Below are 288,358 nucleotides of genomic sequence, written 5' to 3' on the forward strand. Positions count from 1 at the left end.
TCACAGGCTGAATTGTGAAATATATATATACATCCTTATTTTTATATATACACTTCAGCTGTAGCATTATTTGAAGTTAATCTCAATGATGATAATAAAAAAGAAAAGCATAAATTATTGAGTTATGTGAGTATACAAGAAAATCACTTTAAATTATGCTCTCCAAATTTCTATTAGAACCAATTAATGGAATGAATAATCAGAAATTTACTTCCTCTATTTTCTAATCCTTATCTTCTAGTGGTTGGGGGGTGATTAGTATTTTACCACTAAGGAAGGGATGAAAGAAAAAGTGGAGTCACATGAAAATAAACTGGGACTAGTTTTTGTACTTCTTCTGTAGTGCAAAATATAACAGCTGCAGAAAAGAGAGAACTAAATTGATCAAAGACTTTTCTGTGGTTGTTTTCCCAGTAGAGATGCTTCATGGGATTTATGATTTCACTACTCCAACAAATGTCTGATTCTCAGACTTCCATTAAGTTCTCTCATCTGTAAAATATTCCATAGCAAACTTTTCAGACATACAAGTAACAAGCTAGAACAGTTCATCCATCCATATACATTCCTTTCTTCCTTCCTTCATTCATGTGGTAATTACCCAAACCCTCAGTCAGCTTTAGTAAGGTACTCGCTTAGGTGCTGAGATTATAAAGCAAGAATATTCTTGGCTCTCAATTTGCTCGTGGCCTATATACACTATCTGAAGGCTAGATCTCTGTGTAATTAATCTTTCTGTCAACTTCTATGTGTGGCATTAGGTTCTTGTTAAATATTCAGTCATGGAATGTTTTCTTTCAGAACTGGAAAATTGGAAACCTTGTGACTATTTGGTTATATATTATTGTAGATATATACTCTTGTCTCTAATCCTGGATACAGGACACCGGGGTTTGAAACAAGACCTAGTTTTCCTCTGAACTACTAACTTTTTGGTGTTAATACTCCTTTCTCCCCTTACTCTTTGCCATTCTCTTATACAAGCATATTGTCGACATATTAGAGAGTATATAGTATGAGGTTATTTAAACTACGATACACAGTAGTCAGCAGCAACCCCAGTTGACTTTGGCATGGAGTACAAACATCTGTTTCTCGGCTATATCACAGAACAATCCCACAAACTTTGCGTTAGTAAAAGAGCAGAAAAGTCCAGCATGGACAATCCAGGCAGCAACTAGTAACTAAAAAGAGTGATGAAACGGCATAATTTTCACACAAACATGGTTTTCAGTACTAAGAAAAAGACATTACAGCTTCTTAATCTGGGAAAGACACAAGCAACTATCTTTGGCTTAGAGCAGAATAACTGTTAGAAAAATCCAAGTAAAGTGTTTCTGTTTAGTGTACAATTTTAAATCCATTTTCCTAGATTTAGTAAAAGTCGATGAAGAAACCATCTTGAAAGTTTAAGAAACAACCAGAAAAATGACACGTGTAGATGTTTTTGCTTCTGTGATTTGAAAAAAAACATCTTGATCCTGTTTAGGACAAGTGAACTTGAGTGGTAAAGGGTCACTCATTGGATCTATAAGTGATAACAAATGGCTCTCAAATGGTAATAAAAACTGAACTGAGCTAAGCAATTCATTCCTCCTCCCGTAAGGTATTGACCAATAATGATCTTGGTTACTCTTATCCTAGCCTACAAGTGACCTTGCAATCAAAAGCCTAAAGGTTCTGTATCTCATTATCAATTCACTAAGCCATCCTGTGCTATAACTCCTCAGAGAGTCCCCAGCTCATCTGATGGTTTTAGATGTATGGATCGTCCCTTAACTGGAGACGTAATTTATGTCTGTACTTCAGAAACTGTCAGAGAAACTGCTTTCTGAGGCTCATTAATACCTATCAAATAACAGTTAAAAAATAATATTCCTGGGATTATTGCCTAAAGAATACTCAATCATTTTTCTAACTACTCTAAATACTATCCTTGGATTAAACTATATCATCAGATTTTTGTATACCTGGACCCCATCATTCTGCTACATCCCTGTGCCTGCTAAATTTTTTATATTAAATTATGTTTTACCCTATTGCCTTTTTTTCCACTGAGTAATTTATAAGAAAGAAACTATGAAACTCATTATATTATGTGCTATCAGGAGGTTTTTATGTCATTTTTCATTGTACCATAAACAAAAGATTGAATACGTATTGCAAAAGTGGTTCTCTCTAGGTGATGGTATAATGGGTTTATTTCAGTTTTCTTTTTCTTATGTATTATTATTATTTTTAAAAATAAATTTATTTATTTTTGGCTGCTTTGGGTCTTTGTTGCTGAGCACGGGCTTTCTCTAGTTGTGGCGAGCAGGGGCTACTCTTCGTTGTGGCGCGCGGGCTTCTGATTGCAGTGGCTTCTCGTTGCAGAGCACGGGCTCTAGTTGCTCAGGCTTCAACAGTTGTGTACGGGCTCGGTAGTTGTGGCTCGTGGGCTCTAGAGCGCAGGCTCAGCAGTTGCGGCGCATGGGCTTAGTTGCTCCACGGCATGTGGGATCTTCCCAGACCAGGGCTTGAACCTGTGTCCCCTGCATTGGCAGGTGGATTCTTAACCACTGCGCCACCAGGGAAGCCCTCTAATGTATTATTATTTAATTTATTATACATTATTATTTTAGTCTTCTAATCATAAGAAAAAACAAAAATGTTATGAAGTTGAAACAAAAGTACAAATGAGTTAAAAGAGAATCTTAGATTAAGTATTTCCTGGTTTGTAGATGGTGCCACGTATTATTTAAAGCCATTTTTATGGCTGCAAGAGTTATTATCCTTTGTAAAATATTGGGAGTAAGGAATAACTTCCACTAGATTATTAGGACTTCTTAGCAGCTTCTTTCTTTCTTACATGAGAAATTATTATTTTCTTAAAATAGTATGAAACTTTTAAAATAATACTTCACTACACCCCTTCTCCATAAACTGTCACTGTCAGAAGATAATTGCAGAAAACAGTGCTCTAAGCTTTTTTCGATTTTATGTTGGTTGAAAGTATTAAAAACATGTTACATTTATATGTGGACCCAAGGGGGTTATAACCATACGGTAATAGGGCTGGGGGAAGGACTGAAACAGATTTACATGTGATTTTGATGAGCTCAGCAATGTGCTAAATAAGTTAAATTTGGCATATTAGTTAATTCTCCTAATCATGCCAAGTAAGTATCCAACTCTCGTTTTACTGAGGGAAAATCAGGCTCAAAGAAGTTAAGTAACTTCCTAGGGTAACACACTGGTAATCGATAGATATGTATGTCCAATTCTGGTTCTTTCCACCATCTGAAAATATGCCCCCAAAAGAAATAATAAACATCTAAGTTTACAAAAATCTAGAGAAAATAATTTTCAAATTATCTTAAATTCATTTTCTCTATTGTTTTTAACTCAATATTTAGCTTTTATTTCACAGCTAAAACATATAGTGAGATAATGCTAGTAACATTATGATTTCTATTTGTTCAAATTTATGGAATTAGAGGGGAAGTGTTGTGTTTATAAGTTTGCTTTTAGTCTAATCTTTACTTTTTATTCTCTTTGGTTGGGTGCCTTTTTCAATTCCTGTGCAGTATTGTAAGTGATGACATTGCCTTATCCTTGACAGCACAGATAATATGCTCCTTTCATTTGCTAGATTGGAACCTCCAGAACAGTATAAGACTGCTACATCCCCGGCATCTAGAACAGTGTTTGGTAGGCATTCAATAAATATTTATCAAACACATGAATGGATAAAACTATGAATGTAGTTCTATATATCTGTAGTAGCACCTGTCAGGGGTTAGAGAGGAGGATCTATTTCCCCAACTCATAGCCACACAAAAGAAAAAAAAAAAAGCAATGTAAATAAACACAAGTACTCCCTTTATGAATACAGCTTCAAAAGGTCTCCTAGAATACCCTTTCAATCAGATTACCTCTTGCAAGTCCTTCCTAAGTAAAACTCAGAAAGCCCATTTTTTCTACCTCATCTGTTTTCAAAGTATATTTGAAACAGTTTATTTTGAAACCATTGCAGACACAAGAGGACTGTAGAGCAAAGTCTAAGAGCTGTATAAGAAAGGGTAATAACAAAGTAGTTAGGCCAGAAAAATCTCAGGTGTGCAACAAACTGAAATTAAGAGTAAAATTTAGGTCTAAGTAGGCTGGTAGAAAAGGGAATATGGAAGTATAATGAGTCATATAATTCTTAATATTAAATGAGAGAAATGTATTAGTTTGTCAGGAAAAAACACAACATATTTTGTACTAACATAAAAATTTTAACGCTATAATTAGGAACATTAAGAACAAATTGATAAAAGATGACCAAATATCCTTCATAAGCAAATGTTTATATTGGTAGGATGCAAAACTATACTATTGCTTATTTTATATTTCCAATTTAAGTAGAGCAATGCACTTGATAAAGTTAATTTAAAAAGTCTTTAAGCCTAATTTCTTTTGCACATTTTAGAAATAACATTTTATTTACCTTCATGAAAGTTATGTCTGGTCATTGAGTGATTATCATTAGTGACTTCTGCTTCTGGACCTATGGAATAGACATACTTTTCCCTATTCCTCCTGCTAAGTACATCTAAAAATCCTGGACACTATATGTAAAACAAACATAAGACTCTGAGGTGAAGAAAAGAAGGCAGATTGGCTAGGAGACCCAAGGAACAACACAGCATTGGGTTCTCTGGATTTTCTTTTTGCCTCATACCTCCCAGACTGAGTACTGGAGAATTTGGCAAACTAGAAACACCAATGGCACGAACAATAAAAAACCCAAGAAAAGCCAAAGGACCAGAAAGCGGTCAACCTAGAAAGACAGAAATCTTATTAGACAATAACTGCTCTACTAGCACAAAATACCACAGAAAGAACTGTGGTGCTGCCCCGTCCCTGCCTGCAGAGCCTGAATGGAGAGCTTAGGCTTCCACACTCACAAGGTTTGTAGAAGCAGCCTCAGCCCCCATCCCTTCCCTGGGGTAGTGACAAGAGAAGGCTAACAGAGGAGAACTTAGTCTCCACTAAGTCACTGCCATAACCCTCTGTAGGCTGGGTAAAGGGCAAGAGAATAGAAAAAAAATAACTTTGAGGCATGCCAGGTCTTCACTGAGCACACTTCGATGGTCCCCCAAAGGTAGGTGATAAGGCAAAAAGTCGGAGAAATATCTTCCATAGTGTAGAAATCCAGGGGGTGGTTCTGGGGAAGAAAGATAACTCATCAGAGATGAAAAAAATAGATTTTTTTACTGTAAAGTAGGAGATCTCCCACAGTGTTTTAATCATCTCCTCTTCACTGGTGAGGAAGGAATTCCCACCCTAAGGTTATGGGGGTGGCTGAACACATGACACCCGATACTGGATGAATATATACTCACAGAGCTGGGAAGGAAGATACCACACACCATGCAGAGCGGCACAGGGGTTGCACTTGAGAACAGAGCAAACAGCCAGGAGCTGTGAGAGGCAGGCTGTGTAATATTAAGAGTATAGGTTGCCCCCCCCCCGGCTCTCACTGGCGGATGCAATTGGCTTGTTTGAGTAATTCTACAGGCTGGCAGAGAACTGAAATCCACTACTCAGGGACAAGCAGGAACTGTGTCTGGTCCCCTTGATAAGAATTATTTGGCCAGGGGACCTTATCCGCTGGAGCAGAGTGGGGAAGGGAACTTGTGGTTAGGCCATATGAAGCCCTCGGGGTTTCACATGTCAAGGCAGCATATGATAGTAAACCTTAATTTTAGGTCTTATAACACACAAAGTTCAGAGAGCTTTTTTCTGTATTGCAAAGAATAAAGAACTCTCTGGAGCTTTGTTTCTGCTCAGATCTTAAGCTTAGTTGAAAGGAAAATACTGATCACACCCTCAAAGTATTTAAAAACTATAGTGAGTTAAAACTAATAAAAGATGCAACAACTTGGTTTAGATGAAACCGAGCTCACTACAAATTGGTGTGAATCAGCCTCCATGCTAGAGGCCTGACAGGAGAAAAGGTATGCCCTTCTCTGAGGTAAATATTATTTACTACAGTTCTTTTACACATAATGCCTCTCAAAAATTATGAGACAAATGAAGACACGAGAAAATGTGACCCGTAGTCGAGAAAGAAAACATCAGTAGAAAAAAACCCAGAGAAGGCTCAGATATTAGATGTATTGACAGAGAATTTAACCTAACTTGGCTAGAATGAGGGAAGCATGTCTGAAAGGGAATTTGAGCAGAGACAAAAACTGTAAAGAAAATGGAAATGCTAGAAACAAAAAATATGATATCAGAAATAAAGAATTAATTTGGTAAGCTTAATAGCACTGTGGAAATATCAGAGAAAACAACTGGCTAATTTGAAGACAAGTCAAAAATAAATTGTTGAAACTGAAACACAAAAAAGATAAAGGCGTAGACGAAAGGAACAGTGCCTGAGATCTGTGGAACGTTTTCATATGGTATAACATAGATGTAATAGGAATAAAGAAAAGAAAAGAAAAGAAAGAGATTAGGAAAAAAGATAAAATTTTAAAAGATAATAGATAAGAATTTTCCAAAATAGGTGAAACACATTAACCGGAACACTAAAGAAGTTCAGAAAACCCTGAGAAGGAAATTGTGCCTGGACATACTGTAGGTAAAATCCTGAAATACCAAAGAACATTTTGAAAGCACTCAATAATTTTTCTAAAAAGTCACAATTACATAAAGGGTACAGCAATTATGGTTGACTTTTCATTAAATACAATGAATGAGAGAAGACAGTGGAATGACATCTTTAAAGTACTCAAAGGAAAAAAACCAGTTAATTTAGAATTTTATATCTATCTAGTAAAAATATCCATAAAAGTAAAGGAGAAATAAAGATATCTACAATAGGCAAAACCTAAAAGGATTTTTCTCCAGAAGACCCACATGCCAATATGTTTGACAATTTAAATGAAAAAGATATATTATTTTTTTAAAAAACTTACTAAAATTGATAGAATCATAAAAAAAATCTAAAAATCTCCATTCATAATAAACTTTCCAATAAAGAAAACTCCAGGCCCAGATGGTTTCACTAGTAGGTTCTATCAAACATTTAAAGAAGAAATATCATGTCTTCATGAGCTCTTTAAAAAAATGAAGTAATATATTCCAACTCAATTCATGAGGTCAGAAAAACACTAGTACAAAATATTACAAAACCAAATACTTCAATAAAAACAAAAGCACAGACTAATGTCCTTCACAGACATGAAAACAAAAATAACTAAATAAGAACACTATGTAAAAGGCTATTATATCATGACCCCATGGCAAAAAAAATGGTAGAAAAATGGAGAAAAATGGTAGAAATTCAGATATTTGAACAAATTAGCTATCCAGAATGTAAAATGAATTCCTGTAAGTAAATAATAAAAAGACAAATAATCCAATTAATAAGTTGGCAAAAGCCTGGAACAGACACATAACAAAAAAGATACACAAATAGCTAATATACACATGCAAAGGTACCCAGCATTTTTTGTTATCAGAGCGAAGTAAAACAAAACTATAATGAGATACCATTCTACCATTAGAAGAACTGAAATTTAAAAAGACAACACCCAATGTTGGAAGGGGGTAAAGCAATCAGAACTCTCATATATTTCCAGTAGAAGTGTGAAATGGTACTACCATTTTGGAGAACTGTGAGACAATTATAAAGTTTAAATATATATCTCACCCTTGATAGAGGAATTTTACATTGAGATATTTACCTGAGAGAAATAAAAACAAAAAGATCTTTACAAGAGTATTCAGAGCAGCCTTATTCATATTAGTAGCCCCAAACTGGAAACAACCCAAATGTCCATCAAGAGAAGAAGATATAAATGAAGACTGGAATGTTCATACAGTGGAACATTACTATGCAACAAAAAAAGAATGAAGTACTGATATGTGCAGTAACATGGATGAATCTCAAAATCAATATGTTGAATGAGATATCTGAGATAGAAAATATAGTAGAGAACACAGTTCTATCTATATGATATCCAAGAATAGGAAGCACTAATTTATGGTGGTAGAAATCAAACAGTAGTTTTTTCTGGGGGTAGGAGGATTTATTGGAAAAGGACATGAAAGATCTTTCTTAGATGATGTAAATATTTTACATTTTGCTTTGGGTTGTGAGTAATGATTATGCACAATTGTCAAATCACTTAAGAGCTGTGAATTTAAGTGTATGTAATTTACACATTAATTTTTTTAAGTGCAAGAAGAAGAATTTAATAAGCTTGAAATCAAGAACATTTGCCCCTTCTTAGCAGTGTGTTGAACTTTCTTATATTAAGTGTACAATCTTTCCTTTATCAAATACAACAAATCTAATATTTACATTCATCTGTAGAGCAGAGATGATCTTCAGGGTAAAAGTCAACTTCAACTGAATTGATATTTACCAAAAATTTAGTATGCCTAGAACATGAAAGAAAAAATACAGTAGGACACTGAGAAAATTTTGCTGTTAGAATCAGGACTAAAATCCAGGGTTTGTAAAATGGAGTCAGTAATCCTTCTATACCTAATTTTGTCTTCATACACATTCTCTTACAACCATCTTAGTAAAATTTAGAGCTTAGAAGATTTGTTCTAATTTTATTAAACTGGAAAAAATTTTAAGTGCTGTTTCCAACTAACTAACCATGATATATATATATGTCATTTATTTTATATATATATAAAATAAGTAGCTGACTAGCAATCCAGCAGTTTTTTTGTTGTTGTTGTTGTTTCTTACCGTGACAAAACTCACTTAAAATAGAAAAATAAGAAGCCAATAATATCCTCCCATCTTAGAGGAATTAAAGAATTATGGTCATTCTACAGAAATGTGATTCAAGATGGCGGAGGAGTAAGACATGGAGATCACCTTCCTCCCCACAAATACATCAAAAATAAATCTACATTCCTATGACTATAGGCAAAGGGACTCTCTGGATTTGCATTGAAGCAGTCAAGAAATGACTTTCCCTTAAGTTTATCAGTACTTCTGCTCCTAAATCCCAGTAGATAAACCTCTCTTCCAAAAACATCTATCCTAACAAAGCACATAGTTTTTCTCATATTTTCATGGACCCCTTCTCTCCAAATTCTTTAACTATTTCTTTTAGAACCATAGGCAGTGCAGTGCAGAAAGAAGGCAGCATGGCAAATTATCTCAGGTTTGAACCTGAGACCTTCTTTCTCATCCTTGCTCTGTCATGGACTACTGGTATGATCTTAGACATGTCCCTTGATCCTGCTAAGCTTCAGTTATCTCATCTGTATTCTCCTTCCGATGATTACATGGGTCAGTGCACATGAGACTTTTTATACAATGTAAAGTAATATACTGGTCAAAGTTGGGATGTTACTGTATCAAGAAACCAGAGCTATATTTTATCAACTCTATGCTTAATTTCCATTATATTCTCTCTACTCTTGACAAAGTAAGAGCTTCGACCCACCTATTCGTGAATTCCTTTGATCTTCAAGGAAGGATTATTCTTACTCAAAGCACCAGAAAGCCTTCTGTGTGGTTCATCTGTTTTATAAATTTTTGTCGGACACATAAATTTTGTTTTTCCTTCTTATGCCAATAGATTAACGCTGATTTAACTTCTGATAATTATAATAAGTGTTAGCTTAGTACGCACTGACTCTGTGCCAAGCATTATCTTAAGTGGCACATAAACTGTGTTGTTTTATTTCTCTCACAACCCCTGATATGTGACTCATAATCCCTATTTTACCAAGAAGTCAAGTAACCGCCCAAGGCATGGCAGCTGAAAAGTGACAGAACCGCCATTTGAAGCCAGGTCCTTTAACTCTGAGGCTTTGCCCTCTTTCCAGGTTACCCTGATCTCATGTATTAAGTTAGAGTCTTAGTTTTTGTCAACACACAGAGGTCAATTTCTGTTATATTAGAGAACTGGTTTAAATAGTTAACACAGAGCTTGGTTTCAAAACAAAAGAAAGCAGTCAAATTTGCAAATGCACCAAACGTCCTTCTCCAAGGTTTCTACATCCAGAGCAATCAAAATATCTGTAAAATTAAAGCCGCAACATTCTATTGTCCGAAAGAGTAACAGTTTCACAGTACAAAGTCTTTTGATTTAGGAGTTGATTTAGTCTATCAGTTAAAGAAATAGCTAAATACTTGTGCCATAAGCAATAATAACATGATAACACTTTTCAACATAAATGCTCTTTTTCAGGTTGTTTTCATATATATTGCTAAGTTCTGCCAAAAAGTTTTTCTCTACACAAGCTCCTACTGGATTATGATAAATGCCACATATTTTAAAGGAAAATTAATGCTTTAAAAATAAATTTATTATATGTTCCACAAATACTAACACTATTAATACTTAAAATAGACCTGTAATCTCATTAGAGGCAACAGTAGCAAACTTCTGTTTAAAAAAAAATTCTTTCAAGCAGAATGTTAATTGAGAAAAAATCCTTGGTAGCTCTTACCTTAAAATTCTTTGCCCAGGGATATATAAACTAGATGGAAGCATGTGAAAACCTCTGTTGGCCTCTTTGTAGGCTGCTTCCAAATAGTCACTTATTTTCAGAACCAGAGAAACAGCAGCTTAAGCAGGGCAAGGGGAAAAACGCCCTTACAATAGCCCTGCCATTATTCTTTCTGTGAGCGCCTAGCAACAGAAGCCCAGAGAGGGAGCAACTAAGGTGCCTGAGGGCACTGACCCCCAGCCTGCCTCCTGTCCTTTCAGTGTTGATGTGAGCCAAAGGCTCTTACTAAAAAGTGTTATCCAACCTGGAGGTTTAGCCACTGCGATGAAAGTGTTCTTACTAATGCAAGGCTAAGAGGGTTTTCTCAAAAATCTTGATGGCATTATATTTTGTTAATAATATTTAAGCCAATATTGAAAACAGACATAATGTATAAATCTTATTTGTTAAGATTTAGACTTAATTCTACCAGATTTGGAAACAAGAAAAAAAAAAATGGTGGAAGCTAGGGTAACCTGCTCTAGCTTTTTGTTAGCACCATTACTGCAGACCTGGGTTGCATTACTGAGAGCATTTCGCAGTCAGCCACACCTCACTGATAAAATCTGCTTTAATTCTTTGCTAAGGCATTCTATAGTTTCTCACGCAGCTCCAGAGAGTGGATGGAAAATGAGTTCTTGGGAGTCTGCATCTCTGACAGAATTTTTCTAGAGTGTGGAGAAGTTTCAGTCACCTGAAAATCTTTACACTTAGCTTCTGCCTCTGTTTCAGCATTTGTAGCATTTCTTCTGTTGAGTAAATAGATTTTCCTCTGCAAGCTTGTGGGAAGGGCCCTGTGCTTTGTTGTCTTTTGAATTTCTCAGGCCCAATCGTGCACATGATTGCTGATCAGTAAATAATGTGTAGTTCCCTTCTGTAGCTCGAAGCTTTGACATAAGTTTGAGTTCATTCCCATGTATATTTTGATCCCTTGAAGATTTTTCTCTCTCTGATCAGCTGAGAGCTTCACCAACCAAGAGCTTTACTGTTGAAAAAGTCTACAGATTATAGCACATGTAGGTCTCTGTCTAAAACACTTTTGAAAGTTTAAAGGCATATGGATGGAAATGTACCTAAATTCCAGTGAGTTTTCAGTGTTCTGCTTTTGAGACACACACACAAAAAGTCTATTTAGCAATAAACAAAACAGAAAACAAAAAAACCAACTAGAACAGCATTCTTTTTTTAATTTAAATTCCATTTATAGTTCAAGTATTTGCATGCTTCATGTCCAAAAATTGTGTATACCTTTTGAAAAGAAAACAAATCGTGTTCTTTTTTCTTTAATGATGTAAGCATTCCAATAGCTACCCGACTACTATGAAATAGGTAGAACCATAACAAAGTATCATAAATCTCTCATGTGAAATAATCCAAAATTCATTCACAGATTTTATGAAAATACAACATCTAAAAGAGCACTGCATTTAGCTCTACATTCCACTAACCTATCCTATTTAGAGTCAATCTAGAAAACTTCTGAATTGCTTTATAGGTATCTATCACAAATAGAATGAATTAAATAATAATTAGTCATAGGTAAAGGAAAATATTTTTGCCTTGACACATTTGACTTGAACTTATATTTTAAAATAAGAAATTATTCTTGATTAGACACGTATTTTCACATAAAATTGAAAAAGATGAAGATATTTAAAATAATAATTGTTGGAGCTTCCCTGGTGGTCCAGTGGTTGACTCCAAACTTCCACTGCAGGGGGGACTGGCCAGGGACCTAAGATCCCATATGCCACGTGGCATGGCCAAAGAATGCATAAATAAATAAATAATAATTTATTAAAATTAAAATATGAAATTATTTTTATAAAAACATAACATAAGTTTGTGAATCCAACAGAGAATATCCTGTGGGTTTGATATACAGTATTGGACATGACAAAATTAAGATTACACTATAAATTATTCTAGTAAAAATATTTTTACTCAAATATTTAAAAAACATGAAAACTATATTAATGCATAATTTAACATAAGCATATTATAAATAACATCTATGTAGTATATGTATACTGTATATAATATCTATACTGCATATACATAATATATACACATATATACATAATATACACATACAGCATGTAGGATATATACATAATTTAGTATATAGAGAGATAGTGAGTGTGTGTTTGTATCCCAAATAACTCTAATACAAGGTAAAAGAATGACATTTTTAAAAAAGCAAAAATAAATAAATGAAGAGCTATGGGAGTTATTCAGAGATTACTTTTCATCCATTCATTATTATAAATTCGTGTTTGTGCATAGAGTGATAGAGATAGAAAGGAGAATCTCTTTATGGAGAATTAAACTTCATGAGGCAAGAGATTTTGTCTTTTTATCTCATCACTGTATCTCTAGAGTGTGGCATATTTATGTGTTTATTAAATAATTGTTGAAAGCAGTTCTCAAAAGTAATGTCAAGTTTTCTGAAATCTTTTTAATCCCTAAATATCACTTTCTCTACTGTAGCCAGAGGTAACTTATGTACAGTGTTAATCATATCATGTATGCTTTCATGGGTGTTAAATTGTCGTCTTCCGTTGTGCCTAGAATATCACCCAGATTCTCAGGCACTGAATGATCTTGTTACCACTCCAATCTCATCTCACACCACTCTCTTCTTTGCTACTGTGTCCCAGTCAAGCAGGTGCTCTCTTAGTTCTCAAACTTGTCACTTTGTCACTGAACTTTTTTTTAGACCCCTTGCTTAGAAATCTGTCTTCCTGTTCTTCCAGAGGCTGCTTCCTTCTCAAAATTAATTCTCAGCTTATGTAGTTCCCTCTTTCCTATGAGCATCTCCTTCAATATATATTTCACAATTAGTCATTCATTTACTGTTTATTTCCTTTCTACCACATGTCACAATTAGCTGTTATTTCACTTATTTACTTGTCTTCAGTCATTCTCCCAAATGAGTCACTAAATTCCGCGATGGCAAAGGAACACACGTCACCTTCATTTGTTTTATCATATTGCCTAGCATGGTATCTAACATATAGTAGGTGCTTAATAAGAATTGTAAATGAGTGGATTAAAATTACCCTCTGAAAACCCATCCCTCTTCATTTGTATTTCTCTTTAAACACTTAATCCTTCCAACCTTATGTTAGAGTTCTTTGGAGTGTAACTGGAAGGTAAGGTCCTCATTTGTCCAGGGCAAAATGTGTTTTGTATTTCCTGTTTTATCCTCCATAGCGCAGATACTGCTAGCAGTCTGCTATGGTAGATGCTGTGATGTACCACCCAGGCCCCTTTTCAGGAATGGAGAATTTTCTCCCAGCTGCTGGAAGACAGCCCTCAACTGTCAGTCTTCTTTGGGAATGTTCTCAGCTGAAGAGAACTGTCTTGCCCAATATCATACTTCCCAGCAACAGCCTGCAGCGAATGACCAAAATTGACATATAAAGACCGACCACTCCCCCTCACTCCAACTATGGACAACTCTGAGTGGGATTGGCTTAAGTCTTGGTTGGGACTGAAGAGCAGCTCAGCTTCTCCCTCTATCCACAGCCATTCCCTTTCCCAACCTTCCGTAAAGTGTTGATCCCAGGAACACTCTCTAATAAACTCCCTTGGAAATAATCTTCATCTCAGATTATGCTTCCCAGGGAACTTGAACTGCAACATCTGCAAATATTTATTTCCCTCTTTTCCATAGTAATAGAACACCTTATTTTTAGCTGTATCACCCCGAATGAAGGCTACACATCCTCATTTTCCCTGCAGTCAGTCACGGCCATGCGGCTAAGTTCCGTGTGTTGTAAGCAGAAATTGTGTGCCTAACTGCCAGAAAATATCTTAAAGGAAAGAAATGCACTTGCATCTTTCTTTACTTCTCCCTCCTTCCTGCTGGATGGACTATCTGGAGATCTGACAATCACCTGTTATCATGAAAATAATGAGAAATCAAAATTCATGCAGGGCAAAACTTTAGGATGGACACACCTGGGTCCCGGATATCATGATTATCGTTCCAATGCTAGGTTGACCATATCCAGACTTCCTGAGTAAGACAGAGAAGTAAACTTCTATCCAGTTTAATTCACAGTTAATGAGAATTTCCAGTGATGGGCATCCAACTCAAATGCTAACTAACATAGTAACTGACACAGAGCTTCAAACATTGTAGACTGTCTTTGAAAATAATTTTGAAGGTTGACTCAATCAATAAATAAGTAATTATGGAAAAGTTACTATTTTTAAGGCAAGTTTTCACTATGATTATGACTAAAAGATAAAAGAAGGTAAAAATATCTTAATAATGAGACTTTCTTGAATGGCACCTTAACAATTTATGGTTGAAGACAGAAAAAAACATCGAATATTATGCTTTGGTTTAAATGACCTTGACTAGGACTATAAAAATATGCATCCTCTTCCCAGTGCCCCAATTTCCCTCTTTGCTTGTGTCTCTATTATAGATATAATTTCATACCTTCTTAGATATATTTGGTAAAGTCTAAGAAAAATGGAGTGTTCTATACAATCCTCTATTAGAATTACTCAGCTTCAAAAAGAATAAATCATGCTAAAAACTTGACATGTCTCTCTGCACTTGGTGAAAATCAGCTGGCTCCTAAGAAACTAGTGTACTAAGAAAATATAACTCAAATTTAATTTTTCATCTTATAATGGGAAAAAAATAAAATTTGGTACTCTAAAAGTTATTTATATCAGAAATGTCATCAAGATAAAATGTCATTATTCAAGGGAAGAAAGAATAGTCATGGGTGTTGAGTCTGGAATCAGTCAAATCTGAGGTCAACTGACTATCACTGATTTGCTGTATCTTAGGCAAACTACTCAGGTACTTCTGTCTCAGTTTCCTCACCTCTTAAACGGGGTGCACATATAATGCTTTCTTCACATATCATAGCCTGTACTGAGTTGACGTGGCTCTTTCAGTCTTTTCTAATTCTTGGTATTGATTGGCATAGCCCACCTTACCAACTTTATTTACGTCTCCTCCTTAGTCAGCCTAGTCTATTCAGTATCTCCCCATCTTCTGCATCAACTTCTGCTCCTATGTGACTCCCAAACACACAAAGACGTGCAGAATGTCTTCATCTTTTTTTATGACTTTGTAATGTCTCCCACTTAAGAAATTAAGATATAATCCACATGCTATAAAATTCACACTTTTGAAGTCTGCAGTTCAGTGGGTTTCAGTATATTCACAAGGTTGTACAACCACCACCGTTATCTATTTCCAGAACATTTTCATCATCCCATAAAGAAACCCCAGCCCATTAGCAGTACGTCCCCATTCTCCCCTGAACCCCTAGCAAAAACTAATGTACTTTTTGTCACTGTGGATTTGCCTGTTCTGTATATTTCCTATAAAGGGACTCATACAATATGTGACCTTTGGCTTCTTTCACTTAGCATAATGTTTTCGAGGTTCACTCCTGCTGTAGCATGTACGAGTACTTCATTCTTTTCTTAGGCTGAATAATATTTACTTGTGTATATATACTACATTTTGTTTATCCATTCATCAGTTAATGGAGGTTTGGGTTATCTCTCTTTTTTGGCTACAATAAATAATGCTGCTATGACATATGTGTGTAAGTTTGTGTAGACATCTGTCTCAATTCACCTAAGAGTAGAATTGCTGGGTGATAAAGCAACTCTATGTTTTTGAGTAACTGTTAGATTTTTTAAAATTAATTTTTATTGGAGTATTGTTGCTTTACAATGTTGTGTTAGCCTCTACTGCACAGCAAAATGAATCAGCCATACATATACATATATCCCCTCCCTTTTGGACTTCCTTCTCATTTAGGAGACCACAGTGCATTAAGTAGATACTAGGTGTTTTTTCAAAGTGATTACAATATTTTACATTCCCACCAGCAATGTGTGGAGGGTTCCATTTTCTCCACGTCCTCAACAACACCTGTAATTTTCTGTCTTTTTTATTATAGTCACTCTATTGGGTGTGAGCATCATTATTTTTGTTTTTTTGTTTTTTGTTTTTGTGGTACGCGGGCCTCTCCCGTTGCAGAGCACAGGCTCCGGAGGCGCAGGCTCAGCGGCCATGGCTCACGGGCCCAGCTGCTCCGCGGCATGTGGGATCTTCCCGGACCGGGGCACGAACCTGCATCCCCTGCATCAGCAGGCGGACTCTCAACCACTGCGCCACCAGGGAAGCCCTTGTTTTTGTTTGTTTGTTTTTCTTTTCTTTTTTTTTCATTATTTTGGTATTCCTGCTCTTAAACATATAACACAATAGGAGTCAAGGAGAATATTTTTAATTAACTTGTTAACAAATTACTCTAAAATTTTCTTCTCTTTTCTGGGAATGTTCTTTCCCATTTTATTTGCCTTTCCAGATGCTACACATGCTTTTCATTTACTGCCCTTACAGAAGACTTAACCAGTGATTCTAGCTCATAGTTGTTTTGTTGTTGTTTGTTGTTTTTGTCCTGAACTTTGTGGCACTTACTGTCTACACTGCCCACTTATTTACTGCTTTGCAATATTATCTTCTTATTCATACTCCTTATCTTCCCAACTCTATCTGTATGTTGTCTGATGTGTAGAACCATGCCTCATTCTTCTGAGTGTCTCCTATGGCGCTTAGCATATTCCCAAATTTATCTAGTAGGGCCAAAGTAAAAGCCTTTGAAGACTGCTTTATTATTAATTTGGGAATATCACAATTTCCTGGTTTTCTCTTGGCTTTTGTTTTTTTCTACATTATTTTCTAAATACTGTAAGTGTTATTTAACAATAAAGTTTAGATATTCTTAACTGAAATATTTATGGCCATGCTTTATTCTTTATTCTGTAGCCTTTTAGGATATAAAGCAAAACATTTTTTTGATAAAATGAAATAAAATATTTCTTTCAAGTAACATTCAGCCCTTTAAAATTGTTTGTCTACTCTAAAACCATTTTTAACAACCTGAGTAATTTTGGTAAGATTTGGTAAATTACTTTCAATATATTTACCATTTGATTTGTGTTTCAGTGAGCCATTGGGTAATGGTAGGTAAAATAAATAAAATAAAAATTTTTGAAGTTGGTAAAATCATATATTTCTTCGTTAATAGATGTCTCTGTCGATGTAAACATGGCAAAGAAGAAAATAAGAAAGAAAGAAAGGAAGGAAAATCCTTCCTAAACTTTGTGCTTTCAAAATAACCCAATTCTCTGTTCTTTTGTTCAGAAAACCAGTGGACTCTCCTCCACATGTCCACTTCTTTATCCCCTGGTCTTCCCACACCCCTACCAAGAGGAAGATTTTTATTGCTTCTCATTTCATTTCAGTTGAATCAGATATTCTCAAGCTTGCCTTGACCTGGCTTCTTGGTGACCTCTTTTGGCCAAATACTAATGGTCCGTTCTCAGGCTTCCTCTTATTCCAGTGATCAGCAGCATTTCACATGTTGGTGCCACGATCTTTCTAGAAATGCTCTCTTCACTTGGAACGTGGGAAATAAGACTGTCCTGAATTTTCATCTCATCTCATTGGCCACTCTTTCCCAGTCTGTTTCTTACTCCTCCTATGCTCCCAACATCTAAAGTTAGAGCATCCCCTAGCTTAGTACAGTATATGGTCCCCTTGCATTCCCTCTCCCCATTTAGTACTTAGACGTCATCTCATATCCAAAAAATTTTAATATCACCTATGTCCAGTTGACTCTGACATTTATGTCTCTAATTCAGTATTTTCCCTCTGAATTCCCCACAGCCATAGAAAATTGCCTACTTGAAATCCTCATTTAGATGTCTAATGGGTAATTTCAAAACTGAACTTTTCATTTCTCCATCCCCATGTTAACAAAACAAAACATCTCTAGCTGTTTCACTCGTAGTAAATAACCATAATTCACCCAATTGCTTTCTCTCACGATGCACATCCAATATACAAACAAAAGTGATACCTCTATTTTCAACATATTTGTAGAGTCTAACCTATTCCTATGACCTCCACTATTTCCAACTTAGTATCTAAGTCACAGTCTTCCCTCTCCTAGACCTCTGTGTTTCTCACTTCTACTCTGGCTTCTCTATTATAAGTACTGCACAGCAGTCAGAGTGGAGTTTTGAAACGTAAGTCATATTATAAAACTGCTTTTCAAAACTACACACTGACTTCTTATTACATTCACTATAAAATCCAAATGCTTTGTCATAATCGTCAAGGCTCCTCATGACTGTCTGCCCGATCTCATGGCCTATAATTCTCCATCTGGCTTACTTCTCTTAGCCATATTGATATTCTTCCTGCTACAAAAACACATCAAGTTAATCCTATTTCAGGACTTCTACTTACTGTTTCTCCTGGTTTCATCTCTGTGTGCTTTTCTCTCTTACATTTATGTCTTTTCTGACATATATCAACTTTTCTAAGGGTCCTTTTAAGACTAATCTATTACATTTATCCCTGTGTACCAGCCATAGTTCCTTGTTGCAAACAGTAGAATTCACTATAGGCAGTTTAAGAAGAAATAAATGTTATAAGATATTAAGTAACACACATTACACCAACACTGCAGCTCATACCAATGATGCTGGGGTCCCACTTGCATCAATATTTTTGGGAAATAAATACCAGAAATGGCCAGTACTGTTCTCCTGGACTGTGTACTACTACATCTATCAAGAAACTCAGTGTCCTGAATGAAACAAATATCTTCAAGGTGTTCAATTCCATATTGAAATCTTACGTTAGTGAATCTGTTTTACAGAATCCAAGATATTGCCTGCATTGCATCCTAGATGAAACGTGGCTGAGAAAGTAAGTTTTCTATTTTCCATTTTGGGAAAGGTCAAAACTCAGTGTAGAAAATTATCAAAATGTAATGCAAGTGCTCAAAAAACTGGTCATCCTTAAATGACACATTCATTGCATATGCAAATGACATATATAAATGTATTTACTGCTTTTATTTTTTACTGCTCTATCACTTTCTGATATTATAGGATATACCTATTTATTGCCAGGTTGTCCACCCATTGAAATACAAGCTCCCTGAGAGCAAAAACTTTGTCTGTTTATATCACTGTATATTCAGCTCCCAGTATGACACTCTTTGATATTCTATGATTCTGTTAGCACGCAGATAGATATACATTTCAACTTGGAATTGAATATAATGAAGATTTTTTTATTCATTTAAGTCATTGAATTTCTTGAAAGATAGAGGTGTCTGTGTCTTCAGGAGCAGTATAAGCAAAGTATCTGGCATCCAAGTTAATCTCACTTTGGCATCCTCAGTTGCCTCATCTGTAAAGTAGAGATCCCGGGAGTACCTGCTTCATAAGATTGTGGTGAAGAATAAATGAAATAACCTAGGACTTAGCAAAAGTCTTTCCATCTAGAAAATGTTCAATAAATATTAGATAAAGTTATTATCAATAATAATATCTATTTTATCTCTATCTTTGTATATTTCTAAGCCAAATATCCAGCCTAGGGGGGAGAAATAAACCATCCATGTGAGAGATACATCCTTGAGTGAACACAACGACTCATTTTTTAAATTAAAGTCATAAGTTAGTTGAAAGCAAGTATTTTTCTCTATTAAATAATTCATAGAAATTTTGATAGAAAAGAATCCAGGGACTACACTGGATCATAGGAAAGAAAAAACATATCAGACCACCAAAAATTAATTGATGTGGAACATACGTATCAAGTTTATCTGTAAAAGTGGAGGACTGTACAATATTTTACAAGTCAAAGCGTACCTGCGAAGGTGGAAAAACAATTCTAGTTGCAGGAAATTGATGTTATAATATTCAATGTCAGTCAGAGATCAATTTATATTATGAAAAATTTATATGGTGACTTGAATATCTTAGAATTTTCAAATCCCCTCTCCCTCAAACTTGAATGACATGGATAAATTTACCATCAGTCAGCATATGATTGTGGGAAGAGGAGGAGGAAATGATTAAGGTTGAGTTCAAGTTCAGTAATGTGCAATGGAAAATGACACAAAATCATATTTTTCTGGTATTTGAAAAATGGGGTCATCAGCATCAAATAATTTTGAACATTCTCTACACAAACTGGTTTGCTCTTGAAGAGTGTTTAATAGAGAAAGGTAAAACAACACATACATAAAGAGAAAGTACTATCGTTGACTTTGAGCCAGAAAGGGATGGAAATGTTTAATTTTTATAAAAACACATGTGTAACCTTTCAGGAAATATTTGAAGGAAAAAGGGAAGGCTCTGTACAAATCCCCACAGATTTTATTGCTAAGTCTTCATGGGACCTAAGTCAAATGCTGCTTTGTAAATGTGTCACAATAATACTGGAACTAAAACCTACCATTTCTAATTGTAATATGTGGAATAAATGCTTATTTGAAAGAACCCTGAGCCCCCATTTATCCCTGCTGGGATCATTTTCATTTTCTATGCTGTTATCACCCGGTCTGCCTTTTCCATTTTCTTTTCTCTAGCTATTTCATGTAACATTTAAATGTATCTAAGCTTTATGTGTGTAAGCTAAGCACTCTATGATTTAAAAAAAATAATAATACAGCAGATATGAGATTTAGGTGATAGTATAACAAATTAGTTGCCTTAGTAGTAACAATAATAAAAATAATACCAGTGCATTAGTTTTGAGCCTCCACACTTAAAGTTACAGATGATGCAGAATGTAAGATGCTTATGATTATAATTAACTGCCCAATTCTCTGATTTAGTGCTTAAGAAGATTAAAATACTTTAAAATAAGTAGATTCAAGGAAAAACTATATGAATAGTAAAATGGTCATTTCTATTAAAGAAGTACCACTGAGTTTGGGTATTGGTGTAAAGAAGCCAATTGCAAAACCCATTTTGAAAAATCAGAGAAATTTGGCTATGGGCTGGGTATCCGATAAACAGGAATAATCTGATATAGTTACATGTGATAATGGTTTTGTAGGTACTTATGAGTATGGCTTTATTTTTAGAGATACTGATTAAAGTAGAGGGATGCAATGACTAGATCTGGAATTGCTTTAATATATTTCAATAAAGGAAAAAAGAATAATGACCAGAATTTTGTCACAATCTTGATACTTTCATTTGGGTATAGGGCATGTGGGAGTTTATTTTATTATTTTCTTTTTTCCTAAATATATTTTTTAAAGGAGGACTGAATGCAAAAGCAATGAAAAATTGCTCAGAAATGCATAAAAAAGAAATGCTGATAGTTTTAAAATTGCCATTTGTTTTGCTTATTTACTTTACTTCTCGTGCAGAAGGTGATTTAGACCAAAGAATTCCACTGTAGGGATTTGTGTCACTGTCTGAACCACTTGATTGCCTTTATAGAATGGTGGATGAGGCCATACAGCTAAGTCCTCACCACATCTGACCACAACTCTCCTCCCTGTGGGCACCACACTGGCCTCCTTGGATGCTCTTACCTCAGCACTGTGCACAGGCTATTTCTTCTGCTAGGAACACTTTTCCCCAGGTAACCACGTAGCTTGCTTCCTTACTCCTTCAGGTCTTCCTTATTTGTCCTACCATTGAGTCATTCACTGATTATTCAATTTTACTTATCTATTTTTGTGATTTTTAATTTGAGGTATAATTGACACATAAAATTGTAAGATATTTAACGTGAACACCTTGATGATTTGATATAATTATTCTCTGCAAGAGGATTCCCCCATCAAGTTACCACATCCATCACCTCGTAGACTTACCTTTTATGTGTGTGAAAACTTTTAAATTCTACTCTCAGCAAATTTCAGTGATACAGTAGTGTTATTGATTATAGTCACCATGTAATACATTAAATCTTATTATTTAATTTAAAATAGCAACACCCACCTCCCCTGCCCTAATAGTTTTTGTTTCTCTATTTTTATCATCTCATATACTATACAATATACTTATAATTTTGTATGTTGTTGACCCCTTCCCAACAAGAATGTAAACTCTTACTCAGCCATAAAAAAGAATGAAATAATGTCATCTGCAGCAATATGGATGGACCTAGAGATTATTATACTGAGTGAAGTAAGCCAGACAGAGAAAGACAGATATCATATGATATTGCTTATATGTGGAATCTAAAAAAAAAATGATACAAGTGAATTTATTTACAAAAAAGAAATAGACCCACAGACATAGAAAGCAAAACTATGGTTACCAAAGGGGAAAGAGGTGGGTAGGGACAAATGAGGAGTATGGGATTAACATATACACGCTACTATATATAAAATAGATAACCAACAAGGACCTATTGTATAGCACAGGGAACTATACTCAGTGTTTTATGATAACCTATAAGGGAAAAGAATCTGAAAAAGAATATCTATATCTGAATCACTTTGCTGTACACCTGAAACTAACGCATTGTAAATCAGCTATACTTCAATTAAAAAAAGAATGTAAACTCTATGAAGGCACCCTCCATAGTTCCAGTATTGCTGACTAAGTTAATAGGGCAGATTCTGAAAGATAGAAGAGTAGAAACACAGCAATTGTTATATTTTTACCAATGTTTACCAGACAAGAATTTGGAGAATGGGAGAGGGTATTAAAGGAAGAAGGGCAGCGTTGCAAATGTGGTTCATCCTAGACAGGCCAAGAAGCACAGAACCATTCTCCTGGTTCAGAAATATCTCAGACAACTTTTCACAGCACAGGATTCCATCTGAGAGATATTTTGGCTGGGTGAAGAATTCTAGGTTAATAGTTTTTTCTTTCAGTACTATAAAGATGTTACTCCAAAGTCTTCTAGCTTGCATTTTGCATTGTCTCTGACAAAAAAAGGATCTATTGACATCTTTATCTTCGTTCTCCTATATGAAGCTATCTGTGTTCTCTGGCTGCTTTTACAATTTTTCTTTATTACTAGTTTTAAGCAATTTGATAATGATATGCACTGATGTATTTTTCATGTTTCCTCTGCTTGCAGTTCTTGGATCTGTGGGTTTAAAGTTTTCATCAAATTTTGGGGAAAATGACCATTATTTCTTCAAATACATCTATATATATGTATTTTTTCTTCCTCTACCTTTAAAGATTTCAGTTACACATATATGTGACCACTTGAAATCATCCCACAGTTCACTGATGCTTTGTTAAATTTTTTTTCACTTGCTTTTCACTCTTTCATTATGGATCATTTCTAGGACTATGTCTTCAAGTTGACTCATCTTTTCTTCTGCAATGTTTAATCTGCCATTAACCCCATCCAGTGTATTTTCCATCTTAGATATTGTTCACCTTGTGTCTTTTTTATATATTCTATGTCTAGTCTATACTTACCATGTTAATCTTAACTCTAGTTTATTAATCATATGGAATACAGTTAAAGGTGTTCAATATCTTTGTCTACTAGATCTTCTGTGTCATTTCAGAATCATTTTAATGGATTTATTTTTCTCATCACATGAATTGTTTTTTATCTTTGCATGCCTCATAAATCTCAATAGTATGTCAGACATTGTAAATTTTTCCTTGTTGAATTCCTTTAAATATTCTTAAGAGTTGTTCTGGGATACAATCAAGTTACTTGGAAACAGTGCGTCCGTTTCAGTTCTTGCTTCTTATATTTGTGAGGCAGAACCAGAAAAGCACTTAGTTAAGGGCTAATTTTTCTTGACTGCTGAGGCAAGACCATTCCTTATACTCTGATGCCTCGTGAAGTAGTGTGTGTATTACACTACTAGTGTGAAGTAGTGTGTATACACTCTGTGTATGAGGAACACACACTATTCCTGGCCCTATGTGTTCTTAGGAGTTTGTTTCCTCTAACTCTTCTGCATGGTTTTCTCCCTGGCCTCAGATTGCTTCCTCAGATGTATATGTTCAGTAGCACTCAACCGAGCACTCGAGGATGACCCTCCACAGGACTCTGGTGTTTTCTGTTTGTGCAGGTCTCTCTCTCCAGTACTCTGCCCTGCAAACTCTCACTGCCTTTGCTTCTCCAGTCTCCCAATTTCATTCACGTAACTCAAAGAGAAACCTCTGCTCCCTATGCCATGGCCTGGACCCTTTCTCCAGGTAGTAATCTCAGGCAACCATAGGGCTCACTTCATTTGTTTCTCAAATGTATCACTGATCACTGTTGCCTGATATTCAATGTCCAGAAAGCCATTGTTCCATATATTTTTCGAATTTTTTTAGTTGTATCGACAAGAGGATAAAGCCAATCCCTGTTACTCCATCTTGGATGAAATCAGAAATTTGCTAATTCATCTTCCTTTGGGGTCTATATCTGCTTAGGACATGTAAGACTGAGGACTTGTTTAAACATTTGGATTCGTGTACTGATTTGTCAGGTTATATTCAAAATACTCTAAAATTAATTCATTACTGTGAGATTATTACCAATGAATGTCATATACAGCTAAACATAAGAGAAGAAAATAATCTTCATGAAATCTTTCCTTATGTGAGCTATCATTAGTGTCAAGGAGATGAACATGTTTGTTCATTCTGGAAAAAATAAATGGGATTTTTCTATTTTTTACCATTTCTGCTTTTAGAATAACTATAGGTAAGAATCTAATTCTAAAAAGTAGTTTTACAATTCCACCACAATTTCCATGTAATAACATTAGAAAAGACTCTGACTTAAGCCAAGTTGAAATTACCTACTATGGAATGTTAAACCACCTCTGTAAACAACAGCATAAATAATTTGAAATGTTGCTCAAACTGTGGATAGTTTTGTAACATCACAAACCCAAATTGTTCAGAACTTTCCTGGATCTCCTTTTTTTTTTTTCCGGTGCATGGGCCTCTCACTGTTGTGGCCTCTTCCGTTGCGGAGCACAGGTTCCGGACGCGCAGGCTCAGTAGTTGTGGCTCACGGGCCCAGCCACTCCGCGGCATGTGGGATCTTTCCGGACCGGGGCACGAACCTGTGTCCCCTGCATCGGCAGGCGGACTCTCAACCACTGTGCCACCAGCGAAGCCCCTGTTTTATTTTTTAACATACTGAAATAAACTCAGGATTTTATTTAATAAATAATCACAGACAACAATCATGTATAATTTGAATTTTCTTTTTCCTCTGCAATACCAACATTCATTTAGTAAGTTGATTTCGCTATTATTAGTACTTAATATCTTCTGGCAACATAAAAACAAAAACTACAGCAATTAAACAGATAATCACATAAAAATATTTTTCCTGTATCATCCAAATAATTAAAATATATTTATATATTCTTATAAAAATTATTTTGTATAAGAATCTACAAATAAATATTTTTAGTGAATGAATAAAGTCATTCTTTAAGTTTTATCTGCTTCTATAATATTAATTACATAGAGTATTTGAAATTTTCTGATATTTTATTAAACAAGAAGGAAATTATATAACTCACATTGCTAAACAAGTTGAATATTTTAAAATACTGAATTTTATTCTTCCAAGTCTAAAATATATATTTATGTATTGCCATAGTTACATGATCATTCATAATTATCTTCATTGTTCAGAACAAAAAGTCATTCTCATCTTTAACATTTGTATACAAATTAAGGTTTATTATCTTTTGAAACAATCCTTAGTATCTCCTATATCTGCTATTTTGCTTTTCATTTTTAGTTCATTTTCATTGAACTAAGTATCTTTTTAAATAGTTGTTAACTTTTAAATAGATACTTACATAATATTTATATTTATAGCAATTTCAAAACTATGACACATGTTATACAGTATAAAAGAAATGGCACATGCACTTGAATCCAAGTTCAGAAATATAGTGTGAATAAAGCACCATATTTTTCTCTTTTTAATGGATTGACAACATGAGCTAAATTGATCCTATACTATTTTTTCTTGAAAATTAGAGAAAGAAATTGTAGGTTTAAGGCACATGAAATTTTGTTTTTAAATAACAGATGGCAGTATCAAATTCTATATTCACTACCATTTTTTTCTATTTTTTCTTGTTTTTACTCTTTTTTTTTTTAAACTCATAATGACTGTCTTAACCTCAGAAACACAATTAGCTTTAATTCAGGAAATGCAGTTTTACTGACAATAAGTCTTGAAGAAAAATGTCTGCAATATCTTGAACAAAATACTGTTCTTTCAGAATCAATGACTGACAGCAGTTGAAAAGATGATTGCTCAAATTTTAGAGGCATTGGTATCAAAACAAATGAAGTCAAAGTCATAATCTAATTGATGACACTAATAGCACTGGAATGCTCCACTGTTAAACCAGGATAATCTCCTCCGAGCATCAGTAGGGATTAGGATGGCTTGTGAGGGAAAAGGCTGCACTGAAGAACCGTAGGACTAAGTAGCCACTGGGAGGCCCAAGGCAGTCACAGAGATTTTAAAAGGTACAATAAGATATAAAATTTGCCAAATCGCCTTTTTTTGTTTTCCTCAAGAACTATAGTCTAGGGTAGAATATGTGGAAAGAGTTGAGGACAAGGAAGAAAGATGGAAAAAAAAAAAGTTTGTTCTCACAGAACAGAGACAGTCCAGTTTGGTGTAGGAAGAACAGATTCATTTACCATAGAATTTCGCCAAGAACAGTAGTTCTTTAGTAGAAGAATTTAGAGTCAGCAACTTCATCCCGTTGGCTCCCCTCTTTTAGTCCATCCTGGAGCTTCAGGTAGCGCCGGAGGTAGCGTTGCCAGTTTGAGGTGCTTATCTGTTCATGTGTTCTGTTACATCTCACTTTCAGTATTCCCAGTGATATGCCGTGCTGCTGTGCCAGGTGTTCTTCTTAGAACAACATTTGGGAAATTTAGCGTCAAATATTCTCTTGAATGATTATAGTCATCCCACGTGTTTATATCCTTTTTCCTTAAAAACACACTTTTCCTTTCTATTTTCTTTGTCACTGAACAGTGGATTATCATATGGCTCTGTTCTCATCACTTAGCAAAGTGTTAATAATTTATCCTTTTCCATGTTTCTTACCTCATTCTTTTCAAATTCTTATTATGCTTGACAGAATAGATTTCGAATATAACTAAACTGTTTTAATCCCCTTCAATGTATTTTTTCTATTTTCTCTTTTCTATATCAGAATATTGCTGCACGTACAGCTTAGAAGGGACCTCCACTGCAGTTTATATATTCTCTATTTTCCCTTCTCTACTGCATTTATATAAATGGTTTGTTCAAGTATTTTGACTGTACTATAAACAGTGTAAATTTGCTCTGCTGATTTAATCACATCAAGAGTATTAAGAGTTGGGCTTCCCTGGTGGTGCAGTGGTTGAGAGTCCGCCTGCCGATGCAGGGGACACGGGTTCGTGCCCCGGTCCGGGAAGATCCCACATGCCGCGGAGCGGCTGGGCCCGTGAGCCATGGCCGCTGAGCCTGCACGTCCCGAGCCTGTGCTCTGCAACGGGAGAGGCCACAACAGTGAGAGGCCTGCGTACCGCAAAAACAAACAAACAAAGAAAAAACAAGAGTAATAAGAGTTAACTAAATTTATCTATTTTCCCAGAAATGAAAAACAAAAAGCTTTAAGTAAATCACTCCCCATTCTTGGTTGTGCAGAACTCTAGGATGTTATTATACTGGGATGTCATGATGTTTTCAAAAACAAACAAGCAAATGAACCAACAAACCAAGAGAAAACTCAGTAGTGTCTAAGGTAGATTGGGAGCTGAGGACGACTCAGGTAAGGGCAGGGGTGACAGCGCTGACACAGCTGCTGGCATTCTATTAACCATCTAGAATCCACCCAGAGAATAAGAGCAGTAGCAGAAGTAGCAAACCCAAGTGTTTACAGGTGACAGATAAGTACATACGTGAATGAAGAAAGATCAATCTTTCTTGAAAAATACAGGTATCTAGTGCTACTTTCCTATTTATTTCCACTCTTCATACAGATGTGTCACATTAGGATTCCCTTCAACGGCAAACAATAGAAAAATGCAAAATGTCAATAACAATGGCTTAAATAAGATGGGAATAATTTCTCTCCTGTGGAGAAATTCAGAGACAGTAAAGTGCTGGGATGGCAACTCTATTCCAGAAAGTTCTCAGAGACAGAACTACATCTAATCCACAGCTCTGCCGTCTCTAGTATATAGCCCATGTCCTCAGGGTCCAAAATGGAAGTGAGCATCAAAACACAAAGCAATAAAAAAACACAGCACCATATCTGTGTTTCAGGAATTATATGCAGAAATATATAAAGAAGAAAAGGAAGCCAAAAGGTGTGCACCAGCTGTCTTTTATGGATTGTTCCAGAAGCTGTCATGTGGCACTTATGCTAACATTTAATTGGCCAGAACTTAATCTTATATCACACCTAACTGCAAGAGATTATAGAAAATGTACCTTTCTCCACTCTGCCTGGACATTATCCCAGAGCATTTCTCAACACAGAAAACTATGTAACCAATGTCAAAAAACCAGAGTGGAAGTACAAATGCTGTACTAATTGTCTTTCTCATTATTGGTTGTGGCAATCAAATCCAAATGAGTTTGAATGAAACTGGAAAATGGGAAAATGCAGTACACTTTATTGTTATGGTAACTGGAATCGTTGAAATATGTGCATTATTTTCACAGCATAAATGATGCAGTTCTAAGCATGTATTTTGAAAAATTGCTGGAGGGTTTGCTTAATAGCCAGAGTATAAAGGAATATTTGTTTCTCAGTTGGCCAAAATCACAGTTTTGACTAATTTGACAAATTTTTAGCAGCTCTGTAATTTATTTGATTAAATGAAATTTTCATCTTATTTTCACAATTAGTAATTTGAAATAAAATTTAAAGGTCTAAATGGGAGAAATTTAAATTTGAATGTATTGGTTGAACTACTTATAATTTTGATTGGTAATTCAGTAACGGAATAAGTCATTTTACTAGGTGTGAGCCAACTCAAAGAGAACATGACCAAGTGCAAGTTCACTAGGTATTTAAAGTAACCTACAGAACTTCCCTGGTGGCATAGGGGTTAGGATTCTGGGCTTTCACTGTGGTGGCCTGGGTTCAATCTCTGATCGGGGAAGATCCCACAAGCCCTGAGGTGCAGTCAAAAAAAAGTAAAAAAAAATAACCTACAGATTAAGGTTATGTTTTTATAGTCCACAAAATGTTACAGTCCATATATTCAGAAAAACATTTTGTTTATTACATATGCATTAATAAGATGTATATATGGATAAATGGGTATAAAGTTGTGAAAGATAAGGCAAGTTTTAAACGTTTGACCACAGTTGAAACTTTCAGATTTCAAAACAAAATTTTAAATATTTAGTTTTTTGATAAATGCACCATGGTTATATAAAATGTTAACTCTAGGGAAAACTGAGTGACAGATACACAGGAACTCTCAGTACTTTACAATTGTTTTGTAAATTTCATATTTCAAAACAAAAATGTTTTTAAAAATGTCTAGTCTTAAATATACTAGAAACACTTATTCAGAGTTTTATTGGTGTTATGGTTAATATATTAATGATATTAGATACAGAAAGACAGGGAAAATAGTTTGAATGTGACTTGCTTTTAGTCATTCACATTCAGCCTTATCAACTCTACCTCAAGTCAGAGTATATCACCTCCCAGCTTAGATATGGTTACACTCAGCATTTAAACTAAATAGCAGGAACACTGAGATATCAAGGACTCACTGTGTGTCAGGAAATGATAAAGTCCCACCTCCTCTTTGCACCAGCTCCAGGCTGTCTTAGAGAAAGCACACCCTACCTTCACAAGTGGTGATCTACAGCTTCAAAGGCAAGTATGGAAGGAAATATTTAATCCAAGGATTCATTAAAATGTTGAAAAAAAGAAAAACTATTTCAGCTTTCCTTATAGCCCAAGTATTTTCCTACCTTCTTTTTTACAATTGAAACTACCACCATTCCCCCAGATGCCCAAGAGAAAAACTAGTTCAGATTAACGTATGATTTTTGTAGCGCACATATGGGTTTGTTGTTTATGTTGGGCCACTCCTCTCCATGGAACCCTCCAGTTCGGCTTGCTCTTGATCTGAACTGTCCAGCATCGGCTTCCGCATAGTCCCTACCTTTTGTTGCTCGTACAACTCATTCCACGCAGACCATCAGCTTTTTCTAGTGCATGTCCATATCTCTGGACCTTCCCTGAAACATACACACCCTGCAACATACATACAAACATATTCAAGGATTTTAAGGCCCAACACTGAATCCTGCTTCTACTCAGTTCAACAAATCAAAAGCATACTTTACTCTAGGCTATAGACTAAACACTTTTTTTTTTGGCCACACCGCGGGGCATGTGGGATCTCAGTTCCCCACCATGGATCCAACCCGCTTCCCCTGCATTGGAACGTGCATTGGAAGCACGGAGTCTTAACTGCTGGACCACCAGGGAAATCCCTAAACACTTTTATTCACAGAGAATTAAGACCAAATTCCTGCACTTGCAAAAGCAGTGGGGGAATTGGCCATCTAACATTATATATTTTTTTGGTATTGTCCAAATTTGGTCTATTTTAGTCCAAATGGACTGTGAATTTTCTAAATCTTCTCTACACACCTCTTTTCCCTTCATTTAAAATGCCTACCCTTTCTCTGTCATTTTCTTTACAATTATCCATAAAGATTGATCTGAAGGATCTCTGTTGTGAATTTTTCCCTAAACCATACAGCAACAAATGATCTCCTCACTTTCTTTTAAACATTTTTACACTATTACTACATGCCCTATTAAGTTTCAAGATGCAAGAGGCTTGCCTTTACAGTTCCCTAATACCATTTATTTAGTGCTCCTTACAGAATTACTCGTGATGCTGCCTGTGAATACTAGCTTCCAAAGACATTCAAAGGTTGTTCCTGTGTTTTGTTGATGAGGACCACTCCTGCAAGTCTTTGGATATGCAGGGAAATGTCAACCACAGTTGCTTTCCCCCTTAACAGTAAACAGTTAAATTTACTGTTTGGAATTTCATGTTGTGAACTTAGAACAACACATCTTCCGGTCGTGTCTCCTCTTGGACTCTTTAGGATATAACCACTAAACTTGCAGAGTGTGATCTCCTTCAATGTTGACTTCACCCTGCCTCTTAACACACCACCACCAGAGGGAGGATTGGGGAAGGGCCAGGGACAGAGCAAGAATAGCAGCCATATTTGTGCCAAAATGTGCCTTCCACCCCCACTCAGCTTAAGACCATTCATGAGAACATGACCTCACCACGTTGAGGAGAAGCAAGAGAGGACCCATGGGTGATGTAGAGCAGATGTCTTGGAAGCCCTCAGAGGAGACAGGTGCAGCTACCCTGGAGTCTGGAGGTATGTCTGACTGGTGACACGGAGCCTGCCGAGTGAGTAGCACAGTGGCTGGAGGGCACACAGGGCAGAGGACGCCTTTCAGCACTTCGGTCTCTCCTCGTGCTGTAGACCAGAGGTGGCATCCTGAAGGAAACGTGGACAGGTGAGAGGGCTTGCAAGAGCTCAGACATATGGCTCAACACCCTGGAGCCAGCCATAGCTGGTGGCTAGCCCAGAGCCTTGAACTGGTCCTATGTCCAACATGAGTGGGTCACCAAAATAAGGCGTATTAGTGAGATAGATTCTGACTGTGCAATTGGGCACCATCTCACTAAAGAAATGCTTCTCGAAGTGATGCCATGGTGCTCTCCTGGGTCTGTCCTGACCATAGGGTCCCAGAACAAAGCTATAAACATGAGCCTTGGGATTCTTTGGGCATCTGGTCAACTCCACATGGAAGAGGACTAGAGGGTTGGAGAGTAGGGAGAAGGGACTGATCAATAGGAATCCTTTTCTAGGCTGTGAGTGTCCCTTCTGGAAAGCTCTGTTGACAGATCCCAACACTGGAGGGAGAAGGATTTAGAGAATTTTGAGGAAGGTACTCCAAAGGGCAGCAGGGTTAAGGGTACATACAGAGTTCTATCATGAAGAAATTAAAAAATAACATCTTTCCCCAAAGTGGTAATAGGAAGAGGTTGAACCAAGCCTAATAAGGTATCTTTCCCAGTTTTACCATTGTTTAAATCACCCCATCTCTCCTGGGGCAGAGTAAGTGTTAGGGAAGGAATTCAGAATTTAGGAAACATCTCTCCTTATGGAAATGCAAGAAATGTGGGAAAACTGTTTGACCCTAATAATAGAAAGAGCTGCCTTTTCCTTCAGCCGCCAAAATGAAATTTTAAAAGTTCATGTACTTCTCCTCTCACCTGCTAATACCTTGGTCCCAATAATCGGAAGTGAATCTCAAAGCAATATGTATGTAATGAAGAATGTTTCGTTCACCCTCCCCACTCTCCAATCCTTGTTCTCTTCTGATCATCTTATAAGTAATGCCTATGAAACTGACTCACTTAAATCATAATTTTTAGCTCCCTTGCTACCCGTTTGAAGGTTCAGATACCTCAGTTGTACACATTCACTTCCTATGCCAACAGAGAGTGATGCATATGAAAAGCTTCCTAATTAAAAACCACCTGGAAAAAGCTCAATCTTACTTCTTCTCTGCTTTAAATAACCTCTGTTTTAAGATTGATTTCAACCACAGATCTCCCCTGACTCTTGAGAGGAGGTTAGCATTCAAACTGGAATTTAAAGCATTGTCATGCATTCCTGAGGTATAGCTCCTGCTTCCCCATTTGGGATCTTTCCACAGACCCTATAAACATGCATTTAAATGAGCCTCTATTATTGTCTACGGAACAAATTGTGGACCATAAGAGTAAAATACCCAGTGTGGTTTAAATATATAAATATGCACAGCAGCTCCGTTTGCTTTTTTTTCCCCCCCACCGTGTGCTTTTTATTGGATTAACAACGTGCTGTTACACTGTGATACTGCCAAAAACCCCTGATATTTCAAAGCAGGGAACATTCGTGCTAGAACGAGAGGAGCAGTAGCTCCAGGTTATGTCCATGACCCCTGTGTGACTATGTTGTCGGCTTCATTGCCTAAAGCAAAACAAGAGTGTGTGGAAAAGAACAAGACCCTAGATCAGCCCGACCAGGGTCCTTCGCCCTAACCTATGGCTTTGTGATTCTGTTGCCTTATCTGCAAAGTGAATATCATTATTCGTACCCAATACAGTTCAGAGGATTGAATGAGGTTAATTAATTTAAAGCACTAAGGTCACTGCGTGAGCCATAATAGAATATCAATCAACGCTTACCATTGGTGATAGCAATCTCTACTTTTATTTGAGTGGTGCAATAGTATGTTTATAACTTAACATATCCACAGGATTAATATAAAGCAAAACGAATTTTCATAGTCTAGCTGCTAAAAGAAACTTAAATTAAAATAGTAAAATTGTCATTTACTTTAACTTGTGTTTCCTTGACATCAGCACCTTGGATGTTTCAACCAGCTTAGTTCAGTGGTTTTCTAAGTATCCTTCCTGGGCCAGCGGTGTCAGCATCACCTGGGGAAGGAGCTAGAAATGCACATTCTTGGGCCTCAGCCCAGGCTGACTGAAAACCACTGATTTAGTATATTCAGAGGAAAATCAACCAGAACACTTTACTTAGCATCATGTAGGGAGAAAAGGAAATCTGATATCGACATTTTCTTTATCTTTAAATATTTCTGCTTATAGAAATAAGATCTAACTATATGGTTAAAAATAAAGTTGTAATTTTTTTCACTAGGTATTTTCTCTATTGTATTCAATGTTTAGGGAAATGCTCATCCCTGAACCCTAATTTACACCCAGAATCAGCCTGTTTTCTACCTATATATCTCTCTTCTCACCCCCTCTCCTTCCCTATGGACCCCTAGTCTCCTTTCGGTCCTCATAGAGCTCTTTTCCCCAGAGCCCTTAGCCTGCTCTGCTTTACGTCCATCCAAATATACTCACCAACACAGTCCTCTTCTCTTTCCCATCCAAACAGCTGGAGCCCCCGCTGCTGCCGGAGAACCCAGAGAAGCTCCAAGTGCCAAAGACAAAGTCTCTGTAAGGAATGGAAGATGCTCCGTCTTAGCGGTGTTCACACTATTCCTTCCGCCTAGATCGGTATTCATATTTTTACATCTTCACTCTGTCTCTTCTATCGGTTCGCTGTTTAGTTATCACTTCTCAGGAGTCTTTCTCTGACCACTCCATCAAAAATGGCCACTCCCCTCCCTCCAGCAACTCTCCAATCCATTCTTCTGCTTTATTTCTTTTAAAATTAATTACCTCTACCTTATATTATATAATTCTAAATGAGCTGCCTCTGACCTTAGATTGTAAGCAGGTCTTTGCTCCAAACCAGTACATGGCAAATAACAGGCACACAGTGAAACCAGCATTCTAACTTAAAACTTTGAAAAGCCACTTTCTATAAAATTGTCTACACCTTGCTTACTTCAAGTTACAAATAGTTACTGCGTGCCTAATGCCTCTGGGCATTTGACAAAGCACTGGGAAGAAAGAATAATAGGGTGTGTTCCCTGCACTGGAAGTGCGTATACCCCAATAGGCATATGTATTGTAAGAGAATAGTATACACAGTGACCTGTGGATGCTAAGGCCGGTTTCACAGATCAGGAAAGGTTTTTAGGAGTATTTTATGATAAAATTTGCATCTAGTTTTAAACTGCTAAATATGTTTCGAGAGACAATACATTTATATGTTGTGTAACTATTATAAATAGCATGCCTTGTTCAAATGAGTCCAGATCACATTTTCAATAGCAAAATAGATTTGTCTCATATACTTTCTTTTAAATAAAAAGTTTATTAACTTAAAGCATTACCCAATATATCTTGGAGCCATCTTCTTATTAGAGTTCCTTAACAACCTTACATACTTCCAACACAGAGATCAGAAAGTCATTTGACTTCTCCCTCTCCTTCAGTTCTCAGATCCAAGGTATCTTTAAATCATATCCATGGTATCTCCTATGTTTCTTAAATCTATTTGCTCCCTTTATATTCCCACTGCCAGTGCCTTCTCTTTAGTTCTCATAATTTCTTTCTAGACAATTATAACAACTTCCTAACTGATTTCCCTGAATGTAGGTTTCATCCTCCCTAAACATGTACAGGATAACATCAGAGTGTGCTCTTTAAGCAAAATGAATCAGATTACATTGATTACATTTCTCCCTTGTTTGAACTCTTTATCATTCTCCCTATCATTAGGATAGACATACATCTCAAATGTTTGTCCCAATGTAGACAGTCCAGTTTTACATCTGTTGTGCTAGTGCAGTTATTTGTAGTGTTTCCTTTTGCTCTTAACAAGTATCTGGTTTGAATAGTAAATTATGTAATTACCCTTTTCATTGCTTTCATTATTTAGTTTGAATTCTATATTTTGTATATACAAAGTCTTCACTCACAATATGGGTCCTTCTATTAGGAGAGACAAGCTTGATCTCACAGCCTGATTTGTGTGTTGTAAAATCTGAGTACATCAAAATCATGGATTGTGTCTTAAACATTTTTGTACCTCTAATATTCAATACCATGTTTGGCAGTGAATAGGCATTTAATGATGATTATCAAATTTTGAATAGTTCTATTTAAAATTAAAGCTTTGCATTAGTGACAGTCTGCGTGTATCATCCTCGGATTACTGGGTATAGCCAAATGGTTTCTGACCTTCTTTTTAACATGCAGATTTACTCTTTCACCAAACTGTTATTGACCACTTAATATGTACTAGTTGAGCAATGCCCTGGTAATGCTTGGAGCCAGAGAAACTGAAAAAACAGACACGTAACCAAATAAGGGCACAAGTGTTACAAGAAGACGCTGTAATGAGATTCAAGGTACAGTAAGGGCACAAAAGAGAAAGTGATCAAACATGAGGGAATGGAGAGAAAATAATGGCTTTATGAAAGAAAGGACTCTTGAACGGAATCCTGGAAGATGAGCCATGTTTCTCTGAGGGACAATTTGGGAGAGGCTATCTAGGGTCAGGGCATGGAGGTATGAAATATGCACACTCGGAAAGGAATAACTATTCAGTAGAACCGGCGGAGGACATAAGAGGAGCCATTGAGGAGGCTAAACAGGTACCCAGAGGCCAAGCCCAGAGAGGATTATTGGCCAGTCCCTATAAACGATGGTCAGTCTATGATGTCTGTGAGTTGAGGGAAGGGCATGAGAATTATGGAAATTCAGAAAGAGCAGCCTGATGGCAGTGTGGTGGCCATATTGAAGGAGGGAGGTACTTGTCTTGGGCGGCAAAAATTATTCCAGAGATCTACAGAGGTGAAACAGGGTGTACATCTAGCCTCCACTCTGGAAAGTAGGAGGAGATCGATGATGGACAAAATATTAAGGAGGTAGATTTGAAGGACTTACTAACTGGATATGAAGGGTGAAGAAAGATGATCATCCTTCTTTCTTTTGAAGGATGGTTTTTATTTTGAAGAATTTAGTGTTTGGTGTATTTATTTTGAAGAATTTAGGTTTTTATTTTGAAGAATTTAGTGTTTGGTATATGCTGCCATTCAACAAAATGAGAACATCAGGGTGAGAAATAAATTTTAGAGGAGTAATAAACACACAGAGAAAGAGGAGTCTGTAAAGAAGACCAAGAAGAAAAGTAGGAAAATAATCATAAAAGTACCACGTTGTAGAAACTTAGGGCTGGAGATTTCGAAGTGTAGAGGATTATCAACAGTTAAAAATGCTATAAGCCGGCCTTGGATTGTAAGGACTGAAAAGCATAAGAAATATATTAAGATATACACAGCTGAGTTCAATAGTGCTTTTGACAAAACCTTGGCATAATGTGTAAACGTTCATTCAGTTGCAGCCCACGTTTATTGGAGTTAGTTCTTCTAGGTTTCGAGTTCTGGGCAAAGAACTGCGAATACCGACCTGGATAAGCCAAGCTCCCTTCAAGGACTCATGGCTCCAGAGGGCAAGACAAACTTGTCAACCAAGGTAGCCACTTGATGGAGCCTTGATTGAATATAAATGTGAAGCCCTAAAGATATTCTTTATTCCCTTTAACCATAATATGCCCATTTTCTCTTTCCGATACCTGAACAGAATCTGGGTAGAAATGATAACTTTCTGACACATTTCAGTTATTAAATTTAGTCCAGGAGATGTTAAAGCTTCAGTAGCATAACCACCTCAAACTTCCTCTTCCCCTACATTAGGCCAGACCTGTAGATCCAAAGACCTGTAGTGAGAAGAGGGAGGATGGTGTCTCTGGAGATACCCCTCCCTCCCTGTCCTTTGGAGTACGCAGAGATGAATTTAGGCACTGGTTGCCTGTACATGGTGTGTGCACGTCCCAGGCCCATTTGTTTTCTTCGGATTCTATCAGTTATTTGTAGCCTTTGCCAATACTTGGCTCTCTGCGTAGCATTTGTGGGCAGTGTCACTTATTCCTGGTCTCTTTTCCTGATGGAGGAGAGGTGTCGTCCCTCACGTGATAGCCCTGCTCCACGTGCCTCATTAGTGACTCTCCCAGGAGCCCTATAGCGCCCTCCTGCAACCTCTGTGCTCCATCACTGGATGCATAGGAAGTACGGAGTATGATCTCACTTGCTCCGGGGCTGCTGCAGGGAACTGTAATGGAGAGATGCTTATCCAAGTCTTCTCAGGCACACACCACCACTGTCCCTCCAAGGACTTCAGGTGACATGTGGTTTCCACCTTCAAAAATGTCTAAATCAGAAACGGTAACCATGGCTCCAGTCACCATGTCTACATCCCCCTCTTAACATAAATGGATCCACGTCAGAAGTCAATTTTCTTGGCCACACCAGGTAAATCTGTAGATCCTATAGCTCAGCAACCATCCAACAAGGGCAATAGACACAGCCTCTTGTTCTGGACATCTTTTCTTGGAGCAAGTTCCAACTTAGCTGTCCAGATCTCTCCTTATCTCCATGATATAGAATTAAAAGAAATAGTTCTGCTTTAAGTAAATTCTGGAGAAAAGTGTCTAACCCGAGTTGTTGGTGAATCTCTTTAGAATGTGGGTGCTGGCACTGTTTATTCTTCAGTTTGGGGTCTTTGACAAAATTCTGGGAATACGGGAAAGTCACAGTCAATAACCTGTTAAAGAAATAATTCTAAAATGCTATGTTCTATATAATTATATATGAAAAGTATAAGCATATACCATCTATAAAGAATAATACCGAGGAGGCGGTAATTAAAAATAGGGAAAACAAGAGGAAAGAAATTATGCAAATCAGAATAAGATTCCCAGCAAAAGGCAAGTCGGAGTTGGGTTTTCAAGAATGAGTAGGAATTCATTAAGGAGATTATGGTGTTTATGCTAAGAATATTCTTTTAATAATCTATTCTGGCTACCCTATGTAAAGTGGAATTTAGGTATGCGGGATAATATTGTATAACTTAGTTCTGGGAAGCATAATCAGGTCCATGAATTTGGGAAGGTCACTGGGCAGCGATGCTCTGTCACTCTCATTCCCTCTGTGTGGCCAAATGACTTGCCCTTTGATTCTTCTCTTCTCTCTCTGTAAATGGGCTTCTTGGCTCACTCAATCTGCTTGGCCATGGCTAATCATGGCTACCTCAACAGGAAAACCAGACTGACCTTCCAGTTTAGTTCCCCAAGGACAACTGACTAACCATTTGTCCTTCTGTCTCTAAAATTCCCTGAAGAAAAATGCTGACTACCTGGACAGATGCCACGAATCCACTCCTAATCCAATTACATAAGGCCAATCACTAGAAAGCGGCATAAAGTGGTTCATGGGAGGAGGTTGTGGACAAAGAAGAGTATCTGCTGGGAGGCGTGCATAGAAAGGAAATGGCCAGGCGGCGTTCAGACAAGAAGAAAAGGAACTTCAGACTAATGAAGGATTTCGGCTCAGGTGTAGGTTTAAGGAAGTTCATTGTATGTTTGTATGTTTCCCAATAACTTGGGAACTCCAGGTTAGACAGGATTTCACTGCTAAAGAAAATTTAGGGGACCCAAAAGGATAACGTTTAAAAAGTTATGTTTTATTTCAGGAAAGTGGTGCAGTATAGCAACAACGTTAGAAGAAGTACAGCATCTGAGCCAGAGACTGTCTCCTAACAAGGGGTCCAGAGAGGTCAGGTGTGAGCTCCTCTCCTTCCCCCTCTGAACCAGTGAGTATAAACAAACAGGGGGCATGAACATCACCAAGCTTCACACATTTTTTATGAACACTCTGCCCCATAATAGCTAATTCCAGTGACCCTGGAACTGGCCTTCGTGGGTGGGCTGGAGTAGGAGACCTACCTGCATGTCTCCGACGCCTAGTCAAGGCATGAAATGTGGTGATGAGTAGTATTGTTCTGTAACCATGAGGGTGAGATAAGTTTCAGGGGGTTTGTATCAGCTTGTCAGTATTGTTCGTTAAGAACTATGTGTTCAATGATTTCCACCTAGTCTCCGTGAGACCCCTGAAGTGGTTACATAACAAGAATATACCTACATGACCAGCAAAGTATGAGAAACCTGACCTAGATTCCATATTACACTCCCTGGTTCAGAGGAATTCTGTGCCCATGTAGGTTGTCCCTAATCCAAGAGAGGCAGTAGACAGCCCTTACAGAGGAGACGACGGTGGGAGCCTGCACTTGACCTTTGTGGACCCCTTATTGGAAGACAGTCTTTGGCTCTGATGAATATACTTACTTTACTGTTCTTGCTATATTGTATCACTTTTCTGCAATGAAGCATAAATTTATAAATATCATTTTAGGTCCTGTAAGGATTTTCTGGCAGCTACAGTTGGTAATGATATTTATTGAATTTTACCCGAGTAACAACAGCTTAGCTCTTCTAAACATGTGCATATTTATGTTACCTAAAGCATAAAGCTTTCCGATAGTGTGTACATTTTTAAGGTTGGTTGATAAACTGGTCTGGACTGCTCCTAACCTAAGAGCATAACCTACTGGATAGTCAATGTCAGTTAGATATGAGGCTTGGGGAAGAAGGCGTTTGTAGATAAGAGAAGAAATACTTGCTTATCCTGGTGATGACACCATCGTGAAAGGTCTTGAGCCAGTAGTCTTATATGGAGTTATTACTCTGGGGAAAAAAATCCGACTTTAACCACTTGAAATGTTATTCCTTATAAATTATTCCTTATATGTTATATGTTATTCCTTATAAATAAGGAATATTCCTTATTCCTCCAACACATTCTGTGTTGACTTGAGAAAGTTGCTGGAAGGGGCCGTTTTTCATTTTGATCACTTAAGGTCTAGCTTGAAATCTAGCATTATGAATTCAGTATGTTGACTGCTGGTTCCTCTGAATCCAGCATATTCCCTGGATGAAAACTGTCTGGCACTTTGTCCGGTGGGAGTTGTCCATATCTGAAGTCAACACTGAGTGTTAATGCATGTCAGATCTCCTCTTGCCACTTTGAGATTTTTAACACCTGCTAGCTCTGAAAGTTAAAATGTGAAATCAGATGAAAAACACTACAATGTTTTTAAAATAAAGAACTGAGGACGCAGTTCAAGAATTTTAAAAGTTCAAGTGTTTTGTCAATAAACAATAAAAAGTAATTTGTTGTCTTACAGAAGGACAACAACAAATATGTGATACAACTGAAACATTCGAGCAAGGGCTCTATTAAATTACTAAAGTCAGTTCAAAGAAACATTAGACCTATTATTAATATACTTGACTGTTTCTGAAAAGAGTATGAGTTAAAATTTTTCTCAAAGATTGATACTAAATGAAATGTCAAACACAAATGAGGATTTAATTTGGTATTCTTAATGTAATCATGTACTTTAATTTAGACTGTATGCCAGTTAAAAAAGCAAATGGATCTACTGTGAGACCAGCCATTTAGGAAACGAATATAGCTGAGGAAATTATGACAGTTGTTATGAGTTCCTACTCATCACCGTAAACACATGTACTTATATACACGCGTGTATATTTATATGTCCACATACATTTACAGATATACAGATATATTTCAAAGCTATATGTTACATGATTTAAAAAAATGACTATACATTAGTAGGAAAGCAACTCTTGAGCTTTTCACAGATCTTAAAAACAAGCATTTGAGAAATGAATAAAGAGGAGAAGCAAGAGGGGAGAAAAGGGAGGAAGTGGGAGGGAGATGGGGAATGCCCCTGGGATAACAGTGTGATAACTTGGTGCATTCTGAAAACGTTATGTAACAGAGAAGTGACTCATGTTGGCAACTACAAATTGGACTCACAGTTTCATGTCATAACTGTGCTAAGTACCAACCAGGCTAGAAATGCATTCATAGAAAAAGCACTGGGATTGGAGGCAGGAGATCTGCTTCAGATCCGGGGCTGATACTTGAAGCCCTCTAAGGACTCAGTTTCCTCATGTTCCAAGTAAAAGAAAGAAAGGGACTAATGATTCATACCTCAAAATTTAATGTGAGGGTTAAATGCTATAATGAAGCAATGAGAATATTGCCTGCGGTCAGTGAGTGTTCAAGAAATACTATCCCTTCTCTTTTTCCCTATGAGAGGTGGTGAGTTCTTAATCTGTACATTTTGTTTGTTTTACATCCAGATAGGGAAAGGCAGGAAACTATCTCAAGTTTTTTTTTTAATCTGTGATTTGGAGAAAACACGTTTTCAGTCAAATTATCCTTGTGCATTGACTGTGCTATACTAGATAGTGAGAGCTTTAGTTTTCAGACTTTTGTGCAGGAATAGTAAAACAGAATTCTATACATCAATACGTTTAAGCAGAATTTCCACTGAGCAGTTCTAAAAGAATTAAACTTTTTTGTTCATATCCTCCTAATTCAAATTTTTAAATCAGTTACTGAGGCAGAGACTAAAGATGGCTTTTTCTTGCCTCATTGAAAGAACTACAAAAATAACATTTAAAAATACTAAAATATTATTGTGCATTTGATTAATTAATATGTCTAATATTAATTATTTTAGGTATCAGATAAGACCAATAACCTAAAAACTTTGTTTATTCCATCTGTTCTTTATGTTCCTAAGATAAACTTTTTGTAAACTCTTCTATAATTTTATTTCCACTAGATCAGAATAATCTTAACTTTGTTTTACCTAAATCACTCAGTAGATCGATAAAGTTTTAGTCAGGAAAATGGGAATAATAGTCAGTTTTCAACAGAGGATATTTAATATAAGAATTGGTTAAATTGTATTGAAGGACTGAAAAAGGACATAATAGGATAGCACAAAGATTGCTGAGTGCAAGAAGCAGGTATCGCTCCCGAGACTGGGGCCACAAAGGCCCGAGTTTGGAGTTATGGGAACCTAAAATCTGAAAGCAGGCCTCCTGTCGAGGTGGCATTCATGCTTCTGAGGAGATGGTGCCGCCAGGCTTGTGCTGGCATCACAGGAGCTCAGAGCTGCAATCAGACCCATGAGGAAATCAAACCCATCCGGAGGAAGCACTGCCTAGTGGCTGGTACTGGAAAGTCAGAAGCCCAGGAGAAGAGTCCCTCATTGTAGGGCCTCAGACATCTGAGGAGAGGGTGCTGCCCTCCTGGTCCTGGAAACCCAGAGGGGAGCAATGAGATTGGTTCTGGAAATTTAAGAACAAAGCTAGAGATGAGGACCGATTGCTGCTGCTGGAATGAACGAAGATGGCTGGAGTTGGGTGACACTGACGACAGCATCAAGTAAGAAGGGTCAAATCTCTTCTCCCCTGCATCTACTCTGCCTGTAAGGTCCCCATTTGGCAGAATCCAAGCAGAAAGTCATCAGGCAAGGGACCGTGATCTGTGGATCCTAGCCCCAGTACCAGAGAAAAAAGAAAGGAAACATAAACGTGGACCTAACAGCAGTAGCTTTGTAACTGGCAGAGTGACACTTCATAAGTTTAGCAAAATCTTTCTTATCATCACTTTTTTTCCAGCAAATTTAGTTACCCAGGTATTAATGTGTGCTTTGTTTGGAATGCTCCATCAACAAAGAATTGAGTGTCTGGTATTCATGGAAAACAGTGTTGTCGTATAATTTTCAATTCAATGTTAAATATCTTGATTTAAATACAATCAGAGAACTGTTGAATTATCATCATCTGTTCAATTGATTACCCAAATATGAGGAGGTAGTGCTAAAGTCAGCATTAGTTCTGATAAATTATTACTGTTTATCAAAACTCTACAAATATTCATTAATAAGATACATCTTCTTTGAAGACTCTGTAAAATGATGAATAATTTATTATTCTAAACTATTGTTATTAATTATTATTATTATCATCCTCTGCACAAATACTTTGCTTTGGTATTTATTCATACAGCAGAGTCCTGTATCCTGAATCTGCGCAGTGTTGAAATCAAGCTCCTCTATTTACTGCATCCAGTGCTGGAAAATGTGATAGTGATTTGATTAGGCACATAAATATATGATTTTAGTATATAAAGAAACTAGCCCTTCATGTTGCCAACATTTTTCCTGCTTCTGTAATCGTCTCTGTTCCTGGTGTCTCTTTTTAGCACCTATGAGGCTGAATTTATTTTAAAGTTTCACTTGAATCACAATTTTGTCACTGAATATACATAGCGGAACACAAAGCACATTCTATCACAGTTGGAAGGACAGGAAATTTGAGAAATATAGTATAAAATTAACACAATAACCAAGAGTATTCTAATTTTCCCCAAGGAATACATGGATCTACACCCTACTGGATGGCAGCTGTCACATTTTCATTTTCTTTTCAACGTTTCCAATAATTCTGTCTTTGAAAAGTGTTTTTGTCAGGATTGACAGCTGCAGAACTGAGTCTGGGAAATAAACAATCCAACATCCAGGTAAAAAGAATGAAGAAAGATGAGTGAGTGCTTCAAAGTTGTTCTTTACTATTCTGATGTTTCTTTACCCTATAAAAATAAACAATTTTATCATCTGGATAAGTTTGTTTCATTAATAGGAGAGTAAGAATAATAAAAAGGAGTAAAGTAGAAAACTGGATAAGAAAAGGGAAAGAATTAAATGCCTGAACCAATCTTATTCTAATGAAAATTTTAAATAGCCAAACTAGAATGATACAATATTTTTATTGAAGTATAATTGATTTACAATATTATATTAATTTCAGGTGCACAGCACAGTGATTCAATGGACTCTATAGATTATAGTCCATTAAAATTATTAGAAGATAATAGGTATAATTACCTCTGCTTTACAATATATCCTTGTTGCTTATCTATTTTGTACATAGTCGTTTGTATATCTTAATCCCATACCCCTAATTTGTTCCCCCGTTGGTAACCACTAGGTTGTTTTCTATATCTGTGAGCCTGTTTCTGTTTTGCATATACATTCGTGTTATTTATTAGATTCTACATGTAAGTGATATCATACAGTATTTGTCTTTCTTTGTCTGACTTATTTCACTAAGCGTAATATTCTCTAGACCCATCCATGTTGCTGCTAATGACAGTATTTCACTATTTTTTATGACTGAGTAATATTCTGATACACACACACACACACACACACACACACACACACACACCACATCTTATTTATTTGTCTGTTGATGGACACGGGTTGCTTCCATATTTTGGCTTTTGCAAATAGTGCTGCTGTGACCATTGGGGTGCAGGCATACTTTCAAATTAGTGTTTTTATTTTTTTCCAGATATACCCAGGATTGGAATTGCTGGCTCATATGGCAGTTCTATTTTTAGTTTTTTGAGGACCCTCCATACTGTTTTCCATAGTGGCTGTACCAATTGGCATTCCCACCAACAGTGTACAAGGGTTCCCTTGTCCACATCTTCTCCAGCATTTGTAAACTTTTTTTTTTTTTTTTGCGGTACGCGGGCCTCTCACTGTTGTGGCCCCTCCGGTTGCGGAGCACAGGTTCCGGACGCGCAGGCTCATCGGCCATGGCTCACGGGCCCAGCCGCGTGTGGGATCTTCCCGGACCGGGGCACAAACCCGCGTCCCCTGCATCGGCAGGCGGACTCTCAACCACTGCGCCACCAGGGAAGCCCGCATTTGTAAACTTTTTGATGATAGCCATACTGACATGTGTGAGGTGTTATCTCATTGTTGTTTTTATTTGCATTTCCCTGATAATTTTTTGAATAATATTTTGGATCAAAATTAAAATAGCATTTAAGTCATCTCACAAATGCAGCAGTCTGCCTTCAGGAAGCTTCTGGAGCAAATTGCCAGGTTTTCAAGATAAGTACTGTCAAAATCAAAGCAGAACCCTGGTCCCTGGCAGGATTCCCTTGGGTAAGTGGACAGTTTCCTGCAAACAGTCTTTCCTTGGAATCCAAGGAGAGACTGAATCCTGTAAACTGGAAATCAAGGGGTGAAGAAGTGCTTGGGGACCTCCTGGATCCTTCCCCTGGACACATATGCCAGGCACCAAAGATAAATGAAAGAGTGGGTCTCATTTGTTCAATAAATAGCCATTGTATGAACTGAATATTTAGTAACACATAGATCCACAATCAGAACTTCAAAGCCCAGAAAAATACATGTAAAAGATGAATGCCTCAGAATATAAATGATGCTCTCATCATCCTATTTAGCAGTGAACATGCACACCTTCTATTGAATTGTCTGGACAGTTTGGAAATGAAAGTCCTACAGGCTAGAAAGTTTAAGAGCTAATGGATGCTTTTGACCTTCCAGCTGGTTATAATAAGGGTGGTGAAATCAGACAATACATTCTTTATAACCTGATTATAATTCCGTTCTTCAAATTCTCAGTCCTAAACACCAATGCTTTTTAGGTTAACCTGTCCACCACACCTTTTTTAAGAATGAGAGCTGAAACGATGTCATATGATATTGGATAGAACGGTTTTAGAGCCTTCAATTCAAGCTTTGAAACATTAGTTTTGGTTTATTTTAAAATATTTATTTTAAAATATTTATTCTTATTTTGCATATTTATTTTAAAATATTCATAGTGCCAGTTTTTGTTCTTTACCCCCAGATTTTGTTCTCCACCCTCTGAAGCCTGTAAAATACAACACAAGCACTTATGAAGGAGGAGATGCGCTGGTGCTAATTCTATGTATTTTATTCCCTGGCATATTTAATTATGAGAGAGTAGACGAAGGGATTAGTACGTGTAGGAAAATTACAGCCTCCACATCATCCACTGGGGTGATACTGGTTGGTTAATCTTGGGCCAGTCCCATAGTTCCTACAAACTTCAGATTTCCTGGGAAAAGTATGATGACAAGGCTCATTGTGTAGGTACGTAGTTTTATTTGAAAATATGACTAGCATTCTGAAGTATGCTATCTAGAGCTACCGTAACAAAGTGCCACAGAGTGGGTGGCTTAAATAACAGAAATTTATTTCTCATTTTTCTGGGGCTAGAAGTCTGAGATCGATGTGTCAGAAGGGTTGGTTCCAGCTCAGGTCTCTCCCCTTGGCTTATAGCTGGCTGTCTTCCTCCGGTGTCCTCACAGTGTATTCCCTCTGTGTGTGTTTGTATCCTAACCTCATCTTCTAATAAGGCCACCAGTTATATTGGATCAAGCCCACTTCAATGACCTCATTTAAACTTAGTTACCTCTCTCGAGATGCTGTTTCCAACTACAGTCATATTCTGAAGTGCTGGAGGTTAAGACTTCAACATACAAGTTTGGGAGGGACATGATTCAGCCCATAACACTTACAATATTAATTCTACTAGTTTTTAGTGCCTTGGTAAATGAAGACCAGTATTTTAGAAAGAGAAAGTCATGAGAAATAAAAAGACAAAACTGAAAGAGAGAAAGGTTAGGGTGAAAAGAGGGAAAGAAAAATCCTGACTAAATGACAGGCTGCCTAATTATGTAAAGCTTCTGCATTCTATCCTCTATGTATTCAGAGAGAGATTTCTGTATTGCTCTTTACTTTCATCAAAGGTCTCAATATGTCAATCAGAATACACAGTTCACATATGGGAAATTTCTTCATGATGCCTTCCTTAAATCCATAGAAAAAGTAAATTTTCATATCTGGCAAGTGTGCAGAAGTTCAACGCCATTCTAGCACTGATAGAATAATTCGAAAGGATTTTAGATGAGACCTGTCATATTATTAGCATCTCTAATTAGCACTCTAAAAGGTATAACAGTCTTTCTACGCAATTAAGCTCTACTCAGAAAGGTGTTAAATTCACTTTTTCCTGGGGAGAGGAACGATGTGGAAGAAATCTTGAGAAGTAGGATTATAGTAATCATGAGGGTATACATCATCCAGGCCAAAAAGCCAATGCTTTAATAGAAAAAAAACATGTAAAAAATAATTCCATGGATGTTATTAATTAGTTACTATAAGCAGGAATCAATAGAATACTTATTCTGCAGTGTCCTCTTGTTTGGGTAGGAGTTAAAGGGCATGCTCCTCTCTGATAGGGAAAAGTGACTTTATCTAGACGTTTCTCCTTGGAGAGCAGTCTCGCAGATTCTGACCCTTTCCACAATGGAGAGAAGCACTTGCCTTGCTTTGCTACTGCTCTCCTCTGCCACTCTGCTGGGTCATTTTTAGGCCATGATAATAAAAGATGCCTGAGAAACTCTGCGCATGTTCAGATAAGTCTCTGTGTACCATTGCAACATGCATCCCATAGCTTTGTAATAAAGATAGGGGACCCTCACCACTGGCAATATTCTCAGTCAAGATTTTAAATTTCCTGAAGAAAAACAGTGTATTTCAAATACACTTAATGTTAAACAACTCTTTAAATTACAGACATATATATATGATTATTAACTAGATATTGTATATATACAAACAACGTTGAAAGCTGTTCAGCTGTTTCAATTGATGGCTCCCAAGATGCAGCTGGCAGTACTGATGCAATTTGATAGATTTTGGGGGAAGCTATTCTAATAGAGCTGACTTTAATGATAGGGAAGGGAAGAGAATTGTCTTGGACAAAATAATTTTTAATGTCTTTAAATATTTTCATCTCTGACAACTTTTGGCTCTTCTAACTTGTTTCAAATTTTCAAACTTCCTTAGATATCTAGTTTAAAATACAACAGCATGTACTATGTATATGTTATGAATGGCTGACTCTACCTCCTTCAGCTTCACTTCTTGATGCCAATCACTTCTTAAAGTTTTAATTTTACAGACAATAAAATTGAATGGTTTTAAATAAATTATTTTGAGAAATTAGTAATATATACAAGATACTCTTGGGCTAATTCTCCTTTGCTTCTAAGTAAAAAAAAAAAATTGTTGCTTGACCTTTGTCTTGGTGTTTTTCTGCTTAACTGGAAAAGTTTTTATAACCTCATTATCTTTTTCCTAAAGTTAGTAGCTCTTCTATGTCCAGAACTAAAATCTGTCTCTCACTTCTGCAAGCATTATTTCACCATATGCAGCATTTGTCTCAGGAGAAGAGCAGTAAAATGATTGATTAGCCTGTTTTTTTTTTTCCCCTAGAATATGCTTTATAAGTTAAGTAGAATCAGTTCTTCCACATACCATCAAAATAATTATTTATATATATTATTTCAATCCATTTTCACCAAGTTGTGAGGTTGGTACAGATAACCCTTATCTTTTCAAGAGCAAAGAGCAAGCAGAGAAAAAGGTCAGCCGCAAGCATTTGGGGCTGCATTGTGTGCTGCTTAAGAAGAAGGAATATGGAGACAACACGGCTCATCGTTTACTAGTTGTGTTACATATCACATAAAGAGTAAGTGACCTTAGACAACTACCTCATCAGAAATTTAACTTGGAAGATGGCATTGGTAAATCTTTTTGTGTAAAATGCAGGAACATTCATACAGCTGTATAAAACAGCATAAAATACATTTCTTTGAGAATATGACTTCTTTTTTTTCTAAGGATGTATTTCTAGCAGTGAATTGCAGTCAAAGGTACGGACATATTGAATGGTTTTGATATATATATATATTTTAAAATTTTTTTATAAAAGGTAATTTTTTTTTTTTTTTTTTTTTTTTACAGTACGCGGGCCTCTCACTGTTGTGGCCTCTCCCGTGGCGGAGCACAGGCTCCGGACGCGCAGGCTCAGCAGCCATGGCTCACGGGCCCAGCCGCTCCGCGGCATGTGGGATCCTCCCGGACCGGGGCACGAACCCGTATCCCCTGCATCGGCAGGCGGACTCTCAACCACTGCGCCACCAGGGAAGCCCATAAAAGGTAATTTTTAATAGGAGAGTCAACAGGTTATCTCATGTTGCTGGACATACTGATATTTTATTTTTTTCCTTTTTCTTATATGCATTTGTGTACTTTAATGAGCATATACTTTTCATGTAACAACAAAAAATAAAGGAGAATTATATTTATAGACTATCATTTCAGTCTGTCCTGTCATGGCAATCCATTGATTTTTAACATATCTTGACAGTGTTTTTTTTTTTTTTTTTTTTTTGCGGTACGCGGGCCTCTCACTGTTGTGGCCTCTCCCGTTGCGGAGCACAGGCTCCGGACGCGCAGGCTCAGCGGCCATGGCTCACGGGCGCAGCCGCTCCACGGCATGTGGGATCCTCCCGGACCGGGGCACGAACCTGCGTCCCCTGCATCGGCAGGCGGACTCTCAACCACTGCGCCACCAGGGAAGCCTGAGAGTGTTTTTTAATTATTTAAATGTTTCCTGCAGGTTAAGACCATAATCCAAGATGATCAAGAAGATTGAATTCTCAATTGATTGTTGCTAAAGACTCTCATACAGAGATAAACTAAGACATTACAGTTTATGTAATGTCCTAGTTTGTAAACAGTTATGTAAACAGAGGTCCCTTTTATATTGAAAGCACCTGGCAAATAACTTGACTACTATTCTTTCTTTACTGTATATAACATCTGCATTATGTGTATATGTGTGTATGTGTTTGTGTATTATATTTTTTTTTGTCTACGTCTTGATGATCTTGTAAGTATATGCTATTTCCTTACTTGAAAATCAGCCATACACATTTGAGTAATATCAGTTAGATTTTTTAATATAAATCAGTTTTTCCTTTTTGATGATTACATTATGTGAAGATGTCTGAATATTATTTTTTTCTTTCTTAGACATGTATTTGAAGACATATCTATGAAACATCTAGGTTTCCTGTAGAAATTGGACATTTACATATTTAGGCAGTCTATTTCTGCACTTTAAATGTTGGTAATGTAAAATAAAAATACACAACTTTGTTTTTTAATCATTTTCATAAGTTTAATAGCCAGTACTATTTAAAAAATCCTTTTTTGTGGTAACCTGATTACTTGGAGGTTCTTCTTATCCTGATCTAAAAAAGAAACAGAAAGCATTTAGTCCAATATTTTAAGGAGGAAAGTTAAGGGGAATTTAAATGGAAATAGGCTCAGAAAAGAATCTGTGACTTAACGAACAATCATTGTTTACCACAGAGAAGTTGATTTAAAAGGAACTCATTCATAATACTTTATATATGAAAAAATTATTAGACTGAATATATAGATAAGTTCTTGTCCTACTTTTGTGAAGATAATAGAAAAAAACTCGTTATATTAATAAAAATAAATTAAAAATAGATGATTAAATACATGATACAGTGTAATATATTTAGGCAAAATGATATTACAACTGTGTGTTTATTTACACGGATATGTTTTGATGTTAACGTACTTATCAAGTAACCATTAAGAAATAATTTCTTATTTTCTTGTCTTTCTTAATAATATAAATTTCCAATTTTAGGTGGGATAACTAGCTTTCAAAACATTAGTGATGTGCTTTTTATATAGTGTTGAAGAAAATTTCTTAAATGTCACTTCATACTGTTAAATTACCTACGGAGGAAGGTACATCAGATGCCTTGATAATTATGGTATTATAAGAAACATAGTCCTTTTGCTAATTTGTTATGATTTCTCTGTTTATGAAGGCATTAAAACTTGTTTAGGGCTTTCCTGGTGGCGCAGTGGTTGACAGTCTGCCTGCCGATGCAGGGCATGCGGGTTCGTGCCCCGGTCCGGGAGGATCCCACATGCCGCGGAGCGGCTGGGCCCGTGAGCCATGGCCACTGAGCCTGCGCGTCCGGAGCCTGTGCTCCGCAAACGGTAGAGGCCACAACAGTGAGAGGCCCGCGTACCGCAAAAAAAAAAACACAAAAAAACCCCCCAAAAAACGTCAGTTTAACACATCATACGAAAACATTATAAATTTTCCTGAAACGTTTCTTCATCCATTTATTTTGTGCCTTTCTGCACACAGATGCTGTTGAAAAGTATAAGTCGATCTGTCACTGTCCCATCAGTCTGTCCATTCTTCACTCAGCTGGAACATGAGAGGCTGAGTTTATCTCTGAACTGGATATTCATTCTGAAGCCTTCAGGGTTGCTGTCACAATGAGTCTGGCAAACTTGGAACACTATTTGTTGTAGCATTTTATTTTTCTCCCTTAGAAAATTAACATAATTCAAACAGAACTCTGCCACCACCCCTTTAAAGAAACCAGGTTCCAAGAATGTAAAACTATCAATAAAGACAGTGATATATTTCTATTTCTCTATTTTTGCAGGCTCCTGAAGCAAATTGCCATGAGTGATGTTGTTACTGTAATCTACACATTAAGGAGAGAAAAGAGATATTGGCAGATTTTCTGCTAATGACCTCTATCAATGTCTCTAGACTCCCCACACTCTCATCTCCCCACAACTTCCATCCCTGGTTGGAAATGTTTTCTTTGCCATAGTAAGGCAAAGTTATTGATGGGGAGGCATCAGATACCTCGGGCGTGTTGTGGTGGGAAGGGAGGTTGGGGAGGGCTGGTAATAATGTTGAAAACTTCTGCAAGGAAAAAAGTGTTTCCTAGGGCACCCTAAAATATAGAGGCTAGATAACAATAATTGCTACTTGTATTGAGAAATTCCACTGTGCTTGGTTCTTTCCTAAAAAGCATATTATTTATTCCTTACAGCAATCACACGAGATGTCATCCCCATTTTACAGATACGAAAATTAGAGGTTAGAGAATTGGGATACTTGCTCTCAGTCCTGCTACCAAGTAGTAGAGCCTAGATCAGTCCCTGCATTTAACCTGTACCCAGTTCCTCTACTTTCTGAAGTCTACCATGCTTACTCACTTCTTGAGTTCATAAACATGCTTTCCCTTCAAATATTAAAGTTATTTGAATTTTTTTGTTGGTTTCATTTTTAATTTAAAAAATTTTTAAATTGAAGTATAGTTGATTTACAATGTTTCAGGTCTACAGCAAAGTGATTTAGAATATATATATTCTTTTTTTTTTTTTTTTTTTTGCGCTTTGCTGGCCTCACTGTTGCGGCCTCTTCCGTTGCGGAGCGCAGGCTCCGGACGCGCAGGCTCAGCGGCCATGGCTCACGGGCCCAGCCACTCCGCGGCATGTGGGATCTTCCCGGACTGGGGCACGAACTTGTGTCCCCTGCATCGGCAGGCGGACTCTCAACCACTGCGCCACCAGGAAGCCCAAAAAAATATATATTCTTTTTCGGATTCCTTTTCCATTATAGATTATTACATGATATTGAATATAGTTCCTTGTGCTATACAGTAGATCCTTGTTTTTTAAAATCTATTTTATATATAGTAGTGTGTATATGTTAATCTCAAATTCCCAATTTATCCCTCCCTCTGCCTTTCCCCTTTGATAACCATAAGTTCATTTTCTATGTCTGCGAGTCTATTTCTGTTTCATAAATAAGTTGATTTGCATCCTTGTTTTAGAGTCCACATATAAGTGACATTATATGATATTTATCTCTGTCTGACTTACTTAGTATGATACTCTCTAGGTCCATCCACGTTGCTGCAAATGGCATTATTTCATTCATTTTTATGACTGAGTAGTATTCCATTGTATGTATATGTTGATGGACATTCGGGCTGCTTCCACGCCTTGGCTATTGTAAATATTGCTGCTATGAACACTGGGGTGTGTGTATCTTTTCAAATTAGTGTTTTCGTCTTTTCTGGATATATGCCCAAAACTGGAATTGTTGGATCATATGGCAACTCTATTTTTAGTTTTTAAAGGAACCTCCATACTGTTTTCCATAGTGGCTGCACCAATTTACATTCCCACCAACAGGGCAGGAGGGTTCCCTTTTCTCCACACTCCCTCCAGCATTTATTATTTATACACTTTTTGATGATGGCCATTCTGACCAGTGTGAGATGGTACCTCATTGTGGTTTCGATTTGCATTTCTCTAATAATTAGTGATGTTGAGCATTTGTTCATGTGCCTGTTGGCCATCTATTTGAACTTTTGGATCCCCCAATATTTAAACATCTTTTCTACCTAGCTTTAAAGGCTTTAACCATAGAATCTTGCATGTCTTAATATTCTTAGCACCAAAAACCACAAGGATATTTAAAATGATGCCCAGTTGAATTTTACACCTTTCACATGGCACCTTCTTGTGGTTACAAATTATGGTCATTCGACATTATTGAGGATATACTACAGTATTAATAAGTATGATAAATACATCGTGCTGGAATAAATGTCCATTATTTTTTGCTGCACGGGGTATCGTAGAAACAACATGAAGTTGTCCATGGGGTCAAATTAAATAATCTTCTCTGAACCCTATATGTCCTCTTTATTGTTTTTCATATTTCTTTGGAGTAACCCTGTCTCAAGTGCAACCCCTTTCCAAAATCACACACAATGCCATCCCAACTGTATGCATTAGGCTTTCCCTTCTGTGCCCACCATGAAATGACAAGAGAAGGCTACCAAGATCTCACTACCTCCTGTTTTCCTACATCTACTGAAGATGAGAGGAAGGTGCAGACAGAGAGTGAGAAACAAGAGGCCCAAGAATCCACATTACATTGCTCCTTGTGTTTCACAACAAACATGGAATATTATTCAAAGACAGTAAAGATTGTATTTTCCTTACTTAAACACATTAAATCAATTCTTATCCTTCCTTTAGTATATGGTCACGGGAAGCTTCCGTATTTTTCATGTCGTTCCACTTTGCAGCTCAAGCTTAGCACATGGCACACCTAAAAAATCAGTTGTTTTATGGGGAAGATAAAGAGAGCCTAGGTTAATCATGCATTTCATAGACTGTTAATCTTTAGCTAAATTACTCTATTAAACTCAGATAAAACAATCCTATTAAAAAGTAGCAAAATATTTAGATTTCATTTGTCAAAGAGAAAACCAAACATGAGTGTAGTCATTAACAAAATATGCACATCAGTAATGCCTCCCAATAGGTTATCCTTCCATATTCCTTATGAGGTACAGGCCATTCAATGAGTTAATTTGGTTTTTTTGTAGTTTGAATTTTAAAGTTATATTCAAACAGTTACAAATTTTCTCAAGGCTATGTTGTCACCTAATGATGAAAAGAAAAAAACATCTATTAACTTTCGGTTCCCTTCTTTGTCCTTGAGTAGTTCTGCCTCCTTAGGAATACTAAGCGAAGAGAATACAGGTAGAATATAAGGAATGTCACTATTAATGTCACCAGTAATTAAAAGTTTATTGAATGCTTACTTGTTCAAGGCACTTTAAGGGATGAAAAGAGGAGTACGCAAGAGAAGACATATGTAAATGTATAACTGATTCACGTTGTTTTAAAGCAGAAACTAACACACCATTTGTAAAGCAATTATACTCTAAGAAAGATGTTAAAAAAATAATAATGCTAATGTGAAGAGTTTTGAAAGGTAAGAAAAAAAGGAGTAAAATACAGACTTAAAATTTTAAATGACAAAAAATTATTTTATAATTTTTTCTTTTTTGTGGGTGATGGAATCATCTTCCTCTATAATTACCAATATAGAAATGGCAACATTTCAAATATGAATGCAGTGTTTTAGAACATAAGTTCTCCTTGATTTCCATTGTCACCTCCAAATTCAAATGCTATTTCTAACAGAACTGGGTCCCACTTTTTACCTCCCACCCTATGCTGTGCCCAATCTGCAAGGTTCCAGAGATTACTGCCAGTTCAGGAGACAATTGTGCCTTTTGGAACAGTTCCTGCTGGACTATCTCAGCTTTGCCACTTAAGAGCTATGCAATTTCTGCATTTTACCAAAATTCTTTGAGCTTCAGATTCTCTGTCTACAAAAGATACATAATAAAACTTAACTTACCCACTTGTTATGATTAAATGATCATACATTAGTCCTTTGCCAAGCATAATGTACCATATAAAGGTGTGGAATCATACCTATAAGAAGCACAAAAATGTAACAACCGCTGGAAAATCTCTCATTGGTCTGCACAGGGCCTAAAATATGTCACTTTACTCACCCCTTTGACTTCTCAAGGAGGTCCCTGTTAACCTATAAATATGTCATATAATTGAGTATTAAATATTCATCAAATATTTATATTAAATAACTAGTTGTGATGGGTCACAATGGAAAACATTTATTATTGGCAGTAATAAAAAGAAACATTCGGAAGCAATAAAACGAAACTTGATTCATGCAACAACATGAATGAACTTCACAGGTATTGTATTAGGCTGAGTGAAAGGAGCCAGAGACATACAAAAAAAAATGTTCATAATGTATGGCCTTATTTTTATGAAATTCTACAATATGTACAACTAAAAGGGGCGTGAGGGAACTTTCTGGGGGGTGAAAATGTTTTATTTCTTCAAAATGGTGAGGATAACACTAATTCATATATTTTTCAAAACTGATTTAAAGGAACACTATAAAGAGATGAGCATACCACTGCATGTAAACTTTACTTATATTTTATAAAAGACCATCGAAACATTATTGTGTTTATTTAAAAAGTTCTTATATTTTATGGATGCATGCTTAATTGCTTACAGATGAAAAGATATATGCAATTTGGGGGATTTAGTAAAGAAAAATGGGGGAAGGGAGTAGTGGTAAAAATGGGGAGTGGATGAGAATATACATGAATCGTGCATTGGAAAATAGTGGAAGTTGGGTGATATTCCACTGAGAGTTCTTTATTCTCTCTACTTTTGTATATGTTTGAACATTTCCCATAATAAAAAGTTGAAAAAAGAGGGATCATTTTGGTTCATCTCCCTTCACAAGAGAAAACTGAACAGAAAAAGAAGGACATAACTTGTTCAAGCTCTCAAAGCCAGAAAGCAATCCAACTCCCAAGTTTAACCTACTTTCTCTGATCCCAAGGAAATAAAATATAAGCGTTTTGGAAAGGCTACTTTTCAAATGCGCCCACCGATAGTGCAAGGAGTTGTTTAAGCAACAAATATACTTGCTCCCAGTCTCTTTTGGTTTCAAATGGCTGTTTTGTAGATTTAAATTCCTTTTTACTCCCATTTCAGAATGTGAGGATTCTGAAAGGATCAGAGAAAGCTTTTTTTTTCCTTACAAAAAATAAACACAGCACAAACAAAAAAAACATACAGCAAAGACTTCTTTCCCCCTTCCAGTTCTAAAAGCATCCTCTCATTCCAGGCAAAGAAAGCAGAGGCAGATCTGTTACGGGGAGGCTCTTGGGTCTCCATTCCGGTGTGATCCAGAACACCTGTTTTCCCTCCAGCTCCTTCCAATTAAGCAATGCAAAAATTGTCTTGAAACCCGTGCGAGTGTCTGCCTGTGTGTCTGTGTGTGGGATGCGGTAGCGTGTCAGCACCGAGGACAACGGGAATCAGAAGTCGGAAAGGTGAGTGGTGTGTAGAATCTCCCTTTGCAGAAGGGGCGGAAGAAATTGGATCTGCTGGGTCAGGAGACTCAGTCACGCTGGATGTGTCTCTTCCAGCCAGGCCCTTGAATCTGGAAAGTAAATTCCACTCTGAGAACGAAAAGCCTTACAGCCGCTTGGTTTCGACGGCTGGGGAGACTATTCCTTCCTTGTTCCACTGATGGGAAAATCAGCGTCTGGCAGCCGCTGGTTGGTGGAAAAGAAAATGGTGAGAGTGGGGGTGGGAAGAGGATTTGACGCGCCTCCTCTTGCCTCTTCAACCTGTAACTCTTCTTTACTCGTCTTCTCTCCACCCGCGAGCCCATTTCGGGCTCATGAGAGGTTAAGAGCAAACGTACATCTGGAGGCTCTTTAAACAAAAGCATCGTTAACGTTGTGTCCTACGACCATTAATCAAATTTCAGCGATCCGAGGGAAACATGCTCTTGGCAGTGCCGATGGGAGCACCCTTCCTATGCTGCCTGTCTCCTTCAGCAGCTCCCCGAGAGACTGGCTCTATCTTTGGTGGTCGATCGCCCAGACTTCCACTTCCCCAGGCCGGTTCTGACGTGGGGGGTCCCCCTGAGGAACCAGAGGGAAAGGCGGAGACTGGGAAGGGGGGGATGGGAAAGAGGGAGAGACATCAGTCCAAGCCTAACCGCTCCGAACCTCCGCAAGAGCCCCCGTGACTTGAAGTGAGCCCCAGAACACTCCCACCTTCCCGTCTCCCAGGACCTGGCGGGCTGCCGGAGCTGGAGGGCCAGCCTTCCTCCACGCCCCATCCCCAGCCGAGAAGAGGAGTGAAGAGCACGCGGCGGGGAAAGCGGCGAGCGCCGGGGGAGGGGCGGGGAGAGGAGCTGACAAATCAGCTGCGGGGGCGGTGAGCGGAGGAGAAAAGGACGAGGAAGAGGAGGAGACGGAAGGACCGGGAGGAGGAGAAGGAGAGGGGGCGAGCGAGCGCGCGCGGCCACGCGGGGTGAGGTGTGTGCCGGCCTTCGAGCTGACCCAGGGACCGAGCCCCGCCTTGCGCGTCCTTGGAGCTCTTTACCCTGCCTTCCCTTGAGACCTTCTGTCTTCTTCTCTCGAATCCTCCCGTGCGGGGGACGGGGAGTGGCAATTCGACGCCGGGTTCGCGGGTTGGCGTCCCACGCCCCCAGCCTCTCCTCGCACGGTTATGCTGACAGCCGCCTCCTCTGGGGACCATCCCTCTTCTGGTGCCACCTCCACCCTTCCTGTGCGCTCTTCATCCTCTCTCCTCCCACTTAAATAATATTTGGGAATTGTTTTACATTTTTTAAAAGTGCGGGTGGGGGAAGAATCCGAGTTCTGAGGAGTCGAGGGAATCAGGTAAGTACCTGTGGATCTAAACGGGCAGCTTGGGAAATCATGGAGAAAACCTGGTGGGAGAAGAGTCATTGCGAACGCCCGGGAGGCGGGGTTGGTGCTGCAGTGAGGACCCGCCGTAGTCGAGTCTCTCCTGGAGGTGGGTTCTTATACCTAATGGTGAGCTTGCGGAAAGTAAATCCACCTGGCTTTCCTTCTGCTTCCGGTACTCCCCGCGTCTTGTCCTCAAAGGCTGAGCGGTCCGGCTTCTCAGGGGTAAGCTGTTTCTTTGGGAAAGGCGAGGATGCTCGGTGGAGTATGAGTATTCAACTTTTATTTTCCGCTTTCCTTAAATCCCGCAGCCCGTTCTCTCTTGTTAAGTAAACAAGCTATGCTTGGCAAATCATTAAACGGAAGAGCAAAGCGGGCAAGCCAGCAGGTGGTAAGGGGTTAACAGGTGCGGGCGCCTGGTGGCTGGCGGGATCAGCGCGCGGAGAACGCCCCCTCAGGGAGCTGGCGCGCATCCCGAGACTGCCCGCGGGTGTGAACGCGTGCCTGCTTGCGCAGGGTAGATGGCCGAGGGCAGGGTGCGTGGTGGGGTGGATTAGGGCGAGTGCGGGGGCGCTGTGGTTCAGCCACACCCAGAGTGAGTAGTTCCCTCCCTTGCCCTCGTCACGTTTGACCTGTTAGCCGCCTTCGGGGATTTATTTTAAGAGTGTCCCTGACCCCGTGCCCCCAGCTCCCTTTACCTTTCCTGTACCTGTCTTCTAAACGCACTTCTAAGTTCTACTGTTACCCTTTGGACCCTGGGAAGTTAAAAGAGGGGTCCATCTTTTCATGTAATTCCACTTCGGAAGGGCTGTAAGAACAGCTGAGATGATTCATCCTAATCCATGTTTAGGCGGCTAGACTTTTACCAGCCAAGATGGATGGGAGATGCTAAATTTTTAATGCAAAAGCTAAAAAAAAAAAAAAAAGGCTGCTTTGTCCGATGGTGGAAATGGAGGTACACTTAAAAGAATCCCACACTTTTGGGGAGTCTACTGATCTTTCAGTGGTTTTTACCTTGGGTGGTTCTAATTTCGTTTTGTTTTACCCAAAAGTTCTCAAAGTGTATTTTGTGTTCTCCAGTGCGGTGTAAAGGAATTCATTAGCCATGGATGTATTCATGAAAGGACTTTCAAAGGCCAAGGAGGGAGTCGTGGCCGCTGCTGAAAAAACCAAGCAGGGTGTAGCAGAAGCAGCAGAAAAGACAAAAGAGGGTGTTCTCTACGTAGGTAGGTAAGACCCAAGTGTCACTTCGTTATTTATTTATGACTGATGGCGTTAGGATGACTGATGTTTTATTTATTTATTTATTTAATTTATTTTTGCTGTGTTGGGTCTTCGTTTCTGTGCGAGGGCTTTCTCTAGTTGTGGCAAGCGGGGGCCACTCTTCATCGCGGTGCGTGGGCCTCTCTCTATCGCGGCCTCTCTTGTTGCGGAGCACAGGCTCCAGACACGCAGGCTCAGTAGTTGTGGCTCACGGGCCCAGTTGCTCCGCGGCATGTGGGATCCTCCCAGACCAGGGCTCGAACCCGTGTCCCCTGCATTAGCAGGCAGATTCTCAACCACTGCGCCACCGGGGAAGCCCTGACTGATGTTTTAAATGCTGGTGTTTCCCGCTTGATTCAGTTTTGCGTCTTCACTTGTCAAAATGATGGACTGAATCAGAGGTATGTGTAGGTAGGTAAATGTGTGTGTGTTTGGGCTATAGTAAAAAGTGGGGCTATTTTGTTTTTCCAGATCATTTAGTTTTGCAATAATACTTAGGACTTGGTTTCTTTTTTAAAATGAATGTTTCTATGCATAAGTAACTATAGCTCCGAGGACAGTTTTTCAAACTCAGTCTTAAAAAATAATCGAGACTATTTTAAGAATCAGACTCGTCCATGGGCCTTTGATTTCTTTTATCATCATGTATAATATATGCTAATTTCAGTGTATTCTAATTTAAAAATAAGACTTTGATATGACCTTGAGATATGTAAAGACAGACCTTCTGTGGCCCTAGAAAGGAAAGGACAAAAAAGTCTGGTGGAGTTACTTCTTGCTACCACTTGGTAAGCCGGGGACTAAGCTCAGGAAAGTGGTTGAAGGCTGCTGATATCTCCGAGACATTTATATATTTCATTTGTGTGTCAAGCGATACACACAATAAATGATGAGATTGATGCTTATTATTTCTACTTGTTTATAAATTCCCACCTTGGAGTATTCTTACAGACCCTGACTCTCTTGAACTGTGTTAGGTTGGGTGTTATTTTACAAATCACCTCAAACTCTTTGGGGAAGAAGTAGGCACACACTCATGCATAGGGATAGACACATGCGCACACACACACATACACTTACCCACTGCCCATTCTGCCTCTCCTCTTTCTCCTCTGAGCTCTTCCACATTCTCTGGTGGCAGTTGTAGCAACAGTAGCCGAAGGATGAGCAATAAAGTGGAGGATGGCGTATTTAGAATACCCTGCCTGTGTCTGTGGGGTGAAAGAAAGCTACACCGTCTCTCCAACATCGATGGGCTGGAGAAAAGTTATACTTGGAATGATTTTTATGAATCCTTCTCATATTTTTTTCTCACTGTTCGTAGACTCTTTATGTTGGCTTAATCTTACCACAAATCTCTAGTTAAATTACTCTTTACTTCAAAACATATTTCCATTGGATTAAAAGATGTTACAAGAGGGAAAAAATTGATGAGTTAACTTCAAGTTTTTTTGTGAAGTGCGATTATATCTTTTCAGATGGAATTTGGGATACTGAATCAGTGACATGCAGATAATCAATATCTTTATATTTGTCCTCAGTTTTCCAAGTTGTGCAAGTGCATGCTTGCAACTATTCTTTGATTTCAGTTACTTTATAACTTACTAACTTTAAAGATTTTTTTAGTATGATAATATCCACTTTATTAGTTTGTAAGGAGCCCAGAAAATACTGAATATTAAGTTAATACATTGCAGTTTTCCAGGTAATAAGCAGGATTATCATCTGGAAAGCGTTGTATTTGTTTTCATTGTCAACTATGAGTTTGGGCAAATAAAATTATTTTACTTTTTAGAGATTCTGTTATTTGTTCTGAGATTATTATATGAAGTTTTAATTTGTTTATGTGACACGTGTTTTTTAAAAATCATCTTCAGTGTTTATTTTGGTATTTAAAACAAGGTGCATTCTATAAACTATCAGTTATGTTTTAAAGTCAATTAAAAGTTGAATACAAATACAGGATGAAGAGTGACCATGTGAAGACATAGTAATATAGTTCAGGTGTTGGCAAGCTTTTTCTGTAAAGGGGTAGATAGTGAATATTTTAGGCTGTGATATATGTTTCATCTGCTCAACTTTGCTCTTACAGTGTGAAAGCGGCCATAGGCGATAATTAGGGTGGCTATGTTCCAATAAAACGTTACTTACTGAAACAGCTGGGGAGCTTATCTGGCTCATAGGCTGTAGTTTGCTGACTCCTGATAAAGGAGAAAGAAACATAGATTTGGCGTCAAACTTAAATTCCACTCCAGGCTACACCACTTATTACCTCTAGGATACTGGGGAAGTAACTTAACATATCTGAGCATCACTTTCCTCATATGTAAAAATATGATTTGGATAAATGCAACTACCTTGCAGAGTTTTTGTGAGAATGTCATAATAAAGCAGAACATACGAATAATAATACATACTTATAAAAAATTAAAGACTTTATTTTTTATAGCAGTTTTTAAGTTAACAGAGAAATTGAGAAGAAGGTACAGAGGTTTCCCACGTACCCCCTCCCCCCATACATTCATAGCCCCTCCCATTACCAACATCCTTCACTAGATGGTACATTTGTTACAGCTGATGGACCTACACTGACACATGATAATCATCCGAAGTCCATAGTTTCCATTCGGGTTTGCTCTTGGTATAATATATTCTGTGAGTTTGGACAAATGTATCATGATATGTATTCATCATTATAATATCTTATAGAATATTTTCAGTGTCCCCCAGCCCACCACTGATCTTTTTCTTTCCATAGTTTTACCTTTTCCAAAATGTCATATCATTGGAATCACATGTAGTTTGTTCAGATTGGCTTCTTTCACTTAATAGTATGCATTTAAAGTTCTTCCGTGTCTTTTAATGGCTACACCTGGTTGCTTCCAAGTTTTGGCTCTTATGAATAAATCTGCTGTGCAGGTTTTTGTGTGGACATAAGTTTTCAGGTCCTTCGGGTAAATACCAAGGAGCACAGTTTCTGGGTCATATGGTAAAAATATGTTTAGTTTTTAAAGGAACCATCAAACTGTCTTCTGCAGGGGCTGCACCATTTTGCATTCCCACCAGCAATTAATGACAGTTCCTGTTGCTCTAAGTAGAGCAATATTTGATGTTGTCAGTGTTCTGCATTTTGGCCATGCTAATACATGTGTAGTGGCATCTCATTGTTATTTTAATCTGCATTTCCCTGATGACATAGGATGTGGAGCATCTTTTCAAATGCTTCTCTGCCATCTGCACATCTTGTTTGATGAGATGTCTGTTAAGATCTTTGGCCCATTTTTTAGCCAGGTTATTTGCTTTCTTGTTGATTTTTAAGAGTTCTTTGTCTATTTTGGATAACAGTTCTTTTTCAGATATATCTTTCATGAATATTTTCCTGTCTGTAGATTGTTTTCTCATTCTCTTGACATTGTCTTTCACAGAAGTTTTTAATTTAAATGAGTTCCGGCTTATTAATGATTTATTTCATGAAGCGTGTCTTTGGTGTTATAGCTAAAATGTCATTGCCATACTCAAGGTTATGTAGATTTTTTCCTATGTGATCTTCTAGGAGTTTTATAGTTTCACATTTTACATTTAAGGCTATGATATACACTGGGTTTTTTGTTTGTGAAGGGTGTAAAGTTGGTGTATAAAATGATTTTTTGCATGTAGATGTCCAGTTGTTCTAGCACCGTTTGTTTAAAAGACTGTCTTTGCGGGCTTCCCTGGTGGCGCAGTGGTTGAGAGTCTGCCTGCCGATGCAGGGGACACAGGTTCATGCCCCGGTCTGGGAAGATCCCACATGCCGTGGAGCAGCTGGGCTCGTGAGCCATGGCCGCTGAGCCTGCGCGTCCGGAGCCTGTGCTCCGCAACGGGAGGGGCCACAACAGTGAGAGGCCCGCGTACCACAAAAAAAAGACTGTCTTTGCTCCATTTTATTGCCTTTTTTCCTTTGTCAAAACTCCACTGATTATATTTTTGTCGGTGTATTTCTGGGCTCTCTTTTCTGTTCCCTTGATCTATTTGTTTATTCTTTTACCAATATCACATTGCCTTGATTACTGCAGCTTTATAGTAGGTCTTGAAGTTTGCTAGTGTCAGTCCTCTAATTTTGTTCTTCATTACCATTTTGGCTATTTTTGGCCTTTTGCCTCTCCACACAAACTTTAGAATCAGTTTGTCAACATTCACAAAATAACTTGCTGGGATTTTGGTTAAGATTACATTGAACTATAAATCAAGTTGGGAAGAGCTGACATCTTGATAATATTGTATCTTTTATCTATGAACATGGAATAGCTAGCTCTCCATTTATATAGTTCTTTGATTTTGGTATCAGGGCCTTGTAGTTTTTCTCATATAGATCTTGTATATATTCTGTTAAATTTATATGCAGGCGTTGTATTTTTTTGGTGCTAATGTTCGATGGTATTGTGTTTTTAATTTCAAATTCTACTTGTTCATTACTGGTAGATAGGAAGGTGATTGACTTTTTAACTTTGTATCCTGCAACCTCTCTGTAGTAACTTATTAGCTCCAGGAGATTTTTTTTGTTGATTCTTGACAGTTTTATTTCTTCTTTCCCAGTCTGATACCTTATATTTCCTTGTTTTATTGCATTAGCTAGGGCTTCCTGTATGATGTTGAAAGAAGTGGTGAAAGGGGATATTCTTGCTTTGTTCTTGGTCTTAGTAGGAAAGCTGCTAGTGTCTCACCATGAAGTATGATGTTAGCTGTAGCTTTTTTGGTAGAGATTCTTTATCAAGTTGAGAAAGTTCCCCACTATTTCTAGTTGACTGGAGTTTTTTTTTTTTTATCACAAATAAGTGTTGGATTTTGTCAGATGCTCTTTCTGCATCTATTAATGTGATCATGTCATTTGTCTTTTTGAGCCTGCTGATGTGATGAATTACTTAATTGACTTTCAAATGCTGAACCAGCCTTTCATACCTATGATACATCCCATTTGGCTGTGGTATATAATTCTTTTTATACATTGTTGGGTTTGATTTGTTAATATTTCATTGAGAATTTTTCTAAAGCACACTTTTATATATAGGAGTCATGGTTATTACTGTCAGATAAACTCTCTAACAGAATAATTACTTTGTCAATATATTTTCTTTCTATCATTTCGTCCTTCATTACAAGAACTATTATCAGTAAGTAGCTTGAAAGATTAGAAATGCCTAAGGAAATTTTTCTAATTTCACTTATGGCTGAAGAAGTTTGGCACACGTTTTTCCTAAGCCTCATGAAAAAAGTAACCTCATTCCTTTACAATATTATGCTTTTGACAACTATCTTTTAACTAATTGAAGAATCACCATAAGAATCAGTGTTGGGGCTTCCCTGGTGGCGCAGTGGTTGAGAGTCCACCTGCTGATGCAGGGGACACGGGTTCGTGCCCCGGTCCGGGAAGATCCCACATGCCGCGGGGCGGCTGGGCCCGTGAGCCATGGCCGCTGAGCCTGCGCGTCCGGAGCCTGTGCTCCGCAATGGGAGAGGCCACAACAGTGAGAGGCCCACGTACTGCAAAAAAAAAAAAAAAAAAAGAATCAGTGTTATTTTTGTGATTTTTTTTCTCCTTTTGTGATATCTTTGTACATAAATTTTCAATCAACCTACTTCAATTTAATGGACAAAAAATTTCTCAATCAAATAGCTTAGAAATTATAAATTAAGAGTCAAATTCAAAAGCAAAAAAAAAAAGTAGTTCTTTTTATAGAATGTCAAGTATTGTAACAGTAAAGGCAAGGTAAATCTTCAAAACCCTTCCAGTGACATTCTGCTCAGGAAGTAGCAGTTGTCAAGACTGTGGATTGATATCAAACTCCCAAGTCACAATATGCTTCACCTCCACCGTATTCAGATCGTCAACATAACATGCAAAATAGCATAACTGAGTCCTTGCAAAGATGAGGCATGACTTCTGACCTTCTCCACTCTGTAGCTTTGTGAAGTCCTGACAGGAGGGGAATGGGTGTGGGCCACCTCAGCTCAGGGAAGCCATCAGATCTAGTGTCCGTTCAACTATATCTATTATGAGATCTACCTACCTATCTACCTACCTACCTATCTATCTATCTATCTGTCTATCTATCTATCTATCCATCCATCCATCCATCCATCCATCCATCCATCCATCCATGTTACTAGTCACATAGCCACTTGACACCTATTTGGTAGCTATATCTTTTCAATTACAGATTATTCATCAATTAAAGGTTAATCATCAATAACATATACTAATGAACAATTATGACAGCAGAAAAAGTTCATTGGTTTAAGCAACCTCATCAAGACTTTCACATATCTTAATTCAGGATACATTCCATGATTTAGCAAAAGACCAAATTATCAGTTATAACTGAGATAGAGAGGAAAGACCACAGGCCAACTGTTAAAAATTTTTTTACTAGTCATTTTTTGAAATAAGGGGTTCAAGGAGTGGCAGGTGGGTAGTGATAAGAACTGTTCTCCTAAATACAATTGCATAGTTCCAGTGTACATGAACTTCAGTTACCACAGTCAGTTAAATAAAACCAGTCCCTAACTGTACAGTTCAAATTTCTATCACCGCAATACATAAACTGTGAGTTATTACATAAAGTATAAACTTTGCTCCTAGCTCTTTAGCCCACAGTCACTACATAAGTAACAGAAACTCATTATTTATGATCCATGGCCAAATCACATGACTTCTTTCAAAGTTTATTTGTGATCAGTCCGCTGTAACAGTCAGTGGCTCTATGATCTGTTATTCAGTTTGTACAGACAGCAAAGCCCATGGTTAAGTTACCTCCTTGCCTCCCAATGATAAACACAGATGATATTTTACAAAGATGCATAATTGAAAGAGAAAATTGACCAAAGAAGGGAATGTCAGCAAAGAAATAAAGTGAAAAATGCTGAAAGTAAAATTTGAATCAGACATAAATGTATTTATAGAAGGAATAGCTGACTGTGAGAATGTGGATACTGCTGCCATTCAGGAGACTGGATATGCAGCCAGAGGAACTTGTCGAAGGTGAAGGTATCAACATAAATGGAAAACGTGTTTGTGATGAGTAGGCTGAAGCTGTCCCAGAGGAAGTGGTGCTATATAAACACCTCACATGAAAGAAACCATCAGAGATATATCATGACATTAAAAATACAAAAGCTAAGATTTTGGAAACTGACCCAAACTTATGAAGGAGTATTACAACTTTCTAAGACCTAGAAAAGATGCTCAGCTTAATATTGAAAGTTATACAATGGGGAGAAGACAAGCACTGTTTAAACCACTCATTAGTTTTTTACAAAGAAATAAAACACTTGTCAATGTTTTAAATTACAGTACACAAAATAAGTATTACTTTACTTAGTTTTTAATTTCCCTGTACATTTTTAAATGACTAGAAGAATTTTTAATGTTTTGACAGAAAATTTTAAAGGTCATGGAACAACAGTCATTTTTATCACTGATTCATCAGAATTTTCCTCATTGATTATTAAGATCACTTTCTATAGCTTCACCTCAGCTTGTGTGCAGTCATTTTATGATTCCACAATACTATGCAAAGTGATCATTGCCTGAAAAATACACACACACACACACACACACACACACACACACACACTTCATATTGCATATATGTAAAATACTATCCTGTAACCTTTAACATATTTAACAACTGCACAATTTCATTTATATGAGTTTATGATATGGTGATTTGTCCTGTGTTTTAAACTGAAAATCTCTTTACAAATATTATATAAGAAAAATAATAACAATTATCACTTACTAAGTACTATGTACTAAACACTGTTTTAAGACCTGTGCATGTATTATTTGCTTTGATCTTCATGTTGATTGTGTGATGTGTATTTGTTTATTATGTAGTGAAGTGAAGATTTAAATCCAGAAAATGAGAATCCAGAGCTCACTTTCTTAACTACAAGGCTGTATTTCATTTTATGCTCTATATTTATTAGAGGTCCTTAAATACATTCAAATTGGAAGTTCTTAAAGATACTTAAATTGCTTTATTAAATGTAGAAACTTAGCTGGACTGTTTTGTACAGTGTAAGTTTAAATATAATGCATGCAAGTTATACTTAATGCCTTATTTATATATTTTTATTAAAAAATTCAATGAAAAAGTTCAATATGATCATGTATATTTATTTAAATCACCTTATTGATCATCATATAATTTATATCATTGATACGTACTTCTAAATAAATTTGGAACTAGAAACTGCCTCAGACCAGTGTTTCTCAGATTTGATCCATGTATTACCTGCATTAGATCATGAGGATTATTAAAAATGCAAATATCTGTACCTGATATTTACTGAATATTGAAACTCTGACTCAGTAGTCAACATTTTTTAACCTTGCTTCCACTTAATTGATTCTGCTGCACTCTCCAGTTTAAGAACCAGCTTCTTAGAGATTATTTAATTAATCTTATATATTAATTTTGTTGGTAAGGATTTTTATTTGATAAGGAACTGAGGCTCTCTTACACTTTTTTCCTGTTGTAAAATGTGTTTACAGTTATTTCTAGTATACTCAGTAAGAACTACTTTATTTGACTTATAGGGTAGTTTTCAAATGAATCTTCATTTTGTTGTTATTCAAAAACATTTTATGAAAAAGCTGGTATCAATTACACTAAAAAAATCCAACATTAAAGGACTTATGAATAAAATTGTTCACAAACTTAGTTTTAATGACACATATTAATAAATTACTTGTGTAAAAGCTTAGTAATGGTCAAGAATTGGGGAAAATTCCTATCTTGCCACTTCTTGAAGCTGGCATTAATCATACTTGAATGATAAAGTACTGCATTCCTTCTAAAGGTTTGCCTGGCTTCGTAGAAAATATGGGCTTAGGGTCATAGAGCCCTTAATTTGAATGTGGTTGTAGCCGGTTATTACCTATGTGACTTTAGGCAAATCATTTAACTTTAATTTGTAATTGCTTCATATGGAATAAAATGGGCATGATATGAAATGGGTATTACAAAGTTTAAATGAGATGAGATATAAAATACCTTTTACATAATAGGTGTTCAACAAATGTGAATTCTTTCTCTCGCTCCCCCATCTGTTTATGTTTCATGGGTTACCTAATCTCTTTTGTATTGTACTTTGGTAGAACTTCTGCAATTCTGAATGCAAAATCACCTACCCACCCAGCCCCAGTGTTATCTCAACATTTTTTCCCCCTCTGTAAGTTGATGTGGGAAGTGGGACACAGGGGGCTGAAAAGTCATCACTCTGTGCTAAAATCATAATTGGAAAGTATCCTGTTAGCTTTGCTTTCTTCTGTTTGTTGTAGTGATTGCTGGATTTCTTTGTTTTAGATTTTTTTCCCCCCTGAGGATATCTTAACACATGGGCTTCTGAAGATTGAGATACTGTTTTTCCATTAGATGTATTTCAAAGTAGCTCATTAGCAGTAAAGGCGACTTTGACACTTATGGTTTCAATTTCTTTGTTTTTATAGGATCCAAAACTAAGGAAGGAGTGGTTCATGGTGTGACAACAGGTAAGCTTTGTGGAGCTTATATCCAGGGATGATATTGAAAATATCTAGTAAGCAGTATGGCCCTAGCACTGATCATTCAGAATAAATGTAAATAACCACTCTGCCCATAGAGGAGCATTCTAGGGAACATCAGCTTTGTTTAATCTTGATTCTTTTTTTTAATCCTTTTTAAAAATCTTGATTCTTTATTAAATATTTTTAAATAGTTTAAGTATTTGTTGTAGATAAATAAAGCACAGTGTGTGTAACTGTCAAGAATGATGACTGAATTAACCAGTTTAATTGTTTATAGTAGTGTAGATTTGAGTATTCAACCAAAACTTAGTGTTCTTGGCAAACCAATAGCATAAATATCACATAAGGATTGCCATTTTCAAGGAATGAATTAAAATTTTCTGTAGTGTATAATGAAATATTCTGACACTACAATATATGAATTATAACATTTCCTTGATGATTCAGACGACATTTTAGGAAACACCCTTGGGATGATCCGTAAATTACTTATTGTCTCTTTTTGGCTTAATTTCACCAAGATTTTTAACAAGTCTGTAAGAAGATTACAGTAAATGAATAGCGAAAATTATGGTGGTGATAATGAGGAAGAGGAGGAGGATAATGATAGAAACAGAAAAATCAAGGGAAAAATCACAATTTAACAACCTTAAAAGCCCACAGACTTGCTGTGATTGAGTTTCATTTTGTACGTACTCCAAGCTTTCTGACAGGTGTGGTAAAACAAGAGATATAATCAGAAATATAATTCATATCATCAGGAAACAGTAAACATAACAAGCCTTCAGAAAAATAACATGCTCCTATTGATAAATTATAAAATAGAAATTGGGAAAATCAAACGGGAATATTGGTTTTTTTTGGTGTGTGTGTGGTATGCGGGCCTCTCACTGCTGTGGCCTCTCCCATTGCGGAGCACAGGCTCCGGCCATGCAGGCTTAGCGGCCATGGCTCACGGGCCCAGCCGTTCCGCGACACGTGGGATCTTCCCGGACCGGAGCACGAACCCGTGTTCCCTGCATCGGCAGGCGGACTCTCAACCACTGCGCCACCTGGGAAGCCCCAAACGGGAATATTAATACTGTATTGTGGTTAAGACCATAAACACTGGAGCAAGACCACTTTAGTTCGAATTTCTGCTTACCCCTTACTAGCTGTGTGATTTTTCTGCAAGATTCATAACCTCTGTGTGATTCAGTTTCCTCATCTGTAAAAGAATTCAGTGAATGAATATATATAAATATATAGAATACTGAAGGCAAATAGTATATATTATCTAGGTGTTACTTACTATCACTTTATAGTGGATCTATCTTGAGCTACATTTTTGCAGCTAGTGGAGAAAAGTATTTACATGACTATTTTATACATATTTTTGATAAAAAATTAGGGTATAAAATTAAAACGGGGAGTTCCCTGGTGGCCTTGTGGTTAGGATTCCCAAAATCAAGGCTGTGGACTTTGGGAGCAAATGTAGACTTGGGGTATGCTAAAGACTAGTTTTTGATTTTTATGTTTATCTTAGTTTAGTTTTTAGCGCTTGTTATCATTGGTGGATTTGTTTATTGGTACGGTTGCTCTCTTTTTTTATTTTTTAAAAAATTTTAATAATACTTTTTATATTTTATTTTAATAACTTCATTTTATTTTATTTTATGTTTTTTCTTTCTTTTTTCTCCTCCCTTTTCTTCTGAGCCATGTGGCTGACAGGGTCTTGGTGCTCCGGCCTGGTGTGTCAGGCCTGAGCCTCGGAGGTGGGAGAGCCAAGTTCAGGACATTGGTCTACCAGAGACGTCCTGGCCCCACATAATATCAGTTGGTGAGAGCTCTCCCAGAGATCTCCATCTCAATGCTTAGACCCAGCTCCATTCACTGACCAGCAAGCTCCAGTGCTGGACACCCCATGCAAAACAACTAGCAAGACAGGAACACAACCCCACCCATTAGCAGAGAGGCTGCCTAAAATCATAGTAAGTTCACAGACACCCCAAAACACACCATCAGACACAGTCCTACCCACCAGAAAGACAAGATCCAGCCTAACCCACCAGAACACAGGCACCAGTCCCCTCCACCAGGAAGCCTACATAAGCCACTGAACCAATCTTACCCACTGGGGGCAGACACCAAAAACAATAGGAACTATGAACCTGCAGGCTGTGAAAAGGAGACTCCAAACACAGTAAGTTAAGCAAAATGAGAAGACAGAGAAATACGCAGCAGATGAAGGAGCAAAGTAAAAACCCACCAGAGCAAACAAATGCAGGGGTAATAGGCAGTCAACCTGAAAAAGAATTCAGAGTAATGATAGTAAAGATGATCCAAAATCTTGGAAATAGAATGGGGAAAATACAAGAAATGTTTTAACGAGGACCTAGATGAACTAAAGACCAAACGATGAAAAACACAATAAATGATATAAAATATTCTCCACAAAGAATCAATAGCAGAATAACTGTAGCAGAAGAACAGATGAGTGACCTGGAGGATAAAATAGTAGAAATAACTACTGCAGAGCAGAATAAGGAAAAAAGAATGAAAAGAATTGAAGACAGTCTCAGAGACCTCTGGGACAACATTAAACACAACAACATTCGAACTACAGGGGTCCCAGAAGAAGAAAAGAAAAAGAAAGGGACTTAGAAAATATTTGAAGATATTATAGATGAAAACTTCCCTAATATAGGAAAGCAAATAATCAAGTCAAGGAAGTGCAGAGAGTCCCATATAGGATAAATCCAAGGAGAAACATGCCAAGACACATATTAATCAAACTATCAAAAATTAAACACAAAGAAAAAATATTCAAAGCAGCAAGGTAAAAGGAACAAATAACATACAAGGGACTCCCCATAAGGTTAACAGCTGATCTTTCAGCAGAAACTCTGCAAGCCAGAAGGGAGTGGCAGAACGTATTTAAGTGATGAAAGGGAAAAACCTACAACCAAGATTACCCAGCAAGGATCTCATTCAGATTCAACGGAGAAATTAAAATTTTACAGACAAGGAAAAGCTAAGAGAATTCAGCACCACCAAACCAGCTTTACAACAAATGCTAAAGGAACTTCTCTAGGCAGGAAACACAAGACAAGGAAAAGATCTAAAATAACAAACCCAAAACGATAAGAAAATGGTAATAGGAACATACATATTGAAAACTACCTTACATGTAAATGGATTAAATGCTCCGACAAAAACTCATACACTGGCTGAATGGATACAAAAACAAGACCCGTACATATGCTGTCTACAAGAGACCCACTTTAGACCTAGGGACACACAGACTGAAAGTGAGGGGATGGAAAAAGATATTCCATGCAAAATAAAAAGAAAGCTGGAGGAGCAATTCTCATATCAGACAAAATAGTCTTTAAAATAAAGACTATTACAAGAGACCAAGAAGGACACTACATAATGATCAAGGGATCAATCCAAGAAGAAGATATAACAGTTGTAAATATTTATGCACCCAACATAGGAGCACCTCAATACATAAGGCAAATGCTAACAGCCATAAAAGGGGAAATCGACAGTAACACAATCATAGTAGGGGACTTGAACACCCCACTCTCACCAATGGACAGATCAAAATGAAAAGAAATAAGGAAACACAAGCTTTAAATGACACATTAAACAAGATGGACTTAATTGATATTTATAGGACATTCCATCCAAAAACAGAACACAGTTTCTTCTCAAGCACTCATGGAACATTCTCCAGGATATATCATATCTTGGGTCACAAATCAAGCCTTGGTAAATTTAAGAAAATTGAAATCATATCAAGTATCTTTTCTGACCACAATGCTATGAGACTAGATATACATTACAGGAAAAAAAACTGTAAAAAATACAAACACATGGAGGCTAAACAATACACTATAAATAACCAAGAGACCACTGAAGAAATTAAAGAGGAAATCAAAAAATACCTAGAAACAAATGACAATGAAAACACAATGACCCAAAACCTATGGGATGCAGCAGAAGCAGTTCTGAGAGGGAAGTTTATAGCAATACAGTCCTACCTCAAGAAACAAGAAACATCTCAATTAACCTAACCTTACACCTAAAGCAATTAGAGAAAAAAGAACCAAAAAACCCCCAAAGTTAGCAGAAGGAAAGAAATCATAAAGATCAGATCAGAAATAAATGAAAAAGATATGAAGGAAACAGTAGCAAAGATCAATAAAACTAAAAGCTGGTTCTTTAAGAAGATCAACAAAATTAATAAACCATTAGACTCATCAAGAAAAAACGGGAGAAAACTCAAATCAGTAGAATTAGAAATGAAAAAAGAGAAGTAACAACTGACACTGCAGAAACACAAAGGATCATGAGAGATTACTACAAGCAACTATCTGCTAATAAAATGGACAACTTGGAAGAAATGGACAAATTCTTAGAAAAGCACAACCTTCTGAGACTGAACCAGGAAGAAATAGAAAATATAAACAGATTAATCACAAATAATGAAACAGAGACTGTGATTAAAAATCTCCCAACAAACAAAAGCCCACAACCAGATGGTTTCACAGGCGAATTCTATCAAACATTTAGAGAAGAGCTAACATCTATCCATCTCAAACTCTTCCAAAATATAGCAGAGGGAGGAACACTGCCAAACTGATTCTACGAGGCCACCATCACCCTGATACCAAAACCAGACAAAGATATCAAAAAAAAAGAAAACTACATCCAATATCACTGATGAACACAGATGCAAAAATCCTCAACAAAATACAAGCAAACAGAATCCAACAGCACATTAGAAGGATCATATACCATGATCAAGTGGGGTTTATCCCAGGAATGCAAGGATTCTTCAATATATGCAAATCAATGTGATACACCATATTAACAAATTGAAGGATAAAAATCATATGATAACCTCAATAGGTAAAGAAAAAGCTTTTGACAAAAGTCAACACCCATTTATGATTAAAAACTTTACAGAAAGTAGGCATAGAGGGAACTTACCTCAACATAATAAAGGCCATATATGACAAACCCACAGCCACCATTGTTCTCAATGGTGAGAAACTGAAACTGTTTCCACTAAGATCGGGAACAAGACAAGGTTGCTCACTCTCACCACTATCATTCAACATAGTTTTGGAAGGTTTAGCCACAGCAATCAGAGATGAAAAAGAAATAAAAGGAATCCACATTGGAAAAGAAGAAGTAAAACTGTCACTGTTTGCAAATGACATGATACTATACATAGAGAATCCTAAAGATGCCACCAGAAAACTACTAGAGCTAATCAATGAATTTGGTAAAGTAGCAGGAAACAAAATTAATGCACAGAAATTTCTCGCATTCCTATATACTAACGATGAATAATCTGAAAGAGTTATTAAGGAAACACTCCCATTTACCATTGCAGCAAAAAGAACAAAATACCTAGGATTAAACCTACCTAAGGAGACAAAAGACCTGTATATAGAAAACTCTAAGACACTGATGAAAGAAATTAATGATTCAAACAGATGGAGACATATACCATGTTCTTGGATTGGAAGAATCAACATTGTTAAAATGACTATACTACCCAAAGCAATCTACAGATTCAATGCAATCCCTTTTAGACTACCAATGGCATTTTTCACAGAACTAGAACAAAAAATTTCACAATTTGTATGGAAACACAAAAGACCCCAAATAGCCAAAACAGTCTTGAGTAGGAAAAACGGAACTGGAAGAATCAGGCTCCTGGACTTCTGACTATACTACAAAGCTACAGTAATCAAGACAGTATGGTACTGGCACAAAAAAAGAAATATAGATCAATGGAACAAGATAGAAAACCCAGAGATAACCCACGCACATATGGTCACCTTATGCTTGATAACGGAGGCAAGAATATGCAATGGAGAAAATACAGCCTCTTCAATAAGTGGTGCTGGGAAAACTGGACAGCTACATGTAAAAAGAAGTAAATTAGAACACTCCCTAACACCATACACAAAAATAAACTCAAAGTGGATTAAAGACATAAATGTAAGGCCAGACACTATAAAATTCTTAGGGGAAAACATTGGCAGAACACTCTATGACATAAATCACAGCAAGATCCTTTTTGACCCACCTCCTAGAGAAATGAAAATAACACAAAAATAAAAATGGGACCTAATGAAACTTAAAAGCTTTTGCACTGGAAAGGAAACCATAAACAAGACAAAAAGACAACCCTCAGAATGGGAGAAAATATTTGCAAATGAAGCAACTGACAAAGGATTAATCTCCAAAATATACAAGCAGCTCATGCAGCTCAATATCAAAAAAAAAAACCCAATCCAAAAATGGGCAGAAGACCTAAATAGACATTTCTCCGAAGAAGATATACAGATTGCCAACAAACACATGAAAGGATAGTCAACGTCACTAATCATTAGAGAAATGCAAATCAAAACTGCAAAGAGGAATCACCTCACACCTTTTAGAATGGGCATCATCAGAAAATCTACAAACAATGCTGGAGCGGGTGTGGAGAAGAGGGAACCCTCTTGCTCTGTTGGTGGGAATGTAAACTGATACAGCCACTATGGAGAACAGTATGAAGGTTCCTTAAAAAACTAAAAATAGAACTACCATGCGACCCAGCAATCCCACTACTGGGCATATACCCTGAGAAAACCATAATTCAAAAAGAGTCATGTACCACATTTTTCATTACAGCACTATTTGCAATAGGCAGGACATGGAAGTAACCTAAGTGTCCACTGACAGATGAATGGATAAAGAAGATGTGGCACATATATACAATGGAATATTACTCATCCATAAAATAAACAAAATTGAGTTATTTGTAGTGAGGTGGATGGACCTAGAGTCGGTCATACAGGGTGAAGTAAGTCAGAAAGAGAAAAACAAATACTGTATGCTAACACATATATATGGAATCTAAAAAGAATAAATGGTTCTGAAGAACCTAGGGCCAGGACAGAAATAAAGATGCTGACCTCAAGAATGGACTTGAGGACACGGGGAGCGAGAAGGGTAAGCTAGGACGAAGTGAGAGAGTAGCATTGACATATATACACTAGCAAATGTAAACTATCTAGCTAGTGGGAAGCAGCTGCATAGCACAGGGAGATCAGCTGTGTGCTTTGTGACCACCTAGAGGTGTGGGATTGGGAGGGTGGGAGGGAGACGCACAAGGGAGGAGGTATGGTGATATATGTATATGTATAGCTGATTCCCTTTGTTATACAGCAGAAACTAACACAACATTGTAAAGCAATTATACTCCAATAAAGATGTTAAAAAAATTAAGTTAATCATCAAATAAAAAAAACGAGTATTCAGCTTATGTTTGCTCTGTTCCAATCCAATCCAAGGTATATATAAACTGCCCTCTAGGGACCTTCTGTAAATGGGATGTTATGAAGCATGATTTTTATAAGAAATGGATATCAGACGGTTGTAGACTATGCTGTATGAAGGGAGCTTATGTAGAGTAACAGCTTTCCATTTTAATAGTTGAAGGAGAATCCATGTGGTTGAGAAAGCAGATAACCACGTTTCAAGGTTCAGAGCCTGCGGTAAAAATTAAAGAATACAACTAATACTACCATCTAATGGAGGCTGTGGAGATGTGCTGCAAGGATAACTGTTGACAAAGTCAGAATTTTTGAGTTTTCTCCAGAATGACAAAATGTAAACATGGGTTTTGGGGTTCGTGTGTGTGTGTGTGTGTGTGTGTGTGTGTGTGTGTGTACGTACATGCACGCACATATGTGCATGCTGGAGGTGGAGAGACATACTGGGCAAGGAACAATTATGGTGCAAAACAACAGTTCAGTAGTAAAGATACACCTAAAATTTTATGGGACCACAGGAGGAGGAACAAGGACATTTGTTGGGAGGAGAGGTTTTTAACATGGAGGTTGACATTTGAGGTTTTAACAAAGGAGTTCGAGGTCAGTGAATAAAACACTAGATAAATCAAGTCCTACAGAAATCTTTTAAAATGTGTGTATCTTTGCTACATGTAAACTCTGCCATTTTGTAATGTTACTAATTTACTTAACTCTTACAGAGATAAAATCTAATAAGATTATAATGAAGTACAAAGTGCATTTTACTGTGCAGTTTATGTGCATTAAACAAGTGTATATATATGTAAATCTCGAATTATAAAAATAAACTTTTGTGGCTGGCAGAAAAATGAATCTGTAAAAAGATCAAAATTTATATTTGTCTTTGAGATTTTGTAACAAGAAATGTTCATTTTCAAGTAAAATTTTCTATTCATGTTCTTAGAAAAGAAAAAAATGAAAACTTAGCGCCCATCATTCACTATTTTTAAAGCATCAACATTCTGTAAATGTTTAAAAACATGAGATTTCCAGTACAGCTTTTCACCGGCATTTAAACTGAACTTTGCATTGAGAATAGCCATGACTAGTTAGCAGGCATCAACCATATCACCTGTTGTGAACTCTTCCTGGTTTTAGACTCTAGGGTCACATCTGCTTCCCCACATTGCCTTGGACTGAGGAGTGAGGGTCTTTGTCCTTACAGCCTCTTCAGCTTCCTTGACCTACATAGTGTTTTCAAAACCCAGTTGTTTTGTCCACACGATTACTGTTTAATCACTGGCCTCTCCCAACTGGTGACATGAAATCTGTACAATAATCATGTGACTAGCACATAACACTTAACAGCTAACATAGTGCAACTCTTCGGATTCCTCAGAAAAGAAGGCAAACGTTACATAGATATAGGTAAGAATGCAAGACCAAGGCTTTATGAGTATAAATGTTATAAAGTTTAGGTGAAGGGTTGTTTTGTTTCTCTATTGACCTTGAAATTGTTAACAGTGCAGAATCTCATCTTTTACCTCTTTAACATAAAACTCTTCATTTAATTGAAACAAACTTTTTAATTTCAACTTCCTTTATTTGATATTTGTATGGAGGTAATATAGAAAGATTAAATTAACAGTTATATCAGATATAGTCTTAGAGAAGTTTTGATGTGAGATTAAATCTCTTCTAAGTCTAATCCCGAACTGTTTATACCCTCTTAAAATTTTAACTTATTTTTAAAAATCTACTGAATCACCATATTATATTTTTTTAATGAAAAGAAATTGTAAGTGTGCTCAACAAACCATTTCATTTTCGTACTTTATGTCTAGCTCTTTTGTTCCCATTAAAATGGTTGAAAATCAGTCTCATCACTAAAACCCCTTCTGTTTCAACTATCTGATGTTTCATAAAAGGATCAAAGTTCCTTCATAATCTTCCCTTACTCTATTGTTTATTTCTGATGGTAACATGTGAGAGCACATATGTGTTCTGTGTCTCAGAAGGTGTGATGAAACAAACATCCTGAGTGAGATCAAAGAATTGGCATTGAAATTGAAATAAATTTTGTGCTAAGTTTGATACAACTGCCCCTGTAAGCATTGCTTGCTGTAAACTTTCCTTAATAAAAAGTAAACCAAACTGAAATTGCTTAGTGTTCTAAATTTGTGATCATTAAGCTTGAAACACCTCTTAATATCTGCATGATTACAACAGACTATCTTAGCAAAGATTCTATTGATATGTTTGGCTAAGCCACGCTCACTTAGAAATCTTGGGAGCTTTTATTTCTTCTTACTCTTTAGTTATCTACGTGTGCAAATATAGGCCTTTAGAAGTTGATGTCTAGTGGAAATGAAATTATTTTAAGTGGCGATCGCTCCATCATCCCTTAATCTGTCATTCTTGATTTATTTCAGTGGCTGAGAAGACCAAAGAGCAAGTGACAAATGTTGGAGAGGCAGTGGTGACAGGGGTGACTGCGGTAGCACAGAAGACAGTGGAAGGGGCAGGGAGCATTGCAGCTGCCACTGGCTTTGGCAAAAAGGATCAGCTGGGCAAGGTATGGCTGTGTACATTTTTTTGTTTTATACGTAAGCTTGTGGATCACGGTGAGTTTTCAGGGCAAGGCACTAGGCAGGAATAAGATGCTTACTTGTGGGAGGGCTGACTGACCTTCCCTCATAAAAAAGTACTACCTTTATATGTGTATTCCTTTTGGAGGTATTCACCCAGATAAATGCCATGAAAATTGTACAATAATCATGATTGTTTTATTTTCCGGAAAAAAGTTAATGAAATGGACAGTTTAACAAATGCCCAAAAGAACAGTGACATTCAGAAAGAATGGGTGCTTTTATGTTAGCTATGAATCTTGGAATTTCTCTTTGTTGGAATATAGCAAATGCTTTGTGCCCAATCTCTAAATGTTCAAAAATGAAGATCTTTTACTTGATTTCTTTATAGTGACATCATCTCTTATTAAAGGGCAGATCTGCTTATTGCATAACAGTTCATTGCCAAATATACGTCTGTGGAAACTGAGAGACTTAAACGACGTTACCAACCAGAGATCATTGTTTTGGGGTGGTTTTTCAGTTCTCAGAATTCTGACTTTGCCTTTCTTGACAAATATGAGACTCTAGGAAGATTATTCAAGAGTTATTATGACTTTCATTTTAAACGAGTAAGCAATAGAAAATGAAGTGTCAACTGGAAGATGAAATTTTACCAATTTCCTGACCACAGCAGCAGAATGATTCTTTTTTTAACTGAAGTGCAGTTGATTTACAATGCTGTGGCAATCTCTGCTGTACAGCAAAGTGACTCAGTTACATCCGTAAATACATTCCTTTTTAATCCTCTTCTCCATTATGGTTTATCCCAACAGATTGGATATAGTTCCCTGTGCTATAGAGTAGGACCTTGTTGTTTATCCATTCTTAATGAGATAGTTTTCACTTACCAACCCCACACTCCTAGTGCATCCCTCTCCCTGCCCCCCTTCCCCTTGGCAACCACAAGTCAGTTCTCTATGTCTGTGAGTCTGTTTCTGTTTTGTAGATGGGTTCATTCGTGCCATATTTTAGATTCCACATATAAGTGATATCATATGGTATTTGTCTTTCTCTTTCTGACTTACTTCACTTAGTATGATAATCTCTAGTTACATCCATGTTGCTGCAAATGGCATTATTTCATTCTTTTTTTTATGGCAGAGTAGTATTCCATTGTATATAGGTACCACGTCTTCTTTATCCATTCATCTGTCGATGGACATTTAGGTTGTTTCCATGTTTTGGCTATGGTGAAGGATGCTGTTATGAACATAGGGGTGCATGTAATATTTTTGAATTATAATTTTGTCTGGATATATGCCCAGGAGTGGGATAGCTGGATCACATGGTCATTCTATTTTTAGTTTTCTGAGGAACCTCCACACTGTTTTCCATAGTGGCTGCACCAACTTACATTCCCACCAACAGTGCAGGAGGGTTCCCTTTTCTCCACACCCTCTCCAGCATTTGTTATTTGTAGACTTTTTAATGATGGCCATTCTGGCTGGTGTGAGGTGATACCTCATTATAGTTTTGATTGGCATTTCTCTAATAATTAGTGATGTAGAGCATCTTTTCATGTGCCTACTGGCCATAGATCTTCTTTAGAGAAATGACTATTAAGGTCTTCTGCCCATTTTTTGATTGGGTTGTTTGTTTTTTGTTGTTGAGTTGTATGAGCTGTTTGTATATTTTGGAGATTAAACCGTTGTCAGTAACATGATTAGCAGCAGAATGAGTTTTGCTTTTTCCCTACCATAGTGCCTCCTTGCTATTCCTTGAACACATCAAGCATACCCTTGCCTTGACTCTTCCCACTGTCTGGAAAGCTCTTCCCCAAGATTATACATTTGCCTCACTCCCTCATCTCCTCAGGTCTTTACTAATCAACACCTTCTCAGTGAGGCCCTCTCTGACCTATTTAAAATTGGAACCATTCTCCTCATCTCTGGTATTCCTAATTTCCCTACTCTTTCTTTCTTTTATTTTTTTTTTGGCCAAAGCATTTATCACCTTTAAAAATAATAGCTAACTTATTTTTATGCATATCGTTTATTTCATTTCTCCCATTCTGAAATGTAAGCACCACGACAGCAGAAGATAATAGTTTGTTCACTGATACTTCACAAGTGTCTAGAAGAGCGCCCTGACACATAGGAGACAATTAAGGAATGTTTATTACATTAAGAAGGGAGAGAAGGAAGGAAATCAGTGATAAGAAAGTGACTTTTATTTCTGTGTCTTTAGTAAATATGTGTGTAGTATAGCAACCGTGGCTCTTCAGCCGTCCAAAAGTTATCATCAAAATGCTTTGGAATAGATATCCTGCAAACTATAAGACAGTATCTTTATTTGCTGACAGACTACTCTGGATTGTTTCCGCTCCATGTAATCCTATGTAGCAGACCTATCTTGATGGGTCATTAAAACATCAATAAACAGGAAGGACTGAAAACCTGTGACATATTGAGATTTTATCCCATGTAGTTACATTTTCTGGAACAATTGATGGTACTTCTGGAAAATCTGGACTGGGCTTCCAGTGAAGTTCTTCAGCTAATACTTGAATGTATGGTTGATGATAGTAGTATTCCTTTGTACAGACTATGCTTTTCAAGCTATCTTATTACTCATGCTAATAATTATACTAATTCCTATTTCCATCTGAAATTGTAATTCTATGTACAGCTTTATTCCATTTCCAAAGTTCAGAGGGACCCTCAGATTTTAGCACAAACGCAGTTAATGTGTTTTGTGTCCCAGATCCTTGCCAACATCATAGAAACTATGGACCCTCTTCCCAGAAAAATGTACACTCACATACACACACCAAAGGGCTTAGTGGGATCATGGAAGCCCATCAACAGACAGAGCCCATGATTTAGATCAGTTTCCTGATTGTACAAACGAGGAAATTTACAGAGGGGAAGTAAGCAGTCCAAGGTCACATAGCCAATTGTAACAGCCTGGGTACCAGCAGAGCTCTTCCATCTACTAAGGTCATTTCTCCAGCCCCTTCCTCAAAATTTACCTTGCTTTTGGCTTTTCATAAATGAAATTTGGACAACCAGGTTTAACTGGGAAAATTCTTTACTTCAGAATATTAAGAAACCAGGGAAGCATGTACCTTCTGCATCCCACCCTCACCCTGCATCTCACCTCACTTAAGGCGAGGCGTACAATGTGAATTGCAAATAAGGCATGAAAATGTTTCATTTCTTACAAAATTGGGCTTGCTTTTTACCTTTCTAAAAATATTGCTCTTTGTTTTAATGTTTTTTAGAGCAGAAACCTAAATGATGTGACAAAATTAACCATTTGGAGATATTTCTCTTATGGGTACTGGTAGGGTCTTACAAATTTCTAATATGAAAATGAAGCCATAAACCTAGAAATTACAGCATAGTTGTAGCCAAAAAAAATTGAACTGGGAGTTTAAATGGCTGATTTTCATCCCTGCTCTGTCACGAACAGGCTAAATGACCTTTTGAAGATCTCCTAAGACTCTTTCTTGTATAATGAGGGATATACTAGAAAATTGTTAAATCCCAATTTAGCAGTAAAGTTCTGAGTTTCTGTAGTAATTCAGGGAAGATGCTACTAAACTTTCATTTTGGCCACATCTACGGGATGCCCAAAATTCCCGAATTTAAACAAAATTGTTGAATTTGTTCGTTATGCAATTCGAAATAATTTAATCCTTCAAACTCTTATCAAAGTGATGCTGGTGAATGGCAGTAAGCACTTTATTGTTGCTTTAACTGCTTATTAATGACTCCCATTTTGACACTCATTATTCATTGAAGAAATAATCCTTGCTTACTGTGTGCCAGAAACTTTGCTAGATATTGAGGTTAAAATGATAAGAAAGCCATACAGTTTTTCTCTTCATTGTGCTTATAGTCTAGTGACAGATATCAGTAGTAATCATCTAATCACCACACAATAAGTGTGTAGTTATAAACTGTGATAAATGCAATGGAGTACCTAATGCCAAGAATATCTAACTAGAGACCTGACCCAGCTACTGCAGGGTAAGGGGGAGGGGGAGGCAATACAAAGGCTTCCCTGGGGAAGTGATGTTTGAACTGAGATCCAAAACATGACTAGCAATTTTCAGAAGTGAGAGTTAGAGGAAAAGCGTTCCAGGCAAAAGCATCAGCAAGAGGAGATCTAACGTGGTAGGAGGGGAGCATGGCAAATCAAAGAGGACAGCTGAGACCAGAGAAACTAAGGATGTAGCCGGGCCACGTCACAGTTGGCCATGATAAAGACATTGTTCTTTGTTCTAAAAATAAGGGAACCTATTAAAGCATTTTAAACACTTAATCTGGACGTCAGGTTATAAATTTGCCTGTGGAAATGATGTCTCTGCCTGTAGGGTGGGAAACAGATTAAAAAGAGGAAAGAGAGGAAACCAGGGACCAGTTAGTGGGCTATGATAGAAGGAGGAGATGATTGTGAATACCAAGGTGTTGGTGAGGGAAAAAGAAAGAAAGGGATTAATTCAAGGGCTACACAGGAAATAATATCAACGAGATTCAGTGATGCATTTCACACGGCTTGGTGGAAGAGGAATGTGATAAGCAGGGCTACTAGGTGTTAGCTTGTTGAAGTGGATTCGTGGCTGTGCCGTTCTCTTGGTCATTGGTTTCTCCCTTTGAATATCAGGAACACTGCACAAGGACTGGCTGCATTGGTGTTCAGCCCGTATGCCCTTTGAGGGTATTTGGCCCATCATTCCCAGATTGATGAGGGGACAAATCTTCCTTCCTTCCTCCCTCCCTCCCTCCCTTCCTTCCTTCCTTCTTTCCTTGCTTTCTTTTTCTTTCTTTCTCTTTCTTCCTTCCTTCCTTCCTTCCTTCCTTCCTTCCTTCCTTCCTTCCTTCCTTTCTTCCTTTCTCTTTCCCTTCCTTCCTTCCTCCCTCCCTTTCCTTTCTCTTTTCTTTCTTTCCTGCCTTTTGTGATTTCTTGTGTTTTTTTTAAACCAAGAGGTCTAGTACTCATTTTTATTTTTCTCTTTCTATTTGCTAAATTCATCTCTTCGGGAATGCTTGTTCTGGTGTACTCATCTCTTTCTGATGAGAGGTATGACCACAGACACCTAAGTGTTTTTGTGAGTTTGATCGTATGAATGAAGCCACCCTTAGTAATAATTCCTAGTTATACGATACTAGATTAAAGGACAAATAGGATGTCCCGAATTTTAAGAATTTTTTGTGATCAAGTATTACTAGCTTCTTTATTTAATACATCAGAATAATACATCTCTGTTTTTACCTATGTACACACAAGAGGTTACCAGCCATACAAGTCACTTCCTGAAGGTCATTCACCTGATTAGCACAATAGAAACAAGCTACAAATGCATTGGCAGAGGTATTCAAGTTTTAAGTTCAAACAAACAGTGGTGTTATATAAATAAAACTTGTTTCCCACTTCTGTTGAGAACAAATGATCTTCTTGTACCAAGAATATTATAAAAGAAAGGCCCTTGAGTAAGAGTTATTACGTAGTGCGTCTGTGTTTACAATATAGAGCGGTTCACTAGGGTGTTTGCTCCATTCCAACCCCTCAGTAGTGCTCTGCATGTGTTTGCTGCTCAAATAAATCCTTACTGAATACATGAGCATCTCTTTAATGCTATCTGGAACGCCCTAGAACAGTTGGATCCTTGGTGTCCCTGAGGTTTATATTTTTGTAATTTTCTGCACATGTAGAGAGTGAAAGCTCTGAATAAGCTATAAAGCCACTGCCTGACAGATAGTACAGCAGTCAACTTCATTATCACATCCCGTTTAGGCGCTGCCCTATCTACATGGAGATGAATAGGTTTTATGGAAGAAATAAGCTTGAAATATTTATGGCCTCAGATACTTGAAATATTCAGGTTTCATCTGTTTATTTTTTTCTTCAGAATCATAATGAAGTTCCTAATCAGTGCCATTTTGGAAAAATTAGATATTATAAACAATTTTTAATATCCCCAGCACAGTTACCCAGAAAATACTGATGTCAGTTGTATAGAAGCACGTATGATCTGTAACCCTGCCTTAATTTGTAAGAGGACAGCTCACCAAATGTGTGCTAGGTGACTAAAACAAAGCAGAAATGAAAAAGTTCAGATTTGACACTGTGATCTGTAACATTTAAGTGTCCTTATTTCCTTTGACTTAACCAGAGCTGTTGTGTTTAGCTTGATCCAAATTTATTTCTAAACACTTGAGTGTTACGGACCTTCTAACTAAATGATTAATCAGATGATGAATGTTGGCATCAGCTAGCTCCTTTGATGCTGATTTCACAAATAAGCCAAAGGTCACAGGTGACCTTTCAGATTTCTTTGAAGAAGCATACGCATATCACAGACGTGATCTTAATATTGTTTATAAGAAGGTAATACGAGATGTCAACGTTAGTGAAGTATTTTAATTTACAGTAAACTTTTTCCTTTGATATTTATTAATGATTGATACAATGTATTTTCTCAAATAATTATAAGTTTGAGTCTTACCTTGTGCTTGACCTTAGAACATAACCAACATGACTGTTAGTTGTATTTAAACCTAAACTAAAACTTCTGAGGCACAATGCTCTGCCTGATTTGTGTTTGTGGTGGAAGCAGTGTATACGGCTAATATCACTGTAATCTTAGATGAAAGCATAATGTGGTAAATAAAGAAAAAACTAATTGATCTACTTGATTTGTTTCAAAATGAATATGATCAGTAATAGTTTGCAATGTGGTATGTAAAAGTCAATATTCTATACTCGTGTGAAAGTCTACTAGTGTTACGTAAACTGTCTCCACTAAGAAACTCGTCCATTATGATGGGATTTCTGTGTATTTAATAGTATTTCACTGGGTTCAGGATGGATGAATCACGATTCTTAATGACCCTTAATCTTGTAAGGTTGTAAGTAGGAAAGCACCCTATAATTATATATAAGATTGTAAGGGACATAGGCCTACGGTTAAATTTTCATTATAATTCAATAGCATTCAGTCATTTAATGGGTACTTTGTATGTGCTGATGCCCAGCTGGGCACCATGGGGAATACAAAGGCGAATAACACGTGGATGGCTCCTGCCTTCAGGAAATGTGCAATCCAGGCAGGCGACCGATGTATTTACCCCTGGGAAGAACGAGCATCTCTGGTCTTTGAGGGCATATATTTGTAACAAGTATATATCCATTGTAGGGAAAAAAGTGCTTTCTGTTAGTCATGAGAGAGAGACTTTTCCTCTCGGTAAATATTATCTTTAAATTTTGTTTTTGTCAGTAGACTGTGAAATTACCACACACAGAGATAAGAACTACAATATTTTAGCTGTTTAGACACAGCTAAAATATAAAACACTTCCACCTGAATCCTAGGACCAGTGTAAGCATTGTGTAATGCAACAATAAACAATAAATTTTAAAATTGTCATAAAACAATAATGTGTAAGCATTACAACCCTGCAGTACATACGTGAGTACAGATCCAATTTCAGTCTTCAGAAAACCAATTGTGATGATAGTTTTGTTTGTTAGAGAAATATATTATAAGAAGGGTATGATAGAACTGCTCCAGGGCACACCAACAAATAGCTTTAAATCGTATTTGTGCGATTGGTTTATTCCTTCATAAATGCTTAACATGGATTGCAATTTTGCTGAATGCAGTGTGAGAGCAATACCCATACTTTTATGAACTCATTGTCATTGGGCTTGTGGCTAACGTGTATTGCTACCGTCCCTTCACATGCAAAGATGACATGATATTTTTGATAGTGTTTCATTAATCAGATACTATTATGTGTCAGATGATTTCAAATTTAGGTGTTTTTTTAAAAGCTCTATTACCATCTGAGCCACATTTCCACCTTGTAATTCAATGAAAAACAACATTAGTAACAATAATTTTAACTGGCAGGAATAAAAGGAATAAGGTGTGTTTATTTATTATGATATACAGTAATCTTATTCCACACTTCAATGATGATCAACTTGTGTGTTCCTAAAAAGTAAGAATAATTTGATTTTTTTGTCCCTTGAAAGAAAGGCTTTTAGTTTTCTAATTTTCAGGGAGATGTTTGATGGTGGTGTTTGCTTTATCAAGAGACAATAGAAAAAGAGGTCCTAGGTTCTCAAAATATTCAAAATATACACAAATCTAGAACAAAATATGTTTACTTGAATTTTAGAGGCACAGAAATAAGATAGATGAGATGCCGATTTGCATGCAAATACGTAATTATGGGAACTAGACTTGGGCGATTCGTCGTATCTAATTGTTCTTCTGTGAGGGGAAATGAGTAGTTTGTCAACTCAAATATGAGGTAAGTCTTTTATTAAAAAACTTCATTAAAACTTTACCAAACATTTGTATATCTTACAATTTAAATATTCCCCTTTACCAGGTAATTCTGGTGTCACTAAACAGATGTATTAAGAAAAGTATTATTTAATTCTTACTAAAGCTATAGTGTGCATTAATAAAAAGAACACTGAGACAGAAATTATGTTTGTTGAGTAAATAAACAATCGAATGAACAAAAAAAAATAGAAAGAATATATATTTTATCTTCCTGATTAGAGGTGGAAGCTATCTTATTTTTCTTGTGTGTTCTTCACAACTACATAGTATGATGAATGTATTTGGAGCTCCAATCATAAGAATGAATTCAGTTGCAGCTTTGGGGATTGTGAAGAATAATGTGAATTTATAATTTAAGAAAATCACATAGAATTTAACTGTCTATGCTTACATGGGGATGATGTAAGTCTGAGAAGCCATATTAGCAAATCATCTCCAATTAGCACATATACACATTTTATCCTATTTGATTGTTGGGGATCCTCAAAAAAGCAGAAAATTGCCCTTTCATTATACACTGTACTGTTTCTTGCCACACGGGTTTTCTGGTACATACAGCTTTGCCTTAAGGCCCCAGTTTTTACTCAGTGGATTGTGTATTATATACTATCTGTAGCAGAAATGGACGAGGCACATCCTTCCTACTTATGTCCGTGAATTTGTGGCTTAATATAATTATCACGCAAAGCATATGATGTCATTAAAAATGCTTCACCTTTAATTTCTAACATTGCAACATACGTAAAATAGGCACCTTTAAAAATAATAATCTCCACTAAATACTAATAACTGCTTATAGTAGCAGTCCTTCTTCCATGGTATTTTTCCTGCAAAGGGAAGGGAACATTTGTGTTTGACGCAGATCACGAGTGTTCTGACTAAAGCTGCTCTCCATCTGTTGTTTCATCTACCATGATAGCCAGCTGGCCTCTATCTTTGTCCTGGGTTCCTGGTTTACCCACACCATTGGATTTGGTCAGCTATAGGAGAAGCATGGCTTAGCGCAGAGGGCATGTGCTTTACGTCAGGGAACGTGGAGTTGGTCTTGTCTCTTTGGATGACGCCATTTTACCCCTCTGAGCATGGATTTTCTCCTCTGTGAAATAACAGTGTTGGATTAAATGAGTCCAAAATGTTTTGAGTCTTCGTTTAATGGCTTGAATTTTAGGCCAGTTTGTTCAATTTCGCATTGCCAGACTTCTGGCAACTCATTTAACCTTTCTAAACCGAACCTACTCATCTGTAACTGGCCAGTCACTGCACAGAGTCGGAGTGTGAATGAAATGAGGTATGGCAGACAAAAGATAAACAACCAACCGCAATGCATTGTAGTTATAACATTTTGCTAAGAGGAACCTACGTTTTCTCTAAGTTGTGTTAGATATATGATTATAGAAGGTCTCTTCTATAGTTGTTTATATTTCGATGATATTTAACAAGGAAATTGTAAACACAAAAAAGGGAAAAAACATTCACTGAACAGTCTATTAAATAACATAAAGTCATACTACTATGATTTTGTGTTCGATTTCCCCAGTATGGTTCCACTGATTAGTACATACATGTTAGAATTAGAAAGAAACAATTTTGGGAAACACTGGAGGAAACAAAGTTAAAAATCTCTTTTAAACTAAAGAAAATCTAGAGTCCTAATATGTTGTGTTAGGGATATAGTTGCTGTCTTTCCTGTTGCTTTTTGGACGCAAAACCCTTGGAGAGTAGTTCTCGGTATTCTGTGGAACACAGGTTTGAGACGCCCCAGGCTAACTGACGCTGTCCCCACTCACTCTTTTCCTCCTCTTCTTAAGACGCCTTGTTTCTTGGTTCTGGGTTAGAGGTATTTAGAGAGATGACCAGGACTCAGCACCCCATATCCAAATCCTCTTCTTTTATACCCATTTTCTATAAGATCCCTTGGGACAAGGCCAAAGAGAGGACTCTATTCATACGAAGCTTTTGTACCAAATCCTGACAAAGCTCCTAGATGGGGGCAGGTCTAAGTAGTTTGCAACTGTGAAGATTGGCTGAGGCATCTTCTTGGCCCTTTTCCCTTTTCCTCAAAGGCCAGGAAGTCCTTCAAAGGGAAGAGGCCAGAGAGGTTCTCCTCAAGCTAATTTTCTAGAATGGGAGCCGTTCCAGAGGAGCAACGCCCCCATGCTCATCTGACTTTGGCACCTTCATGATAAGCGCTAAGGCCTAGTTTAATGTTTAAGGACTTGTATTTAATCTTATTTTAGTTCTTTTTAGTATAAAACAGACTCATTGTATAAATATTCAATCAAATTCAAGATTTATTTGTTGCCAGAGCTTAATATGAGCTCAAAGCTCCCTCTCCCCAAGTTCACTTAAAATGGAATGGTAGGTCTGCAAAGGGCGAAAGGACAAGGGATGGGGGCAGGAATATCCTTGCTCTTGATGGGTTTTGGTTTTCATTCCACACAGCCACTGATGTCCTGGGTGACTGTCTGATGTGGCCTCAATGTGCCTGGCTGGTCCCCTGCTCACCTCGGGCGTCTGGGACAACCATGTCATTGTCTCCACGTTTTGGCTGGCCAGAGCCTGCCAACACTTCTTTCCAAGGCCTGATTTGGACCCATGGGAAACCTAGGAATCCTTCCCACACCAGCCTTAACTCTTAGAAGTCAGAGTATGCAGGGGTGATGGAGATTGAGTCTGAACTTGCCAATGTTGTATGTCAGCCACCAGGTCTCTGTAGTTGTTGCCTCACACTCTGCCGGCACTGGGAAAGCTCAGCAGGCCCTGTTCCTCAGGCAGCATCCCGCCAGGGAACAAGACACCAGTCTCCTTGCTCACAGACATCCCCAACCTTGCGAGGAGTGCCTCCACAGAGGAGGGTTCACGGGAAAAGACAAACTGTAATGCTCCACTTCAAATCTGTTCCCCTGAAAATCTCTTTTTTCTTTTTATACTTTACTGATGGAATAAGAAGAAAGGGTCTGGTATTTGAACTTTAATGATTTAGTTTCACTGTCTCAGCTATGAGTCCCTGCACCTTCTACTTGGATGTGGGATAGGGAGGGGACCAGCTGTTAGCTGGGGTTCAGTTGGTGTTACATTTTCAGCAACTTTATGTTGGAAATGTCCTTCCAACAATACGGTTGGTGAAAAATTGATACAAATCGTTCTTGAGGACATGTTGGAAATCTCTATTAAAAGCATTGAAATTATGCATATTCTTTAAATCAACAATTTCATTTCAAAGAATTTAAATGATGATTAACTTAAATATAAGGATGCTCACCTCATCATTGATTATAATATTAAAATTTAAAAAAATACTAGAGGGCTTCCCTGGTGGCGCAGTGGTTGGGAGTCCGCCTGCCGATGCAGGGGACACGGGTTCGTGCCCCAGTCCGGGAAGATCTCACATGCCGCGGAGCGGCTGGGCCCGTGAGCCATGGCGGCTGAGCCTGCGCGTCCGGAGCCTGTGCTCCGCAACGGGAGAGGCCACAGCAGTGAGAGTCCCGCATACCACCCCCGCCAAAAACAAAAAAAAATACTAGAAGTTTGACAATAGGGACTTAGTTAAATACATTATGGTTGATCTATACGGTGGTTACTCTGAGCCGTCATCAAGATGTTGGTGTAAAAGAATAATTGATGGAGAGGAAGGAAGCTCTTGCTGCATTAAGTGGAAAGCACATATAATAAAACAATATGAACAGTTTGTATAGTATAACCTGTTTTTATCAAAAACAACCGTGTGTGTTGTACGTGTGTACAAAGATCTGGGGTGAATGCACCCGGCGCTCAGTTTTTCTCAGTGAAGCACTCTTTGCATTTCCAACTGGGTAATTCTTTGCTTTGGGGAACTCTCTCATTCACTGTGGGATGTTTCCCAGCCCTGGGCCTTACTTGTTAAATACTAGTAATGCTCCCCAGGCATCGTACCCTCCAAAAGCCCTCCTTGAGGAAACACTGCAACTGGGTGACTATTTCTGGGTCACGGATTACAGTCATTTTATTGTTTCCCTTTGCTTACTTACACTTCCTTCAATTTCCTTTAATAAGTATGTATTGAATTCATAACAAAAGCATAATAAATGGTATTTGTAATATTCCACACTATTCAACATTTATGTCACTAAGCGTTCTTCTGCTTTAACCATAATGAGACCTTAAAGAGACTAATTTCTTTCCTAGCGCCCTAGTTCCTGCTTACATTTGTTCTACTGATTTAAAAAAATCATCTTAGCTTCATAGATATGAAAATACAGTTGTAGTATGTGCTGTCCATCCTTCACCTGTCTATTTATTCATCCATTCATCTGATTCATATTTATGAGAATTATGCTGTGTGTAAACTCCTGTGCCAGGCATCATCAGAAATATAGAGATGTATAAGACCAATTTCTTATACTCTAGGCATTGACATCCAGCTGTTAATCATGATGAGTATATGTAGGAGTCTATTAATGTATTAATATTGTGGACCCTGCTTGAAGATTTCTTCCCCAACCTCCTTCTCTTCCCTTCAAGTTTGAAGGCAGGCTGTCTCTGAGTGAGGTATCATAGCACTCACAGTCTCTTATTATTTCTCAAAATATCTGGTTTAATACACTTCTTCCATTTATTCCTCTTGATCACAATTATCAAACCAAATTAACATACTATCTCAGCAATTCTATTTTGCTATCTAATAATATTGCTTTCCACATCCAAATTTCAAGATAAATTTTAACAAAGATTTTCGAGGAGTAATGGGGTGTTCTGTCCAAGTGAATCGAATCATTTCTTTGTTCTCTCATTTTTGGCAAGTATATCTGATCATTTAGGGCCTTACTCACAATCCGACTTTGCCAAATATTATAACAAAATCTGATTATAAATATTTTGGGCTCTGAGAAAGCTGTTATCCTCTTACATTCATGTATCCTAAAAACTTGGCCTTTCTCATCTCAATAGGGTTTATCCACAGCATGCCAAATCCCCAAGTTTACAAATAACCTTTCAGTGTTTTCGTTAACCTGTCTCATAATATCTAGGAAGTTGTAAAAGTGTCGCTTTTTTGATAGACTTTTTACTATAGTAGGTTTATTTCTGTTGGAATTAGATAACTCCATCCACAGTGTTACATAGGAACAAAGGCCTTGTCCCTGGACCGGGAGGTCCTTACATTCTTTAGACTCTCTGTAACCTCAGGTATCATCTCGTTGATAGGTACTGCCTTTGGTTAATAGGAACTAGCAGATCTGATCTTTCCAAATGCCTAGGCTCACATTTTGAAATAAATTTATATTTTTAGACCTAAGGTTTATTGAAATGTAACAAGGATTGAACCATTAATGTATGTATTTGGAAGTAGAATGCAGTTGCAAATAGAAATTAGTTTTTCACACTTAAAAAATATAGGCAACTATAAGAAAAAAAATTAAGGCTTTAAGGGGGTAAAAAATTCAACAAAGTGCCTATTTTTTAGGTGATAAATATCCTGGAACTGTTAGAGAAAAAAAGTATATTTCTTATATCTAACAAATATTTGTGTTTTCATTCTTTATAGAAAGAATGAAATTTCTTTCCTCCTTTACACATTCCTTTTCCTTATTTGAAACTAATTGATTCCTTTATAAAAAGAAACTGCAAAGACTTATGGGGTGGGAGGTGCTCATGTTATGACGGGTGGTTCAGAGAGAGAGAGAGAGAGTGTGTGTGTGTGTGTGTGTGTGTGTGTGTGTGTGTGTGTGTGTGTGTGAGAGAGAGAGAGAGAGAGAGAGAATGTGGGTGTGGATTGTATGTGTGTAAAATGCGATTTATGGTAGCGTTTTCTTTAGAAATCTTCCTGATCTTCTCAGAATTCAACCATTTTATAAATGCATCTCCATAAATCTCTGTCTTTGGAATACATGAAATGGCTTTTGGCAGTACTTCCTTTAATATAGTATACTGGAAATTTGAAAGTTACTAGCCGGGTTAGCCAGTGGCTGTCTGTTACCCATAGAATGAAGCCCCAAGGTCTAATCCTGTTATTCAAGGCCCTTCTTTATCCAGCCTTCCTTTCTTTTCAACCATATGTTTCACAATTACTCAAGGAAACTCTTCAGGCAAGGCAGACAAGTGTCTTCAAAATACCTTCCAGTTACTTAACAGAATATGTGACTTTTTTTTTTTTTTTTTTTTTTTTTTTTGCGGTACGCGGGCCTCTCACTGCTGTGGCCTCTCCCGGTGCGGAGCACAGGCTCCGGACGCGCAGGCTCAGCGGCCATGGCTCACGGGCCCAGCCGCTCTGCGGCATGTGGGATCTTCCCGGACTGGGGCACGAACCTGTGTCCCCTGCATCGGCAGGCGGACTCTCAACCACTGCGCCACCAGGGAAGCCCAATATGTGACTTTTAATTCTGCCTTACCTTTGAGAGGGCTTTATGCCTCCTGTCTGATTTTATCCAGGCTAAAAAGCCCAGCTCAAGCCTTCAGAACTCCAAAAACCTTCCCTGACTACTGAAATGCACACCACTTTCACCTCACTTAGTCCTCTTAGCGTTTGCAGATAGAGCGTACATATTTGGTTGATCGGGCCCAAACCTTGATTCTTTTCCTTTCACATCCTCCATCCAGGTCTTTCGCTAATCAGTTTACCTGTATTTCAGAATATATGCCTGATCTCCCCATGTCTCCCTTTTCCACTGCCACCACCCTTGGTCAGGCCCTCATCATTTCTCACCTACATTCCTTCCCTCGCCTCTTAACTGATCTCCCTAATTCCACTCACACAACCTAGATAGTCTGTTCTTCACCACAGTAATTCTTTTGAAACAAACCAAATCATCCCTGCCCTGTTCTTAATCATCCAGTGGTCCCCCATCACACATAGAATGAATCCACATCCTTCCTGTGGGTACAGGCCCCATGTTGTCTGGTTTTCATTAAGTTTCATTTCCTGTCCCTTTACCCCTTATACACTGCCCTCCAGCGACACTGGGCTTCTTGCTGTTCTCCAGGCCTGCCAAGCACATTTCCAATACTCACGAAGTATACGTAAAATGAGTTTTATTCATTTAAGTGTGGACTGTTTCCTTCTTCTAAAAGCAAATACAAATGCTACAGTTTCCTTTAAAAAAAAAAAACTACCCAGAATTTCTGATCCTAATTTTAAAAAGACAAACTGTAAGAATGTGTGAAATGAGAGGGTGTGGAGAAAAAGGAACCCTCTTGCATTGTTGGTGGGAATGTAAACTGATACAGCCACTATGGAGAACAGTATGGAGGTTCCTTAAAAACTAAAAATAGAACTACTGTATGACCCAGCAATCCCACTACTGGGCATATACCCTGAGAAAACCATAATTCAAAAAGAGTCATGTACCACAATGTTCATTGCAGCTCTATTTACAATAGCCAGGGCATGGAAGCAAACTAAGTGTCTACTGACAGATGAATGGATAAAGAAGAAGTGGTACATATATACGATGGAATGTTACTCAGCCATAAAAAGAAACGAAATTGAGTTATTTGTAGTGAGGTGGATGGACCTAGAGTCTGTCATACAGACTGCAGGAAGTCAGAAAGCGAAAGACAAATACCGTATGCTAACACATATATAAGGAATCTAAAAAACAAAAAAAAAGGTCATGAAGAACCTAGGGGCAAGACAGGAATAAAGACGCAGACCTACTAGAGAACGCACTTGAGGACACGGGGAGGGGGAAGGGTAAGCTGGGACAAAGTGAGAGAGAGTGGCATGGACATATATACACTACCAAACGTAAAATAGATAGCTAGTGGGAAGCAACCGCATAGCACAGGGAGATCAGCTCCGTGCTTTGTGACCACCTAGAGGGGTGGGATAGGGAGGATAGGAGGGAGGGAGACACAAGAGGGAGGAGATATGGGGATATATGTATATGTATAACTGATTCACTATTTTATAAAGCAGAAACTAACACACCATTGTAAAGCAATTATACTCCAATAAAGATGTTAAAAAAAAAAAAAGAATGTTTGAAAAGGCAGATATTCTCTCCTTCAGATTTCCATGTAATTTGGGTGCATATTATTAATTTGGTATATTATAGAATATGAGCCTCTTCTAATGAAATGACTTGTATCCTTCATACTTATCACAAAAGTTTTGGCTTTTCCATACTTTTATAACCACTCTAGTTGATGGTACATGGAGACATGAAATTAGCTTTCTCAAGAACAAAGCAACTGTTTCACTTAAAAGGTAAATCCTGGAGATTTCAAAACTGCTTATCACTATACATTATTCATTTTGCAATAAACATTTTCTTGGTAAACCACATAAATTAGAACGACTGTTGAACAGATGGGCAGAACCACAGGCATCCAATATTAAGCAGTTGGTGAGCATAAGATGCCAGAAAGAAGATTTAGACCAACAGGCAGGAAGTTTCCCATTGCTCTTGAAAAGGGATGATCCTTTGCGATGATCCTTTGCTTCTGACTTTTCGCTATATGTTTTCCTTTGAAAGTAATGCCTTCCAAAACAACTTTCCATGTTTTATATCCAAACACACATTCAGGGCTTTCACATGGTAATTGATATATAAATAATAAAATGAAATGTTTAGGAAGATTGAAAAAGGAACTTCCCCCCTGCTTTTGCCTTTTATGCAAGGATGACAGCTCTGGAATGTCTTTCCTCTGTATGGAACTCTAACAGTGTTCAGTCGCAAGACGATGAGAGGGAGGGAAAGGCTGCACACTGAGGAACAGGGTGTCATTTGTCACTGCCTGGATTCATCAGCCGTGTGGAACTCTGAGCGGTAGTGGCTGAGACAACAGACTTCTTTACTTATTTCTTCTGGAATACTTCAGCAATACAGATTTCACTAAGCAGAGAAAAACATTAAGAACTAGATAGCTAAACTTAAAAGCTTTTACACAGCAAAGGAAACCATAAACAGTTGAAAAGACAACCCTCAGAATGGGAGAAAATATTTGCAAATGAAGCAACTGACAAAGGATTAATCTCCAAAATTTACAAGCAGCTCATGCAGCTCAATAACCAAAAAACAAACAACCCAATCCAAAAATGGGCAGAAGACCTAAATAGACATTTCTCCAAAGAAGATATACAGATTGCTAACAAACACATGAAAGAGTGCTCAACATCATTAATCATTAGAGAAATGCACATCAAAACTACAATGTGATATCGCCTCACACCGGTCAGAATGGCTATCATCAAAAAATCTAGAAACAATAAATGCTGGACAGGGTGTGGAGAGAAGGGAACCCTCATACACTGTTGGTGGGAATGTAAATTGATACAGCCACTATGGAGAACAGTATGAAGGTTCCTTAAAAAACTAAAAATAGAACTACCATACGACCCAGCAATCCCACTACTGGACATATACCCTGAGAAAACCGTAATTCAGAAAGAGTCATGTACCACAGTGTTCATTGCAGCTCTATTTGCAATAGGCAGGACATGGAAGCAACCTAAGTGTCCATCGACAGGTGAATGGATAAAGAAGATGTGGTACATATATATAATGGAATATTACTCAGCCATAAGAGGGAATGAAATTGAGTTATTTGTAATGAGGTGGGTAGACCTAGAGTCTGTCATACAGAGTGAAGTAAGTCAGAAAGAGAAAAACAAATACCATATGCTAACACATATATATGGAATCTAAAAAAAAATGGTCATGAGGAACCTAGGGGCAAGACGGGAATAAAGACACAGACCTACTAGAGAATGGACTTGAGGATACGGGAGGGGGAAGGGTAAGGTGTGACAAAGTGAGAGAGAATCATGGACATATATACACTACCAAATGTAAAATAGATAGCTAGTGGGAAGCAGCTGCATAGCACAGGGAGATCAGCTCGGTGCTTTGTGACCACCTAGAGGGGTGGGATAGGGAGGATGGGAGGGAGGGAGTCGCAAGAGGGAAGAGATATGGGGATATATGTATATGTATAACTGATTCACTTTGTTATAAAGCAGAAACTAACACACCATTGTAAAACAATTATACTCCAATAAAAACGTTAAAAAAGAAAAAAGAACTGGATAGCTTTTGTGATGTGGAGTAGTCATCTCTGAATTTTGATCAAGATTCAAGAGAAAGGCTTTGTAACTTATTTTCTCTCTAGGTTATACTGGTTTATCCAGAATATTCTAATTTCAGGGTGTATTTTTGGGTGTGATAGATTTTCTTTACAGTAAATAAGATTCATTGAAAATCACAGATAAACTCTGCCTCTTGTAATGTCTGATCTGGCTGAAACCATTTTGGTTTAGCAATTCCTCCTTTGTAGGAGGGAATCAATAGATATCCTACCTATAGGAAAATTATGTGTAAGGGCCACTAGCTTCACAGCCAAAGCAAAATTGGCATATATTTGCTCTTTCTTAATCCAAAATATATGTCTCAGACTTAGATGCCAGGGAAAATTGTGTGAGCAAGATGACTTGAGGACCACAGCCCCTTTCACTTCCTGTGCTCAGACCCCTTCTAATTGATGGAGTCAAATTTGAGGAGCCCGAGAGCAGACCATTGTGCCCCTGTCCGTACAGCCTCACAAAGGTAGAGGTCATGGCAACCACAGTGATGGCGATCATCTGTACACTTTTTATGCCCAGATAAATTTGGATATTTTTTTGGAAGTCATACTTTCTGCCACATCAAAAATTTTGGGGAATCGGTGATGTGAATCAGGGTGCCAAGTTTTGTTTGATTTATTCATTGTATTTTTTGTGGAATTATTTCAGTCCAAGATGTTCATTTAGTTGATCTCTACCCAAACTTTGAACCCAAATCAGCCAAACACATAGAAAGAGATGGTTTTTGCTGCCCTCATGGTTAATGCCTTTTTTTTAATAATGAATTTTTAAAATTTAGTAAAATGTGCTTTTGAAAATATTTATTCATGTACTGTTTTTCATGACTTTTTCCCTTTTACTTTAATTATATGTCTGTATTATTTGTTGTTCAAATTGATTTACAGCTTGCTTTTTTTTATTGGGGTATAGTTGCTTTACAATGGTGTGTTAGTTTCTGCTGTACAGCGAAGTGAATCAGCCATATGTGTACGTATATCCCCTCCCTCTTGAACCTCCCTCCTGCAACTTGCTTTTAATGTTAGTACCTATGAGCTTCTCTCTCAATTCTAAATATTTCTTTCTTAAATGTGTTTTCTATGTGTTCCTTTTCAGATTATCAATAGAAGTTTTATTAGTTATTTTTTTAGAGTTGTATTTGTTACTTTAGGGAATCTGTTTTAAAATATTTAAAATGCAGTCCCCAGTTAATATAACATTGGAATTTTTCCTGTTAGAGATACGTTGTTTTCTCTACATCTCACTGGGAGGAAAGTTGGCATGATACTGTTATAGTGTCCTTGGCTGATATTAACTTTTCTAAGGTGCATTGTTTCTGAGAATACCATTGTCTGGTTTTATTCAGGCACACGTCTCACTAGTTGGTACAGTCAGTTCTTCTTTTTAGAACCAGTTATTGTCTAGATATTAAAACTTGCCATTTTTTATCTGCTCATTTCAGATCCTTCATGTGATCTATGTTAAACACAATTTGCATTCTCAGTTTTCATTCTTTTTAAACACTGTATTTTCAATGAAGGTTGAAGGTGATTCCCTAGATAGCAACCAGTAATGACTGTAACAGCAAAACTCTTTAAAAAATAACCTTATAGGCAAATATAGAACTTAAAGAGCCCATGCAAATTATATGAGGTCCTATTTATATTACTACGTCTTTTCACATCTAATAGTCAACTAATATTTAATGAATTTCTGTGCAGTGCCATATGCTATGGTAACCTTTAGGATATAAGAATGAACAAGAAGTGTTCTTACATCTTAGAAAAAAAGAACATCCATCTCTGTGTAACAGTTATTCTGACAAATCTCAGTAACGCTAAAGGAATAGTTTTCCCAGATCTATTTTAGACTCTAGACACTGAGTTCCGTGTTGTTTTCTCCTTGTCAGGCTGGAATCATTCCAAGCCTCCTAGCTTCTGGGCAACCATGAAAATGAGACAGAGAGGATACTAAATCTGCAACAAATTTATCTTGATATTCTGTTCACTCTTGATCGGTAATGAAGGTCGCAGATAGAATGAGGTGGTTGTTCTGTGTATTTTTCTTATTTTCCTTTTCTTTTTTTGGTTGATAGGAGAAAAATGTAAAACAGCAATATGAGCACAGGGCCAATCTCTAAAACCAATTCTTGAGTAAATAGGAATCTTGCCCTTAAGGATCGCCATGTAAAGACTTCCCACGTTCTCCTACTGTCAACAGAGTAATCTATTGTATGTGGTATAGTTTGAGTTCTAGAAATCTGAGTTTTAGAAATGGCCACTGCAGTTCAGGATATATGATGTAGCCTTCTCCACTTCTCCATGAAGAATGGAATTACACTACAGTCATTAGCTGTGTAACCATAAACAAAGTGCTTTGTTATTCAGTCACCTCATTTGCGTGAAATGAGAATAATAAAATTCACATCTCAGAGATGTGGTGACCACCTGGGGTAAATGTGGGCCCAGAACCTGGCACAAGAGAGTTGCATATTTATAGCTGTCTCCCGTTCTTCCTTAGTGCTCCAGAGGACATGTGTAGTACCACAACTACAGCACTGATCATACTGTGCGGTACTTAGTTGTGAGCTTCCCTGCCACACGGTGAACTCTTTAAAGACCATCACTGATATGACCTTATCTTATACGTGGTGCTTTGTGCTTTGTGTCGCCTAGTGTCAGGCATACAGCACAGTTATTAAGTGCTGGTTGTTCTTGTTACAAGAGCTTCACAGTTAGATGGGTAGAAAAAAAGAATGTATTTTCCATTTTACAGATTCATTTTTGAGGCTTGAGGAAATCAAGTGAAGCAAGGTTACATGATTAGTGAGTGGCTCAGATGGAACAAACCAAAACTCAGTGATGCAAAGCTCAGTGCTTGCCCCACTACATCATAGAGATCGTTGCATGTCCCGGGAGAGTTTCACATCTTGTATCACATGATTCTCATCTGTGTATTCGTATGGACCAGAAAAAGTGTCCTGCTACTCAAACTTGCTAACAGTTAGCAGGTACTGACAGCCATTAGTGCTTAAATCTTCACCAAATGAAACACTGATATCAATGCAAGAATGCACGGGGAAAGGTTTATATCCTATGTACATCATTCAGTCAGCTTTTTTCAACCACTCCTTAGCTAAACAGTTTAACTGTTAGAAAATTCTTTATATTTAGCATACAGCCTTTTTATAATTTCAATACATTTCCTCATCACCATCATAGAAAAGCAGAACCTTTGGCACCCTGATCTTTCCTTGGCCATTTGCCTATCCACAAAATAGCTATCAAACTGTAAAGCCCACTACACACCTATTAGAATGACTAAAATCCAAAACATTGACAGTGCCTAGTACTGGGAAGGATGTGAAGCAACAGGAACTACCAGTTGTTGCTGGTGGGAATGCAAAGTGGTGCAGTCACTTTGGAAGACAGTTGGGCTGTTTCTTACAAAACTAAACATACTCTTCTCATGTGATCCAGCAGTTTTATCCTTGACATTTACCCAATGGAGTTGAAAATATATTCCCACAAAATCCTGCACATAGATGTTTCTAGAAGCCTTACAGATAAGTCCCAAAACTTGGGGAAAACTAAGACATCCTTCAGTTGGTAAATGGATAAACTTTGATACATTCAGACAATGAAAGATTATGCTGTGAGAAAAAGAAATGAGCTATCAAGCCACAAAACACATGGACGAACCTTAAATGCATATTTCTAAGTGAAATAAGCCAGTTTGAAAAGCCTACATACTATTTGATTCCAACCATATGACATTCTGGTAAAGAAAAAAGTATAGAACAGTAAAAAGACCAGTGGTTGCCAGAGGTTGGGGTAAGGACAGAGGCATGAGTGAATAGGTAGAGAACAGAGGATGTTCAGGGAAGTGAAACTATTTTTAATGATACTGTAATGATGGATACATGGCATTATATATTTATTAGAACTCACAGAACTATACAAGACAAAGAGTAAACCCGAAGGTAAACTCTGGACTTTAGTCATAATAAGGTATCGCATCATTATCACCACAGAATAAGAGTAGGGTGGAGAGAGTTTCTGAAGGGTAAAAGGAAGAAACCAGTATATCCACAAAAGAAACCAATAAAAATGGAAGACATGGGAAGAAGTAACACTGAAAATATAGAAGTCTCAAAACTATGTTTGGTAACGTTGTATGGAATTTATTAAAATTCAACCTGGAGTGTATAATATTTGGCAGGCCAGGTTTGTCTTTAGAAAAATCCTTGTGAGATTTATACAAGGATTTATTAATAAAGAACACACACAATACTCAGATAACAGGCAGTCATGTTATACAAAACATGGACAAGAATATAATAGAACAAAGGATTTCATGACTACACAGGCAATCCTCGATTGCTTTCATTTATGTACTGTTAAAGGCTATCGTGTACGTAGTAATATAGCCACATAAGATAGTAAACTTGACATTTATGCAACTGTATGCTTGCACAAACCAGTATGCATGGCCTTTCTACCTAGCTGATATTTGATTCATTTTTTTCTTCTCTAGTTTATCCCCTAGAACATTCTCTACAAAAACGGTTTCTCACATTTTCACAATGTAGGCCTTTATTTTAATGTTAAATAGATTCCTGACTCACTGTCTTCTGAGTTTTGCTTTCTCTCTCAGCAATGTCAGATATTCTCATGACTGTTTTTTTTGCATGTTTCTAGCAGGATCTCTTTCCTAATATACACTCTCATATGTCTTTTGTCCACTGAACATATTTACTTAGATATCACACTATCACTTTGATTTCATCAGCTCTAAAGTTGAACTTAATCTTTACTGCAAACAAGAAATCCCTCCATTGATTTATCACCATTGACACAAGTATTTTCCCTTTGACCCACAATATAAACCTTTGGTGTATTCATAATACCCTCTTTCCCACATTTAGCCATAAAATGATTCCGGGATCCTTATCTTTTCCATTATTTCTCCCATCTCTTCCATTGTGGTTTGGATAAGACTCTCATCAGCTTATGCCTACATCAGTGCACCAGGCTCTCAGCTCATCAACCTGTGGCTTTCCTTTTCCTCCCAGTAAAGTTGTAGCTGCCGTATGTTCCACCTCACACGTCATATCCCATTGAAACACATTTAACTGGCTCCTCATTCGTTAGAAGCCAACGTTTATGTCATTAGACTGATCTTTTAGTGTTTACATTTTTTTGTTACAATGCTACATCTTTCCTCATTTGTTTATTCATATGCTTAAGAGCTGGCTAACCTTTGAACACCCACCAAGTTCAATAGCTAGCTTATGAAGTCTCTAATGATGGCTCATCCACTGTCACCAGATATATCAGGCTTTTCCTACTTCTGTGTATGTGTGTATCTTCTATACCTAAAACCCCTTCTTAAATCTCACGTGTTTAAGACACACGCTTGCCCAGGATCTCAAAAACCCCTGCCATAAATTCATACAGAACCTGCTGTCTACTACTTCTACTGAACTTCTCAGAGATGACTGCATTGCGTCAATTATCTTTTCAGTACAAAAGCTTTTTTTCCACTTCCTTGTAATTACTTTAGTGGTGCACTGTGATTTTTTTCCTCTTGGTTTCCTTAGTAGCTAATACAATTTTTTTTTGCATATGATAGGGACTTAATCAATGTTTCCTGTTGATTTCTACCCCAATACGGTAGATGTTAAACTCGTGGTGCTATTCAGCACTTGAAATGTAGTCAGCCTGAATTGAGATGCAGGTGTAAAATGCACGCTTGATTTCAAAGACTTATAGGGAAAAACCCGTAAAATTTCTCAAGAATTTTTATGTAGATTACAGGTCAAAACTGTAATATTTTGAATGGTATGTTAAACAAAATATAAAATCCATCTTTTGTTTTTTTACATTTTAAGGTGGCAATTAGAAAATTTTAAATTACATATATGACCCAACATGGTAATTATATTGGACAGTGCTGCCCTAGACAGTAAGGCACATGAGTAGTGTGTACTGCGAGTAATGTGATGATTAGATAAGATATTACTATCTCTTGATGGTACATTATTTTTAACCTTATTCCTTATGTGGATGTGTTTAACAATGGGAATATGAGAGTGCAGGTTAGTTACAGGTTTTCATCTTTGGACTAACTTGTAAGGCTACAGGAGAGGACCCAAGTTATCTGAATACTTAAGAAATTTTTTCACGAGCAGAATTCTGAGCGTCTTTATACATCTTCATATTCCTTTTAATTTGCGGTCTCAGTAAAGATTTTCCTTAAAATGAGTACATAGTATTCAAATATATCCTTGTCTTCTAATTACCTTTTTATGGCACTGAGATTTACAGGAACACTTCGGGTTGTGTGCTGCATGTTGCACAGTTTGGTTGCATGTATTAAGTGCTCATTATTCTTCTAATGGTTCAAATCCCTGGGGTGTTTGAGCTTGTGTCCCAACTCTTACTGTTTTTAACCTAAATGTTAACACTTTGATGAAACATTGTGGAATCTCTAAATGGCTCAGTAAAAATAGGTCTTCTTCCATAAGGAGTGATACAGTGCAGAGTGCTGGATATAGAGCCAGGAAGCCTGTGCCGCCCTCTGGTGCAAAGTTACATACATGCTGTACTTCTGGTTCTTCATCTGAAAAGTGATAATAATAATAAATTCCAGAGTGTTGCTATGAGGATTCAATGAGATTAAGCACTTAGAATATAAATGGGGCATAGTAAGCTCTCAAAAAATGTTAGGTATTGCTATTGGTATCTCGGTCCTTTAAAAATCTTAGCTTCTTCTCTATCAATAAAGCTAAAGTTAATATTTCAGATAAAACTTGTAGGTAAACAATGGAAAATTACCGAGTGTGTCTTGGTAAAACACTTGTATGAAGAATATTTAAATGACTCTTCCAACTCAATATGAAAAAAATTTTTTAATGGGCAAAATAAGACATATAATGCTCACCTTCATTGGTCAATAGAGAGACGTAAGATAAAGCCACAGTGAGATACCACTACATATCCACTGTAATAGCTAGAATGAAAAAAACCGTTATTACCACGGTTGTCAAAGATGTGGAACAACTAGAATTTTAACATACTTCTGATGAGATTGTAAAATGCTGTAGTAACGTTAGAAAAGCAGTTAGCAGTTTCCTATAAAGTTGAACACACAATTCATGACCAGTAGTTTCACTGCTGCGTATTTAACTAAGATTAATGAAAAATATGTCTGTACAGACAAATATGTCTGTGTTTCTTTCTAAAATTTTCCTTTCAATAATCATCCTAAATATTTTTCCATTAGATGAAAAGTAAGAGAAAAAAATTAAGAGCTTCAGTATCTTTCCATGAAGTGATATTTTGATGAAGGAGGCTCGTGAGTTACTTGAATCTCACCCCTTTTAATAGGGGCAGATATCAAGCTAGATTTTTCTATCTTAATGTAAATTAGTTTCATTGAAGGCTTCCAAATTGGACTTTTTTGCCTGTGGTGAGGAGTTATTTTCTCTTGTAATATTAAAGAAGAGAAATTTTAAAAATGTTAGTCTATCCCGCCAATATATATTAGAAGCAATTTTAAGTGTCAATCCCCCATCCAAATTGAAAAAGACTTACCCGGACCTGTAAGCAGTAGTGGCCATGTCCTGTGAAATGAAACAGCTGATTTTTCCTCTATCTGATGATCAAGTAGCTCAGGGTCCTTCCTGACACCCTGACAATGGAAGTAGGAATACTATGTTCATTGCATGACTTGGTGATATTTCTAGGTATAATACTATATTGCAGTGGTACTTGAAGCAGTTCCATGGGACCATGTATTATGGACTTTTAAAAAAAAATTAATTTATTTTATTTATTTATGTTTGGCTGTGTTGGGTCTTCCTTGCCGCACACGGGCTTTCTCTAGTTGCAGCGAGCGGGGGCTACTCTTCATTGCGGTGTGTGGGCTTCTCATTGCAGTGGCTTCTCTTGTTGCGGAGCACGGGCTCTAGGTGCATGGGCTTCAGTAGTTGTGGCTCACGGGCTCAGTAGTTGTGGCGCACGGGCTTGGCTGCTCTGCGGCATGTGGGATCTTCCTGGACCAGGGCTCGAACCCATGTCCCCTGCACTGGCAGGTGGATTCTTAACCACTGTGCCACCAGGGAAGTCCTATGGACTTTTTTAACAGTTGTCAAGTCCACTGTTTATAGATCAGAGAATCCCCAAATAATAATCATGTGGTGAATGAGGCCTGGATTGTAATGTGATGAGAACTAAAATAGCTTTAAGCTTATTATGTGGGAAGTAAATAGAGGAAAAGTTCATTAAAATGCTCCTGAACTTTTATTTCTTTATTCACAGGTTCTTCTCATAGCTAATATTGTTAAACTGTTTTCATTTTAAGTAAAAAATATACAAAATACGGATCTGCGGAAGATAGCAATGTTGGAGTCAGGGACGATTTTTTTCTCCCTCACTCCAGAACACTCAGACCACTGACTTGACTTTGCTTAAGTCTTTTCTCTAACTCCGCCATGACAGTGTCAATTCAGGTCTGCAGAATATCTCACCTGGACTCTAATAATAACTTGCTGCCTGCTTTCTGTCACCATAGCCTATTCCTGCTACATCAACATACTGTATCGTATTAGTAACACACTCTAACCTGTAGGTAAGAGCCTGTTTTAAGGTTCTTTATCTGAGACTTGTGAACATCTGTTTGATCAGTGGAGAGTCTTTAGGACCTGAGTGGTCCTTTGGACATTTATACAAAATACTGTGCTGTGGTAGGGATGTGAAATTTGAGGGAAGTGTTCATGGCTTTCATCAGGTTCTACTAGGGTTAAGTAACGCATAAAACACGAAGAACTTTTACAATAGGGAGAATTTAGAGCTTCTCCCATCCCCGCCATCAACTCAACCACCACTCTACATCGCATTTTAGGTTCTGAAACTGAGTCCGTATGGACACACAACAGAGTCAGCATAATAGTGGGCACCGCTTTAAGTGGTAGAATAAAAGGCCCCTAAGGTTCTTTACCTACACAAGTAGCATTAATTCAACATTCTTCAACTCCTACTTTGTGCCAGTTCCTACTCTGGGTACTAGAGGTACAGAGGCAAAGCATATAAGATTCTGCTTTCATGGGACAATTAATAAGTGAGTAAAGAAATAAACAAGGTAATTTGGATAGGTGTAGGTGTTCTGAAGAAAATGAAACAGAATGCTGTTATACTTAATAATAATAATACTATTTGTCCATACTATAGGCCAGGCTCTATGCTTCAGGAATCTGCAAACGTAACCTCAGTGAATCCTCAAAACAACATCTTGGTGTTAATACCCCCAGTTTACATATGAGAAAATTAGGCTTTAAAAGTCTGTATTCCCCCAGATAACATAGCTATTAAGTGACAGAACAAAACTTTTGGCTCATTCAAAATGTAGACTGTGTGCCCATTATGTATCAGACATTGTTTTAAGGCCCTAGAATACAGCTACAAACAGAACAAATAAAAAGTCCTGCCATCAAGGAACTGACGTTTTCACAGAGGTTAGGCAAACAGTAAATAAAAAATAGTATAATATAGGGGATACTGTGTCATGATAACAGAGAATGGCCTTAAGAAACTAGAAGAGGCAAAAAGAAGCAGATTCTCCCCTAGAGCCTCCAGAAATCAACACGTCCCTGCCAACACCTTGGTTTTAACCCAGTGAGACGCCTGTCAGATTTATACAGAACTCTGAGCTAATAAATACGTGTGGTTTTAAGCCACTGAATGTGTGATAATTCATTACAGCCACAACAGAGTAAAAGTCTAACAAAATACTTACATTATAGAACAATAAAATGTAAATGTGACAAATAATATCTATGGTATTATTGTAAATGCTAAAGAAGTGAATGGATTCAAAGCACTAAGAACAGTGTTTGACATAAGTAATAGATGCTATAATATTATCCTTATAATCAAAATTTAGGCACTAAAATAAATGGCATACACGTAAGGAGGTATAAGAAGATTTCCTTGCTGAAATAAAAGTTATAACAGAGGATATAACGGTAGATAACAGCTATCAAATTAAGGAAAACTGAATGTCTTATTGGGTTAAATCTAATTTAAAAGGCCATATGAGATGTATGGTAGGCTTTTAAGAGGAAAATGCAAGCTAAATGATAGATTAGACTCTGACTACTCTGTGTATAAGAATAAAGAGATGATGGAAATATCAAGAGAAAAGGTTGACACACTTTATATACAAGTGACAGGGTCATGACCAGGGAATTAGCAATGGGAATAAATAACTATACCAGAAATAAACCAAGGAGGTGGTGTTACTATCAGGGAGTGTTACTATCATGACTCTCTGGCCAGATGCTGGGCTGCTGTGAAGGAACTGCATCACTAGATTTCGCCAGGGAGAAATTGAACAAGATAGGCCTAATAAGTCAGTTATACCACTAGCTTATGGCTTAAGCAGGTCACTCAGACTCACATACCCTGTTTCCATTTGTAAAAATGAGGATGTGTGTTACAGGATCTCTGAGGATCTTTCCAGCTGTAAAATTGTATAACTTTTCCTTGTCTCCACAGTGGAAATTTGCTGTTATATTATTTGGGTTGGCCAAAAAGTTCATTTGGATTTTTCCGTAACATCTTAACAGAAAAACCTGAACGAACTTTTTGGCCACCCCAATACAAGTATGAGATCAGAAACACTCATTTAAAAAACATTAAATAGGGCTTCCCTGGTGGCGCAGTGGTTGAGAGTCCGCCTGCCGATGCAGGGAACACGGGCTCGTGCCCCGGTCCGGGAGGATCCCACGTGCCGCGGAGCAGCTGGGCCCGTGAGCCATGGTGGCTGAGCCTGCGCGCCCGGAGCCTGCGCTCCGCAACGGGAGAGGCCACAACAGTGAGAGGCCCGCGTACCGCAAAAAAAAAAAAAAAGAACATTAAATATAGGGACTTCCCTGGTGGTCCAATGGTAAAGAGTCCTCCTTCCAATGCAGGGGACATGGGTTCAATCCCTGGGGATTGGGGAAACTTGGTTGGGGAACCAAGATCCCACATGCCGCGGGGCAACTAAGCCCGCACGCCACAACTACTGAGCCCACACACCTCAACTAGAGAGCCTGTGTGCCACAAACTACAGAGCCTACATCCTCTGGAGCCCGTGCGCCACAACTAGAGAGAGAAAAAAACCCGCAGGTCACAACTAGAGAGAAGCATGCGTGCCACACCAAAAGATCCCACATGCCACAACGAAGATCCCATGTGCTGCAACTAAGACCCAGTGCAGTCAAAAATTAAATAAATAAATAAAATTAAAAAAATAAAAGAATAAAAAACAAAGTATTAAAAAATAAGCATTCTACAAATAAACACAGATAACAGTTAGATTCTATATGTCTGTTTCTCTTCAAAATGTGTCCACAATACAAACTATCCAAAGGTGAGAAATTTTTGTGATGTATTAGGACAAGTGAAAGATTTTTTTCCTGAAGTTGGAAGGCCCTTTTCATTTTTGAGCCCTTTTAATTTTTATAACTAAAAGCAATTTGGAGGGCTCAATATTTATGTTTGAGGGTAGTCAGGTCAAAATTACTTGTTTGTAAGACAGTTTTACCTGTAGGAACCATTGCCGTATAACATAGAAGCCAACAGTTCGGCAGTAGGTATATTTACACAAAGCTTGAAAATGTTCATCAGCATGATTTTGAGGCAGCAGTATATCATTACCTTTGCAAATGGTTGGGGTAAAAAACCCTTCACCAGGCTAAGTGTTTATGATGGGGGAGGGTGATGAAGGGAGGAGATTGGTACTTTGTTTTCTTTGTGGAAAAGGAAACGCATTCTTCACGTTTGTCACACTACTAAATCACAGCTGTGCAGAATTTATGAATATATTCTTCTGAGACACGAAAACTGCCACTGAAGGAAATCAACAACTTGGTCTCCTCACACCCGGAGAACAAGATGAGAAACATATCTGTCAGTGACATTAGTGTTGACCTGTGGAGTAACTCCTCTTAAGAAAAACAAATTAATTCAATGACTATCGTACTTAATCTTTGACCTTTATTTTCTAAGAGATTTTTTACATATGACATGCTGAGCTGTTTCAGTCTTGTCAGTGAGTCCCCTGAGAAAGGTGAGACAAGACCACAAATATTACCTAGCACAAAATCTTTAATAGGCATTATACACCAAAGCATCACTTAAGTACATAGAGTACAAATCATTCCCACTAATGGCAGAGAGCATAGCATAAAATACTGAATTAGGGCAGGTAAAAATATTGAATAGTAACTAGTATTTTGAACTAGCTTGCAGTGTTCCATTTAGGGTATTGAATTGATACCTGCTGTGTGTGTGCGTGTGTGTGTGTGTGTCTGTGTGTGTGTGTGTGTCTGTGCGTCTGTGTATGTATGTATATTCATGGCAGAGGTGATTCTCCCGAGGCTGGGATTCAGTTACCCACATAAGCTACTGCTAGAATTATCCTTCCACCCTTCCATTGTCCTTATTCATTGCCTGTAGTTCTCACTTTTCTTTGACCATCACTTGTCATCAAAGATGTGGTCCTTTACCTGCCAATTGCTGCTAAAGACCTAGCACACAGAGATTTAGGTAGCATTCACACTACCTACCAAGAACCAGACCACAGGTACTGCCCGTGGTTGCTCATAAAGACTCAGTCCCTATCTGCAGCATCTTTCCTTTTACCCTGGGACCCCCCTCCTGCCTAGAACCTTGGGACTTCTCATCTTCCTCTTGAGACCTAGAAAAACTTACTACTGAGAACTAGGACAACTAGGACAACTAGAGCTAGTAGAGAAACCTGGGTCTTGAGAATGAACTTTTGGGTTTATTGGTTAGATAGTAGTACCAATAATACAGTGTTGTAGTCTCATGACATGATAAATAAGAGAGACTGTTTTGGATTTGCCTTGGGAACTAAAAAATCCCCTTCATTTAATTCCTGTGTTGGAAATACAGTCTTCATTCCAGCACATGACTTACAAACACATTTTTGGAGGAAACACATTCATAATTGAGGGGACAGTGCCCTAGGTAACAATGTTCTCTTCCTGTTGTAATTGTTAAGTCATAATTTGTTTTCTTATTTATCCTCACATGTATTGGTTCTTTTCAGCCCAGTTTGGTAGTAGTATTACAGATACTGAAGAAAACTTGTATTTTTTGTTAATTTATCAAAGTACTTGATAACATTTTGTATGTAGTACATTAATCAGGAGATTTTTATAAGATTATTCAACATAATGGATAAATGTTGAAATTGTGTATAAAATCTAAATGATTATTGCATCTTAAACAAGATACTGCCCTGTCAGCCCTGTCTTTGTGAGAATTTTTGACATCTATTGTGAATAATCAAAGAAGAGAGTGTATTTTTAGCATGAATCTCATACCTCCTACATAGAAGTGAAGCATTTACCAAAACATTTATGAGGCAAAATGTTTCTGAATGTGTGCTGTACACCTCCTATAAACCTCTTTTCTTCTGTAGCTAGATTTCAGAGAAAAGCTTTACTTTGACAAAACAATCATGCACCACCAGGCTTACACATATATTTTATAAGTAAGCAGTGTTTTGGTTTGTGATAAAGGATATGAAAAAGTGAAAACATTAGGCCCACATAATTAGGATCTTGTTGGTCATCTGAGTTATGCTACTGGACAATTGAAAAAAATGTTCAGTGTCCTCATGCTACCTTTAGACCGTCTCAAGCTCAGGAAGATACTTTACAGTTAAGGGAACAAAAGAAGAAAGATTTATATTTCAATCTGAGTGAAGCATTCATCTTTGTGTGCTTAATCCTGCTATTTAGAGAGGTAGTAAAAAGATGCTGGTCATCAAAGAGAATTATAAGTCCAGGCAGCCAATTCCGGTTTCTCAGTCCTTTCAGCTCTTCTTTTCAATTCAGATAGAATTTTGAAAGGAATATACATGTCCACATTAGGTAGTCTCTGGGGGATATTTTTACTACTAACTTTCAAAAATGTCACTTGCTAACATTTCCTTTCATGTAGCTTTAATTAAAAATTAATTAATTCATCATCTTCCCTTGCTCTTCTCATTTTCCTTTCCTTCCCTCATTTCCCTTCCCTCTTGGTATGGGGACATATTAACATGGGTGCTGGATGTCTGAGCAAGGCTGTGGGAAGGGATAGCCCTGCAGGGGTTAACTGCGGTGTGCCCAGAAGCCAAAGAAGTGGGAGAGGGGCTGGAGGGGTGCAGAGATGGTGGGTGAAACATGCATCCAGAGTGATCATAATATTTGTCACAATGAACAAGTACTTGAGCAAACAATAAATATATAATAATTTCAGTGTACTCTGCCTTCATGGTAGTGTTGTATCACTGTTGACTTCCTGCTTTTGAGTTGTATTGTGTCAGTGTAGAAGAATCTTTTTGTTTGGGGGATGTACATATTGGACAACTTAGGTTAATGTACCACCATGCCAGAAACACACACACACACACACACACACACACACACACACAGGTGGGCAGGGAGAGCATATATTGTTTGTGTGTTTTTTTCTTTTTTTTTTTTTGGAGTAGTATAGGAGTCCAGTTTCATTACTTTGAATGTGGATATCCAGTTTTCCCAACACCATTTATTGAAGAGACTATCCTTTCCCCATTGTGTGTTCTTGGGGGTCTCTGTGAAAAATTACTTGGTCATATATGAGGTGGTTTATTTCTGGACTCTTTATTCTGTTCCAGTGATCTATGTGACTGTTTTTAATTCCAGTGGCATACTGTTTTAATTACTATAGCTTTGTAATATAGTTTGAAATCTGGAAGTGTGATGCTTCCAACTTTGTTCTTTCTTATGATTGCTTTGGCTTTCAGGGCCTTTTGTGATTTCATAGGAAGTTTAGGATTATTTTTCTATTTCTATTTCTGTGAAAAATGCCACTGGAATTTTAATAGGGATTATATTGAATCTGTAGATTGCTTTGGGGAGCACTTGACCGTGTTAATTCTCTCAATCCATGAACACAGGATATCTTTCATTTATTTGTCTTCAATTTTTTTCATCAATGTCTTGAAATTTTCAGTGGACACATCTTTCACCTCCTTGATTAAATTTATTCCTAAGTATTTTATTCTTTTTGATGCTATTGTAAATGGGTTAGTTTTCTTAATTTATTTTTTGGATAGTTGTTGTTAGTGTATATAAACACAACTGATTTTGCATGTTGATTTTGTAAACTGCAAGTTTACCGAATTGTTTATTAGTTTTAACAGTTTTTTTGTGGTCTTTAGAGTTTTCTATATATAAGATCATATCGTTTGCAAATGGAGGCAATTTATCTTCTTTCCAATTTGAATGCCTTTTATTTCTTTTCCTTGCCTAACTGCTCTGGCTAGGATTTCTATACTGTGTTGATTAGAAATGATGAGAGTGGGCATACTTGCCTTTTTCCTGACGTTAGTGGGAAAGCCTCAGGTTTTCACAATTATGACGTTAGCTGTTGGCCTGTCATATATAAACTTTATTATGTTGAGATACATTTCTTCTCTACCTTGAAAATATATTTAATATGAAATGTATTATCTAGCATTTGGTACGTGTGGCAGCATAGCAACCTACTGTTTTATGGCTGTGCTATAATCTATTTACCCTCCCCTTTCTTTTAACTTAAAAGAATAATAATTTTAATCACAATTACACATAAATCCATACCCATATCCGACAAACAATTAAGTAAACCATCAGTTCTGCAGTTACAGTTCTGCAGCTCTGCAGTATAAAGAGTGTCCTGTTACAGAGAGTTCTATATCTAGAGATGGCTAACATACATTTGAGTTCCAGATCTGTCCCTAACTACTACTGTGCCTATGATCAAATTACATGGGTCTCAATGTACTTATGAATACAGTACCACACTTTATTTGTAATTTTATGTATTATAATGTTTTGATGAACATCTTTAAATTAAAATTTTTGTTTATATCTTTATTAATTCTTAGAAGAGATTGGAGAACATTGAAGATGCATATCTGCTGCTAAAAATATTGAAAATTTTTTGATGTACAATAAATGTATTATACTTAGTAAATATTTCTCTTTTTTTTTTTTGCGGTATGCGGACCTCTCACTGTTGTGGCCTCTCCCGTTGCGGAGCACAGGCTCCGGACGTACAGGCCCAGCGGCCACGGCTCATGGGCCTAGCCGCTCCGCGGCATGTGGAATCTTTCCAGACCGGGGCACGAACCCGTGTCCCCTGCATCGGCAGGCGGACTCTCAACCACTGCGCCACCAGGGAAGCCCAATATTTCTTACTTTTAATGTATTCACCTTCTTGTTTTTGCAGTAGTTTCCTGAACAAACACATACGAGGTCACTAAAGAATTAGAAGAGGGCTTCCCTGGTGGCGCAGTGGTTGGGAGTGCCTCTGCCGATGCAGGGGACGGGAGTTCGTGCCCCGGTCTGGGAAGATCCCACATGCTGCGGAGCGGCTAGGCCCGTGAGCTGTGGCCGCTGGGCCTGTGCGTCCGGAGCCTGTGCTCCGCAACGGGAGAGGCCACAACAGTGAGAGGCCCGCGTACCACACAAAAAAAAAAAAATTAGAAGAATTTTACAAAGTCATGTAACTGAATATATCTTTTGATATCAAAGGAAATAGCTGATCCTATAGAAATAATTTAGGAATTATAATCATCACTTATTTTGAGAGCTCTCTGACTTAATTCATACCATTTACCCTCTGTAAATTTTCTGTGTTATAAGAGGATAATATTATCTACCTAGAACAGTAGTTGCGGGAATCAAATGAAAACATATGCACTTTACGAGTGATAAAACACTATCCTCCATCAATTTTCTGTTATAAGAGGATAATATTATCTATCTAGCACAGTGGTTGTGAGAATCAAATGAAAACATATGCAGTTTACAAGTGGTAAAACACTATATATTTTTTATTATTATCGTTAGTTTTTGATAAAATGCTCAACTTCATTGAGAGACCTTTAGTATCACTTTCAGGTTATATTAGTTTTCCTCTAACATTTCTTAAAATTAATGAATAAATATATTGACCTCTGTCTTTCAATAAATAGATTTCTCCAGTAATGTCAGAACATGGTGAAATTTTCAAGCTCTTTTTGGAGGACAGATTTATGCACAAGATTAAAAATAATAAAATGAACAAATGGACTTATATGAAGCATCTTCAAAAACATTTAACTCCAAGAGGGCCCAATTTCAGGAAAAAGCTGACTTGTTTTTCACGGACATTTCAAAATAAACCTAGCTCATGTGATACTGTTTTAAAGTGGGAAAAGGAAAGGGCCATCTGAGAATCTCTGGAATATTGCCGAAAGGGTAATTTGGTATCTTATCCCACCTTCTGGATGCAGTTGATTGGCAGCAGTTATATGATGCCAGAGGCATAGTGGGACTAGAAGGAGGAAACCGGAGAATTCAGTGTTCTGGCTCTAAAGAACAGATTGTTTCTTTACTAATAAAGTGTTACCACCCCATCTCCCAAATCTGTATGACATGATGTGTGGGATCAGCCTCTCTTATGTTGCTAGACTTTCACATTCTCTTCCCTCACTCTTAGAAGAAACATTGCTTGATAAATATGGTTAATAGTGCCATTCCATATTTCTAAAAAAGAGTTGCTTTAAGGTGAATTTATGCATATGGATGAAAATGACTAAATTGCTCTTCAGATATTTAAAATAAAATATATTGTTATTCTAAAAGGAAGATTGTTGGAATCTTAAATTTAGTTAATTAGAATGATCACGAATTCTAAATGAGTTTCTAAGATTTGTTCAGCTTCCACTACTTTGGGAAGGAACAACTGAAGAGAAATTTTAATGAAGACATCTCTTTACACATGTGGTAGTGTTATGTTTAGAAAATACCACCATGAATATCTTATAAACATATACTAAATTCCTGAGAACCTTGGGAAGCTTCAGAAATGCCAGGGAAGTTTTCAAATGTAACAGTGAATGCAGAATCTTCAATCTTAGCATTGGAATGGTCCACCATAGGCCCTCATCTTCAGATTCATTTTTAGACCCAGAGTAATCAAGTGACTTGGCCAAGGTCATAAAACTCGCAGGTAGTAGGATGGACACTAGAATAAGTATTGCTTTCCCTAATGCTATAGTCTTATTACTAAGGCTCCTTTGTTTTGAAAGTAATGAAGACCCTTTCTGCTGTAGACATCCTTTCCTTGATGTTTCACATTTTTAAGCAGTGGAGATACAATTCCTCTGTCCCCCATTTCCAACCCATTTCACAAAGAACTTAAAAAAAAATGATTATCATCCTCTCTCCTTTTGCTGCAAGATGATTGATAGTGACAACATCCAGTATAAACATTTCTCTCCAAGGCAGGGTTTCTCTGTTGATTATTAGAAATGTTATACATTATGAAGTGTACAAAATTTTTCTTCAAGAACTTTCAAGTTTTTTCCCTTCCCCTTATTATAGCAATCTGAGTGTTGCAGTCCCATGTTCTCCTAATGCCTGTGCTTATGTCCATTTTACTCACAAGTGAAAGAAGCACGTCACATGGAATTTGTCAAAGAGGTTTGGACTGCTTGTGCAAGATGGCCAAGGGTCACCAGACACAAGCATCCATCCATCCATCCATCCATCTGTCCACCTATCCATCCATTCCTTCAGCTGATAATTACTGACTGCTATTGAGTTGCCCTTAGGTGTAGTTTCTCTCATTCTGTCATGGAGGAATCTGGGGAGAGCCATAGCGTATACTCTTTTCTTTTTCTTCCTTTTTTAGTGTATTTCCTTTTATCTTGTCTAGCCCAGACCCTGGCCTCTTTGTTGTACTTCAGGTTTCTTATTGTTCAAAGTTATTTCTGTACCATAGATGATTCTCTTGGTAACTTTGTTTCTTCACTTATGAAAGTAACTCAGAAAAATGACCCAAAGATTACTATAAATCATAGACCATAATCTATAATACTGTCTATGTCAAATTTATAATTTAAAGTGTTTCAAATACAGACATTGAAAAATATGTGCCTCATATAAATAATAAGTAGATTTTATTATTCCCCACCCCATACTGAAAATCAATGTTAAAAAAAGGAAAAAATAGCTGTCTTAAGACATTTATCCTGGAAAAAGGCCTGTTATTAAATAAAGGTATCTTCATACAGTTTATAAACGCACAGTTAAGAATATGTTTTCCTGAACATCTATTTACATGTTAGACTTTTAAGATTGAATGCAACTATTTGTTCTTCTTCCAAAGAAATATTTTAAAATTTTGGTAAAGGCAGATATAGAAGCTAGAGATAATGAAATGTTTAAATTATTTTTCATCCCCTTTGTTAATGAAAAATGATGAAAAGCATTTCCCACAAGGTAACCTTAACTATACCTAAATGTAGACTCTAGAAAATATAAGATATTTTTTCTGCCATTCAGAAGCCACACTTGTAGATGCTAAAACTGGGTACGAAAGCAGAATTCGTTTGGTTTGATTGCCAACGGCCCATTCACTTGACCGTAAGAACAATAGTTACAGGTAACGATATGAGATCACCAGGCTCAAGGAAGAGTGTCTGATCCACCCAAAGTATGTGTTTCATGATTCGGAAGAAATGTGTATTTTCTCCAGTCACCTTTGTAAAAAAATTTAAATAGCAGAGTAGAAGTCTGACCTTGAAATTTCATTGCAGACCCAACCTGTGTGTCATTCCTGTTCCCTGGTGAAGTATATCAAACAGCTGGAGCCTGGAACTACCATTCTCATTCTTAAAAATCTTTCTTTAACATTCTGTTGATAACGGGCATAAGCATAATTTTTTGTCTTACTTGATTCTTCCAACATTTTATGATAGAACGTTAGAGTAACCTTAGTTAGCAGATAAATAATAATTTAACCAGTGCTGGAGGGGGCAGTTAGTCCAAGGGCAATTAGAAGTAGGCTTGGGATGATAAGAAATAAAATAGTTCTAGAAGAATTTGTAGTTAAGGTGTTAGCATGACATTACCTGTCTCCCAGGCATTCAGAAACCAGCAAGTCCATGTGGGTGCACCTTGTATTCGCAAAGGACTAACCACACGGGTTCCTGCTGTCACTCCAGAGAGACCAGTGGCAAGAGTACCGTTCTAAAGGTTTAAAGAAATTTTTAGAAAAGGCTTGTAAGTGTTGGTTCAGCTAAAACCAGATATTTTCAGTTGGTAATGGCTTGTAAAAATTAAAAGAAGTTCAGCATGTAGGTCATTAACCTTGGTTATTTTCTTTGCTGTCGCGATTATTAACCATCTGTTCTCAAATCTAAAGAGTTTTCTCTCTTCTAGGTTATACTCGTTCTCACGTTACTAAAATAATTTCACCATGTTTAAAGACAAGAAAACTGTAAAAGTAACACCTTCCACATCATTATTTTTAATGATGAATTCCGAATGAAATACTCCCTTCTGAGATTGAGAGAGGAGCCAGATGACATTTTTGCTACTTAAGTTGACGAGTTTTAAGTGTTTATAGAAGACATGTATGTGGAAGAAAAATAGCAAAAGTCAGGTATTGGCAATCTCTCCTTTGAGAATTAAGTTTATAAAATAAATATTAGGAAATGTTTTCCATTTATGTGCTTGTTTAGAAACAAAGCGTGAAGGATTTTCTAAAAATATCTAAAGCCAGTGTATAATCCTAAAGTGAAGGAAAGTGGGGTGCCACTGTCATTAGGTACAATACTGCACTATTGTCTTACTGTAGAGCCATTTAACTGAGAATATAAGAGGGCCTCTTGTTTAACATGAAGTGTGAGCTCTAATCAGGTTTCTGTACTCACTGGGACATATAATTTGCTTTTTCTGTGAGTGGTGTTGAACGGTACCGAGATATCTACCTCTCTTGTGACCACAGTTTGTGTGGCAGTGCAACTAGTCAGGCTTAGAGATGCTCTCCCCTTGTGTCGAAGAGTGATACCTGGTGTGAAGCTGTGAGTCAATAAAGGCTTTGACTTTATAAACAGAGTATAAACTTGGAAACCACACGACTTCCGGTTGCAATTTTACAGGATAGTGAAACATACTTCACACTTTTCCTACAAGATATTGTTAATGCAAGCCTTGTTACAAACTATAGCCAGTTGATGAAGCAATCAACTGATTGGCTATTGATTTTGTATGCTATGTAAGTACATATGGGAGCCCCTATATGTGAGGCTCTCTATATAAAGCATAATTGAATTCAGCCATCATTTGGGCCTCTACTCAACTGCCCTTAAGGCTTTATACTCTAATTGATAAGGGGAGGTGAATGAATGAATGAATTTTTAAAAATCCCTTAATATGACTAATATTTTAATTATTTAATAAATAATAAAATCAGTGCATTCATAAATAAAATAAATATGTGAGTGTTATGAACAATAATTTTGGAGAAATATAAATAATTACAGTAAAGGATTTTTTGTCTGGGAACGACATACAACAGGGAAGTTTGATCAGATCCTTGAAAAATTTTAACGAGAGAAGTAACATGATGAAATTGAAGCTTTGAAATAATGAATCTGATGGCAACGCACAGAATGCTTTGGAGAGAGAAGTTAGAGGTAGGAATGATAATTTGAAGGCCATAATAGATTCATCTGAAATCTCCAGATTTTGGAGTGACTATTTACATGTTCTAACTGGCAGTCAAATAATTAAAAAATTGCTCCTTTTAAGATAAAAAAATTTTGCTAACAATGGCCCATGCATAATATTGATAATTTTTAAAAAGTATTTTTCCTATTTTATGAAATGGATGTAGAAAGACTTTTGAAAAATAATTTGCATGATACTAATTGATGGATTTTTCCAAAATGATAAGCTGATGTAGTGTTTCTTAAGGTCCCCATTACAAATAATGTGTGAAATATTTGTTATTGGTTTTGAGGTTTGACCACAGACTATTCTGTACCTTCAGATGTTTCCTAAAAACTCTTTAGAATTTTTGTCATCTTTGACATTTGTTATCTTTGTGTTCAGGTTTGAACGAGGGATGTACATCTCATGATAGGCAGCAAAAAGAACCATTGTCTAAGATGTATAGCATTGGTCAGAAAACTCAGTGGTATCAGAACTCTGCACTTAGGGTTCACCAAAAGGTGGCAAAGCACGTGGATGAGATCCATGAAAGGTCTTCCTCAGGAAACCAGTGAAAACCACACACGCACATACCAGTAAACATCTGTGCAGCAGGGAGGGAGGGCCATGATAGTACATCCTGGATGGTCATTAAGGAGTGGGTTTCTGTTTCCACAGGAAGGTGGCATGGACCCAGCCTAATAAGTGGGCACAGGTGCTTGGCATTGAGAAGCAGAATTCAAGGCAGGATCCTAGGTGTACAAATGGAGGCATCTCAGGCAGGGGAACTACGTCTCTGGAGTATAGCCTTAAAAACACCCTCTCGGGACAGAACCTTGTATGCCATACAGGGGTTCTTATGTGTATTATGGGGCACAGATAGCAAGGAGATGATTCTGTGAGCCAGGTGGCTACCGTTAGCTTGTAAACAGATAATTATTCCAGGAGACTTAGATAAAAGGTAGATGCCCAGTGATCAGTTCCCAGGTACTTCCATGATGAGCCTCATAGGAAGGTGACTTGGTGTCTAATATCTCCCAGGTCTGATTCCAACAAAGAGAAGTTAATTAAGGACCCATTATGGACAGAGAAAAAGGGGAGAGATCCAATATATCAATAGAAATATCGTAGGTAGGCATTTGAAGCTGCTTAATTGTCTAGAGCCTTAAGTCAGGCTGGTTTTGGAAACTGAGAGGTAGGTAAACCTCATGGGAAATCAGTGGGTCCAGGAATTACAGGAGTTTCAGAGAAATGGTGAGGGGTCATTTGTTTTTGATTATAGCTAATCTCACAATAGTTTGAGACCCCAAATATCTAGTTCTTGGGAATATGTTTTTTGATTTTAATCTTTTAGCCTCTGATTTTTAAACATAATTTTCAAGATTTAATATAATTACGAGGATAGTTTTTGAACATGTGCTTCTTAATAACAGGGACTTTTATCTCTATGAGTCCACAATAGAAGGTTTTAAATTTCCAGACCCACTGAACCACCCAATCTTATGCAACCTCTACATGCACAAAACACTTGTGCAGTTCACACTATGGGTTTGAGAAACGATGAGTGGTGTCATGGCATCTCAAAGTATTAGAATAAATGTGAGAGTACAAGAATGGAAGTAAGTATAAAGTGATGCGAGAACACTGAGAGTCAAGATTTGAAGTCTGAACGAGAAGACCGTAAAAAGCTTCACAGAAGGGTTATTGAACATTATTAGCAGCACCAGACTGCGTCTAACCAGGCTTTTCCTACCTTGGTGCCGTGTGCTGCTTTCCTTTGCCTTCTTTCCCCTTCTCTTAACAACTCTTCCCTGCACTTCAAACTTCCCGCAGGCATTGCCTCCTCCAGGAAGTCCTCCTGAACCTCTCCTCCTCCTAGTCTGGCTTATTATATATCCCTTCTCTTTGCCCCCACGTGCACACTCCTGACCTTGCGCTTGCCAGACTGTTTTACAGTGATCTGCTTATTCATCTCCCCAGTCAGACTACGAGCTCATTGAGAGCAATGGCTATTGCGTTCACTTTTGTATCCTCCGTGGCTTGCTGAGAGCCCAAGAGGGGATACCCAGAGGTGAAGCTGGGAAGTGGCTTGGGCCACGTGGTGAGTGACTCTTTGTGAGATGTGAATTTGAACTCTAGCCAGTAGGAATATGGACACATTGACAATTTTTCAACAGAGGTGTGGTGAAATCAAATTCAATTTCAGAACCAAAGCTCTGATGGCACGTATTGAAATAAGAGACTAGAGATGGGAATTCCAACTAAGAAATGTAAGCACAAGTATAGGTGAGAGATCACTGAAGGTCTGAACCAGATTACAAATGTGAGAATAGAGAAAAAAGTTAACAATTTGGATGTGAGAAGGGTGAGAGAGAGAGAACGAGAGGTGTGAAGAATGACTAAGTGTCATTAGGAGTGAATGAAAATTTGAGTAGTTGAGCTAATCAGGCCTAATACTTGCTTTTGGACAAAGTAAAATGCTTACAACTTACCATCTCAGCCAAGGACTGTAAAAAATACAAATCTTCACGACCTTTTTCATATACCTGATTTGACAAAAGAGTAGTCCAGCCAGTTCCATTGCCTCTAAACCCCACTACAATCCTAGGCCAGTAAAACGAGTGAATTCTCCTTATCCCCAGAACTCTAGATGAAAAGTTTTATTGACTTTTTTCTCTAGTCGTGTGTCTAAGTGTGGGTAGAACTTTTACCTTATGTTTTAATAAATTTTTACCATTACCATTTATCTTCATAAATACTTCAAGCAAATAAATTGTTTCCCTAACCTGAAAAATTTACAACTGTATAAAATTATTTTTTCCGTAAAAAATAGAAATGTTATAATAAATATTTTTGGAATTAAGTAATTATAATTTTGAAATATTTATTATATAAAATATTTCAGGTCATTTGAAATGTGATGTGATTATAAAAATACTTCGACTTTGTCTTTTATGTGTTTATAATGATGCTATCCACATAATTATACATTTTTGTACCACTGCTAGTGATCTTTTCTCCAAACCTTGATAAGGCATACTTCTGTGCGCTCTAACCACCGTACTGGAATCTACATTTACATCTGAATAAACAATATTAGTTTAAGGCTATTGCTAAAATAGTAGTAAGAATGTGCATGAATTTTACCTTCAAGTAAAAAGTTTTATAGTATTTTATGCGCAATCACACAAATATAGAATTCATTTTCAAACCTTCAGAATGCCGACAAAGGAATGGTCAGAAGACTCTGGGTTGATTATTACAAATCTCATGGACTTTCATAGGTGGATTAGTGAATATCCTATAGGGAGACCCCAAGTAACAGTTCACTCTGGCTGTGCAATCAGAGGGTCAAGGGGACCCTGGACTATGCGTGACCCAGCAAATCATCAATATGCGTGCTCTCCTGTAATGTTTTCCTGAAACTTTAAAAGACAAAGAAGACAACTTGGGAAGCACTAGATATTTATAGCCGTGGATCTTGAAGAATAAAAATATAAATGGTCAGAGTGCTAGTGATTTGTCCAGGCAGGGCTGTCTTGGGACTGCTTTGCAGCAAGGCTGACTCTGAGAGAGACGAAAGACACACTTGCTTTAGTCCCTTGTTTCTTCAGACCACACTTTTTTCCCCTCGCAATTAATACCTCTAGATGTGAAGGCTGAGAAACGGTACCCTTCTTGCTTTTCTTTCTCTCTTACAACTTATCAGAAGTTACACTGGGGCAATCTATCTTTTTTCCAGACTTTGGCCATGTCTCTTCTTTTGGTGAGTCAGCTTCCTTCATTTTCCTTCGTTTCATAAATACTTTTGAGTTGTCATTACTAGGTGCTATAACACGTACAGGTGTGTTTTACAGGTCTGTATCTGTTTCCTAAAGTTTGCAGTTTAACAAAAAGTCCATGAATAAGAATTATGAGTTCCTTATTTAGTCGTCATTTCCTGACCATTTGTAGTTTGTCAGGGACTGGATTAACACTAGAGATTCAAAGACGAATGAGAGAAACCTCACACTTAAAGAAATTTCTATGATAAGTTCCATAATAGAAGTAGGTTCAGAGACCTGGGAGCATGGAAGCAGGTTGTGTTCTGGGCCTTCTCTTAGCTTTGTCAGATTCTTCCAAAGCAGAGTCCGATGTACAGTGCAGAGTGCAGGTAGTTGATTTGGGCGGTAATCCCAAGGAAAAGGAAAGAGTGTGGCAGGTCAGGAGAACAAAGCCAGTGTAAAGGTGTGCTGTTGGATGCAATGGGGCCTTTTAGTCTCGGCGGCCTCTCAAGAACCATGGAGACAGCTTCCCTGAATTACCTGCCTGAAGGAAAAGAGGAAGAAACATTTATCCATCAGGTCCTGTGTCCCATTGCCTGAGAGCTGCCCTTAGGGTATTAGCTCTGCAGTTCTGCAGGGGTCCCATCTTAACTTTGGCACTGGAGAAACCCCTAGGCAGAGGCGAGAAGGCACAGCATACTTAAGGCAAGGTGCTGGCACAAAGTGAATCGAAGCCCTTAAGAAATTGTGCATCCGGCACTGGCTGACATCAGAGGCATCGGCAAGCAACTAAGGCGTGGCACTTCTGATGTTCCTTTTGTGCTGAACCGTGGTTCCCCTTGTATACAGGTTAGTGAAGGCATGCTGGACCAATGGATTAACATGCACAAAAGCATGGGTGGCAAAGAGCACAAATTAAATTCAAGAAAAGGTAAGCTGTGTTGTGCCTTTACTGACTCTGAGTCAGTTAGAAAGAGGAGGCATGTGGAAGAGAGGCCGGACTTGAGATAAGAATGCTGGGGGCCTAGATATCCGGTTAGAGAGAGTTAACTTTATCCCACAGGTGACGAGAAGCCCCTGAAGGGTCTTATGATTTGTGTTTTAGTGGTGCCTTCTCACCAAAACTGAGGTCTGACTCACAGGCAGCAAAAACTAAAGTCAAGAAGACCATTCTGATGAATAATGAGGCAGGTATGAGAAACATGTCATCTTAAACCAATGCATGATGCTTATGATATATAATCAAGAGGATTTAACAGACTTGATATGAAAGGAGAGGGGAAAAAAAAGTAGTTTATTGTTTATTTTTTATTCTCCTTTTTTCTTTTTTTTCCTTTTTTTTTTTTTTTTTACTTACCCCTCCATCTGAGCGTGGATAAACTTTTTAAATACTTATATCAAAAAATTCTGGGTGTCCCTCCCACTTGTCTCTTAGATGAAACAAATAAACCTTTATATATTTGGAAGTGTGTAAACAAGGATAAATATTAGGAACAAACATTTTTTTAAAGCACTAAGCAGACTCCTTTGGGCGGGGGAGACCTGGTTCAGTTCTTTGCCGGCAGTGCGCTTTGTGACTTTTGTCCACGATCTTTACATCTATACTCATATTTTGCTAGTTGGAAAATGTTTCTCTTTCAAATTAGTGTTGTTATGTGTTTTACTATTTACTTTTCTACAATCAGAAATCAGTGATCCAAGTAATTCTGAACATTTTAAAACGTGCAGTCTTCAGGGCCAGTATGTAGTGCATGAAGAAGAAAATGCCATCAAAGTCGAGAAAAATCTATGATTCATCCACCTATAAATGTGCTCGTAGCTCAGGAGAAACACAGCTGTTTATGTGTTTCAGAATCAAACTTCCCTAAATGAATACAGAGGAACAGTTACGGGTGAAGTACTGTTGAAGCAGCAGTCAGCTCTCAAACACGAAGGCCATCCCAGTAAAAATTTCTCAGCTTTTATTGCCTCAGTCTAAAAGTTGATCTTTTCTATAATGGTTGAAAGCAAAATAACTGAACACGATATGTTGTAATTTTGAAATATCTGGACAATATGTTGAGGTGAAGCCAGCTTCCCTTAAATGGGGGACAATTTGCTGGTTGTTTGCTCTCCAGGCAGATGAGAGTAATGACCTTTCTCTCCTGTGTCTCAACATCTCATCTGTTACTATGCATCAGGAAAGCAGGACATCGTAAATGGAGGTACTATTGAAGGAAGTAATTTGACAAGGGACTGGTAGGCAAATAAGAAGATTGGTGTGGACAGCATATATACAGGTTTTGTTTTTGTATCTATTCGGCCAGTCTATGTCTTTTGGTTGGAGCATTTAATCCATTTACATTTAAGGTGATTATTGATATGTATGTTCCTATTACCATTTTCTCAGTTGTTTCGGGTTTGTTTTTGTAGGTCTTTTCCTTCTGTTGTGTTTCCTGCCTAGAGACGTTCCCTTAGCATTTGTTGTAAAGCTGGTTTGGTGGTGCTGAATTCTCTTAACTTTTGCTTGTCTGTAAAGTTTTCAATTTCTCCGTTGAATCTGAATGAGATCCTTGCTGGGTAGAGTAATCTTGGTTGTAGGTTTTTCCCTTTCATCACTTTAAATATGTCCTGCCACTTGAGGGTGTGGAGTAAAGGGAATCCTCTTGCACTGTTGGTAGGAATGTAAATAGATACAGCCACTATGGAGAACAGTATGGAGGGTCCTTAAAAACTAAAAATAGAACTACCATATGACCCAGCAATCCCACTACTGGGCATATACCTTGAGAAAACCATAATTTGAAAAGAGACATGTACCACAATGCTCATTGCAGCACTATTTACAATAGCCAGGACAGGGAAACAACCTAAGTGTCCATCAACAGATGAATGGATAAAGAAGATGTGGCACATATATACAATGGAATATTACTCAGCCATAAAAAGAAACGAAACTGAGTTATTTGTAGTGAGGTGGATGGACCTAGAGTCTGTCATACAGAGTGAAGTAAGTCAGAAAGAGAAAAACAAATACCGTATGCTAACACACATATATGGAATCTAAGAAAAAAAAAGGTTCTGAGGAACCTAAGGGCAGGACAGGAATAAAGATGCAGACGTAGAGAATGGACTTGAGAACACAGGGAGGGGGAAAGGTAAGCTGGGACGAAGTGAGAGAGTGGCATGGACATATATACACTACCAAATGTAAAATAGATAGCTAGTGGGAAGCAGCCACATAGCACAGGGAGATCAGCTCAGTGCTTTGTGACCACCTAGAGGGGTAGGATAGGGAGGGTGGGAGGGAGACGCAAGAGGGAGGGGATATGGGGATATATGTATATATATAGCTGATTTACTTTAGCAGGAACTAACACAACATTGTAAAGCAATTATACTCCAATAAAGATGTTAAAAAAAAAAAAAAGATTGGTGTGGACACAGGTGATTTAGGATTGGGGATGATTTGTAACCAAAGAAATGATAATTAGCAGAACCTGGTGTGTGTATGTGTGTGTGTTTGTTTTAGCAGAATGCGTGAGAGAGAAAAACAGGCAGACTTCTATCTCCAATGCTTAGTCCTCGGTGAAATCTTGGAGCACTTTTGTAATTTGGGGGATAAATGAATCCCTGACCACTTCAGGTAGAATATTAGTCACTTGAAGATATGATAAAATATAAATTTATACTCTATACTAATTTAAAACAAGGAAAGAATTCCAAAAGAAGGTGGCCCAGTGGGTTTTAGATCTACTATAGTGCAATAGTTCCAGTCATGGAGGCTGTTGAAGAGAAAGAATACAGAGAAATGGTGAGACGATGACTTTTTAATTTGTGTCGTAGTAGACTCTTTTCTGTGTTTGTGGGAAAGACCTGGAGTTAAGAAAAGATAACCAGATATAAATCATCTACTGATAGGTAAGAACTGTAGTAAATTAGTGTCAGATGCAATACAAGTGCCATTACTTAATATTATTAAAATATTAGGATCAGTTTGTATGTCTTCCTGCTAGTACTGGTACTTTTTACTATTTAATTAATATTTATTAATCTTAATTTCTAACTAAATTTCTGAGTGAAGGGAAGACATAATACTGAGAAAAAGTATTACTTACAAAACAGACTTTATCTTTCTTTTAAGAATGATATATTAATATTGTAGGCAGACTAATGCTCCCTCTTCACGGTTTCCCACCCCCTAAAGAGGTCCACATCCTAACCCCTGGAACCTGTGAATGTATTATTCACAGGGAAATAAGGTTGCAGATGGAATTAAGTTTGCTAATCAGCTGACCCAGCGATGGGGAGGGTACCAGGATTATCCAGGTGTGGCCAATGTAATCACAGGGGTTCTTATAAAATGAGAGAGGGATGCAGAAGAGTCAGTGTTAGAGTGATGATGCTTGAGAAAGACTCGAACAGCCATTGCTGGCTTTCCAAGAAAAGCCATACGCCAAAAGAGGCATATGCCAAGGAATGTGGGTAGACGCAGGAAGCTGGAACACATGGGAAATGTTTTCTACTCTAGAACTTCTACAAAGAAGTGCAGCCCTGCTGACACCTTCATATTAACCCGGTGAGACCCATTTCAGACTTCTGACCTGCAGAACTGTAAGATACACATTTCTATTGTTTTAGCCACTACATTTCTGGTATTTTGTTACAGCAGCAATAGGAAACTATATAATTAGAAATCATAAAGGAAAATTAAGTAGGCATAATACTAAAAGAATTTAGAAAAGCTTATGAGTTTTGTTGCCAAAATAGGAATTTAAAATTCATTATTACTTTTAAAATGTAGTTCTGTGAACTGTGTGATGATCTCTTTTCATTTCATAAAGTATTATTTGATGAATTGTGAAAAACAGAATGAACTATAATAATTTGAAATGTAAGTTAATGCTATTGAAAAAGAAACAGAAAGAGCATACCACACCGAAAGTCTTTCTAATGGATCTTTGTGTTATCTACCTATACACATGTTCATGGATTCAGAGGTGGGTTATGAGATATGATTATAAAAACAAAAAATTTTAAGGGGAATATATATTTTATTCAATGAAAACTCAATACAACTGTTATAGGCCAGCAAACATGACATGTTTGGAACATCAAACCATATTTATTATATTTAAAATTTTAGGAGAGATTAAATTAAAGTTGGTACTAGATATTGACTTCTAATTTAAGACATAGCTAAGATGTGGAACAGTTTCATATTTGGAGGGGGAAAAAAAAGCTTAAAGAAATTCAGCTACACAGTTACACCAGGAGGTAGAAGATACTTTGTAACTCTAAATTTTATCAATTATACATTAAAGGAAAATGCTTCATTCTACTATCATTTGGAAAGAAAAAACAGAATTTTTACATAGTGTCAAAAGAACTGAATATCAGTATTAAAAGCAAGAAAGAGACAAAGTGTTTCTACTCACTTCTTTCTCCTGCCCCTTTTAGAAATAAAAGTCAAATTTTACTTTTTGTAAAAACTGAATTGAAGACTCAGTCTAAGCAAAGTCCAAGATTTAGATTTTAAGTGATTCACTATAGTGGAAGTTTTAATATTTTGTTTAAAATGTCTATGCTTCTACCAAGTCTAGATTTAAAAACAAAGAAACCAAAAAAACGGACCCGTTTGGACTTTAAGTTGGAGGAAACCGATTAAGTGGCTCAATAATATCCCACTTTCTTCCCTCAATATCTTTTTTATTTTTTAATGCAGAAACAGGGATTGTATGGATTTAGTCTCGGGATCTCACAAGCGTTGGTATTGATATTTCACTTTCCCCCATATCTTCACAGCAACTTGAAATAGGATCTCAGTAGTCGAAGCAAAACTGGGCTCTGAGATTTGGTTAAAAATTATTGGGCTGAGAGCCTGTTGCTGAGGAAAGAAATAACAAATTCTGAGCATATTTTTGGAGCCAAATGCCAAATTGTCTGTGCTTAGTATCGCAGCTCCAGGCTCACCCTTCAAAATGATTCTAGACCAAATACCGGAACTGTTCTGGTTCTGGGTATAGAATTCTGTTCACCAGTCATAGGAAGCAAGAAGCACTATCACGATTATACGTGACCCCTCTTGTTTTTCACAGTAAGGGTCCTTTGCCTTTTTGGTCATATACCATTCTGTTTTTTGTTTTTACATTTCATAATTTTAAGTTGATTATTTCAATAATAAGGACTTTATGTATGTACATATTTTAAACATTCAAAAATTTCTAAAAGTAATAACAAATTTTGTAATGTAAAATAGATACAGAAAAAAGTGACTTAGAACATTTTTTTCCCTACACTGCCCTACTTTGGCATCTGCATTTTTAAAATTTTCCATTATTAACTCTCAGTTTGATGAAAGTAACTGTTACCAAGGCAACTCTGTAACTCCACCCAGATAAACATGAATCTTGAATCTTGAAGATAAGTTTCTATGCCTCTGAGCATAGATTCAAGATGTTTACAATTGATTAAGCAAGAGCGGATTTGGAGATAGAGAACCATATAATATATACATACTATATGTGTATTATATACATATATATAAGTAAAACAAGAAAAGGGTTAAACATATCTAAACTTTTTTTACCAGTTTATAGCTATACGTTCACAGCTATGCATTTTTATTTTAAATTTAAGTAACTTTATTAAGCAGCTCTTCTCCATGTAAATATCTGGTATATTTTCAATAGACTGAGAGACTTATAAGATCATTTTTGTAGCCAGCTACTTTATTTCTTTCTCAATTTCAGTACCCAATATTTTTGTTTAAATATTTCAGCAAGCATTAAAATGCGTGTGAAATCAGATGACAAAAATGCAATTTCAGCCTAAGATGAAATAGAAACAGAATGCCAGTTGTTCATGGAGGAGAAGAATCTACTTCTGAAGTTAAAACAATTTTTTTTGTTCTGTATTTTCAAATCTGTTCTTGCTTAATCAGTTGTGAGCATATAAACCTACAGAAGCAATGATAACTTAAAAGAGGTTATCTACAAAGAATTAAATGAATTACAATAAATTCTCATCACTTTCAAACATAGGTCCACACTCATTTTTCTATTCCTCAGATTTTGTGGGAGGAATATCCAGCAAGAAATTTAGTTCAGTGAACACTTCAAATGTCAAGATTCTTACCCACATGGGCAACAGCTATCTAAAGATTGTGCCTCTTGGTCTATGCTCGTCTATCTGCTTCTCTGACACCGGAGATACTCTTAGATCAGCAGGTCCTTCCCTCCACACATTAATATTCTAGGAGGCAGGGAATTTGTGATTGGGAGCAATATCCCTTTAATGTAAGGATTAACAGTGTCACCATATTTGCGTGAGAAAGACCCTCAATATCTTTTAAGACCAAGGAGATCACATGACTTCCAAAATCATAAATTTGTCATCTGCCAGTGGCTAGACGCTTTAATTATACTCAAACATGTAGCGAGAATTCCTCAAGGAAATCCCTCACTCCTCCAAATAATTTCATTCCTTGGATCCCCATCTATTGCTAAAGAAAACAACTATGTTGTAAGACTGTCTTCGTGTGTGTGTTACCCCTACTGGACTTCGAGATCCTGAAGGTCAGGGATAGCATCTTATTCTTCCCAGAATCTCCCACACTTTGTGCTATGCTGGTAACAAGGCAGATGTTTGCTGAAGAGTTGAATAAGAATATGTACAAGGAACAGAATTAGTTTTGTTGGAGGTGATGTAATAAAATACATAGCAGCTTTGAAGCGTAAATCTTCAAAGCGACCAAGAATCTCTCTTTATGTCTTGGTTAACTGCCCTTAGATTTCTGCCATTGAACCAAACATACAGCATAATACTAATTCTATATGTTCTTGAATCTGACACCTAATAATAACGTATACTATGGACTTAACAGTATTACTGTAAGAATTTGAGGAGATGGACAGAGAGGGGAATATACACACTAATTTAAAAAATGTATCTCAATAGCAGAAGCCAAAAAAATATGGACAATTGTGGGTCATTGAACCAAAGGAACACAGTATTTTAAACTACTGAATTTACTATGTCTTGTTAGCAAATCATTATTATCGCTGACATATTGAGCATTCAATATGTACCAGGCACTGGATTATGTCCTTTACATGTATTATTCCATTTAATCTTCACAATAACCTAGGATGTAGGCGTTTCGAGAAGTTAAAAATAACTTGCCTTTGATCAAAGACCTAGTATTTAGAATTCGCAACATGTCCAGCTCAAAGCTCATGCTTTTAACCATTAGCTCCTAGATTTATTTGCAATCCAAACATTAGCTCCCAAATTTATTTGCAATGCGAACATTAAAAGGCAAGTCATAAACTTAGTGTTACCCATGTATCTACTTACTTAGCTTTATTTTCAAATGGTGGTTTTATCTTAGTTTATAGATTAACCAGTATGGCATTGTTTCATCTCTTCGCATTATATAACAAGGTCTTATTTATAGATATGGAAGGGCATGGTTACAGATACACCTGTTTCCTGTGCTTTTTCACAATGGTGAAATGCAACAACAAAATGAAACCATTTGTAGATACCTGTAGGCCTGTGGTATCTGAATCGAAATAAACACACCTACAACAGAGGGAGAAAGCATGTGAAGTATTTCAGTGAACAAAGGCCACTCAGTCACAGATTAGGAAAAATGATAACCAAAGCACACCTAAATTTTTTCATGCCAAGTTCATAAAAAGACCACTGTGTTTAAACAAACTCTGTTTTATACTTAATGTTTCTGTTGAATATCAGATTTTTTTTCCCCTAAGATTTCTTCTGCCTATTTCAAATTAATCGGACATGGTGTACTTTTAATTTGCCCTGATTTCTTGGGAGGCATATAGTACAAGTGTTAAGACAAGGGTCTCCGGGTTGCATTACTGGTGTTAGAGTCCTGCTTTCCCATTTACCAACTCGGCCATCTTGGGCAAGTCATCCGCCAAGCATCTTGGCAGACGTTTTTAGGACATGACTGTTTCACTCTAGCTTCAAATGGGAGAAGCATACCTCGAGTCTTTAGAACCCTAGATGGCAGGCTTCTTGCCTCCACGCTGAGATAAAGATGCACTGATGGGGAAGAGGTAGAGTCCTTTATCTGGCTGCAAAGAATTTCTTGAAGGATGTAGACACCCTCCAGCCCCAGCTTTGAGAGTCACCTGATCCAGCCCAGGTGCCTAGCTAAGTGAAAGCAGTTTTCCCCTCTAAGCAGTCTAAATTCTTGTGATTTGGAGGGATACTAAGTCCAGGGAATTCTGTGTGTAGCAGGTTTATATTATATAGGCCTGTGCTTCCCGAGAATATTCTAAGTCAGCACCTGAGTCAAAGCCATGACTTAGATGCAACATGTTGCCAAGTCAACTTGTGTGTCACCTGCATAAAAGCCCTAACTGCTGCTACCCTGACTTTCATTCCCAAGCTATTCACGAGCTACCTACTCTGTGCTGGTCTCTGTGCTTGCCCCTGGCTTGATCTGCCTTTTCTTATATTGTTCTCTTCTGTTCCCCCTACTCCCCAAGCCATAAACATATGCAGTAAACCATTTTTTAAAACAAATTATATTTTCATCCAAAATATGTATTTTATTTTCTTAAAACTACTACTATAAGTTTTGCATGTACCATTCCAGAAATTTTTCTGTATGTGCACATAGACAAATATACTTATGTACCTAACTTTTTTGTTGTTGTTTTTCATATTATTGTTTTGCATCCTGAGTTAGTTCATTTTGCTTCTCACCCGATCTCCTGATACTTTCTTGAGCTAGTTGAGCATTAGCTTATGTGACTCTGGACTTCTTCTAACAGGGGCTAACCTGCCTGGTATGAAGCATGGCTTGTCACAGGATTGCATAAGTAGAGCTAGGAAAAATGCATTTTAAGATCAGCTTTTCTGCTGAAGTAACAGAGGTAAATGAGTTGTGACACCTATTTTCTTTTGCAACTAGGCAGGTGTCTTGCAAGTCACATGATTTTAATTATATAGTATTTGTGTGTGTGTTTAATTTATGGATCCCCTTAAGTTACAGAAGCATGACTATGATAATTACCGGAATTGGGTCAGCATCCATGGTATTCTGAACACTGCTTTGATGCAAAGAAGAGTTTTACTTGTAGATATAAGGAACCATTTAAATCCTGTTTTTGACCAGATTTTTGTTGTAAAGAACATTATTTGGAACAGATCTGTCAATGACTGAGATATTCACCAATACATAAGCAAACATACAGCCGAACTACCTGATCACTCACAGCCCAGCAGCCTCAGGCTTAATCACGTTCTTTCCCGTTTCTACGACCCAGATCCATTGGGTGACTGAGAAATTGGAGCTCAGTTGCATGGGGAAGCAGCCAATGGGGGGAGGAGGGTGGTGAGTCTAGGCTGAGCGTGGGACTGACAACAGGACCAGAAGCAAACCACTTTTCTGATGCTGTGGCCATGACAGTCCTCAGTGTTTAGGATGTGGCAGCCAACAGCTCCCTCATCCTCCATCCAGTCAGTCACAGGTGCCTAGAAAATGTCACTTTCCAAGTGTTTTCTGATCCTGTCCGTCCTCCCAAGCTTATCAACATTAACATAGTTCAGGGTCTGCTCACCTCTCCCGTGGCGAGTTCTCCACAGTGCGATACTGCACATCCCTAGCTAGAACCCCTCAGTGACTTCCCACCCCAGGCAAAATAAAGTTCAGACCTCTTGTTAACACAGTCAGTTAACACAGATACTCTAGGCCTAGCTTTATTTTCTTCTGCAGACTCATTTTTTGCTATTGACTTCCAATGCCATTGAGGACGTCGTAGTGTCATGAGTACATGATGAATAAATTTAAAGCTGAAGATCCCAAATGTAAAGACCACACAATGAAAGGTTTATAGCGAGACACAGGAAGTCTTGTAATACAGTGGTTGAAAGCTTCATTTTTACAGTCAGACCCTTTGCCAACTATGAGATTTGGGGCAAGGTGTCTTAATCTTTATGTGCCTCAGTTTCTTCATGGGTGGGATGAGGATAAAAATTACCCCTACTTCATAGGATTTAAATAAAGAGTGGCATAGTACACTTTGTAAGTGTCAAATAAGTGTTTAGGGTAACAACTGCAAAGTCAGTGGTGGTTATTACTGTTAAGGGAAGATTATTTCTTTTAATAGGCCTTTATTGGAGTATAATTGCTTCACAATACTGTGTTAGTTTCTTTGCACAACAAAGTGAATCAGCCATATGCATGTACATGTCCCCATATCCCCTCCCTCTTGAGCCTCCCTCCCACCCTCCCTAGCCCACCCCTCTAGGGGGTCACAAAGCACCAAACTGATCTCCCTGTGCCATGCAGCTGCTTCCCACCAGCCAACTATTTTACATTCGGTAGTGTATATGTGTCCATGCTACTCTCACTTCGCCCCAGCTTTGCCCTCCCGCCCCATGTCATCAAGTCCAATCTCTATGCCTACCTCTTTATTCCTGCCCTGCAACTAGGTTCATCAGTACCGGTTTTTTAGATTCCACATATATGCATTAGCATACGGTATTTGTTTTTCTCTTTCTGACTTACTTCACTCTGTATGATAGACTCTAGGTCCATCCACCTCAGTACAAATAACTCAATTTCGTTTCTTTTCATGGCTGAGTAATATTCCATTGTATATATGTGCCACATCTTCTTTATCCATTCATCTGTCGATGGACATTTAGGTTGGTTTCATGTTCTCGCTATTATAAATAGTGCTGCAATGAATATTGTGGTGCATGTCTCTTTTTGAATTATGGTTTTCTCAGGGTATGTGCCCAGTAGTGGGATTGCTGGGTCATATGGTAGTTCTATTTTTAGTTTTTTAAGGAACCTCCATACTGTTTTCCACAGTGCTTGTATCAATTTACATTCCCACCAACAGTGTAGGAGGGTTCCCTTTTCACCACACCCTTTCCAGCATTTAGTGTTTCTAGCTTTTTTGATAATGGCCATTCTGACCAGTGTGAGGTGATACCTCATTGTAGTTCTGATTTGCATTTCTCAAATGATTAGTGATGCTGAGCATCTTTTCATGTGCCTCTTGGCCATCTGTATGTCTTCCTTGGTAAAATGTCTATTTAGGTCTTCCACCCATTTTTTAACTGGATTGTTTGTTTTTTTGATATTGAGCTCCATGAACTGTTTGTATATTTTGGAGATTAATCCTTTGTTTGTTGTTTCATTTGCAAATATTTTCTCCCATTCTGAGGGTTGTCTTTTCGTCTTGTTTATGGTTTCCTTTGCTGTGCAAAAGATTTTAAGTTTAATTAACTCCCATTTGTTTATTTTTGTTTTTATTTCTGTTACTCTAGGAGGTGAGTCAAAAAAAGTCTTGCTGTGGTTTATGTCAAAGAGTGTTTTTCCTATGTTTTCCTCTAAAGGTTTTATAGTGTCTGGTCTTACGTTTAAGTCTTTGATCCATTCTGAGTTTATTTTTGTGTATGGTGTTAGGTACTGTTCTAATTTCACCTTTTACATGTAGCTGTCCAGTTTTCCCAACACAACTTATTGAAGAGGCTGTCTTTTCTCCATTGTATGTTCTTGCCTCCTTTATCATAAATTAGGTGCCCATACGTGCGTGGGTTTGTCTCTGGGCATTCTGTCCTGTACCATTTATCTATATTTCTGTTTTAGTGCCAGTACCATACTGTCTTGATTACTGTAGCTTAGTGTGGTATATTTTGAAGTTGGGGAACCTGATTCATCCAACTCCGTTTTTCTTTCTCAAGATTGCTTTGGCTATTCGGGGTCTTTTGTGTTTCCATACAAATTGTAAGATTTTTTGTTCTAATTCCATGAAGAATGCCATTGGTAGTTTGATAGGGATTGCATTGAATCTGTAGATTGCTTTGGGTAGTATAGTCATTTTCACAATATTGATTCTTCCAATCCATGTACATGGTATATTTCTCTATCTGTTTATGTCACCTTTGACTTCTTTCATCAGTGTTTTATAGTTTTCTGAGTACAAGTCTTTTGCCTCCTTAGGTAGGTTTATTCCTGGGTATTTTATTCTTTTTATTGCGGTGGTAAATGGGATTGTTTCCTTAATTTCTCTTTCTGACTTTTTGTTGTTGGTGTATAGGAATGCCAGAGACTTCTGTGCATTAATTTTGTATCCTGCAACCTTACCAAATTCACTGATTAGTTCTAGTACTTTTCTGGTGACATCTTTAGGGTTTTCTATGTATAGTATCATGTCATCAGCAAATAGTGACAATTTTTCTTCTTCTTCCCCAATTTGTATTCCTTTTATTTCTTCTCTGATTGCTGTGGCTAGGACTTCCAAAACTATGTTGAATAAGAGTGGCAAGAGTGGACATCCTTGTCTTGTTCCTGATCCTAGTGGGAATGCTTTCAGTTTTTAACCGTTGACTATGATGCTTGCTGTGGGTTTGTCATATATGGCGTTTATTATGTTGAGGTAGATTCCCTCTATGCCCATTTTCTGGAGAGTTTTTATCATAAATGGGTGTTGAATTTTGTCAAAAGCTTCTTCTGCATCTATTGAGATGATCATACGGTTTTTATTCCTTAATTTGTTAATGTGGTTTATCACATCGATTGATTCGCATATACTGAAGAATCCTTGCATTCCTGGGATAAATCCCACTTGATCATGGTGTATGATCCTTTCAGTGTGCTGTTGGATTCCATTTGCTAGTATTTTGTTCAGGATTTTTGCATCTATGTTCATCAGTGACATTGTTCTATAATTTTCTTTTCTTGTGGTGTCTTTGTCTGGTTTTGGTATCAGGGTGATGGTGGCTTCGTAGAATGAATTTGGGAGTGTTTCTCCCTCTGCAGTTTTTTGGAAGAGTTTGAGAAGGATCGGTGTTAGCTCTTCTCTAAATGTTTGATAGAATTCGCCTGTGAAGCCATCTGGTCCTGGACTTTTGTTTGTTGGAAGATTTTAATTGCAGTTTCAATTTCATTACTTGTGATAGGTCTGTTTATATTTTCTAATTCTTCCTGGTTCTGTCTTGGAAAATTATACCTTTCCAAGAATTTATACATTCCTTCGTGGTTGTCCATTTTATTGGCATATAGTTGTTTGTAGTAGTCTCTTATAATCCTTTGTATTTCTGCAGTGTCAGTTGTGATTTCTCCTTTTTCATTTCTAATTTTATTGATTTGCGTCCTCTCCAGTTTTTTCTTGATGAGTCTGGCTAAGGGTTTACCAATTTTGTTTAGCTTCTTAAAAGAACTAGCTTTTAGTTTTATTGATCTTTGTTGTTGTGTTCTTTGTTTCTATTTCATTTATTTCTGCTCTGATCTTTATGATTTCTTTCCTTCTACTGACTTTGGGTTTTCTTTGTTCTTCTTTAGTTGTTTTAAGTGTAGTTAGATTGTTTATTTGAGATGTTTCTTGTTTCTATAAACTTCCCTCTTAGAACTGCTTTTGCTGCATCCCATAGGTTTTGATTCATCATGTTTTCGCTGTCATTTGTTTCTATGTATTTTTTTATTTCTTCTTTGATTTCTTCAGTGAGCTCTTGGTTTTTTAGTAGCACATTGTTTAGCCTCCATGTAGTTGTGTTTTTTTACAACTTTTTTCCTGTAATTCATTTCCAGTCTCATAGTGCTGTGGTCAGAAAAAATGCTTGATACGATTTCAGTTTTCTTAAATTTTCCAAGGCTTGATTTGTGACCCAGAATGTGATCTATCCTGGAGAATGTTGCATGTGCACTTGAGAAGAAAGTGTATTCTTCCCCTTTTGGGTGGAATGTTCTATAAATATCAATTAGACCTATCTGGTCTATTGTGTCATTTAAAGCCTGTGTTTCCTTATTTAGTTTCTGTTTGGATGATGTGTCCGTTGGTGTAAGTGGGGTGTTAAATTCCCCTACTATTATTATGTTACTGTTGATTTCTCCTTTCATGGTTGTTAGCATTTGCCTTACATATTGAGGTGCTCCTATGTTGGGTGCATAAACATTTATAATTGTTATATCTTCTTCTTGGATTGATCCTTTGATCATTATGTAGTGTCCTTCCTTATCTCTTGTAACAGTCTTTCTTTTAAAGTCTATTTTATCTGATATGAGTATTGCTATTTCACCTTTCTTTTGATTTCCATTTGCATGGAATATCTTTTTACATCCTTTCCCTTTCAGTCTGTATGTGTCCCTAGGTCTGAAGTGGGTCTCTTGTAGACAGCATATATATGGGTCTTGTTTTTGTATCCATTCAGCCAGTCTGTGTCTTTTGGTTGGAGCATTTAATCCACTTACATTCAAAGTTATTATTGATATTTGTGTACCTATCACCATTTTCTTAATTGTTTGGGGTTTGTTTTTGTGTGTCTTTTCCATCTATTGTGTTTCCTGCCTAGAGAAGTTCCTTTAGCACTTGTTGTAAAGCTGATTTGGTGGTGCTGAATTCTCTTAGCTTTTTCTTGTCTGTAAAAGTTCTAATTTCTCCATCAAATCTGAATGAGATCCTTGCTGGGTACAGTAATCTTGGTTGTAGGTTTTTCTCTTTCATCACTTTAAATATATCCTGCCACTCCCTTCTGGTCTGCAGAATTTCCACTGAAAAATCAGCTGATAATATTATGGGGACTCCTTTGTATGTTACTGTTTTTCTCTTACTGCTTTTAATATTTTTTGTTTGAATTTAGTTTTTGTTAGTTTGATTAATATGTCTTGGTGTGTTTTTCCTTGGCTTTATCCTGTGTGGGACTCTCTGTGCTTCCTAGACATGGGTGACTATTTCCTTTCCCACGTTAGGGAAGTTTTCCACTATAATCTCTTCAAATATTTTCTCAGACCCTTTCTTTTTCTCTTCTTCTTCTGGGACTCCTATAATTCGAATGTTGGTGTGTTTAGTGTTGTCCCAGAAGGTCTTGAGATTGTCCTCAATTCTTTTCATTCTTTTTTTCTTTATTCTGCTCCTTGGCAGTTACTTCCACCATTCTGTCTTCCAGGTCACTTATCCATTCTTCTGCCCCCATTATTCTGTTATTGATTCCTTCTAGTGTATTTCTCACTTCAGTTATTGTGTTGTTCATGTCTGTCTGTTTTTTAGTTCTTCTAGATCTTTGTTAAACATTTCTTGTATTTTCTCAGTCCCTGCCTCCATTCTATTTCTGAGGTTCTGGATCACGTATACTATCATTACTCTGAATTCATTTTTCAGGTAGACTGCCTGTTTCCTCTTCATTTGGTCTTACAGGTTTTTACCTTGCTCTTTCGTCTGTGACATATTTTTTTCCCATCTCATTTTTTTTTTTTTTAATGACTGGGATTGTGTTCCTGTCTTACTGGTTGTTTGGCCTGAGGCTTCCAACACTCGAGTTTGTAGGCTATTGGGTAGAGCTGGGTCTTGGTGCTGAGATGAGGAACTCTGTGAGACTTCACTCCAATGAGTATTCCCTGGGGTCTGAGGTTCTCTGTTAGTCCTGTCGTTTGGACTCAGAGCTCCCACCGCAGGAGCCTCCGCCCAACCCCAGGCTCGCCCACCAAGATCCCACAAGCTGAGTAGGGTGGCAAGAAAAAAAAAAGAACAATAACAAAGTAAAAACTAAAATTAGACTAGGAAACTAACAGATATGTTAGAAAGAATGTAAAAATAAAAATATAGATGAATCAACAAGCGGAAGGTACATCAGTACCACAATAGTAAAAAAAAAAGAGGAAGAGGGAAAAGAAAAAAAAAAGGAGGGGGTGCTGGAAGGCCTTGGCTGTGGAGGGCGGGGCCAAGCAAGGGTGAGGTTTGGGCAGTGGGCGGGGCCAATGCTGAGGACCCACAGGGCTGGAAAAGGCCCTGGGGGCCATGGGGGGTGGGACTTAGGCTCAAGGAACAGAAGGGGCCCAAGCATGCCCCCCAGCCCTGGTCTCAGAGGGCAGGGGACCTCACCTGGGAGCCCAGCAGGCTTCCTGGGCTCTAGCGGGCACGGCAATCACCCTCTGCTCACCAACTCCTCCCGGAGGGCCCCTCCTGCCTGCCTCTCCTGATCTCCCGTTGGCCACCTTCCTATGCCCCCAGGACCCACACAACCTGGAGGGGGCTTGGAGGGCAGGGGATCGGCCTGGGAGCTCAGCAGACTCCCTGGGCCTGAGTGGACTGGGCAATCGCCCTCATTCCTCTCCTGCCCCTCCCATAGGGCCCCTCCCACCTGCCTCTCCTGATCTCCCCAGTCCCAGAGGCGCCGATCTTGTCTGGCCTTCACTTCTCCTCCCACCTCGGTCCCCCTACATCCTACAGTTCACTGTGGGGTTCCTCCCATTTCCTTGGGGGTCAGAGTCCCCCACCAGCTGCTGGCAGGCGCCCTAGTTGTGGAGAGACGCTAACTCCGTGTCTTCCCACACCACCATCTTGACTCCTCCTCCTAAAGAATGGGAAGACTATTAACTTTATATCCATATTTAAAATGTTCTGATAGATAGAGAGGTATAGCTATAAAATAGAGGTTAGAGAATGCCCTGGAAAGAATTGGCTACAGGATGATTGAAGAGAGTGATGGAAGAATAAAAGGTGATGGTAAAGGGTAAACCCTCAGTGAGAGGAAGAATGCAGCCCCAGGTCTTGCAGGATCTTGGAGAAGGGAAGGACAGATCAAAAAGACTATTCTTGGGTTTTGGGCCTCTTTTGCCAAAATGCAAATTAGAAATTGGGGATTTAAAAATTAGGGCAATCATAGCATTTGGTTTCCACAGAATACTTATCCCTAAAAATAATCAATAAGAAGCCCAAAAGATAAGAGGCCACCATGGGGAGCATTGAATTTCAAACTCATCTGTTAATTATTAAAATAATAGTTTAATTTTCCAATATAAATTGCAAATGAAAAGAAATGGGTTCCAAATTTGTGACAGATAACGTAAGGATAAAACCTATTAAGATACGAATTCCATCTCTTTAGAGATCAAGTCTGTGATTCATCAGTATCCAATCAAACCTTCAGCTAGTACATTTAGACTCACCATCATTTCAACATGTTACTTAATGATGCCAATTAACAGTACAATATCTGTAGGTACCACATCGCCCTAAAATGATTTGTGCAATTTGATCATCAGTAAAACTGATCTACAAGGAATATTTATGTTCTATGTGAATTTATACATACCTGGAATATCAATGAAATAATATCTGCTGGGATTAGAAAATGAGAACTTTCATATCTCCCCAGTTCCTTTTTCTTCAAGGGTATGATCTTGTATAGGATAGTTCTGCATAGCAAGGTGCATATAAATATTCTTTAGCTAAGGTTAAAAAAGACAACTTACTGGTTCCAGCATAGCTATTAAAATAAATTAGTTTGTTGTGAGGCCGCAATTCTGTTACCAGTTACAGCTTTGGTCCTTTTATCATTTTCCATTCTATTTTCCACAGGTGGGGTTTTTGAAGCTGAATGCCCTTTGGTACCTATAAGCTTTATTGAAAGATGTATTCATTTGTTTGGGTCTGCTGGTTTTTATAATCATAATTTCACTCTTACAGATTTCTTGCAGTAGTACATATGATTTATAAATTTTGTTATGTTGTACATATTAATAGGCTTTTCCTTATGGAAAGCAAATATTGAAGTTGATCTGAAGTTTCTTAAAAGACTAATCAAAAGTGTTACAGCTTTAAATGTTCTGGAATTTATATTTTAAAAGTTACATGTTAGGAAAACTCATGTTCTCTGGGTATATTAGAATCTATAGATAATCCACCCATCAACTCTATAACTCTCCAACACCACCTTTCCTTAATAAATAATGTGAAATTTAGTAGTGGAAATTTATCAGTGAGCTTAACCCTATGTAATTCAGTTAATTTAGAGATTAACTCTCAACCCATTTTAAATTCAGTTTACAATTTACAGTACAATTTCCTATTCAAACTTCACTTATTCACTTACTGAAAAAATATTGGAGTGCCTGCAAAGTATAAGGCATTGTACTTAGCCTAGAGTTTACACTGTTACGTAGCTTATCCTTTACATATTATCAAAGATCCTAAGAAGATGAAGAGAAAATATCTGAGAAAAGACAAAGGGTTGATTCGTTTTAGAAAAATGTTTGAGGATTTTTCTTGTTTTTTGTTTTGCAAGGCATAAAGTTACCATCTTTGTTAAAAAGAGACATTTCAGATTTAGGATGTGAGACTCAAGTTCCAGTAAAGCTGATTGAATAGCTGCTCCACGGATGACACTGTCACGTGAACTCTGAGCGGTGTTGCACAGCAGCTGCGTACTTCAGCTTTCGTGATGGTTAATTCCTTCCATTCTCCTTAGTGATTTTCTGAGCTTTGGGATTTCCTATAGTACCTAGGGTATAAAGGCCTATTTATCTAAATGAAAAACAAAGAATAAGATGTAACAAATATGCATAAAGTGCAAATGGCTTCATCCCTTTATTGTCACAGAAAATGGATGTGGGAGACATTAAAGCTGATGCTAGAACTTATGACTGTGTTTTTAGCTGGAAAATATCTCATGCCAAGTTTTATGTATTCTGGGGTTGAGAAAGAAATGAAATTTTATGCACTGTCCTCTCTTTTCTTGGAAGAGCTGTCTGATGAATGAGTGCTGTGTAGACGGAGTAGATATGTAATTACAGGCTCTCTTGACCCAGTTCCCAAATAGTAGACGCCATTTTAGGAGTGCCTCTAATAGCCGTCCTTTGGCTCCAAGCCATATCTGGACACATATCCGGTCTGCTGCTCTCCATTTCTATCCACTGTGGCCATACTGTTCAGATAACACTTGTAGTTCTCTATTCATATAACACATATCAACTAGTCTTTCAGGATAGTGAAAGCTGTGCCTACCCAGGTTCATGGTGTTTGTCTATCATTATGGTTTTATGAGGAAAGGCAACAATCCTAGGTCAAGTGCCACAAGAAAGAATAACCCACTGGACATTCGACTGACCCATTCATTTGCCCTCTCTTCACTTCAGACAGCCCTCTTCCAAACCTGCAGCTGGCACAGATCAAAGTTAAGTTCAGAAAGCTTGTGGTTCTTGGCCAACCACTATCTTTCTTGGCATAAAAAAGTTTGGGGTCTCTTAAATATTTCCTGCCTAATGCTGGTAGATTGTATTTATATATAAAGATAATAAATATACCAAAATATTAGCAAATAAATAGGATTAAAAGGGTAAATTAGGTGGAAGATGTGTGTAACTATAAATAATGGAAATGATGATAGTATAATTGTATAAAACCATCCTATTATAGAAGAGAGGGGCTAGATTATAAATGAAAGCATTACTTAAGATGAGTTCAGTCACAGGTCTGGAAACATATGAATAAATGTGTCTATGATTTAGATTGTTCCCGCTCTGTAGATATAACCTTTGGCTTCTTTTTCTTCTCATAAAAGGAATGCCAAAGTAAACAACATAACTTTTTTTCTATAAACATTTCTGTATGAATGCCTCAAAAGAAAGATTATTGGTTAGATTTTCTTATTACATGAGATTATGAAAAGTGTCTCTCAGTTAATTCAGCACTACTTATTTCCAAGGGCCCTACATGGGGGAGCCATTCCCATATAAATTACTCCAAAATTCACAAAATCAGTGTGGACGTGTAGGCAGAGATGCTGATATAGCCCAGCAAGGGGTTTGCCCACTTGTTTTGTGATTATACAAGCACAGTTAGAGAAATATGTAATGTATGTCTAGAATCCTATAATAGGGATTTTTTTCACGCACTGTATTATAAAAAGATTAAATGTCAGACAGATTAGATAACGGAATTAATTGAGTGAAGACTTTAGACTATGCACCTTGAGCATCACTGTTTTAAACCACAAGTCTGTTTTATGCATTGCTCACTTACACTGAATCCAGTTGGATTTTTTTTTTTTTGCGGTACGCGGGCCTCTCAATGTTGTGGCCTCTCCCGCTGCGGAGCACAGGCTCCGGACGCGCAGGCTCAGAGGCCATGGCTCACGGGCCCAGCCGCTCCGCGGCATGTGGGATCTTCCCGGACCGGGGCATGAACCTGTGTCCTCCGCATCGGCAGGCGGACTCCCAACCACTGCGCCACCAGGGAAGCCCGATAGTATCCTTTTTCTGGGATAAATTTTTGTCCTCTCATGTTCCTAATGGTGCACAGACCAGCATTGAACAATGGTTATTTTCTATGGCTTCCAAGATTTTCTATAATCATCTTAAGTGTTTTAGAGATCATTCTTAAAAAGAACATCCACGGGGGGGACTCACATAGAAAATTTTAAAGGGGTTTTAATTGAAGGTCATTTTTTATTGTCATTAGATAATGTTAACAGATTGAAAACAAACCTGTCACTGAGCAGAACTCAAAACACCAGAGCCATTTGCCAAATGTAATCTTTTAAAATAGGAGCGCTTGCAGTTAGGATGAGTATTCCGTCACACTTGAGAGAATCTGGGTCCCTGAAGACTTCTATGAATGCTCAGCTCTTACTGAACCGTCTCCTCACAGATGACTTAGTAAATGCAGTTTTTGCATCAGATAATGGCTTACAAGTTAATCTCCCCCTGCTCCCCATTACACACACACACACACACACACACACACACACGCACGCACGCACGCACGCTTCTTCCCAGACAGCTTATAAAGTAAAAAGGAAGACTTGGATTTCTGACTGTGTACTTGATGATACCACACAGCCACCTGCTCATCATCTGCTCATCACACTGGCAGAGTTTGCAGTTCCAAAGACACTGAAAACTGTGCATATATTAGGAAACTAGCAGTTTTCTGAAATAAGTTTTATTGTAGTCTTTTAAATTACCTAACATTTATTTTTACCTCATGTTTTATAATATTTGATAATAGAATTGACAAATGCAATTTTGAACTCAACTGTTTAGAATAACTATCATAATAGCAACCCCCTAAATGCCTAAATTTCAGGTCTTTCTTCCCTGCCATAAACATTTTGACTTGTAGCAGGTATCCTGCCCAGCTCCAACAGATTTCATGTCAGAATTCATTGCATTAAAACAGACATTGTTTTGGGCTTCCCTGGTGGCGCAGTACGCCCACGCACCACAAAAAACAAAAACAAAAACAAAAAAAAGACATTGTTTTAAAGCCTATTTCAAGCAAAAGCTGTCAGTTTTGATTCAAGCATACCTTAAGAAAGTGACACAGAGCAGTGAAGTCCAACCTTTCAGAACACACACATACTGTTTTTATTTAAAGATAGCATTGCTCTTTCCTGATAGATTACATTATGCATGTATTCCTCATAGAGAGTTTTTATAAACCATTTCAACATCTCTGAAATAAACATCTATATTTTATTCTTTCTCATTCCGTCAATAATGTCTTATCTAGAGGTATTTCTGCAAGTGTGATACCAGTGCTTAAGAGACTGGGAGTGAAGAGAAGTAATAAACCAAACCCCCAGAGTAAATGTGTATGAAATGTTTAAGGACTATAGACGGAAATGGTTCCAACAAGAAATATATTTGTCCAGTCCAGATTGCCTTAGCCTCAAGGTAAAGGTCTTTTCTGGTATATAGACCTGATTTGATTGAATGACGACCTGACTTTATTATATACACAGAATTTCCATTTCTGGCCATCTTTTGTAATTAGTGCCTAAAAATTATTTGGAGAATGACTAGAATAAGAACAAATATATATAAAAAGGACCTAGTTTATAAGCCCAGATAATGCATAAAATTCTTATCTCACATTACTGAGTTGTCAGATATTGATTATTTAATGGTTCTTTCCAATTATTCCACTTAATTTTTTGCTTACCCATTTGCGGAATGTCAAGATATCACAGGTCAAAAATGGGGAGAGTATTGAAAACTTTAGACAATTACACTTAAAAGGAAAACAAAATCGTTATTTGTAAATATACTTATATTGTGTGACATCTAGAGCTTTAAAAACATATTATTCTTATAAGTCTAGGTCTCCTATAATATCCATTTTACAGTTGAGTACTTTAAAATATATATATTTCCTTTTAATTTGCCTTTGAAAATGCCAAATTAAAAATAGGGTAGCTAATTCTGCATTCCACATTTAGGTCCAAACATTTAATTTTAGCAATTTTGCAGGCTCTCTGGAAAACTGTCTACCGTTTACTCTTTAAAAATGTAAGGAATAGATAACAGGCCATCTTTCAACTTTCCTTGAGCTCTATAAAATCTTTGCTTCTTTCTATTCCCTTTTGTCAAGAGTTCTGAGGGACTATAGTTTAAGTCTGACAAAGCATTTAGGAGAATATTGAAGCCTAAATTCTTTTAAAGCTGTTATTTTCAGGACAAAGTAACATTGTGTGTTTTGAGGTCACATATATATTTAAGGTTTCAAGTTATTTGTAATATAAGATTTCCTTTCTATTAAATATATTTAATAATTTAAAATTATGAAAAGTATCTACCTGTTTACACTTTCCCCATGCTAATAATCATAAAAAATTTTACCCTGTGGTCAGAGTATACTTCCTATAGGGTTTTTTTTTTTTTGGATACAAAAAATCATGTATTTGCCTTAGTAGAACTGATGAAATGAAAATAGTTTATAATATTAGCAAATATATGCTGAGCTATTTTCTATCAAAATTTTATCATAATTCTATTTAAAACGAGCATTTTAAATCTTCCAGTTTCTCTTGCATTTGTATATTTGAGCATTTTTATTTTCAAAATAGGAAATTTTCTAGTTCCACTGAATAATTTTTAACATGGTCTACAAATACTGCATTGTTTTCGGAAATTTATCATCATAAGTACAAATTACAGTTGCCTGAGCTCCAACTGGAGACTAAATGGATGACTGAACTTTATTACCCTGACACCCCCCCACCCGCTATGCAATATGGCCACACAGACGAGTACATACCCCATCTGATTCACTCTCAGTGCTGTAAATGTTTTAATAGTTTTCTTGGAATCTGGAAATGGAGCTGTCCACAGATGATGCCTCTTCCTTTGAATCTCATTGTTGTCTCCTTTACAAATCAATTAATTAAAACTTAGATGTTAAATTAGCACTTGATGAAATTTTACACAGCCCTGTTATTATGATTCTGTGGGTCAATAAAAATCCCTGGAGAAATGAAAACCTTGCTCAGGTGCAGGAACACCCACACATATCAAATACATTTTTAAAGTTTAAAAAAGAATTACTATCCATTTTAAAACATGTTAAATGTGATTTAGATATGAAATACTATTTGCTTTAATTTGTTTCCAGATTAAAAAGTAAATGCTTACTATCTATTTTAAATGGTAATCCTAGTGATTAAAACAGCAATTTGCTTGTCATATCTCAGCTAAAAATAATCTTTACTATCAGTTATAGAAGATACAGTGTCTTCATTGACTGGGGTGATGTTTCAAGTCGGTAAATTTATTTAAAAAATAATAAAAATTATTCCCATGCTCTGTTGAGTGTCTTTAGAAGCTAATTTGTTTCATATTGAGGGAGAAATCTAACCAGTGGGCACAAGCTCTACCATGTTCACTTGCCCCTCAAATGCATCCTATTAGGCCAGAGGAAACTAGGAGAGATATAAGATGGTTCATGAAAGTCCATCAGTATCAAGAAAAAGACAGATACTGAAAGCACATGTTGTACTGACAGCATCATATGCAGGCGAGTGAGAGCACATAACTAGTGTCAAATCAGTTGCAGGTTTTCACGGTTGAGAGTCAAGTGAAATGCTTAAATGTATTGAGTCATTGAAGTTAGAGACTAATTACAGCTAGATTTATGGCTGTGCTAAAATAAAGCTGGCTAAAAACCAGACTAAATTCCCTGACCATACCAAGTCTGACTGATGCCTCACCTTATATTTGGGGAGCATCATTTATCCTCACTTCTGTTTGTTTATTTGACAGCTTGCCAGTATCCGTTAAGTAGCCATGAGGAAAGGGAAAAGCACTGTGTGATTCATGATAAGACACTGGGATTGATTTGTGGCTTTTGATAATTCCCAGATGCTGTTATCTGGTTTAGTATAGAGACAGATCTGTAACTGTAGATAATCGCTGACTGTTAGCGTCCCAGGGGTCATTTACTTGACCTAAGTGTCTTTGGATCTGAACAGCCCGAGGATAAACGATATTCCTCTCCATTGCAGAGTTCCATCTGCAGGGCCTGAACCTCCCCGCAGTCTCCCGGTGATTTATCGCAGTCTCCAAGGGTATCTCACATGTGCTCACGAACAAGTCTGCCCACTTTCATCTGCTTTCCTTTCCTTTTTGGAATCTGCTGCCCTTGAGTTACTAAGGGAGGAATCATGCCACTGATACCCTTGCCAGTGACCTTGCCTCTTGCGCCCTGAGTACTTCAGTTACTCAGTCAATCAAACGGGCACCTCCAGCATTTGCTGCAGTTTTCTCCCTCTCTTCCCCTCCTTAAGATCCCTAGAGCCAGGTGGTGGAACAGATACTGTTTCCCCTTTTGCACCTTTACATCAGTACTTCTGTTCTCCTGAGACCACCTCCTTCTCATTTTTTTCCCCAAAGCATTATAAAATAGATGCACAGAGAATGCGTAATAAGAATGGAAACCCATTAACCATTTGCATTCAGTCAGTTCAGTTTATGGAAAGTTTATATAGGAAGGTCACATTTAAATTGAGATCAGAAAGGCAAGAAGGGGTAAACCATGTGATGAGAGAATGTTTGGGGATGGGGTGTTTAGAATGTGAGACAGAAGTATAGGGCAGAACAAGCTGACATGTGAAGGCCCTGAGGATGGGAGAATCTGGTGGTTTTAATGGCGTGAAATGGCCAGAGTACCTAGAATATAGGGAATATGAGAGCGGAAGGAGATGGAGGCTGTAGATATTTCAGATCTTATAGTGAAAATGTTTGGATTTCTGTATAAGCTATGCAAAGGCATTGAAATTTTATGCAAAGGGAATTAAGGTTGCCCTATTTATGTCATCTATGATTTATGACCAAAATTGTGCAAGAAAGAAACAAAAAAGAAACAACAACAACAGTGGAACTGTGTGATGCTTTTGGCCACAAAATGCTATATATCCATTTTCACAATGTAAAAATCTTCTAATGGAAATTTGGATATGCATGAGTTTATAATATTAAGCTTTATTGGGGAACATTGCTAAACATGGGATTTATTGCATGGATGCAAGTTAACAAGTGGGAAACATCTCAATACCCATTGAGTTTACCTTCCCGGAAAGAAATTGCTAGGTACGTACATAAAACACTTTGTTTCTTTGAAGAAAGTAACTCTATAAATAGAAAAATTATAACTGGTATGTCCTGACAGCTTCCAAAGTCATCACTCAAAAGCGAATGTGGAATTTGATTATTGAAATGGCTCAGATAACAGCCAAGTTCTCAAAGGCATTTGCTTTCATAGTTTCCTGCAAAAAACAAGGACTCTTGAATTTAAATTGTCAAGTGTTCGTCTCAGAGTAGAGATATTTTAAATCTGACTGTATTTTGTTTTGAAAAAACAAACTATATGTTTATATTATATAAAATGATTTATATTATACTTAAAAGGAATACCATTCTACTTGTGCATCTATAGTTATGTGTCTGCCTGTAGGATCACAGCCATCCATTTGTTGAAGGTTGTCAGATCTTCAGAGCATGCTATAATAGTAGATGTTCTAGATCCAATTGTTCATTTTATGTAAGCCTTTTAAAGTGACAGGCCATTGCCACGAAAACAGTAGATACTTAGTACAAAATTTCATTGTTTTGTTCATATTTCTGTTTTTCAAAAAAAGTATGTTTTGTTCATACTTTTACCACAAATACTAGTTTCTTTTGACTTAAGCAATAAAGTCCAATGCTTGTTTCCTCTCTCAAAATATCTCCCTCTCCCTCCATAAGTTTTATACTTATTCACCAAGGACTATTCCAATATCGGATGCTAGTGTCTGTGTTTCTTCCTGGAATACGTGTTAATTAATCTCCTTGGGTGTGTATGTAAACTGGGGAATGTGGAGGAGAGGACGAGGAGTTGTCTAGGGAGTTCCCTCATCTCTGTAGGAGAGCAGATGGTTGCTCCATATGAAAAGCTTTTGAAAGAGGAAGTGGAGCCACTTCCCTAGGGCTTCCTCAGTGGTCAGACTCCTTCATGGCTTTAGAGCCTCTGGTTTTTGTCCTTCGGAGGCCACTTGATTGGTTGGGTAGCCATTGTTCTTGTCCATACTTTGTCACACCTGTACTCCTCCAGAAAAGATGCTTGGAATGAGCTACATGCTTTCTCTGAAACCACTAGAGTATGTAATACGTTCCAAATAAAAAGGGAAATGAAAGAGACAATATCATTTATAAAAATAATTTACAGCAACACCCTGTGGGATGTATGTTTTTAAAAAAATCCACCTATTCTTGCTGAGTTTCTAAGTAAGGAGTCAGTATATTGAGTGTGGCTTAGAGATTTGGAACATAGCTCTGTTTTTCAATGTATTTACCTTTAAAGGATGAAAATGTTCAAGGAAGTTTACTTACCTAATTTAGGTAACATTATACTACTTAGGAAGACTATAAATATGAGCCCCAAATATTTTCTGAGTTTTTAAATAATCTGAAATAATACAGAACGTTACAATTAGAGGGGAAACAGACGATTCAGCATTGCTTCAAGTAAACTTAGCAGTTGGTCTTTCTATAGTGTGTTATAGTTTTCAAAAAGTAAAAAATATGTTTCACACAAAAAATAAAATGAATGCATGTCAAAGGTTTTGTTCAGCTGGCTAATTAATATTGGAACCACTAATCTGGTTCAAAAGAGAATTTGAGGAATAAAGGTTATAGAAACAGTGAGTCAAAGGAATTCTGAAATGAATTGGCTAATAAATACAAAACCAGTTAATATTTTACTGGCCAACAAGCTATAACCTTTGGGATTACATATTCTACTGGACAAAACTTAATTTACAACTCCAAGGTATTTGGGCTCAAATCAAATAGTTAATCACAGTCTAACTGAGATGTTTTCTTTTAGATGTTTTAATAATCATTTAGAGGACATTTAAATGTTATTTTTAACAGGCTCACCAATGATTATTAAAACATCTCCTTTCTTTATTCCCAAGTTTTTACTTTTCTCATGTGTGCAAGCACTATGAAAATTTAAATAACAGACATCACATAGGCCCCAAAACCCCTCCAAGAAAGCATTCTAGTCTATGATATATATATATGTGTATGTATGTGTGCTTGTGTGTGTATATTTACAGATGCATTTGTGTATTTGTGTATTAACAGAACTAAATATGCCGAGAAACCATTAACTAATTTTAGAGCAGGTGGTATGCTCTAATGAGAGATAATAGGAGAATGAAACAGTATTATAATAGAGGCTTGCATTGTACTCAAACTTTTTTTTTTCTTTTTCTAAACCCTTTCTTAGAAGTCAGTTATAAGATAGTTTCTGAGAAATGTGGCACGATTTAACATCAAATCCAGAGGGAAGGAGAGACTTAGGAGTAGATGGTAATTGGAGAAAGTTTGTTTTTTTCTTCAATATTTCTTGTACTTGTGTTTGAATCACACAGTTATAAAAGTTCCCATCTAACTGTTATATTTTAAATGTACTGCTGAGATACACAGGGATAAAACTGTTAACGAATTCTGCTAAAATTTTAACGGTATTCAAGGTATAAATATTGTCCCATTTGCCTAAATTCCAACCATTAAGGTAAACAGTAGTAGACAGTTTTGACACAAATAGCTCCCAGGTACGTATATATGCCTAAACACACACCCACATACACCCAGGCTTGTTCTGAGAGGCGATGTGGCCTGGTAGTTCAGAGTATATCTTCTGCAGCCAAGCTTCCTGGTTCCATTTCCTAGAAGTTGAGAGAAGTGGGGTAAACTAGTTATGTCTGTAGAGTGGACCTCATCGTAGCACCTACCTCCTACAGTTATGGTAAAGCCCCCAGTAAGGATCTAACAAGTGGTAAATTTTAAAAAATATATATATTATATACTATTAATATCTAGCCTACAATTTCATTCTATTGTCAAGACACTTTCAATTAAAACATTGTGTATACCCATTCATTTTTTGTAATTCTGAAAGGCTGCTCTTTTTATTATTAAGTACTTTAAGATTGGTACTTTCTTTCTTTATCCAGATTCCTAAGCTGCTGTGGGAGTCCCGTAGATAACGCCAGGAATAGAAAATGCGCCATGTGTAATGAGTTTCGGGAGCTTCTGCAAGGGAGTAAGGGCTAAAGAGTGACTTGGGTGATAGAGCCACGAGGATCAAGGCTTTTCTGGAAGTGCGTTCTCTCAGAAAAGCTGATTATCTTTTTTGCTCCCCAGATAAAAGGTCCTTTTCTCAAAAAAAGGAGACTTACCAGTCAATGTGTATGCAAAAGCCTGGGACTCTGCATTTATAATGAGGACCGCAGGTGTTACCCATGCATATTGGTGTTAATGTTCTATACCTAACTATACATAAAAGGTAAATAAGTTTTGAAAATTGTGTAAAAACGTAATATCACACAATATATTTTTAACATATTATACAACAAATTGTGATATCTTTATGGGGTGATAGTATCTCTTCTTACTTGGATCTGAATCCTAATTTCTGCTATATAAATCACTGAGGGATTCCTATTTTAAAACAACTAAATTGAGTTAATTTTTTAGTAACTCTGACTTTCTGTTTTCTCCACTGGTGTTTTTTGTTTTTGTTTTTGTTTTTCTCTGTGGTACGCGGGCCTCTCCAGTTGTGGAGCACAGGCTCCGGACGCGCAGGCTCAGTGGCCATGGCTCACGGGCCCAGCCGCTCCGCGGCACGTGGGATCTTCCTGGACCGGGGCAAGAACCCGTGTCCCCTGCATCGGCAGGTGGACTCTCAACCACTGTGCCACCAGGGAAGCCCTCCACTGGTGTTTTATATACATTAATGTATTCATTTTTTAAAAAAATTTTTACTTGGTATTATTTGCTAGGCACTGGGCAAAGAACTATAGAAGGAAAAGATGAGTATGATGTCATCCCTGCTCTTGGGAACTTAAAACCCAGTAGAGGACACCAGCCTACACCAATAGTTTCGAAATGGGCAGCTTCTGCTGAACTACCTCTATGGGGAAGGTGTTTAGGGGAGCACCCAGGAGAGAGATTAGCTCTGACAGAGGATATCATGGAAGAATTCATAGGTGAGGTACAGTCATTCTAAGAAGATTTACAAAGCAAGTACTAGGTGCAGTGCACTGTTCTGGGATCTAAGGGTGCTTAGAAGAAGACTTTTAGGTTACTTCTCTCAGATCCTTTCTCTTCTAGTGGGCATGTGAGCTGGCCTTAGAAAAAAATAATTAAGGAAATGAAGGAAAATGAAGCAGCTCTTATCACTCAGTTTGCTTGCTTTTGTTTGTATTTTTATTTTAATGCAGCACAATGTAATGATATCCTCCAAAGGTTAGGACTGGATGTACTCTGGTTCCTATCCCTACAGCCAGGAGCCAGGATCTCCTATCACTGCCTTCAGTGGGGAAGGCCCCTCTAGGGAAATCTGAATTGCTCTGGGGCTAATCAATTATCAGTTTTCTTCTTGTCTACCTAAGCTGTGATATATTGTAAGTATAACTTTGGCATCCTGATTGCAGCAAGCACCTGATTCCTATTTCTTTACTAGCTCAATTGAAATCAAATCAGAAAAGTACATTACAGGTTAAAAAATATGTGTAAAATTCATAATGACCTTCTTTAAAAAAAAAAAGTGCAGAAATAAGATTAACGCCCATTCCAGAGACCTTTTTGAGAATATCTGTATATCAGAAAATTTGGCTGAGAAGCGACCTGTTTCTTAATGCATTTTTTTCTTTTGATGATGAAGAGCTAAAAATACTTAAAGATGCAGAACAGCAACGTGTCTCCAATGATCCTGTCTTAATTAACGTGGTGATCTATGTAGAGAAAAGGGACAATTGCAAGAGTCCCTTCATGATTATCTAGCGAAGGCCTTCAGATAATTACAGCAGGAAGGTTATCAAGACGCGAAACACCCTGTAAAAATTTGACCTCTCATTTTGATTCAGGCATTTTATTTTTTTATTTATTATTTTTTTTTGCGGTACGCGGGCCTCTCACTGCTGGGGCCCCCTCCCGTTGCGGAGCACAGGCTCCGGACGCGCAGGCTCAGCGGCCATGGCTCACGGGCCCAGCCGCTCCGCGGCATGTGGGATCTTCCCGGACCGGGGCACGAAAGGCATTTTATTTTTAAAAAAATCTTTTCTTTCATGTTGATGTCTAAGCTTCACAAATTCAGCCTAATGTTAGATGGATCAAATCAAAACATTGCTGACTTCATAGTTGGAGGATTTCAATATAGTAAACCAGGCTTTGAAAAATCCTATAGTGAGAATAAGAGGACTGAATGAAAAGAAAATCAAGAAATTTTCAGGTAGAAATAAACAGAGAAAAGTGGAGTGGAATAATGAAACATATTCAAAATAAGAAGTATTAACTCGTGGCAAAGAAAAAAAATAGTCTGAATGATATGTTCCGTTCGTAAAGATGATCATTAATTAGTGGTCTTGCTGGCGGAAACATTGGAGAAAACGCTGAGCCATCACATTCATGAATATTAAAATCACCCATTAGCAAAACTTCCCTTTTGCTTAATTTCACAACTGATAGTCCAAATAATATTCAGGTTTCCCCCATTGTAATTAAAAAAAAAATAAAAAGCTTAAGCTATCAGCTGAGTTTCTGGACTTTATAAATTCAGTCAGTCAGGAAATGCATAAAAATATTTTTTGTTAAAGCCAGCTTGCCTTCATGATCTTTCTAAATCTTAAAAAAAATAAATTTCCCATCAGCCGTCTTTCTAACTTGAATAATGGTAGTGTTTTCTGAAAATGATAAACTCTCTCCTTGGTGTGCCTCAAGAGAGAGTGCATAAACCATCCTTAGAGACTGAGCTCTCGATTCTAAATTGTCCTTTGTGATACCAGGTAAGGACACTGCTTCGTATTAAGTGGCCACAGCGTGAAGTACAGCCAGAGGCAACGCTGACTTTGTAAACACCTTATATTCTTTTTAAAATGACTGACATAGATTAGATTATAAGCAGACAAATGCATAGATGTTATATTTCCAGCTCCCTGTCTTTTTCCTATCTTGGCATCCTCTTCTCTCAGGTGCCTTGCACTCCACAGTGGTATGTATTCACACTCACCAAGGCAGTTGTCCTTCCTGCCAGAAGTAGCTGTGAAATTTAAAGAGAAGACCAGAGGAGAGAGGTGTGCTTAACACCTAAGGCTGAATAGCTACTAAGAGTGAAATTGGGCTGTCAGTTAGAGAGGTTTCAGGGTAATGGATGTGCAGGTTCATCTTTAAATATTTATGGACATGATTTCTGTTCTGAATGTGATTCAGGTTAACCCATGTCAGTCTTGTTCGTTAATTTATTAATCCATTCAATACATATTGTGCTTGTCCGTGAAGAAGGTAAAATTGAAGATCTAAGCTTTAACATTTAGATACTCGGGGAACACTTGTTTTAAAACACCTGTGTGTAACTGGTGGGTATGTGTGTTTTGAAAGTCTCATTTTACAGGTGTGCAGGTGACATATAGATTAGATAATCTGTCAAATTACAATAATTTAGCAGCAGTACCTTGAAAGTGGCTTCAAGAAGTTTCTTAACTAGTGATATTCTATTATATCAGGCTGCTTTTTTCCTGAAGTAAAATGTTGGTATCTCTCTTTTGAGGGAAACATTGATGTAGTTGATCATTGCGGTTTTCACACCTGCTCCAAGGAGCTCCATGAATTCCTTTGATGTGCCTAAGTCCGCGGTACTGGGGGACAGGGGATGATGGGCAGGAACCACTTTTATCTGTTTACACAGAGATTTTTTTAAGTTTCTTATAAAAAGTAGTTATTTTATACTTCATAGTAATTACATTGTGATGATGATGAAAAGGTTTAAAATGACTGGATTGTCAGTTCTGGGCAGGATTTGCACTGTGATACCGATTAGTCATAGGGAAGCTCCAGCCTGCTACTTTCTGGGCATAAGCACGTGAGAACACCAACACAGTTCTACCACCTGGCTTTTGTTTTGTTCAGTTTGAAATATCCAACGGCCTTCAAATATTCCATTTGCCTAGTAAAATTCAACAGAGGCAGACGTTCTTTTCCAGGGTAAGGTGCTGAGTCTGCTAGGAAAGTAAATTGTGTACACTGGCTCTTCTGCTCTAGTGGACTTTCTTATAAAATCACCTTTCTGCTGCCTAGCTCTTGGTTTCCATAGAGATGGGATTCATGGGTACTCCACACCAAATTATGGTTTGAGATGTAAAAAATGGAAATAGGAAAGCCACACAGAATAAAAGAATGCCAGCACTTAGAAAGCTTAGGGTGAAAGAAGATGGAATAGTTCCCTAGACTTAAAATTCAGAGATATCAAAATTAAACAAAATTAAGAGGAATCTAAAATGAAGGTAACCAAAACAATAGAACTTTGTTTAGAAGGAGGTTAAAACATATATAATATTCATTCAGAATAATTATAGATTTATATTGAATTGTTTTTATCTTAAAAATCAAATTTCAAGTTTGAATTTCATTTTAAAATGCAATATGCACAGTCTCCTTTATATAGGTCGATTGTATGTCAAAGTGACTTTTTTCTTGTTTCCAAATACTTGGAATTATTTAAAAATTTTTTATTGTATGATTTACAGATTTGGTTGACTGGAAGGTGGTTTTGTAGACACGTATGGTATTATTTATGTGTTTTAGATTTGGCTTTTAGTTAATGTAAAATAATCTGGGCCAGCCAGATTCTTTGTTGACAAACTAGCTATAAGGCCCAGAAGGTCAGCCTAGAGGAGAAACTGGCAGTAGAACTCTCCGAGGCAGTGGTGGTTTTTCACTTCTTTATCTGTTGAGGCCTCTTACATTATTGCTGTAAAACAGTTCACAATGAACTCAGCCCATGTGAAAACCTCAAAATTTAGGCTAAAGAAAATCAGGATAGTGGGCTGGTTGATTCAACTAACAAGTGATGATACCCAGATTCCACTTGGCACTCCCAGCTTCTCAGCAGTCGTTTTCTTTCTAATTGATATTTTATTTTTCAGAGTCCATTGTGGTCCACTTCCCTAAAGACCACAACAATTAAAAACTTAGCTTTAGCATAAGATTGATAAGGTTTTGAACCCTGCTTGACTATTAATCATCTTTTCATGACTTTAGGCAAAAATGTAATCTCTGACATTCATGTTTATCATCAATAACATGGGATGATTGATTACAAGATTAGTTAATAAATATAAGTTCCCTCCCCTGTCTTTTCCACCCCTAAACATTTCATCTGTGTGATCTCATTACTGTCTTACCTAGAAAATAGGGACTCCTTGCTGCAAGCTCCTTTGAGTTCTCTTGTCTCCATCTAGAAAGGTCTCTGCATGTTAATGTGTCCTGCCTCTCCCAAAGTAAACATGACCCGTGTTGTTGACTCCGTCCCTTTCTCTGTGTTTTGAGATCTTATTCTGTGAACCAACCCCTCTCTGCCTTGTACTGTGAAATTCTGCTCGCGTTGAAATCATTAATAAGCCTCTTCATTTCTTTAGAATAGCAAACAAAAATCAAAAACCCTACTCATCTCAAATCCTGTTGCTCTCAAAATTAAATGTCCCAACAACTTTCCCTACTCATAGCCTCACAAAATTTTGTCTGCTGTCATGGCCTCCAGTGGTCTTGCTTATTTCTTTATCCCCTGAAATTTGACTTTTTCCTCCATCTTTTTCTGGACTATTTAACAAACTTAAACATTTAATAAACATACATGCATCCCCCAAGCAAAAAATGCTTAATACTGAAAGTGCATGTAATATGGTTCTCTTCCTCATTTTCTTTTTTCATTGCTTGAAACTGCTAGCAATAGTACCAATCCATTAGTAAAAGGCCTGTTTCATTTAGCTACTGAAACATTGTTGCTAGCTGTTTTTCATATTCCATCTCTTACTTTGCCTTAGCTTTTTCCCTCTCTTTCCTGCCATGCCTCCTAACTCAGAAGGTTCTTCATGTGATGCCAGCTTGTCTTTCTTCAATTGCCCCTGTTTCTTAGTTTTGTGAGCCCTGACAACTTCCTCAAATACCTCTATGGAGTAAATATTCAAAACATATCTCTCTGTTTCTGAAGTCTTAACTCTAGTATCACATTTTCAACATATATTTACAGAAGCACCTCAGACTCAACATAGCAAAAAATGACTTGGCCCTTAAAATCCACTTCCTCCTCTTTTACTATATTGCTATAATAACAGTCCCCATTTTCCTAGTCAAACTCAAAACCTCGTTGTTTTTATCCCATGTCCTATGTCATTTGCCCACATCCAAGCAGTGCTGAGAGAACAAGTATCTCACATTTCTGCACATTTTGCAAGCAAGGCACCAACTGCCTTGTGTTTGAGGCCATGTTTCAAGGATTTTTGTATAGTGAACAGCTTGGAGGAGAGAAATAGTTTCTCTCTCTAAAACAAAGGGCAGATGTGCTCACAGCCTTGGTTAGAGATGGTGTCTCTTTCTGGGGCAAAGGAAAGACATGTTAACTGGCGATTATAAAAGATTCCGGTTGCCTAAGCCGTGGATTCTTCTTCTATAATGCAACCCACTGGCTGTGCAGGCATTTACCTGAACCTCTCTGTGGGAATTAGGGCTTGGGGAATCTGGTGAAGAAAATGATCATACTCTGGCTCCTGCTTTTATTATGAGGAATAAAGTCCTTTGTCTCTGACCCAAGACTCTTGTGTCCTTGGCCAGCATCCCTAAAGCTGTGGCAGCCTAACTTGTTAGCTTGCAGGTAGGATAAAATCTGAGTTGTCACAGTCATAAATAACAGTTGCTAAATTCTGTCCATTCAGCTTCTACAGTAGCTCTCAACACCAATCCCTTTGCTCCATTTCCAATCCCATTCCTCTAGTCATCTCATTACCTCTCTCTGGATTACTGCTATGGCTAATCCCCTACATGACCCATCCATCTCTGCTTCCCTTCCTTCCAAACTGTTCTGTACATCGTTTGCAGAACATTCTTTTTCAAACAAAATATGTACCGTATAACTTTTCTGCGTGATACACAGAACAGTTCTTGAATGTTCAAACCTTTACTAAATGGCTATGAGGATACTCCTCTATCTCCATACCCTATTCTCCAGCCAGACAGATTCACTTCCCTGCCACTCTGTTTTGTCCATGATGTGTCCTCTCTCTGAAGTTCCCAGTCTAACAGGAATATTCAGACCCAGTTCAAATGATGTTTCCTCTAGCCAGAAGGCATCATACCCCATTCTGAATATTTTACTTTAACTTTCCTTATGCCCTTTTATCACATTTACTACCTTGTGTTTTACTAACTTTTATGTATCTTTTTTTATTTATCTAGCATTTATATAGCATTGTACATTCTATGATTCTTGATATAAGTACTATACATAATTATGTTTATTGGATTTATACTGCTAATTACTTTCTTTGGATTAGTTGAGGTTAATATTGGCAATATGATTGCATATTTGGTAATATAACACGAAACATAGAATCTCTATCTCTGAATTAGGCTGTAGAGAAACATTTTTCTGTATCACAGTTTTTAATCAAAATTTGGAGGTGCTCATGGATAAACAGTATGACAGAAATCATCATTTTAAGGTCAGTTCTTAATACAGAACAACTTAATTCTAAATTTGCCTTCCAAAATCTTATAGCCCTTTAAACGCAAATATATTGCACATTTTTGGAAGCAAGTCACAGTGCTACCAGTGATTGTATTTATGACAGTATATCACAGTCCCTGACTTATGATAGTTCAACTTAGGATTTTTTGACTATATGATGGTGTGAAAGTGACATGCATTCAGTAGAAACCATATTTTGAATTTTGATCTTTTCCAAGGCCAGCAATATGCAGTACGATACTCTCTCATGATGCTGGGCAGTGGCAGCTAGCACAGCTCTCAGTCAGCCATGCGATTAGGAGGGTAAACAACCAACATACAACCATTTTATAGCCGTACACCCATTCTGTTTTTCACTTTCATGACAGCGTTCCATACACTGCATGAGATGTTTAATACCATATTATAAAATAGGCTTTGTGTTAGATTATTTTGCCCCACTGTAGGCTAATGTAATTGTTCTGAACACATTTAAGGTAGGCTAGGCTAAGTTGTGATGTTGGGTAGGTTAGTTGTATTAAATGCATTTTCAATATAGGAGGTTGTCAACTTACGTAGGGTTTATTGGGTTGTAACCCCATTGTACGTCAAGGAAAATCTGTAGTAATGTTACAGTATTGGTATTTGCCACTTCTAAGATCTCAGTTCTCTATATTTTCCCTGTGTTTTATTTTTTATGGCGAGGTTATAATTGACTGATCTAGCAGTCTAAGTTTCACAGGTACAGTACTGACCCTTTTGTGAGGTTGACCCAAGAGTCTACAAAGGAAAAGTCAGGGATTTTAATATATAACTTGTTCTGCTTCAATTATGAGAAGCTAGTTATTGCAAGGATAAGAGGTGTTTCTTTACCAACATTATAAATATCAAGAAAAGTATATTTATCTTCAAGTACTGGTTCTGTGAATATTTCTCACCCTTCATATGGTCTAAACATAACACTGCTTCTGCTTAAAAGTCTTCATTTAAACACAATTAGAACATTGTACTTGTAGCATTTGCACTGATAGTTCTGTAGCATTTGCACTGATAGTTCTGTAGCATTTGCCTCTTATCTAAAATCACAAGGATGTACTCAGGGTGTAACAGGCCCATCTATCATTTAGTACAAAAGTTTTCGGCTGTGTTTCTAGGCAGCTGAGAGAAAGGGAACAAAGAGGAGAGCCTGTGCACCAGTTTGAGCAAAGCAAAACACTGCAGTTCATTGAGGAGTCAAAGGTGGCTAGTCAGATAAGGGAAAAGCAGTCATTCTTAAGAGTTTTTTGTTTCAGTCTTTTCCAAGAAAAGCATTAAAAAAATAATTAGCAAGAAGATGAAAGTCTAACAAAAACAGTAGGTAATATGTATTGAGACAATATATGATGTGCATTTATTAGGCTATTTAGATAACAAAAATAAAGTACTTAAGACAGTTTAGCAGCCTAGTAGATGCTCAGTATCTGGTACTATGACTGTGTGCTGTGGTCATTATAGGCTAATTTATGTTTATCACCTCATTTAGTACAACACTCTGAGAAATGTTTTATAATTACCATATTCCAGTTGAGACATCTAAATTGCTCAAAATCTCATGGATATCATCTGCCACTAGTTCAGTCTGCCACCAAATCCCATGTTCTTTAAAGCGTATTTTCTTCTGTGCTTCCAAACTACAAATAGTACATAAGTTGTTAGAGGAAAGGGACTATTGTACAAGGTGTTTGCAGTGATTGTGCAACCAGTTTCAGTTTCTCAGCAGAACTAGAATTAGGAATTATTATCCTCAGTGTACAGTTTTCCAACACACACACTCATACAAACATTCATACACAAGCATGTACCCACCCCACCTACTCCTTGAGACCATTGAGACAGTTGCAGCATCTTAAATACAGAATATTCTGTGTGTTCTTTGTTCTTTCTCCCTCTGACGTAAAAATCAGGAGTTCTACTCAAAAAAAAAAAAAAAAAACCAAAGGGAGATATAAATGGGCCAAATTAAAGAAACGAGAATGGTTGAAAAAAATAAATACAGAGGTCTATATTGATTTACTGAGAGTTCAATAATGTAATCCAGAAATAATGGATGCTTTAAAAGTAATTAAAAGAACACAAATAAACATTTAGTGTTTAATTAAAGGTAGAAAAAAGACAATGTTAGACAAAGCAAAGGCTATTCATTTGTTGTGATAAGGAAATAATCTTTTATTCCTCTCCAAATTCTCTGTGGAATAATGCGGGGTCAATAATACATCATAACTAAGTGTAACACCTGCCCAGAGACTTACTGGATCATTACCTTTTTAAAAAAATATATATATTTATTTATTTTTGGCTGCATTGGGTCTTCACTGCTGCTCGCGGGCTTTCTCTAGTTGCAGTGAGCAGGGACTACTCTTCGTTGCGGTGCACGGTCTTCTCATTGCGGTGGCTTCTCTTGTTGTGGAGCACGGGCTCTAGGCACGCAGGCTTCAGTAGTTGTGGCACGCAGGCGCAGTAGTCGTGGCACATGGGCTTAGTTGCTCCATGGCATGTGGGATCTTCCCAGACCAGCGCTTGAACCTGTGTCCCCTGCATTGGCAGGGGGATTCTTAACCACTACGCCACCAGGGAAGTCCCTGGATCATTACTTTTTATTATGAGAATGATAAATTCTATCGCCGGGGATTGGGAGAGATGACCATTTCCAGTGTAAAGCTAGGAAGAGTAGGCCTGTGCCCCAGGCAGAAGTTTCACTGACTGGTCCAAAGCAGTGAAGAAAGAAACTGAGGTGATGATGTTTCAAAGCACTGTGAAAACTGTAATTTCTGTGCCATATATTTAGGGGAAAAAATGAACAATTTATTTCTGACAATTTTTTTCATTATATTCTATAAGAACCACTCTAATGGAAAGGTCTAAACCTGAAAAATGTTATGCATTGAATTCATAATAAGCTATTTTACCCTGTAACAAAAAGTTAATCAGTTTAGTGTTTGCAGATTTAATAACCATGTGCTTAAAATGATATTCTGATTTTTGCTCTTGTAAATGTACCACACACATATATATCAACAATTCTTTCAGCCTCTAACTTTTTTCTCATACAATGGTGACATTTAAATAATAATAGAGATAGCTCAATATTTACTCATAACATATTTTACATTGCATATTGAGAGTATTAATTTTTTGAAACTGAATTTTATCTTCTGTAAGCAGCTCAACTTAATGTTTTAGTAAGAAGTTTTTGTCAAGAAATTCGATAAATAATATTGCATTGTAGCTAGGAGTTCGGGCTTTGGAGCTAGACGGACCTGTCTGTTCATTCATTGAAAAAGTAAATAACTGTAGTTGTTTTTTTTTTTAACATCTTTATTGGAGTATAATTGCTTTACAATGGTGTGTTAGTTTCTGCTTTAAAACAAAGTGAATCAGTTACACACATACATATGTTCCCGTATCTCCTCCCTCTTGCGTCTCCCTCTCACCCTCCCTATCCCACCCCTCTAGGTGGTCACAAAGCACCGAGCTGATCTCCCTGTGCTATGCGGCTGCTTCCCTCTAGCTATCTATTTTACATTTCATAGTGTATATATGTCCATGCCTCTCTCTCACTAGGTCACAGCTTACCTTTCCCCTCCCCATATCCTCAAGTCCATTCTCTAGTAGGTCTGTGTCTTTATTCCTGTCTTGCCCTAGGTTCTTCATGACTGTTTTTTTTTCTTTCTTAGATTCCATATATATGTGTTAGCATACGGTATTAGTCTTTCTCTTTCTTCACTTACTTCACTCTGTATGACAGACTCTAGGTCCATCCACCTCACTACAAATAACTCAATTTCGTTTCTTTTTATGGCTGAGTAATATTCCATTGTGTATATGTGCCACATCTTCTTTATCCATTCATCTGTTGATGGACACTTAGGTTGCTTCCATGCCCTGGCTATTGTAAATAGAGCTGCAATGAACATTTTGGTACATGACTCTTTTTGAATTATGGTTTTCTCAGGGTATATGCCCAGTAGTGGGATTGCTGGGTCATATGGTAGTTCTATTTGTCGTTTTTTAAGGAACTTCCATACTGTTCTCCATAGTGGCTGTATCCATTTACATTCCCACCGAGAGTTCAAGAGGGTTTCCTTTTCTCCACACCCTCTCCAGCATTTATTGTTTGTAGATTTTTTGATGATGGCCATTCTGAAAGGTGTGAGATGATATCTCATTGTAGTTTTGATTTGCATTTCTCTAATGATTAATGATGTTGAGCATTCTTTCATGTGTCTGTAGGCAATCTATATATCTTCTTTAGAGAAATGTCTATTTAGGTCTTCTGCCCATTTTTGGATTGGGTAGTTTGTTTTTTTTGATACTGAGCTGCATGGGCTGCTTGTAAATTTTGGAGATTAATCCTTTGTAAGTTGCTTCATTTGCAAATATTTCCTCCCATTCTGAGGGTTGTCTTTTCATCTTGTTTATGGTTTCCTTTGCTGTGCAAAAGCTTTTAAGTTTCATTAGGTCCTATTTGTTTATTTTTGTTTTTATTTCCATTTCTCTAGGAGGTGGGTCAAAAAGGATCTTGCTGTGACTTATGTCATACAGTGTTCTGCCAATGTTTTCCTCTAAGAGTTTGATAGTGTCTGGCCTTACATTTAGGTCTTTAATCCATTTTGAGTTTATTTTTGTGTATGGTGTTAGGGAGTGTTCTAATTTCATTCTTTTACATGTAGCTGTCCAGTTTTCCCAGCACCACTTATTGAAGAGGCTGTCTTTTCTCCACTGTATGTTCTTGCCTCCTTTATCAAAGATAAGGTGACCATATGTGCATGGGTTTATCTCTGGGCTTTCTGTCCTGTTCCATTGATCTATATTTCTGTTTTTGTGCCCGTACCATAATGTCTTGATTACTGTACCTTTGAAATATAGTCTGAAGTCAGGAAGCTTGATTCCTTCAGCTCCGTTTTTCTTTCTCAAGATTGCTTTGGCTATTCGGGGTCTTTTGCGTTTCCATACAAATTGTGAAATTTTTTGTTCTAGTTCTGTGAAAAATGCCATTGGTAGTTTGATTGGGATTGCATTGAATCTGTAGATTGCTTTGGGTAGTAGAGTCGTTTTCACAATGTTGATTCTTCCAATCCAAGAACATGGTATATCTCTCCATCTATTTGTGTCATCTTTAATTTCTTTCATCCGTGTCTTATAGTTTTCTGCATACAGGTCTTTTGTCTCCTTAGGTAGGTTAATTCCTAGATATTTTATTCTTTTTGTTGCAATGGTAAATGGGAGTGTTTTCTTAATTTCACTTTCAGATTTTACATCATTAGTGTATAGGAATGTTAGAGATTTCTGTGCATTAATTTTGTTTCCTGCTATTTTATCAAATTCATTGATTAGCTCTACTAGTTTTCTGGTAGCATCCTTAGGATTCTCTGTGTATAGCATCATGTCATCTGAAAACAGTGACAACTTTCTTCTTTTCTGATTTGGATTCCTTTATTTCTTTTTCTTCTCTGATTGCTGTGGCTAAAACTTCCAAAACTATGTTGAATAATAGTGGGGAGAGTGCACATCCTTGTCTTGTTCCTGATCTTAGTGGAAATGGTTTCAGTTTTTCACCATTGAGGACGATGTTGGCTGTGGGTTTGTCATATATGGCCTTTATTATGTTGAGGAACGTTCCCTCTATGCCTGCTTTCTGGAGGGGCTTTATCATAAATGGGTGTTGAATTTTGTTGAAAGCTTTTACTGCATCTATTGAGATGATCATATGGTTTATCTCCTTCAATTTGTTAATATGGTGTATCACATTGATTGATTTGCATATATTGAAGAATCCTTGCATTGCTGGAATAAACCCCACTTGATCATGGTGTATGATCCTTTTAATGTGCTGTTGGATTCTGTTTGCTAGTATTTTGTTGAGAATTTGTGCATCTATGTTCATCAGTGATACTGGCCTGTAGTTTTCTTTCTTCGTGACATCTTTATCTGGTTTTGGTATCTGAGTGATGGTGGCCTCGTAGAATGAGTTTGGGAGTGTTCCTCCCTCTGCTATATTTTGGAAGAGTTTGAGAAGGATAGGTGTTAGCTCCTCTTTAACTGTTTGATAGAATTCGCCTGTGAAGCCATCTGGTCCTGGGGTTTTGTTTGTTGGAAGATTTTTAATCACAGTTTCAGTTTCAGTGCTTGTGATTGGTCTGTTCATGTTTTCTATTTCTTCCTGGTTCAGTCTCGGCAGGTTGTGCATTTCTAAGAATTTGTCCATTTTTTCCAGGTTGTCCATTTTATTGGCATAGAGTTGTTTCTAGTAATCTCTCATGATCCTTTGTATTTCTGCGGTGTCAGTGGTTACTTCTCCTTTTTCATTTCTAATTCTATTGATTTGAGTCTTCTCCCTTTGTTTCTTGATGAGTCTGGCTAATGGTTTATCAATTTTGTTTATCTTCTCAAAGAACCAGGTTTTAGTTTTATTGAACTTTGCTATCATTTCCTTCATTTTTTTCATTTATTTCTGATCTGATCTTTATGATTTCTTTCCTTCTTCTAACTTTGGGGTTTTTTTGTTCTTCTTTCTCTGTTTGCTTTAGGTGTAAGGTTAGGTTGTATATTTGAGACATTTCTTGTTTCTTAAGGTAGGATTGTATTGATATAAACTTCCCTTTTGGAACTGCTTTTACTGCATCCCATAGGTTTTGGGTCATCGTGTTTTCATTGTCATCTGCTTGTAGGTATTTTTTGATTTCCTATTTGATTTCTTCAGTGATCTCTTGGTTATTAAGTAATGTGTTGTTTAGACCCCATGTGTTTGTATTTCTTACAGATATTTTCCTGTAATTGATATCTAGTCTCATACTGTTGTGGTTGGAAAAGATACTTGATACGATTTCAATTTTCTTAAAATTTACCAAGGCTTTATTTGTTACCCAGGGTATGATCTATCCTGGAGAATGTTCCATGAGCACTTGAGAAGAATGTGTATTCTGTTGTTTGTGGATGGAATGTCCTATAAATATCAGTTAAGTCCCTCTTGTTTAATGTATCATTTAAAACTTCTGTTTCCTTATTTATTTTCATTTTGGATGATCTGTCCATTGGTGAAAGTGGGGTGTTAAAGTCCCCTACTATGATTGTGTTACTGTCGATTTCCCCTTTTATGGCTGTTACTATTTGCCTGATGTATTGAGGTGCTATGTTGGGTGCATAAATATTTACAATTGTTATATCTTCTTCTTGGATTGATCCCTTGATCATTATGTAGTGTCCTTTTTTGTCTGTTGTAATAGTCTTTATTTTAAAATCTATTTTGTCTGATATGAGAATTGCTACTCCAGCTTTCTTTTGATTTTCATTTGCATGGAATATCTTTTTCCATCCCCTCACTTTCTGTCTGTATGTGTCCCTAGGTCTGAAGTGGGTCTCTTGTAGACAGTATATATACGGGTCTTGTTTTTGTATCCATTCAGCCAGTCTCTGTCTTTTGGTTGGAGCATTTAATCCATTTACATTTAAGGTAATTATCGATATGTATGTTCCTATTCCCATTTTCTTAATTGTTCTGGGTTTGTTATTGTAGGTCTTTTCCTTCTCTTGTGTTTCCTGCCTAGAGAAGTTCCTTTAGCATTTGTTGTAAAGCTGGTTTGGTGGTGCTGAATTCTCTTAGCCTTGCTTGTCTGCAAAGTTTTAAATTTCTCCATCAAATCTGAATGAGATACTTGCTGGGTAGGGTAATGTTGGTTGTAGGTTTTTCTTCTTCATCACTTTGAATATGTCCTGCCACTCGCTGCTGGCTTGCAGAGTTTCTGCTGAGAGATCAGCAGTTCACCTTATGGGGATTCCCTTGTGTGTTTTTATTGTTTTTCCTTTGCTGCTTTTAATATTTTTTCTTTGTAATTAATTTTTGATAGTTTGATTAATATGTGTCTTGGCATGTTTCTCCTTGGATTTATCCTGTATGGGACTCTCTGTGCTTTCTGAACTTGATTAACTGTTTCCTTTCCCATATTAGGGAAGTTTTCAACTATAATCTCTTCAAATATTTTCTCAGTTCCTTTCCTTTTCTCTTCTTCTTCTGGGACCCCTATAATTCGAATGTTGGTGCATTTAATGTTGTCCAAGAAGTCTGTGAGACTGTCCTGAAATCTTTTCATTCTTTTTTTTATTGTGCTCTGCAGTAGTTATTTCCACTATTTTATCTTCTGGGTCACTTATCCTTTTTTCTGCCTCAGTTATTCTGCTATTGATCCCATCTAGAGAATTTTTAATTTCATTTATTGTGTTATTCATCACTGTTTGTTTCCTCTTTAGTTCTTCTAGGTCCTTGTTAAACGTTTCTTGTTATTTTCTCTATTCTATTTCCAAGATTTTGGATAACCTTACTTCAATTATTCGGAATTCTTTTTCAGGTAGACTGCCTATTTCCTCTTCATTTGTTTGGTCTGGTGGGTTTTTTTTTTACCTTGCTCCTTCATCTGCTGTGTGTTTTCTGTCTTCTCATTTTGCTTAACTTACTGTGTTTGGGGTCTCCTTTTTGCAGGCTGCAGGTTTGTAGTTCCCATTGTTTTTGGTGTCTGTCCCCAGTGGCTAAGGTTGGTTCAGTGGGTTGTGTAGGCTTCCTGGTGGAGGGGACTAGTGCCTGTGTTCTGGGGAATGAGGCTGGATCTTGTCTTTCTGGTGGGCAGGTCCACGTCTGGTGGTGTGTTTTGGGGTGTCTGCGGCCTTATTATGATTTTAGGCAGCCTCTCTGCTAATGGAGGGCGCTGTGTTCTTGTCTTGCTAGTTTTTTGGCATAGGGTGTCCAGCCCTGTAGGTTGCTGGCTGTTGAGTGAAGTTGATTCTTGGCATTGAGATGGGGATCTCTGGGAGATTTTCGCTGTTTGATATTACGTGGAGCTGCGAGGTCTCTTGTGGACCAGTGTCCTGAAGTTGGCTCTCCCACCTCAGAGGCATAGCACTGACTCCTGGCTGGAGCACCAAGAGCCTTTCATCCACACGGCTCAGAATAAAAGTGAGAAAAAATAGAAAGAAAGAAGGAGGATAAAATAAAATGAAATAAAATAAAGTTATTAAAATAAAAAATAATTAAGAAAACAATTTTTATAGTAAAAAAAAAGATAAAACAAAATGGACAGACAGAACCCTAGGACAAATGGTAAAAGCAAAGCTATTCAGACAAAATCACACAGAGAAGCAACACATACACACACAAAAAGAGAAAAAGGGGGAAAATATATATATATCTTTGCTCCCAAAGTCCACCTCCTCAATTTGGGATGATTCGTTGTCTATTCATGTATTCCACAGATGCAGGGTACATCAAGTTGATTGTGGGGATTTAATCCGCTGCTGCTGAGGCTGCTGGGAGAGATTTCCCTTTCTCTTCTTTGTTTGCACAGCTCCCGGAGCTCAGCTTTGGATTTGGCCCTGCCTCTGCGTGTAGGTTGCGGGAGGGCGTCTGTTCTTTGCTCAGACAGGACGGGGTTAAAGGAGCCGCTGATTCGGGGGCTCTGGCTCACTCAGGCCGCAGGGAGGGAGGGGTACGGATGCGGGGCCAGCCTGCGGCAGCAGAGGCCAGCATGACGTTGCACGAGCCTGAGGCGCGCCGTGTGTTCTCCCGTAGAAGTTGTCCCTGGATCACGGGACCCTGGCAGTGGCGGGCGGCACAGGCTCCCAGGAGGGGAAGTGCAGATAGTGATCTGTGCTCGCACAGAGGCTTCTTGGTGGCAGCAGCAGCAGCCTTAGCATCTCATGCCTGTCTCTGGGGTCCATGCTGGGATCCAACCAAAGCCCGAGCCTCAGCTCCCAGCCCCACCCGCCCCAGTGGGTGAGCAGACAAGCCTCTCGGGCTGGTGAGTGCCAGTTACCGATCCTCTTCGTGGGCATCTCTCTCCGCTTTGCCCTCCGCACCCCTGTGGCTGCACTGTCCTCCGCGGCGCCGAAGCTTTCCGCCTCTGCCACCCGCCGTCTCTGCCCGCGAAGGGGCTTCCTAGCGTGTGGAAACCTTTCCTCCTTCACAGCTCCCTCCCACTGGTGCAGGCCCCGTCCCTATTCTTTTGTCTCTGTTTATTCTTTTTTCTTTTGCCCTACCCAGGTACGTGGGGAGTTTCTTGCCTTTTGGGAGGTCTGAGGTCTTCTGCCAGCATTCAGTAGGTGTTCTGTAGTTGTTCCACGTGTAGATGTATTTCTGGTGTATCTGTGGGGAGGAAGGTGATCTCCGCGTCTTACTCTTCCGCCATCTTGGAGCTCCTCCTCTAGTTGGTTTTTAAAATGAAATAATGCATTTGAAACTCTTGGAACAGTACAGAGTACACACTAAATAAACCTTACCTATTATTGTTATTCCATGTAAGAGTAAGATGGAAAATTAAGCATTTAACAATACTTCATTTGAATGATCTTCTGAGGATATACTCAGCCCATGATATTTCTTGATAGTCTTCTACGTAAATTTCCGTTTTATCTCAGATTTGTTGAGACAAGGATAGAGGAAAGCTTTTCTAAGTAACCAAAAGAAACAACCACAACTAATGTGAAAAGAACTTAATGGTAGAAATTATAGGGTAGAGTAACTGCAACACCTATTGAAATTGACTACTGTGGTCTGTGGGGCATTGTTCCCTCTGCGTCCCATCTTAGATGCTAAAAAAAGATATTCCAACTTGAAGGCTGAGATCCTCTTGAAGAGTTTTCCTTCCAGATCTTGAAAGCCCTTCACACTGGACTGGCATCTGTTCCCAGTAGCATGGAGACTCCTGGAACCTCAGGTTACCACCTGTGCATGACCATACTGTGTTCCTGCTCTGCCTTTCTTACAGCTTTTCCTAATCTTTGCTCTCTTAGATGAAGAAGGCAGATCTTTACTCATTCTTTAAGCTTCTTTTTCTGCGTTTCACATGCACCAATCTTGAAGCTCTTGCCTTCTCTCTCTGCTTCAGAGCCCTATGGGTCCTATCCACCTTTTCGTGTATGAGCAGTTTGTTTTGCCTGAAGTATTTTCTCCCAGTCAGGTATTAAGACCAGTTTCCCACTTGTTTTTGAAAGCAGACAGACACCGAAGGCTGGTTCACTATGCTCTTCAGAGGAATTTTCTCCTTCACAGGAGCCTTTCAGCTTTCCCTAGGTTCACTAAGATATGAAGGCAGACTCGCTATCTCTCTCTTTGTCAAAACCTGCACTCCCCACTGATTCCTCCCCCAGTTGCTAGTTTTAAAGACTTGCCTCCAAATATCAATGCATTTGCAAAGATGAAAGAACTGGCAACAGAAGAGTAGCTCTTCCTCAGGCTGACCCACTTTCGCTTTGATGATATCTTATTCAAGCACTAGCCAAGGGGCTGATCTTCAAGAATTCTATCCATGCAAACTTAAATAATCAGCAAATATAAATATATATTTAGACATATATAATATTATTTTATTAATGGAGGATTAATCTTTGAACATGGAAACTGAAAATACTTTATTCCCAGACTTCCTACTGTGTATTAGTATTTGCAAGTAGGTCTGTATCTAAGTAACATGAGAAAAGCTTTTTTTGCTCTGCTGTGAAGTCTTATTAAGTGAGTCAGCTAATTATATGCCACTTTCATAAATACGGCAGTCACTGAGCTACTTGTTATGCTTACCAAGGGTGAAGATTTAAGCTAGAATACTATTTCTTTGCTATATAATGAAAATTTCTTCTAAAAAATGATTTCACACTGATTCCTGATTTATAGACCAATTAATAGACTAGTTATTTTATAATTTATGGCTGAATGTATTTAAAACTAGATTTAAGGATACTGATAAAGAACATCCAAAAATAATGCTAAAATAGATTTAATGTATTAGCTTTACTCTCTCCCCCAATCCCAAACCTTTTATTAAAAACAGTCAAACTTGGGCTTCCCTGGTGGCGCAGTGGTTGAGAGTCCGCCTGCCGATGCAGGGGACGCGGGTTCGTGCCCCGGTCCGGGAAGATCCCACATGCCGCGGAGCGGCTGGGCCCGTGAGCCATGGCCGCTGAGCCTGCGCGTCCGGAGCCTGTGCCCCGCAACGGGAGAGGCCACAGCAGTGAGAGGCCCGCGTACTGCAAAAAAAAAAAAAAACAGTCAAACTTTTTCTCATTTCATCTGTTCACTTTATCTTCCTCTCTCTCCCTCTTTCTTTCTGAAGGGATTGCCAAGACTAAAGAAAGAGTTAGAAGAGCAAAAGGCAAGAAAATGAGTAATATGCTAACAGATTATCCAAAGTAGAGCATGAATAGCTTCTAAATACATATTTCTATATAAGACTGGTTTCTCTAAAAGTATCATTTAATTAAAATGGGATTGTATTTTTAAATTTTTAATTATTTTCTTAATTGAAGCATAGGTAATTTACTATGTTGTGTTAATCTCTGCTGTACAGCAAAGTGACTCAGTTATATACAAATATACATTCTATTTTATATTCTTTACCATTATGGTTTATCCCAGGATATTGAATATAATTCCCTGTGCTATACAATAGGACCTTGTTGTTTATCCATTCTATATGAAATACTTTGCATCTACTAACCCCAATCTCCCAGTCCATCCCTCCCCCACCCTGCCTTGGCACTTACAAGTCTGTTCTCTATGTCTGTGAATCTGTTTCTGTTTTGTAGATAGGTTCATTTGTGCCATATTTTAGATTCCACATATCAGTGATATCATGTGGTATTTGTCTTTTTCTGACTTACGTCACTTAGTATGATAATCTCTAGTTGCATCCACGTTGCTGCAAATGGCATTATTTCATTCTTTTTTTATGGCTGAGCAGTATTCCATTGTATATAAGTACCGCATCTTCTTTATCCATTCATCTGTCGATGGACATTTTGGTTGGTTTCATGTCCTGGCTATTGTAAATAGTACTGCTATAAACATAGATAGGGGTGCATGTATCTTTTTCAATTATAGTTTTGTCTGGATATATACCCAGGAGTGAGATTGCTGGATCATATGGTCATTCTATTTTTAGTTTTCTGAGGAACCTCCATACTGTTTTCCATAGTGGCTGTACCAACTTACATTCCCAGCAACAGTGTAGGAGGGTTCCCTTTTCTGCACACCCTCTCCAGCATTTATTATTTGTATACTTTTTGATGATGGCCATTCTGACTAGTGGGAGGTGATACCTCACTGTAGTTTTGATTTGCATTTCTCTAATAACTGGCTCTGTTGAGCATCTTTTCATGCGCCTATTGGCCATATGTATGTCTTCTTTGGAGAAATGTCTATTTAGGCCTTCTGCCCATTTTTCGATTGGGTTGTTTGGTTTTTTTTTTTTTTGATATTGAGCTGCATGAGCTGTTTGTATATTTTGGAGATTAATCCCTTGTCAGTCGCTTCATTTGCAAATATTTTCTCCCATTCTGTGGTTGATCTTTACGTTTTGTTTATGCTGTGCAAAAGCCTTTAAGTTTAATTAGGTCCCATTTGTTCATTTTTGTTTTTATTTTCATTACTGTAGGAGGTGGATTCAAAAAGATATTGCTGTGATTTATGTCAAAGAGTGTTCTGCGTATGTTTTCCTCTATGAGTTTTATACTATCCGGTCTTATATTTCAGTCTTTAGTCCATTTTGAGTTTATTTTTGTGTATGGTGTTAGGGAGTGTTCTAATTTCATTCTTTTACATATTGCTGTTCAGTTTTCCCAGCACCACTTATTGAAGAGACTGTCTTTTCTCCATTGTATATTCTTGCCTCCTTTGTTGTAGATTAATTGACCATAGGTGCATGGGTTTATTTCTGGGCTTTCTATCCTGTTCCATTGATGTATATTTCTGTTTTCATGCCAGCACCATATGGCAGTGATTTCCACCAATCTCTTCCAGCTCACTTGTTTGTTCTTCTGCCTCATTTATTCTGCTATTGATATCTTCTAGTGTATTTTTCATTTCATTTCAGTTATCATATTGTTCATCTCTGTTTGTTCTTTAAATCTTCTAGCTCTTTGTCAACACATTTTTGACCGGAGATGTGTTACAGCCACAGGCATTAGTTTCTGTAAAAATCCCCCAGTCAATAATGTGTTAAACATTTCCTGTATTTTCTTGGTCTGTGACTCCATTCTTTTTCCAAGATCTTGGATCATCTTCACTATTACTACTCTGAAGTCTTTTTCAGGTAGATTGCCTATCTCCACTTCACTTAGTTTTAACTTGTTCCTTTGTCTGGAGCATATTTCTCTACCATCTCATTTTGTCTACCTTTCTGTGTTTGTGGTCTCCATTCTCTAGGCTGCAGGATCATAGTTCCTCTTGCTTCTGGTGCCTGCTCACTGGTGGGTGGAATTGGGTCTTGCCCCTCAGGTGGGCAGGGCTGGGTCAAGTGGTGTGTTGGAAGTGGCTGTGGCTCAGGATGACTTTAGGCAGCCTGTGTGCTGATGGGTGGGGCTGTGTTCCCACCCTATTAGTTGTTTGGCCTGAGGTGTCCCAGCAGTGGAGCCTGCAGACTGTTGAGTGGGGCTGGGTCTTGGTGCCAAAATGGTGACCTCCAGGAGAGATCACGCCAATGATCATTCTCTGGGGCCTCCACCACCAGTGTCCCTGCACCCACAGTGAGCCACAGTTGACCCCCATCATCTCCCCAGGAGAGTATCCAGGACTTGCAGGTAGGCCTGGCCCAGGCTCCTGTGGAGTCACTGCTTTGCCCTGGGTCCCAGTGCATGTGAAACCTTGTGTGCACCCTCCAAGAGTGGAGTCTCTGTTTCCCCCAGTTCTGTGGAGCTTCTGCACTCAAGCCATTCTGGCCTTCAGAGCAAAATGCTCTGGGGGCTCCTCCTCCCGATTCCAGACCCTCAGAATGGGGAGCCTGACGTGGGGCTGAGAACCTTCACTCCAGTGGGAGAACCTCTGTGATATAGTTATTTTCCAGTTTGTGGGTCACCCAACTGGCAGGTATGAGATTTGATTATATCACGAAAGTGCTCCTCCTACCATCTTGTTGTGGCTTCTTCTTTATCTTTCGATGTAGACTATCTTTTTTGGTAGTTTCCAGTCTTTTTTGTTGATGGTTGGTTGTTGAGCAGTTAGTTGTGATTTTGCTGTTTTTGTGAGAGGGGGTGAGCTCAAGTTCTTCTAGTCCACATCTTGTCTCCTCCCCTCCCTGTCTAAATTGTTTTAGGCAGTTAAGGGCAGGGGCAGAAAGCTCTTCTGAGTCTGCTGGGCCTTAATTGCTTTCAGCTTAAAATAATCTACCTGCCAAAGTAGCACATTTTGGGGTGGCACATTCTGCTCCTCGTCAGTCCCACCTTTAAAACTTCTCCAAGAAGTTTCACAGTCCAGAAGCTGAGCTGGTAGATTGCTCCTCTCACTGAACCAGTGTCTTGAGTCCTGAGAATAGGTCAATTCCGTTAAAGAGTTGTCTCATTTCAGAAGGCAGTGATGCAATTGGGCTCCCACAGTTAGGCCTATATTGTGCAAGCAATTAGATATTCAATAAAAAAGCATTTCTGTGGAAACAAAAGAAAAACAAAGGTTAATGTTTGTTTGGAGCAGACTGTAAACCCAGTTTGAGTCCTAAGGGCAGCCAGTTAAGAAGATTTCTAGCTGTCAGGGCCAAAACATCTTTTGCAGTTTGAATATTTCTGATGGCATTGGGTGTTCAGGTAAACTTTCTGAGGCGCCCACACAGCAACAGGCATAAAGGCTATCTACACATGAGCTGCTGTGATGATTTCTGGGAAGTTTATATCAAGTTGTTCACATTTAGTTTGCAGAGATTCAGGAAGAGAGCAGTTTTTGTTCATAGTGATTCCAAGTCAAGAAGTGGGTAAAAGTTGGAACTATTAGCTTGGTGAGTTTTAGCCAAATATTGAAGGAAACTAGAAGAATTCAGGATCCAGTCCAGTTTACAGGTAGAAAACAAAACCTCAAAGACAATTAACAGCACTAGAATATGATATCCACAAAGGTATATTACTGAGACATGATGTTTCTCTCTACAGTTAGCTTCATTTCTACCAAAGATAACCATGGTAAGACTAATGTCTCTGCAAATTAAGTCTAGTTTCAACAGACTTGGCCTTATTATTTACATAAGTGCAACAAGTGGCTGACCATATAGGCTCTTTTAAATCTGCTTTGTTGGAACCTTTCATAAGGAATCTCAGATTTAACTTTTAAATGCCTCTGGAGGCTAGGCAGCCAAGCCAGGGACTTACCATCAGACTTTGCCTGCAGTACCGATACATTCGGGGTAATTCTTCTCCTCTGGAGGTCCCCAAGATATCTTGAGGTTCCTGCACCTGCCAGGAAGTGACTTTCCTTACTCATCTGATACGGCTTCCAGGAACCCTGTAAGGAAAGTACGAGGCTGGTTTTTCAAGGGGCATCATTGGCTCCATAAAGTCAACCTTAGTTCCTTAAACCTGTCTGGTCATATCTGACGCTGTGCACATTCTCAAATATGACATTCCAGTCAAAGCCTTGGTGTATAACCAATGTTTCCAATTGTGTCATGTTATGAGGACAGATTCCTATTGAACTTATGCAAATAATTGTAATGCCATGAAAATAAGAGTACTCACTAAGAGTCTCCAAATTCTGAAGGGATCAGATAGTGAGAAAGAGTAATTGTTGTATCTTCGTTCACAAAGGTATATTTACCAACTTGCTAATAGCTTAAGAGAGAAAGAAAAAGGTTTCCTTAAATCTAGAAAAACAAAACCAAGGAACCAAGAATATTTCAAACAAAAAGTCATAAAAGTTGTTCTCATCCTCATCAGTCATTCACTCCCCTGTAATTAATTCTTACTGATATTGATCTTCTGTTAGCAGTTTTATGAAGCCGTCAGTTTCTCCATTAGATTAATGCAAATTCTTACCCAGTTTAGTGGTATGATCAGAAAGTTATCAAAAACCTGTACTTGTTAGATTCCTTTCCAGGAGTTTCTTGAAGGTGAAGCACTTTTGCAAGAAACCTTTTCCAGAGCATCAGAGTAAAAGAGTAACTGTCTGTAAATGACAAAAGAAAAGTTACAGTTAAAGATTTGATGAGAGTTCATTATAATGCAGTTAATAAGGAAATTTGATTATTTTTGTGACATACATCATCTTTTTTTTTTCTTTTTTTTGCGGTACGCGGGCCTCTCACTGTTATGGCCTCTCCCGTTGCGGAGCACAGGCTTCGGACGCACAGGCTCAGCGGCCATGGCTCACGGGCCCAGCCGCTCCGCGGCATGTGGGATCTTCCCGGACCGGGGCACGAACCCATGTCCCCTGCATCGGCAGGCGGACTCCCAACCACTGCACCACCAGGGAAGCCCGACATACAACATTTTAAAATAATAACTGGAATTGTGACTGAAAACAATACATATCATTTTTAGGAATTTTGTACAATTTCTGGAATACATATTAATGACATACATCCATAGAAATACAACATAAAGAAGGGTTGGTACTTCTTGCCTGACAATACTTGCCATGGAATTAAACATCAAATAAACTTAACTAGTTTAACATCTCTCTTTTTTTTTTTAAATATAAGGTGAGAGAACCAATCTTTTGAGATGTTCCAGGGACCCTCTTGAAAATCCCAATTATTTCAAGGACAAAAAGATTTCATTTAGAATTTGATTTGGGGGATTCAAATAGGATCATAGGTCATTGTGGTACAATATTTAGTCAATCCATTTAACCAAAGTGACAACAAAATACTTTGCAGGCAGATATAGAAAGTTATATAATTGTTAAAAAAAATGAGTTCTTCTAATAGAGAAGACTGTTTTCTTAAGTAATCAAAGACTTGATAAAGAGAACATGAAGCACAATAAATTATTTTGATAAAATACAGAATCTTTAACCTCTCATAATCTTATGAAGAGCAGACTAGTCTAAGAAAATCTTGTTCTTGCAGATGAAAGAAAATCAAGTTTTAGTTTTACACAAATATAAGTAAACTATTGTTATTAAAGCTTATTTTTTTTAAATATTTATAATAAATGCATTCAATTTTAGCCAGTTTGACTACACAAGGCAAAATTCTCTTTTCCTATCCCTCCCTCCCTCTCTCCCCAACTTTGTATATCCACTTAGTTTGTCTTTTATTTTCTGCTTTCTCATTCTGAAATAATTATTTTAGGACAAAATTAGTCTTTTTCTCTTAATAAAAACATATCTCCATACCTCATACCTTTTCTTAGCCAAAAACACATCTTATTCCCTTGCATACAGAGTTTTTTTTCTTTCTAGTAGTTTCAATTATGTATATTAATTAGAATTCTTAACTCTTGGAAACTTTAATATCTAGTGAAAACTAAGTAAGCAATTGTGAACTGTCACACTATCATTCCACAGACTGGCAAATTTAAGAGTACATTTCATCATTTCTAGAAGTATATGCTTTCTTATAGTACAATTTTTTTTTAATGTGACACAAGACATTTTACTGACAGATCTAAGTATCTTTAGTTTCTCTGTAATAAGAAGCCAAAAGTGGATAAATCTATGTTCTGTATTTTATCTTATTTGGAAATGACCTCAATGAATTTCCATCCTTTAACTTAACATAGCAAAACTCTAAATTACCAAAGAGATTTAGAAAACTATTTAAGTAGACATATCATAAACCATAATTATTTTTGAAAAGTTCACTTAAAATTTTTATCTCCCCTAAAATTATTTCATTCACTTGTTCTTAACAGCCATATTTAGATTACTCATAAAATGTCATGAGACATTAAAGCAGCTAGCCATCATCTTAGGTTATTTTTCTTTCTGACAAATTCTGTAACAGAGACACATGAGCTTATTTGACTTTTAGGAAACCTAGGTCGAATAAATTATATTTAATGCTGAAAACTCTAAAGACATGCCAATTTTAATTAAACCAACAAACTTAAACTAGCTTTTATTTACCAAAGATTGTCCCAGACCACATGAACTTGAAAAGCATTTGGGTTAGTGTCTATTATACTTCAGAGTGTTTAAAAATATTTAAATTGGTAAGTGCCTGTTTTTCTTTAAGCCAGTTAAACAAAGTCAGTTAATTTTTTTTTTTTTTTTTTTTTGGGCAAACTAATTTTGGCAATACCATCCAGAGGTAGAAATATATCATATATACATAACATACATCCATAGACATATATAAACACACAGATACCAACAGGGACCCTAAATTTTAGCCAAGAATCAGGTACAACAATACAACTCATTAGCTCGTAAATAACAGTTGAATCCAAATTGTGTCTCTGGAAGATGGAACAAGTGAAGGTGACCACTCAAATGGCTAAAGCATTTTACTAATTTTTGTGGCAAGGACTTTCATTTGTCCGAAATAAGTAACCTTATGGAAGCTGTGGATTAAATTTTCCGCAAGGGAAATTTTATAGCAGTTTGTGTTTTATTTTAAAAAGCCTCCCCCCCACCCCCGCTTCTGTTTACTTCAGTCTCAGAGGATGGTGGGCTGTGTTTTTAGTTATATCCTTGGGGTGTTTACATTTCAAAGACATCGAAGATTTACATCTTCAAGGGACAAAGAAAGAATGTGAATTGTCTCCAAGGAGTTTTGGAATATGTTTCTCTATAATTATCAGAAGTCTAGGGTAATTACTATTTTCCTTCTTTTTAGAACACTTCTGTTCCAATGTCCTGAGTTTTTACAATATGTGCAAGCATTTTGAGATGAATTGGGGAGGTTTGGGGGATGGTAAAGATAGGTGTGTTTTGAATTGTTTCTAGAGCTGCATTTCTGGTTTTGCAAAGGTTTGCAAGATAAGGACAGTTGATTTTAATTCCTCAAAGATTGGGTTGCAGCCTGAATACTGTCAAGGGGCTGGCCCACCCATCCAACTACTTTATCTTTAATTTGCTTCCTTATATCAGGGAGATTTCCAAAGAAGACGGAGCTTCAGGGTTTAATACAGTATGCCTTTTAAAAGTCTGGAAAAAGTCTTTAACGAAGGCCTTCAAATGTTTTCCTTTTCCTGAATGTACAATTCAGTCTTGGACCAGTTCACGTCAGGAGGAAAAAACTTCTACTGCTGCTTCTGTTGGCCCCTGAATATTGGCCTCAAACTGATCCATTTCCTGATTATTTACAGGAGGGCCTGGGTCCTCTGCTTCTTCTGTGAGAGTTCCCCTCCACCCCGCCACTGCCAGGAGCTGTCTGTTAACTACAACATAATTTTATTATATATAATCCAAAATAATTTTTATGGAGGGGAAAAACACACCTTGGCAGCTGTAAGTGGGACTGTGAATGTACATTAATCTTTTTAACTCCTCCCTAAATTTGGTAGGAACTGAAAGTAGAGGTAAAAGGGTTTTGTAATTTAACAGAACTACCACCATCCATAGACGTGAATTCTTGCATTGGGGGTCCAGAAAACATTTGCGAGGGACATTGCATAGGAAAGCCTGAAGCTGGCAGAACCTGATTACAGGGTCTTGTAATCAGAAAAGTAGATGGAAAAGTACAAGGAGTTGTAAGGGGCAGCGAAGCCAGCCCTACCACCCATCCCAAGTGATTCTGCTAAATTCACCTCCTGGCTTTCATGATTTACACAAGGAATCTTTATACCCTGGGCCTGGGGATCTGGACAGAGTGCTTTCTGCAGATCTTAACAGGAAAGGGAAGTTAAAACAGGCAGATGGGGCTGAACAAGACAAAAAGAATCCTTCATCTCTGTTGTTGTTGTTGTCTTTAATATAGGGGAACCACAGCAAAGCTTGTCTAAAGAGATGCCAGTCTCATGAGAATCATGAACTCACCAGTCTGTAAGCCTAGCTCAAACAACAAGCTTATAGGACCTATGCCTGTATTCAACCCTATGATTTTCCTCCTTATGACAAACAACACAAAAGACAAAAGAAAACAGTGACCTAGGAGGAAAGGAATCAATAGAAAGCAAGAATACTCATAACAAATCTTTACCAGGGTCACTATACCAAAGGAACTGACTCACACAAATAGTGTCTCCTGCTAATCAAATCTAGAAAAAGGAAAAGGATTCTCCCCACTCTTGCTTCCACCAGATCCTGCAGGCAGAGATCCAGGAGACTGATGTGGTAAGAATTCGTACCTTCTACCAGAGCTTCCAGGATCTCTCAGCTGCAGCAACCCCAGAACAAGCAATGTCCAGCCAAAGGAGAGCCCCACATTCGGCACCAAACTACTGGGCAGGACAGATTTTCCCTTCATTCCTTATACGCTCTTTGGTTGGTCTCGTAACTAAATTGACATAAGACAGATTAACAGGAGAAAAACAAATTAATTTCATATGTTTGAGAGCCCCACAAAGATACGGAACTCAAAGGCAGTCGGGCAATTGAGGTTTATATGCTACCCTGAGCTGAAGAATGGGATGGGGCCCAAGCTTCAGAGGGGAGGAGGGCAACTCACAGGAAGGTGAGATGAGCAGGTCTTTGGTAATCAGATGTCTTCCCTGCCATATAGATGACGCTTTCAGGTAAACAAAAAGTTCTCTCTGGTGAAAGCTCTCTTTCTGGTACAGGCCTCTAATCTACGTTCTTTTGGGCAGTTATGGAGGATGTAAAAAGCTCTTCCTGAGTCTGCTGGGCCTCGACTGCCTTCAGTTCAAATTAATCTACCTGCCACACTTTCTCCCCTTCAAATGCAACCAGTCACCACCACATAGACTCCTGTTTCTTCTACAGCCTATTCATTTCTCCCAACCCAAACCTGGATAATTTCCAAGCAATGCCTAGATATCTTATTTGATCTAAAAACATTTGATTATTATATTTTAGTTTATGGACTTTAAGTAAAACCCAAATGTAATATCACATTTTAAAAGTAAACAGGAGCTCTTTAATTAAATATCCAGTCAGTGTTTAAATTCCCCCATCTCATATTTGTTTCTCTTTTCTCAAAACAGGATTCCAAATAAGAGTGAAATAAGGTTCTTAAGTTGTAATTTTCGAATGCTCTCTGAAGTCCACTTTAATCTATATGTTTCCCCAAACTTTTGTTTTTCTTGCAGTTTACTTGTTGAAGTAGTTATTTGTCCTGTATCATTTCCCACAGTCCAAAATTTGCTGATTGCATCCAATGACGTGCTAAGGTACAGTTCGTACAGGAAAGGCAAGATACATGTTTGATGGTTTTCCTGTGATTGCATTTTTTCCTGGTCGATTCTGGTTCTAATTTCTTGCTTCCATTATATATATAATCCATCTCCTTACCTATGCTGTGCTTTCCTCGTACTGCAGCATCCTATTCTGACCACTGGGTAGCACTTTAGTGAATATTTAGGGCCAACAGGCTATGTGTGAAGGATATGGTAGGATGGTGAAATTACATTGCAGCACAAGACTGGATAGAAAAATAGGAAATTGAATATCATACTCCTCTGTTCTTAAAGGATTTTGAGTAATTTTCTTTTATTCTGCAACTTCATCCCCACCATTTCCTTAATCCTCACTAGTTTCTCTAGCCATGCTCTTGGGGTGGTTTCTTTCTACACACTAGAGAATTCATCAATGTTTTGATAAACAAAGGCAGTTCTCACTTGTGCTTTAACTAATACTTTTTGTTTGTTTCCTTCTGGGTAAACTTTTATAGCATGAAAGGTATAATGGCCCCATAGAGCATACAGTGCTTCTGAATAAACTTCTTTGATGGGTTTCAGCAACCAAATTATAAGATAATTTTGTTTAGCAGGAATAGACTCTTAACTGAGTCTTAAAGGAATAGGCAAGGCACAGTCAGGGACGTGAGAGAATGTCCTATTTCTCAGTTTCTGAAATCTATAGCTAGTTAAAGAAAACATTTTGAATGCCAGAATTCTTTTGGAGAAGAAGCTCAGGATAGTGGTTAAGGGCACAGAGTCTGGAGTCACCTCTGCTAGTTTGAGCAAATGACTAAACCTCTGAAGCCAAATTTCCTTGGCAAGATGTGGCTAAGGATAGCCTGCCTCGTGGGAGGTCTATGAGCTATTTCCACTTCATATAATACAGTTAAAACCTTAATGATAGTTTATGAATATTAATGTATTTTTATCTTAATGAAATCAGTAATCTCATTCACCAGAGAACAACACATAAAGTCTAGCAAACTTGTGAAAACAACACATATTTATTCCTTTAGTGAGTAAAGATGCCTGAAAGTATAGGCGTCTTCTTGTGACATGTTGATACGTATTGACCATCCTGGTATTTATATTGCACTTGATTCCTCTTTTTCCCATTTATTTATGTGTCTTTACTTTTGTAGCTGACTTTCTGTCTCATCACTTATTTGACTTCTTTTTAAATATTATATTAGCATTTCCTCTGTGGCTTCTCAAATCCTTACCCACAAGTGATACATATTTTACTTTATAAACTGTAGATACTTGGAGTATGGTTTTAAAGATTAGGTAAATACATGCTCAGAAATACGTATACTTTAAAAAATAGCAGTTATTATGTACTTGCAACCTAAGTAAGTCATTATTTAAAATTAATAGGGATGGATTTTACTTGATCCCAATACATGATCAATCTAGCCAAAGAATTCACCAGCAACATTGACCATTACTTGGATGACCTTTGAAGAATGCAACAGACACACCCAAATACACATACACACACATATCCAATAACATTCACCAGTCTTAGCACCTCATTTGTGATAGAAAGCAAGTCAGTTCTGCATATTTACTTGTCCAGTCTATATCAAAATCTTTTAACAAATTAGGTTAGAAACATAAATCCCTAAAAGCTTAAAATGCAAAGAAACAGGAAATTTACCTTATTTTCCTCATACCTGACTATCACTAAAAGTTATCTAAATACTAATGAGAGGACTAATGATGTCATTGGCTCCTCCCAATTTAAAAAAGTTATTGCTGCCCCATTTTATCACTAAGGCTATTTGATGCTTAGAGAAAGCTTAAGAAACTTGTTCAACATCACAAAAGATCTAGAATCTGTAGAAGCTAGGATCTGAACTCAAGTCTTGTGATATTACAGCCCTGGTGTCTAACCACCAATCAGCAGAACCTATGTTCTTGACATGAACCAAGAGGTGAAACACTGAAACAGTACCTTTACTCCATGTTTAGAAGTCAGCTATTTGGGGGATGGTTTATATCTTATTTAATTTATAATTAACTTGGACTTTTAAAATTTATAAAACAGGAGTTAGGCAGAGGTGGATGACCTATAAGCTTCTCTGCCCAGCTAATGTAAGAATGAGCTTTAGGTTGACGTTTTCTCACCATCACCCATTTCCTTATCCCTTTCCCTACCTGTATTTTCAAGATGAAGACATGGGGAGATGTTATTTACATCAGGCATAGTTTTAAACAGAAGCCACATTGACTGAGGGACTATTTGATATCCTTGAGCAAGTTCATATAGACTCACAGTGCCTCCCTGCTCTTTTAATTTTCAGTCACCTCTTTTTACAATTCCTTTTCTGGAATAAATGCAAAGCAACAAAAGGTATTTAATGAAGAACACTAATAAAACCATGATCACAACAGGTTGAATTTGTGGGATCCTAAGGAGAGATAATTGGAAAACTGACCAAATAGTTGCGTTTTCTTCTGCCAAATATGTATGGTTTCAGTCTTGAAATTTGTTTTTTAAATTTGTTTCTTTGCCGTTATTAGAAATAAAGTATAAAATATGTATGCTTTTACATTATAAATGGTTATATAAGTTAAAAACTTACAAAAAGGTAAAAATAACATGCATAGCTACCCAACAAAAAGTACTTTTCATATTTTGTTGTGCCTTCCTCCAATCTGTTTCACCTTTGTATCTGAAGTCTACCTAGGCTGTATCCATAATATATACAACAACATTTATATACTGCTAAACATTGTATCCTAAAGAGGTTCTTATTTTTTATATAATTTTTATGTCATAGTAATAGATGTTTTAATAATCTATTGAATTGGTGAATGATAATTTTCCTAATTCTTCACCATCCATTGAGCATTTAGGTTAACAATTTTTACTCTGTCATTGATCCTGTGAGAAACACCTTTGTTCTCTAGCTTGGGACTGTTTCCCGAATGGTGCATTACTTGGCCAAAAAATTGTACATTTTTAGCGTTAATAACACCTGTTGCCTCAATGTCTTACCAAAGGCACTGTACAGTTTAGAATGCTAGCAGTGACACTAAGGAGTGCCGTTTTTATTACATCCCTTCCATACTGTATATAAGATTTTTTTCAAAATATGGTTGTGATTTTTAGAAGTGAATAATGGTACCTCCTCAAAGTCTTTGAATGCTTTTCATTTAAATATTAGAGTGAAGGAGCCTCCCAGGAAGGAATTCTGGAAGATACACCTGTGGATCCTGACAATGAGGCTTATGAAATGCCTTCTGAGGTAAGAGTTTATACACGTGAAACTCCAAAAATAAAGTTTAAGAGTTCAAGTTGGGTCCAATAATCAGTAACCCAAATCTGTCACTGTCAGATTTCCCTGATGTTTGTGCTTAAAGAGAATGACTTACTCTCTAGATGCACAAGTTAGCCAAATCCAGGACGTGTATTGTGTGGACAGCTTTCAAGCTGTGAATGGTTTTTACGTTTGTAAGGAGTTAAAAAAAAAAAAGGCAACAGCACTGATAGAGACAGTATGTGGCCCACACAACCTAAAATATTTACAGCCTGGCCTTTTACAGAAAGAGATTGCTGGCCCCTACATTGAAGAATTATTTTACTAGACACTTTACCTTCTAAAACAAATGCCAAAATGGAAAGTTAGAGAAATCAACTAAATGCCAAAGGTAGTAATTATTATTTGCCATCCATTTCTAGTGAGATGTTTGCATAGTAAAAGTTACTCAAAAAAATTAGAGAGTAGAAATATGATAAATGCATAGTTTGCAATGGATCAGTCTAACATTTTAAACAGCACACTTTAATTTGAAAGTAAGTTTCTTTAATAGAAAAGGTATCACAAGAGAAATTAGAAAATACTTTTAGATGAATGAAACTGACTCAGGAAGAAATAGAAAATCTGAATACATGTCTAATTTAAAAAGAATGAATTATTAAAAAACCCAGCCAAGGAGAGAATTCCAGGACCAGATGGCTTCACTGGTGAATTTTACCAAACATTTAAAAAAGGAAAAATACCACTAATTACAATTAATGCCAATTAACTCATCATCCAAAAAAATAGAAGAGGGAGCACGCCCTAACCAATTCTGTGGGAACAATATTACCCTGATATCGAAACCAGACACCACCACTAAAAACTGAGTTAAAGTGTGTTGTAGTTAGGTTATTCTTCTTCTTCATGGCATTATTACAAGGCATACTGATAATCATTCCATTTGCAGAAATTGAGTTTAAATTATTTGCCTAATTAATTTTACCAATATTTGGGGGTCTTTTTATACACGGCACAATGCTAATAAACACTACAGAAATACAGGAAGAGTAACTGCTAGTACCCGGATGCAAGGAGTTTACAGTCTAGTAGGTTTGAAAAACAAATACAAGTGCATCCCTTCATTTATTCATCGTGATACCCCTAACAAACATTATTGACTGCCTCTTATGCACCAGGCATCACAGGGGCAAAAATATACACGATGCACAGAAAAGGTTAACATTTTACAAGATTTCTTTAGATCAGTCAGGAGAAGTTTTATAGCAGAGGTGGTAGTGATCTGCGTGGGAAGGGGTGGGAGCTATGATAGGCCAAAATGAAGGGAGGACATTCTAACACAAGGAAAACTCCAAGGCATACATGTCTGAGAGTGCATGTGGATATGTCTGAGGCACAGTGAGTAATTAAATGTGGTTCAAGCTTTGAGAAGAGTGACAGATGAAGGATGCAGAGATGGGTCAAAGGCAAATTGTAAAGTACTGTAAAAGCCTGGCCATTTAAGTTTGTACTTCATTCAGAAAGCAGCTTGAGTTATTGGAAATATGTTTTTAAGCAGGATCCTGCTATTATTAGAGTTGTTTTTTAGGAGGACTAATCTGGCCCCTTTGGTTAAGACCATCAATATTTTTATTGTCTATGTTATCCAAGTTCTAGGGAGAGAGAAGGAGCTTTGACATAGTAATAATTGAAGCCACAGATGAAGATGATTATTCCCAACTGGGAAAGTAAAAGGAGAGAAAATGTGACTTGCCTTTAAATGTTGTCGAACCAAATCAGGTGATTTCTTAGAAAGAAACTAACACTTTAGTTGAAGAAAATGAGAGCCAGATAAGATAGACCGGCTACTGTGTCCTACAGGACGAGGTCATATGATTATTAAATGGCGCATGTGGAAGTAGAGTTCAGACACCCTAACGCTGATCACAAGAATAATAATTCACTTTTATATTTGACAGGAAGACAAAACTATTAAAAAGAAGAAAATTATACTGGATGTAGCAGAATAGTTCCAGAACTGTTAAGACTATAACCTTTATTCAAAGTGGCAAGCCATGTCCCATCTCATTTTTGCCCTAAAGTCCTGATCACTGGTCACTTATACTAAAACTTCGTGTTGTCTTTCCGATTTTCCTATTATTAGGAAGGGTATCAGGATTACGAACCTGAAGCCTAAGAAATATCTTTGCTCCCAGTTTCCTGAGATCTGCTGACAGATGTACCACCCTGTACCAGTGCTCAGTTCCAACGTGCCCAGTCATGACATTTTCTCAAAGTTTTCAGTGTGTCTTGAAGTCTTCCATCAGCAGTGATTGGCGCATCTGTACCTGCCCCAACTCAGCATCTCGGTGCTTCCCTCCCACCTAATATATGATAGCAGGGTCTCTGTGTGCTGTGGATACTGTGGCTTCAAATCTAAAGTGTTAAATTAAATTAAACACACCCAAGTGACTGCCACTTATTTCTAAATCGCCACTAAGTTTTCGTTGCTGATGTTGAAAAATTGTGAGTGATTTACTATAATATATTATAAGATTTTCAGGTGTCTTTTAATGATTCTAAATATATTGATGTATTGTGAAATTTAATACATATAATACTTAAATACGTGAGCATGAAACTATGCACCTATAAATATTAACTATAAAATGTTAGTTTTGTGATGTGTTTTATCTTGTGTTTGTATATAAATGGTGAAAATTAAAATAAAATGTTCTCATTACAAAAATCTTATTTTTAGCCCATCTCACTTGAATAATAAAACCATGCTTATAAACAACATGCAATGAGAGCTGACACGATTAACTTGAAGTTCTTGATGGCCATTTGAAGGAGGATGGATTTTAGAGCAGTTTAAAAAGATGAGATGAAACATTAACCTTTTACTGTGGGAATTCCCTGAAGCACCACTGCCCAAAATGTGTTCTGATGTGCACTAGTACCTTAAGAGACCCTACTAAAAAAGTGGGTTCCCCTCCTACACTGTTGGTGGAAATGTAAGTTGGTGCAGCCACTATGGAAAACTGTATGGAGGTTCCTCAGAAAACTAAAAATAGAATTACCATATGATCCAGCAATCCCACTCCTGGGCATATATCCAGACAAAGCTATACTTCAAAAAGATACATATGCACCCCTGTGTTCATAGCAACTGTTCACAATAGCCAAGACTTGGAAGCAACCTAAATGTCCATCGACAGATGAATGGATAAAGAAGATGTGGTACATATATACTGGGCTGGCCAAAATGTTTGTGTGGGTTTTTCACAAATGAACTTTTTGGCCAACCCAATAAGCCATAAAAAAGAGTGAAGTAATGCCATCTGCAGCAACAAGGATGGACCTAGCGATTATCATACTAACTGAAGTAAGTCAGAAAGACATATGATATCATGTTGTGTAATCTAAAATATGACACAAATGAAACTAACTACGAAACAGAAACAGACTCACAGATATAGAGAACAGACCTGTGGTTGCCGAGGGGGAGGGGGGGAGTGGGGAGGGATGGAGTGGGAATTTGGGGTTAGCAGATGCAAACTAGTATATACAGAATGGATAAACAACAAGGTCCTACTGTATAGCACAGGGAGCTATCTATATCCAATATCCTGTGATAAACCACAGTGGAAGAGAATATGAAAAAGAATGTATATATAACTGAATCACTTTGCTGTACAGCAGAAATTAGCAACACTGTAAATCAACTATACTTCAGTAAATCAATAAATAAAACAAAAAAGTGGGTTCCACAGAATACAGAAGTGTAAGAAATGATACTGACTACATCCTCTTGAGGTAATCGTAAGGCACATTAACATTAGCACATTAAAGGCTCTGAGAGAACCTGGTTAACTTTAACCCAGGATTTTCTTTTTTTAAATCAAATCTTTTCCTTCCAGGAAGTACCTTGAAACATCTCTGGGAACTACCAGAGAATCGCCTTAATGTCTCTAGATTTATAAAAATCTCTTGGACTCCTTTAAATTCGGGTAAACATATGAATTCTAGGATATTTCTTTAGGAAAGGTTTTTCTACTTAGGGAAAATCTGTTAATTCCCCATAGGTGCTGACAATAAACTTGAATGTCAAAAGACCTATACAAATCAATAATTTTTTAAAATCTTTTTAATTATTCAGGAGACAAATGGCATAGCCACTTTAAAAACTCCCCAACAGAAAGTATAATTTTAAGAAAATATTCTAGAAGTGCTAGGCAGCTCAGATGTAATCATGAGTAATTTGATGTATATTAGGCACTGGCAAGGAGGGAAGGCAGAATGAATATAATGACTCTCTGCATGATCACCACAGAAACTAGTCTTTTGCCTAATGGAAAGAGACTACAGAGTGTTAAGCTGCTGTGTATGTAGTCTTAAACTGGAGAGAAGCGGTAAGTCTCTTGTTTCATTAGATACATTCATGAGGAAACCACATGGAAAATTACAGCCCTTCTGTACAAGGAGCCTTCGAGTACCAATGTGTGCATAGAAAATACCATGGGAAGATAGACACCAGTAGCGGTTGTCTTGAACCAAGCACTTAAACAAAATTTGTGCAAGGCACGTAAGCCTTTTCAGGATTCTTGTCTCACAGCCACTGCTGAGACATCTACCTGACAAGTGGCCTGAGGGTTAGTCTGCTCCCAGGCTTATTTTGCAGACATCATCCCCCCAAGTCTGAGTTATTCAGCCTCATACGCTCCATGGGGCTTTAGCAAAACAGGTCAGGATGGGCTTTGGCCACAGTTGGCAGCACAACAGTCTAATGTATGGTTTGGCATTCCAAGTCAGATCTTTTCAAAATCTCCCACCAGTATGAGATATACTCCCCAACCTTCTGGCTCATCCAGTGGCTAACTATTGGATCAGACACATGCACATGCTTCAGGACAACCATTAGTTCTCAGGGATAATGCTTTCCACATCCACACTGAGGAAGAAAAACGCAATGTTCTGACTGAAAACTTGACAGACTCCTCCGTCCACCACACTGACACCATACTCTTTCTATGTGGGATGAGTTCATCCTACTGTGTTGTTTCTGTCTTGGGCAGGAGCACAACAGGGCTGGTACCTCCCTGTTTTCTCTGTCCCTGGAATTTAAATTGGAGATACTTTTTTTTATTACTATGTGTCAAATATAGATGTAAGTAATTTATCAATAGTAACTTGTTTAATTCTCAAAACAGCACTAAGTTCCAGTACTATCCTCAGTTTATATATGAGCAAACAGAGGCACCTGCAGGCTAAGTAATGTTCTCATAGCCACAGAGCTAAGAAGTGGCCAAAACAGAAGTTCGATCAATATGGGGCCAGAGTCTGTGCTCTCAGCCCCTAGGTCACATCATCTCTCAGAGTGGGGACATACAACTATGTCAGTAACCCCCCAGAAGTCTAGAGAATGTGATGGTAGCCTTGCTTTTCTAGATATAATTATTAGTATATTTCTAGCCTTCTTCAGGCATCTATGTCTAGAATAAGTCATATTCATGTATACGGAGATTTATTTCTAATTCTAGGAGAAATTAGCCAGCTCCTGACTAACCTGATTGATCCTTTCTTATAACTAAACTATGCACATCCTGTCGCTAGAACTAAGTTATTTATTTTCAGTAGAAGATAAAAATATCAACATAATAACAGTAGTCTACAGTAAGGCAGGCTTTTTCATCTTCCTGTTGCATCATGGGTACTTAGCTTCTGTCAAATGGCAAAAATACATACATATAAAGTATAAATAAAACTGTTCAATTATACATATTTATTAATGTAATGGCTGAATTTATAAATGAATAAACTGGAAAGTACATGAATTAATAATTTATATTTTTAAATTATATTAAGCCTTGATTTTCTAGGTATATTTTTTGATATAGTAATGCTCTATTTTATCCTTTGAGTAAACCTAGATTTCAGGAAACCAAATGCAATAGAATAGCTATAACACCAAAACTATTTCTAAATATTATTCTAGTTCCAGTATCTCCTGTATAATTATCTAAGATTTTCTTTAATGTTTCTTTGCTGCTACAACACTATCTTTGATTATTTTAAAACCAGTGGTGCAGATGGTATATTGGAAGCAGTTAAAAAGCATTCCTTCAAAAGGTCCAGTTTGAGCCTCTAGTAGGTTTTGCTGATATAATATGCTTCTAAAGTCAGGAAGGATTGCATAGGGGATTTCCAAAGTTGATCCTACAACTATGGTTAATACACTGAGCTAGGTCTTCTTATGAACCTTATGAAAATGTATTCTCTGATTCCCTTAAAGGTCAGTGACCAGAAATTCCCACTGTTTCTATGGCAACACAGCAAGATACAGTGCCTTGGAAATGTGCTGCATTTTAATTAGGTTCCTCTAGGGCTTCCTAACTGCGTTTTGCAGGTAGACTAAATACCAGGTTGCTTTATATCTTGAAGTGAGATGAAAGCTAGCCCATCTGTAAATGTCAAGGCTAAACTGGGCTCCAGTAAAGTCAAATCTAAACAAATATAGTAGCAAGTCTATGTGTTTATCTTAGAAAAGAATACAACATTCTTTTCCCAAAATAATCAGGGGTGCTTGCTTAACTAGGTTGGCAGGAGTAGTAGTGAGGATCCTGGATTCTAAAAGTAGACTATGTAGGTTTGACTCCCAGTTATGTCATTTACTACCTGTGTTACTTTGAACAAGTTACTTAATCTCTTGGTGTTTCTGTTTCCTTGTCTGTAAAAATGCAGATGACAATAATAGTACCTCATAGCAGTGTTGTGTGGATTAAATGAGTTAATATAAGTAGAATGCTTAAGACTATGACTTGCCTATGGTAAGTGATCAATGAATCAGTGATGCTATTAGTAGTATTAGTACAAGTGGTGGTGGTAGTGGTGATAGTAGTAGTAGTAGAGAACACTATACTTTTAAAGATAAATAAGAAATATTTTAAATGTGTAGATATATTCATTTATATATCCTAATATAAAAGTTATAATAGCCAATGCAATCTTAAAAAAGAAGAGCAAAACTGGAGGCACCATACCCCCTGATTTTAAGCTATATTACAAAACTATGGTAGTCAGAACAGTATGGTACTGGCAGAAAAACAGACAGACAGATCAATGGAACAGAATAGAGGGCCCAGAAATAAATCTATGCATATAGGGTCAGTTAATTTACAACAAAGAAGCCAAGAATATACAATGGGGAAAGGATAGTCTCTTCTATTAATGGTGTTGGGAAAACTGGACAGCCATATGCAGAAGAATGAAACTAGACCACCATCTTACACCATACACCAAAACTAACTGAAAATGGATGAAAGACTTGAATGTGAGACCTGAAACCATAAAATTCCTAGAAAAAAACATAAGCAGTAAGGCCTTGACATCAGTCTTGGCAATTATATCTTGGATTTGACAGCAAAGGTAATAAAAGCAAAAATAAACAAGTGGGATCACATCAAACTAAAAAGCTTCTGCACAGCAAAGGAAACCATCAACTAAATGAAAAAGCAATCTACTGAATTGGAGAAAACATTTGCAAATCATATATCTGATAAGAGGTTAATATCCAAAATATATACAGACTCATACAGCTCAATAGCAAATAATTCAATTGAAAAATTGGTAGGAAATCCAAACGCATTTTTCCAAAGAAGACGTACAGCTGGCCAACATGTACATGAAAAGGTGTTCAATATCACTAATCATCAGGGAAATGCACATCAAAACTACAAGGAGATATCACCTCACACTTGTTGGAATGGCTATTATCAAAAAGACAAGAGAAAACAAGTGTTGGCAAGGATATGGAGAAAAGGGAACCCTTGTGCACTGTTGGTGGGAATGTAAATTGGTATAGCCATTATGGAAAACAGTATGGAGTTTCCTCAAAAAATTAAAAATAGAACTGACATATGATCCAGCAATCTCACTTCTGGGTATTTACCCAAAGAAAACAAAAACACTAACTCAAAAAGATAGATGCAGGACTTACCTGGTGGTCCAGTGGTTAAGACTCCACGCTTCCACTGCAGGGGGCACAGGTTCGATCCCTGGTCAGGGAACTAAGATCCTCAAACTGCGGCACTGCAGACAAAAGAAAAAATAAAGATAGGTGCATCTTCACATTCATAGCAGAGTCATTTACAATAGCATAGATATGGAAGCAACCTAAGTGTCCATCAATAGATGAATGGATAAAGGAAATTTGGTATATACAGTTGACCCTTGAACAACATGGGTTTGAACTGTGGGAATCCACTTATATGTGTTTTTTTTTCAATAGTAAACACTACAGTACTACATGATCCACAGTTGGTTGAATCCACAGATATGGAATCGAGGATATGGGGGGTTTGATAAATTGCATAAAAATCTTGACTGTGCAGAGGATGGGCACACCCTAACTCCTGCATTGTTCAAAGGTCAACTGTATGTACAATGGCATACCATTCAGCCATAAAAAGAAGGAAATCTTTCCATCTGTGACAACATGAATAGAACTTGAGGGTATTATGCTAAGTGAAATATGTCAGATAAATACTGTTTGATCTCACTTATGTGTGGAATCTAAAAAATAACCCCCAAAGTGGAACTCATAGAGAATAAATAGGTGGTTTCCAGAGGTGGTGAGTTGGGGGGGGGGGCGGGGTGTGGAATGGGTGAAAGAAGTCAAAATGTACAAACTTCCTTCCAGTTATAAAATAAACTAAGTCATGGGAATATAATGTACAGCATGGTGACTACAGTTAATAATAGTATATTTGAAAGTTGTTAAAAGATCTTAAAAGTTCTCATCACAAGAAGAAACATTGTGGTAATGAATGTTTACTAGACACTGATCATTTCACAACATAAACAAATATCAATCTTTATGTTGTACACCTGAAACTAACATAACGCTATATGTCAATTATATCTAAATAAATAAATCGTACATAAATAAAACAGTAATCAAGATTAGGATAATGGTAGAGCCACTCTGGAGACTTGAGCAGAGACTATTTACTAATAGCTATGGGAGGGTGTTAATGGTTTAATAACCAGTATGAATATTCACAGAACGTCACCTAGCATCAAAGAAAGTTACTTACTACGAGATAAATATGTACCAAATGCAAACACTGTATTTATGGGACACATCTATCTTTAGACCCAGCTATACTCATCAAGTCATACATCTTCACATCCAAGTGAGATGTGTTTGATATTTATATTTATATGATATATTCATATATTCACTACTTTTGGTTCTGGTCACTAGAAAAAAAGACAAGTGTGTGTGTGTGTGTGTGTGTGTGTGTGTGTGTGTGTGTGTATCTCACTAGTCTAAAACAGATTATTATCAACCACAAAGGAGAAAAACAGCCACTTGAATTTCCATCTATTTCCCAAATCTCATTCATTTCCCATTATCTTCCCCCATACTCCTCTCACTTGGTAACTCTCATTTTTTACCTAAAAGGAGGCAATATTTTACATGAAAATGTCTGCATTCTAAGAGAGGTAACAGAAATACCAACAGTCACAATGGAAAAACATTGTTTCTTTCCTCTTTGTCTTTAGCAAGTGCCTAGGACCACTGCTGAAAAAAAGCAAGTGAGCTGCTAAGATGCCTGCCAGGGTTCTGTGCTGTCAGATCATCCTCTGCAGCATACTCAGAAAGTCAATCAGTCGGACAAAGCACACTTGTCCTTTTACCCACTGGACTGTCTGAAACAGCCTAGGGAACTAAGTTAGAGTGGCAGAAAATTATTATTCAATACTACATTTTATAACAATGATCAACTCTTGGGGTAAAAATAACCAAGGACCAAATCCAGACAGATGAGCATCTAGAACATATTTTTTTGTCATATAAGGCATCGCCCAGATCTCTATAGAAATGATCAGGGCAAGTCTTGAGAGGCTGCCAAGCATTTGTAGTTCAGCAGGACAGACTCCTGCTGTTGAAGATGGACTGCCATGTTGAATGATGACAGATCTGGCAAGTCTCCTTGGCATGCTTCCCCAGCAATCAGCCGTGGGCACCCCCAGCAGCTTGTACCAAGGTTTTAGCTAGGCCATTGGCCTGAGAATGATGAGTAAAAGTACGAAGCTAAGGTAAAAACCTTTTCCACAATTTTCTTAATGTCATCGAAACCAAAAAAAATATGATTTAAAGCATCTGTGTATTATATATTGTTAATAACTGATGCTGAGTTCTGATTATCAGAGCAATGGTTGGAGATGAAATATTGTTGGATACTTGGTGTCATTCTGAGAAAGATTCTAGTACAACTCAAAGCCATGTCAGTCATGTCTAAGAACAGCTCTGCAAATCAGTATTAAGGAGTTTTGATCTAGCTGCTTTGTACTATCCGTGGTGAGAACAGACATTCAAACGCTACACTCTTGGTTTTACACTATCATACCTAGTTCCAGGTCATTAGACATAGTTTTTAGTCACTGTTTTCATGCCAACAATTCCTGGATGCCCTAGGGACAGTTTACTCAAAGCAATTCTTTCTGGAATAACAGTTTCCACAAATAGTCACCTTTTAATAGATGACAATTCATATTGACAGTTTGCAATTGACTTGAATTCCTGGAGCAGTTTCTTTAGGGATAAACCTCTCCATCCCTACTTCCACACACACCTATCATCAGCTTAAGATAGATCAGTCTTGCAATCTTGCATATTTAACTATGGAATGCATTCAATATGAAGTTGTCGATGCTTTACTCTTCAACAGTTAATATCTATAAAATGTTTCTGATTTCTGAATGCATTTTTTGTTCATATCTAACCTACATCCAAAATATTCAGACCTCACTTACAATAACAATGAACAAGGTAAAAAAAATCACTCTGGACTGTAAACTAAAGCTGAAATTTTTTAAAAAGTGAGACATCACTTATAGAGAGTGGAGAAATAAGCCTACTGAGAATATGGTGTGGAACAATACATTTAAACCCTACATTTAGATCTAAGTTTCTTTGTAGCCAAAATCTGAACATGAAACACGCAGGCTGTATAACTTTCAGTGCCTGCAGGAAGAAGATATTTTGTTATTGTTGTTACTTGTGATTATTTTTATTATTATAATTTTGCAGAGGGGCAGAAGAGCCATTTTTTTTCTATTTTATGTCTAGTAGAAATGTATGACCAAACAACTCTTTTAAAAACGTAACACAGTCAGATAGAACCCTTCCAAATCATTACCACCCACAGTCAAAGACATTCATAATCAAGTTCTTTCCTGAGGAAGAAATAGTCAAGGCCCCAGGCTCTCCTAAGGATCGGTGACTGGGCAAATTACACTGACTCCCTCTTTAATGCAGGCCCACATTACGACCAGAATAGACAGAGATGGATGTTTTAATTTTTAGAATTTCTAGGTTTCTAGAGCAGTAAGGAAAAGCCCCAAGTGATGCCTACGCAGTGGCAGAATTAAAAACATTACTTTTCCTTAAGGGAGAGGCCCGGTGGAGTGATCGATACAAATTGTGAAGGTACCTCACAACAGTCAGGTATAGAAGGCTCAGATGCTTTGTAGTACAGAACATATTGGGAGAAAAAACATTTTGAAATGCACACATCTGTGGGAAGAAGTAAATGCTGGGAAGAAGTCTAGCTATATAGGTAACAGGGAAAGAACTATCCAATAAATGATAACACACTAATGGTCCGTCCAGGCAGCGTCAGGGAATGCTGACAGCAGCACTACTACAACCCAAAGCCAGGGAGGGGTTCTTTGGCGAGATTCTGGAGGCTTCTGTGAATTGGCAGGACCAAGGTCAGGCTACAGATCAAAAGGCTGGAGTTCTGAAGAGAATAAAAATAAGCTCTACTTAAAATGCCTTATCATCATGTCAACTCAGTAGCCTAAAATGTCAGCCTTGACTCAGAGGTGTTGGGCAAAATAATAAGCCAAGTTCTTACATGATCTTGATACTTTGAAAAATTTAAAGTTTTAAAGAAGGATTATATAGAGAATTTTGTTCAGAACCAAATGATTTCATACATATCTTAGGCTGAGGTAAGACAAAAATATGAAAAATGTATTTTTTTCATGTATTTGGACCTCACAGTCTCTGAGATACAATACTCCCTTTGCAGAAGTTCACTCTTTGTTTTGTTTTCTTTCGGGGAAAAAAATCAAAGCCTCCTAACATACGAATTCCAGGAATCTGATTGATTGCCATTGTGCTTTCTGAAAATCCTCAAAGCACACATTTGAAAAAGTTCAAATTCTTAGGTGGACTCTTGACTGAATTTATGTTGCCTGTGGTTATCTAGTTAGTTTTCTTTTCGGTGGATGCCTTCATTCTGTTAAGTTCAGACAGAAGTTGGGAATGGAATTGCTATAGTGAAATTCCCCAAGTGGTAGCAAAGAGAGAACAGTTCAAGAGAGTCTAGATTGTTAAAAGGTACAAAAAAATTAGGAGACCAAGTCAAGATTTAGGATCTAACACAGATGTAGGAAGACTAACCAATCTCAGCAGTTCTGTATATCAGAGTCTAGCAAACAAATTAGTGCCGACAGCTCTCGGAGAAGACTGATCCCACCTTTCCTCCCCAATCAGACCTTCCCAGTGGTAAACAAACAAACAAACCAACAAATAAAAAACCCTGCCTGACAGCTGAGGATTGGCTGAGGATCAGAAAATCACTTTATAATGGTCCAGTGCCTTCATTTTATAAATGAGCAAACACCCAAGATTGCATGCACTTGCCGTTTTGGCTAGAAGTAAAATAAACTTTCAACCAATAATACTTTATTGCTGCAAAAACTATTCCACGTGAAATCCACCCTAGCTCATGATAATATTCTAGTATATGTGTCTAGAAAGGATAAAAGTTATTAACACTAAAACCAAACGTACCCTGGAAACATAATAATGCTTCGAAACCTTGACAATTCTCCTATACAACCGACTGAGGATTCACTATCTCCTTCCTCCAAACCACTATATCCATTATTACTCCTAACAACTTCTTTATTGCTTGTGGGGAAAAGTATATAATTTTAAAGTAATTTAAGCATAATAAATTTACATATAAGTGTACAAGAAAATAAACACAAAATTCAATGTCTGAATTTTAAGCAGAAACAATAGGAACTTAGTATTTAAGAATGACCCAGTATACCCACACAAATATAATTTCATCAAGTTCTTTACTGAACACATTTTTAAACTTTCATAGTACAGTTCCAGGCAGAAACTTGCTCAGAGTAAATATCTGAATGAATGACTCAAGCTATTAGATGTTATTTCTAAGTATCAAGTATCTTGTACTGGATGTATTAAGACTGAGATGGAAAGAAACCCATTTGTACAATTGACAAATATGAAATCATGACTAAAACTTGTTATATAACTCAAGTAAGAAACTGACAGCATAGATAACCTTTCAAGTGCCTACTATCAAGTAGAATGATGTTTATTTTCAAAATGATATTTCTCTGTTCTTTAAACCATGACCAAGTTATCTTAATCCTTTAAATAATCATTTAAATAATTCTTAATCCTTTAAACTCTAAATCATTGAAAACAAAAGAGGGGAGTGCTAATCTTAGGAAAAGAAAAACCTCAGTCATCTCAGGACACCATCAGCTTTAAAAAAGACAGTACTTTTTTGGGAGTATGTTTGACATTTTCCACGTATTTCAAGAAGGTTCTATACTGATCTAAAATTGTAGCAGATGGAGAAGCAGCAGGTGTGAACTCAGCAAATATACAAGAGACAAGATTCCAAACTAGGCCAGCTACATAAGGCCTTTCACATTTGAGGTTAAGTAATGGATATACTTTAAAAAAGATATAAAATTGTGTGTGTGTATGTGTGTACGTGTAATGCGTTAAAAATTATGAGTGTTTTTCTATATGACATGCCATGGATCTAGATCATAGGACAGGGAATATAAGCAAGAAAAAACAAAGGTAAGAGTTAGACACAAAAGTATTAAGAAGAAACATATCCCTGTCTATTGTACCAACTAAATCAATATTTATTGTGCCTTTAACCACAGGAATATGCTTCTCTAAAGGCAAATTTTAATTTATTTCAACAACCTCATCCCCAAAACTTGTTCCACCAGTTCTTTTGAAATTATTTTAAAAATAAAAACATACAATTTTAAAATCAGAATCCCTGGGTTTAAGTTACAGCTCAACCACATGCTAGCTATGTAATCCTAGGAAATAGGTTTGTATCTCTGAAAATTAGATGTAAATTAGAAATAATGGTATTTACTACATTTGGTTATAAAGATTAAATGAACTCTACTATAATTAAATTACTCTTTATTACATATAGTATTTCTTCATTGCTTGGCTTCAATGTTATAAAAAAAGTAAAATTTTTAAGAGTAAGGTGTAATAGAATTAAAATGATATAATTAAATGATAATTAAAATGATATAAATATTATCCAAATAAATATACACATTTGAGCTTAAATGTAGTAATTCCTTATTCTACTATGATGAATATTATAAAAAGAGAAGAAAAAAACCAAAACCCCAAAAACAAAAAAACAAACAAAACCTCGACAAGAGACAGGAGCTTCAACATGGTGGAAGAGTAAGATGCGGAGATCACTTTCCTCCCCATAGATACACCAGAAATACATCTACACGTGGAACAACTCCTACAGAACACCTACTGAACGCTGGCAGAAGACCTCAGACCTCCCCAAAGGCAAGAAACTCCCCACGTACCTGGGTAGGGCAAAAGAAAAAAGGAAAAACAGAGACAAAAGAATAGGGACGGGACCTGCACCAGTGGGAGGGAGCTGTATAGAAGTAAAAGTTTCCACACACTAGGAAGCCCCTTGGTGGGCAGAGACTGCGGGTGGCGGAAGGGGGGAGCTTCGGAGCCGCGGAGGAGAGCACAGCAACAGGGGTGTGGAGGGCAAAGCGGGGAGATTCCCGCACAGAGGATCAGTGCCAACCGGCACGCACCAGCCCGAGAGGCTTGCCTGCTCACCCGCCAGGGAAGGAGGGGGATGGCAGCTGAGGCTTGGAACCCAGGGAGAGGACTGGGGTTGGTGGAACACGGCCTGAAGGGGCTAGTGCGCCACACCTAGCCGGGAGGGAGTCCGGGGAAAAGTCTGGAACTGCCGAAGAGGCAAGATACCATTGTTTCCTGGTGCGTGAGGAGAGGGGATTCAGAGCGAGCTTAAAGGAGCTCCTGAGATGGGCGCGAGCCGCGCCTATCAGCGCAGACCCCAGAGACGGGCATGAGATGCTAAGGCTGCTGCTGCCGCCACCAAGGGGCCTGTGTGCGAGCACAGGTCACTATCCACACACCCCTCCCGGGAGCCTGTGCAGCCCGCCACTGCCAGGGTCCCGGGATCCAGGGACAACTTCCCCGGGAGAATGCATGGCACGCCTCAGGCTGGTGCAACGTCACGCCGGCCTCTGCCGCCACAGGCTCGCCCTGCATCCGTACCCCTCCCTCCCCCAGGCCTGAGTGAGCCAGAGCCCCTGAATCAGCTGCTCCTTTAACCCCGTCCTGTCTGAGTGAAGAACAGACGCCCTCAGGCGACCTACATCCAGAGGCAGGGCCAAATACAGAGCTGAGCCCCTGGAGTTGTGTGAACAAAGAAGAGAAAGGGAAATCTCTCCCAGCAGCCTCAGGAGCAGCAGATTAAAGCTCCACAATCAACTTGATGTACCTGCATCTGTGGAATACCTGAATAGACAACGAATCAGCCCAAATTGAGGAGGTGGACTTTGGGAATAACGATATATATATATATTTTCCCTTTTTCTCTTTTTGTGAGTGTGTATGTGATGCTTCTGTGTGTGATTTTGTCTGAATAGCTTTGCCTTTACCATTTGTCCTAGAGTTCTGTCTGTTATTTTTTTTTAACTTAAAAATTTTTTTCTTAAAAATTATTTTTTATTTTAATAACTTTATTTTATTTCATTTTACTTTATTTTATTTTATTTTATCTTCTTCTTTCTTTTTTTCCTCCCTTTTATTCTGAGCCATGTGGATGAAAGGCTCTTGGTGCTCCAGCCAGGCATCAGGGCTGTGCCTCTGAGGTGGGAGAAACAAGTTCAGGACACTGGTCCACAAGAGACCTCCCAGCTCCACATAATATTGAACGGTGAAAATCTCCCAGAGATCTCCATCTCAACACCAACACCCAGCTCTGCTCAACGACCAGCAAGCTACAGTGCTGGACACCCTATGCCAAAAAACTAGCAAGACAGGAACACAACCCCACCCATTAGCAGAGAGGCTGCCTAAAATCATAATAAGTCCACAGACAACCCAAAACACACCACCAGACTTGGACCTGCCCACCAGAAAGACAAGATCCAGCCTCAGCCACCAGAACACAGGCACTAGTCCCCTCCACCAGGAAGCTTACACAACCCACTGAACCAACCTTAGCCACTGGGGACAGACACCAAAAACAATGGGAACTACGAACCTGCAGCCTGTGAACAGGATACCCCAAACACAGTAAGTTAAGCAAAATGAGAAGACAGAAAAACACACAGCAGATGAAGGAGCAAGGTAACAAAAACCCCACCAGACCTAACAAATGAAGAGGAAATAGGCAGTCTACCTGAAAAAGAATTCAGAATGATAGTAAAGATGATCCAAAACCTTGGAAATAGAATGGAGAAAATACAAGAAACCTTTAACAAGGACCTACAGGAACTAAAGAGCAAACAAACAGTGATGAACAATAAATGCAATTCAAACTCCTCTAGAAGGCATCTATACGAGAATAACTGAGGCAGAAGAACGGGTAAGTGATCTGGAAGACAAAATAGTGAAAATAACTACTGCAGAGCACAGTAAAGAAAAAAGAATGAAAAGAATTGAGGACAGTCTCAAACACCTCTGGGACAACATTAAATGCACCAACATTCGAATTATAGGAGTCCCAGAAGAAGAAGAAAAAAGAAAGGGACTGAGAAAATATTTGACGAGATTATAGTTGAAAACTTCCCTAATATGGAAAGGAAATAGTTAATCAAGTCCAGGAGGCACAGAGAGTCCCATACAAGATAAATCTAAGGAGAAACACACCAAGACACATATTAATCAAACTATCAAAAATTAATTACAAAGAAAAAATATTAAAAGCAGCAAGGGAAAAAAAACAAGTAACACATAAGGGAATCTCCATAAGGTTAACAGCTGATCTTTAAGCAGAAACTCTGCAAACCAGAAAGGAGTGGCAGGACATATTTAAAGTGATGAAGGAGAAAAACCTACAACCAAGATTACTCTACCCAGAAAGTATCTCATTCAGATTTGACAGAGAAATTAAAACCTTTACAGACAAGCAAAAGCTAAGAGAATTCAGCACCACCAAACCAGCTTTACATCAAATGCTAAAGGAACTTCTCTAGGCAGGATACACAAAAGAAGGAAAAGACCTACAATAACAAACCCAAAAAAATTAAGAAAATTGGAATAGGAACATACATATTGATAATTAACTTAAATGTAAATGGATTAAGTGCTCCAACCAAAAGACACAGATTGGCTGAATGGATTCAAAAACAAGACCTGTATATACACTGTCTACAGGAGACCCACTTTTGACCTAGGGACACATACAGACAGAAAGTGAGGGGATGGAAAAAGATATTCCATGCAAATGGAAATCAAAAGAAAGCTGGAGTAGCAATTCTCATATCAGGCAAAAGAGACTTTAAAACAAAGACTATTACAAGAGATAAAGAAGGACACTACATAATGATCAAGGGATCAATCCAAGAAGAAGATGTAACAATTGTAAGTATTTATGCACACAACATAGGAGCACCTCAATACATAAGGCAAATACTAACAGCCATGAAGGGGAAATCGACAGTAACACAATCATAGTAGGGCACTTTAACACCTCAGTTTCACCAATGGACAGATCATCCAAAATGAAAATAAATAAGGAAACACATGCTTTAAATGATACATTAAACAAGATGAACTTAATTGATATTTACAGGACATTCCATCCACAAACAACAGAATACACATTCTTCTCAAGTGCTCATGGAACATTCTCCAGGATAGATCATATCTTGGGTTACAAATCAAGCTTTGGTAAATTTAAGAAAATTGAAATATCAAGTATCTTTTCCGACCACAACACTATGACACTAGATATCAATTACAGGAAAAAGTCTGTAAGACATACAAACACAAGGAAGTTAAACAACACACTACTTAATAACCAAGGGATCACTGAAGAAATCAAAGGGGAAATCAAAAAATACCTAGAAACAAATAACAATGAAAACACGATGACCCAAAACCTATGGGATGCAGCAAAAGCAGTTCTAAGAGGGAAGTTTATAGCAATACAATCCTACCTTAAGAAACAAACATCTCAAACAAACAACCTAACCTTATACCTAAAGCAAACAGAGAAAGAAGAACAAAAAAAACCCCAAAGTTAGCAGAAGGAAATAAATCTTAAAGATCAGATCAGAAATAAATGAAAAAGAAAAGAAGGAAACGATAGCAAAGTTCAATAAAACTAAAAGCTGGTTATTTGAGAAGATAAACAAAATTGATAAACCATTAGCCAGACTCATCAAGAAACAAAGGGAGAAGACTCAAATCAATAGAACTAGAAATTAAAAAGGAGAAGTAACAACTGACACTGCAGAAATACAAAAGATCATGAGAGATTACTAGAAGCAACTCTATGCCAATAAAATGGACAACCTGGAAGAAATGGACAAATTCTTAGAAATGCACCACCTGTTGAGACTGAACCAAGAAGAAATAGAAAATATGAACAGACCAATCACAAGCACTGAAATTGAACCTCTGATTAAAAATCTTCCAACAAACAAAAGTCCAGGACCAGACGGCTTCACAGGCGAATTCTATCAAACATTTAGAGAAGAGCTGACACCTATCCTTCTTAAACTCTTCCAAAATACAGCAGAGGGGGGGACACTCCCAAACTCATTCTACGAGGCCACCATCACTCTGATACCAAAACCAGACAAAGATGTCAGGAAGAAAGAAAACTACAGGCCAATATCACTGATGAACATAGATACAAAAATCCTCAACAAAATACTAGCAAACAGAATCCAACAGCACATTAAAAGGATCATACACTATGATCAAGTGAGGTTTATCCAAGGAATGCAGGGATTCTTCAATATACACAAATTAATCAGCGTTATACACCATATTAAAAAATTGAAGGAGAAAATCCACATGATCAACTCAATAGATACAGAGAAAACTTTTGACAAAATTCAATACCCATTTATGACAAAAACCCTCCAGAAAGTAGCCATAGAGGGAACTCTCCTCAACATAATAAAAGCCATAGATGACAAACCCACAGCCACATCATCCTCAGTGGTGAAAAACAGAAAGCATTACCGCTAAGATCAGGAACAAGACAAGGTTGCCCACTTCTACCACTATTATTCAACATAGTTTTGGAAGTTTTAGCCACAGCAATCATAGAAGAAAAAGAAATATAATGAATCCAAATCAGAAAAGAAGTAAAGCTGTCACTGTTTGCAGATGACATGATACTATACATAGAGAAACCTAAAGATGCTACCAGAAAACTACTAGAGCTATTCAATGAGTTTGGTAAAGTAGCAGGATACAAAATTAATGCACAGAAATCTCTTGCATTCCCACACACTAATGATGAAAAATCTGAAAGTGAAATTAAGAAAACACTCCCATTTACTACTGCAACAAAAAGAATAAAATATCTAGGAATAAACCTACCTAAGGAGACAAAAGACCTGTATGCAGAAAATTATAAGACACTGATGAAAGAAATTAAAGATGACACAAACAGATGGAGAGATATAACATGTTGTTGGATTGGAAGAATCAACATTGTGAAAATGACTCTACTACCCAAAGCAATCTACAGATTCAATGCAATCCCTATCAAACTACCACTGGCATTTTTCACAGAACTAGAACAAAAACTTTCACAATTTGTATGGAAACACAAAAGACCCCGAATAGCCAAAGCAATCTTGAGAAAGAAAAACGGAGCTGGAGGAATCAGGCTCCCTGACTTCAGACTATGCTACAAAGCTACAGTAATCAAGACAGTATGGTACTGGTACAGAAACAGAAATATACATCAATGGAACACTATAGAAAGCCCAGAGATAAACTCACACACATATGGTCACCTTATCTTTGATAAAGGAGGCAAGAATATACAGTGGAGAAAAGACAGCCTCTTCAATAAGTGGTGCTGGGAAAAAAGGACAGATACCTGTAAAAGTATGAAATTAGAACACTCCCTAACACCATATACAAAAATAAACTCAAAATGGATTAAAGACCTAAATGTAAGGCCAGACACTATCAAACTCAGAGGAGAAGATTGGCAGAACACTCTATGACATAAATCACAGCAAGATCCTTTTTGACCCACCTCCTTGAGAAATGGAAATAAAAACAAAAATAAACAAATGGGACCTAATGAAACTTCAAAGTTTTTGCACAATAAAGGAAACTATAAACAAGACCAAAAGACAACCCTCAGGATGGGAGAAAATATTTGCAAATGAAGCAACTGACAAAGGATTAATCTCCAAATTTACAAGCAGCTCATGCAGCTCAATATTAAAAAAACAAACAACCCAATCCAAAAATGGGCAGAAGATCCAAATAGACATCTCTCTAAAGAAGATATACAGACTGCCAACAAACACATGAAAGAATGCTCAACATCATTAATCATTAGAGAAATGCAAATGAAAACTACAATGAGATATCATCTCACACCAGTCAGAATGGCCATCATCAAAAAATCTAGAAACAATAAATGCTGGAGTGGGTGTGGAGAAAAAGGAACAATCTTGCACTGCTGGTTGGAATGTAAATTGATGCAGCCACTATGGAGAACAGTATGGAGGTTCCTTAAAAAACTACAAATAGAACTTCCATACGACCCAGCAATCCCACTACTGGGCATATACCCTGAAAAATACATAATTCAAAAAGAGTCATGTACCACAATGTTCATTACTGCTGTATTTACAATAGCCAGGACAGGGAAGCCACCTAAGTGTCCATCAACAGATGAATGGATAAAGAGGATGTGGCACATATATACAATAGAATATTACTCAGCCATAAAAAGAAACGAAATTGAGTTATTGTAGTGAAGTGGATGGACCTAGAGTCTGTCATACAGAGTGAAGTAAGTCAGAAAGAGAAAAACAAATACCGTATGCTAACAGATATATATGGAATCTAAGAAAAAAAAAAAAGGTCATGAAGAACCTAGGGGTAAGACGGGAATAAAGACACAGACCTACTAGAGCATGGACTTGAGGATACGGGGAGGGGGAAGGGTAAGCTGTGACAAAGTGAGAGAGTGGCATGGACATACATACACTACCAAATGTAAAATAGATAGCTAGTGGGAAGCAGCCACATAGCACAGGGAGATCAGCTAGGTGGTTTGTGACCACCTAGAGAGGTGGGATTGGGAGGGTGGGAGGGAGGGAGACGCAAGAGGCAAGAGATATGGGAACATGTATAACTGATTCACTTTGTTATAAAGCAGGAACTAACACACCATTGTAAAGCAATTATACTCCAATAAAGATGTTAAAAAATATATATATATAGAATATATATATATTCAATATATATACATTTTCATATACACACACACACACACACACACACACACACACACATATACTTGAATAACCAAAAAGCTCAGTAGGCTTTAATGTTTCTTTTTTCCTGTTTGTTCTTTGCACGTGAAACGTAATAATTTAACTCTATTAAATTTTATAGAAAATTGAAAACGTAGTGGTATGATAAAAGAATAACCTAACTTTTCTCAATAATATATATATCAAAAATACATGGGGTGTTCCCTTTTAGAAATAAGCTAGGGTTTTCTTTCATACATTACAAGATATTAGAGGCTCTGACTACTTTTAAAGATGTTTACTCTTACTGACTGCTATTGGAGTTAGTAAAGAGGTTTTTTATTTGCTCTCCAGGAAAATTAATAGTCATATGTCAGCCTTACTTGCCTTTATATTCAGAACTTACCAAGAAATTCAGTGATGATACAAGTGGCACATAAATAAGCAAAGAACAAAAGAAAACAATGAGTTCTTCAAATAATTACATAATTTGTACTTGGTTTCTTCTGCCCATTCTAGGCTGGCATAATGCAGTGACCGCTAGAAACCATGGCTGATTTTTTATGATTACTGTAAGTGAGGAAAGAGCTGACTTCAGTGGCTGTTGTGAAAGACCTCTGTGGTCAAAAATAGCTCAATTTGTTTTCCCTCCTCTGATAATAACCAAACACTTAACTCCTTTAATGAATTCCTTTTGTTGGATCATGGGAGTGGAGAGTGGGAAACAGGAAATTGCAAGATGAGGAGACAGGCTCTCATTGTCTGAGCAGCTGACTGCTGAGCTGGAGCAACATCAGTGGGGCTCAAGCAGCAACAGAAATGCCCAAAAAACAACAACAACAGATTCCTTTGTACATTCAGTGGTGTGTTAGATTCAGGGCCAGATACCAGCAGTGCACAGATGACAGGAACCAAGCATGGATGTTGGTGAGGAGATGAAAGCCGTGCTGTTTTGCACACTGGCAAATGACATCCGTGCAAACACCAGGGGTTTTCCACTAGCCTCCATATTTCTTGTCCTTTCTTTCTTTGGAAGAAAGAAATCAATTAAACTTGGAGACCTTGCCCTTCAACCTCAAGGACAAAAACTAGCTAGAATGGCATCCCTGCTGTGAGAGCATGCCATTCCGCCTTGAAAGAAATTACACTGGGAAGGAGAGGCAGATGTCTCTGTGAGTACAGACAAAGGAGGCTATGAAGACTGATTCCATTATGTTCCACAGGTTAAGGCAACATTACCAGAATTTTGCTGGTGTCCATTCTGAGTCATAATTCAATTTTAAAATTTTAACAGGAAACTGTGTGTGTGTGTGTGTGTGTGTGTGTGTGTGTGTGTGTGTGTGTGCGTGCGCGTAAAGGTGATGACTTCTCCATGTAAGTAATATGGTTGATGAAACTAATATTGACACAGTTGATTCTAATTTTAACCTTGAAGTACAACTGAAACTTATTTCATTACATGCAGAGAGGCTCTGTCTAGAATCCTAATGTCTACTTCTGATAAGCTTGAGCAAAAGCTATGGCCTGGAGCCATCTTGATCAGACCCTAACCCATCACATTGGCCTGACCAGGCAAATTTTTGATCAATGATAACCACTGGCTTAGCTGCAATCTATTTCCAATAGACAGAATCCAATTCCAACATAGAAACTATTAAAATTAGCCTGGTTCTATGTGCACTATATTAAAAAGGAATAAATTATTGGAATTAGTGAAAATCATCACACAGACCCTAAAAGAAATCTAATATTTACACACTTAATAATTATGTTGTGCCCAACACTGAAGTAGGGGCTTACAACTCAGTTTGAATTTTGCTTAGTGGAAAAGAAAGGTATCAAACAAGAAAACAGAATGAAGTTTGATGCAATTGGTCATTATTATACTTTCTCCAGATGAAATGGATGAAACACCAGAAAAGGGAACAGTACTGGCTGGTTCAACACATGAGGCTTTTGGAAGGTTCAGTAGAAGCACTAATTTTAAGGACAATGGAATCAGATGGCTCTTGGTGAGTGTAACTGATACATGGAGAAGGACACTGAAAGACTGAGGGTAATTTCACAAATCAAAAGCAAAATGTGACCGTCAGAGGTCCTCTTAGGCCACATATAAAGTAACTCTTATCTTTTACAACCTAGAACAGATAAAGCAGAGGATCTGGGCTAGTAGCTTGTCTCTAAAGAAGGCTGAAGTCCCAACTACATCAAGTCAAGGGTCCAGCGGGAGAGCAGTAAGACTCTGAGTCATGGGGTGGGGCCATGTGGGTAGATGTTATTGAAGCTTCAGATCCCCTTGAACCCTGTTTCCACACCTCCCTGTTAGAGGAGGAATCAAAAGTTCCCAGTTTTCTCTTGCTTGAAGACAATGCAGCAGCCTCTAGATTGTACCCCTGCCCCACCATAAGAATCTAGCCCCACATCCTTTCCTAGCCACCAGACCAAGTAGTAGCATCAGCTGCATCAGAGTACGGCCAGTGTAGCGCTGGGCCTGGAAGAGAGGAAATGGACTATATCTTGAAAAACTGCATGATTTAGCCTACAGGTACCAGCAGGAGCCTGGAAATGATATAAAGAACTGGCTCCTGAGAGTGCTAGACTGTGAAGTTGGGGGGCCGAGTGGATGGTACAGAAGGATGGCTAATGGAGAGTCTATTGACATGAGTATTCTCCCATCATACAAAATCTAATAATCTGGAGAGGACCCTAGAAGATGGTGCTAATATGCTAATTCTTAATATGCTAATTAGATGGTTCTAATTCTAATTTGGATGACACTCAGAAGTTTGGAGAGAACACTGGCCCACAGTAAGTGAAGTAGAAATGGAATAACTGCAGATAGTGGAAGTAGGCATCTAGATGGATATGGACATAAAGTTAGAAACTCTACCAGCTGAGCATGTTCTGTGGGTGGAGTTGGAGGATACTTCTACAAAAGTGATAAATTATGCTCCAGTGAGAGGGGCACCAGCGTCATTGAGACACTCAGTGATGACTTTTCCTCTGTAAGAAAGGGAAAACAGAAGGAGATTCTATTACAAGTGGGTTCAATAATAGAATTAGGAATGACAGAATTCCAAAATAATAGAGGCTAGGTAATGGCACTTAGCTGTCAGAAGTTACAATGAACTCAAAGCCAGGCTGTTACAATGAACTCAGTGAGCTGCAAGGCTGGAGTGGCAGACAGGGACCTGAACCACAGGGCACCATGGAAATGGTGAAAAAACACATAGCTTCCCTGAAAGCAACCTAGGAGGGTAACCAAAAGGGTATTACTCAATCCATATAATCATAAGAATTTAAGAAAGAAAGCTGAGGGCACCTGCCAATAAAATATTTCAAATTCTTGCCCAGTCTCTAGACCTGAGCCATTTTGCAGATCTGAAACATATTGACTGAAGTGCTCAGGAGGAAGGGCCCTGCAAAACCATGCAAATGGGCAGCATGTAGACAAATGATCCCCACAGTCTTTCCTCAAAGAGACTTCCAGCCATTTACTCAAGTAACCATATACTAAGAGGAAGGGAGTATGGAAATATTCCCAAGAAGATTAGACACTGGGTCTCAGCCAACTTGATGCTCGGGAATGTGAAACATAATAAATACAATATTGTCCCAGTTTGGCTCACAGGGAGTTCCCTGGGTCCCCAGAATCACCCAATGCTCATTTCTCTGGGACCCGGCCCTGAATAATATCATAGGTATGGATATACTCGGTTGTTCTTAGACTCCAACGGAAGTTCTGTGGATGAGAAATGTCACCTGCCACATCAGGAAACAAAGGATGTTGCAGCCATCAAGCCAGCAGACCCTACAGCCACACCCAGCTATGCACCCTGAGGGGACCCAAGAAGAGAAAAGCAGGATGCTGGCCCTAGGTAGCTGAGGTGCATATCAAAGGCATGATTTCAATGAACCCAGAGTCGTCCATCTTCCCATACTCAGAAAAGCACTGAATTCATTAACTTGAGATGTCTGGTTTTCTTTAATTAACATTAATCTTTTGATATTCTGACTCCCTGGTTTTCGTTGCAAAAGCTCCTATATAACCTGGCTCTTCTTTTACCTCTTTGGAGCAGTCCCTCAGGGCTATCTGGGAGGCCATCTTTCGGGCTTCAGTCCTCAGAAAATCCACCAAATAAAACATAATTCTCAACTTTTAGGTTGTGTGTTTTGTTTTGTTTTGTTTTTCAGTTGACAGTTCCTTCTCCCGATTAGTAGATTGTAGTGGGAAAGGCCACATGGAAACACCTGACACTGTCACCATCCCAACCCACCCCCACTGGCCAAGTTAGTAAATCAAAAACAGTATTGCATCTTGGAGGGAATGGCAGATATCAACGTCTCAGAAAATGCAGGGGTGAGAGTCCCCACTATATCCCAAATTAATTCACTAATCGAGCAAATTCTGTTTGCCGTACAGAATGTGGATATTTAACATGGGCTCAGATACGTGGTGGGTGGCCATTGATCTAACAAACTGTTTTCATTCCTACTTCTATTAAGAAGGAAGGTGAAAAAAACAAGTTGCAGTCATTTGGAACAGACAGCAGTATACTTTTATGGTCTTGCTTCAGGGCTACATTAACTCTCCTGCCATCTATCATAATCTATTTAGAAGAGATCCGGACCATCTGAACATTTACAGAACACCACATTACTATGCTTTACGGGCAACATCACGTTAACAGAACCAAATGAGCAAGAAGTTGCAAATATGTTAGAGGTTTTGATTAAATGCATATGAACTACAGAGGATAGGAAATAAAACCTATGAAGAATCAGGGCCCACTATATTGGTAAAGTTTTGAGGGGCCCAATGGTCCAAGCTATGCTGGGATGTCCCCTGCAAAATTATTGCATCTCACACCTAAGAGGACTTAGGAGTGTAGAAAGCTAAGAAGAAAGCATCTTTGGGTCTGTGGCAGAATATTCTATTGGTAACAATAATGCTCTGACCTGTAGTAGATGTCATGAAAGACTGCCAGATGTGAGTGGGATCCAGGGCAGGAAAACGTGGCTATGAAAGCAGTTCTACCACTTGGGCCAGAGTCTTGTGAAACTACTATTGTTCTCACATTTCTGGATGGTCCTGGCTTTCTGAATGAAGAGTGATTGAATAGCAGTCTTAAATACAGATCTCCCCTGAGGCCATTTGTTTATATGCCAAAGTGGTGGATAAAAGCCAGAGACTTGGGGGCACCTTCAAGATAGCGGAGGAGTAAGACGCGGAGATCACCTTCCTCCCCACAAATACATCAGAAATACATCTACACGTGGAACAACTCCTACAGAACACCTACCGAACGCTGGCAGAAGACCTCAGACCTCTCAAAAGGCAAGAAAGTCCCCACATACCTGGGTAGGGCAAAAGAAAAAACAGAGACAAAAGAATAGGGATGGGACCTGCACCAGTGGGAGGGAGTCATGAAGGAGGAAAGGTTTCCACACACTAGAAGCCCCTTCACGGGCGGAGACTGCGGGTGGCGGAGGGGGGAGCTTTGGAGCCACGGAGGAGAGCACAGCAACAGGGGTGCGGAGGGCAAAGCAGAGAGGTTCCCGCACAGAGGATCAGTGCCGACCGGCACTCACCGGCCCGAGAGGCTTGTCTGCTCCCCCGCCCGGGCGGGCGGGGCTAGGAGCTGAGGCTCGGGCTTCGGAGGTCAGATTCCAGGGAGTGGACTGGGGTTGGCTGTGTGAACACAGCCTGCAGGGGGCTAGTGCGCCACGGCTAGCCGGGAGGGAGTCCGGGGAAAAGTCTGTAACTGTCTAAGCATCAAGAGCCCATTGTTGCGGGGTGTGCGAGGAGAGGGGACTCAGAGCACCGCCTAAACAAGCTCCAGAGACGGGCGCAAGCCGCGGCTATCAGCGCAGACCCCAGAGACGGGCATGAGACGCTAAGGCTGCTGCTGCCACCACCAAGAAGCCTGTGTGCGAGCACAGGTCACTATCCACAACCCCCTCCCGGGAGCCTGTGCAGCCCGACACTGCCAGGGCCCTGTGATCCAGGGACAAATGCCCCGGGAGAACGCACGGCGCACCTCAGGCTGGTGCAATGTCACACTGGCCTCTGCCGCCGTAGGCTCGCCCCACATCCTGTACCCCTCCCTCCACCTGGCCTGAGTGAGCCAGAGCCACCTCATCAGCTGCTGCTTTAACCCCATCTTGTCTGGGTGAAGAACAGGTGCCAGAGGGTGACCTACACGCAGAGGCGGGGCCAAAACCAAAGCTGAACCCCGGCAGCTGTGCGAACAAAGAAGAGAAAGGGAAATCTCTCCCAGCAGCCTCAGGGGCAGCGGATTAAATCTCCACAATCAACTTGATGTACCTGCATCTGTGGAATACCTGAATAGACAACAAATCACCCCAAAATTAAGGCGGTGGACATTGGGAGCAACTGTAGACTTGGGGTTTGCTTTCGGTTTTTAAGTTTATATTAGGTTAATATTTAGAGTTTATTATCATTGGTAGATTTGTTTATTGATTTGGTTGTTCTCTTCCTTTTTTATTATATATATATATATATATATAGTTTTTATTTTTTCCTTTTTGACTTTTTGTGAGTGTGTATGCTTCTTTGTGTGATTTTGTCTGTATAGCTTTGCTTTTACCATTTGTCCTAGGATTCTGTCTGTCTGGTTTTTTTGTTTGTTTTTGTTTTTTCTTTTCTTTTTTTTAGTATAGTTCTCAGCACTTGTTATCATTGGTGGATTTGTTTATTGGTTTGATTACTCTCTTCTTTCTTTCTTTTTTATTTATTTTTTATAATATATTTTTAAAATTTTTCTTTTAATAACTTTCTTTTATTTTATTTTTATTTTTATTTTTCTCTCTTCTGAGCCATGTGGCTGCCAGGGCTTTGGTGTTCCAGCCGGGTGTCAGGCCTGAGCCTCTTAGGTGGGTGAGCCGAGATCAGGAAATTGGTTCACCAGAGACCTCCCAATCCCATGTAATATCAAAAGGCAAAAGCTGTCCCAGAGATCGCCACCTCAACACTAAGACCCAGTTCCACTCAATGAACAGAAAGCTACAGTGCTGGACAACCTATGCCAAAAAACTAGCAAGCCAGGAACACAACCCCACCATTAGCAGAGAGGCTGCCTAAAATCAACATAAGTTCACAGACACCCCAAAACACACCACCAGACGTGGTCCTGCCCACCAGAAAGACAAGATCCAGCCTCATCCACCAGAACATAGGCACCAGGAAGCCTACACAGCCCACTGAACCAACCTTACCCACTGGTGGCAGACGCCAAACACAACGGGAACTACGAACATGCAGCCTGCGAAAAGGAGACCTCAAACGCAGTAAGATAAGTAAAATGAGAAGACAGAGAAATACACAGCAGATGGAGGAGCAAAGTAAGAACCCACAAGACCAAACAAATGAAGAGGAAATAGGCAGTCTACGTGAAATAGACTTCAGAGTAATGATAGTAAAGATATCCAAAATCTTGCAAATAGAATGGAGAAAATACAAGAAACATTTAACAAGGACCTAGAAGAAGTAAAGAGCAAACAAACAATGATGAAAAACACAATAAGTGAAATTAAAAATTCTCCAGAAGGAATCAATAGCAGAATAACTCAGGCAGAAGAAAGGATAAGTGACTGGGAAGATAAAATAGTGGAAATAACTACTGCAGAGCAGAATAAAGAAAAAAGAATGAAAAGAATTGAGGACAGTCTCAGACATCTGGGACAACATTAAACACCAGCATTCGAATTTTAGGGGTCCCAGAAGAAGAAGAGAAAAAGAAAGGGTCTGAACAAGTATTTCAAGAGACTATACTTGAAAACTTCCCTAATATGGGAAAAAAAATAGTAAGTGCAGGAAGCACAGAGAATCTCATACAGAATAAATTCAAGGAAAAACACGTCAAGACACATATTAATTAAGCAATCAAAAATTAAATACAAAGAAAAAGTATTAAAATCAGCAAGGGAAAAGAAACAAATAACATACAAGGGAATCGCCATAAAGTTAACAGCTGATTCCTCAGCAGAAACTCTGCAGGCCAGAAGGGTGTGGCAGGAGATATTTAAAGTGATGAAAGGGAAAAACTTACAATCAAGATTACTCTACCCAGCAAAGATCTCATTAAGATTCAATGGAGAAATTAAAACCTTTACAGACAAGCAAAAGCTGAGAATTCAGCACCACCAAACCAGCTTTACAACAAATGCTAAAGGAACTTCTCTAGGCAGGAAACATAAACGAAGGAAAAGACCTACAATAACACCCCCAAAACAATTAGGAAAATGGTAATAGGTATATACATATCAATAATTACCCTAAATGTGATTAAATGCTCCAACACAAAGGTACAGACTGGCTGACTGGATACAAAACCAAGACCCATATATATGCTGTCTACAAGAGAACCACTTCAGACCTGGGGACACATATACACTGAAAGTGAGGGGATGAAAAAGATATTCCATGCAAAAGGAAATCAAAAGAAAGCTGGAATAGCAATTCTCATGTGAGACAAAATAGACTTTAAAATAAAGAATATTACGAGAGTCAAAGAAGGACACTACATAATGATCAAGGGTTCAATCCAAGAAGATATAACAATTTTAAATATTTATGCACCCAACATAGTAGCACCTCAATACATAAGGCAAATGGTAACAGCCATAAAAGGGGAAATCGACAGTAACACAATAATAGTAGGGGACTTTAACACCCCACTTACACCAAGGGACAGATCATCCAAAATGAAAATAGATAAGGAAACACAAGCTTTAAATGACACATCAGACAAAATGGACTTAATTGATATTTATAGGATATTCCATGCAAAACCAACAGAATACACTTTCTTCTCAAGTGCTCATGGAACATTCTCCAGGATAGATCATATCTTGGGTCACAAATCAAGCCTTGGTAAATTTAAGAAAATTGAGATCATATCAAGTATCTTTTCTGACCACAAAGCTATGAGACTAGATACCAATTACAGGAATACAAACTGTAAAAATTTACAAAAACATGGAGGCTAAACAATACACTAGTAAATAACCAAGAGATCACTGAAGAAATCAAAAAGGAAACCAAAAAATACCTAGAAACAAATGATAATGTAAACTCGATGACCCAAAATCTATGGGATGCAGCAAAAGCAGTTTTAAGAGGGAAGTTGGAGAGATATACCATGTTCTTTGATTGGAAGAATCAACATTGTGAAAATGACTATATTACCCAAAGCAATCTACAGATTCAATGCAATCCCTATCAAACTACCAATGGCATTTTTCACAGAGGAAGAACAAAAATTTTCACAATTTGTATGGAAACACAAAAGACCCCGAATAGCCAAAGGAATCTTGAGAAAGCAAAATGGAGCTGGAGGAATCAGTCTCCCAGACTTGCGACTATACTATACTATAAAGCTACAGTAATCAAGACAGTATGGTACTGGCACAAAAACAGAAATATAGATCAATGGAACAGCATAGAGCACCCAGAGATAAACCCATGCACATATGGTCATCTTATCTTTGATAAAGGAGGCATGAATATACAATGGAGAAAAGACAGCCTCTTCAATAAGTGGTGCTGGGAAAACTGGACAGTTACATGTAAAAGAATGAAATTAGAACACTCCCTAACACCATACACAAAAATCAACTCAAAATGGATTAAAGACTTAAATGTAAGGCCAGAAACTATAAATCTCTTAAAGGAAAACACAGGCAGAACTCTTTATGACATAAATCACAGCAAGATCCTTTCTGACCTTCCTCCTAGAGAAATGGAAATAAAAACAAAGACAAACAAATGGGACCTAATGAAACTTAAAAGCTTTTGCACAGCAAAGGAAACCACGTAAAAGACAACCCTCAGAATGGGAGAAAATATTTGCAAATGAAGCAACTGACAAAGGATTAATCTTGAACATATACAAGCAGCTCACGCAGGTCAATATCAAAAAAACAAACAACCTAATCCAAATATGGGCAGAAGACTAAATAGACATTTCTTCAAAGATATACAGATTTTCAACCAACACATGAAAGGATGCTCAACATCACTAATCATTAGAGAAGTGCAAATCAAAACTGCAGGGATGTATCACCTCACACCAGTCAGAATGGCCATCATCAAAAAATCTGCAAACAATAAATGCTGGAGAGGGTGTGGAGAAAAGGGAGCCCTCTTATACTGTTGGTAGGAATGTAAATTGATACAGCCACTATGGAGAACAGTAAGGAGGTTCCTTAAAAACCTAAAAATAGAACTACCATATGACCCAGCAATCCCACTACTGGGCACATACCCTGAGAAAACCATAATTCAAAAAGAGACATGCACCACAGTGTTCATTCCAGCACTATTTACAATAGCCAGGACATGGAAGCAACCTAAGTGTCCATCGACAGGTGAATGGATAAAGAAGATGTGGCACACATATACAATGGAATATTACTCAGCCATAAAAAGAAACGAAATTGAGTTATTTGTACTGAGGTGGATGGACCTAGAGTCTGTCACACAGAGTGAAGTAAGTCAGAAAGAGAAAAGCAAGTACTGTATGCTAAGGCATATATATGGAATGTAAAAAGAGAAAATGGTTCTGAAGAACCTAGGGGAAGGACAGGAATAAAGACACAGATGTAGAGAATGGACTTGAGGACACAGGGAAGGGGAAGGGTAAGCTGGGATGAAGTGAGAGAGTGGCATGGACATATATACACTACCAATTTTAAAATAGATAGCTAGTGGGAAGCAGCTGCATAGCACAGGGAGATCAGCTCGGTGCTTTGTGACCACCTAGAGGGGTGGGATAGGGAGGGTGGGAGGGAGACGCAAGAGGGAGGAGATATGGGGATATATGTATATGTATAGCTGATTCACTTTGTTATACAGCAGTAACTAACACACCATTGTAAATTATACTCCAATAATGATGTTAAAAAAGAAAAAAAAAAGCTAGAGACTTTTTCTTCTCCTCCCTGGAGAAAATGTGTTTATATTCCAGAGCAAAAGTCTCTTTCTGGAGAGGAGGAAGGCAGATGTGTCAGCTGCCCTATAAGTTCTAGTTGTCCTAATTTCAGGGATCATATTCTATAGTACAACCTCTGCATGCAGAAGTGATCCTTGGCCCTCACTGTGTTGCCCCAGGGGGAGTTAGGGCACAGCTAAGATGCTCTGTGGGTAAACTGTCTGTTCTCTCATACAGAAGTCTGCAGTTTCTCTTAGGAGAGAGATAGATGGTAGATAGATAAATAGATGAAGAATGGCCGGCTAACTTATAAGTAGAATAACATAGATCCTTCACAGTTTCAGACTTAAAAATGTGAACCACAAGTTTAGGTGGAAAAAAACCATGTTGTGTGGAATTTTTGGAAAGCCCCAGTAGGAACTTCACAGCATAAATCCCACGGGTTTTGGAGCTAGACCATGTTAGCTACAGAAAAGAATTAAACACCATGTTTAAAAACAGCTTCTGGGTTGCTTTTTAGTCCTAAGAGAGATGGAGATCATGTAGGTGATTGGCATGAACCATGAAAGAGCATGTAATTTTTATAAGAAGGCAGAGGACGAAGAGTCTAAAAGTGACAGTGGAGTGCATAGATGTTCAGATGCTGCCTCTCAACTCAGAGATAAGAAGAGAGAGGATATGTAGATTTGCTTGGAAGAAGAAAAGGTTAATCAAGGTCTTCTAGGGAAAACAATATTTCATGTAACTCCAAAGTGCACAAAATATTGTGTGAAGAGTTTTAGGATCTCTGAAGTTCATTACTAATGGAGTGGTAGATTTAGGGAAAGAATGTAGGGAAAATAGAAGAGAGAGAGGATGGGGTCAGGAAACAGAAACTTAAAGTAGTATTGACATAAGTCAAAACACTATTTAATCCCAGGAGTCTATGTTTGGGTGACAGGTGAAAAAAATAAGGACATAGGACAGGTTGACCTTGGGTCCCAAAGATAAAAGCATGATAGTGAATGAGAGGCATTTGGTCAACAATGATAGGTGATTTTAGGTGTCACCTTGACTGACCTAAGGGATGCCCAGACAGCTGGTAAAACACTATTTCTGCGTGTGAAACAATGTGTGTATTTCCAGAAGAGATTAGCATTTGAATCAATAGATTGAGTAAAGAAGATCCACCCTCACCAAAGTGGGCTGGCATCATCCAGTCCTTTGAGGGCCCAAATGGAATAAAACATGGCAAAGGAAAGGTGAATTCTTGCTCTCCCTTTTGGAGGTGGACATCCATCTTTTCCTGCCCTCAGACTCTGGAGCTCCTGTTTCTCAGGCCTTCAGACTCTGGGACTTACACCAATGGTCCCCTGGCTCTCAGGACTCTGGCCTGGGACAGGGAATTACACCATTGGGTTCCCTGGTTCTCAGGTCTTTGGGCTCAGCTTGAATTATACTATTGGCTCTCCTGGTCCTCTAGCTTATGGGTGAGAGTGTGGAACTTTTTGGCCTCCCTAAACACATGAGCCAAATTTCCTCAGTAAATCTCCTCTGATATTATCTCTATATATCCTATTGCTTCTGTTCCTTTGCAAAGCCCTGACGCATACAGTCAGCTTGGGACTTAACTGTCACCAGGATGGAAAGCTGAGCAGAAGCGGCTACACGGGAGAGTAGGGCCATTTATAAGCAGCCAGTGACTGACAAGGGCATCAGAGGGAGGGAGTCCTCACCTCTCTGGGGTGGATAGGAACTCAGCTGTGTGTTCTTTTTTCCCAAACATGCCTATTTTCGGACAGAACTTATCAAACTTTAGAAGTCTGCCAGGCCCACTTTTCCCTTTTAAGCACAAGCGATTCTATATTGAGCCCGTGAGACAAAAGCAAAAAACCTCAATTGCTTAGACACAGAGTTAAAGTAACTATGTCCAGGTGAAAATGCAGGGGCCATTGTGGATGATAATGGAACTAACCCAATCAAATTCTTGGGGAAGTATGAGAGGTCCAGGTACACAGAGAGGCCCGTGTCGCATGCACTTATGCTATCTCCCAATGAAACTAAGCTACTCTCCCAGGGCTACCTGATGCCTATTGCACTGGAAGACTAGATGCTGGACAGTATCCATACGGTAACACCCACATCAGCCTAGATCCCCACGTGCTCACCCTCACTGGTACCATTTTCCTTATTAATAAAAATAATTATGGCCTAAGAGCTCACATTTCCTGAGGGCTTAAAATATGCCAAGCACTAGGCTGTGTTTTATAAACTTTATCTTGTTTTATACTTAAACAACTTGATTTTTTTGGTTCTATTTTTAAAACCTTATGTCACAGAAAGGAAACCAGGGTACAAAGAAGTTAACAAGTCACCCAACTGATAAACTGTAGAACTTGATTTCAAACTCAGGTGGTTAACTTCAGAGCCCGCACACTCAACCACTAACAACGTTTTCCTGTTTCTCCTTTCTCTCTGCTTATTCCCCTTTTTCCTTTGAGAATCTCTCTGTTAGGACAGCTGCAGTTATTTGTTGCAGTCGTAATATTAGGTTTGCTCACCCAGGAATAAGTGGCAAGACAGAGGTCATCAATGAGGAAGAAGTGAACGTGGGTTAATGTGAATGGAGCTAACTCCTTTAGAAAGCAAATAATTTTTTGTTCACAGGAGCAGAAAGTGGAGGACAATTAACTGCTATAGTTCAAACCTATAAAATAGGGCCCAGTTCAGCTGCTCTCCTAACCCTTTTAGCTGAGTCGTAAAAAGTTGCAAGTCTATTTTGGTATTATAGATACAAAACCTAAATTTTAATTCCAGACTTTTTATTTAGTAAAAACAGGAATATTTATCACATATGTAATTTTAGATGTTTTAATGTCCATTTGCTTGTTTAACTATGTGTCAAATATCAATCATATTGATCTCTAAGGGACAGATTTACCAATAGATTTATCATGCGTTAACTCCTCCCTCATTCCTCATCCTTGAAATCCAGCCACCATGTGGTGCAGAAGCTCAGGCCACAAGGAGAGAACATGTGTAAGTGTTACAGCTGATAACCCCAGTTAAGGACTCAGTGGACAGCAGGATTGACTGGTAAATGAATGGGCAAGCATTCAGATGAAACCAGCACCTGGGCCACAAGGCCTCTTTCTGAGCAAGAAAAGCTATCCTTTCGACCTTCAGTTCCCATATTAAATGTTAATTCCTTAAACAGTTTTCTCTGAACTCTCAGATTAATTTGCCCTTTTATGCATTATCATAATGCCTTATGGATTCCCTCCATAATGCATATGGAATATATCTATTTGTAGAACTATTCATTAAAATTCTGTGCCCCCCTTACAAAGGCATTAGGGGCTGTTTTTGTCCCCAGTATTCTAATTCTGACACTCAGTAGATGTTCAATGCATATTCATTGTGTAAATTAATTGTTACTCCAATATTGTACTGGTAAGGGGCTGAGTCCCTAGCAGCTCAGAAAGACTTTGGTGTTTGACACCTCAGAAGATTGGAAGGGTGATCACAGAAGACTGTCCAAATAGCATGGTTTTCAGTTTTGCATTTATAATTTTGTAATATAGTGTGTGGGTTTTTTTTTTAACATAAATAACTCGTCTGAGCAGATTTTATTGTAAAATTACTTTTCTTCCTTTGGAACATACAAATGGCTCCTTCCACAATGTCCTTGCTTCTTTCTCTGCTGCACTCTGCTATCATTTATCATTCAGAGAATGAGGCTATGGTACAAAAGGTGAAAAAGAAAGGAGGGCATCCAGAAGACAGACACTGCAGATTTAATCCTGACTAAACGGCTGATGGGCTGGGTGACCTAGACCTGGGCATGTGTTACATCTTCCTAGATCTGAGGCTCAGCAAAGCTGCAGAAGCAAAGCTGCATAAGCAAAGTTTCCCTGATGGAAAGAGATGCCCATTTATTCCCAGTTATATGTGTAGTGCAGTTGGATGCCACGTAAAGCAATGACAAGATCTTGGAGATTTTCTTCAGGGGCAGCATGCTGTAGTAGAAAGAATGAGGGCTGTGATGTCAGCTAGACCTTGAACCTGACTCTTCCACTTGCAGCTGGGCCTAATCTAAAGTGGTCTATACTTAGAATTAAATAAAAGCAAGCATGTAAAACACACCATACAGTAAGCTCTCACTGATTGTAATCCCTTTACCTGATAAATATTAAGGAATCAAAGCTATAGTGCGCTGTTCTGTATTTTAATTGAATCAGTGTAAGTATTCTGGTTGTAATATTGTACTATATTTTTACAAGATGTTACCTTTGGAGGAAACTGGGTAAAGAGTACATGGGATCTCTCTGTTACCCCTTACAACTGTGTGTGAATCCACGATTATCTCAAAACAAAAAGTTTAATTTTAAAAAGTCTCTAGAGGGAGGGAGGAGAACCTCAATTGATACAGTGGCAGAGCTGGGGGAGACTTTAGAAATGCAATTATTCATTCCCCATCATTTCACAAATGGTAGAAAGAGTCATTCCATAAATGATATAAGGAAGCCCAATGTAGTTAGTTAAGTGACCTGGGTAACACATATCTAGTAACTGACAGAAGCCGCAAAACATGCTCAGGGTCCCAGTTGAAGGTAGGGTTTATAACACAAATCCAAGTGTATATTTGAAGAGGACTCCTTGACATCTAAGTATTCTTTATTGTTCTAACTCTGGGGCTGCTGTATTTGTACCTACAGCCTTTATAGAGATGACTATTTTTTTCTGAACAGTCTTAGTGATTCTCTGTACTATTGGAGAATTTCATAAAGTCCCTTCATGTTGTACTTTAAGAAAGCATCTTTTGGCAAATAACCTTGAAATCCTGGACTCAGGCTTAAATAAGTAGCCAGAGCTTAGGATTTCTGGTGTCAATTTTCTGTTGCTGCTCTTTGGCAGAAATGCCTTTGATAGGTCGTGTGCATCAAGTCTTACGGTCTATAGGACAAAAATAATGCTGTAGCTAGTAACATATCCATCTCTTCTTTGGTTGGAATATGATGAATGGGAAAAATTCAACATTTACAAATAAAACAAGTTGGATATATTAATTTTAATACTTAATTTAAAACATCATTCAGGGCCAAGAAGGGCTTTTGTGTAGTATGTCTTAAAGACCCCAGTGATCTCCCTCTCAAAAGGCTCTACATCTTTGGGTTCTCTTTCTGTAACTTTGCTATTGTTTTTGTTCATATGGGTTACCGCTAGATATAAGCATCTCAGAAAAGGATTTTTGTTGTTGTTGTTACCACCAATGTTTTACACTGCTTTCCAGCAGAAAACCTGCTGAAACTAACATCCTGTGGTTAGAAGACACATGATAATTTTGTCGGAAGAAGCATTAAGCCACAAGGGCTGTTCTTCACGGGCCATGGTGATGGGAACCTTAACGCAAGAGCACACCTGAGTTAAGGGTGTGTATGCGGGGGAAGCAGTAAATGAAAATGGGGAGAGAAATATTAAAAAGGCTTAAGAGAAGGATGTCTCAGAAGTACATTCTATTATTTTACTGTTTCATTCAATGTAAGTATTTACCATCAACATAATGGTGTTAAAAATATACAGATAGTATTTTCCTAAGAATATCAAGGGGAATTTAATTAAGAATTATAAAAGTATGATGTATATAGTAAAATAAATGTCTTAACAAATGTTAGGTGTGACTCATTGGAAACATACTAAAATTATTAAAATTAACATGCAAGTGATGACGAGGTACAAGATGTAAATGTTTTCCCACCAGAAATCATTTGCACATATTAAAGAACCAGACATATGTTTTAATGCCTTAACTGTAAGCTCTGATGTTAAAATGAAATCTCTTTTTCCATTAGTTGACTTAAAAATCCAGCTAGAATAATTTATGTATATTCCTTACTTCTACAAAAACAATTATTCAAATTTCTCTTCCATTCTTTCTTTCTCTTCCATTCTTTCGGTTGTGTACTAGCATAGCTCTGCATAAGTGGATATATCACCCTGAGCCCTCAACAGATGAATCACACTTAAAGCTAACAGCACGACACAGCAGTTAGAGATGAAGAACTGCATAGTAGCTCATTCTGTGGCTGTTTTGGTATAGCTACAATCAAGCCACTGATTGAATTCTATTTGAATTCACTGTGTTTAGAACTGCATTAGAAAATATGAAAGCATTCTTTTATGTTTTTTCTCAAGTATGTGCAATTATTTATTATTGAGAATTCCATATCTAAATGCAACAGTGTTTTAGGACAAAAGGATGCATGACACTCATAATGTCTTAGCATATGTGGCAATGTTTACCAAACACTATTTTCCTGATATGAGTGAAATCTCTACAATGGTGGGAAAAAAAATTAGGACATTGTTTCCACCACTACCTTGCTTTTTTAACAACCCTTCCCATTCTTTTTAATCATAAAAGGAATAAAACTCTAACACCTTAGAAAAAGAGCAAAACGCAATAGTCTCTTTCAAACTTTAACTCCATTTAAGGTTGACCTTCATATCATTATACAAGTTTACTGTGTATCCTTAAAAACCAATTTCTTTCAAGTTATAAACACCTACAGATCTTATACAGACAGGCACCTACATGCACACACACACAGATTTATTATATAATTTATATTGTTTTGTGACTTGTTTTCTTCACCTAATAGGTTATATAAATTAAAATTTTATTAATCATATTTGGGGTATTTCCAATTACTTGCTATTACAAACATGATGGTATGAGTATCCTCCTACTGTATTTTATATATATGTAAAAATATGATTATCATACAGTTTCCTAAAACTTAATGTCCTTAATCCATTTTTAACTTTGACAGATATTACCACATTTCTTTCCAAAAAGACCAGACACATTTATACTCTCACCAGTAGTAAACCAGGGTCCCTTTCCCCCCACCTCATTTTAAATCTCACAGGCCAGCTCTTCCCAATAGAATCTTCTGCAATTATGGAATTATGTCCTATATTTGTGCTATTTAATACAGTAGCCCCTAGCTATATGTAGCTCTTTATTACTTGAAATTTGGCTAGCACAATTAAGGAATCAAATCTTAAATTGTATTTAAATTATTTTAAATTTAAATAGCTGCATGTGGCTAGTGTCTACCATAGTGAACAGCACAGTTATACACAGAATGGGATCTGGTGTAATTCGTATTTCTCTGTTTATTCACAAAGCTGATCCTTTTTCACACTTTTAAAGTGGTTTATTTTTCACTTTAAATTATCTGCTAAATTTTGTTTGTGTACTTTGCGATTTTTCTACTGTATTGTATGTCTTCATCTTATTGATTTATAAGTAATATTTCTCTTATATGCTTATTTCTACGGCATGTTTATTAACACTTAATCTACTATATAGGCTGCAAATATTTTGTTCCAGGCTCTTATTTATTCATAGATTTTTCTCCCACTAGGTACTATCATGAATTATACATTTTCTTTCTCAGTATACTATCTGGCTGGTAATGACTTGTGTATATGAAAACTATTGGGTTTTGTATATTTATTTTATATTTTGTCACTTCACAACTATTAATACTAATTTTTGGTATTTTCATTAAAATTACTTTCTACTAATTTATTTTATAAGTTCTTCTGTCCCTTTCTCTCATTCCTCTCCTGTTGGAACTCCCACTTTGTGTATGTTGTTACACCTGAAGGTGTCCCACAGGTCCCTTGGTCTCTACTCATCTTTTTCATTTTTTCTTTCTGCTCCTTACACTGAATAATCACAACAGATCTATATTAAATTTCACCTATTCTTTCTTCTGCCATTACAAATCTTTTATTGAGTCCCCCTAGTAAGTTTCTCATATATGTTATTTTAGTTCTTAAGAGAAATATTTTTTCTTAACTATGTTGTTATTTCTCTCTCTTTATTGATATTCTATTTGAGACGTCATTCTTATATTTTCCTTTCATTCTCTAGGAAATGACATAGTATCCTTTAGTTCTTGAAGGTATTTATAATCACTGATTTAAAATCTTTGACCAGTAAGTCCAATGTCTAGCCTTTCTCAAGGGCAGTTTCTGTTGATAGTTTTCCACCCTAGGTAGGAGGCACACTTCTATATTTTTGTGTGTTTCAATTTTTTATTGAGAAATAAAACTTGCAAAAATAACATATTGTGGCAAATCTGGAAACCAGATAGAAATCAGACTTCCTCCACGCTCCAGGATTTTTTGCTATTGCTCTTTGTGGTCATTTTTTCTTTTAGTTTATGACTTTCCTTTTGCTCGTTTGTGACTTTCCTGAACTAAGTCAGTTAATCTGTGTTCTCTGCTATGCGTAGCCACTGAAGTCTCTGTTCAGTTAGTTTAGTCATCAGCTAATGATTATACTGAGATTTCCTTAAATGTCTTAGACCAATACGTTTTCCAGCCTTGGCAAGGGCATCTGTGTTTACGTTTGGGCACATCTTCAACACTCCAGCAGACAATTTATAACTCTCTCTTCACCTTCAATTCCTGTTGTAGAGACTCAAAGTCAGCCGTAGGTGAGAGACTTGGGCCTTCTCAGGTGTTTGCTAGGCAAGCTCACAACGCTGCACCTGCTTGTGGCTTTCGAGATTCCCAGGAATACAAGGAGCTTTACAAAGCCCTCTAAAGTCCTCTTGTTCCCCAGCTTTCGTTTTACATTTGTCAGCTTTTTATTAGCCCCAAGTGGTATTTCTACTTCAGGAAGGTATGATTTTTAAACAACTGTCAGTGATTATTTTAGACACATACCCTGGGGATATGACTATTCTTACAGAGCAAATTCTAAATCAGGCCAAATAAAGATAAGCCCTAGATGCAAACTATTACATATAGAATGGATAAACAACAAGATCCTACTGTATAGCACAGGGAACTATATTCAATATCCTGAGATAAACCATAATGGAAAAGAATATAAGAAAGAAGCATATAGCATATATATATATATATATATATATATATATATATATATATATATAGTAAATCAACTATGCTTCAATAAAAAAAATAAAAAACAGAGGGGAGGGAGAAGATATGAAAAAGAAATGATGTTCAAGACTGCATAAGGTTCTTATTCAAGTGAAGGATACGTGACTAAAACAGAGTTCTAGGAGGACTTTCACTTCCAGCTACGTCAGTCAAAGTCACCAAGTACATTATGTCAGTAAAGCTTACTGAATTAGCTGGAGATTAGAGATTTAGCATTTAAGTAAAAAAAAGAAAGAGCCTTGAGAGTGGAGCTTTTCAGGTATCTTCCATAAAGGTCAAATGATGACAATAAAATGGGATGGAATTCAGGGGAGTTCCAAGCCTATTTTTCCCCCTCTACTTCTATACTGGTGGTTTTCACAGCTACCATGGCTGCAGTTTTGAATCTGTTCCTTTTTTTTTTTTTTTTTTTTGAGGTACGCAGGCCTCTCAAGGTTGTGGCCTCTCCCGTTGCGGAGCACAGGCTCCGGACATGCAGGCTCAGCGGCCATGGCTCACGGGCCCAGCCGCTCCATGGCATGTGGGATCTTCCCGGACCGGGGCACGAAGCCCGAATCTGTTGCTTTTTAAAAGTGACACAGATGGGCTTCCCTGGTGGCGCAGTGGCTGAGAGTCGGCCTGCCGATGCAGGGGACACGGGTTCGTGCCCTGGTTCAGGAAGATCCCACATGCCGCGGAGCGGCTGGGCCCGTGAGCCATGACCGCTGAGCCTGCGCGTCCGGAGCCTGTGCTCCGCAACGGGAGAGGCCACAACCGCGAGTGGCCCGCGTACCGCAAAAAAAACAAAAACAAAAAAAACAACTGACACAGAGCTGGTTAGAAGGGAATGGGAATGAGGCATCTAAAACACCGTAAGGCTCACAGTTTTTACCAAGATTCAGTGATTTTTCTAAAATAAAATTTCTTCTGATTGTTAAAAGCTTTTGGTTAGTTTCCAGAGTTCTAAAAAAGTTAATTTTGAGAATTTTTGCTAGTGTCTCTGCTGCTTTTGTGAAGGATTGGTTTTGGAGGGTTTTGCTCCACTATTCTATAAGTGCTTCTCCTTCCTCCTTTTATTTTAAAACAATTATAGAAGATTAGGAAAATATATCTAGCTATAGGTAATAAAATCAAAGAATGTATAATTGACATCATTTATATCCAACAACAAAAAAATGCCAAGTGAAAACATTAATGGCAACAACTGGACATCTACATGATAAATAACAAATCTAGACAGAGACCTTACATGCTTTATAAAAATTAACCTAAAATGGATCATGAACCTAAAATGTAAAACATAAAACTCTAAAACTTCTAAAAGATAATATAGGAGAAAACCTCAATTATTTGGGGTATGGTAATGGCATTTAGATATAACACCAAAGGCATGCTCCATGAAAGAAATGATTGATAAACTGGACTTGATTAAAATGTAAAATTTTTGCTCTGTGAAAGATAATGTCAAGAGAATGAGAAGACAAGCCACAGATTGGGAGAAAATATTTGCAAAAGACATATCTGATAAAGGGCTGAAATCCAAAATATACTAAGTACACTTAGAAGTCAACAATAAGGAAACAACCTGATTAAAATATAGGCTGAAGACCTTAACAGACACTTCACCAGAAAAGATATACAGATGACAAATAAGCATCTGAAAAGATGCTCCACATCATATATCATCAAAGAAATGCAAATTAAGACAAGATACCACTACACACCTATTAGAATGGCCAAAATCTGGATCTGGAACACTGACAGCACCAAATGCTGACAAGGCTGTGGAGCAATAGGAATTCTCATTCATTCCTGGTGGGAATTCAAAATAATACAGACACTATGGAAGACACTTTGACCATTTCTTATAAAACTAAACATACTCTTAACATGTGATCCAGCAATCCTGTTCCTTGGTATTTACTCAAAGGAGTTGAAAACTTATGTCCACACAAAAACCTGCACATGGATGTTTACCACAGCTTTATTCATAATTGCCAACACTTGGAAGCAATCAAACTATCCTTCAGTTGGTAAATGGATAAATAAACTGTGGTACATCCAGACAATGGAATACTATTTGGCACTAAAAAGAAATGAGCTATCTAGCCATGAAAAGACATCTTAAATGCATATTACTAAGTGAAAGAAGCCAATCTGAAAAGTCTACATATTTTGAATTCTAACTACACGGCATTCTAGAAAAGGTAAAACTGTGGAGTCAGTAAAATCATCAGGGCTTGCCAGAGGTTGGAGAGAAGGAGGGATGAATAGGCAGAGCACAAAGGATTTTGGGGGAAGTGAAAGTACTCTATAAAATACCATAATGATGTATATATGTCATTATACATTTGTTCAAACCCATAGAATGTACAACACCAAGAGTGAACCTAGACGTAAACCATGGCCTTAGGATGATTCTGATGTGTCAATACAGGTTCATCAATTGTAACAAATGTACCTCTTTGGGGGGGGAAATGCTGATAAGAGGAAGCTATGTGTTTTGGCGGGGCAGGGGGTATATGGGAGTGCTGCACTTTCTTCTCAATTTTGCTGTGAACCTAAAACTGCTAAAAATAATAGTCTTTAAAAATGGACAAAAATTGTTGATGACTGAAATAGATATTTTATTTTTATTAAATAGGAAATTGTTATGGGTCTTTGTTTTGCAAACAACATGCCTTTGAAATATAAAAATTTTGAGGGAGAAACAGAGGAAGCTACAAGGCTCAAGGATTTAACATACCAGTCTCAGAAATAATTATATGTATCTTGAAATAATACAGTATTTCAGTATTATACAGTATTATAATAGAGCTAAGTTTCAGAAACCTTTATACCTGACAAAAAAAAAATTTACTTTTTTTAAAAAATCTCATGAATAGTTATAAAAATCTCTCAGCTACAAAGAAAATCTCTAAAAATTCTCAAAAGTAGAATTTCAATGCATTACACATTGTCTGAGCACAATGAAACTCTAGTTTAATGGAGAAAAGATAGAAAAAGTAACAAAATAAACCCACCTAATCTGAAAAAAACACTCTTCTCAAATAACTCTTAGATTGAAGAGAAAATCGAACCTGAAAAATTTTTTTAGGAAGCTATGACACTTTTAACTTTCAAGAAAACTTTTTTCAAATAGTAGCTATTATTCTTTTTTGGATACATTAATTTCTTGACATTCTCTGAGGATACAAACTTCAAATAAAAAGTTGTTCTCTTTATATCTCCTCTTTGTTAAAAGCAGATTTTGATAGTATAAAACATAATAACATCCATAATTACATTGCTCAGAGGTAATTACTTTTTCTACTTCTATTTTATGCTATTCTGGTGGTTATCTCCTTAACTCTGAATAAAATAATATCTGTTTTTTGGATTAACAATTTTAGACATTATCTGTTGTTTCCTCTCTTTGAAAGATCAGGATTTGCTCACATTAGTCTCTTCTTGCCTTTGTCATTTTTAACTCCTCTGTGGTTACCTTAGTAATTTTAAATAATATTCCTAAGCCAATCTTTCTTATGATAATAACTTTAGACAAGGATCTGAACTACCCTCTGTGTAATAAGACATTATTGATCCTACCATTTAATTTTCTTCTCATCTCAAACTTTCATGTGGATACCTTCATTATTATAATTTCAAAGGACAATAACATTACACTTAATTTATCTGTGCTTAGTCAAAAATGTAACCAAAACATTCAAATTCAACAAACTATAATTTCATTATTATGTCTCTGTTCACTCCTGAGCCAGGTAGTGTACTAGAATTTACCTTTCCTTCTCAATAGGTCTAATGCCACGACCCCTGAGACTCTAAAAACATCAAGCTCAGATGGAGTTTTTATTCTTATATTCCTTTGACAAGTCAAAATCAGGCCACATTTTACACTTGGCTTAATATGAGGACCATTCTTTGTGCAGCTTTTTTTCCTAGCATTTTTTATTATCTTTATTTGTGTTATTAAAAAATCATAGATTTTAGCAACATTTCCTCAAAATTTTCCAGTCTTTTAGAGACCTTTTATAGGTCTCTTTTAGAGACCAAGTTATAATCTGGTTGTGTTTCTCTTTTGTGCTATTAATTTTTTGCACATGTCTGGGGGTCATTTTTTTTTTCATTAGAAAGGGAAAACTAATTTAATTAATATTGGTGCTGGCACAGGGCTCTACTGTCTTTATGTATATTTGTTTCTCAAAGTATTTTCTTTCTTGAAAGGAAAAAAAAAGCAATCTCTGTGCATAGAAAGGCATGTGAATTTTTAAGCTTTATTTTAGAAGACTCATGGGCAGGTAGCAGCCAGGCACACTGTCCCCCATCTCAAAAAAATGGATTTGTATTTGCTTCTGCCATCTTGGGGAACTACTAATTGGGGACCACTTTAAATTAAATTTGTATTTGGGCTGTTTTGAGTCCCAAAGGCATTGTGAATTCAAAACTCTACTGGGAAGAACGGCTCCCACATCTGCTGAAATCTCTTTCTGTCTATTGTCTAGCTTCTGATTTCTCCACTCAATTTTTATCATTGTGTGTCATTTAAATGTGGCTCTTAAAAACAGCTAATTATGTTCTTTGCCTTTGATGGGGAATTTAATCAATATGTTTAAACTTTTTGCTGCCATCTTGTGTTATATTTTCTATTGTTCATGTTTTTGACTGTCATTTAAAAAATTTTTTTTGTATTTAATCTAACTTTGTTACTTCTTTCTCCCAAATGAATTGCATATTCTATGTCTTATTTCTACTATTCTATTAGTTATCCTTAAATTTGAAGCAAAATATTTCAATCCATTTTTTCCATCAATGTCAAGAATTAATCACTTGAATTCTGATAAATTATTATAATTATTTAGTTAAGTAACTGTTTACATAAGTTTATGTAATCCTCTTTTAAGGATTATATTAAATTTTGGAATGGCAGCCTCAGTAATTAGTTAGGTGACCATTTTTCTGGCTCCTTGCTCATCACTGCTTCTTGAATCCAAAATTTTCCTCTTCCTTGGTTTGTAGCTAGTTTTCTGATAATGTTTCCTCAAGCCAAGTGTACGGTTGCCATCACTAGGCTAAACAATGGCTGTAGAAATACTCGCAACCATGCTAAAGTTTTACTTAAAATTCATGACTATGAACCATATGTGGATGTTAATGCTGATCTCTGATCACAATACATTTCCCTATTCTATTCATTCTCCTATTTCTCTAGATCTGTGCTATCCAATAAGGCAGCCACTATCCACATTCAGGTATTTAAATTTTAATTTAAATTAACTAAAATTAAATACAGTTAAAAATATCCTGTTCTCAGCTGCACTAGGCGTATTTCAAATGCCCAATCACCATTAGGGATAGTGGCCACACTGCTCGAATCACTGGGTGATTCCTAATCACCCCCCAAAGTTATGTCCACACCCTAATCCCCAGAACCTGTAAATATGTTACCTTACAAGGCAAAAGGGGCTTTGCGATGTGATTAAGGTTAAAGACGCTGAGATAGGGATATTAGCCTGGATTATCCAGGTGGGCCTACTGTAATCACAGGGTCCTTAAAAGTAGAAGTAGGAGGCAGAAGAAAAGATCAGAGTAATGAGATGTGAGACGTACTCAACAAGCCTTCCTGCCTTTAAAGTTGTAGAGAGGCACTGAGTCAAGAGATGCAGGTGGTCTCTAGAAGCCAGAACAGGTGGATTCTCCATTAGAGCCTCTAGAAAGGAATGTAACTCTGCCAACATCTTAAGTTTAGCCTGGTGAGACCATGTTGGACTACTGACCTATGAAACTGCAAGATATTAAATTTGTATTGTTTAAGCCACCGAGTGTGAGATAATTTGTTATGGCAGAAATATAAAACTAATGCAGCTCTATATCACATAGTACAGATATAAAACATTTCCATCATTGTATGAAGTTGTATTGGAGGGCACTAATTTATAAGATTTTAAATAATTGAAGGTGTGGTAAATGGAGCTCTCATTCACTTTCATAGTCTCTTTTTTATATATGCTCATTTTCTGGATGGTCTCCTCTAGTCTCATAACTGCATAGATAACCATAAAAGCTGTTGATTTCCAAATTTATATCTCCAGTTTGGTCCCCTCTTCTGAACACCAGATGCATATATATATATATATATATATATATATATATATATATATGCATATGTGTGTATATATATATATACACACAAGGGAAAATTTGACATCTCCAATGAGGTATGTAATAGACATCTCAAACATAGCATATCCAAAACTGAATTCCTGATTTCCTCCTCTGTACACTTACTTTACCTACATCTTTCTTATCTTAATGGAAATACTATTTTTAATTTCTCAGGCAAAACACCAGAGTAACTTTTGACTCCTTGTTTGTCTCATAAAACTCATAGAACCCATCAGAAATCTTGTTGAATCAACCTACAAAATGTATCTTGGATCTGATGACTTCTCATCACTTCCATTGCTACCATCCTTTTCCAAGCCACCATCATCTTTAGTCTAGACTATTTGAATAGCCCTCTCTATTAGTCAAGGTCCAGTGGAATAACAGAACCTACTTTGGGGGAATTAATAGAAACCAAGTAGTTACAAAAATGTTCGACTATCTGAAAGAACAAATAGAAGAGTTAAAATAATCTGGACATTAGTTACTATAAGCAGCTGTTACCCTAACCCTAGAGGCAGTGTTACTGGAACCCAAGAGCCAAGATCACCCAACTGAAGTGGCAACCAGACTGGTCTGTCCAGCAAGGACTAGCCATGGACAATGTGCAGCAGCCACTAGAGGTACAACCCAAAGTAAACAGAGAGAGGGAGCTTGGTTCTCCCTTCTTCCTGTCTTTAACTTCATGACAGTGTTTATTCTTAATCAAATTCAGTTTGAAACCTTTTAGCAAAGGAGCCCGGGAAATCTACAGATCTGATCAAAGGAAGGACAGGGAATGGATTTAGGAGAAAAGAGCACACTTCTTAATGTGTCCCCCAACTTCCATTATATAGCGGTCTATCCACTACCACTCCCCAACACATAGATTTCATTCTGATAGAGCATGCAAAAGTGATCCTTTTATAAACAAAAACATATATAGAATGAATAAACAACAAAGTCCTACTGTATAGCACATGGAACTATATTTAGTATCTTGTGATAAACCACAATGGAAAAGAATATAAAAAAGAATATATGGCTATGTATAACTGAATCATTCTGCTGTACAGCAGAAATTAACATAACATTGTAAATCAACTAAACTTCAAAAAAAAAAATCACTCCAGGATTCTGCTCAAAATCCTAGAATTGTCTTTCCATAACTCAGAGTAAAAGTCAAACGGATTACAGCACCTATATGAGCTGCCTCCACTTTGCCTCTTTGACTTAATCTCCTCTTTTTTTCCCCAACTTAATTTTCTCCAGCTTCAGTGATCAGCTTGTTGTTCCTAGAGAACACAAAGAACCTGCCTAAATCTATCTTTCCAGCTGCTGGGACTTTCTTCCCCTGATATCTGCTTGGCTTACTACTTTACCTGCTTTAGTCACTCAAATGTTTTCAGGCTAAAGAATAACCCTTGGGCCTCATAGCAACATGTGGAGAACAGTTAACAAATATTGCATTGTAAAGGAACAGAACTGGGAGATCTATGTAGTGCCCACTGCTTTTATCGATGCTGATGATTCCTTTATTAAACTATGCAAACTTAACTCAGCTTTGCTGTCTTCCTCTATGAGCTAATACCTAATGAAAAACATTACATTCTTATCAAAATAATAACTCTACAAAGAACTGAACAAACAAAATTGAAATGAAAATTTAGATGACACCCAGAACACTTTTGTTGTTGATCTCGTTCAATACATTCATTTCATGATTCAATTCAGCACAGTATCCTGCTTGAACAAAATAATAATAGAGGAGAATTCAGTAGACTAAAGCAACAATTTCATTATTATACCAAAAACAAGTACTATCTGAACAAATCATAGACTTGACAGATTTTCAACATGAAGAAGCTAATCTAGTAAAAAAATCTTGATTGTCTAGGTAGCTCTCTTGTGTTTTTTTCCTTTTTTCAAGGAAATTCTTATTAAATACTGATTGAAGCATAGAGTTGCATGCTGCCACATTTTAAAGATATTCCTGAGTCTCTGTCAATAAAACAGCAACAACAAAACAATATGTGATTTAAAGGTAAAATCTGTTGACAAAGCAGAAATAAATGCATAGGCACTTCTCTATAACCAGCCCACACCACGTAAGTAATCTCCTACCTGAACGTGGTATCAGCTAAGTCTCTGCCTTCAACCAAGATCAGTTTTTCCAGTGTTGACCTGCAAACAATCTTCCTGGCCAATGGCAAGTGGGGTAGTTTGCAAAAGTGACACAAAATCTTCACTCCTTTCTGTATCTACGCCCTTTTCAATGTGATTTTCAGCTCCTCCCCTCAAAAGGTGGAAGCTTTTTCCTCTTCTCTGGATCTAGGCTGGTGTGGTAGGAGTGACAGTATGCCATTTCCAACCCTAGATCTCAAGAGGCCCTGCGTGTAACACTGCCTTTAAAAGTCCGCCACCACCATGCATACAAGGCCAGAGAGGAGAGATGAGAGAATCTCACATGAAGAGAGGAGCTATCTCAGCTCAGGCAACCCTGGACCAACCAGCCCACAATCAACCCAGCAGCATATCATTCACACATGATTAGCCCAGAAAAACCACCCAGCTGAGCAGAGCCCAAACTGCTCATTTGGAGATAGGTGTGCTAAATGAAGAGTTGCTCTTTCAAGCCGTTATGTTTCGGGATTGATTGTTACTTGGCAATTATTAGGTAATGTCTTCGTTTGCTGGCAAATAGGGGTAAAAAAAGCTCTTGATTTCCTCCTAAATTACAGCTTGGGTACTGACTGGAAGATGCAGCAGTTCTCTTTTAGCATCAACAGATTAGATGAACGAAATGACTTGTTTGTTCCCCCCAGTATCTCCTCACAGACTACAACTCAAGATGCAGGTGGCTGGCACCGAGGCACCAGGTGGCAGCACAGGGAGTCCATCCCCTTAGTGCAGAGTTGCTATCAGAGCAGAACTGGCTCTGTCAAAGCTGCTCAGGCCGCCAGGTGAAAAACTCCGAATTCTATCACTGTCACACAAAGGTATTGCATTGATTTTTAACTTTTGCTTAATTGAATCACCTCTTTTGTGAATAAGGAGGCTAAAATCCTCCAAACACAAGTGACCACACAAACTGAAAAAAGGAATTAATAAATCAAACACTAGAGCTAGGACTCAGCTATTTCGACAATACTGAAAAGGGAAATAAGTTTATTCAACAGAGTCTCAGACTGGAATATAATTGTTGCTGTAGCTACAACTTCGAGAGGGGTAGGAGACACCCTCCTGATACATTCTGAAAAGAAATGGACTATGCCAATGCCAACCTTGCTAGGAAAAGCCAGTATACAGCACACTAAAATTAATAATGGAATAAGCTTTGAAAAGCAAAATTAATCTTCATCCAAAAGAATTTCTGAGTGGAGAAACTTTTTGCCATGAACTTCCTCAAGTCTGATGGACTATCCTCTGCCTTAGGCAGTGCCATTACTTGACATTCCCCCCTGTCCCCCAGGCTCTTTTCTGTTTCTTTCCAAGTTGTTGTTAGATTTTCATTTAAAATGCTGATTGTTTTCTTATGAAGAGCCTTCTGGCCTTTGGTAATTAATTTCTGATGGTAAAATTATTTCTCTAATTATAATTTCATTTGAACAAACCAGTTAAATCAGATCCCTTTAAAAATCTTCCTGAAAGACCCACACACTGACTTCCACTTATGAATCACTGGTCAGGGCTGTGTCATCTGACCACTCTTAGCTTAAAGGACAATTGACATTCTCCATCAAGGTGGTAGAAACCCGTTTTGTACTATGAAAATAGAAAAATTGATCATTAAACTACAGAAAAGGGCTTCCCTGGTGGCGCAGTGGTTGAGAGTCCGCCTGCTGATGCAGGAGACATGGGTTCGTGCCCTGGTCTGGGAAGATCCCACATGCCGCGGAGCGGCTGGGCCCGTGAGCCGTGGCCGCTGAGCCTGCGTGTCTGGAGCCTGCGCGTCCGGAGCCTGTGCTCCGCAACAGGAGAGGCCACAACAGTGAGAGGCCCGTGTACCGCAAAAAAAAAAAAAAAAAAAAACTACAGAAAAATAAAATATATAAATGAATAAATAAATACAAATATGTGTGCATAGCTCTCCTTGCTCAAATTTGGGCACTCTGTAGTCTCTCTGTGATAAAAAAGTATCAAACTGACAGGAATTGACTTGAAACATGATTGGTTTCCTGAAAAAATTTCAGTAGGGGGAGGAAAGTGATTACATTCATGAAGATGGTAAATTATATTAAAAATAGTATAATTTTTAAATAATCTCTTAATAAGCTGCACAAACCTAGCCACTACAAATGTGGCCTATTCATCTCTCCATTGCTTTAGGGCTGCCCAGATCCCCTCTGCCTACCCAATTTTCTCTATTTTTAGTGTAAAAATTATCCATCTTCTAATCTCTCAGTTTTTAGTACCCTTTATGCTGATCAACAATTACCAAACAAACAAAAAAAGGACTTGAGCTTAGTAAGAAAGACACAGAACATTTGCCTCAACTGTCAAAACTGTGCTAAGAGTTGAATTAAACCAATAATTGAAGGCTAGGTCTTTCACTCTGTCTTAAAGCATTTTTATTCAAGAACTATGCTCACTTTCCAGAAATAGACTTATCCTTGGCTTTGTAACTTATCATTCCGTACATCACATTTACTTTTTTAAAAACACGGTTGAAAGAAAATCATCCAAACTTAGAGAAAATTTATTGCAAAACCAATTGTCAAGAAAGAGATAGATGCCCTTTTACTAAGCACGATTACAAATTCACTCAGTTGAATCACTCTAACCTCAAGCTGTACTGGTTCTTCTAAGATGACAATCACCTCAGCTTAGGTCTCATTATGGGTTGTCAACCTTAGGCACTTATAGACCACCTTTATATTAATGTGTAAAATGGAAAAACTTTCCATATAAGACCATAATATAGGTCATCTCATATATGTCTTTCTAATTTTGTAATATGCCAGATTGGACTCTTGCCTTTTAAGTTAATGTAGTTCAAAATAAGAATCAGAATCAAAGAATGAAACCTAGAATCTTAGAAGTCATTTGGTAAACATGAAGCCAGTCTGTCTCAGTCAGTAGGCTTAAGGTCTGAGATCAGGGTGCCAGCATGGTCGAGTTCTAGTGATGGCCTTCTTGTGGGTTGCAGTCTGCTGACTTGTCATGGCATGCTCACATGGCAGAAAGCAGAGAGCCTGAGCAAGCTCTTGAGTCTCTTCTTATAAGGGTACTAATCTCATTCATGAGGACTCCACCCTCATGACCCAATTACCTCCTGAAGGCCCAACCTCCTAACACCATCACATTGAGGGGTTAGGATTTCAACAAATGAGTTTGGGGATGGGTACAAAGACATCCTATCCATGATATTTCATTGAAGACTTCTATTATTGGTTCACTATCTCTTATGAGGTTACATCCTTGACCTTGCTTTAATGGCTATAATCGTTTTTCATAGCTTCTTTGCTTAGAATCCAAAACTGTTTCACTAATATTATAACTCATGTCTTCTGCCAGAATCTGTGAAAATGGCAGGACAACTTATTAAGTTTCAAGAAGAGTAAAATCACAGACTTCTTACAGTTCTTAACACAGAAATCAGAAAGTGGTTGCCTTTGGGAAGAAAAACATTTGACTGGAAAGGAACACAAGGGCACTTTCTGTGGGAAGTAAATGTTCTAGTTCTTGTTTTGGGTGGTGTACACATTGTTAAAAGTGAACAACTTAAAAATTAAGCATTTATTATAAATTTTAACTAATTACAAGAAATAAAATTAAAAATAAATAAAAATGAATAAATTTAAAGATTTAAAATTATAAATTGATTTTAAAAGACACAAATAAATTGAAAATAAAATGTAATCATTTTTTAAAATTCCTCAAAATGCTATATTAAATGGTATTAAACCAATTCTTCTAGTGATAATTTTAAAATATACTTGAAATAGTACCATTGGCATACACAATGTTAAGTGACAAACATTAAATAAATATTTATGAACAGTAACAAAGTAGCAGTCACCAAATGAATTAGACAATTCAGAGGAAGAGAAATATCTGTTTGATGTGAGAGGCTTAAATGATGAATAACTCTTGATAAGTTTTAATGTTCATGTTTGGGTTTTGTGAAATGTCTAAAACTATAAGCAGGGAGGTTTTAGTGAGGATTCTCAACATGTGGCTACCGAGGGAAGGCTGGAAAATATGTCAGCAGAATTTTGTAGAGAAACAAAATAGCACTATTTGCAAAAATATCCAAATGCACCAATGACACATTGAAACCAAACGTTCTATTTTTGCAAAACTCAGTAAAAATTAACATGGGAAAAAACAGAAAAACATATTTTAAAAGAAATTGTAGTGTTCTAATATCCAGTCCTACATGTAAGAAGCTTGGAAGGCACCACTCCTTCCTAACAACACTCCTTAATTTTTTACCTAGTAAGTATAAAAAGCTGAATAAACTGAAAAGTCAACATTTCTTAGAGCTGTAAGAGAAGTGAGAGCACAGGTAAAACCACTGCCCCCCAAATTGGAGAGACTGACAGGCAAACACAAAGGATCACAATTTACTGGAGCAGAAACCCATGAGCAGCATCCTCCATGAGAACCAGTACTGAGATAGGAAAATCTGAACCATAACTAATGAATTGCTGGAGTCTCAGTGTGAACAAGTTTGAGAAATAAAACCTCCAAGGAGACCAAGTCATTGGTGGGTGGGGGAAATGTGCCCATACTTTTGTGAATTTTTACCTCCTGGAGCTCTACCAGGTTCTCAGAGTATCAATGAATATCAGAGAAAAAAATTCTCCTCATGCTTCCAGCAGGGGGAGAATAAAGGATTTAACCTGAAATACACCAGAGCATTCTATTCTCCTTAACATGGTCTACCCTCAGGAGAAACTATTTTAACAGAGCTTAACCTGCTGGGGTTTTGTCAGAGCCTAATCCATGACCACCCATGTGTGCACCCCAGCTTGAAACACACACCCACTCCAACCCCTTTTGCTCCATGTCACAGCTCCACACTAGGGTAAGGGCTGCACCAACTGAGGAGAGTGCACAGTGCATATGGATGGAGCCAGCTCAGACCCAGAACAGAATCTGAATGGGGCAAGGGCAGCCACTGCTGGCACTTCTGGAGGCAACACACTGGGAGAGGTTTGGAACTCTGACTGGGACCAGGACCAATCCAGTCCAGGCCCTGACCCATGCTGAGCACCCATCCAGCTCTTCTTGCTCCAACACTACTCCCCTATGGGTTGAAGGTGCCAGGGCTGGGAGAGTGGAGAGCACACACTTGGAGGGAATGGAGCCATCTAGGACCCAAACATCAGGACCTCTGCTCCAGCAGTGTGGGACCAGATCCTAAATCAATACAGTAATGTTGGTCACTGAGCAGAGGAAAAGCCCCAGCTCACACCAGCCTCTAGCTCTAGCCCCTCCACCTCCAGCCCCACTGCCTACCATGATGATAGCTGCCATCAAACACTGGGGGAAGACATGGCTCATGCTCACTTCAATCCAGCTCTCCCACAAAAGACACTGGGTACACACATACTGCATAGGGATCCCCCCACACAAGGACACCCCTTCAAGGACACCCACGCAAGACCAGAATAGGTAATCATTTCATGTAATTTCAAAGAAAAAGAGAAAGTTAAGCAAAATAAGAAGACAGAATTTGTTTCAAATGAACAAGAGAAAACCTCTGAAAAAAAATCTAATGAAACAGAAATAATTTACCAGATAAAGAGTTCAAAGAATTAGTAATAAGAATGCAAACTGAATCAGTGAAAAGAGTAGAAAAACACAGTGAGAATTATAACAAGGAAACAGAAAATATAAAAAAGAGCCAGTCAGAACTGAAGGACACAATAACTGAAATGAAAAGCACACTAGAAGGAATTAACAGCAGACTAGGGGTAAAAGAAGAATGCATAAGTGATCTGGAAGATAGAACAATGAAAATTACAGCATTAGGACAGCAAAAAGAAAAACAAATATTAGAAATGTGAACAGTTTAAGGGATATCTGAAACAACATCAGGTGCACCAACATTCACATCATAGGGATACCAGAAGGAAAAGAGAGGGAGAAAGCTGTGGAAAATGTATTTGATTTAATTATAGCTGAAAAATCCCCAAACCTGAAGAAGGAAACAGATATCCAGGTAAAGGAAGAACGGAGATAATTAAAATGGCATAAGTTAAAGATAAAGAGAGGATTCTAAAGGTAGCAAGAGAAAACAAAGTGTCAGTTACTAGGGAACCCCCATGGAGCTATCAGCTGATTTTTCTGCAGAAACTTTGCAGGCCAGAGGCAGTGGCATGATATATTTAAAGTGCTCAAAGGGAAAAGCCTGCAATCTAGGACATTCTACCCAAAAAGATTGTCATTTACAATTCAAGAAGAGATAAAGAACTTCTCAGACAAGCAAAAACTAAGAGTTCATCAACACTAAACCTACTCTAAAAAAAACATTAAAGGGTCTTATGTACATGGAAAATAAAAGGCTACAACAAGAAGAATCTATAGGAAAGGAAAAATTCCACTAGTAAAGGCAAAAATATAGTAAAAGCTGAGGATCAGCCAGTTAAATAAGCTAGTACGAAGCTTAAAAGACAAAAAAAAAAAAAAGGTAAAATCAACTACAACGACAGTAATCAGTAAAGGGACAAACATGAAGATGTAAAATATGACATTAAAAACACAAAAGGTGCGGGAGGGGACTAAAAATGTAGATGTTTTAGAATGTGTTTGAACTTAAAAGACTACCTGTTTAAAATAAGTAGACATATTTATAAGTCAACACTTACAAACCCCATAGTAACCACAAATCAAAAACCTACTCACAAAAATGAGAGAGAAAAGAATCCAAGCATACCCCTCCCCAAATCATCAAACCACAAGAAACTGAAAGAAAAAGAAAAAACAGAGATACACAAACAACTGGAAAATAAGTAACAAAATGGCAATAAGTACATATCTATCAATAATTACTTTAAATGTAAGTAGACTAAATATTCCAATCAAAAGACACAGGTTGCTGACTGTATAAAAAAATAAGACCCATCTGTATGCTGAATACAAGAGACTAGCTTCAATGCTAAAGACACACACAGACTTAAAGTGAGGGGATGAAAAAAGATATTTCATGCAAATGGAAATGACAAGCATGTGGGGGTAGCAATACTAATATCAGACAAAATGGACTTTAAATCAAAGTCCATAACAAAAACAAAGAAGGGAATTATATAATGATAAAGGGATCAATAAAAGAAGAAGATATCACATTTTTAATATATATGCAGGTAATATAGGAGAACCTAAATATATAAAACAAATATTAATATACATAAAGGGAGAAATTGGCAATAATACAATAGTAGTAGTGGACTTTAACTACATTAATGGAGAGATCATCAAGACAGAAAACCAATAAAGCAACAGTGGAATTAAATGACACGATAGACCAGTTGAACTTAATAGATATCGACAGGACATTCCATCCCAAAACAGCATAATACACAGTCTTTTCAAGTGCACATGAACCATTCTCCAGGACAGACCACACGCTAAGTCACAAAACAAGTTTCAACAAATTTAAGAGGACAGAAATTATATCAAGCATGTTTTCTGACAACAATCATATGAAACTAGAAATCAACTACAGAAAGAAAAATGGGAAAAACACAAACGTGTGGAGACTAAACATGTTACTAAAAAAAAACAATGGGTCAATGAAGAAATCAAAGAGGAAACAGAAAATACCTTGAGACAAATGAAATTAAAAACAAAACTTACCAAAATCTTTGGGACTCAGCAAGAGCAGTTGTAAGAGAGAAATTTATACCAGTACAGACCTACCTCAAGAAACAAGAAAATTATAAAATAAACAACCTAACCTACCATCTAAAGAAATTAGAAAAAGAGTAACAAAGCCAAATGTCAGCAGAAGGATGGAAATAATAAGGGTCAGAGAGGAAATAAATAAGATAGAGACCAAAAACACAACAGAAACATAAATAAAACCAAGAGCTGGTTTCCTGAAAATATAAACAAAATTGATAAGCCTTTAGCAAGGCTCATCAAGAAAAAAACAGAGAGGACCCAAATAAACAAAATAAGAAATGAAAGAGGAGAAATAACAGCCTATATCACAGACATACAAAAAAGCATAAGAGAATACTATGACCAGTCATATGCCAACAAATTGGACAACCTCGAAGAAATGGACGAATTTCTAGAAACATACAAACTGCCAAGACTGAATCAGGAAGAAATAAATAATCTGAACAGACCAATCTCTAGTAGTAAAATTGAATTTGTAATAAAAAAAAAAATCCAGCAAACAGAAGTCCAGAACTGGAAGGCTTCACAGGGAAATTCTACCAAACATAAAGAAGAGCTAATACCTATCCTTCTAAAACTGTTCCAAAAAAAATGAAGAGGCGGGAATACTCCCAAATTTATTCTATGAGGCCACCATTACATTGATATCAAAACCAAATACTATGATAAAAAATTAATTAAAAAAAACTACCAGCCAATATCTCTGATGAATATAGATGCCAAAATCCTCAACAAAATATTAGTAAACCAAATTCAACAATGTATAAAATACACCATGATCAGGTAGGGCTTATTATAGGGAGCCAAGGATAGTTCAACACATGAAAATCAATCACTGTAATACACTACATTAACAAAAGGAAGGATAAAAATCACATGATCACCTCAATAGACACAGAAAAAGCATTTGACAAAATTCAACATCTATTCATGATAAAAATTCTCATCAAAGTTGTTCTAGGGATTTCCCTGGTGGTCCAGTGGTTAAGAATCTGCCTTCCAATGCAGGGGACATGGGTTCGATCCCTGGTCAGGGAACTAAGATCCCACAGGCTGCAGGGCAACTAAGCCCGTGCACCGCAACGAAGAGCCCGCATGCCGCAGCTGAGACCCAATGCAGCCAAATGAATAATAAATAAAATTTTTAAAAAAGTTGTTCTAGAGGGAACATATTTCAACATAATAAAGGCCATTTATGACAAACCCACAGTCAACATAACACTAAATGGAGAAAAAGCTGAGTGCTTTTCCTCTAAAATCAGGAACAAGGCAAGGATGCCACTCTCTCCACTTATATTTAACATAGTATTGGAAGACCTAGCCACAGCAATCAGAGGAAAAATGTCATCCAACTGGAAGTAAAGAAGTCAAACTGTCCCTATTTGCAGATGACATGATACTTTATATAGAAAACCTTTAAGTCTCCACCGAAAAACTATTAGAACTAATAAATGAATTCAGTAATGTTGTAAGATACAAGATTAATATACAGAAAACTGTTGCTCTTCTATACACTAATAATAAACTATCAGAAATAGATAGCAAGAAAACAACCTCACTTAAAATCACCTGAAAAAGAATGAAATACCTAGGAATAAACTTAACCAAGGAGACGAAAGACCTAGACACTGAGAACTATAAAATATTGAGGAAGGAAATCAAAGACAATACAAAAAAATGGAAAGATATCCCTTGTCTGTGGATTGGAGAATTAGTATTGCTAAAATGTCCATACTACCAAAAGCAATCAACAGATTTAATGCAATTCCTTTCAAAATACCTATGATATTGTTCACAGAACTAGAACAAATAATCCTAAAATTTATATGGAACCCCAAGAGACCCTGAATTTCCTAAGAAATCTTGAGATAAAATAAAAAAGCTGAAGTTGTTATTCTACCTTTATTCAGACTATACTACAAAGCTACAATAATCAAAAGAGCATGGTTCTGGCATAAAAACAGACATGTAGATCAATGGAACCAAATAGAGAGCCCAGAAATAAATCCATGCACTTATGGTCAATTAATCTACAACAAAGAAGGCAAGAATATACAATGGACAAAGACGGTCTGCTCAGTAAATGATGCTGGGAACACTAGACAGCTACATGTAAAAGAATGAAAGTAGAACATTTTTTTCACACTATATACAAAAATAAACTCGAAATGGATTAAATACCTAAATGTAAGACCAGAAACCATAAAACTCTTAGAAGAGAACATAAGCAGAACACTCTATTTTTTAAAAAATTAATTAATTAATTAATTTGTTTTTGGCTGTGTTGGGTCCTCACTGCTGTGTGTGGCTTTCTTTAGTTGCAGTGAGCTACTCTTCATTGTGGTGTGTGGGCTTCTCATTGCCGTGGCTTCTCTTGTTGTGGAACGTGGGCTCTAGGCGCACGGGCTTCAGTAGTTGTGATTTGCAGGCTCTAAAGCGCAGGCTCAGTAGTTGTGGTGCATGGGCTTAATTGCTCCACAGTATGTGGGATCTTCCTGGACCAGAGCTCAAACCCGTGTCCCCTGCACTGGCAAGCAGATTCTTAATCACTGCATCACCAGGCAAGCCCAGCAAAACACTCTTTAATGTAAATCATAGCAATTTTTTTTTGGCTTTGTTTCCTAAGGGAAAGAATACAAAAGCAAAAACAAACAAATGTGATCTAATTAATCTTAAAAGTTAATATCCAAAATATAGAAATAACTCATATGACTCAATATCAAAAAAACAAACAGCCCAATTAAAAATTCAGCAGAAGATGGGAATAGACATTTTTCCAGTGAAGACATACAGATGGCCAACAGGCACATGAAAAGATGCTCAACATCACTAATCACCAGCGAAAGGAAATCAAAACCACAATGAGTTATCACTTCATACCAGTCAGAGTCACCAAAAAGACTAAATAACAAATGTTGGTGAGGATATAGAGAAAAGGAAACCCTAGTACTCTGCTGGTGGGAATATAAATTGATGCAGCCACTATGGAAAATAGCATGGAGGTTCCTCAAAATCAAAAAATAGAACTGTCATATAACCCAGCAATTCCACTCCTGGATATATATCTAAAGAAAATGAAAACACTAATTCGAAAAGATACATGCACCTCAATGTTCATAGCAGCATTACTTACAATAACCAAGATATGGAAGCAATCTAAGTGTCAACCAGCAGATGAATGGATAAAGAATATATGGTGTACCTACACAATTAAGGATTACTTATCCATAAAAAAGTGAAATGCTGCCATTTTCAACAATGTGGATGAACCTAGAGGGTATTATGCTTAGTGAAATAAGTCAGACAAGAAAAGCAAATATTATATGTTATCACTTATATGTGGAATCTAAAGAATTAAACAAAGAATGAATATTACAAAACAGAAACAGTCTCACAGATTTAGAGAATAAAATTAGTGGTTACTAGTGGGGAGAGGAACTAAGGAGGGTCAAATAGAGGTAGGGGATTAAGAGATACAAACTACTATACATAAAATAAATTAGCTACAAGGATATATTGTGCAGTACAGGAAAATGTAGCAATTATTTTATAATAACTGTAAATGGGGTATAATCTTCAAAAATGCTGAATTACTATGCTATACACCTGAAACTAATATTGTAAATAAACTATATATTAATTTTTTTAAAGTTAAAGAAACATACAGAATTTCTCAGACAAACAAAAACTGAGAAGATGTATTGCCAGTAGACATGTCTTGTAAGAAACTGTAAAAGAAGTACTTTAGGTAAAAACAGTATGATATAGATCAGAAACTTGGATCTAAATAAAGAAACAAAGAGCACTGGAGAAATAAGGTAAAATTAAAATTTTTTCTTATTCTGAATTGATCTAGTAGATAATAGTTTCTTCAAAATAATAGCAACAATGTATTTGATTAGGTATGCATATATGTTTGTATGTGTGTTTGTATGCATGTACACTCATATGTATGCTCATAAATAAGTGAAATAAATGATAGAAATGATATCAGAGATGGGAGGGAGGAATTAGGATTATTTTGTTATTATAAGGTACTTGCATTACCCATGAGTAGTATAGCATAATTTGAGGTGGACTTAGATTAGTTGTAAATGTAAACAGCAAACCCTAGAGTGAGCAATAAAAAAAATAAATTATAAAAAGAAGTACCAGCTGACATACTAAGAAAGGACAGAAAATGGAATCAAATAAATGTTTAGTAAAAGGTAGAAAAAGAGTAAAAGACAAAAACAGAAAAAATAACAAGTAACCAATATGGTAGATATTAATTCAATTATGACAGTAACCACGTTGAGTGTTAACTATATAAATGCACAAATTTTAAGACAAAGATTACCAGAGTGGATCAAAGAACATGACTCTACCATATGCTGTCTACAAAAAACACAGTTTAAATACAAAGATACATATATATTAAAAGTAAATGAATGGGGCTTCCCTGGTGGCACAGTGGTTGAGAGACCGCCTGCCGATGCAGGGGACATGGGTTCGTGTCCCGGTCCGGGAAGATCCCACATGCCGCGGAGCGGCTGGGCCCATGAGCCATGGCTGCTGGGCCTGCATGTCCAGAGCCTGTGCTCCACAATGGGAGAGGCCACAACAGTGAGAGGCCCACGTACCGCAAAAACAAACAAACAAACAAACAAAAACAGTAAATGAATGATATATCATGCTAACAATTATCAAAAAGTTTTCAGGGATGAAAAAGGTCATTACATAATGCTAAAGGGTCCAATTCTCAAGAAGCCTTTACAATCCTTAACATGTACACATTTAACAACAGAGCTTTGAAACATATGAGACAAAACCTGATATAACTGCAAGGAGAAACACATAAATCCACTATTATAGTTGGAGACTTCAGCATTCCTCTATTAGAAATGAATATGTCCAGAAGGTAGAAAATCAGTAAGAACGTCGTTGAACTCAGCAACACCATTTATCAATGAATATAATGGACACCTATAAACTGTTTCATTGAACAACAGCAGGACCCACATTCTTCTCAAGATCACATGAAATATTCACCAAGATAGGCCACTTTCTGTGTGATAAAATAAACCTTAACAAATGTAAAATTACAGGAGTTATACAATGTCTTTTCTCAAACCACAATGGAATTGAACTAGAAAATAATAACAGAAATATAGCAGGAAAATCCCCAAATACCTAGATATTAAGAACACACTTCTAAATAGCACTTGAGTCAGAAAACTTTGAAAAGAAATTAAAAATTATCTTGAACTAAATGAAAATGATAACACAACATCAAATTTTGTGTGATGCAGCAAAAGCAGTACATAGAGGGAAAAATATCACAGTATTGAATGCATATGTTAGAAAAAAAGAAAGATCTAAAATCAATCATAAGCTTCTAACTTAGGAAAAAAGAGCAAATTTAATCCAAAGTAAGCATAAGAAAGGAAATAATAAAAATTAGAGCAGAAATCAATAAAATTGAAAGTAGGAAATCGAGAGATTTAATTAAGCCAAAAAATGGTTTTTTGAAAAGATCAATAATACTGACAAGCTTCTAGCTGAGCTAACTAAGAAAAAAAGAAAAAGGACACAAGTTGTTAATATCAGAAGTGAAAAAGGGGACTTCACTACAGATCCCATGGACCTTAAAAGGATAATTTTAAAAATTCTATGAACAACTCTGTACCCACAAATTTGATAACCCAGAAGAAATGGATCACTTTCTTGAAAGACACAATCTGACAAACTCACACAAGAAGAAACAGACAATCTGAATAGACCTATATCTATTAAAGGAATTAAATCAATCATTAATAATATTCCAAAACAGATAGCACCAGGCCCGGATGGGTTCACTGGTGAATTCTACCAAACATGTAAGGAATAAGTCTTATCAATTCTCTACAGTCTCTTTCAGAAAATATCAATAGACAAGAAGGGAATACTTCTTAACTCATGCTATGAAGTCAGCATTACCTTAATACCAAAAGCAGACAAAGAGATTACAAGAAAAGGAAAACTACAGACTAACATAACCAAAAGTCCTCAACAAAATATTAGCAAATTGGGTGCAACAATAGATTAAAAAATGTATACATCATGACCAAGTGGAATTTATTCCAGGTATGTAGGCCTGATTCAACACTGGAAAATCAATTAATGTAGTCTATTATATCAATAAGTCAAAGAAAAAGAATCAAATATCAATAGATGCAGACAAAGCATTTGACAAAATTCAACATCCATTCATGATTTTTAAAACCCTCAATAAACTAGGAATAGAAGAAAACATCCTCAACTTGAAAAAGAAGATCTACAAAAAAGCCCAATAGCTAACATTATAGTTAATGGTTGAAAACTCGAAGCTTTCCCACAAAGATCAGGAACAAAACCGAGCTGTCACTGCTGCTTTTTAACATTTTGCTGAATATCCTGGCTAATGCAACATGACAAGAAAAGGAGAGGGGAGGAGAGGAGAGAAAGAAATAAAAGAAAATGTATACAGATTAGGAAAGAAGAAATTAAACTGTCTTTGTTTGCAGATGACATGATCATCTCTGTGAAAAATTGGAAAGAAATGACCAAAAAAACTTCCTGGAACTAATAAGTGATTATAGCAAGTTTGCAAGACAAATAGTTAATATGCAAAAGGCAATTAATTTCCTATATACCAGCAATGGACAAGCAAAATTTGAAATTAAAAATACAATACCATTTACATTAGTACCTCCAAAATGAAATATGTAGGTATAAATCTAACAAAATAAGTACAAGGTCTACATGAGGAAGACTATAAAACTCTGATGAACAAATTCATAGAACTAAAAAACAGAAATACACTTTGTGTTCATGGCTAGAAAGACAATATTACCAAGATATCAGTTCTTCCCAACTTGATCTATAGATTCACTGCATTCCTAATAAAAATCCTAGCATATTATTTTTTGAATACTGACAAACTGATTTTAAAGTTTATATGAAGAGGTAAAAACCAGAATAGCTAATACAATGCCGAAGGAGAGCAAAATCAGAGGACTGACAATACCCATTTAAGACTTACTGTAACCCTACAGTAATCAAGACAGAGTGGTATTGGCAAAAGAAAAGGCAGATAGATCAGCAGAACAGAATAGAGATCCTAGGAATAGAACCACATATAGTGGTTCTGTGCTCCTTGACAAAGGAACAAAGGCAACACAATGGAGCAGAGTTTTCAACTAATGGTGTTGCAACACCTAGAAATCCACATGCAAAAAAGTGAATCTAGACACAGACCTTAGACCCTTCACAAAAAATTAACTAAAAATGGATCATAGACTTAAATGTAAAATGCAAAAGTGTAAAACTCCTAGAAGATAACAGGAAAAAATCTAAATGACCTTGAACTTCGCAATGATTTATCATGATCCACGAAAGGAAGAATCAATAAGCTGGACTTCATTCAAATTATAACTTTCTGCTCTGCAAAAATGTCAAGAAAATTAAAAGAGGACTTCCCTGGTGGTGCAGTGGTTAAGAATCCACCTGCCAATGTAGGGAACATGGGTTCGAGCCCTGGTCCGGGTGCCACAACTACTGAAGCCCACGCGCCTAGAGCCCATGCTCCACAACAAGAGAAGCCACCGCAATGAGAAGCCCGTGCACCGCAACGAAGAGCAGCCCCCGCCCTCTGCAACTAGAGAAAGCCCGCACGCAGCAACAAAGACCCAACATAGCCAAAATAAATAATTATTTTAAAAAGCCCTTTAAAAAGAAAAGAAAAAGACAAACCACAGACTGGGAGGAAATATTTGCAAAAAACATATCTAGTAAAACAATGTTATCCAAAATACACAAAGAATCCTTAAAGCTCAACAATAAGAAAACAAACAACAAATAAATTTTAAAATGGGCCAAAGACCTTAATAGACGCCTCACCAAAGAAGGTAGATAGATGGCAAATAAGTATCTGAAAAGATGCTCCACATCATATGCCATCAAGGAAATGCAAGTTAAAACGAGATAAACATGTTAGAACAGAGAAAATCTTGAGCACTGACACCACCAATTGCTGTCAAGGAGATGAAGCAAGGGGTATTATTATTCATTGCTGATGGGAATGCAAATTGGTACAGCCATTTTGGAAGACAGGTTGGTGGTTTCTTACAAAACTAAACATGCTTTTACCGTATGGTCCAGCAATTATATTCCTTCGTGTTTATGCAAAGGAGCTGAAAACATGTCCACACAAAAACCTGCACACAGACATTTATAGCAACTTTTTTCATAATTGCCGAAACCTTGAAGCAACTATGATGCTCTTCAGTAGATGAATGGATAAATAAACTGCAGTACGTGGGATATTATTCAGTACTAAAAAATAAATGAGCTATCAAGTCATGAAAAAACATGGAGGAATATTAAGCACATATTACTAAGTGAAAGACAAGGCTACATACTATATGATTCCAGCTATATGATATTCTAGAAAAGGTAAAACTATGGAGATTGCCAGCAGTTACTGGGGAGCAAGGGATGAGCAGGCAAAGAACAGAGGATCATTAGGGAAATGAAACTACTCTGTATGATTCTAGATACATGACATTATAGATTTGCCCCAATTTATAGAATGTACAGCACCAAGAGTAAACTCTAATGTAAACTATGGACTTTGGATGATACTGACGCGTCAATGTAGGTTCACCAGTTGTAACAAATGTGGCATCTGGTGAGGAAATTTTGATAAGGGGAAGGCTAAGCATGTGTGAGGACAGGGTGTGTAAGAACCTCTTTACCTTCCTCTCAATTTTGCTGTTATCCTAAAACTGCTCTAAAAAAGAAAGTCTATTAAAAGAAAAGGAATTTTATCTGAGCAACTAACTTTTTTGAATGAGATCAAGTCTAGATACATAGACAAAATACATAGATAAAATAAGGCATTGAAGAAGCCTAAGACATTATCATAGAACAAGAGTTAGTGAAATTTGAAGAAATACATGAATGGGATATATGTAGGAAGGTAGAAAGGGGCTAGATAGTAGATGTTTAAAAGAGGAAATATTAATTTTATTATGCTTATAATAATTTAGAATTGTTCCAAATAATTTTAAAATGGTATATTATAAAGATGTATATGAACACTTTGCAAATGGGGTGATTCCATGGAACCGGTACATGTTCATTCTTTCAGTCAAAGCATAGCCAGCCAGTTTTAGTTTCTCTTTGATGGACTAATCTAAGCCAGTGATCTTCTAACTGCAGGTTCCAATCTATTAAACAAAAAAAATTTTTTTTAAATAAAAGAAGCTATTAAAGCACACTGCACGTGATCAAGGAAAGTATTGTTTTGTGAAGTTTTCATTTCCATTTTACATGTATGTGTATGTTTTCTGTTCCACAATGTAAGATATATTTCTCATTTTAAGTTCAAGTTCATAAATATTTGAAAGTTACTATTCTAGTCAGATTTCTACAGTATTTGAATAGAAAAATTGACAGACTGATGCTAGAGGAAGGTAAATACTATAACTGATTTGTTCTACCCATCAGCTTAAGATACAAAAATGTTATTTTTAATAAATAAAAACTAATTGACTCTAAACCTCCAATCAACAAGAGTGCTGTCTCATCTGTCTTGTCTACAACTTCCTAATAAATACCAGCTTCTGGCATTTACTTTTTGCAAGGTATTTGACCTTATTAGTATCATCCCACTAAGAGAACAGCAGCTATCTGATCGGCCCTTTACCTGGAGGGAAGGGTTCCTTGCTGGTTTCTGTTTGTTTTCTGAAGGCTGTGTGATGTTGCTGTGGGATGAGGGTGGTTGACCCATCAGCCACAATGACTGAGGCATACAGTACTATACCTCCCCTAGCAGTAGTTTCTCAGTGGCTAAGGGAAATGTGAAGGTGCCTCTCCTCCCCAGAGTTACATTAAGCTATGGCCACTCCACGCCACCCAAGGCCCTCGCCCCCTGTGTTAGAGCAGTTCACAGATACAGCGTTTTTAGTTCTCCTCTCCTAGATAGACATCCACTTCCTCCATACATATGGATGACGGGGGAGTTGAATGATTATGCCACCCACATGCTCTGCTCAGAAACAGCCCCCTGCCTGTAGCCTCAGGGACAGGGTGCTGCTCTTCTAATGTCCAAAGAATCAACCTCACTGGTTACTCTATGATGCTGGAAGTTAGACATAACCTTGAGCCTAGGGTTGTTACCCTGGGAAGAAGGGGTGGCGAGGGGCATCCCAGAGACTCAGTGACAGCACTGTTCCCTCCTGGCTTGTCTTTGATGTCCAGAGCACTTCATACCCAACACTGAAACCATTCTTCCAGCTACAAACTCCATACCTCCAGTCCCAGTATATAAATCTATAGCAAGTCTCTTTTTCTTCTCCCTGCTTCAAGAAAAGCCAGGTCCACCACATTTCCTGTCACAGAATTATTGGCAATTGGGATATCCTCGCTCTCTCACCCGTTCATCTGACATGTTTTGGATTACCTAGGCATTCTCTCTGCTCTGTAGTCTTGCCTCTAGCTTTCTGTACTTTGAGAGATCTCTCTATGCCTGCAGGTAGCATGTTATGATGGGTCTTTTCTCAGTCTTCAAATTATACAGATTTAAACTTGATCTTGAATCTATTACTTCAAGGCTATATATCTTTATGATTTGGGAAAGCTAGCTTAACTTCTCTGAATTTCAAGTGAGGTGATCTATTTTTAAGTGCTAAAGCCATAGTAGACACTCAGAAACAATTAGTTTCTTTCATTTTATACTTTTTCATCCAAATGTGAACACATGGTAGAAGCTCAATAACTAGTTGATTTGGCCGAATTTTTGTTACAAGAAAAAAATTCCCCAATTAATAATTGATATTAGGCTAGATACCATCTGTCATTGAAATTACCATTTTGGTACAGAGACTGTCAATCAGGGAATTTCTTTAAATTGCTACCAATGGTGAAGTCATCAGAGGTTAGTTTGAGAATGGAGAAGGGAAGCAATTGGATAGAAATGGGTCATGTTGTATGAAAAGTTCAATAAGAATGTATATGCTTATTTTTAAAAATGGAATGTACTGTGCTTTGAAGAGTGACAGAAAGGAATTATTCCAGTAAGAATGACAATTACTAAAAATACCAATCCTAGCTGTGCTTGTTATACTTCTGTCTGCTGATCCTTTGAAAAACGCTTTTCTTTTTTTTTTTTTTAAACAGATGGCTATTTTAATTTACCGGGCAAGTTGTCACAGCTATCACCTTTCTGGACTTCCTTCTAAAATAAAGAAAAGTTATTCCAGTGTAAAGAAGGAAAGCTATAGTCTGTTGAACTGTGTTCTCATGTCTCTCCTGAAAACTGTAATAGCATTTCATATGGCTTCTTTGCCCTGTAGGTAGAGGGTGATAAAATTAGTTGTTGGCATTATTTGCATTATGTATCTGATAGCAGTAGCTAGAGCTCGCCCTATGCACAGATGAGGTGTGTAGCTTTGTAGTAATCCTCTGTAATAGAATTAGGCATGCATCTGGAGGAAATGCATCTTCCCAATAGCCCATAATGCAGATCAGCAGAGTGTTAGTTCCCATAGGGACTAAAAAGAAATTTTGGTCTATTTCTCTCGGTTTTTATAGATTAAAAATATCACACAAGAAAAAATTTTTTTTTCAATTTTGCATCTCTCTTTGATACATATAGCCTACCTGGGTACCTGAAATTCCACTTTTAAATATTTATTTGCACATCATAAGGATTTCAGGTATTAGGTATCTTTAGTTAAAATGCAAACATTCCTGCTAGGTATAATACCTTTATCATCCACAGGTAAGGTAAGGGTTTTCCCCAATGCGATTAGTAAGGGAATGAACAAGGGACAAGTAATTGTGATGACAGGAGGTGAGGTATACTTGGGAGTGACAGCATGAGTATTCTAGGCACTTGGGGGAGTGGGTCTGAGAAAGAAAGTTACAAGAATTGGGAAAAACAAGCCCAAACCAAATTTTTCCCATCTCACCATTGTAGCTGGCTTTTGTCTGAAAGAAGAAAAAAATTAAGAAAATTAGATTATATATCAATAATAGGAGATATAAGGATCTCAGGAGAAATGAGTTTATTAGTATTTCAAATCTGATCTCAGAGCAGATGAATTTTTAGATGAAGACTCCAGGTTCACTGGAGGCCGGAATCCCTCCTTTGCCTATAGGCCTTCCACCTAAATTCAAGGATGTTCCAATCAACTTTTATTTCTGTACCAAGGTGCATAATGGAGAGGGAAACCCCACTGACCTGTCTGCTGGCCCTTCTCATCCTGTCCTCTGCTTCCTCTACAGAGGTCTCCCATTCTCTGCCCTACAGGAAGTCCCCCTTTAGATCACCCAGTCTACACCACAACACTTAATGACTCCTGGCTTAATATAATGTTCTCAAGCAGTTGCAACTCCTGGAAAAATACGGCCTTTATAGTAATGTCTGGTTCTAAGCAGAGCTACCTACATTCACAGCTGAACATGACAAAGTTTCTTTAAGTATGGCATTGCTTGGTCCCCACCCAGGTGACCACAGGAAACACAAATCTTAGGCAAAGTATCGATGTCTGCAAAGTTACATTTCTGTGTCTGCCCCGGTCACCCTTCTGTGCCATTTACCTGCCTTCCCACCAGCTTTCTCTTTCACATATCAAATACTCTTATTAAAGGCTCAACTCCTTTCTCACAGACAATGCGCATCCTATTTCTATCTCTTTTATACCCCAGATCAGTAGCTTCTCCCCAGACCTTTTCTACCGCCAACCAAACACTGTCACTTGCCATCTGCCTCTACAAGGATTAAGTCACTAGCCACTGTAGTCGCTGACCTTCAACATTCCCTGAAAGGAGTTCAGGGTGGAGATCAGGAATGAAGCACTCTGTGCTCTGGAAAGAAGTGGCAAAGTAGGCTTTCGGGTAGATATGTTCCTGCAGAATACTTTAGGAGCCCAAATCCTTGCATCTTCTCATATGTAGAAGAGCACTAAAATCACTAACAGCGACACCTGCTTCTCGTGACTAGCAGCAACCTACTGCCAAAATGTGTGCCTGATAGCACCCATCCCTCCTCGACTGAAATCATATATAATCCTGACTTTCTCCCTACCTCTTCAGAGCAGTTCCTCACAGCTATCTGAGAGGCTGTCTCCCGGGCTACAGTCCTCATTTTGCCCCAAATAAGACAACCCACAACTCTCACACTGTGCATTTTTCTTCAGTCGACTCTACTGATGGTCTGCTCGCCATATTCTGTTTGGTCCAGTCTGATTGTCACTCTCAGGGAGCTCCTCTCCCATAATTCCCACGTCCTTCTCCAGGATCATCAACTGAGAGCAACATCACCTGCCTGCACTCTTCCCATCGCTATCCTCTCACAGACACAAAAAGAATAACGTGGAGTTTAGTTCCAGGCCTTCCATGTGCTGTAATTATAGTCTTTAGAGAAAGGTAATTAGTGTCTCTGGGCCTCAGTTACCCCATCTGTAAAATGGGTAAAAACGTTTACCTCTTAACATTAACATACGTGAAGTGCTTTCATGTAAACAGTTGACAGGCCAGTCTTCATGATAAATTGGTTCTAACAATGAATTGAAGGAAATGACAATTTCCAGTTCCTGGTTTTTACCAATGGCAGTTTTTGCTCATTGTGAGGAACACTATAGTATACTTTATAATTTTTAGATATTTTCAGGGTTTTCTGGTAAGTTTTTTTTTTTTTTTTTTACCATCATATTATTTTTCCTAGAACTCAGTAGATGCTCAGAAAATTATGGCTCTTTCTTGATTTCCACACATAGTCATTCCTATTTTGGTCCACCTACTGAACTTTGTTCACATCATTATTTCTATTCTTACTACACTTTAGTATTAAAGTATTATTAAGATATATTAACTCAATATAAATTAACTTGGTTTATTTTGTTTTGTTTTTAATATTTATTTACTTATCTGGCTACGTGAGGTCTTAGTTGTAGCACGCGGGCTCTTTTAGTTGCGGCATGCAGGATCTAGTTCCCTGACCAGGGATCGAACCCGGGCCCCCTGCATTGGGAGCGCGGAGTCTTAACCACTGGACCACAAGGGAAGTTCCCTAAATTAACTCAGTTTAAACAGAGTTCCCAAGGACAAGAATGCCCATTTTGCTGGGATGATTGGAAGTAAATGGGTCATAATATGACAAATACAGTTGAATAAATCAAAAAGTTTGCTTTTTTTAATGCACGTATATTTCTTAAGTTATAGCACAAAATCTTATTTGTGGCAGAAATGAAACCATAATTTTATTTGAATAGGATAATATGGTGCTCAAGATCATGGATTTTGTAGACAGACTTCTACTTTTTAGTAGTTGTGTTACCTAACCAAGTTACTTAACCCCTCTGTGTCTTAAGACACTAATTTATAAATTGGAAATAATATTGATATAATATTTTTATAACAATAGTGATAATATCTAACTCATATAGTTGTTGTCCACAGTTATTGAATCAGTAGGGTTTTCTACTTCCTGAGTCATGTTGGTACTTTATATTTTCCTTAAATTTTTTTTTTTTTTTTTTTTTTGCGGTATGCAGGCCTCTCACTGTTGTGGCCTCTCCCGTTGCGGAGCAACAGGCTCCGGACGCGCAGGCTCAGCAGCCATGGCTCACGGGCCTAGCTGCTCTGTGGCATGTGGGATCCTCCCGGACCGGGGCACGAACCCGTGTCCCCTGCATCAGCAGGCGGACTCTCAACCACTGCGCCACCAGGGAAGCCCCTTTCCTTAAATTTTATCTATTTGATTTAGATTCTCAAACACTAAAAATTATATATAAATTTTTGTATTAAAAATATAAATTTGTATCAATAGCTCTGTCCCCTTTCTCATTCCCAAAATTTGACACATTTTTCTTCTTTTTCTTCATTATCCAATGGTTGTCCACTTTCTTCATCTTTAAATTAACTAGTATTGGTTTTTATTGATTAGACTATTTTTTGTTTTAGTTTGTTTTTTAAGTATTTTGTATATCTATTAATTTTTTTCTTCTTACATTTTTACATTATGCGAGTTTAATATATTCTCTGAACTCCTTGGCTCATTTGGTGTTAAATATTTTTATTCACAAATGTATTTATGGGTATAAGTTACAGCTTAACAATCTTGAGTCTTCCAATCCATGAACATGGTCTATCTCTTCATTTATTTAGGGCTTCCATTTTTTCCAACAATGTTTCTATTTTCTGTAAGTATTGCACATATTCTGTTAAGTATTGATGCTAATGTAGACAAGTTTTAATTTCACAACTGTTCTCAGCTTTTAAAAAATTTACTTTAGGGCTTCCCTGGTGGCGCAGTGGTTGAGAGTCCGCCTGCTGATGCAGGGGACATGGGTTCGTGCCCTGGTCCGGGAAGATCCCACATGTCATGGAGAGGCTGGGCCGGTGAGCCATGGCCGCTGAGCTTGCATGTCCGGAGGCAGTGCTCTGCAACGGGAGAGGCCACAACACTGAGAGACCCGTGTACCACAAAAAAAAAAAAAATTTAGTTTAATACATTGTATATAGAAAAAATACTGATATAATTTCTGCTTTGAATAATTTCTTAGTGACTTAATGTACAGTCAACTTTAATAAAGATCCCTTGGGTGATTTAAAAGATATAAAGTTGAATATATGACTGTAAATAAAGCTTTATGATGGCTTTATTCAATCTTTCACCTTCTAATTTAATTTTATATCTTTAGTCTGCTGGTTTCTGAGAAAAATATGTTTATGTCTTCCATTACAGTTGAGAATTTATTAAATTAACTCTATGTTTCTATTAGGTTTTACTTAATTTGTCTTGTTATACTATTTGATGTCAGAAATGTATGGAAGGTATACATTCTTTTGTATATCATTTATATTACCACTTCTGTTCTTGTTGCCAGTTGTCTGAGATTTTTATTTTCACCTTGTTATTTTTAGCTTTTTAATTCATTTTGTATTACTTATGTCTCCTGCAAACAGCTTGTGGTTGTATATTTCACCCACTACCAAGTGTGACTAGCCTTCTTTTTCTGATAATTTACTGAATATTTATTATGGGAAGTGATATGTTCAGAATTATTTCTGTAGTTTATTTTACATTTTTTTATTCCCCACATTTTTTGTTCTTTCTTCCTTTTTCTACAGTTCACTGGAATAATTGTGTTTCCTTGATTGTGTGTTTCTTGGTTTAGAAGTTAATCTATTTTTTATTCTTTTTGTGATCACCTTAATTCTATGTTTAATTCTACATATGTACAGTTAATACTGACTCTTCAAATATATCAAAAACATTATACCATTTGTACTCTCCTTTACTACTTTCCCAAATTATCACCTGAAATCTTCTCGGATTTAAATTTTAAAATGTTACTATTTTGTTCATAATTCCATCAACACTTGTGTATATTTAACTATAAATTTACTGATTTCTTTGATCATCACTGTTTTCATCTTCCATCATATGCCCTCTTAGATTCTCTTTTTCATTTGCTGGATTAAATTTTCACATAATTATTTCAAAGGATCTAATTGTAATGTATTAATTAGGAATGTCCTGTCTGCAAGTGAGATACACATATAACAGTAGTTTAGACAAATAGGGATTTGTGTCTTATAACTACAAGCTGTTGGTTCAGTACTACATAACATTAGGCCGACATCTCTGCAATTTTCTTCTCCTCATAGTTACAGAATAGCCACTGCTACAGGTCTCATGTAAGCCTTAGTAGGAAAAGAAAAGAATAAAATCTGCACCAAGAAAAAAAAAAAACTTTCCCAGGTACTCAATGAAAAAATTTCACTTATTATTGGCCAGAAATGTATCATGTGGGCAACCTTGGCTGTTATAAGGCTATGGGAAAACAGGATGGGAATGATGGTTGGGCCTACCAAGAAACAGCAATTTGTCCAAGGGGCTAACTTTTAGAAGACTTACCTGACTGAAAAAACTCTTTATTTTGTCCTCAATTTGAATGATAGTTATTGGGGGTATAGTATTTTAGGTTCAAACTGTATCTTTTCAACACTTTGAAGACATTACTTCATTTTATTCTCCTATACAGTGTTGTTGATGAGTAGATGATTGTCAATTTTATTTTTATTTCTTTATAAGTAACCTGTCATTTTGTTGGTGATGATCATTCTGGAGGATTTTCATTTTTTTTTAATTGTTTTTATGTGTTGTGGGTTGAATTGTGTTCCTCAAAAAGATATATTCAAGTCCTAACTCCTGGCACTTGCGAATGTGACCTTATTTGGAAATAGAGTCTCTGCAGATGTTATCAAGTTAAAATGAGCTCATACTAGTGTAGGGTGGGCATTAATCCAATGACAGATTTCTTTATAAGAGGGAAATTTGGACACAAACACACACAGGAAGAATGCCATGTGATAACAGAGGCAGAGATTGGAGTGATGTATCTACAAGCCAAGAAACACGAAGCACTGTCAGCAACCATCAGACACAGGGAAAAGGTAAGGAAAGATCCTCTCCTAGAGCCTTCAAAGAGAACATGGCCTGACCAACACCTTGATTTAAGACTTCTAGCCTTCAGACATGTGAGCGAATAGACTTCTGTTCTTTAAGCCACACTGTACTTTGTTACAATAGCCCTAGGAAGCTAATACATTATGGTTCTAAAACTTCTCTAGGCTATGTCTAAGTATGACTCTTCTTTTACTGATCCTATTTGACACTAGCTAGACCCTGTAAATCTAAAGAGGTATCTTTTCTTACTTCTGAAAATGTTGTTCTTTAATTGATTCCCTCCACTCTCTCTGCTCTCTCCTTCTGCAACACACTGACTTACAAAGGGAACCTATCATCTGCACTGTTAGTCACCCCATATTCATGAGCATTATGAGCAGGAAAAAGTCCTGACTGCAGAGTCTGTTTGAATGCAGCCTTTACTGAATGATCCTGATTACTGTTCTAGAGGTCCTTCCTACTTTGTGTTTTTGTGTACTCTGAACATGGGATTTCTCTGAGCATTATGGGATGAACTGCCTTTTCCCATCCAAAACCACATCTCTGCCTATATTCTGGTCATAATTTTCTCCATCCTTACTCTAACATCTGATCCCATTGAGTTTCTGTCTTCTAGATTTCTTTCACGATTCTGGCCTATTATCAAAATCCATTCTTGTTTTACAGGTTTATGCTTCATATTTCCTTTTTGTTACATGAATAGAATTGTCAATCTATCATTTTGAGTGAGGCCACTGATGGTTTTTAATCTATTTTTTTAATTCAGGTTTGCACTGAATATTTTTTTCCCATTAGGCCTTTCAAACCATGTTGGTGTTCAAAGCTTTTCTGTAGTTTTGTTTTTACTTTATCTAGGACCCAAGTATAATTTGTGACTGCCTCTGAAAATATTTTTTCCCTCCATAAGAGAATTATTAATTGGTTTTATGCAAGCTAAAATTTTAATAATCTCATTTATATCAGAAGTAGAGGTGGCATGGTATTGGACACTATCGCCTATGAAAATTAATCCCTTAATATCCTTTAATATGCCCAGGTTTAAATTTATTTATGTTCCAAACTAGTCATGTGTATCCGTGTAAGCCCCTAAATTTGGGAGAAGGCTAACTTGTCTTCTTTAATAAAACTGCCAATTGAGATGTTTTTTCAAAATGCCACAGTAGTCCAGTTAGATTTTCTGACTCATAGAAACACACACACACAATGCACAATTATAATACCTGCAGTATTATTTCCTAAGGCAAATTTAGTGCTTAGAGAAAGATTCTCAATTTGTACTTACGCAGGCAGATAATTTTAAGTATGTGTGGCACCAAGTGCCCCAGTGATGATCTGCTTAATTAGCAGAAATTAATTAAAACAAATGTAAAATGAACATGACACTAAGGATTTCAAAAGTGAAAAGAGGGCTTCCCTGGTGGCGCAGTGGTTGAGAGTCCGCCTGCCGATGCAGGGGACATGGGTTTGTGCCCCGGTCCGGGAAGATCCCACATGCCGCGGAGTGGCTGGGCCCGTGAGCCATGGCCGCTGAGCCTGCGCGTCCGGAGCCTGTGCTCTGCAGCGGGAGAGGCCACAACAGTGAGAGGCCCACGTACCAAAAAAAAAAAAAAGTGAAAAGCAGCAGATAATATACAACATAAATTGAGCAGGTTTTATCTTTCATTTCTTTTTGTTTGATTTCTTTAAGGAAAACTATTTTTCAGGGATCTCCAATATATTAGCTCTAGGAAAACGCTTCATATCTCTTAAACTTCAGTAGCAGGGACTAAGAAGGGGAAGAACTGATGAATTTACAGTGTGATGATACATTTTTTTCTTTTCCCTTGGTATTATTTTACATTTTGCAATATTTCCACCATTCAGAAAAGTACAGAGAATAATATAAAGAATATTATACCTATGTACCCACCACCACATTCAATAAATGTTAATATTCTGGCATATTTACTTCATATATTTTGTCTTTTAATGTGTAAAAGGTTAAGACATAACTTGAAGCCCTTCATTCACTTCCTGCATTTTGGTTTCCCTTCTTTATGTTTTGACTGTATATTTTTTCCTATGATATATAAAATTATTCCTTATCTTCCTCCTAAATCAAGCAAGGATCTTGGCTTTACCTCCCTCCTCCCACCCAACCAATCTGCTACTATTGACAAGCACTCTAGTTTCATCTCTTTTAGCTCCTAGATTGGTTATTCTTTTATTTCACAATTAATAGTTAAATTTGCCAATGTATTTTACCAGTTTTCAGGCTTACTATTTTTTCATGCTCCCTATTCTTTTTCTCTGGATTTTATCTTCTTGCTACAGTATACCTTTGAGTAATTCTTTCTAGAAAAATATGGATAGCAAATTCTTGTACTATCTGTGTGTGTGAAAATACATTTTCCCTTCTCTGTTGAATATATCCTAGGTGGAAATATTTATCCTCAGCACTTTAATGGTAAGTTATCATTGTCCTCTGGCATGCTTTGTTGCTCTTGTGAAGTCTACCTTTAGTCTAACTGTGGTTCTTTCGTGGGGATCTGTCTTCTCTGGTAAATTTCAAGGCTTTTGCCTTTATTTTTGACATTCTGAAGTTTCACTAGGATGTGTCTTCCTGTGGATATACTTTTAGTTTTCCTGCTTAGCCTTCAAAGTTAATTGCCAAGATTATGACTCATATCTTTATTAAAATTTGGAAATATTTAATTACTATAATTTTGAATCCTACTTTTCTTTTCTTCCAAAACTAAAATAGAATGTTTCGTTGTTTAAATTGTTTAGCGTGTTGGCTTTCTTAATTTTTCCTCACGTGGTCAAGAACACTGATTTGCAGGCTAATGTCGACCAAAATTTCCATTTCAACCACACCTCTCCAGCCTACAAGTATTACAATGGCTTGTACTTGGTAAACAGCACAATACTGGTGATTTTGAGCCATTGTGCACAGTGATGTGGACAATATCTCAGACCAGCCACTGAGGCAGTAGACAGCTCGGCTCAGATCTTGACTGGGAGGCTTTTTCCTTCCTCCTTCTCAGACCACAGCTGTAGGGGCAAGCCCCAGTCTTTTTGAGCTTTCTTCCACTTGAATGGGAGTCTTTGATTTCAGGCAGAGAACGGGGTTCTGTCCCTTATCCCACAAGAGGTACATTTAGTTTCCATTATCCAAAAGGATCAAAGTTTCCTGGCAGCATCAGCTTGTTTCTGGCCCCAAAGGCTGGCAGGCCTGCAGGTCCAACTTCATTTATCACTTTGTGTTTCAGTTCCATTTACTGTCCACAGAGATGATTTTCTTGCTTCTGAAAATAGCTAAATCTTTATAATTTTTACTTTTCATGTTTAATCTACCACTATTTATATGTTGGGAGAAGAAAAGAGCTTCAGAATGTATACTTACTGCATTTGGCTGAAGCACTGGGGAAACAATTTTCACATTGTATCATATGACTGAATTATATTTAAAAATATATAAATTTGTATGTCTATATATACATATACCTATATTTTACATTTTAAAGGCTGACAACAAAGTCCTCAAATTAATACTTTTAAATTTATCATGTCTTTCCTTATACCATTATTTGAAAAACACGCTAAGTTCCAGAAGCAAGTATCTGTCCATCCTTGAATGAGGAAATCTGGGTTGATTTTATGACTCTTTGTGGTATGTGAATACAAATCAATTGGGGGAGACTCACAATAAAATGTGAAGGATTCCACTCATTTTCAAATTCAACAATTGTGTATTTTTATGGCAAAGTGTACTCTTCTCACTGAAATAGTGCCATCTACTGGTTGAATTTTTGTCGTAAAGACAGAGTTGAGTAAAAAGAGTTGCTGGGAAAACTCGTTTTGCGTCTAAACTGACTCCCTACTTTGAGCGTCATATAATGGCTCAGTGAAGAGCTAGAAGTAGAACCTTGATCTAAAATATACAGCTGTTTCAATTTAATAATGGTACCATCGTTATGAATGACTGAGGACATGGGAACTTAGAACTAGCCATATCTGAGTTGGTAAGCAAGAATTTTTTCATAGCACATTAGCTTTCTCTAATTTTTAAAAAATTATTTCCTTCAGCAGAAAATTTTTATATTGACATGCAATAAATTAAAGGTACTGAGTGGTCTTCAGCATTACTGTAACATAAGAAGAAACACTTTAGCTTCTGGAATAAGGTGGCGGGACACAATGATCTGCATGTTTAGGGCATCCATCATTAATAACCTGCCTCTTCCAGAAGACTGGCATTGGGGCTACCTGGTATCTTTGTCAGCTTGAGGCTCAGTATTGAGTGAAAAGGAGGCAGAAGGTAGCATGGGTCAGTCCAGGAACTGACAAATACTAATGCAGAGAAAACAGCTAAATTATATGGCAATGATATATCTCAAATAAAAGTTTAGTTCACAGGTTAATGTGTTGGAGCTTTAGGATACAATGGTAATTTTCCTGTGAGACTCATGTTTGTAAATATTTATTTACAAGTTAGGCTCATTATGTCTCATTTGGATTTGATTTCAACCAGCAGCCCCAAATCCCACCCCTTGATAATTACCTTCCTTGGGTCTACAGCCCCTAAAGGCACTTTCATTGTTCACTGAACCATAAGATTATAGGAGACCTTAATATTTCAGTTCGTCAATAATATGATTTCTAGGCAATATATCCCTCATCGCAAAACCCAGATATAATCAGCTACAGCTACCTAGAACCATAGCTGTAAGACCAATTAGCAATCAGTCAAATAAATCTAAGATTAGAGAATCTTGAAGACCCAATATCGTTGTTTTTATCTTGTTGTTGTTTGTTTGTTTTGCGGTACATGGGCCTCTCACCGTTGTAGTCTCTCCCGCTGCGGAGCAGAGGCCCCGGACGCGCAGGCTCAGCGGCTACGGCTCACGGGCCCAACCACTCCGCGGTATGTGGGATCTTCCAGGACCAGGGCACGAACCCGTGTCCCCTGCATCGGCAGGCGGACTCTCAACCACTGCGCCACCAGGGAAGCCCCCAATGTCGTTTTTAAGGTAAATGTTTTAAATCTCAGCTTTCTCATAAGGGAAATCCTAATTTTACTTTAAAAATTATTTAAGGCATCAAAATATGTATTAATTTTAAAGACAAAATTAAAAGCTCTTCTCTTAGTCCATGATCATTAGGGTTGAAAGTCATAAATTTACATGGTAAATAAAATAGTAAAAATATCAGCTGTTTTTAGAGTTGAACCCTTGATGATTCTGATCACTTAACACCCATTAAAGACACAGATTGATATCTGGAGAAGAAAATCATTTCATAATTTTGTACTGAAGACGATGATAAAGCCCAGTTTGCTGTATCGTTAAAGTTGAGTAAAATATGAGGTAAACAAGAAAATATGATGAGAAATATTTAAAGAACTAATAACTCCATGTAATTACATAATTAAATAGTACTAATAACTACATCTCCATTAAATGCTAAAGAAAAATTTTATTAGTTTCCTGAAGGACTAGAAAATGAAGGTCAGAACAAGTAGACTCATTTTTTCTCACCCCAGGGAGAAAATTTCCCAAGGAGTAGAGACTGAGGCTAGGCTGTCAACACTGGGTATCACAAGAAGACCCACTGGGCCGAGCCTTACAATTCATGCATAGATATTTGCTACCTGGGCTAAGGAGCCCCCCGCAGACAGCTTGAAATGAAAAGCTGGTCCCAAAATGCATGAATTCCAGTGATGACAATGCTGCTGTCAGTAGTCAAGCCAAGCAGTCAGCATAGTGACTGTCCAGGGTTTTCATTAGAATCAAACATTCTCCATGCGATGGTGAGAGCTTTGGCTGACAGGGTGGTAGCACCACAGCTTCCGGAGATAAACGTAACAGTCATAAACACTAATGGAAATTATAATTGTAAAATGGGAGAGGAAAAGGCCTTTTCTCAAGGAATAGGTGTCAATGTTTGTGTCTACTATGGAAAGTCAGCGAGAAAACCCTCACTGGATGACATTATCATTTTCCTTCAACAAATGAAATGAAAAATAAAGTTGTTAAGGGTCCATTATTTGCAAAATGATACAAATGAAAAAGAACAACATGGGACAAGCCTTTAAATAATATTTCTTGCTGGGACAGGAGGTTGGTAAATGACATTGTGAATTAGAGAAACTAGATTTTTTTGGTTTCTAACTAGTTTCCTTGCTTTTGAAGCAACTAAATTCTCACCGAAACTCCTATCCCCCTTTTTGTTTTCCACCCCCGTTCTGGACTGAATTTCATGCCCCCCAAATTTGTATATTGAAGCCCTAACCGCCAATATGACTATATTTAGACATTGAGCCTTTAAGGTTAAATGAGGTCATAAGAGTGGGACCCTAATCCAACAGGACTGGCCTCCATATCAGAAGCAGAAGAAACACCAGAGCTCGCTCGCTCTCTCTTTCCCCACATGTGCACAGAGGAAAGGCCATGTGAGGGTAGTGAGAAGGTGGTAGTCTACAAGACAAAATGAGGGGTCTTTTCTGAAACCAACCCTGTAGGCACCTCAGTCTTGTACTTTCAGTTCCCGAAGTGTAAGAAAATAAACAACGAAAACTGTGTGTCATCTAAGCCATCCAGATTGCAGTGTTTTGTTATGGCAGCCAAGTCAGACTAACTTCCAAATTCCATGTTAATGTAACTATGCCTAAATAATACAAAAGTTAAAGTATTAAATGAAAACCATTTGGAGAAACTAAAAATTATTCAAATAAATGACTAACACGTAATCTGGCTACTTCTACGTGTTCTCTTTCTCTTTCCGCCTCCTCTTCTTTCTCCCCCTCCATCTTCCGCCTCCTTCTCCTTCTTTTTCTTCATGGTATTGTTGTTATTGTTGTTATCACTATTGTTAGTATGATATAGTGCTTAATGACTGTCATATTAACTCTGTAGCAACCCCCCAAGTGTTTAAACACATAATAGTATGGAAACTAATTTTTTTAAACCATCTATTGTATACTGTTCTAGGTTTATACGTGATATATTGTCATCAAATTCTGAATTATCATATCATGTCTATTTAAATGTAAGAAGAACAAACTGTCCAAGGTTATAAACTTAGTAGTTGGGAAAGCTGGAAACCTACACGTTTAGGCTTTTCCTAGAACTGTGGCCTCACCACTATACCATTATGCCTCAGGAGCACAATTTGCCCAGACTATTTCCAAATTTGTATGTTTTGTTTGCGATTATTGCCTTAGCCCATTTAGTTAGAAGGTAGCATTAGTAGGTTCAAGTGCAGGGGTCTGATTCCTACTAGTTTGTTTTGTTTTGTTTTGTTTTTGCAGTATGCGGGCCTCTCACTGTTGTGGCCTCACCCGTTGCAGAGCACAGGCTCCAGATGCGCAGGCTCAGCAGCCATGGCTCACGGGCCCAGCCGCTCCGTGGCATGTGGGATCTTCCCGGACCGGGGCACGAACCCGTGTCCCCTGCATCGGCAGGCAGACTCTCAACCACTGCGCCACCGGGGAAGCCCTCCTATTAGTTTTAATATTCTACATGACCACAATCTTACCAGAAACACATACAACTGTTTTTTATGTTTTTAAACAAAATAAGTTTAAAGTCCAAATATCAACCAGTTATAGTTCTGAAAGGATATTTAATCTCTTAACTGGCTATCACTTTACTTTTGAATATGTAGATATTCTTGTGTCAAAACTGCCATTTGAAAAAAAAAAGGTGCCTAACAAGTATTTTATTTTAAATATATAATGATAGGTCTTAAAAAATAGTCAAAACTATTATATTTCAAATTACAGAATTTCTTCCTGATATTCATTTTTGGAAGTTGTTTAGTTCTACTAAGTTATCAATTCCTTAAAACTGATTTTTTTCTAAAAATAGAAATAGACATTTTAAAACTTCTATCACTACAGCAGGGCATAAGAAGGAAAACTGATAATTCCACCACCAAAATTATTCAGTTTATATTGATGGACTTGAACTAGAAAAAAAGCAAAAAAAAAAAAAAGTCATTTCTTCTACTCCAAAAATATTCAGGAAAATAAGTGATGATTAAGTTAAAGAGAAAATGTTCTATAATATCTTGTTGCTGTAGTTTATTTGGATATTGTTTGCAGAAAAATTTATGAGTTTTATAAATATAACTTTATGTAAAATAGATATTTACACTGAAATAATGATCATACATTCAAAGCTAAAAACAATATCTGGAATACGTAAGCTGCTGTGGTTTTTTAGGGGGGCAATGGGAGAAGGGTCAGTTCTAGAATGTATTCTAGTGGTAATGAATGTCTTTCTAATATAATGTAACAATTAATTTTCAAATATCCCTTTAGATAACCTTATTTCATTTACTTTTTAGATCTTTTTTCCCCTTTGTGTTATTATTCCTGTTCCTTCTGAATGATTTTATGATTGTGCTGGAATAAACAAGGACCTGAAAGTTATCAATTGCATTTCTTACTAGCAAAGTAATTAAAGACATACTAGTGCTCTCTCTCTCTCTCTCTCTCTCTCTCTCTCTCTCACACACACACACACACACAAATAAAAATTAAAAAATAAAATAAAGACATACTATGGCCTTGTACTTTATTATAGCTCCTATATAGTACATAAAGAGAAGCTGAAAATTCTGTGGACAATGGAAAAAAAGTCCAGCCTTGGCCAAATAAATATAAACCCAAGGTATAAACTATGACTAGATGATATTTAAACCATTCAACTATTTTGATCTCAGTCCTTAATGTTCATTAAAAATGTGTATAGAGTTATTGAAAACTGTTACCATCCTATTACAGCAGAAGTCACATACGAACATGAGTCCAGCTAGGTCAGAGGGCAAGATCTGGAGCACAAATGCCGGGTTTATAACAGATTTGCCTCAGATGTGCCTAAAGACATGTACAACAGAATGAGGTGGTTCCATTCACTCTCTGTATGGAGCCTTCTGAAAGCAGACTGCTATGCTCATAAGGCAACAACTTCCAAACACTGCTACAATATTGAGCCACATCAAACTAGCATTTAAACCAATCCAGGTCAACGATCAGGGTGAATACAACCTTTTAAAAAATACTTCCGGGTCAAACTACTCCAAAAAGCAAGTATCAAACAGTAATCACTCAGAACTAAGTTTAAAAAATGGCTGCCAGTGAATTTCATAAATTGTCCCAAGTACTGGTTCCATGAGAACTGATAGTAAAATCTCTTTAAAATAGTACTTCAGAACTAATAAGAATCATTTATTTTATTTTTTTTTTTTTTGCGGTACACGGACCTCTCACTGTTGTGGCCTCTCCCACTGCGGAGCACAGGCTCCAGATGCGCAGGCTCAGCGGCTATGGCTCATGGGCCCAGCCGCTCCGCGGCATGTGGGATCTTCCCAGACCGGGGCACGAACCCGTGTCTCCTGCATTGGCAGGCGGACTCTCAACCACTGCGCCACCAGGGAAGCCCAGAACTAGTAAGAATCATTTTTGCCCTTTCAGAATGATAATATATTGGTGTTGCTTAAGTTAAAAAAATAAAGCTTTAATTTTTCATTATAGAAGCTTTACTAATAAGGTTAATTCTACAAATTTATATTTATTTAATACTTTAAAAAAATCTTAAAATGACTGCAAAAGAAAAATAGTACATAGTAAGCAAACTAAAATGGATAAAACATTAAAGTACTATACATTGGCCTCAGGGTACATATATATATATTATTCAAGTCAATCAAATAAATATCTTTCAGGCTCCTAGTGTTGTGTCAAGGTGCACTTCTGGTCCAAGTGATTTTCGGTTAGTTCTATCTTGGACCAGTACCACCCAGTTCTCATGTTGATTTGTGGGACAGTTGCCAAAGGATGGACATAATTTAGGGATGTATCAAATTTTGATTTTTCTTCTGCATTTGGCCAAAATCTAACATTTAGATTCATATTTGGCCTTAACCTTTGAAAGTCCAAAGAGCCAAATGCCTGCTGCAATGTTATTTTCTGCACAGTCAGCATATGTGTGATGAATGCTATTGTATAGATTACCATCACACCTAAGCAAATAAAATCAGTGATGTGAACAAGGAACAAGAATATGTACTTCTGATATATTGTTAATGTCTCACTATTCACTTTCAAATACAGGTAACTTGGAGATAAAATAAAATTTTATCAGTTAATTTGCAGTATAAATGTATATTTATTATTTCAGTAGTAAAATGGAATCATAATTAATGATGGCTGTGAAAGTTGTTAATTATATTTACATAAGCCCTTTTAAGAACTTTTAAACAGTAAAATAAATAGAGAAATAGACTGACCATAGAAGAAAAATTTTTAAAGAAAAATATAAAATATTGAACAATAAAATAATTAACTATGGGTTTTCTTGGATTTAATGGTTATATATCATTCAAATTAGACAGTGTTTTGTTTACCTATTCTTATCAGACAGAATTCAATAAGAGAAGAAAGGATATAAGAATGCAAGTGAATGGTAAAATTAACTTATTAAGCTTGATATAGTTTTATATAATAGAATTTAAACATAATAAACAGAATTTAATAATAAATAGATGTTGAAGAGATCTCAAAATCATATAATTCAACTATGTTGAAGAGATCTCAGAATCATATAATGCAAACATAAAACTAAAGATATATTCCTCTCTTCAATATTTTGGCTAAGAAAATAAACCACAAACAAAACAAAAAGACAACCCACAGAATGGGAGAAAATATTTGCAAACGATGCAACTGACAAAGGCTTAATTTCTAAAATATACCAACAGTTCACACAACACAACAAAAAAACAACCCAATCAAAAAATGGTCAGAAGACCTAAATAGACATGTCTCCAAAGTAGAAATACAAATGGCCAATAGGCACATGAAAATATGCTCAACAATGCTAATTATTAGAGAAATGCAAATCAAAACTATAATGAGGTACCACCTTACACCAGTCAGAACGGCCATCATTAAAAACTGCAAATAACAAATGCTGGAGAGAATGTGGAGAAAAGGGAACCCTTCTACACTGTTGGTGGGAATGTAAGTTGGTGCAGCCACTATGGAAAACAGTGGGGAGGTTCCTCAGAAAACTAAAAATAGAATTACCATATGATCCAGCAATCCCATTCTTGGGCATGTATCCAGACAAAACTCTAATCCAAAAACATACATGCACCCCTATGTTCATAGCAGCACTATTCACAATAGCCAAGACATGGAAACAACCTAAATGTCCATCGACAGATGAATGGATGAAGAAGATGTGGTACATATATATAATGGAATACTACTCAGCCATAAAAAATAACAAAATAATGCAGTTTGCAGCAACATGGATGCAACGAGAGATTATCATACCGAGTGAAGTAAATCAGAAAGAGAAAGACAAATACCATATGATATCACTTATATGTAGAATCTAAAATATGACTCAAATGAACCTAACAACGAAACAGAAACAGACTCATGGACATAGAGAATAGACTTGTGTTTGCCAAGGGGAAGGGGATTGGGGGAGGGATGGAGTGGGAGGTTGGGATTAGCAAATGTAAGCTATTATATATGGAATGGATAAACAACAAGGTCCTACTATATAGCACCAGGAACTATATTCAGTATGCTATGATAAACCATAATGGAAAAGATATTTTTGAAAAAGAATGTATATACATATAACTGAATCACTTTGCTGTACAGCAGAAATTAACATTGTAAATCAACTATACTTCAATTAAAAAAAATAGTGGTTCAAATGTAAAAAAATAACAACAAAAAAACTTTTCCAATTTAAAATTTTTCTATGCTAAATGTTTACTCAATCCAATGAATAAACTCTCCATCAGGAATAGAAGTCATCTGACAGTTGGCCCCCTTTCTACCTCTTACTTCTTGAGATAGTGCTGGTGTAGGGGAAACTTATGTGTCCTCATGGAGGTGGGGCAAGAAGCCTCTGTCCCTGTGCTGTGCTTTGGGTTCTTGTTGGATCCCACTGAGGTGACTTTTCTCCTCTCTGTTTACTGGAAATCTGACAATAGGGTACACTGAGGTGTGGGCTGGTCTGTTTCATGTGGTATTTTGGCCACTGTCCTAGTAGTCCTTACTACTGTCCAGCCACACTGCCATTTGTCTCTAGTTATGGGGTACCTTCAATCTGTGGTCTTTGTCTCATGACACCAATCCTGGGACTGAAAAACTCCTTGATGGAATGTTTCCAACAATACATTTCAATTGTATTTAAAAAAAATATTTTGGCTAAGATACCTTTTAAAGGGTGCTGAATAACTATCTGTAAAACAGGTTTAATCTCTCCAGTTAGAACTAATTACTCCATCCTTTGTATATTTACAGGTTTGAAAAGATCTCTACTCAGACTACAGCAAATGCTTTTAGGCCATTATGTGCATATGTATGCTTCTAGGTTAAGTATGTATTTCTAGAAATCGCCTTGAATTTTCAGGAGTTGTATAAGTATCTGGAATGCAGGTGAATCAAGGAATCTCTCCCAATAATAAGAATCATATACCCTTGGGAGTCAGCCCATTAAATAGCTCTAATTTTTATAAAGTGTTGTTACATTGACGTGAATTCTCTCTATAGGATCTGATTAGAGACCCTTGTTCTTTTCTTGAGACAATACACAAAACCTGTTTGACATGAATTTATTTCACATGCAATTATTAAGGCAATCGATGACATTTTCCCACCCTATCTCCCTCTTCTGCATGCTAAGTACCCCATCCCTAGTTACTCCAAACTGAAATCATGGGGCATGATTTCAATACTTGTATAAAACCTCTTGGTTCTTTTCATTTAAAAAAACTTTATATATGTCCAGATTACTTAGAAAAATGGTTCTCAAAACTGAAATAGTATGTATTTGAACATATAAAGCAGTACCCATCTTGTTCCAGAAACTTTATTCCCAAAAGGAATGACCTATTTGTTACAGGTTTACATGTAAAATCTGACCGTATACTTCTTCAGATAGAGCAGTATTGGACAAACTATCTTTCACAAGATGTTAACAGGTGCTATATACATATAGAACACGTAATTTGTTCTTTGGTCAAATTAGCTTGGACAAATTTCAGTTAATTTAAGTTTCAGCAAATTTAAACTTAACAGGTTTTAAAGTTGTAGAACACCTCAGAAACTTTACTAAGCTATTGTGCCTGACAACCCTCTGAGGGATGAACATAGTTAGATGTTTCCCAAACGTTTTTAAAATCCTAAAACCGTTTTTATAGAGTGTCTTGCAAGACACATTTTCAATTAAAATATTGTTACTCTTTGGAGCACAAAAAGTATAGGAGATACAGAATCGCCTGAAAGGTGAAGTTGACGTTATTTATGCAACATAAATCTGTCTAATTACTGTAGAAGATTCATGATTCTTAGTCTTAAATTCTGAACTGAATCGGAGAAGACTAAGATGTGTCAAGAGAACAAGGTATTCTGGCGGTTGGTTCCTGGAAAATGAATCAGACAGTGGCATTCTCCAAGTGGAGACAAACTAAGAACTAGAGGTAACTGACTCTCAAAGAGAAAACTTCATACAGAGTTCTGTGAGCTCATTTAGGATGACATTTAGAAGACTTTTCTTTCCTTTGGGACAACATTTAGACCAAAGCAGTGTTTGAGCCTTGGGTTCAAATCTTGTGAGTCAACCTGTTTCTGTTTCTCGAGATCTCTGATAATTTCTTTTTCTCTCTTTTTTTAAAAAATATATCTTTATTGGAGTATAATTGCTTTACAATGCTGTGTTAGTTTCTGTTGTACAACAAAGTGTATCAGCTATAAGTATACATATATCCCCTTATCCCCTCCCTCTTTTTTTTTTTTTTTTTTGCTCTACGCGGGCCTCTCACTGTTGTGGCCTCTCCCGTTGCGGAGCACAGGCTCTGGACGTGCAGGCTCAGCAGCCATGGCTCACGAGCCCAGCTGCTCCGCGGCATGTGGGATCCTCCCGGACCGGGGCTCGAACCCGTGTCCCCTGCATCGGCAGGCGGACTCTCAACCACTGCGCCACCAGGGAAGCCCATCCCCTCCCTCTTGAGCCTCCCTGTCATCCTCCCTATCCCACCCCTCTAGGTCTGATAATTTGTTTTCTCTTAGTGTTAAATAAAATCCCTGAAAATTCCAACCAAGCTCAGTGTTATGATGCATATGCAAAATAAATATTTTTGTCCTTGCTTGGATTGCAGGGGAGCAACGCACACTGGCATCCAAATTCATGATGGCCTCCGAGTCCTGAGGAAAAGGCAAAATGTATTGAACAATACCTTATGAGGTCTGTTTTATCAGCGGCCCTTCCCCCCCCCCCCCCCCCCCCCCCGAGAGCCCTGGAAGATCCTGCATTTGTTAGTAGAAATGGTTCCTTCACAAACTGTTAGTTCAGACAGACATTCTTTTTTTCCCCCTTCTTTGGTTTTATCTGTTTGAGGGAGCCACATTACCTATTGATGTACCTTGAGCTGATAATTAAAGGAAAAAAATAAATTTTCCTTTTTTTTTCTATCAATACTTTCCTCACCTCTGTTTATTAGTCAGTAATCTTTTCCTAATATGCCAATTTGGAGTTTTAGAACCAAGGACAAAAATTTATACTAATTCCTTTTAAATGCAATTTCTGAAGATTTAGCCCAATCTTCTAATCTCTCTATAATCTCTCTCTATATCATTTCACCTTGCTTCTCTCCTCCAGTGTATTTTTGTCACATCAACAATCTTATCTGCAAATGTGATAAGTATGTTAATTCTTCATTCAAAGAATAAAATGGTAACAGATTGTGATCAATCCATTAATAGCTTCTAAGTGTGATAATATAAGCATTTTCTTTTCTCCTTAATTACATTAACATCTAGCCTGTATGTTTTGGTATTATCCTTAAATATATCTTGAGATACCTAAACAAATAGCAATTGCAGATACACAAGGGAAATAGGAGAATTCAGGATTGAGTGATATTTTCTACAAATATTAAGATGATTGAAATTTTATAGTACTATTATTTCTTGCTTCTATAACAGTTTTATGATTTAGCTCAGAAAATATCCATATGCTCACATAACACCCATATATATAAATTTGTATTATTTATTACAAAAACTTTTCTGTCAATTCATTTAAGAGAACTGGTTTTCTAATCATATAGACTTGGATACAGTCCTAGGTAGTCTAACACTTATAGGTTATGAGATCTTATCAAAGTTGTTTAAATATCCTGGGCTTCAGTTCCTTCATCTTTAAGCAGGGAATTAAGTAAAACTAAATGTCTAAAGTGTCTGGCAAAATCCTGATACTTAGTAGATTTTCAGCAAAGATAGTTTTCCTTACCAAAGTCATTATAATTATCTTAATATAAAGTATTTTTCTTAGTTAAAGATGAGCAGTGTGTGAGAAGACCCATTTCACTGGTGTTGGAGGAGGTCATCAAAAAGACATGACAGCCAGTTGACCCACAAACTGAACCCAGACAACTGGAGGCTCCCCACCCCCTCCCCGGTTCTTGGAATGTGCTTCTGCTTGCCTTCCTGGCTCCCAGAAGCTACTCTAAGGATACAGCCTTGAGATAGAAATGTGGTGTTGAGGCTAACTGGACTGAGTAGGTGACTGAACCCATTGGATGTCTCTATATAAACTTTTAAGATTCTGGTGGGGTGCAGAAATCTACTTGTCTTGGGGCTGCCCAAGTCAAACCTCTTAAGGAAGTTTCCTTACTCATTAAAACTGCCACCTTCCGGGCTTCCCTGGTGGCGCAGTGGTTGAGAGTCCGCCTGCCGATGCAGGGGACGCGGGTTCGTGCCCTGGTCTGGGAAGATCCCACATGCCGCGGAGTGGCTGGGCCCGTGAGCCATGGCCGCTGAGCCTCCGCGTCCGGAGACTGTGCTCTGCAACGCGAGAGGCCGCAGCAGTGAGAGGCCCGCGTACCACAAAACAAACAAACAAACAAACAAAAACTGCCACCTACCAATACGGATCAGCCTGCCTCCTTCTTCCCTCTCTGCCCATCTTCTGTGTATGGAGGCCAGTTTCAGATTACTATATCTGGGAAGCTCCCAAAGATGTTGCAGAGCAACACTTGGATTCAATTGTCATTGTGAAGTTGAGCTCCATGTCTCCTAAGTGGCTTTATCTTTGAAAACAAAATGTTTTTGACTGATACTGAAAGGGGAATGTATAGCCATGTAGCAACAGCCTTTATCTTTACAATTATGTTAACCTTAAAAGGTAGATTTCTCTTAGGACCTTGAGTAAATCCTTTTGAGCCAAGGAAAATGTTGGTATGATTTAGAGCTACAAACCCAAATCGGAGATATTCTGTGGTTTACTTTGTGAATGTGAGTCAGTGAAAGGGAGGAACAAGAGGGTATAATGCATATGAAATATACCACTTAGAATACTAGTGGCCATAACAATAAAAGTATAAACATGTAAAATATAATAATAATGTTCATATTTTTACCACAGTTTATTTTTCAAAGAAATTTCACAACTTGTTGAATAGGCAAAAGCTGAAAAACAAATAAGCTTTTAAACAATGAGAGAATTTTCATAACACCTAAATAAAATAGAGTAGGAAATGAGTCTGGTAAACCTGATATATGAATTTCAAGAGAGTTTTAGAAATGTTATACTAAGCAACTACTAATACAAAATTTTGTACATGAAGTGAATTTATTTTCTTACCACATTTGGTTTTATACTATGTCCACCTTTAGTAAATTTACTTATTTTTGGAGTGTTTGTAATTATAATATTTAAATTCCAGGGACTGATGCAACTCTCCTGTATTTGCAGTTTATCTTGAAATACAAGAATACAAATCTTTTTTTATTAGTCTCTTGGATGACTCAAACACCAGGGAAATGCTGGTCACTTGTACAAATTAGAGAAATTATAATCAGAAGTAAAGAAAGGATTATGTACATGACTGTAGGACACTGTTGTCATTTATTCATCTCTCTTAAGACTTATAGTTTGTTAGAAAATTATGATTTTTTTTTCAAATTCCAGCTTCACTTTCTAATTAGATTTACTGTCTTATTTTACTTGCTTTTATTCAATGCACCAAATTAAACACTGAACAAGAAGCTTTAGGGCAAAATAGTATTTAATCTTTTTATTACCTTTATGTCCTTTTCTCTTTAACCTACATTTCCAAAGTAAAAGAGAAACCAAAGTAAAAGAGAAACCAAAGTAAAAGAGGACCACTGAACATGAACTAAAAGATTTTAAAACAATCTAAAAATTTAATAAATTAGAGTTCTGATAGAAACAGTCATAGACTCACTATATATCCATTACTGGGCACTTACTATGTGCCATTCAGGAAGCTAAGCCATATATATATATATATATATATATATATATATATATATATATGTATCTCCATTAAACTTTATATATATACAGGTTCAAATGTTTAACCAAATTGCCCAAAATTACATCGTTAATATGAGGTTTGAATCTGAATTTTTCTGACCCCAAAGCCCATGAAATAGCCATGAAACGAGGACAGGTTAGTTCATTGGTATCCGAGTGACTGAGAACAAGGTTGATCCCAAATGAAAGAAAAATGCGGCTGCCAGGAACGAAGCATCTCCCCAAGGCATTCAGCCCTTGACCATGTCTAAAAAGAGACAGTGAGGACCACAGGCCCAGTCCAAGTGATCAGACTGCTTTCCTATGACATTTTTAAATCTAGTTTGACTTTCTCATCTATCTCTGACTCCACGGCCAATATCTGTTCAGTTTGATCTTCCCCTGACCCCTGCTTTTGCACCTGACTCATGCTTGCTTTCAACTTCATCAGCTACATTCTGTCCCCGCTTTCTCTGGAATATCTTGAGTCACCTGGATTATAATACTGAGTCCTAGTGTTGTTTACAGGGTTTTGGAAATTTGGATTATTTTATAATATCCCTATTTTTTATGCTGGATTTGTTTAAAATGAGAATTATATTCCTGCTTCTTTCCCATGCAGAGACTCTCCTCTCCTAGACAGTGCTAAATAAAATTGGCATCCTGGACTTGGAGTGGAAATAAAGCAACTGAGAAGCCCTATTCTGGACTCTGATCAACAAAGAAACATCCCTTAATGTCTCAACTACCCCAAAGAACTCTACTCTTGTTTTTTTCAGAAATTAGAGTTGGGTGAAATTAAATCAGCAAATATCTCTTTCGTGATTCATGGAGGAGAAGCATAATGTAGTGTGAAAATCAAAAGACCTAGTTTTTAATCTTGCTACAGAACAATCTTGATCAAGACACTCAACTTACGTAAGTTGTTAATGTCATTTGAGAAATGAAAGAGAGAAGCGATCCCTGAAGTCTTTAAAAGTCATATTATATAATGGCATGATTTTTACTAGCAAAGGGGGAATTTAAAGATTAGAAGTGTGAAGGAGTGGGCTGATTAACCAGGCCTCTAGTGAAGTAAGGGCACCAAGTTAAGATGATACTTATAACTAGGTCAATTTTATTTCATTTACCCCTGAAGTTTCTACTTGACATTCTAAAATTGTTTTGTAGTCTTAATGACTGAGCATGAAAAATATTGAGAAATGTTGACAAAGCTCTCTTAATGCTCGAGGTGGTTATAGCAGAAAAATACACTAACAAAAAATGTTTCAAGGAGTATTGAACTTGAGTCCCCAAGCACATTTGATCACACATGATCCCATTTATGAGTTTAAGCTGCTTAAGATGAATTTTTTGTTGATTAGAAATATAAATGTGAGTAAACAAATTAAAATCTTTTCTATTGAAATAAAAATTACCATGAAATAGAAATGTAAATAATAAACTAAAGTATATTTTGCAATACATATGGCAAATAATTTAACAAAAGACAAAACAATGAGCCAATATATAAAATGTTAACTCAAAAAATATAGTATGTGCAAATTCATTCATAATTGAGTAGATGAACATTTTAAAAAAAAACATACTATACTGTACTTCTAGGTTTGGAAAAGTTTTAGAAGCCTGGTAATATTAGGTCTTACCAAGGATGTGAAAAACTAATATTTTCATATGCTCTTGGAAGGAATGTAAATTGGAAGCATATTTCTGGCAGACATTTTTATAGTATGTATTACTCTGTTTGAATCAGCAAACTCTGATTTAGCAATTTCATTTCTAGAAAATTATTCTAAATATATATGTGTATGTGTGACAATATCTACGTATATTTTTCCTACACTAGTATTTATAATCTGGAAAATTCAGGAAAAGAAAACAAAAATATGGGTGAGGAGGAGCTCCAAGATGGCGGAGGAGTAAGACACAGAGATCACCCTCCTCCCCACAGATACACCAGAAATACATCTACACGTGAAACAACTCCTACAGAACACCTACTGAACGCTGGCAGAAGCCCTCAGACCTCCCAAAAGGCAAGAAACTCCCCACGTACCTGGGCAGGGCAAAAGAAAAAAAGAATAAACAGAGACAAAAGAATAGGGACGGGACCTGCACCAGTGGGAGGGAGCCGTGAAGGAGGAAAGGTTTGCACACACTAGGAGCCCCTTCGCGGGCGGAGACTGCGGGTGGCGTAGGGGGAAGCTTCGGAGCCACGGAGGAGAGCACAGCAACAGGGGTGCGGAGGGCAAAGCGGAGAGTTTCTCACACAGAGGATCAGGGCCAACCAGCACTCACCAGCCCGAGAGGCTTGTCTGCTCACCCACCGGGGCGGGCGGGGCTGGGAGCTGAGGCTCGGGCTTCGGTCGGAGCGCAGGGAGAGGACTGGGGCTGGCGGCGTGAACACAGCCTGCAGGGGGTTAGTGCACCACAGCTAGCCGGGAGGGAGTCCGGGGAAAAGTCTGGACCTGCCAAAGAGGCAAGAGACTTTTTCTTCCCTCTTTGTTTCCTGGTGCCCGAGGAGAGGGGATTAAGAGTGCTGCTTAAAGGAGCTCCAGAGATGGGTGCGAGCCGCGGCTAAAAGCGCGGACCCCGGGGACGGGCATGAGACGCTAAGGCTGCTGCTGCCGCCACCTAGAAGCCTGTGTGCGAGCACAGGTCACTCTCCACACCTCCCTTCCGGGGAGCCTGTGCAGCCCGCCACTGCCAGGGTCCCGGGACCCAGGGACAACTTCCCCGGGAGAACGAACAGCGCGCCTCATGCTGGTGCAATGTCATGCTGGCCTCTGCCGCCGCAGGCCCACCCAGCACTCTGTGCCCCTCCCTCCCCTGCCGGCCTGAGTGAGCCAGAGCCCCCGAATCAGCGGCTCCCTTAACCCTGTCCTGTCTGAGCAGAAGAACAGACGCCCTCCAGCGACCTACATGCAGAGGTGGGGCCAAATCCAAAGCTGAGCCCCTGGGAGCTGTGAGAACAAAGAAGAGAAAGGGAAATCTCTCCCAGCAGCCTCAGAAGCAGCGGATTAAAGCTCCACAAACAACTTGAGGTACCTGCATCTGTGGAATACATGAATATACAACGAATCATCACAAATTGAGGAGGTGGACTTTGGGAGCAAAGATATATATATTTTACTCTTTTTCTCTTTTTGTGAGTGTGTATGTGTATACTTCTGTGTGTGATTTTGTCTGTATAGCTTTGCTTTTACCATTTTTCCTAGAGTTGTATCTGTCCGTTTTTTTGTTTTGTTTTGTTTTTGTTTTTGTTTTTCTACTATAGTTATTAGGGTTTGTTATCATTGGTGGATTTCTTTTTTGGTTTGGGTGCTCTCTCTTTCATTCCTTTCTTTTTATTACCCTTAAAAATTTTTTTAATTATTTTTTATTTTAATAACTTTATTTTATTTTATCTCCTTTCTTTCTTCCTTTCTTTCTTACTCTCTCTCTCACCCCCCCCCTTCCTTCTCTCTCTCTCTCTCTTTCTTTCTTTCTTTCTTCTTCCTTTTATTCTGAGCAGTGTGGATCACAGGCTCTTGGTGCTCCAGCCAGGCAACAGGGCTGTGCCTCTGAGGTAGGAGAACCAAGTTCAGGACAGAGGCCACAAGAGACCTCCCGGCTCCATATAATATCAAATGGCGAACATCTCCTAGAGATCCCCATCTTAACACCAAGACCCAGCTCCACCCAACGACCAGCAAGCTACAGTGCTGGACACCCTATGCCAAACAACTAGCAAGACAGGAACACAACCCCACCCATTAGCAGAGAGGCTGCCTAAAATCATAATAAGGCCAAAGACACTCCCAAACACACCACCAGACGTGGAGCTGCCCACCAGAAAGACAAGATCCAGCCTCATCCACCACAACACAGGCACTAGCCCCCTCCACCAGGAAGCCTACACAACCCACTGAACCAACCTTACCCACTGGGGGCAGGCACCAAAAACAACTGGAACTATGAACATGTAGACTGCGAAAAGGAGACTCCAAACACAGTAAGTTAAGCAAGAGGAGAAGACAGAAAAACACAGAGCAGATGAAGAAGCAAGGTAAAAACCCACCAGGCTTAACAAATGAAGAGGAAACAGGCAGTCTACCTGAAAAAGAATTCAGAGTAATGATAGAAAAGATGATCCAAAATCTTGGAAATAGAATGGAGAAAATACAAGAAACGTTTAACAAGGACCTAGAAGAAACAAAGAGCAAACAAACAGTGATGAACAGCACAATAAATGAAATTTAAAATTCTCTAGAAGGGATAAATAGCAGAAAAACTGAGGCAGAAGAACAGATAAGGGACCTGGAAGATAACACAGTGGAAGTAACTGCTGCAGAGCAGAATAAATAAAAAAGAATGAAAAGAATTGAGGACAGTCTCAGAGACCTCTGGGACAACATTAAACACACCAACATTCGAATTATAGGGGTACCAGAAATAGAAGGGGAAAAGAAAGGGACTGAGAAAATATTTGAAGAGATTATAGTTGAAAACTTCCCTAATATGGGAAAGGAAATCAAGTCCAGGAAGCACAGAGAGTCCCATACAGGATAAATACAAGGAGAAACACTCCAGGACATATGTTAATCAAACTATCAAAAATTAAATACAAAGAAAAAATATTAAAAGCAGCAAGGGAAAAACAACAAACAACACACAAGGGAATCCCTATAAGGTTAACAGCTGATCTTTCAGCAGAAACTCTGCAAGCCAGAAGGGAGTGGCAGGACATATTTAAAGTGATGAAAGGGAAAAACATACAAAAATGTTACTCTACACAGCAAGGATCTCATTCAGATTCAATGGAGAAATATAAACTTTTACAGACAAGCAAAGGCTAGGCGAATTCAGCACCACCAAACCACCTTAACAACAAATGCTAAAGGCATTTCTCTAGGCAGGAAACACAAGAGGAGGAAAAGACCTACAATAACAAACCAAAAACAATTAAGAAAATGGTAATAGGAACATATATATTGATAATTACCTTAAATGTAAAAGGATTAAATGCTCCAACCAAAAGACAGAGACTGGCTGAATGGATACAAAAACAAGACCCGTATATATGCTGTCTACCAGAGACCCACTTCAGACCTAGGGACACATACAGACTGAGAGTGAGGGGATAGAAAAAGATATTCCATGCAAATAGAAATGAAAAGAAAGCTGGAGTAGCAATTCTCATATAACACAAAATAGAGTTTAAAACAAAGACTATTACAAGAGACAAAGAAGGACACTACATAATGATCAAGGAATGAATCCAAGAAGAAGATATAATAATTTTACATATTTATGTACCCAACATAAGAGCACCTCAATACATAAGGCAAATACTAAAAACCATAAAAGGGGAAATCGACAGCAACACAATCATAGTAGGGGATTTTAAAACCCCACTTTCACCAATGGACAGATCATCCAAAATGAAAATAAATAAGGAAACAGAAGCTTTAAATGATACATTAAACAAGATGGACTTAATTGATACTTATAGGACATTCAATCCAAAAACAACAGAATACACTTTCTTCTCAAGTGCTCATGGAACATTCTCCAGGATAGATCATATCTTGGGTCACAAATCAAGCCTTGCTAAATTTAAGGATATTGAAATTGTATCAAGTATCTTTTCCAACCACAACGCTGTGAGACTAGATATCAACTACTGGAAAAAATCTGTAAAAATACAAACATATGGAGGCTAAACAATACATTACTTAATAACCAAGAGACCACTGAAGAAATCAAAGAGGAAATTAAAAAATACCTAGAAACAAATAACAATGAAAACACAATGACACAAAACCTATGGTATGCAGCAAAAGCAGTTCTAAGAGGGAAGTTTATAGCAATACAATCCTACCTCAAGAAACAAGAAACGTCTCAAACAAACAACCTAACATACATGTACAGCAATTAGAGAAAGAAGAACAAAAAACCCCCAAAGTTAGCTGAAGGAAAGAAATCATAAAGATCAGATCATAAATAAATGAAAAAGAAATGAAGGAAATGATAGCAAAGATCAGTAAAACTAAAAGCTGGTTCTTTGAGAAGATAAACAAAATTGATTAGCCAGACTCATCAAGAAAAAATCGGAGAAGACTCAAATCGATAGAATTAGAAATGAAAAAGGAGAAGTAACAAGTGACACTGCAGAAATACAAAGGATCATGAGAGATTACTGCAAGCAACTCTATGCCAATAAAATGGACAACCTGGAAGAAATGAACAAATTCTTAGAAATGCACAACCTGCCGAGACTGAACCAGGAAGAAATAGAAAATATGAACAGACCAATCACAAGCACTGAAATAGAAACTGTGATTAAAAATCTGCCAACAAACAAAAGCCCAGGACTAGATGGCTTCACAGGTGAATTCTATCAGACATTTAGAGCAGAGCTAACAATTATCCTTCTCAAACTCTTCCAAAATATAGCAGAGGGAGGAATACTCCCAAACTCATTCTATGAGGCCACCATCACGCTGATACCAAAACCAGACATGAATGTCACAAAGAAAGAAAACTACAGGCCAATATCACTGATGAACATAGAAGCAAACATCCTCAACAAAATACTAGCAAACAGAATCCAACAGCACATTAAAAGGGTCATACACCATGATCAAGTGGGGTTTATCCCAGGAATGCAAGGATTCTTCAATATAGGCAAATCAATCAATCTGATACACCATATTAACAAATAGGAGAAAATCCATATGACCATCTCAACAGATCCAGAGAAAGCTTTCCACAAAATTCAACACCCACTTATGACAAAAACCCTCCAGAAAGTCAGCAGAGAGGGAACTTACCTCAACATAATAAAGGCCATATATGACAAGCGCACAGCCAACATTGTCCTCAATGGTGAAAAACTGAAACCATTTCCACTAAGATCAGGAACAAGACAAGGTTGCCCACTCCTACCACAATTATTCAACATAGTGTTGGAAGTTTTAGCCACAGCAATCATAGAAGAAAAATAAATAAAATGAATCCAAATTAGAAAAGAAGAAGCAATGCTGTCACTGTTTGCAGATGACATGATAATATACATAGAGAATCCTAAAGATGCTACCAGGAAACTACTAGAGCTAATCAATGAATTTGGTAAAGTAGCAGGATACAAAATTAATGCACAGTGATCTCTTGCACTCCTATACACTAATGATGAAAAATCTGAAAGTGAAATTAAGAAAACACTCCCATTTACCATTGCAACAAAAAGAATAAAATATCTAGGAATAAACGTACCTAAGGAGACAAAAGACCTTTATGCAGAAAATTATAAGACACTGATGAAAGAAATTAAAGATGATACAAACAAATGGAGAGATATACCATTTCTTGGATTGGAACAATCAACATTGTGAAAATGACTCTACTACCCAAAGCAATCTACAGATTCAATGCAATGCTTATCAAACGACCAATGGCATTTTTCACAGAACTAGAACAAAAAAATTTCACAATTTGTATGGAAACACAAAAGACCCAGAGTACCCAAAGCAATCTTGAGAAAGAAAAATAGAACTGGAGAAATCAGGCTCCCTGACTTCAGAGTATACTACAAAGCTATAGTAATCAAGACAGTATGGTACTGGCACAAAACCAGAAATATAGATTAATGGAACAGGATAGAAAGCCCAGAGATAAACCCATGCACATATGGTCACCTTATCTTTGATAAAGGTGGCAGGAATATACAGTGGGAAAAGATAGCCTCTTCAATAAATGGTGCTAGAAAAACTGGACAGCTACATGTAAAAGAATGAAATTACAACACTCCCTAACACCATACACAAAAATAAACTCAAATTGGATTAAAGACCGAAATGTAAGGCCAGACACTATCAAACTCTTAGAGGAAAAAATAGGCAGAACACTCTGTGACATAAATCACAGCAAGATCCTTTTTGACCCACCTCCTAGAGAAATGGAAATAAAAACAAAATTAAACAAATGGCACCTAATGAAACTTAAAAGCTTTTGCACAGCAAAGGAAACAGTAAACAAGATGAAAAGACAACCCTCAGAATGGGAGAAATATTTGCAAATGAAGCAACTGACAAAGGATTAATCTCCAAAATTTACAAGCAGCTCATGCAGCTCAATATCAAAAAAACAAACAACCCAATCCAAAACTGGGCAGAAGACCTAAACAGACATTTCTCCAAAGGAGATATACAGATTGCTAACAAACACATGAAAGAATGCTCAACATCATTAACCACTGAGAAATGCACATCAAAACTACAATGAGATATCACCTCACACTGGTCAGAATGGCCATCATCAAAAAATCTACAACAATAAATGCTGGAGAGGGTGTGGAGGAAAGGGAACCCTCTTGTACTGTTGGTGGGAATGTAAATTGATAGAGCCACTATGGAGAACAGTATGGAGGTTCCTTAAAAAACCAAAAATAGGGCTTCCCTGGTGGTGCAGTGGTTGAGAGTCCACCCGCCGATGCAGGGGACACGGATTCGTGCCCCGGTCCGGGAAGATCCCACGTGCCGCAGAGCGGCTGGGCCCGTGAGCCATGGCCGCTGAGCCTGCACATCCAGAGCCTGTGCTCCGCAACGGGAGAGGCCATAACAGTGAGAGGCCCACGTACCAAAAAAAAAAACCAAAACAACAACAACAAAAAAACCCAAAAATAGAACTACATACGACCCAGCAATCCCACTCCTGGGCATATACCCTGAGAAAACCATAATTCAAAATGAGTCATGTACCACAATGTTCATTGCAGCACTACTTACAATAGCCAGGACATGGAAGCAACCTAAGTATCCATCAACAGATGAATGGTTAAAGAAGTGGTGGCACATATATACAATGGAATATTACTCAGCCATAAAAATGAACGAAATTGAGTTATTTGTAGTGAGGTGGATGGACCTAGAGTCTGTCTTACAGAGTGAAGTAAGTCAGAAAGAGTAACACAAATTCTGTATGCTAACACACATATATGGAATTTAAAAAGAAAAAAAAATGGTCTTGAAGAACCTAGCGGCAAGACGGGAATAAAGATGCAGACCTACTAGAGAATGCACTTGAGGATACAGGGAGGGGGAAGGGTAAGCTGGAACAAAGGGAGAGAGTGGCATGGACATATATACATTATCAAATTTAAAATAGATAGCTAGTGGGAAGCAGCTGCATAGCATAGGGAGATCAGCTCAGTGTTTTGTGACCACCTAGAGGGGTGTGATAGGGAGAGTGGGAGGGAGGGAGACGCAAGAGGGAAGAGATATGGGGATATATGTATATGTATAACTAATTCACTTTGTTATACAGCAGAAACTAACACACCGTTTTAAAGCAATTATACTTCAATAAAGATGTTAAAAAAATATATGGGTGAGTTAAAATAGTATATGATACAGTGGGATAGTATGCATGTAGGAAAAAAACTGTTGATGTATTTTTATATTTACTAATATTGAACAAAATTTGTGAAATATTATTGTATTTCAGGCTTATTATTGTTATTAATATCAATATTTTAATTCAATTGTTGATTCATCCATTTAACAAAACTTAACAGGAATCTACGCATGCCAAGAGTTGTCCTCAACTGTAAGGATATAGCAGTGAGTGAACTAAAAAAATTCCAGTCCCTGCTCTCATTCAAGAAGCTTATATTCTAGTGGGGATGACAAGCAATAATTAAGTAAATAATAAATAATGAGTGAAGTGAGGTAAAATGAGATAAGGGGTACAGAGAGTAAGAAAGTGGGAGGTGGTCAAGAAAGGTCTCTCTAATAAAGTAAAGATCTGCTCACAGATCTCTGTGTGCAGAGATCTGAAAGCAATGAGGAGGTAGCCATGTGGATAGCTGGAGGAAGGATGTTCTAATTCAGCAATTAAAAAAGCAAGTACAAAGGCTTGCAGGAAAGCATGTGGCAGTATGTTCAAGAATGGCAAAGGAGTTAGTGTAGCAAAGAATGAGCAAGAGGACAAATAGTAGGGAAAGACAAGAAGTGGTATAGCCATAAAGGCCTTCTGGGGAAAAATGTAAAGATTTTAACTATTCTGTGTAAGATGGCAAACCAGTAAAAGATGCTGGGCAATGAAGCTACATAAACTGACATACATTTACAAGGATGGTACTGGCTGCTGTGTAGACAATGGACTGTAAGGGGTAAAGGTGGAAGTAGGGACACAGGGACTTCAGTCAGGAGAAATGACAGTGGACTGAGCTAGAGCAGTAGCAGTGGATGTGGAAGGAAGTTGTCTGGACATAATTTAAATGTCAACTACATATATGAGAAAGAGAAAATTCAAGAATGACTATAGCAAGTAAATATTGCATGAATTTATGAGTATATATATATATATATACACACACACACACAGAGAAGAAAAGGATAGAGAGCTATTATAAAATGTTTTAGTGGTTATTCAATAGCAGAAATTTTGATTTCCTAATTTTTCTTCATGAATATAAAACATTTGTGAAACAAAAAAGCAACAGAAGCACTTTGCTTCAGGAAGTACATTTGATCCAAGTTGCTGGTTATGTGTCCCACTTCCTTTTGCAGTTGAATATTCTCTAAGAGGACTTTTAAGCTCCATAAAAGATCAAAATTTAACAATCTTAGTGACATTTCATTGACAGCAAAAATGACAACAAAAACATTGAGAAGTAAGTATGACATTCCTTTTCATAAATTTAGCAAAAAAATAAGGAAACCAAAGATATCACAAAAAGAAGATTGCAGGCCAGTATCACTGATGAACTTGAATGAAAAAATTCTCAACAAAATATTAGCAAACTGAATCCAACAATACATCAAAAGGATCATACATCATGATCAAATTTGATTTATCCCAGGCATGCAAGAATGGTTCAATATCTGCAAAGTAATTAATGTGATACACCACATTAACAAACGAAGAATAAAAACAATAAGATCATCTCAATAAATTCAGAAAAAGCTTTTGACAAAATTCAACATCCATTTATGATAAAAACTCTCAACAAAGTGGGCAAAGAGGGATGCAAAGTTAATACACAGAAATCTGCTGCATTTCTCTACACTAACAACCAACTGTCAGATAGAGAAAAATTTTTTTAAATGCCATTTACCATTGCACCAAAAAGAATAAAATCCTAGGAATAAATCTCACTAAGGAGGTAAAAGACATGTACTAGGAAAACTATGACGAGAAGAAAGAAATTGAAGATGACACAATCATATGGAAAGATATATTGTGTTCATGGATTGGAAGAATTAATAATGCTGAAATGACCATATTAACAAAGGCAATCTACAGATTCAATGCAATTCCTATCAAAATACCAATGGCACTTTTCAAAAAACTAGAATAATTCTAAAATTTATATGGAAAGACAAAAGACCCCAAAATATCCAAAGGAATCTTGAGAAAGGAGCTCACAGCTGGAGGTATTATG

The 288,358-nt window shown here is 37.5% G+C and overlaps 1 protein-coding gene and 1 long non-coding RNA gene across 6 annotated transcripts; one reads left to right on the top strand and one right to left on the bottom strand.

Moving 5' to 3' along the window:
* Window positions 1-51,395: 51,395 nt before the first annotated feature.
* On the bottom strand, window positions 51,396-56,799 carry LOC137224039 (uncharacterized). Its single transcript, XR_010943192.1, has 3 exons — window positions 56,663-56,799; window positions 55,397-55,473; window positions 51,396-54,292 (listed from the first exon to the last, which is right to left on the bottom strand). It is a non-coding gene; the product is annotated as an uncharacterized lncRNA (long non-coding RNA).
* SNCA (synuclein alpha) lies at window positions 56,781-187,322 on the top strand. 5 transcript variants are annotated; one of them, XM_067736967.1, is made up of 6 exons: window positions 56,781-56,921; window positions 59,394-59,539; window positions 69,067-69,108; window positions 78,860-79,002; window positions 184,502-184,582; window positions 186,738-187,322. In XM_067736967.1, exons 2-6 carry the CDS (start codon window positions 59,419-59,421, stop codon window positions 186,768-186,770), a joined length of 420 nt encoding a protein of 139 aa, XP_067593068.1. In that variant the 5' UTR covers window positions 56,781-56,921; window positions 59,394-59,418; the 3' UTR covers window positions 186,771-187,322. The 5 variants fall into 5 exon arrangements, with proteins under 5 accessions (XP_067593068.1, XP_067593067.1, XP_067593066.1 ...); XM_067736966.1 differs by lacking the exon at window positions 56,781-56,921 and adding an exon at window positions 57,781-57,920; XM_067736965.1 differs by lacking the exon at window positions 56,781-56,921 and adding an exon at window positions 58,145-58,286.
* Window positions 187,323-288,358: the final 101,036 nt, after the last annotated feature.

Source organism: Pseudorca crassidens, chromosome 4 (genome assembly GCF_039906515.1).
Source record: "Pseudorca crassidens isolate mPseCra1 chromosome 4, mPseCra1.hap1, whole genome shotgun sequence".
NCBI classification, from domain to species: Eukaryota; Metazoa; Chordata; class Mammalia; order Artiodactyla; family Delphinidae; genus Pseudorca; species Pseudorca crassidens.

Coding starts and splice junctions, on each gene's coding strand:
- SNCA (XM_067736967.1), top strand. CDS start 59,419: ATGGATGTATTCATGAAAGGACTTTCAAAGGCCAAGGAGGGAGTCGTG. Junction 59,540..69,066: donor AGAGGGTGTTCTCTACGTAG/GTAGGTAAGACC, acceptor TTGTTTTTATAG/GATCCAAAACTAAGGAAGGA. Junction 79,003..184,501: donor AAAAGGATCAGCTGGGCAAG/GTATGGCTGTGT, acceptor TTTAAATATTAG/AGTGAAGGAGCCTCCCAGGA.